The 288,358-nt window shown below is 46.5% G+C and overlaps 1 long non-coding RNA gene across 1 annotated transcript; it reads right to left on the reverse strand.

The window, feature by feature from the left end:
• Positions 1 to 5,496: 5,496 nt before the first annotated feature.
• LOC139266886 (uncharacterized) lies at positions 5,497 to 213,685 on the reverse strand. The gene is made up of 3 exons (XR_011593793.1): positions 213,649 to 213,685; positions 94,732 to 94,775; positions 5,497 to 5,539 (listed from the first exon to the last, which is right to left on the reverse strand). It is a non-coding gene; the product is annotated as an uncharacterized lncRNA (long non-coding RNA).
• Positions 213,686 to 288,358: the final 74,673 nt, after the last annotated feature.

Raw genomic sequence — 288,358 nt, forward strand, 5'->3', positions numbered from 1 at the left:
CTTGAGTCTCAACGCCGAGAGCATGCAGAAATCAAGTGCAGGCAACGGAAAGAGCGTGCGCCAAACCAGTCCCACCCACCCCTTCCCTCAACGACTATCTGTCCCATCTGTGACAAAGTCTGTGGCTCTCGCGTTGGGCTGTTCAGCCACCAAAGAACTCACTTCAGGAGTGGAAGCAAGTTTTCCTCGATTCCAAGGGACTGCCTATGATGATGATGACATAACAACTAGCGACGAGATACAGATAGAGAACCCAAAGATACAGAGAACAGTGGGCATCCTGGAGAAATTCTCGGAGGGAGATGATTGAGAAACCTTTGTGGAGCGACTCGACCAATATTTCATGGCCAAGGAGCTAGATGGGGAAGAAAACGATGCCAAACAAAGGGCAATCCTCCTCACCGTCTGTGGGGCACCAACGTATGGCCTCATGAAGAATCTGCTCACTCCAGCGAAACCCACGGAAAAATCGTACGACAATCTGTGCACACTGGTCCGAGAGCAGTTGAACCCAAAGGAAAGCATTCTGATGGCGAGGTACCAGTTCTATACCTACAAAAGATCTGAAGGCCAGGAAATAGCGAATTATGTCGTCGAGCTAAGACGCCTGGCAGGACAGGACATTGCAAATTTGAAGAACATTTGGAGCACATGCTCAGAGACTTTTTCGTACTTGGCATTGGCCATGAAACCATACTTCGCAAACTTTTGACTGTAGAGACTCCAACCTTGTGTCAGGCCATAGAGATAGCCCAGGCGGTCATTGCCACCAGTGACAATACGAAGCAAATCTCTCAGCACACAAGTGATGCTACAAGTACTGTGAACAAAGTGATGTTGTTTTCGAATCACAACGTACAGGGCAGGTCACACATACCTGCAGCTGCATGTCCGCAGATGTCTCAGAGTCCACCATCAAGGGTGATGAATGCAAGGCCATTAACACCTTGTTGGTGCTGCGGGGGTGATCATCATTTCAATTCATGCTGATTCAAAGGGTACATTTGCAAGGGCTGGGGAACAATGGGACACCTCCAACATATGTGCAGGCGAGCTGCAAATCCTGTTAAACCTGCAAACCACCATGTTGCAGAGGAGGACAGATTCACGGAGGATCACGACGAACCAGAGCCTCAGACCGAGGAGGCAGAGATACATGGGATGCACGCATTCACCACGAATTGTCCCCCGATAATGCTGAATGTTGAACTAAATGGACTCCCGGTGTCAATGGAGCTGGACACGGGTGTGAGCCAGTCCATCATGGGCAAAAAGACTTTCGAAAGATTGTGGTGCAACAAGGCTTCAAAGCCAGTCTTAACTCCAGTTCGCATGAAACTAAGAACTTACACAAAAAAACTGATTCCTGTAATCGGCAGTGCTACCGTAAAAGTCTCCTACGATGGAGCGGTGCACATGCTACCACTCTGGGTGGTACCAGGCGATGGTCCCACGCTGCTCAGCAGGAGCTGGCTGGGAAAGGTACGCTGGAACTGGGACGACGTCCGAGCGCTATCGCCCGCTGACGACACTTCGTGAGCCCAAGTCTTAAACACATTTCCTTCGGTGTTCGAACCAGGCATCGAAAAATTCCAAGGAGCAAAAGTGCAGATCCACCTAATTCCGGGGGTGCAACCCATCCATCACAAGGCGAGAGCAGTACCATACATGATGAGCGAAAGGGTAGAGATTGAGCTAGACTGGCTGCAAAGAGAGGGCATCATTTCACCGATCGAGTTCAACGAGTGGGCCAGTCCTATTGTCCCAGTCCTCAAGGAAGACGGTATCATCAGAATCTGTGGTGATTACAAAGTAACTATCAATTGTTTCTCCCTGCAGGACCAATACTCACTACCAAAAGCCGACGACCTGTTTGCAACGCTGGCAGGATGAAAAATGTTCATGAAACTGGATCTGACTTCAGCCTACATGACGCAGGAGCTGGAGGAATTATCGAAGGCCCTCATCTGCATCAACACGCACAAAGGTCTTTTTATTTATAACAGATGCCCATTTGGAATCCGATCAGCGGCGGCGATATAGCAGAGAAACATGGAAAGCTTACTGAAGTCGGTCGCACACCGTGGTCTTCCAGGACGACATCTTGGTCACAGGTCGGAACACAGTCGAGCATCTGCAGAACCTGGAGGAGGTTCTTAGTCGACTCAACTGCGTGGGGCTCAGGTTAAAATGCTCGAAGTGCGTTTTCCTGGCGCCTGAAGTGGCGTTCCTGGGAAGGAGGATTGCGGCAGACTGCATCAGGCCCACCAATGCGAAGACAGAGGCAATCGAGAACGTACCAAGGCCACAGAATGTGACGAAGCTGCGGTCGTTTCTGGGACTCCTGAACTACTTTGGTAACTTCTTACCAGGTCTCAGCACACTGTTAGAACCACTGCATTTCTTAATATGAAAAGGGGATGAATGGGTTTGGGGCAAAAGCCAAGAAAATGCCTTTGTAAAAGTGAGAAAATTGTTATGCTCAAACAAATTGCTTGTGTTGTATGATCCATGTAAGCGTTTGGTACTAGCATGTGATGCATCAGCATATGGCGTCGGGTGTGTATTGCAACAAGCTAATGATTTGGGGAAACTGCAACCAGTTGCTTATGCATTCAGGAGTCTGTCTAAGGCTGAGAGAGCCTACAGCATGATTGAGAAAGAAGCGTTAGCATGTGTCTATGGGGTAAAGAAAATGCATCAATATCTGTTTGGGCTAAAATTCGAATTGGAAATTGACCATAAGCCACTTATATCCCTGTTTTCCGAGAGTAAAGGGATAAATACCAACCCATCGGCCCGCATCCAGAGATGGGCGCTCACATTGTCCGCATACAACTACGCCATCCGCCACAGGCCAGGCACAGAAAACTGCGCCGATGCTCTCAGTAGGCTGTCATTGCCCACCACAGGGGTGGAAATGGCGCAGCCCGCAGATTTAGCCATGGTTATGGAAGCATTTGAGAGTGAGCAATCACCTGTCACTGCCCGGCAGATCAAAACCTGGACGAGCCAGGACCCCTTATTATCTCTAGTCAAAAGCTGTGTGCTTCACGGGAGCTTGTCCAGTGTCCCAGTGGAAATGCAGGAAGAGATAAAGCCGTTCCAGTGGCGCAAAGATGAAATGTCTATACAGGCAGACTGCCTTCTGTGGGGCAATCATGTAGTGGTTCCAAAGAAGGGCAGAGCCACCTTCATCAATGACCTCCACAGTACCCACCCAGGCATCGTAATGATGAAAGCAATAGCCAGATCCCATGTGTTGGCCACGTCCGCTGCCACTACTGAAAGCCTGCGGGCCATGTTTGCCACACACGGCCTGCCCGATGTCCTGGTGAGCAACAACGGGCCATGTTTTACCAGTGCTGAGTTCAAAGAATTCATGACCCGTAACGGGATCAAACATGTCACATCTGCCCTGTTTAAACCAGCGTCCAATGGTCAGACAGAGAGAGCACTGCAAACCATCAAGCAAGGCTTGAAGAGGGTAACGGAAGGCTCACTACAGACTCGCCTATCCCGAGTCCTGCTTAGCTGCTGCACGAGACCCCACTCGCTCACTGGGATCCCACCTGCTGAACTGCTCATGAAAAGAGCACTTAAGACAAGGCTCTCGTTAGTTCAGCCTGATCTCCATGAACAGGTAGAGAGCAGGCGGCTTCAACAAAGTACATACCATGATAGCGCAAATGTGTCACGCGAGATTGAAGTCAATGATCCTATATTTGTATTGAATTATGGACAAGGTCCCAAGTGGCTTCCCGGCACTATCTTGGTCAAAGTGGGGAGCAGGGTGTTTTGGGTCAAACTTTGAAATGGACTCATTCACTGGAAACACTTGGACCAAATCAAACTCAGATTCATGGACTATCCTGAGCATCCCACCTTGGACCTCACCTTTTTTGACCCCCCAACATACACACCAGTGGCAATTGGCACCACGGTTGACCACAAAGCAGAACCCATTATCTACAGCAGCCCAGCAGGACCCAACACACTAGGCAGCCCAGCAAGGCCAACTGCACAGTAGCTCAGCGAGGGCCCAACAAATGATCCAACAATACCAGCTTTCACACCGAGACGATCAACCAGGGCAAGAAGGGCCCCAGATCGACTCACATTGTAAATAGTTACACTATTGACTTTGCGGTGGGGGGGGGGGGGGGCGGGGAGTGTTGTTATATATGTAAACTTGTATTTACTCTGTACAGCCACTAGAGGGCTCATCCCCATGAGTCCAAAGGGATCCCATAATCCCTTGGGAGCACAGGTATTTAAGGATGCCTCACAGGTTGGAGAGGCACTCTGGAGACCTGCAATAAAAGACTAAGGTCACACTTTACTTTGAGCTCACAGTGTTCAGTCTGACTCTTTCTCCATACATAACAACTTGTATTTGTTATCTTTATAACCACATTGTCTTCCAGGTACTCCAATTCTATTCCATTCTCCCATCAAGTGATTTGTTGCAAAGTATTGGCTATATATTGTTCAACAACAGAATAGTTCTTCATTTTCAATAGAAGCAAACATTGACCCAATCACAAATATAAGTCAACAGGACTTAGCTTGCATCCAAAATTCTCCCTTTTAACATCACAGTAATGTTTTTGTTGTTTGTTGGTGGGTTTAAGAACTGAAAATATCCATACATGCCATTAACATTGCTTGTAAAGCATACCACTGCCTATTAAAAAATATTGAGGGTGCTATGCACAGTAAGGTTTACTGTACCTACAAAGTAGATATATTATTACAAACTTCATGCACAGTTGCCACAGTCAGATTTATAGGCACCTTCGTGCATAGCTGTCACCACATTATCACCATTGTCTGTGACAATCACATCAACAGAGCAATTGCTGGAACAGATCTGCTCATCCTGCAGTCACTCTAGAAATGGAAGATGTTGACAGATGCAGAATCTTCCTCCAAGGGAGCAGTATTCCAGAATGCCAACTTCTGATAATGGTGAACTTTAATAAGGTGGGCTGTGACATAGCAGCCATGGTCTAGATAGGAAGAACAACAAGATTGTAGCATGTTAGGACATATTAGCATTGCCGCTAACTGACAAAAACATCGAGCCAGTGACAGAATATACAAAGCTTTACTTTTTCAAAAAAACATACTCAAAATCTGCCCTTCTAACTGTAAGTTAAAACACAGAGCTGCCAGAAACAGTGTGGGCGGAAGAAAAACAAATGATTTGAAAACAAGTCTGAGCAGATGGTGGCACAGCAACACAATTATCCAATCTTCATCCACCCATATAAGAAAGATATAAAGATATCCAGGTGTCATGATGGTGCAGCAGTTTGGCCTATTAACACTATGCACCTCCAAGCTAAAAGCTGCTTCTTGATTCTTTGCACTGAAAATCCCTAATTTCAGTTCATCTGTCGAAAGGAGGTGATGAGTGTCGGGAGTAATGAAACGGTTCTCTTGTTCATCTCCCAGCAATTAGTAACAAAGTGGGAATGGCACGTTGAATGATCCCAGTTTGCCTCCGAAGGAAACGTTGCTTGATGCAGATCATCTAAACAGAGTGAGAAAATAACTGATGAATAACTGGGAAAGATACTTCATATCTTTTGCTGAAAATCTTTTGGAAAACAAGTCTTGATAATGCCAGTGACTCTCACCTACAAGTAATAATATTTTTTTCCTTTATGTTGAAGGTGTGATTTTATGAAATTGCACTCCTAGAGTGGGGCCTTGCCCAATGGGAGCACATGGGAGAAAATTGTGGGAAATTCATACCTGAGCATATGCATTTCAAATATGCATTCCTGTACAATTTGGCAAAATGACCCTATAGTTTATAATAAAATAGGATGGTAGAGGGAAAGGTGAATATTTTTACAAATATTGGTAATTTTTACCATCATGCAGTTAATGTTGCTTCTGGGTGGTATTAACAATGCTTGACAAAATTAGATTACAACTTCAATGTTCAACCTTGAATGTAAAAAAAAATGTCTCAAGGCGTTTCATCAGACGTGTAAGGAGAAACTGGATGCTGAGCTAAAGAAGGATATATTTGGCAGGGAGAGTGGTGTGCACAAGAGGCCAGAGTTGGGGAAATGCAGAATTGATAAAGGCGGTGCTGCAGCGCTAGACGAAATGACAGAGATAGAGTGATGTGAGGACATGGGGGAATTTCACGTGGGAGGAGTGAGCACAATTCTCAATTTGCTGCTCACAGCCTTAACTGGAATGAAATCTTGGTCTATAAAACAAGGTTCAAATTCTTGTTTTCCAATGAGCAATTAAAAAAAAAATAATGGAAATTATTTTTCTCCCAGTCATAGAAAGAAATATAAAGAAAAGTAATTCATTCCCAAATGGCAAAGAGAGATTTCAATAAAATTAAGCAAGTGCCTATTCACATTTAGAGGAATAAAAATGCAATGCCCTTCAGCCTTTCATGTACTTATATCTCCCCACTCCCCCACCCCCATATCAAATAGAAGTGAAGGTATATTGGGTGTATCGAGAACTTATTTATAATTATAAGCTCATGTAACTATTTTTTTTCACATGTCTTAGGTTCTCAAGGCTGTTCTTGACTTACAAATTTTTTGTGGGCTGTGTCAGCTTTTTTTTTATGAAGCTGCTGGTCAGCTTATGATGGTTCTTTTAGTTTGGCGAATTTTGAATATCTGATCGAGATACCCTTTCAGCTACAGTGGTGTCAGTCGCTCTTGTAAGTGGTCTGAGCATGTGAAGTGTGAGGTGTTTTTGCAATTACTCAGACAAGGTAATTAATTGCTTACTGGTTAGACTCTTAGGAATGTACCATTTAGGATATTAACCCCTTTTTTCCCCTGTCCATTCATGAGCACACTTTGCCTGCTGCTCCGACCTGAGCCATTCAATACTTTTCCACTTTTCTCCCTCTTTCCATTTCTCTTTATCCCTCCCTGACCATTCTCTCATCCTTTCATCTCTCCTCTCTCGGATACTCGGCCTTGCAAATCCCTACCCCAATCCTTCATTATTTTTCGACCTTCGAACGTTTCTGCCGCCGTCCAGGCTTGACTCCCTCTTAGATAAGCCTACAGCTTCCCTCTGTGCCTCTCTTAGAAACATAGAAACATAGAAAATAGGTGCAGGAGTAGGCCATTCGGCCCTTTGAGCCTGCACCACCATTCAATAAGATCATGGCTGATCATTCACCTCAGTACCCCTTTCCTGCTTTCTCTCCATACCCCTTGATCCCTTTAGCCATAAGGGCCATATCTAACTCCCTCTTGAATATATCCAATAAATTAGCATCAACAACTCTCTGCGGCAGGGAATTCCACAGGTTAACAACTCTCTGGGTGAAGAAGTTTCTCCTCATCTCAGTCCTAAATGGCTTACCCTTTATCCTTAGACTATGTCCCCTGGTTCTGAACTTCCCCAACATCGGGAACATTCTTGCTGCATCTAACCTGTCCAGTCCCGTCAGAATTTTATATGTTTCTATGAGATCCCCTCTCACCCTTCTAAACTCCAGTGAATACAGGCCCAGTCGATCAAGTCTCTCCTCATATGTCAGTTCTGCCATCCCGGGAATCAGACTGGTGAACCTTTGCTGCACTCCCTCAATAGCAAGAAAATCCTTCCTCAGATTAGGAATCCGAAACTGAACACAATATTCCAGGTGAGGCCTCACTAAGGCCCTGTATACCTGCAGTAAGACCTCCCTGCTCCTATACTCAAATCCACTAGCTATGAAGGCCAACATACCATTTGTCTTTTTCACATCTTGCTGTACCTACATGCCAACTTTCAATGACTCATGTACCATGACACCCAGGTCTCGCTGCACACCCACTTTTCCTAATCTGCCGCCATTCAAATAATATTCTGCCTTCGTGTTTTTGCCACCAAAGTGGATAATCTCACATTTATCCACATTATATTGCATCTGCCACGCATTTTTCCACTCACCTAACCCATCCAAGTCACCCTGCAGTCTTTTAGTGTCCTCCTCACAGCTCACACCGCCACCCAGCTTAGTGTCATCTGCAAACTTGGAGATATTACACTCAATTCTCTCATCCAAATCATTAATGTATATTGTAAATAGCTGGGGTCCCAGCACTGAGCCCTGCTGTACCCCACTAGTCATTGCCTGCCATTCTGAAAAGGACCCGTTTATCACGACTCTCTGCTTCCTGTCTGCCAACCAGTTCGCTATCCACATCAGTACATTACCCCCAATACCATGTGCTTTAATTTTACACACCAATCTCTTGTGTGGGACCTTGTCAAAAGCTTTTTGAAAGTCCAAATACACCACATCCACTGGTTCTCCCTTGTCCACTCTACCAGTTACATCCTCAAAAACTTCTAGAAGATTTGTCAAGCAGGATTTCCCTTTCATAAATCCATGCTGACTTGGACCGATCCCGTCACTGCTTTCCAAATGTGCTGCTATTTCATCTTTAATAATTGATTCCAATATTTTCCCCACTGTTGATGTCAGGCTAACTGGTCTATAATTACCCATTTTCTCATTCCCTACTTTCTTAAAAAGTGGTGTTACATTAGCTACCCTCCAGTCCATAGGAACCGATCCAGAGTCGATAGACTGTTGGAAAATTATCACCAATGCATCCACTATTTCTAAGGATAGCCCCTTAAGTACTCTGGGATGCAGACTATCAGGCCCCGGGGATTTATAGGCTTTCAATCCCATCAATTTCCCGAACATAATTTCCCGCCTAATAAGGATTTCCTTCAGTTCCTCCTTCTCACGAGACCCTCGGTTCCCTAGTATTTCCGGAAGATTATTTGTGTCTTCCTTTGTGAAGACAGAACCAAAGTATTTGTTTAACTGGTCCGCCATTTCTTTGTTCCCCATTATAAATTCACCTGAATCTGACTGCAATGGACCTACGTTTGTTTTCACTAATCTTTTTCCCTTCACATATCTATAGAAGCTTTTGCAGTCAGTTTTTATGTTCCCAGCAAGCTTCCTCTCATACTCTATTTCCCCCCTCCTAGTTAGACGTTTTGTCCTCCTCTGCTGCATTACAAAATTCTCCCAGTCCTCCGGTTTGCTGCTTTTTCTGGCCAATTTATATGCCGCTTCCTTGAATTTAACACTATCCTTAATTTCTCTTGTTAGCCACGGTAGAGCCACCTTCCCCGTTTTATTTTTACTCCAGATCGGGATGTACAATTGTTGAAGTTCATCCATGTGATCCTTAAATGTTTGTCATTGCCTATCCACCGTCAACCCTTTAAGTATCATTCTCCAGTCTATCCTAGCCAATTCACGTCTCATAACATCAAAGTTACCTTTCCTTAAGGTCAGTACTCTAGTCTCTGAATTAACTGTGTCACTCTCCATCTTATGGAATTCTACCATATTATGGTCACTCTTCCCCAAGGGGCCTCGCACAACAAGATTGCTAATTAGTCCTTTCTCATTACACATCACCCAGTCTAGGATGGCCAGCCCTCTAGTTGGTTCCTCGACATATTGGTCTAGAAAGCCATCCTTAATACACTCCAGGAAATCCTCCTCCACCGCATTGCTACCAGTTTGGTTAGCCCAATCAATATGTAGATTAAAGTCGCCCATGATAACTGCTGTACCTTTATTGCACGTATCCCTAATTTCTTGTTTGATGCTGTCCCCAACCTCACTACAACTGTTTGGTGGTCTGTACACAACTCCCACTAGCGTTTTCTGCCCTTTGGTATTCCGTAGCTCCACCCATGCCGATTCCACATCATCCAAGCTAATGTCCTTCATTACTATTGCATTAATTTCCTCTTTAACCAGCAACGCCACCCCATCTCCTTTTCCTTTCTGTCTATCCTTCCTAAATGTTGAATACCCCTGGATGTTGAGTTCCCAGCCTTGGTCACCCTGGAGCCATGTCTCCGTGATGCCAATTACATCATATCCGTTAACTGCTATCTGCGCAGTTAATTCATCCACCTTATTCCGAATACTCTTCGCATTGAGGCACAGAGCCTTCAGGCTTGTCTTTTTAACACACTTTGCCCATTTAGAATGTTGCTCTAATGTGGCCCTTTTTGCTTTTTGCCTTGGGTTTCTCTGCCCTCCACTTTTACTTTTCTTCTTTCTATCTTTTGCTTCTGCCCCCATTCTACTTCCCCCTGTCTCCCTGCATAGGTTCCCATCCCCCTGCCACATTAGTTTAACCCCTCCCCAACAGCTCTAGCAAACACTCCCCCTAGGACATTGGTTCCGATCCTGCCCAGGTGCAGACCTTCCGGCTTGTACTGGTCCCACCTCCCCCAGAACCAGTTCCAATGTCCCAGGAATTTGAAACCCTCCCTTCTGCACCACTCCTCAAGCCACGTAGTCATCTGAGTTATCCTGCGATTCCTACTCTGACTAGCACGTGGCACTGGTAGCAATCCTGAGATTACTACTTTTGAGATCCTACTTTTTAATTTAGCTCCTAGCTCCCTAAATTCATCTTCTAGGACCTCATCCCGTTTTTTACCTATATCTTTGGTACCTATATGCACCAGAACAACTGGCTGTTCACCCTCCCTCTTCAAAATGTCCTGCACCCGCTCCGAGACATCCTTGACCCTTGCACCAGGGAGGCAACATGCCATCCTGGAGTCTCGGTTGCGGCCGCAGAAACGCCTATCTGTTCCCTTTGCAATAGAATCCCCTATCACTATAACTCTCCCACTCTTTTTCCTGCCCTCCTGTGCAGCAGAGCCACCCATGGTGCCATGAACTTGGCTGCTGCTGCTCTCCCCTGATGAGTCATCCCCCTCAACAGTATCCAAAGTGGTGTATCTCTCGTGGCATCCTACGAAGGGCCCACCGAGGCATTCATCACTGCCTCCTTACAAGCAACAACCCTAACTGTCCCATCTTAATCTCTCGCCGACCTGCTCACCCAGCGCGCCCATTGGGGGCTAATCTTGACAAACTCCTCCCCGTCCAACTCACCCCCCGCCCCCCACAGCTTTGACCCTGTGGACGCAGGCAGTGGGGCAGCCCTCTCCGCATTTGAAAATAAAGATGAGAATTTTGAAATCGAGGCGTTGCGTAACCAGAAGCCAATGTCGGTCAGCGAGCACTGGGGTGATAGATGAGCGGGACTTGGTGCGAGTTAGGACACAGGCAGACGAGTTTTTGATCACCTATAGTTTATGTAGGGTAGAATGTGGGAGGCCAGCCAGGAGTGCATTGGAATAGTCAAGTCTAGAGGTAACCAAGGCATGGATGAGGGTTTCAGCAGCAGATGAGCTGAGGCAAGGGTGGAGACAGGCGATGTAACAGAGATGGAAATAGTCTTAGGTATGCTGCGGATATGTGGTCGTAAGCTCATTTCAGAGTCAAATATGACACCAAGGTTGCAATCAGTCTGGTTCAGCCTCAGACAGATGTTAAGGAGAGGGATGAAGTCAGTGGCTATGGAACGGAGTTTGTGGTAGGGACCGAAAACAATGGCTTCTGACTTCCTAATATTGAATTGGAGAAAATTTCTGCTCATCCAGAACTAGATGTCGGACAAAAGGTCTGACTATTTAGAGACCGTGAAGGGGTCGAGAGAAGTGGTCGTGAGGTAGAACTGGGTGTCATCAGCGTACATGTGGAAACTGACACTGTGTTTTCAGATGATGTCGCCAAGGGGCAACATGTAGATGAGAAATAAGAGGGGGCCAAGGATAGATCCTTGGGGGACACCAGAGATAATGATGTGGGTGCGGGAAGAGAAGCCGTTGCAGGTGACTCTCTGGCTATGATTAGATAGATAAGAATGGAACCAGGCAAGTGCAGTCCCACCCAGCTGGACGACAGTGCAGAAATGTTGGACAAGGGTAGAGCGGTCAACCATGTCAAAGGGTGCAGACAAGTCAAGAAAGATGAGGAGGGATAGCGTGCCTTTGTCACTGTCACAAAGGATGTCATTTATGAAATTGATGAGAGTTGTTTCGGTACTGTGGCAGGTGCGGAAACCGGATTGCAGGGATTCATTCATGGAATTGTGGGAAAGATGGGCACGGATTTGTGAGATGACAACATGTTCAAGGACTTTGGAGAGGAAAGGGAGGTTAGAGATGGGGCAGTAGCTTACAAGGACGGAGGCGTCGAGGGTTGTTGTTTTGGAGAGAGGGGTGATGATGGCAGATTTGAGGGAGAGGGGGACAATATTTGAAGAGAGAGAACCATTAACAATGTCAGCTACTACGGGAGCCAGAAAAGGAAATTGGGTGGTCAACAGTTTGGTGGGAATAGGGTCAAGAGAGCAGGAAGTGGTTTTCATGGACAGGATAAGCTCGGAAAGGTAAAGCGGAGAGATCGGCGAGAAACTGGAGAAAGATGTGAGGTCAGGGCTAGGGCAGGGGGCTTCCTTAGAGGAAGTTAGGCCTGGCGGGCTAGGGGAAGGAAGGGAAGAGGCAGAGGCGGCCGACCAGATGGACTCAATCTTAGAGACAAAGAAGTCCAGGAGCTCTTTACAAATATTGTTGGAGGCGAAGGTGGAAACGGGTGAGAGGGGTTTAAAAAGACGGTTAGCAATGGAGAATAGAAGCCGGGGTTTATCTTTACATTCCAGAATAATTCTGGAATAGTGAACGATTTTGGCAAATGAGATCAGGATTTGATAGTGCTTTATGTGGTGCTGCTAGATCTGGCGGTGAATGGCTAAACCAGTTGTCTGTGCTATCTGTTCAAGTCTGCATCCCTTGGATTTAAGGGAGCGAAGATCAGGGCTGTACCAGGGGGAATGGCCAGGGTGAGAGAGAGCAAGGGCTAGAAATTCAGTTATTATTTGCAATATCGCCGTTTTTTTGGCGATAGTTGCGGCGGTATTTTTTTTAACGCCGGGGTACCGCTATCGCTGGATATTGCAAAATTCATCAAACGGTGACCAGCGATAGCGAAAGTGGTAAATCTGGCATTGCATGACAGCATTTGTGTGCCGGAATCCAAAATTAGCGATGTTTGAAAAAAAATGGACCTTCTGCGCAATGCACAAATTTTACATTTATTTTCGATATGTTTTTCCCGATTTTTTTCTTCTTCCAGCGATTCTGGTCAGCTGTCAGGGTGTGCCATACATCTAGAGCTATTTTTCACACTGCAGCCTCAATGAAGGGAGAGTTCAGCAGGCAGAGACCCAAAAAGTTCAGTTATAAGGTGAATGGGTTTCTCCTCGGAGCTGTGCACAATAGATGTGGGGATTTTAATAGGAGGGGTGCAAGTAAACCCCTCCCAGATGTTCTAAGGCATCTATGGACCAGCGTGGGCCGAGGAAGTTTCCTCAGTGGACGACATCAGGAAGAACCATAAGCAGTGTCGGAAAAGTTTCAATGACCATTGCAGGGTTGTCAGAGTAAGTAATATTTTTAATCATGCACTCCTTCATTACTTAAATTGTAAATCTGACACATGTTGATATAGGTAGGCTTAGTGTTGCACATTATTTGCCATGAATGATCGTTACACATTATTAAGACAGCTTTTTGACATCTTAACAGATGTTTCTGCACTTCGATGTCTTGCTCTTGAACCATGTGCAACTTCCAGGGCCACTAAATTGAGCACTGTATTAAATGCAGACAATATGGTAGAAGTGCTTTGATGACTATCTGTGTGTGCCACACGAGCAGAAGGGCCCTCTGGTAACCATTCCCATTGTCATTTTTGCAGGGAAAGTTGTCGCATAACCGCTGGGAACAGCGGCGCACAGGCGGTCCATCCCAGACACTACCGTGAACGGACCTGGAGGAGAGAGTGGCAGCTATGATCGGTGTCTCAGGGAGGTCAACTACCTGTGGGGGTGCTGATCCCCTGTTCGAGACTGAGGGTAAGTCCTGCAAAATCCCTGGGCTGGGTTGGGGCAATGTGATGCAGTGTCTGTGGGCTAGGGTTGGGGCAATGTGCTGCAGTGTCTGTGGGCTAGGGTTGGGGCAATGTGATGCAGTGTCTGTGGGCTAGGGTTGGGGCAATGTGCTGCAGTGTCTGTGGGCTAGGATTGGGGCAATGTCAGGGATTCCGTGCGTTGCAAGGTTGCGAGGCTCTCCACAGTGGTGGAAGTTGTGCTCGAGTTTGAAATGGTGCATTCGATCCACTTTGAAAATGCATCTACAACTACGAGTAACATTTTGACCATGAATGGGCCCGCATAGTCTACGTGCACCCGCGACCACGGTTTGGTAGGCCAGGGTCAGGGGCTCAGTGGAGCCTCCCTGGGGGCATTGCTAATTTGGGCACAAATGGTGCACCTTCGGACGCAGAGCTCCAAGTCCGCGTCAATACCAGGCCACCAGATGTGGGATCTGGCTATGGCCTTCATGAGAACGATCCCCGGGTGCTCGCGGTGGAGCTCCCGGACAAATGCCTCTCTGCCTCGCAGAGGCATGACTACTCAGCTGCCCCACATCAGGCAGTCTGCTTGTAGTGACAGCTCATGCATGCGCCTGTGAAAGGGTTTTAATTCCTTGGGCCAGGCATTGCGAGCCTCTGCCCAGTCACCGGTTAGGACACATCTTTTTACTAAGGATAACGTGGGGTCGCTGGCCGTCCAGGCTCTGATTTGGCGAGCCGTCATGGGCGAACCTGTGGACTCAAAGGCATTGATTGCCATGACTATCTCACAGTCCTGTTCGTCAGACCCTTCCGTGGTCGCCAGGGGTAGCCTGCTGAGCGCGTCGGCACAGTTGTCTGTGCCTGGTCTGTGCCTTATGGTATAGTCGTAGGACGCCAGCATGAGTGCCCACCGTTGAATTCGCGCCGAGGAGTTGGCGTTTATTGCCTTGCTCTCGGATAGGAGGGAGGTGAGGGGCTTGTGGTCGGTTTCTAATGTGAACTTGGCCCTGAAAAGGTATTGGTGCATCTTTTTGACACCGTATACGCACGCGAGCGCCTCCTTCTCTACCATTCCGTACCCGTGCTCTGCCCGCGAAAGTGACCTGGAGGCATAAGCTATGGGTTGTAATTTGCCCGCGCTATTGACATGTTGCAAAACGCACCCGACCCCATACGCTGACGCATCGCATGTGAGAACTAGCTTTTTACCTGGGTCAAAGAAAGTCAAAACACTGTTGGAACACAGAAGGTTACGTGTCTTATTGAAGGCGCGTTCCTGGACGTCCCCCCAAAACCAATCACACCCCTTCCTGAGTAGCACGTGGAGAGGCTCCAGCAGCGTGCTTAAGTTCTGCATAAAGTTCCCAAAGTAATTGAGTAGTCCAAGAAAGTCGCGCAGTTCTGAGACATTCCAGGGCCTGGGTGCCAGGTGAATTGCTTCTGTTTTGGACTCTGTTGGGCGGGTTTTGGGGGACGTCCAGGAACGCGCCTTCAATAAGGCACGCAACCTTCTGTGTTCAATCTTTTCCCTCATCACATAGGGTACAGCTCTGGCCTTGTGATGGACCGGTCTAGCATCCTGTGTGATGCAGATTTTGACTTTGGCCCCTTTGAAAGTGCCCACACCTGGCTGAAAGAGATGTTCCAATTGCTTTATAACTGTTGAGCAGGAGGTCCGTTCCTCTAATGACATGGCATGGATATCATCCCATTTCCAGTTTAGTTTTGCCAGCCAGCTTCTCCCCAGCAATGCTGGGGGGTCTCCGGGGACAATCCACAGGGGAAGTCGGTTCACTGTCCCTTTGTGTGTGACAGAGAGCATGGCGCTGCCGAGGACTGGTACGATTTCTTTGGTATAAGTCCTTAGTTTGGTGTCGACCCTTGTGAGTTTTGGTCTGTCTCTTTTATGCGGCCACAGTTGTTCAAATTGTTGAGCGCCCATGAGAGATTGACTCGCTCCCGGGAGGCTTCTGCGGGAAGGCATTATATCACCTGTGGAATTTAGCGACTGGGCAAGTCCCATCGTCCAGTCATGAAGCCTGATAGATCCGTACGAATCTGTGGGGACTACAAATCTACAATAAACAGAGTCTCCCTACAGGACCAGTACCCGCTGCCCAGAGCGGAGGACTTATTTGCCATATTGGCTGGAGGTAAACTTTTCTCAAAATTAGACCTCACATCTGCATATATGACGCAAGAATTGACCGAGGAATCCAAGCTACTCACCACCATCAACACACATCGAGGCCTTTTCATGTACAATCGATGCCCATTCGGCATCAGGTCGGCAGCTGCCATATTCCAGCGCAACATGGAGAGTCTGCTCAAGTCCATCCCGGGGACGGTTTTATTTCAAGACGACATACTTATCACGGGCAGGGACACCGACTCCCATCTCCGTAATTTGGAGGAAGTACTAAAGCGGTTGGATCGGGTAGGCCTACAAGTCAAGAAATCCAACAGCCTGTTTCTCGCACCCGAGGTTGAATTTTTGGGCAGAAGGATTGCCGCTGATGGAATCCGCCCATCGCTCCCGTATCCAGCTCTATGTTGACAGATATCCCATTGAGTAGGACCCTCATCATTATAGAAGGCGTCCTGTTGTAGGAGCAGCGGCCATTGATCGTGTTGACCCGCTGTACATCGGTGTCCCGGGTGCTGTCCCCACCATCTTCTGGTCCGCTTTCCGACCCATCCGATTCGTATACCAGCCGAGCTGCCATTTTTTTGTACATGTGGGCCAAATGCCCTGTATATTCACAATTTCTGCAAACAGCGTGCTGAAATCGACATGCCCTTGAAAAGTGCCCACCCCCACACCTCCAGCACAGACCTGTTCCATTGTTCAAAGTGTTCCCAAAGAATGAGCTGCGTCTGGCTGATCTCTCTTGAGCTTCTCTCAGTTTGTAGTTGATTGCTCGCATTGTGGGTTGATGAGGTGTGAACGGCCGTTCCTGTGGCCCTTGATGGCTTCTGCCTGCTGTCGAAAGCCTGTTCTCCTGGTTTTGTCTGTGTCTGGGGGTAGCAGCTTGTTTAGTGCTGTGAAATTCTTGTTCCGATATTTCCTGCGTGGCCTATTCCTTCAATGAAAAAGTCTCTCAGCATTTCTCTCCTCAGTTCACCGGAGAACTCACATAAACTAGCCAACCTCCGAAGTACCGCCACGGTCGGGTATGCTCTGGCCCACACAGCGTCTGTAGTTGTAGAACCTGTGTCTGGCCATGTGTAGGCTGCTCGTTGGCTTCAGGTGGTCTCTTACCAGTGTGCTCAATTCTTCAAATGACTTGCTTGCTGGTTTCTCGGGTGCCAACAGATCCTTCATTAAAGCGTATGTTTTCGAGCCACAGCTGGTCAAGAGATGGGCTCTTCTCTTGTCAGCCTTATCGTCGCCTAACCAGTCTTTGGTTACAAAGCTTTGCTGGAGCCTTTCTATAAAGCCCTCCCAATTGTCTCCCGCATTGTACTTTTCATCTGATCCGTTGTTCGCCATTCTGTGGATTTTGTAATCCCATAACTCGTCGCCACTGTAAAGTCCTGTCCCCTCAGTACAGATTCACACGAGGCATGTAGTGAAGTCAAGGTCACTCTGGACCTGCACCTTTATTTCACAGCTCTGGAATGCTGCACTTGCCTGAGACCTGTCCTTATATACCTGTCTCTTGCAAGTGCACCCCTGGTGGTAAGGTATGCTGGTGGTTACAGGTTATATCTTATTACAGTCATGTATAGCATGTTAGGATACAGTTATATATAATAATGTAAGATACATGACACTGTGGGCTAGGGCTGGGGCAATGTCATGCAGTGTCTGTGGGCTAGGGCTGGGGCAATGTCCTGCAGTGTCTGTGGTCTAGGGTTGGGGCAATGTCCTGCAGTGTCTGTGGGCTACATCTAATGGTCTTTCAAATGAGCCTGTGTCACCCTGTCCTCTCCCCTGCTGCTAACCACTCGTCTGTTGTTTACCATTTCCAGATGAGGAAGCACCACATCCTCCAATGGAAGCCTCCACCTCAGCCCATCATGTGTGGGTGGAGGAGGGGGACGAGGAAGGCATCGAGGATGAGGAACCTCCACGGGAGGAGGAAACTGAAGCTATCCCGGGGGTGGGGGTGGGGAGCCGAGGCAATCGCCACCTCCTTTTGCTGCGGCCAGTAGCTCTGACGAGGAAGAAACATTCTCAGGCTTTGGCCAATCCAAGGCCCCGGGTCCAAGTGGTGTCCAACAACGCACTCCCAGGGTTGAATCCCGTATGCCGTCTCCGGAGGGTGAGTCGGCAAAGCCGGTCTGCTGACTGACAGGCAGACACACACCTGGACATGGTGGGACTCTCCAGGGAGAGCATCCAGTTCAGCCGACAGCTCCTGGAAGTCTTGGGTGGTTTTCCCAGAAGCATTGCGGCACTATCTGCGGACATGAGAGGGGGCATGTTGCAGATTGTCACTGCGACCCGCGAGAACACCGATGCTGTCACTGCCCACGCGCAATTGATGGTCTCAATCTTTGACACTACAGTCCCCAGTGTCACACCCAGACCCACATCATCTGTGAGTGGTGAGGCCGAGCAAGAGCCTTGCCGCTCAGAAGCCGGGCCTTCCATACCCAGAGCTTCTCCAGGGGATCCACACATGGTGTCTCCATTGTCTCTCCCCCCAATACAGCAGGACTCTGGCTGCATTGTTGCCACATTGTCTTGGTACCATCTCGGGTAGGGTCATGACACGAGGGAGGGGGGGTTAGGATAAGGGGGATGAGGGGGGTGAGGGGGGGGAGAGGGGGGTGGGAGAGGAGGGGCCACAGGTAAAGGACGTTCGGTGCAGGGGTTGTTGTTGTTTCATTGTTGTTTCATTGTTGTTTTGTTATTTTATAAACATTTTAAAAATTTCACAATTGGAAAATAATGTTCAATAAATTTTATTCCAGTTATCAAATGTTTAATAAATCTTATTCAAAATGTATGTTTAATAACTTATTTTGTTTACCTTAACCATTCCTGTGTAGTGTCTCATTTGCAGAATAAGAGGGGGAATAGTCAACATGGTGGGATAGAGTGGCCAGGCAACGGTCAAACGTGGCGTTCACTCTTCAAGCAAAGCATTGAATTATGAGTTACTGACGTAAGGCTTTTGCAGCGGCGAAAGCTGCACGAGGCCTCCCCTGTGGTGCTGGTGGCAGTGGTGGCATGGGTTCCTCTTCCTCCTCCCCTTCTTCCCCTCTCTGCTGAGCTGGTCCTGCAGTCCCCAGTGGCAAATCCTGTCCCATCATGCTGGCTAAATTGTGTAACATGCAGCACACCACAATGAACTCAGCGACCTACTCAGGGTGGTATTACAGGCTGCCTCCAGAGTGGTCCAGGCTTCGGAAGCGCTGCTTGATCACTCCAATTGTCTTTTCGACAAGGTTGTGTGTGGCTATATGGCTGTCATTATAGCGATGCTCGGTTTCTGTCTGAGGGTTCCGGAGGGGGATCATGTGCCAGGAGGCAAGGCCGTAATCTTTGTCCCCCAGCATCCAGCTCTGGCTTTGCGGTTGAAGCTGGAACATGCGTGATACTCTCATGCAAGCTGAAAGTATCGTGGATGCTCCCTGGAAACTGGGCATTGACTGCCATGATGCGCTGAGTATGGTCGCACACTATCTGTACATTCAGCAAGTGAAATCCCTTTCAGTTTCGGTAAACCTCTGGATCCTCTAAAGATGCTCGCATGGCGATGTGCATACAGTCAATGCCACCCTGAACCTTGGGGAACCCAGCAATTCGTGGAAAACCTACAGCCCTCTCATTCTATGCCTCCTTGGTCATTGAGAACTTTATGAAGTCCATCCTGCATGTGTACAGTGCAGTAGTCACCTGGCGAATGCAGCGATGTGTAGCATGCTGGGGGATGGGGCATATGTCCCCTGCTGATGCCTGAAAGGAGCTGAAGGCATAGAAGGCAAGTGCCGCAGTCACCTTCACCTCGATGGGCAGTGCAGTCCTGTTCCCGCTGGTAGGCCTTTATGAGCTGGCATATCTCTGTGACCACCTCTTTTTGGAAGCGCAGCCTTCAAACGCACTGTGCCTCAGACAGCTGCAGGTATGAGCGATGTTCCCTGTAAACTCATGGGGGGTAAGGCCTCCTCCCCATACGTCTTCGATTAAGCTCAAAATGCTCTTCAATAAGCCTTTTTCCAGCTCGACGCTGCATAGAAAAAGTAACCAGGAATAATGGCAGAGATATTATAGCCCCCATTCTTTTAAATGTCCTTAATTATCCTTAAAAACAAATTATGAACTCACGTAAAGCTCACTGTGTAAAATGCAGCCTTTCCTCCAAATCCTTTTATGCACTGAACTTCTGCTCCGTTTTTCAGGGTGGCGTCGCTAGTGCCGTGCGCCCTGGATCCGACCTGGTAAGACTTGATTTTTTTCAGGTGTGTTTTTGGGCGGGCAGTAAAAATGGCAATATCACCAAATTTTCTGCCCTCGGCGATACCGCAGCATTGCACGCTGATTGATGTAAAAAAAACACCCCAAAAAAATGGGCAGGCGATCATTTTTAGCGTCGTTGCAAAACTGCTGCTGAATTTTCCGCCCGGGCACTAAATTTTGTGCGACTCATTTAGCACCAAATAAATGTATTTTTCCGCTTCGCCATGGCGGAAAAACGGGCACAAACCTGACGAATTTCTAGCCTTAATTGTTTTAACAGGGACTAGGGCTTCAAAGGTGATGGAGAGGGTGTGACTGAGCAGATCGTTAGCTGCAGAAATATCATGGTGAATGGAGGGCCAAAGGCTGGACAGTTGGTGTTCATAAATACAGTTGTAAGAGAGTTGGGAGAGAGTTTTCTCCAGTGGCGGACACAGAAGGAGCTAGGGTTGGGGTGGGGGTTGGAAGCTTAATGCGCTTTAATACATTTCTGCTAACTGTTTTAACTTGTATTTCACAAGGTCAAGCAAACACACTGAGAGAATCTGAGGAGAGCAGCTGTGTTTCACAAAGTCTGGCCACCAGCATGGAGTCAATTTAACATACTTCGTAATTCGAGTGATTTTTACCCCCAAAAGAAAAGAAAACATCCTAATTAGATGGTGTTAAAATACCCCACCTTGACTGAAATACAACTCCTGTGATTTAATGGACTTTGCTGGGAACACCGAATATCTGGCTAGAAAAGAGCAAACTCCACTCTGTTTTACATGTTAGAGAAAAATATTGACCCCAGTTTTTGCCTGATCAAACCATCGAAATTTGGATTTGATCAGATTTCTGGCACTGGTTTGTACTCATCCCTCGTTGTTCATAAACAATGAATGATTAAGGAAATTTTACTTGGAAACTACAGACTCATATGTGTTCACTCTTTTATGTTTATATGTTTGATGCTATCTCATGGGGTCATTGTACTGTTGTAGTGTTTTGGTTATTACCATATTTTATTTTGCACACCAAGCAGTCCAAATGAATGTGAGTCCAATAAGAAGAATAACAAAAATGGCCACACTCCAAGGCAGCTGTTGTAAATCAATATGCAATCAGTGTGTGAAAAATAGGAAGTGCAAAAAGAATATGATGTAATTCAATATGGTTATTGTTATATATGTATACTTGTATTTACTCTGTACAACCACCAGAGGGTTCATACCCTGGAGTCCCAAAGGATCCCATAATCCCTTGGGTGCACAAATATTTAAAGAGGCTTCACAAGTTGGAGAGGCATTCTGGAGACCTACAATAAAAGACTAAGGTCACACTTTACTTTGAGCTCACAGTGTTCAGTCTGACTCTTTCTTCATATACAACAACTGGCGACGAAATACAGATAGCGAACCCAAAGATGCAGAGAACAGTGGGCATCCTGGAGAAATTCTCGGAGGGAGATGATTGGGAAACTTTTGTGGAGCGACTCGACCAATACTTCGTGGCCAATGAGCTAGATGGGGAAGAGAGCGTTGTCAAATGAAGAGTGATCCTCCTCACCGTCTGTGGGGCACCAACGTATGTCCTCATGAAGAATCTGCTCACTCCATCGAAACCCACGGAGAAATCGTACGACGATTTGTGCATACTGGTCCGAGAGCATTTGAACCCAAAGGAAAGCGTTCTGATGGCGAGGTACCGGTTCTACACCTACAAAAGGTCTGAAGGCCAGGAAGTGGTGAGTTATGTCGCCGAGCTAAAACGCCTTGCAGGCATTGCGAATTTGAAGGATTTTTTCGTACTTGGCATTGGCCACGAAACCATACTTCGCAAACTTTTGACTGCAGAGATCCCAACTTGAGTAAGGCCATAGCGATAGCCCAGGCGTTCATTGCCACCAGTGACAATACGAAGCAAATCTCTCAGCACATAAGTGCTGCTACAAGTACTGTGAACAAAGTGATGTTGTTTTCAAATCGTAACGTACAGGGCAGGTCACATATACCTGCAGCTACACGTACGCAGATGTCTCAGAGTCCACCATCAAGGGTGATGAATGCAAGGCCATTAACACCTTGTTGGCACTGCGGGGGTGATCTTCATTTCCATTCATGCCAATTCAAAGAGTACATGAAACAATGGGACACCTCCAACGAGTGTGCAGATGAGCTGCAAAGGCTGTTAAACCTGCAAAACACTATGTTGCAGAGGAGGACAGATCCACGGTGGATCACGATGAACCAGAGCCTCAGCTTGAGGAGTCAGAGGTACATGGGGTGCACACATTCACCACGAATTGTCCCCCGATAATGCTGAATGTTGAACTATATGGACTCCTGGTGTCAATGGAGCTGGACACGGGCATGAGCCAGTCCATCATGGGCAAAAAGACTTTCGAAAGGTTGTGGTGCAACAAGGCCTCAAAGCCAGTCATAACTCCAGTTCACACGAAACTAAGAACTTACACGAAAGAACCGATTCCTGTAATCGGCAGTGCTACCGTAAAGGTCTCCTATGATGGAGCGGTGCACAAGCTACCACTCTGGGTGGTACCGGGCGATGGTCCCACACTACTCGGCAGGAGCTGGCTGGCAAAGATACGCTAGAACTGGGACGACGTTCAAGCGCTATCGCCCGTTGACGACACTTCATGTGCCCAGGTCTTAAACAAATTTCCTTCGCTGTTCGAACCAGGTATCGGAAAATTCCAAGGAGCAAAAGTGCAGATCCACCTAATTCCGGGGGCGCGACCCATCCATCACAAGGCGAGAGCAATACCGTACATGATGAGAGAAAGGGTAGAGATCGAACTAGACTGGCTCCAAAGAGAGGGCATCATTTCCCCGATCGAGTTCCACAAGTGGGCCAGTACTATTGTCCCAGCCCTCAAGGGAGACGGCACCGTCAGAATCTGTGGCGATTACAAAGTAACTATCAATCGTTTATCCCTGCAGGACCAATACCCACTAACAAAGGCCGACGACCTCTTTACAACGCTGGCGGGAGAAAAGACGTTCACGAAACTGGATCTGACTTCAGCTTAAATGACGCAGGAACTGGAGGAATCATCAAAGGCCCTCACCTGCATCAACACGCACAAAGGACTTTTTGTTTATAACAGATGCCTGTTTGGATCAGCGGCGGCGATATTCCAGAGAAACATGGAAAGCTTACTGAAGTCGGTCCCGCACACCGTGGCCTTCCAGGATGACATCTTGGTCACAGGTCGGAACACAGTCGAATATTTGCAGAACCTGGAGGAGGTTCTTAGTCAACTCAACCACGTGGGATTCAGGTTAAAACGCTCGAAGTGCCTTTTCCTGGCTCCTGAAGTGGAGTTCCTAGGAAGGAAGATTGCGGCAGACAGCATCAAGCCCACCAATGCGAAGACGGAGGCAATCGAGAATGCACTGAGGCCACAGAATGTGATGGAGCTGCGGTAGTTCCTGGGACTCCTGAACTACTTTGGTAACTTCTTACCGGGTCTTGGCACACTGTTAGAACCACTGCATGTCTTACTATGAAAAGGGGACGAATGGGTTTGGGGCAAAAGCCAAGAAAATGCCTTTGTAAAAGCGAGAAAATTGCTATGCTCAAACAAATTGCTTGTGCTGTATGATCCATGTAAGCGTTTGGTACTAGCATGTGATACATCGTTATATGGCGTTGGGTGTGTATTGCAACAAGCTAATGATTTGGGGAAACTGCAACCAGTTGCTTATGCATCCAGGAGTCTGTCGAAGGCTGAGAGAGCCTACAGTATGATTGAGAAAGAAGCGTTAGCGTGTGTCTATAGGATAAAGAAAATGCATCAATATCTGTTTGGGCTAAAATTCGAATTGGAAACTGACCATAAGCCACTTATATCCCTGTTTTTCGAGAATAAAGGGATAAATACCAACGCATTGGCCCGCATCCTGAGATGGGTGCTCACGTTGTCCGCATACAACTACGCCATCCGCCACAGGCCAGGCAGAGAAAACTGCGCCGATGCTCTCAGTAGGCTGTTATTGCCCACCACGGGGGTGGAAATGGCGCAGCCCGCAGATCTAGCCATGATTATGGAAGCATTTGAGAGTGAGCAATCACCCATCACTGCCCGGCAGATCAAAACCTGGACAAGCCAGGACCCCTTATTATCTCTAGTCAAAAGTTTGGTACTTCACGGGAGCTGGTCCAGTGTCCCTGTGAAAATGCAGGAAGAGATAAAACCGTTCCAGCGGTGCAAAGATGAAATGACTCTACAGGCAGACTGCCCTCTGTGGGGCAATTGAGTAGTGGTCCCCAAGAAGGGCAGAGACATCTTCATCAATGACCTCCACAGTACCCACCCAGGCATCGTGATGATGAAAGCGATACCCAGATCCCACGTGTGGTGGCCCAGTCTCGATGCGGACTTAAAGTTCTGCATTCACAGATGTAATACATGCTCGCGGTTAAGCAATACACCTAGGAAGGCGCCACTAAGTTTATGGTCTTGGACCTCGAAACCATGGTCTAGGGTACACGTCGACTATGCAGGCCCGTTCTTGAGTAAAACGTTCCTTGTGGTTGTAGACGCGTACTCCAAGAGGATTGAATGTGAGATAATGTTGGCTAGCACGTCCGCTGCCACTACTGAAAGCCTGCAGGCCATGTTTGCCACATACGGCCTACCCGATGTCCTGGTGAGCGACAATGGGCCATGTTTTACCAGTGCTGAGTTCAAAGAATTCATGACCCGTAACGGGATCAAACATGTCACATCTGCCCCGTTTAAACCAGCGTCCAATGGTCAGACAGAGAGAGCAGTGCAAACCATCAAGCAAGTCTTGAATAGGATAACTGAAGGCTCACTGCAGACTCACCTATCCCGAGTCCTGCTTAGCTACCAGACGAGACCCCACTCACTCACTGAGATCCCACCTGCTGAACTGCTCATGAAAAAAGCACTTAAGACAAGGCTCTTGTTAGTTCAGCCTGATCGACATGAACAGGTAGAAAGCAGGTGACTTCAACAAAGTGCATAGCATGATAGCGCAAATGTGTCACACGAGATTGAAATCAATGATCCTGTATTTGTACTAAATTATGGACAAGGTCCCAAGTGGCTTCCCGGCACTGTCGTGGCCAAAGAGAGGACAGGGTGTTTCGGGTCAAACTTTCAAATGGACTCATTCACCGGAAACACTTGGACCAAATCAAACTCAGATTCACGGACTATCCTGAGCAACCCACCTTGGATGCTACCTTTTTTGATCCCCCAACGTACACACCAGTGGCAACCGGCACCACAGTTGACCACGAAGCAGAACCCATCATCCACAGCAGCCTAGCAGGGCCCAACCAGGCAGCCCAGCAAGGCCAGCTGCACAGCAGCCCAGCGAGGGCCCAACAAATGATTCAACAACACCAGCTTTCACACCGAGATGATCAACCAGGGCAATAGGGCCCCAGATTGATTCACATTGTAAATAGTTACACTATTGACTTTGGGCGGTGGGGGGGGGGGGGGCGGCGGAGAGTGTTGTTATATATGTGTACTTGTATTTACTCTGTACAACCACCAGAGGGTTCATCCCCTGGAGTCCCAAGGGATCCCATAATCCCTTGGGAGTACAGATATTTAAGGAGGCTTCACAGGTTGGAGAGGCACTCTGGAGGCCTGCCATAAAAGACTAAGGTCACACTTTACTTTGAGCTCACAGTGTTCAGTCTGACTCTTTCTCCATACACAACAGTTATGAACTTTAAAATGTAAATTTGCGGTGCTCAAATTGGTTGCTGCGTTTCACTACATTACAACAGTGACAATACTTCACTGGCTGTAAAGAGCTTTACGATGTCCTGAGGTCATGAAAGGCTCTGTAGAAATGCAAGTCCTTCCCTTTTCTTTAAAGTTATCAACAAATAATCAGCATTTGTTTATGCTGGCTGCAGATCAATAAATAAATGCTATGATTATCAACAATTTCATTTCGGATGCGACTGCTGCCAATGACATAAATTAGTTGTGCATGCGCAGTTCCAGTGGTTTTCTGTTGGTTCTCACCGGACTTCCCACAGATTAGTGAGAGAGAAAGGTGAAGGTGGAAATGTCAGGTATTGTGAGGTCTGTCATGTGATTGAAGGTGATATTAGGATGTTGTCAGCTTGTGAGAGTTTTATTGCACTCTCATTTGTGTGTTTATCGCTATCAGGTCCTCTTCTGTTGTGGTTTGAACACGCGGTTGGTGAACAAAATGCAGGTGCTGGATATGAGGATTTAATCGGTCGGGAAAAGGTTCAGTGAGAAAGAGATTAGAGACAGTGCGGAGGGATAGAGAGAGCAGCACTAGACAAAGAGACTGGGGCCAAAAACTGTTATGTATGTAAACTTGGACAGCCACCAGAGGGCTCATCCCCTGGAGTCCCAAAGGATCCCACAGTCCGTGGGAGCACAGGTACTTAAGGAGGCCTCACAGGCTGGAGAGGCACTCTGGAGACCTGCAATAAAAGACTAAGGTCACACTTTACTTTGAGCTCACAGTATCCAGTCAGACTCTTTATTCATACACAACAACTGGCGACGAAATACAGATGACGAACCCAACGATGCAGAGAACAGTGGACATCCTGGAAAAATTTTCGGAGGAAGATGATTGGGAAACCTTCGTGGAGTGACTCGACCAATACTTCATGGCAAATGAGCTGGAAGGAGAAGCGAACAATGCCAAATGAAGGGCGATTCTCCTCACCATCTGCGGGGCAGCAATGTATGGCCTCATGAAAAATTTGCTTGCTCCAGCGAAACCCACAGAGAAACCGTACAATGATTTGTACACACTGGGCCGGGAGCATCTGAACCCGAAGGAAAGCGTTCTGATGGCGAGGGACCGGTTCTACACCTACAAAAGGTCTGAAGGCCAGAAAGTGGCGAGTTATGTTGCCGAGCTAAGACGCCTTGCAGGTCATTGCGAATTTGAAGGATATTTGGAGCACATGCTCAGGGACTTCTTCATACTTGGCATTGGCCATGAAGTGATACTTCGCAAACTTTTGACTGTAGAGATCCCAACCTTGAGTAAGGCCATGGCGATAGCCACCAGTGACAATACTAAGCAAATCTCTCAGCACACGAGTGCTGCGACAAGGACTGTGAACAAAGTGATATTGTTTTCAAATCATAATGTACAGGGCAGGCCCCACTTGCCTGCAGCTGCACGTCCGCAGATATATCAGAGTCCACCATCAAGGGTGGTGAATATAAGGCCATTAACACCTTGTTGGCGCTCCGGGGGTGATCATCGTTTCCATTCATGCCGCTTCATAGGGTAAATTTGCAAGGGCTGTGGAACAATGCGACACCTCTAACGTATGTGCAGGCGAGTTGCAAACCCTGCTAATGCTGCAAACCACCATGTTGCAGAGGAGGACAGATCCACAACAGATCACGACGAACCGGAGCCTCAGACCGATAAAGTGTCCCCCGATAATGCTGAAGGTTGAATTAATTGGACTCCTGTTGTCAATGGAGCTGGACATGGGCACGAGCTCGTCCATTATGAGCAAAAAGACTTTCGAAAAATTGTGGTGCAGCAAGGCGTCAAGGCCAGTCTTGACTCCCATTCATAGAAACAAAGAAACATAGAAAATAGGTGCAGGGGTAGGCCATTCGGCCCTTCTAGCCTGCACCGCCATTCAATGAGTTCATGGCTGAACATGCAACTTCAGTACCCCATTCCTGCTTTCTCGATAGAAGCATAGAAAATAGGTGCAGGAGTAGGCCATTCGGCCCAAAACTGAGAACTTACACAAAGGAACTGATCCCTGTAATCGGCAGTGCTACTATAACGGTCTCCTACGATGGAGCTGGCTGGGAAAGATATGTTAGAACTGGGACGACGTCTGAGCGCTCTCGCCCATTGACCACACTTCGTGTGCCCAGGTCTTAAACAAGTTCCCTTCACTGTTCGAACCAGGCATCGTAAAGTTCCAAGGAGCAAAAGTGCAGATCCACCTGATTCTGGGGGCGTGACCTATCCATCACAAGGCGAGAGTAGTACCGTACATGATGAGAGAAAGGATGGAGATCGAGCTAGACAGGCTGCAATGAGAGAGCATCATTTCGCTGATCGAATTCAATGAGTGGGCCAGTCCAATTGTCCCAGTTCTCAAGGGAGACGGCACCATCAGAATCTGTGGTGATTACAAAGTAACTATCAATCGTTTCTCCCTGCAGGATCTATACCCACTACCAAAGACAGACGACCTTTTTGCTACGCTGGCGGGAGGAAAGACGTTCACGAAACTGGACTTGACCTCGGCCTACATGACGCAGGAGTTGGAGGAATCATCGAAGGGCCTCACCTACATCAACACGCACAAAGGCCTCTTCATTTATAACAGATGCCCATTTGGAATGCGATCAGCCGCAGCAATATTCCAGAGAAACATGGAAAGATTACTGAAGTCAGTCCCATGCACGGTGGTCTTCCAGGACAACATCTTGGGTACAGGTCGGGACACAGTCGAGCATCGGCAGAACCTGGAGGAGGTTCTTAGTCGACTCAACCACATGGGGCTCAGGTTGAAATGCTTGAAGTGCCTTTTCCTGGCTCCTGAAGTGGAGTTCCTGGGGAGAAGAATCGCGGTGGACGGCATCAGGCCCACCGATTCGAAGACGGAGGCAATCGAGAACGCACCGAGGCCACAGAACGTGACGGAGCTGCGGTTGTTTCTAGGACTCCTGAACTACTTTGGTAACTTCTTACCGGGTCTCAGCTCACTGTTAGAACCACTGCACGCCTTATTGCGTAAAGGAGACGAATGGGTTTGGGGTAAAAGCTAAGAAAATGCCTTTGTAAAAGCTAGAAAATTGTTATGCTCAAACAAATTGTGTTGTATGATCCATCTAAGCATTTGGTACTACCATGTGATGCGTCATCGTACGGCGTCGGGCGTGTATAACAAGCTAATGAATTTGTGAAATTGCAACCGGTTGCTTATGCGTCCAGAAGTCTGTCTAAGGCTGAGAGAGCCAACAGCATGATTGAAAAAAAAAGCGATTGAGGCGGAGAGGTTGTTTCCACTGGTCGGGAAGACTAGAACTAGGGGGCACAGCCTCAAAATACGGGGGAGCCAATTTAAAACCGAGTTGAGAAGGAATTTCTTCTCCCAGAGGGTTGTGAATCTGTGGAATTCTCTGTCCAAGGAAGCAGTTGAGGCTAGCTCATTGAATGTATTCAAGTCACAGATAGATAGATTTTTAACCAATAGGGAATTAAGGATCATGGGGAGCGGTCGGGTAAGTGGAGCTGAGTCCACGGCCAGATCAGCCATGATCTTATTGAATGGCGGAGCAGGCTCGAGGGGCTAGATGGCCTACTCCTGTTCCTAATTCTTATGTTCTTATGTTCTTATGTCTATGGAGTAAAGAAAATGCATCAAAGTTTGGGCTAAACTTTGAATTGCAAACGGACCATAAGCCACTAATATCCCTGTTTTCCAGGCGTAAGAGGAGAAATACTGTTGCGTATCTGCAAAGCATGCACTTCCATGTTCCGCCACCAGGGAGCTCATCCCTTGAAGTCCGAAGGGATCCTAGCATCCCTTGGGAGCACTGTATATAAGCCGGCCCCTAAGGCCTGTTCTTCACTCTGGAGTGTCTTAGTAAAGACTGAAGTCACTGTTACTTTAACCTCCCTGTGTGCAGCCTCATCTGTGTCAGGAACACAATAATTGGCGACGAGAATACGAATCCAACGCAAAGATGCAGCAAACTGTGGGCATCCTGGAGAAGTTCTCAGAGGGTGAGGACTGGGAAGACTATGTCGAACGGCTAGACCAGTGCTTTGTAGCCAACGAGCTGGAAGGAGAAGGAAGTGCTGCAAAAAGGAGAGCGGTCCTCCTCACAGTCTGTGAGGCACTGACATACAGCCTCATGAAGAATCTTCTGGCTCCGGTGAAACCCACAGATAAGTCGTATGAGGAGCTGTGTACACTGGTTCGGGAGCATCTTAACCCGAGGGAGAGCGCGCTGATGGTGAGGTATCGGTTCTACATGTGCCAGCGATCTGAAGGTCAGGAAGTGGTGAGCTACGTCGCCAAGCTAAGGCGACTTGCAGGACAATGTGAATTTGATGGCTACCTGGAGCAAATGCTCAGAGACTTTTTTGTACTAGGCATTGGCCACGAGACCATCCTACGAAATTTTTGACTGTAGAGACACCGACCCTCAGTAAGGCCTTTGCGATAGCACAGGCGTTTATGTCCACCAGTGATAACACCAAACAAATCTCTCAGTACACAAGTGCTAGCAATGTTCATAAATTAACTGGAACTGTGTTTGTGAGCAGAAATGTACAGGGCAGAACACACGAGTCTGCAACTGCCAACAGGCCTCAGGTGACCCAGATGACTCAGAGTCCCCAACAAAGGATGAATGCAAGACAATTCACACCTTGTTGGCGTTGTTGAGGCTTCCATTCAGCCTATTCATGCCGCTTCAAAGGGTATGTTGACAAGAGCTGTGGAACAATGGGGCACCTCCAACGAGCTTGCAAGCAAGCTGCAAGCTCTGCAAAACCTGCTAACCACCACGTGGCAGAGGAAGATCGGTCCATGGTGGATCAAAGCAATTTCGAGCCTCAGAGAGAGGAGGCAGATGCTGAAGTATACGGGATGCACACATTTTCTACAAAATGTCCACCTATAATGCTAAACGTAAAATTGAATGGCTTACCCGTAGCCATGGAATTAGACGCTGGTGCTAGCCAATCCATCATAAGTAAAAGGATGTTTGAGAGACTGTGGTGCAACAAGGCATTCAGACTAGCCCTGAGCCCCATCCACACGAAACTGAGAACGTACACCAAAGAGCTTTTCACTGTCCTGGGCAGCGCCATGGTCAAGGTCACCTATGAGGGCACGGTGCATGAACTGCCACTCTGGATTGTCCCGGGCGATGGCCCCACACTGCTTGGAAGGAGCTGGCTGGGCAAAATCCGTTGGAACTGGGATGACATCCGAGCGCTATCACATGTCGATGAGGCCTCATGTACCCAGGTTCTTAACAAATTTCCTTCCCTTTTTGAGCCAGGCATTGGAAACTTTTCCGGGGCGAAGGTGCGGATCCACTTGGTCCCAGAGGCACAACCCATTCACCACAAGGCGCGAGCGGTACCTCACATGATGAGGGAGAGAGTGGAAATCGAGCTGGACAGGCTGCAACGCGAGGGCATCATCTCCCCAGTGGAATTCAGCGAGTGGGCCAGCCCGATTGTTCCAATACTCAAAAGTGATGGCACGGTCAGGATTTGCGGCGATTATAAAATAACTGTTAATCGTTTCTCGCTACAGGACCAATACCTGCTACCTAAGGCAGATGACCTATTTGCGATGCTGGCAGGAGGCAAGATGTTCACCAAGCTCGATCTGACTTCTGCCTACATGACAAAGAAGCTGGAGGAGTCTTCGAAGGGCCTCACCTGCATCAACACGCACAAGGAACTATTCATCTACAACAGATGCCCGTTTGGAATTCGGTCGGCTGCAGCGATATTCCAGAGGAACATAGAGAGCCTACTCAAGTTGGTACCACTCACGGTGGTCTTTCAGGACGACATATTGGTCACGGGTCAGGACACCGCCGAGCACCTACAAAACCTGGAGGAGGTCCTCCAGCAACTGGATCGCGTAGGGCTGCAGCTGAAGAGGTCTTCATGGCAACAGAAGTGGAGTTTATGGGGAGAAAGATCACGGCGGACGGCATTCGGCCCACAGATGCCAAGACAGAGGCTATCAGGAACACGCCTAGGCCACAGAATGTCACGGAGCTGCGGTCATTCCTGGTACTCCTCAACTATTTTCGTAACTTCCAACGGGGTTAAGCACCCTCTTAGAGCCCCTACATGTGTTGTTGCGTAAAGAACTGGGTATGGGGAAAAAAACAAGTAATTGCTTTTGAGAAAGCCAGAAACATTTTATGCTCCAACAAGCTGCTTGTATTGTATAACCCGTGTAAAAGACTTGTGCTAGCATGTGCTGCGTCGTCGTATGGAGTCGGGTGTGTATTACAACAAGCTAACGTTGCGGGGAAGTTGCAACCTGTCGCCTATGCTTCCAGGAGCTTATCTAAGGCCGAGAGGGCCGACAGCATGATTGAGAAAGAGGCATTAGCGTGTGTGTTCGGGGTAAAGAAAATGCATCAGTACCTGTTTGGTCTCAAATTTGAGCTGGAAACCGATCACAAGCCCCTCACATCCCTGTTCACTGAAAACAAGGGGATAAATACTAATGCCTCAGCCCGCATACAAAGGTGGGCACTCGCGCTATCAGCGTATAACTATACCATCCGCCACAGGCCAAGCATCGAGAACTGTGCGGATGCTCTCAGTCGGCTACCATTGCCCACCACGGGGTTGGAAATGGCGCAACCTGCAAACTTGTTGATGGTGGCGCAGCCCGCAGACTTGTTGATGGTCATGGAAGTGTTTGAAAATGATAGATCACCTGTCACGGCCCGCCAGATTAGTACTTGGACCAGCCAAAATCCTCTGCTGTCCCTAGTAAAAAACTGTATACTGCATGGGAGCTGGGCCAGCATCCCCGTTGGAATGCAAGAGCAAATCAAGCCGTTCCAGCGGCAAAAGGACGAGCTGTCCATTCAGGCAGACTGCCTGTTGTGGGGTTACCGTGTAGTGCTACCAAAAAAGGGCAGGGCGACGTTCATCTCGGATCTCCACAGCACACACCCGGATATAGTAATGATGAAAGCGATAGCCAGATCCCATGTGTGGTGGCCCAGTATCGACTCTGACTTAGAGTCCTGTGTACGGCAATGCAGCGTGTGTGCTCAGTTGAGCAACGCGCCCAGAGAAGCACCACTAAGTTTGTGGTCCTGGCCCTCCAGACTATGGTCGAGGATCCATGTCGACTATGCGGGCCCGTTTCTCGGTAAAATGTTTATGGTGGTGGTGGATGCTTTTTCAAAATGGATTGAATGTGAAATAATGTCGGGAAGCACCGCCACCGCCACCATTGAAAGCCTGAGGGCCATGTTTGCCACCCACGGCCTGCCTGACATACTGTTCAGTGACAGCGGGCCATGTTTCACCAGTGCCGAATTTAAAGAATTCATGACCTGCAATGGGATCAAACATGTCACCTCGGCCCCGTTTAAACCAGCCTCCAGTGGGCAGGCAGAGCGGGCAGTACAAACCATCAAACAGAGCCTTAAACGAGTCACAGCAGGCTCACTCCAAACCCGCCTGTCCCGAGTACTGCTCAGCTACCGCACGAGACCCCACTCGCTCACTGGGGTGCCCCCGGCTGAGCTACTCATGAAATGGACACTTAAAACCAGACTCTCGCTGGTTCACCCCAACCTGCATGATCAGGTAGAGAGCAGGCAGCAGCAACAAAATGTAACCGATGGTCGCTCCACTGTGTCACAGGAAATTGATCTGAATGACCCTGTGTATGTGCTAAACTATGGACATGGTCCCAAGTGGATCGTGGGTATGGTGATAGCTAAAGAAGGGAATAGGGTGTTTGTAGTCAAACTAGACAATGGACAAATTTGCAGAAAGCACCTGGACCAAACGAGGCTGCAGTTCACAGACTGCCCTGAACAACCCGCCGCAGACACCACCTTTTTCGAGCCCACAACACACACCCAAAGGATCAACGACACCACGCCGGACCAGGAAATCAAACTCATCACGCCCAACAGCCCAGCAAGGCCAGGCTCACCCAGCAGCCCTGCAGGGCCAACAACACGCCAGTCCAGCGAGGGCACAGCCAACACACCAGAACAGACATTTGTACCGAGGCGGTCCACTAGGGAAAGAAAGGCTCTCGACCGCCTCACCTTGTAAATAGTTTTCACTTTGACTTTGGACGGGGGATGATGTTGTGTATCTGTAAAGCATGCACTCCCATGTTCCGCCACCAGGGAGCTCATCCCCTGAAGTCCCAAGGGATCCCAGCATCCCTTGGGAGCCCTGTATATAAGTCGGCCCCTAAGGCCTGTTCCTCACTCTGGAGTGTCTTATTAAAGACTGAGGTCACTGTTACTTTAACCTCCCTGTGTGCAGCCTCATCTGTGTTAGGAACACAATAAATACGAATGCATCTGCCCGCATCCAGAGATGGGTGCTCACATTGTCTGCATACACCTATGCTCTGCGCCACAGGCCTGGCACAGAAAACTGCACTGATGCTCTCAGTAGGCTGCCATTGCCCACTACGGTGGTGGAAATGGCGCAGCCCGCAGATTTAGTCATGGTTATGGAAGCATTTGAGAGTGAGCAATCACCTGTCACAGCCCGACAGGTTAGAACCTGGATGAGCCAGGACCCCTTACTGTCCCTAGTAAAAAATTGTGTGCTTCCGGTGCTGGTCCAGTATCCCAGGAAATGCAGGAAGAGATAAAGCCGTACCAGCGGTGCAAAGATGAAATGTCTATACAGGCAGACTGCCTTCTGTGTGGCAATCGGGTAGTGATCCCCAAGAAGGGTAGAGACACCTTCATCAGTGACCTCCACAGTACCCACCCAGGCATCGTAATGCTGAAAGCGATAGCCTGATCCAAAATGTGGTGGCCTGGTATCGATGTGGACTTATAGAGTCCTGCGTTCACAGATGTAACGCATGCTCGCAGTTAAGCAATGCACCCAGGAAGGCGCCACTAAGTTTATGGTCTTGGTCCTCCAAACCGTGGTCCAGTATCCATATCGACTATGCAGGCCCATTTTTGGGTAAAATGTTCCTTGTGGTTGTAGATGCGTACTCCAAATGAATTGAATGTGAGATAATGTCGGCAAGCACGTCCGCTGCCACTACTGAAAGCATGCAGGCCATGTTTACCACGCACGGACTACCTGATGTCCTTGTGAGTGACAATGGGATATGTTTTACCAGTGCCAAGTTCAAAGAAATCATGATCCATAATGGGATCAAACATGTTACATCTGCTCCGTTTAAACCAGCGTCCAATGGTCAGGCAGAGAGATCAGTGCAAACTATCAAGCAAGGCTTGAAGAGGGTAACTGAAGGCTCACTGCAGACTCACCTATCCCGAGTCCTGCTTAGCTACCGCACGAGACCCCACTCACTCACTGAGATTCCACCTGCTGAACTGTTCATGAAAAGAGCACTTAAGACAAGGCCCTCGTTAGTCCATCCTGATCTACATGAACAGGTAGAGAGCAGGCGGCTTCAACAAAATACATATCATGATAGCACAAATGTGTCACACGAAATTGAAATCAATGATCCTGTATTTGTATTGAATTATGGACAATGTCCCAAGTGGCTTCCCGGCAGTGTCGTGGCCAAAGAGGGGAGCAGGGTGTTTCGGGTCAAACTTTCAAATGGACTCATTCACCGGAAACACTTGGACCAAATCAAACGCAGATTTATGAACTATCCTAAGCAACCCATTTTGGATCCTACCTTTTTTGACCCCCAGTCACACCACATTTTTTGACCTCCAGTCACATACACACCACTGGCAACCGACACCGCGGTTGGCCACGAAGCAGAACCCATCACCTGCAGCAACCCAGCAGGACTCACCACCACCAGGCAGCCCAGCAAGGTCAGCTGCACAGCAGCCCAGCGAGGGCCCAACAAATGATTCACCAAAACCAGCATTTGCACCAAGACGATCAACCAGAGAAAGAAAGGCCCCAGTTCAACTCACCTTGTAAATAGTTATACTGTTGACTTTGGCGGGTGAGTGTTGTTATGTATGTAAATTTGTATATACCTTGTACAGCCACCAATGGGCTCATCCCCTGGAGTCCCAAGGGATCCCACAGTCCCTTGGGTGCACAGCTATTTAGTAGACCTCACAGGCTGGAGAGGCACTCTGGAGTCCTGCAATAAAAGACTAAGTTCACACTTTACTTTGAGCTCACAGCATCCAATCAGACTCTTTATTCATACACAAAAAAATGAGAGGGACGGCAAAGAAGGAACGTGAGAAGAGAGAGAGAGTGGCAGCGGTGTGATTAATTCATCAGAATTACCTGCTGAAACTTCCAGTACAATATAATGAGAAAATGTGACTTGATGGTTGTAGTATATGCAAGCACTCTAATAACGACTCCATGAGGTAAGGGTAACGTACTTGAACTGTAGTGACCTTAGTCCTTTATTGCAGCTCCTGGAGTGAGGACCCCACGAGGTGAGCTCCCTTTTATACTTGGTTACCTGCAGTGTACATGTGACCCTTTGGTCTCCAGCAGTAGCACCCTCTGATGGTACAGGTATAGTGTATACAGGGTGAAGGTACATTCAGTGGTCTAGTGTTACAGTAAATACATTAACATACATACATCACAACACTCCTCCCTAAGTCTTTCCCAAGTCCTTATTGCCATGACATGGGGAGGTGATCAGTAGTGGACGGTGGGAGGTTGTGGTGAGGGTTGTGTGGGTGCCGGGTGTGATCCATGTGTTCATGGCTGCAAACATCCATTTCCACCGCCCCCATACATAGACCATGTGGGTATGTCACTGTTGGAGGATTCCGCGGTGGTGGAGCAAGTACATGTTGTTATGGGTAAGATGCATACATTGTTGATTGGGTAGATGAGGGCATTTAGTGGTGGGCAGAGCCACAGGGTGGTGTGGCCTCCTTGTCCTCCATTGGAGGCTGTAGGGTCTGTACTATATGGAGAAAGAGTCAGACTGAACACTGTGAGCTCAAAGTAAAGTGTGACCGTAGTCTTTTATTGCAGGTCTCCAGAGTGCCTCTCCAACCTGTGAAGCCTCCTTAAATACCTGTGCTCCCAAGGGATTATGGGATCCCTTGGGACTCCAGGGGATGGGCTCTCTGGTGGCTGTACAGAGTAAATACAAGTTTACATATATAACAACACTCCCCTCCCCCCCCCGCCAAAGTCAATAGTGTAACTATTTACAATGTAAGTCGATCTGGGGCCCTTCTTGCCCTGGTTGATCGTCTCGGTGTGAAAGCTGGTGTTGTTGAATCATTTGTTGGGCCATCGCTGGGCTGCTGTGCAGCTGGCCTTGCTGGGCTGCCTGGTGTGTTGGGCCCTGCTGGGCTGCTGTGGATGATGCGTTCTGCTTCGTGGTGTTGGTTGCCACTGGTGTATATGTTGGGGGATCAAGAAAGGTATGGTCCAAGGTGGGTTGCTCAGGATAGTCCATGAATCCAAGTTTGATTTGGTCCAAGTGTTTCCAGTGAATTAGTTAATTTGAAAGTTTGACCCGAAACACCCTGCTCCCCTCTTTGGCCACGACAGTGCCGGGAAGCCACTTCGGACCTTGTCCATAATTCAATACAAATACAGGATCATTGATTTCAATCAAGCGTGTCACATTTGCGCTATCATGGTATGCACTTTGTTGAAGCCACCTGCTCTCTACCTCTTCATGTAGATCAGGGTGAACTAACGAGAGCCTTGTCTTAAATGCTCTTGTCATGAGCAGTTCAGCAGGTGGGATCCCGTTGAGCGAGTGGGGTCTCGTGCGGTAGCTAAGCAGGACTCGGGATAGGCGAGTCTGCAGTGAGCCTTCAGTTACCCTCTTCAAGCCTTGCTTGGCGGTTTGCACTGCTCTCTCTGCCTGACCATTGGACGCTGGTTTAAACGGGGCAGATGTGACATGTTTGATCCCGTTACGGGTCATGAATTCTTTGAACTCAGCACTGGTAAAACATGGCTCGTTGTCGCTCACCAGGACATCGGGTAAGCCGTGAGTGGCAAACATGGCCCGCAGACTTTCAGTAGTGGCAGCGGATGTGCTAGCCGATATTATCTCACATTCAATCCACTTGGAATACACGTCTACAACCACAAGGAACATTTTACCCAAGAACAGGCCTGCATAGACGACGTGTATCCTAGACCACGGTTTGGAGGGCCAAGACCATAAACTTAGCGGCGCCTCCCTGGGTGCATTGCTTAACTGTGAGCATGTATTACATCTCTGAACGCAGGACTCTAAGTCCGCATAGATACTGGGCCACCACACATGGAATCTGGTATCGCTTCCATCATAACAATGCTTGGGTGGGTACTGTGGAGGTAAGTTGTGCCCTTCTTGGGGACCACTACTCGATTGCCCCACAGAAGGCAGTCTGCCTGTATAGATATTTCATCTTTGTGCTGCTGGTACGGCTTTATCTCTTCCTGCATTTCCACTGGGACACAGGATCAGCTCCCGTGAAGTACACAGCTTTTGACTAGAGATAATAAGGAGTCCTGGCTTGTCCGGGTTTTAATCTGCCGGGCAGTGACGGATGATTGCTCACTCTCAAATGCTTGCATAACCATGGCTAGATCTGCGGGCTGCGCAGTTTCAACCCCTGTGGTGGGCAATGGCAGCCTACTGAGAGCATCGGCGCAGCTTTCTGTGGCTGGCCTGTGGCGGATGGCGTAGTTATATGCGGACAATGTGAGCGCCCATCTCTGGATGCGGGTCGATGCGTTGGTATTCATCCCTTTACTCTCGGAAAACAGGGACATGTGGCTTATGGTCAGTTTCCAATTCGAATTTTAGCTCAAACCTGTATTGATGCATTTTCTTTACCCCATAGACACATGCTAACGCTTCTTTCTCAATCATGCTGTAGGCACTCTCAGCCTTAGACAGACTCCTGAATGCATAATCAACCGGTTGCAGTTTCCCGAAATCAGTAGCTTGTTGCAATACACACCCAATGCCAAATGCTGACGCATCACATGCTAGTACCAAACGCTTACATGGATCATACAACACAAGCAATTTGTTTGAGCATAACAATTTTCCAGCTTTTACAAAGGCATTTTCTTGGCTTTTGCCCCAAACCCATTTTCCCCCTTTTCATAGTAAGACATGCAGTCATTCTAGCAGTGTGCTTAGACCCGGTAAGAAGTTACCAAAGTAGTTCAAGAGTCCCAGGAACGACCGCAGCTCCGTCACGTTCTGTGGCCTTGGTGCATTCTCGATTGCCTCTGCCTTCGCGTTGGTTGGTCTGTGCCGTCCGCCGCAATCCTCCTTCCCAAGAACTCTACTTCAGGCTTCAGGAAAATGTACCTCGAGCGTTTTAATCCGAGCTCCACGCGGCTGAGTCGACGAAGAACCTCCTCCAGGTTCTGCAGATGCTCGACTGTGTTCCGACCTGTGACCAAGATGTCATCCTGGAAGATCACGGTGTGCGACCGACTTCAGTAAGCTTTCCATGTTTCTCTGGAATATCACCGCCGCTGATCGGATTCCAAACGGGCATCTGTTATAAATAAAAAGACCTTTGTGCATGTTGATGCAGGTGAGGGCTATCGATGATTCCTCCAGTTCCTGCGTCATGTAGGCTGAAGTCAGATCCAGCTTTGTGAATGTCTTTCCTCCCGCCAGCGTTGCAAAGAGACCGTCGGCCTTTGGTAGTGGGTATTGGTCCTGCAGAGAGAAACGATTGATAGTTACTTTGTAATCGCCACAGATTCTGACAGTGCCTTCTCCCTTGAGGACTGGGACGATAGGACTGGTCCACTCGCTGAACTCGGTCTCGGTCGGTGAAATGATGCCCTCTCTTTGCAGCCATTCTAGCTTGATCTCTATCCTTTCTCTCATCATGTATGGTACTGCTCTCGCCTTGTGATGGATGAGTTGTGCCCCCGGAATTAGATGGATCTGCACTTTTGCTTCTTGGAATTTCCCGATGCCTGGTTCGCACAGCGAAGGAAATTTGTTTAAGACCTGGGCACATGAAGTGTCGTCAACGGCTGATAGTGCTCGGATGTCGTCCCAGTTCCAGTGTATCTTTCCCAGCAGCTCCTGCCGAGCAGCGTGGGACCGTCGCCTGGTACCACCCAGAGTGGTAGCTTGTGCACCGCTCCATCGTAGGAGACCTTTACAGTAGCACTGCCGATTACGGGAATCAGTTCTTTTGTGTAAGTTCTTAGTTTCGTGCTAACAGGAGTTAAGTCTGGCCTTGAGGCCTTGTTGCACCACAACCTTTCGAAAGTCTTTTTGCCCATGATGGATGGCTCGCGCCCGTGTCCAGCTCCATTGACACCGGGAGTCCATTTAGTTCAACATTCAGCATTATCGGGGGACAATTCGTGGGGCATCACATTGGTCCCGGAAGCGCAGGCTCCATGATCAGGTAGCCCGCTGGACCTGGGTGTTTCCCACGTTTGGGTTTCCTTTGGAATTGTCAGTATACCTGTAGAACCCGGTATGATTTCTCATCCTATCATTAGCATACATGATACATTGGCTCCGATCGCAACTAGCCGGCTCGACATTGTTATTTCTCTTTACACTTTCACATTTGTCAGTTACAACGCTTTCCTGTGTACTAACAGTCTCTCTGTGCATGGTTAGATTTGGATACTTGCCTTTGATAGTTACATTTGTCTCATTAGCATTACCAGCATCACTGTTCAACAGTACAATTTTGTCACTTACATCATTTTTTGGAGTATTAGTTACATTTTTCTCATTAGCTTTACTGGCATCACTGTTCAACAGTACATTTATATACCTGCATTCATTAATTACACTTTTATCATTTGTGTCACCGGCATTGCTGTGCCAAGAATGAAACTGTCCCTTTAATTGTTTTGGGTTGCTGGTCTCCTTTAAGAGGGCCTTGCAATCTTTACCCCAATCCGGTTCGCCACTCAGTAACATGTGTTGCTCCCTCAACGCTGCCCCTCGTGATCTGGTCGTGGCCATCTTGATTTCAGGTGCTTCGCCTCGTGGTGTGGGCGCCATCTTCTTTCTCTCCACGAGGTAGGCTGCGGTGATCCTTTTCTCCCCAGGTTCTGCCACTGAAGCCAGAAATCTACCTTATGCGCCGATCTTCTTCCCTCGGAGTCCTGCCACTGGAGCCCGGAAGGTGAGGTCTGGTCGTTCAGGTTGGATCATCTCGCCATTGAGTCGAGTCGGGGTAGGATTTTCAGGTGCTGCGATGGATCCAAGTTTGGAGCCGCGTTAGGACGTCAATCGCCGGGGCCTGGAGACCTTCGTCGCTCCAACAGATTTGGATTTGCTTCATCCACCTTTTTCCCAGCAGCGTTGGACCATCACCGGCAATGATCCACAAAGGAAGCTTGTGCATCGGGACGCCATGGGACACCTGGATCTCCACACTGCCAACGACTGGGATGGTACCTTTTGTGCAAGTGAGCAGCTTCGCCTGGATTGGGGACATTTTGGGTCATTTGGCGGAGTTGTCCCAGAGTTTATCAAAGGCCGTCTGATTCATCAACGACTGGCTCGCCCCTGTGTCGATCTCCATCGAGACTGGAACACCGTTGATTTCTACTTCCATTTTCCACAGGGAACTCTCCGTACACCTCTTCCAGGGGCTGAGCCACTTCGTCTTCATCAGCGCTGGAGCCTGGGTGATCGTCCAACTCTTCAGCGAGTTTGTGAGTAAAACTTCATTGAAGGTGACCTTTAGTGTTGCAGCCTTTGCAGGTATAGTCTTTGTATCGGCATTGGTGGGCCCTGTGGTTTCCTCCACAGCACCAGCATGGGGCTAGCCGGTTGGCCCCATGTGGCGGACTTAGGGTTCCAGGACCCGGGGCAGCAGCCTTGCCTCTGAAAGGCACCATTCGGTTCACTGTACTTGTTGGGTTAGAGTCCTCGGGGTGAGTCATCATCCTCTTGGAGTCACAGACCGAAATCATGAATGCCTGGCTCACTTTGATTGCCTTCTGCAGGGTGACCATAGTGTCCGCAGAAAGCAGCTTATGGAGGAGGCCCTCATGGCCGATTCCAATAATGAAGATGTCCCTCAGTGCTTCGGTGAGGTGGTCGGCAAAATCACACGGTGCAGCCAATCTTCCCAGGTCTGCAGCATATTTAGCAATTTCTTGGCCTTCGGGCCGCTGGTGGGTGTAGAACCGATGTCTGGCTGTGAGGATGCTCTATTTAGGTTTGAGTTGTTCTTGTATTATAGTTATGAGCTCCGCATAAGTCTTGGTTGTCATCTTCGCTGGGGCTAGCAGGTCCCTGACGAGGCCGTAGACATTGGACCCACAACTGCTGAGCAGGATGGCTCTGCGCTTGTCCTCCAGCGAGGTCGGTGAGTCCCCAGCCAGGTCATTCGCGATGAAAAAAATGTTCCAGCCTTTCCACAAAGGCATCCCAATCTTCCCCATCAGCGAATTGTTGGAAGTTGCTTAGGTTAGACATATTGTGCGTGGAAATTCGTAACCTCGTCACCAGCTGTTGCATATGCAAGCACTCTAATAATGACTCCACGAGGTAAGGGTATAGTACTTGAACTGTAGTGACCTTAGTCCTTTATTGCAGCTCCTAGAATGAGGACACCAAGAGGTGAGCTCCCTTTTATACTTGGTTACCTGCAGTGTACATGTGACCCTTTGGTCTCCAGCAGTAGCACCCTCTGATGGTACAGGTATAGTGTATACAGGGTGAAGGTACATTCAGTGGTCTAGTGCTACAGTACATACATTTACATACATACATAACAAAGGTGATATTAGGATGTTGTCAGCTTGTGAGAGTTTTATTGTACTCTCGTGGAGTGCGGTTATCGCTATCAGCTCCTCCGTCTGTTGTGGCAAACGTTACTTTTTCATATTTGGGACCTGACATTTAGGGCTAGATTTTACACTTTTGCGCAGATCGCCCAAAAATGGGCATTATTTCTCAGGTGGGCGGTAAAAATGGGCTTTCAGATCGCCCATTCTCAAAGCCCCTAGTCTCCATTTTTGAAATTGGGCATTGCCACGAGCGATATGAAATGAGCATTAGTGGTAAATCTCTCTGACCTTCTGCCGTAAAGTGTTGCCGTCCTTAGCAACGGCATGGCAACGCTCGATTCCCGCGATTCAGGAGGCCAAGGGTCATCATGACATGTGCAGAAGAGGAGACAGAGAGAGAGGGAGTTGAGAGGGACTGAAAGCATGTGTGACTGTGGTGTGTGCTTGTTTGGCTGTTGTGAGAGGCACAAGGGAGATTCACCAGCAGCAAAAAGCCTACTAAGCACCAAGAACATAGTTGGCACCAAGTTTTTGTCCAACAAATAAGATATAACATGGAAGGGACGGGGGAGGCCCTGGAGCTGGCAGTCAGGAACACTGATGGCAGAGGGCTCCCAGTGGTCCCGGAGCGTGGCACTGCACCCCAAAGTAACGTACCCCCATTGCCAATGGCACATGAGAGCCAGCAGCAACATCCCACCTCGGGACAGTCCTCTCCCGTATCCATCCAAGCAACGGTTCGGCTGTCATCCTCTCCCCCGTGCCCGAACCCCAATGAGGCATCGCCTGAGGACCTCCTCGGCCAGGCGGCTTGGAGTCAGGAGGGGAAGGGGTAGAGGTGGGGAGGAGAAGCGGGGGCGGGGGGGAAAGGTTGTTTTTTACAGAAATACTGATGATTTCAGACAAATGTTCGGTTTAAATGTTTTTTATTTAACAATACCTTGTTGCGCATTGGCTCAGATAGCTGCACGGTTACAAGCTGGTGATTCCTTAATATCAAAGGGTATAATTATACTTGACATCAATCAACTTAAACTTTAACTGTCACCAAGGTGATGCCCGTCATTGATGTATGACCTGCACACCCAGCAGTGTGTAGGCCTTGTAAATATCACCAACGTTCTTTCAGGCAAAACGCTCATTTGTGAGCTCCTGACGTAAGAGTCTTGCAGCTATCATGCCACACAGGCCATTTCATTTCTACAGGGGTGCGGGGGCATGGCTTCAGCATCAGCCTGATTGTCTGGGCCGATGTCAGCATCCGCATCCTCATCCTCCTCTTCCTCTCTCTGGTGAGGTGGATTGTCAGACTCATCAGGCAATTCTTGTCCCCTCCTGATAGCCAAGTTGTGCAGCATGGGGCACACCACCATGAATTGAGCTACCTGCTCAGGGTGGTATTGGAGCTCGCCTCCTGAGTGGTCCAGGCATCTAAAGCGCTGCTTAAGCACTCCAATGGTTTTCTCCACGGTATTGTGAGTTGCTCTGTGGCTCTCGTTGTATCGTTCTCGGTTTTGTGTGGGTGTCACGCAGGGGGGCCCATGAGCCAGGTGGCGACCATAGTCTTTGTCACCAAGCATCCAGCATTGACCTTGAGGCTGATTCCTAAACAAGTCAGATACAGGATGTGAGCATCATGGATGCTGCACGAAAATTTAGCATTCACCGCCATAATAATTTGCTGGTGGTCGACAACGAGTTGCACATTCAGGAAGTGGAATCCCTTGCGGTTCCTGAAAACCTCTGCATCCTGAAAAGGTGCCCGCATGGCGATGTGCGTACAGTCTATTGCTCCCTGCACCTTTGGGGAAGTTAAGCAATTCGGTGTAATCCTAAAGCACCTCTCAGCCTGAGCCTCCCTGGTCATAGGGAAGCTGATGAAGTCCATCCTGCATGTGTATAGGGCTTCAGTGACCTGTTTAATGCAGCAATGTGTGGCATGCTGAGATATACCGCAAATGTCGCCAGCTGAGGCCTGAAAAGAACCTGACGCGTAACATAGAAACATAGAAAATAGGTGCAGGAGTAGGCCATTCGGCTCTTCGAGCCTGCACCACCATTCAATAAGATCATGGCTGATCATTCACCACAGTACCCCTTTCCTGCTTTTTCTCCATACCCCTTGATCCCTTTAGCCATAAGGGCCATAGCTAACTCCCTATTGAATATATCCAACGAATTGGCATCAACAACTCTCTGCGGCAGGGAATTCCACAGGTTAACAACTCTCTGAGTGAAGAAGTTTCTCCTCATCTCAGTCCGAAATGGCTTACCCCTTATCCTTAGACTGTGTCCCCTGGTTTTGGACTTCCCCAACATTGGGAACATTCTTCCTGCATCTAATCTGTCCAGTCCCGTCAGAATTTTATATGTTTCTATGAGATCCCCTCTCATCCTTCTGAACTCCAGTGAATAAAGGCCCAGTTGATCCAGTCTCTCCTCATATGTCAGTCCAGCCATCCCGGGAATCAGTCTGGTGAACCTTCGCTGTACTCCCTCAATAGCAAGAACGTCCTTCCTCAGATTAGACCAAAACTGAACACAATATTCCAGGTGAGGCCTCACCAAGGCCCTGTACAACTGCAGTAAGACCTCCCTGCTCCTATACTCAAAACCCCTAGCTATAAAGGCCAACATACCATTTGCCTTCTTCACCGCCTGCTGTACCTGCATGCCAACTTTCAATGACTGATGTACCATGACATCCAGGTCTCGTTGCATCTCCCCTTTTCCTAATCTGCCGCCATTCAGATAATACTCTGCCTTCCTGCTTTTGCCCCCAAAGTGGATAACCTCACATTTATCCACATTATACTGCATCTGCCATGCATTTGCCCACTCAAGTCACCCTGCAGCCTCTTAGCATCCTCCTCACAGCTCACACTGCCATCCAGTTTAGTGTCATCTGCAAACTTAGAGATATTACACTCAATTCCTTCATCCAAATCATTAATGTATATTGTAAATAGCTGGGGTCCCAGCACTGAGCTCTGCGGCACCCCACTAGTCACTGCCTGCCATTCTGAAAAGGACCTGTTATCCCTACTCTCTGCTTCCTGTCTGCCAACCAGTTCTCTATCCACTTCAGTACATTACCCCTAATACCATGTACTTTAATTTTTCACACCAATCTCTTGTGTGGGACCTTGTCAAAAGCCTTTTGAAAGTCCAAATACACCACATCCACTGGCTCTCCCTTGTCTGCTCTACTAGTTACATCCTCAAAAAATTCCAGAAGATTTGTCAAGCATGATTTCCCTTTCATAAATCCACGTTGACTTGGACCGATCCTATCACTGCTTTCCAAATGCGCTGTTATTTCATCTTTAATAATTGATTCCAACATTTTCCCCACCACTGATGTCAGGCTAACTGGTCTATAATTACTCGTTTTCTCTCTCCCTCCTTTTTAAAAAAGTGGTGTTACATTAGCTACCCTCCAGTCCATAGAAACTGATCCAGAGTCGATAGACTGTTGGAAAATGATCACCAATGCATCCACTATTTCTAGGGCTACTTCCTTAAGTAGTCTGGGATGCAGACTATCAGGCCCTGGGGATTGGCCTTCAATCCCATCAATTTCGCTAACACAATTTCCCAACTACTAAGGATATCCTTCAGTTCCTCCTTCTCACTGGACCCTCGGTCCCCTAGTACTTCCGGAATGTTATGTGTGTCTTCCTTCGTGAAGACAGAACCAAAGAATTTGTTCAACTGGTCTGCCATTTCTTTGGTCTCCATTATAAATTCACCTGAAATCTGACTGCAAAGGACCTACATTTGTCTTCACTAATCTTTTTCTCTTCACATATCTATAGAAGCTTTTGCAGTCAGTTTTTATGTTCCCGGCAAGCTTCCTCTGATACTCTATTTTCCCCCTCCTAATTAAACCCTTTGTCCTCCTCTGCTGAATTCTAAATTTCTCCCAGTCCTTAGGTTTGCTGCTTTTTCTGGCCAATTTATATGTCTCTTCCTTGGATTTAACACTATCCTTAATTTCCCTTGTTAGCCACGGTTTAGCCACTTTCCCCGTGTTATTTTTACCCCAGACATGGATGTACAATTGTTGAAGTTCATCCATGTGATCTTTAAATGTTTGCCATTGCCTATCCACTGTCAACCATCTAACTATCATTTGCCAGTCTATTCTAGCCAATTCACGTCTCATACCATCGATGTTACCTTTCTTTAAGTTCAGTACCCTAGTCTCTGAATTAACTGTGTCACTCTCCATCTTAATAAAGAATTCTACCATATTATGGTCACTACCATAGGAGCAGGGAGTTCTTACTGCAGTTGTACTTGGTGAGGCCTCACCTGGAATATTGTGTTCAGTTTTGGTCTCCTAATCTGAGGAAGGACGTTCTTGCTATTGAGGGAGTGCAGCGAAGGTTCACCAGACTGATTCCGGGGATGGCAGAACTGACATATGAGGAGAGACTGGATCGACTGGGCCTGTATTCACTGGAGTTTATAAGGATGAGAGGGGATTTCATAGAAACATATAAGTTTCTGACGGGACTGGACAGGTTAGATGCAGGAAGAATGTTCCCGATGTTGGGGAAGTCCAGAGACAGGGGACATGGTCTAATGATAAAGGGTAAGCCATTTAGGACTGAGATGAGGAGAAACTTCTTCACTCAGAGAGTTGTTAACCTGTGGAATTCCCTACCGCAGAGAGCTGTTGGTGCCAGGTCATTGGATATATTCAAGAGGGAGTTAGATATGGCCCTTATGGCTAAAGGGATCAAGGGGTATGGAGAGAAAGCAGGAAAGGTGTACTGAGGTGAATGATCAGCCATGATCTTATTGAATGGCGGTGCAGGCTCGAAGGGCTGAATGGCCTACTCCTGCACCTATTTTCTATGTTTCTATGTTTCTTTCCCAAGGGACCTTGCACAACAAGATTGCTAATTACACATCACCCAGTCTAGGATAGAATGACAGTGCCGCGGTGACTTTGACCTCGACGGACAGTGCACTACTGATGGTGCTGGCAGGCTGCAGATTTCCCCTTATGAGCTGGCATACCTCAGTGATAACCTCCTTGTGGAAGCGCAGTCTCTGAAGGCAGGTGGTGTCAGGCAAGTTGCGGTTAGACTGCTTCTCCCTGTACTTGTGGGGGATGTAACGTCTGGTCCTCCTCAACAGTCTGGCACGTCTTACATTGGGCACATAATGCTGTGGAGCGTACCTTCTGCCATCTCGAGTCTGCAACATGTAATTGGTCATCAAGAGAGGGTGAGAAAGGATAGGCTCCATTCCAATAGCTCTCTGTTTTCCACCGATTCGTCACAAAGATTGAATGTCCCGACGAAGACACCTATTAAATTCCAATCGTTCACAGTATGATAAAGATGTTTGTACCGATGTTCACATCACCTCCAAAGACCTCCAAAGTATATCTGAACTTCCCCGAGGTTGAAGCAGAGCAGCCTTTTAAATGATGTGACATGTGATTTAGAACATGGCTCCCACACTTCTGTGATTCGTTCAGAACCGTTCCACTTTTTCTGAGCGGTGTTTTGGGTGAGCTACACTGTGGGCGATATGTGTGCGAGGTGATGAAAGTGAAGCTGGGCGATCACTTGGCCGTTAGTTTCGGCAAATGTGATCTTTACGACAAAAAAAAGTGGGCGGTCGGTATTATTGAATCTCGCCGTTAATTACATGCGGAAACTAATGCTGGTGATGGGTTTTGAGTTTGCCCATTCTGATGATTCTGCCCCCAAAAAGTGGGCGGGCAATATTATTTTTTCCCGGCGTTACCACATGGGGAAAGTAATGCTCGGCGATAAGTGTCCGAAAAATGGGTGTCAGTTTCCACTTTGTGGCTAAATGGGCGTTATCTGGGCGTTATACGTCATTTCAGCGTTAAAATGGATGTTAAGTGGGTGCTATGCATGCAAAATAAATGGAAAATCTAGCCTTTATTTACAGAATGCTTCTGCGCAGCTTCCGGTAGCTTCCAGTTCGTTGGCAGCAGTCATTTAATGTAGTATGAGAATTTTACAGCATTCTAATCCTAAATAAGATAATTTACAATGGTGTACCGATTAAAGGAATTTTGTTACCATTAAGAAGGATCCCTTTCTTTCTGCATTTGGCAATATGTATTGAACTCTGAACTTATGTTATAGGATACTAATGCACAAATGCTTAAAGCATCATCTGAGAAACCTTTCTCAACTATTGTAGCTATTTTATGACAAAGCTAGGAATCTTAGATGAATGCTTTAAGTATTCATACCTTGAGCTCCGTTTTTCGCCCCAGAGGAGCGGCAATAGTGGCCGTGAGGTCTTCTGGGCAGGCGGGCAGCCTCCGGGGCCCCGCAGGGATTTTCATAAGAACATAAGAAATAGGAGCAGGAAATAGGAGAGGCCATATGGCCTCTCGAGCCTGCTCCGTCATTCAATATGGCTGATCATCGACTTCAACTCCACTTTCCCGCCCAATCTCCATATCCCCTAGATCCCAAAAATCTATCTATCTCAGCCTTGAATATATTCAGAGACTCAGCATCCATAGCCCTCTGGGACAGAGAATTCCAAAGATTCACAATCCTCTGAGTGAAGAAAATCCTCCTCATCTCAGTCTTAAATGGTCTACCCCTTAACTTGAGACTGTGCCCCCTAGTTCTAGACACTCCACCCAGGGGAAACAACCCCTCAGCATCTATCCTGTCAATCCCCTTCAGAATCTTGTATGTTTCAATGAGATCACCTCTCATTCTTCTAAACTCCAGAGAGTATAGGCCCATTCTACACAATCTCTCATCATAAGACAGCCCTCTCATCCCAGGAATCAATCTAGTGATCCTCCGTTGCACCGTTTCCAAGTAGATCGTTCCTAAAATAAGGAGACCAAAATTGTGCACAGTACTCCAGGTGTGGTCTCACCTTATACAATTGTAGCAAGATTTCTTTACCCTTATAATCCAACCCCCTTGCAATAAAGGACAACGTACCATTTGCCTTCCTTATTGTTTGCTGTACCTGCATGCTAATGTTTCTTGCACAAGGACATGCAAATCTCTCTGAACACCAACATTTAAAAGTTTCTCACCATTTGAAAAATATTCTGTTTTTTTATTCTTCCTACCAAAATGAATAACCTCACATTTCCCTACATTATACGCCATCTGCCACCTTACTGCCCACTCACTTAGTCTACCTATATCCCTTTGCAGATGCTTTGTGTTCTCCTCACAGCTTACTGTCCCACCTAGCTTTGTATTGTCAGCAAACATCTAGGTCATTAATATGGATAGTAAATAGCTGATCCTTGCGGCACCCCACCAGTTACAGCCTGCCAACCTAAAAAAGACGCGTTTATTCCTACTCTGTTTTCTGTCCAGTAACCAATCCTCTATCCATGCTAATATATTATCTCCAATCCCATGAGCCCTTATCTTGTGAAATAATCTTTCATGTGGCACATTATCGAATGCCTTTTGGAAATCCAAATATACTACGTCCACTGGTTCCCCCTTATCTGGTCTGTTAGTTACATCCTCAAAAAACTCTAATAAATTTGTCAAACACAATTTCCCTTTCATAAAACCACGTTGACCCTGCCCAATCATGTAATGATTTTCTAAGTGCCCTGGAACCATTTCCTTAACAATGGATTCCCGATGACTGATGTCACACTAACTGGCCTGTAATTCCCTGTTTTCTCTCTCCCTCCTTTTGTATCACATTTGCTACCTTCCAATCTGCTGGGACCATTCTAGAATCTGGGGAATTTTGAAAGATCAAACCAATGCATCCACCTCTATGCACTATCTCTGCAGCCACCTCTTTTAGAACCCTAGGATGTCGGCCGTCACGTCCAGGGGATTTGTCGTCTTTTCGTCCCATTAGTTTCTCTAGTACTTTTTGTCTACTTATATGAATTACATTACGTTCCTCACCATTATTAGACCCTCGGTTCCCCACCATTTTAGGTATGATATTTGAATCTTCTACTGTGAAGACAGATACAAAATATTTGTTTAACATTTCTGCCATTTCCTTATTCCCCATAATAATTTCTCCTGCCTCAGCCTCTAAGGGACCAATGTTTACTTTTGCTACTCTCTTCCTTTTTACATACTTGTAGAAGCTCTTACAATCTGTTTTTATATTTCTTGCTGGGGTCGGTTTTGTGGCGGGCCAGGGCAGTACTGCCCAGAAAAGCTGCGTCGGTGTACAACACCTTTGGTTGTGACACTGGCATGCTTTTGGACGCCTGCCCAACCCGTATGCCCCGCAGTGTGCCCTGCTGTGACCGCCTGTAAATACTGCAGTGAGGTAAGTAGTGCTGTCCTAAGGTCAGTGTGATTGTTTGAATTATTTTAATTTTTTTGGTGGTTTGTGTTGTGATGGCGTGGGCTATGTGTTGGGAATGTTTTTGTGGAGTTTTTTTCTGTTTTTTTCTTTTCTGCCAGGCCTCTCTTGGATCACTCCCAGGCCGGCTCTTTAGCTCGGGATTTTCCCATGCTGACGCCCTAAGAGAGGTGCACAACACCTCCCTTAGCGCAGTGCCCCACACTCAGGACTCAGCTGCCCAATTTTGATGACTGAGGTGCAAACTGTTTCTGGGTGCAAACTTTACCGCCCTCGCCATTACCACCCCAAAATCATCAAAGTTGAAAATCCAGCCCATAAAGTAGTATTCTAAAGTGAAATTTAAAGGACAATGTGATTTGCGTCAGAGAGCATCATTTTGTTCAACAATCTTCGGGTTGCTCCGTTTCGACAAGAATCTGGTTTTAAGCACTAATGAATTTAGGCCCCATTGCTCTGAAGGAAAATAGCACTCATCTTAGTTAGTTCCCTCCCTGACATGACATCAATTTAAATGAGGAGTTGATTTCAAACTAATCCAAGAGAAAAAAGGATTGCCAAATCGTCAGTACTCATCAGTTAAGGCAGTAACTCAATTTATTTTTGAACTTTGTGGTTTTGAAGTCAGGTTAGCTGAATTTTGGAGTTGTCTTCTTGTGTGCCATGGAAAGAAAATTCAGAGTGACACAGGCATAGATTTTGAAAACTGCTGCTTATTGTGGCTTCACCTCAGGCCTGTTTGTTTCTGAACATTAATTGAATAATTCCCTCTAAAACCATTGCGTAATGATCAGTTTATCTCAAGAGAGTACCATGGTGTGGTAACATTCAGTTATAAGAACATAAGAACATAAGAAATAGAAGCAGGAGTAAACCATACGGCCCCTCAAGCCTGCACCACCATTTAATACGATCATGGCTGATCCGATCATGGACTCAGGTCCACATCCCTGCCCACTCCCCATAACCCCTTATCCCCTTATCATTTAAGAAACTGTCTATTTCTGTCTTAAATTTATTCAATGTACCAGCTTCCACAGCTCTCTGAGACAACAAATTCCACAGATTTGCAACCCTCTGAGAGAAGAAATTTCTCCTCATCTCAGTTTTAAATGGGCGACTGCTAATTCTAAGATTATGCCCTCGAGTTCTAGTCTCCCCCATCAGTGGAAATATCCTCTCTGCATCCACCTTATCAAGCCCCCTCATAATCTTATACGTTTCGATAAAATCACCTCTCATTCTTCTGAATTCCAATGAGTAAAGGCCCAACCTACCCAACCTTTCCTCATAAGCCAACCCCCTCATCTCTGGAATCAACCTAGTGAACCTTCTCTGAACTGCCTCCAAAGCAAGTATATCCTTTCATAAAAGTGGAAACCAAACCTGCACGCACTATCCCAGGTGTGGCCTCACCAATACCCTGTATATCTGTAGCAAGACTTCCCTGCTTTTATTCTCCATCCCCTTTGCAATAAAGGCCAAGATTCCATTGGCCTTCCTGATTACTTGCTGTACCTGCATACTATCTTTTTGTGTTTCATGCACAAGTACCCCCAGGACCCGCTGTACTGCAGCACTTTGCAATTTTTCTCTATTTAAATAATAATTTTCTCTTTGATTTTTTTCTGCCAAACTGCATAACCTCACACTTTCCAACATTATATTCCATCTGCCAAATTTTTGCCCACTCACTTAACCTGTCTTTGTCCTTTTGCAGATTTTTTGTGTCCTCACACATTGCTTTTCCTCCCATCTTTGTATCATCAGCAAACTTGGCTACATTACACTCAGTCCCTTCTTCCAAGTATTTAATATAGATTGTAAATAGTTGGGGTCCCAGCACTGATCCCTGCGGCACTCCACTAGTTACTGATTGCCAACCCGAGAATGAACCATTTATCCCGACTCTCTGTTTTCTGTTAGTTAGCCAATCCTCTATCCATGCTAATATATTACCTCCAACCCTCTGAACTTTTATCTTGTGCAAAGTGCACATGTGGATAGACAGGAGAAGCCGGGGTTGTTCTCCTTAGGGCAGAGAATGTTGAGAGGGAATTTGATGGAGGTGTTCAAAATCATGAGGGGCCTAGATAGAGTAGATAGAGAGAAATTATTCCCATTGGAAGAAGGGTCGAGAACCAGAGGACACAGATTCAAGGGGATTGGCAGAAGAACCAAAGGTGACATGAGGTAAAACATTTTTACACAGCGAGTGGTTAGGGTCTAGAACGCACTGCCTCAGAGCATGGTGGAGACTGACTCAATCGTGGCTTTCAAAAGGGAATTGGATAAGCACCTGAAGGAAAAATCTTGCAGGGCTACAGGGAAAGGACAAGGAGGGTAGGACTAACTGAAGTGCTGAAGTGCTCTTTCAGAGAGCTGGTTCGGGCTCAATGGGCTGAATGGCCTCTTTCTGTGCTGTAACCATTCTATGATTCTGTGTGAAAACTGTAGATCAGTACAGGAGTTTTTCTGCTACTAAAAAAAAAGCAGTTTTGCCATTGATGACATTTTTTTAAAAAGCCCTTTGCACAGCAAGTGTTATAGCAAACAGATTTTTTTTGATTCATATATTTGTTTGAAAATGTTCATCTATTATTTGACTTTGTCTGGTTGATTTCTGTCACCATTCTAACTTAGGGTTGCCAACCCTTCAGGATTGGCCTGCAGTCTCCAAGAATTGAAGATTAATCTCCAGGACACAGCTGCGAGCAAACGATAGGAGCATCAGAAATATTGGGCTAGAAATTCATCTCAGGTGAGTCAATGCAACTGATATCAGGCGCTGGGTATAATGGCGGCCGATCCAATACTGCCCGAGACAAATTTCTACCCCATTGTGGGTGTTTTCATTTTCTTTGAACGCATCTGTTAATTATACTGTGTTATGAAAATATTGAAGACGGGAAAAAAAGGTTGTTTGACTGACAGTCAAGCGTCATTCAAGTGGGTAATGAAGAGTCTTTTCACTTTCCAATTGGTGTGGGAAGGTGGCGCACCGTGAGGATGGACGTGTTGGGAGACGATTGGCGGGAACGTTGGGAGGATCATTTGCTGAAACCTCCAGCAATACATTCGACCAGAGTTGGCAACCGTATTCTAAGTCAGCAGAGGTAGAACCCGGGCTAGCACTCCAGTGAGCCGTCTCCTGGGCAACCCTTTCCACCAGCCCCTGCTCATGCATTCTCTGTGAATTACTTTGTGTATCCCTCTCAAGCTTACTATCCATCTCAACCATGGTGCTGAGGAGTTGAGAGGTGCTGACTTCAGAGGCACAACCTGCATAAAGGTTACTGCATGATAGGCACCAGCAATAATTGGAGGTATTGGACAGCCTGCCCAGGTGTTCCTGCAGCATGTCTGAGAGTATGGAGGAGTACAATTCCAGCCTTTGTGGCATTCCGGCCAGTGGTATTATATAGCATTTACAGCACAGAAACAGGCCATTCGGCCCAACTGGTCTGTGCCGGTGTTTATGTTCCACACGCGCTTTCTGCCACCCCTATTACATAGAAACATAGAAAATAGGTGCAGGAGTAGGTCATTCAGCCCTTTGAACCTGCACCACCATTCAATATGATCATGGCTGATCATGCAACTTCAGTACCCCATTCCTGCTTTCTCTCCATACCCCTTGATCCCTTTAGCCGTAAGGGCCATATCTAACTCCCTTTTGAATATATCTAACAAACTGGTCTCAACAACTTTCTGTGGTAGAGAATTCCACAGGTTCACAATTCTCTGAGTGAAGAAGTTTCTCCTCATCTCGGTCCTAAATGGCTTACCCCTTATCCTTAGATTGTGACCGCTGGTTCTCGATTTGTTCAATATCGGGAACATTCTTCCTGCATCTAATCTGTCCAGTCCCGTCAAAATTATATATGTTTCGATGAGATACCCTCTCATTCTTCTAAATTCCAGTGAATATAAGCCTAGTTGATCCAGTCTTTCTTCATATGTCAGTCCTGCCAACCCGGGAATCAGTTTGGTGAATCTTCGCTGCACTCCCTCAATAGCAAGAATGTCCTTCCTCAGATTAGGAGATCAAAACTGTACACAATATTCAAGGTGTCGCCTCACCAAGGCTCTGTACAACTGCAGTAATATCTCCCTGCTTCTATACTCAAATCCTCTAGCTATGAAGGCCAACATGCCATTTGCCTTCTTCACCGCCTGCTGTACCTGCATGCCAACTTTCAATGACTGATGCACCATGACACCCAGGTCTTGTTGCACCTCCCCTTTTCCTAATCTGTCACCATTCAGATAATATTCTGCCTTCCTGTTTTTGCCACCAAAGTGGATAACCTCACATTTATCCACATTATACTGCATCTGCAACGCGTTTGCCCACTCACCTAACCTGTCCAAGTCACCCTGCAGCCTCTTAGCATCCTCCTCACAGCTCACACTGCCATCCAGCTTAGTGTCATCTGCAAACTTGGAGATATTACATTCAATTCCTTTGTCTAAATCATTAATATATATTGTAAATAGCTGGGGTCCCAGCATTGAACCTTGAGGGTACCTCACTAGTCACTGCCTGCCATTCTGAAAAGGACCCGTTTAGAAACATAGAAACATAGAAAATAGGTGCAGGAGAGGGTCATTCAGCCCTTCTAGCCTGCACCGCCATTCAATGAGTTCATGGCTGAACATGAAACTTCAGTACCCCATTCCTGCTTTCTCGCCATACCCCTTGATCCCCCGAGTAGTAAGGACTTCATCCAACTCCCTTTTGAACATATTTAGTGAACCGGCCCCAACCACTTTCTGTGGCAGAGAGTTCCACAGGCTCACCACTCTCTGGGTGAAGAAGTCTCTCCTCATCTCGGTCCTAAATGGCTTACCCCTTATCCTTAGACTGTGACCCCTGGTTCTGGACTTCCCCAACATTGGGAACATTCTTCCTGCATCTAACCTGTCTAAACCCGTCAGAATTTTAAACGTTTCTATGAGGTCCCCTCTCATTCTTCTGAACTCCAGTGAATACAAGCCCAGTTGATCCAGTCTTTCTTGATAGGTCAGTCCCACCATCCCGGGAATCAGTCTGGTGAATCTTCGCTGCACTCCCTCAATAGCAAGAATGTCCTTCCTCAAGTTAGGAGACCAAAATTGTACACAATACTCCAGGTGTGGCCTCACCAAGGCCCTGTACAACTGTAGCAACACCTCCCTGTCCCTGTACTCAAATCCTCTCGCTATGAAGGCCAACATGCCGTTTGCTTTCTTAACCACCTGCTGTACCTGCATGCCAACCTTCAATGACTGATGTACCATGACACCCAGGTCTTGTTGCACCTTCCCTTTTCCTAATCTGTCACCATTCAGATAATAGTCTGTCTCTCTGTTTTTACCACCAAAGTGGATAACCTCACATTTATCCACATTATACTTCATCTGCCATGCATTTGTCCACTCACCTAACCTATCCAAGTCACTCTGCAGCCTCATAGCATCCTCCTCGCAGCTCACACTGCCACCCAACTTAGTGTCATCCGCAAATCTGGAGATACTACATTTAATCCCCTCGTCTAAATCATTAATGTACAATGTAAACAGCTGGGGCCCCAGCACAGAATCTTGCAGTACCCCACTAGTCACTGCCTGCCATTCTGAAAAGTACCCATTTACTCCTACTCTTTGCTTCCTGTCTGCCAACCAGTTCTCAATCCACGTCAGCACACTACCCCCAATCCCATGTGCTTTAACTTTGCACATTAATCTCTTGTGTGGGACCTTGTCGAAAGCCTTCTGAAAGTCCAAATATACCACATCAACTGGTTCTCCCTTGTCCACTCTTCTGGAAACATCCTCAAAAAAGTCCAGAAGATTTGTCAAGCATGATTTTCCCTTCACAAATCCATGCTGACTTGGACCTATCATGTCACCATTTTCCAAATGCGCTGCTATGACATCCTTAATAATTGAATCCATCATTTTACCCAGTACTGAGGTCAGGCTGACCGGTCTATAATTCCCTGTTTTCTTTCTCCCTCCTTTTTTAAAAAGTGGGGTTACATTGGCTACCCTCCACTCAATAGGAACTGATCCAGAGTCAATGGAATGTTGGAAAATGACTGTCAATGCATCCGCTATTTCCAAGGCCACCTCCTTAACTACTCTGGGATGCAGTCCATCAGGCCCTGGGGATTTATGGGCCTTCAATCCCATCAATTCCCCCAACACAATTTCCCGACCAACAAAGATTTCCCTCAGTTCCTCCTCCCTACTAGACCCTCTGACCCCTTTTATATCCGGAAGGTTGTTTGTGTCCTCCTTAGTGAATACTGAACCAAAGTACTTGTTCAATTGGTCTGCCATTTCTTTGTTCCCCGTTATGACTTCCCCTGATTCTGACTGCAGGGGACCTACGTTTGTCTTTACTAACATTTTTCTCTTTACATACCTATAGAAACTTTTGCAATCCGCCTTAATGTTCCCTGCAAGCTTCTTCTCGTACTCCATTTTCCCTGCCCTAATCAAACTCTTTGTCCTCCTCTGCTGAGTTCTAAATTTCTCCCAGTCCCCAGGTTCGCTGCTATTTCTGGCCAATTTGTATGCCACTTCCTTGGCTTTAATACTATCCCTGATTTCCCTTGATAGCCACGGTTGAGCCACCTTCCCTTTTTTATTTTTACGCCAGACAGGAATGTACAATTGTTGTAATTCATCCATGCGGTCTTTAAATGTCTGCCATTGCCCATCCACAGTCAACCCCTGAAGTATCATTCGCCATTCTATCCTAGCCAATTCACGCCTCATACCTTCAAAGTTACCATTCTTTAAGTTCTGGACCATGGTCTCTGAATTAACTGTATCATTCTCCATCCTAATGCAGAATTCCACCATATTATGGTCACTCTTCCCCAAGGGGCCTCGCACAATGAGATTGCTAATTAGTCCTCTCTCATTACACAACACCCAGTCTAAGATGGCCTCCCCCCTAGTTGGTTCCTCGATATATTGGTCTAGAAAACCATCCCTTATGCACTCCAGGAAATCCTCCTCCACCGTATTGCTTCCAGTTTGGTTAGCCCAATCTATATGCATATTAAAGTCACCCATGATAACTGCTGCACATTTATTGCATGCACCCCTAATTTCCTGTTTGATGCCCTCCCCAACATCACTACTACTGTTTGGAGGTCTGTACACAACTCCCACTAACGTTTTTTGCTCTTTGGTGTTCTGCAGCTCTACCCATATAGATTCCACATCATCCAAGCTAATGTCTTTCCTAACTATTGCATTAATCTCCTCTTTAACCAGCAATGCAACCCCACCTCCTTTTCCTTTTATTCTATCCTTCCTGAATGTTGAATACCCCTGGATGTTGAGTTCCCAGCCCTGATCATCCTGGAGCCACGTCTCCGTAACCCCAATCACATCGTATTTGTTAACATCTATTTGCACAGTTAATTCATCCACCTTATTGCGGATACTCCTTGCATTAAGACACAAAGCCTTCAGGCTTGTTTTTTTAACACCCTTTGTCCTTTTAAAATTCTGCTGCACAGTGGCCCTTCCTGTTCCCCGCCCTGGGCCTCTCTGCCCCCCACCCCACCCCCCATCTCCATTCCGTCTCCTGCCTCTGCCTCCCTTTTGTCTCCCTCTGTCTCCCTGCATTGGTTCCCATCCCCCTGCCATATTAGTTTAACTGCTCCCCAACAGCACTAGCAAACACTCCCCCTAGGACATTGGTTCCGGTCCTGCCCAGGTGCAGACCGTTCGGTTTGTACTGGTCCCACCTCCCCCAGAACCGGTTCCAATGCCCCAGGAATTTGAATCCCTCCCTGCTGTACCACTGCTCAAGCCATGTATTCATCTGCGCTATCCTGCGATTCCTACTCTGACTCGCACGTGGCACTGGTAGCAATCCCGAGATTACTACTTTTGAGGTCCTTCTTTTTAATTTAGCTCCTAGCTCCTTAAATTCGTTTCGTAGGACCTCATCCCATTTTTTACCTATGTCGTTGGTACCAATGTGCACCACGACAACTGGCTGTTCTCCCTCCCATTTCAGAATGTTCTGCACCCGCTCCGAGACATCCTTGACCCTTGCACCAGGGAGGCAACATACCATCCCGGAGTCTCGGTTGCGGCCGCAGAAACGCCTATCTATTCCCCTCACAATTGAATCCCCTATCATTATCGCGCTCCCACTCTTTTTCTTGCCCTCCTGTGCAACAGAGCCAGCCACGGTGCCATGAACTTGGCTGCTGCTGCCCTCCCCTGATGAGTCATCCCCCCCAACAGTACTCAAAACGGTGTATCTGTTTTGCAGGGGGATGACCACAGGGGACCCCTGCACTACCTTCCTTGCACTGCTCTTCCTGCTGGTCTTCCATTCCCTATCTGGCTGTGGACCCTTCTCCTGCGGTAAGACCAACTCACTACACGTGATACTCACGTCATTCTCAGCATCGTGGATGCTCCAGAGTGAATCCACCCTCAGCTCCAATTCCGCAACGCAGACCGTCAGGAGCTTGAGGCGGATACACTTCTCACACACGTAGTCGTCAGGGACACCGGAAGTGTCCCTGAGTTCCCACATGGTACAGGAGGAGCATATCACGTGACCGAGCTCTTCTGCCATGCCTTAACCCTTAGATACCCTTAAATTGGTAATAACAATGTTACAGTTCACTTACTGATATAAAAATAAAAAGAAAAGCTACTCACCCATCACCAGCCAATCACTTACTCCATTGGCTGTGACGTCACCTTTTGATTCCTTTCTACTTCTATTTTGCTTTCTCTCCCGCTGTAGCTGCACCGGTACGCCTTTTATAGGCCGCTCCGACGCTGCTCCCGCCTCTCCCCAACTGCCGCTGGTACTCGAGCTCCCGCTGGGCCTTTTATAGGCCGCTCCGACGCTGCTCCCGCCTCTCCCCAACTGCCGCTGGTACTCGAGCTCCCGCTGGGCCTTTTATAGGCCGCTCCGACGCTGCTCCCGCCTCTCCCCAACTGCCGCTGGTATTCGAGCTCCTGCTGGGCCTTTTATAGGCCGCTCCGACGCTGCTCCCGCCTCTCCCCAACTGCCGCTGGTACTCGAGCTCCCGCTGGGCCTTTTATAGGCCGCTCCGACGCTGCTCCCGCCTCTCCCCAACTGCCGCTGGTACTCGAGCTCCCGCTGGGCCTTTTATAGGCCGCTCCGACACTGCTCCCGCCTCTCCCCAACTGCCGCTGGTACTCGAGCTCCCGCTGGGCCTTTTATAGGCCGCTCCGACGCTGCTCCCGCCTCTCCCCAGCTGCCGCTGGTATTCGAGCTCCCGCTGGGCCTTTTATAGGCCGCTCCGACGCTGCTCCCGCCTCTCCCCAACTGCCGCTGGTACTCGAGCTCCCGCTGGGCCTTTTATAGGCCGCTCCGACACTGCTCCCGCCTCTCCCCAACTGCCGCTGGTACTCGAGCTCCCGCTGGGCCTTTTATAGGCCGCTCCGACACTGCTCCCGCCTCTCCCCAACTGCCGCTGGTACTCGAGCTCTCGCTGGGCCTTTTATAGGCCGCTCCGACACTGCCCCCGCCTCTCCCCAACTGCCGCTGGTACTCGAGCTCCCGCTGGGCCTTTTATAGGCCGCTCCGACACTGCTCCCGCCTCTCCCCAACTGCCGCTGGTACTCGAGCTCCCGCTGGGCCTTTTATAGGCCGCTCCGACACTGCTCCCGCCTCTCCCCAACTGCCGCTGGTACTCGAGCTCCCGCTGGGCCTTTTATAGGCCGCTCCGACGCTGCTCCCGCTTCTCCCCAACTGCCGCTGGTACTCGAGCTCCCGCTGGGCCTTTTATAGGCCGCTCCGACGCTGCTCCCGCCTCTCCCCAACTGCCGCTGGTACTCGAGCTCCCACTGGGCCTTTTATAGGCCGCTCCGACGCTGCTCCCGCCTCCCCCCAACTGCCGCTGGTACTCGAGCTCCCGCTGGGCCTTTTATAGGCCGCTCCGACGCTGCTCCCGCCTCTCCTCAACTGCCGCTGGTACTCGAGCTCCCGCTGGGCCTTTTATAGGCCGCTCCGACGCTGCTCCCGCCTCTCCCCAACTGCCGTTTATTCCTACTGTTTGCTTCCTGTCTGCCAACCAGTTCTCCATCCACGTCAATACATTACCCCCAATACCATGTGCTTTAATTTTACACAATAATCTCTTGTGTGGGACCTTGTCAAAAGCCTTTTGACAGTCCAAATACACCACATCCACTGGTTCTCCCTTGTCCACTCTACTAGTTACATCCTCAAAAAATTCTAGAAGATTTGTCAAACATGATTTCCGTTTCATAAGTCCATGCTGACTTAAACCGATCCGGTCACTGCTTTCCAAATGCGCTGCTATTACATCTTTAATAATGGATTGCAACATTTTCCCCACTACCGATGTCAGGCTAACCGGTCTATAATTACCCGTTTTCTCTCTCCCTCCTTTTTTAAAAAGTGGGGTTACATTAGCTACCCTCAAATCCATAGGAACTAATCCAGAGTCTATGGAATGTTGGAAAATGACCATCTACTATTTCTAGGGCCAATTCCTTAAGTACTCTGTGATGCAGACTATCAGGCCCTGCGGATTTATCGGCCTTCAATCCCATCAATTTCCCTAACAAAATTTCCTGACTAATAAGGATTTCCTTCAGTTCGTCCTTCTCACTTGACCCTCGGTCCCCTAGTATTTCTGGAAGGTTATTTGCGTCTTCGTTAGTGAAGGCAGAACCAAAGTATTTGTTCAACTGGTCTCCCATTTCTTTGTTCCCCATTATAATTCACCTGATTCTGACTGCAAGTGTCCTACATTTGTTTCCACTAATCATTTTCCCTTCACATATCTATAGAAGCTTTTGCAGTCAGTTGTTATGTTCCCTGCAAGCTTACTCTCATACTCTATTTTCCCCCTCCTAATTAAATGCTTAGTCCTCCTCTGCTGAATTCTAAATTCCTCCCAGTCCTCAGGTTTGCTGTTCTTTCTGGCCAATTTATATGCCTCTTCCTTGGATTTAACACTATCCCTAATTTCTCTTGTTAGCCACGGTTGAACCACCTTTCCCGTTTTATTTTTACGCCAGACAGGGATGTACAATTGTTGAAGTTCATCCATGTGATCTTTAAATGTCTGTCATTGCCTATCCACCGTCAACACTTTAAGTATCATTCGCCAGTCTATCCTAGCCAATTCACGTCTCATAACATCAAAGTTACCTTTCCTTAAGTTCAGTACTCTAGTCTCTGAATTAACTGTGTCACTCTCCATCTTAATGATGAATTCTACCATATTATGGTCCACTCTTCCCCAAAGGGCCTCGCACAACAAGATTGCAAATTAATCCTCTCTCATTACACAACACCCAGTCTAGGATGGCCAGCTCTCTAGTCAGTTCCTTGACATATTGGTCGAGAAAACCAACCCTTATACACCTCAGGAAATCCTCCTCCACAGTACTGCTACCAGTTTGGTTAGCCCAATCTATATGTAGATTAAAGTCGCCCATAATAACTGCTGTATCCTTATTGCATGCATCCCTAATTTCTTGTTTGATGCTGTCCCCAACCTCACTACTACTGTTTGGTGGTCTGTACACAACTCCCACTAGCATTTTCTGCCCTTTGGTGTTTCGCAGCTCTACCCATACAGATTCCACATCATCCAAGCTAATGTCCTTCCTTACTCTTGCGTTAATCTCTTCTTTAACCAGCAACGCTATCCCACCTCCTTTTTCTTTCTGTCTATCCTTCCTGAATATTAAATACCCCTGGATGTTGAGTTCCCAGCCTTGTTCACCCTGGAGCCATGTCTCCGTAATCCCAATTACATCATATCCACGCAGTTAATTGATCCACCTTATTACGAATGCTCCTTGCTTTGAGACACAGAGCCTTCAGGCTTGTTTTTTTTTTAACACTCTTTGTCCTTTTAGAATTATGTTGTAATGTGGCCCTTTTTGATTTTTGCCTTTCATTTCTCTGCCCTCCACTTTTCCTAATCTCCTTTCTACCTTTCGCTTCTGGCCCCATTTTACACCCCTCTGTCTCCCTGCATAGATTCCCATCCCCCTGTCATATTAGTTTAAACCCTCCCCAACAGCACTAGCAAACACTCCCCCCTAGGACATCAGTTCCGGTCCTGCCCAGGTGCAGACCATCCGGTTTGTATTGGTCCCACCTCCCCCAGAACCGCTTCTAATACCCCAGGAATTTGAAGCCCTCCGTCTTGCACCATTCCTCAAGCCATTTATTCATCTTAACTATCCTGCTATTTCTACTCTGACTAGCACGTGACTCTTGTAGCAATCCCGGGATTACTACCTTTGAGATCCTACTTTTTAATGTAACTCCTAGCTCCCTAAATTTAGCTTGTAGGACCTCATCCCATTTTTTACCTATATCGTTGGTACCTTAATGCACCACGACAACTGGCTATTCACCCTCCCCTTCCAGAATGCCCTGCAGCTGCTCCAAGTCATCCTTGACCCTTGCATCAGGGAGGCAACATACCATCCTGGAGTCTCGATTGCAGCCGCAGAAACACCTATCTATTCCCATTATAATAGAGTCCCCTACCACTATAGCTCTCCCACTCTTTTTCCTGCCCTCCTGTGGAGTAGAGCCATCCATGGTGTCATGAACTTGGCTGCTGCTGCCTTCCCCTGATGAGCCACCTCCCCATACAGTATCCAAAGTGATACATCTGTTTTGGAGGGAGATGACCACAGGGGACCCCTGCATTACCTTCCTACTGCTCTGTCTGATGATCACCCTTTCCCTATGTGCCTTTGTAACTTTTACCTGCGGTGTGACCAACTCACTAAACGTGCTATTCATGACATCCTCAGCATCAAGTGCCGCAATGCGGTCTGACAGGAGCTGTAGCTGGATACACTTCCCGCACACATAGTAGTCATCTATAAGTGTCAGCTGTGGCTCAGTGGGTAGCATACCCGCCTCTGAGTTAGGAGGTTGTGGATTCAAGTACCACTCCATGGACTTGAACACGTAAATCTAGGCCGACACTCCAGTGCAGTGCTGATGGAGTGCTGCACTGTCGGAGGTGCCGTCTTTCGGATGAGACGTTAAACCGAGGCCCCATCTGCTCTCTCAGGTTGACATAAAAGATCCCATGACACTATTTCGAAGAAGAGCAGGGGAATTATCCTTGGTGTCCTGGCCAATATTTATCCCTCAATCAACATAACAAAAACAGATTATCTGGTCATTATCACATTGCTGTTTGTGGGAGCTTGCTTGTGCGCAAGTTGGCTGCCACGTTTCCTGCATCACAACACTTCAAATGTACTTCTTTGGCTGTAAAGTGCTTTGAGACGTCTGGTGGTCATGAAAGGCACTATATAAATGCAAGTCTTTCTTTTTCTTTTTTCTTTAACCCCATCAGCATGTTCCTCTATTCCTTTCTCTTTCATGTACTAATCTAACTTCCCCTTAAATGCATCTATGCTATTCGCCTCATCTGCTGCATGTGGTAGCAAGCTCTACATTCTAACCAATCTCTGGTAAAGAATTAGCACTCTGCACTCTACCATGGAGCATGTGGTGAGTAACTGGGCCATTTGGATGAAGGCCCTGAAGAAAATGACAGTTTGATTGATTTAAAAATTGCTTGATTTAAAAGTCATGTGAGTAGTCTCTATAACCACATTTGCATCACTCTCGCAAATGACCCAGATACTGCAATGAAAAAGGCACTTACATGAAATAATGTTGGTTTAATAGCACTCAATTGAGGTCTAGACCACTCACAGCTGTTTTTTTTCTTATCCCTTTTGATATCGTTAGTGATCTTCTTGAGAGGTGATCTCATCAAAACATACAAAATTCTTACAGGGCTTGACAGGGTAGATTCAGAGAGGATGTTTCCTCTGGTTGGGGAGTCTAGAACCAGGGGTCACAGTTTCAAAATAAGGGATCTGTCCTTTAGGACTGAGATGAAGAGAAACTTCTTCACTTAAAGGGTGGTGAATCTTTGTAATTCTCTACCCCCAGAAGGCTGTGAAGGCTCAGTCGTTGGGTTTATTCAAGACAGAGATTGATAGACCTTTTAATATTAAGGGAATCAAGGAATATGGGGACAGTGCGGGAAAATAGAGTTGAGTTAAGATCAGCCATGATCTCATTGAATGGCAGGGCAGGCTCGAGGGGCCGAATAGCTTACACCTGCTCCTAATTCTTACGTTCTTCCCAATAAACAAACATTTTAGCAACACACTGAGGGCTGTAAATTCATCAGCCTTCCGCTGCGTTTTTCAGCGGTATTTCGTCGTTTTGGGCGGAAAATGGTGCGGCGGGAAATTCATTGAAGTCTTCTGCCGGCGGTTTTGAAATACCGCTGGGGAGCGAACTGCCGGCCTGCAAGACTGGAAAAAGCGCTTCCGACTGAGTTTGGTCACAGCGGTGCTCCGTAAATGGGAACAAAAAAACACAGAGGAAAAACCTGTCGGAGCAGCCCTTGGAACGGTGGTAGGTATGAAAACCTGTAAAAAGGTAAGTTAAAGTTTTTATTTTTAGATTCTTTTGCAGCGATTCACTAGAAAAGGGTCTTGTGAATGTTCTTCAATCTGTTATTTTTTGTTTTTTGGAAAAATATTTTTTGTGTTTTCCCCCTTCCCTAGGCCCAACTCGAGCGGTAATCGGCCTCGGACTAAAGTTGATGAGGATTGGGATTTCTGCCGTGAATCCTCGTGCAACGCTGATTTTTCCTGCCAGGTGGATTTTTCCCATTTTTTTCATGACTCTTCCGCCTCAAAATCATAGTGGAGTCATAGCGGTTTTTTTGGCGGCAAACTGGTGCTAGCGGTTTTTGATGAATTTCCAGCTCTTATGATGCAACCAAACCCGCTCTCCAGAGGTTTTGTGCGATAGACTGAAAAATATCTCACATAAGAGCCAACAGCAATACAATAAAACAGTGAAGAAAAAATGAGAAGGAATTCAAATAACATTGAATGGCGTGAGTGACCAGAAAATAATTTATTACAAACTTTGAAGACCTGAGCCTGTATTTTTCATTGGTTTTGGGTAGGCAAAGAGGCAAAGTTATAATTTTCCCCTGCATATCCATATTTTAATTTTTTTTTTGCATTTGGCTTGCAAATACAACACATTCTGCAATCTATTTGTGAGCTTGCACTAAACAGAGCAAATTTCCTCATTTGCCTGTTTTGTTTCCTTTCCAGCAACAATCAAAAGGCAATGATCATGATATCCATGAATACTACATACCCTCTCAAAATCTTTCACAATTTTGAAAACCTATGTTAGATCCCCAACCCCCCGCTTAAAGGTCTCCGTTGCAGTAAAAAAGACAATTTTCAAGCTTGTCATCACAACTATGAACTTTCATTCTTAATTTCGTTAAAATCATCACTGGACGCTCTCTATGGGTCTGATATAATGGGGTGCCAATATTCAATATTCCAACTGAGGTCCAACCAATGTCTTGTACAAAGTAAAAATTACTGTCTTGCTTTTATATTTAATGTTCCCATGTATAAAACCGAGAATTCTACTTGCCTTTTTTATGACCTTTCCTATTTCACACCTGTAGTTCTCTCTGTACCTCCACAGTGTTGAGAATCTTACCATTTAGGGCTTATCACCTTTAACTGTTTTTCGCAGCATTTCTACTTCACATTTGTCTGGATTAAACTGCAGATGCCACTGTCTACATGGAATTATTTAGAACCCACAGCACCAAAACTGGTAATTCAGCCAAACTGGTCTATGTCGGTGTTTATATGCCACACAAGCCTCTGCTCATTCTCACATTTCAGAAGTACTTTATTGGTTGCAAAATGCATTGGGATGTCCTGTGGTTGTGAAAGGTGGTACATAAATGCTAATCTTTTTTTCTTTCTAGTCCTGTCTCCTTTATGTATGCATCAAGCCGCTCTTTAAATCTGCTAGTGCTATCTGCTTCAACCACTTCATGTAGCAGCGAGTTCCATGTTCTTACGACAACTGTGTAAAAAAATCCTCCTAAATTCTTCACTTGATCTGTCATCTGAACCTATCTGATGGCAGAGTTAGCTAAAGTAGACTGGAAACACAGACTCAACGGTGGCACAATTGAGGAACAGTGGAGGACTTTTAAGGAGCTCTTTCATAGTGCTCAACAAAAATATATTCCAGTGAAAAAGAAGGGCGGTAAGAGAAGGGATAACCAACCGTGGATAACCAAGGAAATAAAGGAGAGTATCAAATTAAAACCAATGCGTATAAGGTGGCCAAGGTTAGTGAGAAACTAGAAGATTGGGAAAATTTTAAACGACAGCAAAGAATGACTAAGAAAGCAATAAAGAAAGGAAAGATAGATTACGAAAGTAAACTTGCGCAAAACATAAAAACAGATAGTAAAAGCTTTTACCAATATATAAAACGGAAAAGAGTGACTAAAGTAAATGTTGGTCCCTTAGAAGGTGAGAAGGGGGATTTAATAATGGGAAATGTGGAAATCGCTGAGACCTTAAACAATTATTTTGCTTCGGTCTTCACAGTGGAAGACACAAAAACCATGCCAAAGATTCCTGGTCATGGGAATGTGGGAAGGGAGGACTTTGAGATAATCACTATCACTAGGGGGGTAGTGCTGGATAGGCTAATGGGACTCAAGGTAGACAAGTCCCCTGGTCCTGATGAAATGCATCCCAGGGTATTAAAAGAGATGGCGGAAGTTATAGCAGATGCATTCGTTATAATCTACCAAAATTCTCTGGACTCTGGGGAGGTACCAGCGGATTGGAAAGCAGCTAATGTAACGCCTCTGTTTAAAAAAGGGGGCAGACAAAAGGCAGGTAACTATAGGCCGGTTAGTTTAACATCTGTAGTGGGGAAAATGCTTGAAGCTATCATTAAGGAAGAAATAGCAGGACATCTAGACAGGAATAGTGCAATCAAGCAGACACAACATGGATTCATGTTTACATTGTACATTAATGATTTAGACGAGGGGATTAAATGTAGTATCTCCAAATTTGCGGATGACACTAAGTTGGGTGGCAGTGTGAGCTGCGAGGAGGATGCTATGAGGCTGCAGAGTGACTTGGATAGGTTAGGTGAGTGGGCAAATGCATGGCAGATGAAGTATAATGTGGATAAATGTGAGGTTATCCACTTTGGTGGTAAAAACAGAGAGACAGACTATTATCTGAATGGTGACAGATTAGGAAAAGGGGAGGTGCAATGAGACCTGGGTGTCATGGTACATCAGTCATTGAAGGTTGGCATGCAGGTACAGCAGGCGGTTAAGAAAGCAAATGGCATGTTGGCCTTCATAGCGAGGGGATTTGAGTACAGGGGCAGGGAGGTGTTGCTATAGTTGTACAGGGCCTTGGTGAGGCCACACCTGGAGTATTGTGTACAGTTTTGGTCTCCTAACTTGAGGAAGGACATTCTTGCTATTGAGGGAGTGCAGCGAAGATTTACTAGACTGATTCCCGGGATAGTGGGACTGACCTATCAAGAAAGACTGGATCAACTGGGCTTGTATTCACTGGAGTTCAGAAGAATGAGAGGGGACCTCATAGAAACTTTTAAAATTCTGACGGGTTTAGACAGGTTAGATGCAGGAAGAATGTTCCCAATGTTGGGGAAGTCCAGAACCAGGGGTCACAGTCTAAGGATAAGGGATAAGCCATTTAGGACCGAGATGAGGAGAAACTTCTTCACCCAGAGAGTGGTGAACCTGTGGAATTCTCTACCACAGAAAGTAGTTGAGGCCAATTCACTAAATATATTCAAAAGGGAGTTAGATGAAGTCCTTACTACTAGGGGGATCAAGGGGTATGGCAAGAAAGCAGGAAGGGGGTACTGAAGTTGCATGTTCAGCCATGAACTCAGTGAATGGCGGTGCAGGCTAGAAGGGCTGAATGGCCTACTCCTGCACCTATTTTCTATGTTTCTATGTTTCTATGTTTCTATGAAGGGGAAATCATGTTTAACTAATTTACTGGAATTCTTTGAGAATATAACGAGCATGGTGGATAGAGGTGTACCGATGGATGTGGTGTATTTAGATTTCCAAAAGGCTTTCGATAATGTGCCACACAAAAGATAAAGGTACGCGGAGTCAGAGGAAATGTATTAGCATGGAACGAGAATTGGCTGGCTAACAGAAAGCAGAGAGTCGGGATAAATGGGTCCTTTTCGGGTTGGGAATCGGTGGTTAGTGGTGTGCCACAGGGATCGGTGCTGGGACCACAACTGTTTACAATGTACAGAGATGACCTGGAAGAGGGGACAGAGTGTAGTGTAACAAAATTTGCAGATGACACAAAGATTAATGAGAAAGCGGGTTGTGTAGAGGACACAGAGAGGATGCAAAGAGATTTAGATAGGTTAAGCGAATGGGCTGAGGTTTGGCAGATGGAATACAATTTCGGAAAATGTGAGTTCATCCACCTTGGAAAAAAAAGGGAATATTATTTGAATGGGGAGAAATTACAACATACTGCGGTGCAGAGGGACCTGGGGTCCGTGTGCATGAATCCCAAAAAGTTAGTTTGCAGGTGCAGCAGGTAATCAGGAAGGCGAATGGAATGTTGACCTTCATTGCGAGAGGGATGGAGTACAAAAGCAGGGAGATCCTGCTGCAACTGTATAGGGTAGTGGTGAGGCCGCACCTGGAGTACTGCGTGCAGTTTTGGTCACCTTACTTAAGGAAGGATATACTAGCTTTGGAGGGGGTACAGAGACGATTCACTAAGCTGATTCCGGAGATGAGGGGGTTACCTTATGATGATAGATTGAGTAGACTGGGTCTTTACTCGTTGGAGTTCAGAAGGATGAGGGGTGATCTTATAGAAACATTTAAAATAATGAAAGGGAAGGCAAGATAGAGGCAGAGAGGTTGTTTCCACTGGTCGGGGAGACTAGAACTAGGGGGCACAGCCTCAAAATACGGGGGAGCCAATTTAAAACCGAGTTGAGAAGGAATTTCTCCTCCCAGAAGGTTGTGAATCTGTGGAATTCTTTGCCCAAGGAAGCAGTTGAGGCTAGCTCATTGAATGTATTCAAATCACAGATAGATAGATTTTTAAGCAATCAGGGATTTAAGGGTTATGAGGAGCGGGCGGGTAAGTGGAGCTGAGTCCACGGCCAGATCAGCCATGATCTTGTTGAATGGCGGAGCAGGCACGAGGGGCTAGATGGCCTACTCCTGTTCCTAATTCTTATGTTCTTTTGTTATATAATCTACAAGCAGATCATTAGATATCATTCAGCAGTAACATTCATTCTTCACTGAATCAAACTAAGGCCACACATAAACTGATGTTTTGTAAAAATAATTAACAAGTGCTGAGTTGGGGGTTTGACAGCATTTCATTTTCCAAACACTGCCATTGCATACGAATTCTAAATGAGTGCTTCTTATGCCATTCCAACCAGTTATATATTGTATAGCTTAAGTAAACACAGCTGTGAAGTTACGTTACACCTCTGAAACAGTCAGTGGCTGATTTTTGCCCCCATTCTCAAGTGGGAATGGGGAGGAGCCAAACCAGTTCCCCTGCCTCAGGGCATCTCACGCGTTACGAATGAGGCTCAGGCCCCAAATAGCTTGGGCCTCATGGCAATAACAACAGGCGTGGGTGGCGGATAGGCTGTGCTTGCCGACCGCCCATTGTGCAGCTAAACTTAAAATGAGCCCATTTCATTTTGTGTCTTTGAATACCTTTATTAATGTTTTTAATCAGAGTCCTCAGACTAGGGTTTTAGTCGATATTCCACTCACAGCCTGAAGAGGCTTGACAACTGCAACTCCCAGCAAGCACTTGTGCATACAATTCTCAGTTATAATCGTGACCATCTTCAAGAAAGGTGACAAGTCCGACTGCGGTAACTACAGAGGAATCCCCCTGCTGCCGACCACCGGGAAAGTCAGCGCAATACTTCTCCTGAATCGCCTTCTTTCTGTGAATTGAAGAATTCATCCCAGAGTCGCAATGTGGATTCCGCCCATTACGGGGCACAATGGACATGATCTTCACCACGCGGCAGTTACAAGAGAAATGCAGGAAACAGCACCAACCCTTGTACATGGCCTTCTTTGACCTCACAAAAACCTTCGACACTGTCAACCGCGAGGGATTATGGAGCGTCCTCCTCAGATTCGGCTGCTCCCAAAAGTTTGGCAACATCCTCCGCCTGCTGCATGATGACATGCAAGCCATGATTCTGACCAATGGATCCACCACAGACCCAATCCATGTTCGGACTGGGGTCAAGCAAGGTTGTGTCATCGCACCAACGATCTTCTCGATCTTCTTTGCTGCAATGCTTCGCCTCGCCCTCAGCAAGCTCCCCGCTGGAGTGGAGCTAAATTACAGGACAAACGGGATTCTATCCAACCTCCGCCACCTCCAGGCCAGATCTAAGGTCGTCCCATCCTCTGTCATCAAACTACAGTACGCAGACGATGCCTGCGTCTGCGCACACTCAGAGGCCGAACTCCAAGCCATCGTTAACACCTTCACCGAGGCGTACAAGAGCATGGGCTTTACACTACATATCCATAAGACAAAGGTCCTCTACCCACCTTCCTCCCATCGCACAGCACTGCCCCCTGGTTATCAAAATCCACGATGAGGCCTTGGACAACGTGGACCATTTTCCATACCTTGGGAGCCTATTGTCAACAAGGGCAGACATCGAAGATGAGGATCAACACCACCTTCAGTGTGCCAGTGCAGCCTTTGGTCGCCTGAGGAAGAGAGTATTTGAAGACCAGGACCTCAAACCCGGCACTAAGCTCATGGTCTACAGAGCAATGATGATACCTGCCCTCCTATATGGCTCAGAGACATGGACTATGTAAACATAGAAACATAGAAATTAGGAACAGGAGCAGCCATTCGGCCCCTCGAGCCTGCACCGCCATTCAATAAGATCATGGCTGATCATTCAACCTCAGTACCTCTTTCCTGCATACTTTCTCTCCATACCCTTTGATCCCTTTGGCTGTAAGATCCATATCTAACTCCCTTTTGAATATATCTAACGAACTGGCCTCAACAACTTTCTGCAGTAGAGAATTCCACAGGTTAACCACTCTCTGAGTGAAGAAGCATCTCCTCATCTCGGTCCTAAATGGCTTACCCCTTATTCTTAGACTGTGACCCCTGGTTCTGGAACGCCCCAGCAATGAGAACATTCTTCCTGCCTCTAACCTGTCCAATCCCGTCAGAATTTTATATGTTTCTATGAGATCCCCTCTCATTTTTCTAAACTCCAGTGGATACAAGCCCAGTTGATCCAGTCTATCCTCATTTTTCAGTCCTGCCATCCCGGGAATCAATCTGGTGAACCTTCGATGTACTCCCTCAATAGCAAGAATGTCCTTCCTCGGATTAGGAGACCAAAACTGAACACAATATTCCAGGTGTGGCCTCACCAAGGCTCTGTACAACTGCAGTAAGACCTCCCTGCTCCTATACTCAAATCCTCTTGCTATGAAGGCCAACATGCCATTTGCCTTCTTTACCGCCTGCTGTACCTGCATGCCAAACTTCAATGACTGATGTACCATGACACCCAGGTCTCGTTACACCTCCCCTTTTCCGAATCTGTCACCTTTCAGATACTATTCTGTCTTCCTGTTTTTGCCACCAAAGTGGATAACCTCACATTTATCCACATTATACTGCATCTGCCATGCATTTGCCCACTCACCTAACCTGTCCAAGTCACCCTGCAGCCTCTTAGCGTCCTCCTCACAGCTCACACCGCCACCCAGCTTAGTGTCATCTGCTAACTTGGAGATATTACATTCAATCCCTTCATCTAAATCATTGATGAATATTGTAAATAGCTGGGGTCCCAGCACTGAACCCTGCGGCACCACCCTGGTCACTGCCTGCCATTCTGAAAAGGACCCGTTTAGTCCAACTCTCTGCTTCCTGTCTGTCAACCAGTTCTCTATACAGCAGGTACCTCAAAACACTGGAGAAGTACCACCAACGCTGCTTCCGCAAGATTCTGCAAATCCATTGGCAGGATAGGCGCACCAACAACAAGGTGTTCTTGCTCAGGCCAACATCCTTAGCATCGAAGCACTGACCACGCTTGACCATCTCTGCTGGATGGGCCACATCGTCCGCATGCCTGACACGAGACTCCCAAAACAAGCGCGCTACCCGGAGCTCCGACATGGCCAGCAAGCCCCAGGTGGGCAGAGGAAATGCTTCAAGGACAGCCTCAAAGCCTCCTTGAAAAAATGCAACATCCCCACCGACACCTGGGAATCCTTGGCTCAAGACTGCCCAACGTGGAGGAAAAGCATCCGGGAAGGCGCTGAACACCTCGAGTCTCTTTGCCAAGAGCAAGCTGAAGCCAAGCGTCGACAGCGGAAGGAGTGCGTGGCAACCCAAACTCCCTACCCACCTGTTCCTTCAACCACTGTTTGCCCCATCTGTGACAGAGACTGTAGGTCCCGCATCAGTCTCATCAGACACCTGAGAACTCATTTTTAGTGTGGAAGCAAGTCATCCTCAACTCTGAGGGACTGTCTATGATGATGATACAATTCTCAGAGTACTATGGTCTTAAGTTTGTATAATGTGCAATAAATCCCATTGGTACAATTTTCAACACCTAAACTTGCACTGTACAAACATAAAAACAAGCTAAAGCATGGGGACTTTGGAACCATTTTTGAGGTGGGATTTTGACAGAAAACAAATGTCAAAAGCTTATATTTACTTCAGACAGACAGTTAAGAAATCTAGCACCAACCTTTCTGGCAGTGGGGGAGGGTGAATTTGGGGCAGAAACCAGATCTGGCAGGGATCAGGCCCTTTTCAGCTGCATCAAGAATCCTGTCACTTCTACAGCTGGGCTTGCAAGCCAAAGTGTAGCCTTCATGCATCTTATGGTTTTATAGAGCTAACCAGGGTTCAAAAAGATATCCTGGTTATTGTAATTAGCTCACTGGAATTAACATGAGCCCCTCTGTGTTCTCCTAGCCTACAGATGGTGGAAGAATAATACTCTTATCAAACCGTGCGACTTAGGCTATAAAGTACCATTTAGATATATATATATATAAATAAAAATAAAACAATTGCAAAAAGTCAATACAGAACTTTTAGTTTACACCTCCTCAGATACATTAACAACAACTAAATATTTCATTACATCTCCTAATGATCATGGTAATTCTTACTCCTACATGAGCTTTAGTCTATCCTCACACAATCTATACCCATCTGCCTTCACATGAGCTGCAATAGACTGGAGCATGGAAAACTAGAAAGCAGGGAGACCCTTTGAGATTATAAGCTTGAACTATTCCTTTGATGTTATAGAACCAAAAGGTGATTGATTGATAACTCTCAGATACATTTGATTATAGCTATCCAAACTCAAAGGTTCCCAACAGCACTGATCTACAAACTTCTTAATTAAAGGTGCAAAATAAAGGAAGATATCACAGTGATGAATAATAGAGCTACAGATATTGGTAATTTTATATTTACATTTTATTGCTACTAGCTTTTAATTGATGTAGGTTTGATGTGTGTAGGTTGTACCCTCTAACCTAATGCAATTTGAAAGGAGATATAAGGAACAGAAATTATCTTGCACATTATCAAAAATGCAACTACCCAAGTCTCACGCTCTTTAAATCTAAATTGTAGCAAGAACACAGGAAAAGTCACATTCCATTTCTCTGTCAGTCACCACTTCAAGTTTATGAAAGATTCTGTATTGTGCACTGATTTGGCTCTGTGTTAAATCTTTTCAAATTCCTGGTTCATAAGCTTGTCATCACACATTCACAGCAAAGATCATTCTCCATTATTTAGTGCATGCTTTAGTCTTATCCTCATTCCAGCACATGTATTGAAACCGTCAGCAAAGTACAGATTTTCCTGGTGAGATCAGCGATATGCACCATAAATGTAATCATCTGGTGCGTTGATCTCACCGTCAATGACGTCCTCCATATTTCTCTGCTTTTCTAATTAGAATATTTATCAGGGAGACTAACATGGTGGACATTAGAAGAGATATAAAAAAGCTATAAAGACATTTAAGATAGAAAGGGAGGAGATAATTGATAAACTAATCAAACTTAGAGAGGATAAAACTCTTGGTCTGGATGGATTGCATCTGCGCATATTAAAAGAAGTTAAGGAACAGGTCACAGAAGCACTATTACATATATAAAAATTCATTAGGAAAGGGAATAGTGCCAAAGGACTGGTAGACAGCTAATGTGATTCCTATATATAAAAAGGAGATAAAAACAAGTCCAGGGAACTGTAGACCAATTAGCTTAATGTTGATGGTAGGAAAGATAATGGCATCTTTTACTCAAAGATGTATAGAAAAACATCTAGAAACCAAAAATAAAATTAAAAATATTCCAAAAGGGAAGGTCATGCTTCACCAATCTTATTAAATTCTTTGAAGAAATAATAGAAACGGGAAATAAGGGTAATGCAGTAGAAGATTTGGATTTCCAAAAAGCCTTTGATAAGGTACCACATAGAAGACTCATGACTTAGGTCAGAACATATGAAGTCAGAGGACAAGCAGCAAAATGGATAGCAAGCTGACTACAAAACCGATAACAGAGATAATGAGTTAATGGTCGTTATTCAGATTGGCAAATGGTGAGAAGTGGTGCTCCATAAGGATCGGTGCTGGGACCACTGCTGTTCACCATTTACATAAATGATTTGGACTCAGGAATCGGAAGTACAATGTCAAAATTTGCGGATGACACCGAATTGGGGGTGTAGTTAACACAGAGGAGGACTGCGACATTAATAAACTTGCAGAAAGGGCGGGTAATTGGCAAATGAATTTCACTATAGATAAGTGTAAGGTAGTATATTTTGGTAGGAATAAGAAAGAGGCCACATACCCATTGGAAAATAAGTGTCTAAATGGGTTGGAGGAATAGAGGGATCTGGGGGTACAGATACACCGATGACTAAAAGTAGCAACACTGTAAGATTCCAAAATTCGTGGAAACCTCACCACCCCCCCGCCCCACCCCTGGTGTTTGGACTCACTGAAAAGGAAATTTGATTTGGGACTATTAAACAGAAAGTTTGGGATCCTAAAATGCATACAGAAGAAATCTACAAGTTTTAACCAAGTTTGGGATTTTAAAAGGCATGTTTGGGCCTGTGGGGAAAGCTGCAGAGACAGAGGGGTGGGATCAACCTTTACCTTTAGAATTTGGATATTGTAGCTAATCAGTTTGTCTGGGGAGCTGTTTGACCACAGTCAGGCTCCCAGAAAACATTAGCATTTAAACAATCGACCACGGAAGAAACATTATCCACTCCACCCACAGGACCCAAATATCACATACATATTCCAACATCTTTTTCAATATGCATAGAAATATCTGGCTCAGCCCAGACTTCCCGAAGCCAAAGCAGTGCTATCACAATGGACAAGAGCTCATCAGCTCATAAATAAGGAATATCGCAATCCCAAAGTCTATCAACGCCAGATTAAAACATTTAATCAAGTTTCAGTTAGCTAGCCCGCCAAAACTTATACAAATAAGACCACTTAAAATCAATGGGCAGCAAAACTCAAACAAAAGAAACGTTAGATTTGCCGCGAAGATTAAGCAGCCTCTCAGAGTATAATTGAGGGCCTATCGTACCATGAGAACTACTTCAATTCTGACCATCACAGGAAGAACTGTTCTGACCATCACAGGAAAAACTTTTTCTGACCATCACTTCGGAACAACAAGATCAAGATCGAGAGCACACGGCGAGAAAACACAGGAAGAAACATCGCGACATCAGGGAAAAGAACTCGCTCCAACTGGCTTCAATACGCAGCAGAGGTCTTCTACCACATCCAGGGTATGGCAAGGCAAACCGGCTCTAACCAAAGAATCCCAAAACCGCGAAACAAGCTGTCAAAGGAAAGGATCTGGTGAACATGAATCCCTGGAGCCCCAGAGTTTGACCTAGTTAGCGAGTAAGTGGGAGGTGGGAGATATTTCTGTTGTGTTTATCACTTGTAATAAAGTATTCCCCATTGTTTAGAACCTTATTGTAAGATTTTACAGTTTTATTGGAGTGTATTTGTGTTATTTGCTTTCTTGAATAAAACTCATACCTTCTTTGTACAAAACAGTTGTCTGCTGCACTTTATCACACCCTGATTAATACATCCAAGCTCGAGAACCAGGGAGTGCGACTCGCAACCGTTCTGGTCAGGAAGGCAAGCTGACAGACACACCATCCGCTACAACATGGATTAAAAAAAATGCAAACAAAGCACTGTGGTTTACTTCTAGTGAGATAGAATTGAAAAGCAGAGAAGTTATGTTAAACTTGTAGAGAATCTTGGTTAGACCACACTTGGAGTACTGTGAACAGTTCTGGTCTCCATATTATAAAAAGGATATAGAGGCACTTGGGGAAGAGTGACCATAATATGGCAGAATTCTTTATTAAGATGGAGAGTGACACAGTTAATTCGGAAACTAGGATCCTGAACTTAATGAAAGGTAACTTCGACGGTATGAGGTATGAATTGGCTAGAATAGACTGGCAAAGGATACTTAAAGGGTTGACGGTGGATAAGCAATGGCAAACATTTAAAGATCACGTGGATGAACTTCAGCAATTGTACATCCCTGTCTGGAGTAAAAATAAAACGAGGAAGGTGGTTCAACCATGGCTAACAAGGGAAATAAGAACATAGAACATAAGAACATAAGAATTAGGAACAGGAGGAGGCCATCTAACCCCTCGAGCCTGCTCCGCCATTAAACAAGATCATGGCTGATCTGGCCGTGGACTCAGCTCCACTTACCCGCCCGCTCCCCATAACCCTTAATTCCCTTATTGATTAAAAATCTATCTATCTGTGATTTGAATGCATTCAATGAGCTAGCCTCAACTACTTCCTTGGGCAGAGAATTCCACAGATTCACAACCCTCTGGGAGAAGAAATTCCTTCTCAACTCGGTTTTAAATTGGCTCCCCCGTATTTTGAGGCTGTGCCCCCTAGTTCTAGTCTCCCCGAACAGTGAAAACAAACTTTCTGCCTCTAACTTGTCTATCTCTTTCATTATTTTAAATGTTTCTATAAGATCACCCCTCATTCTTCTGAACTCCAACGAGTAAAGACCCAGTCTACTCAATCTATCATCATAAGGTAAACCCCTCATCTCCGGAATCAGCCTAGTGAATCATCTATGTACCCCCTCCAAAGCTATTATATCCTTCCTTAAGAAAGGTGACCAAAACTGCACGCAGTACTCCAGGTGCGGCCTCACCAATACCCTATACAGTTGCAGCAGGACCTCCCTGCTTTTGTACTCCGTCCCTCTCGCAATGAAGGCCAACATTCCATTCGCCTTCCTGATTACCTGCTGCACCTGCAAACTTTTTGGGATTCATGCACAAGGAACCCCAGGTCCCTCTGCACCGCAGCATGTTGTAATTTCTCCCCATTCAAATAATATTCCCTTTTACTGTTTTTTTTTTCCAAGGTGGATGACCTCACATTTTCCAACATTGTATTCCATCTGCTAAACCTTAGCCCATTCGCTTAACCTATTTAAATCTCTTTGCAGCCTCTCTGTGTCCTCTACACAACCCGCTTTCCCATTAATCTTTGTGTCATCTGCAAATTTTGTTACACTACACTCTGTCCCCTCTTCCAGGTCATCTATGTATATTGTAAACAGTTGTGTTCCCAGCACCGATCCCTGTGGCACACTACTAACCACCGATTTCCAACCTGAAAAGGACCCATTTATCCCGACTCTCTGCTTTCTGTTAGCTAGCCAATTCTCTATCCATGCTAATACATTTCCTCTGACTCCGCGTCCCTTTATCTTCTGCAGTAACCTTTTGTGTGGCACCTTATCGAATGTCTTTTGGAAATCTAAATGCACCACATCCATCAGTACACCTCTATCCACCATGCTCGTTATGTCCTCAAAGAATTCCAGTAAATTAGTTAAACATGATTTCCCCTTCATGCTGCGTCTGCTTGATTGCACTATTCCTATCTAGATGTCCCGCTATTTCTTCCTTAATGATAGTTTCAAGCATTTTCCCCACTACAGATGTTAAACTAAACGGCTTATAGTTACCTGCCTTTTGTCTGCCCCCGTTTTTAAACAGAGGCGTTATATCAGCTGCTCTCCAATCCGCTGGTACCTCCCCAGAGTCCAGAGAATTTTGGTAGATTTTATCGAATGCATCTGCTATAACTTCCGCCATCTCTTTTAATACCCTGGGATGCATTTCATCAGGACCAGGGAACTTGTCTACCTTGAGTCCCATTAGCCTGTCCAGCACTACCCCCCTAGTGATAGTGATTGTCTCAAGGTCCTCCCTTCCCACATTCCTGTGACCAGCAATTTCTGGCATGGTTTTTGAGTCTTCCACTGTGAAGACCGAAGCAAAATAATTGTTTAAGGTCTCAGCCATTTCCACATTTCCCATTATTAAATCCCCCTTCTCATCTTCTAAGGGACCAACATTTACTTTAGTCACTCTTTTCCGTTTTATATATCTGTAAAAGCTTTTACTATCCGTTTTTATGTTTTGCGCAAGTTTACCTTCGTAATCCATCTTTCCTTTCTTTATTGCTTTCTTAGTCATGCTTTGCTGTCGTTTAAAATTTTCCCAATCTGTCTATTTTCCCACTAACCTTGGCCACCTTATACGCATTGGTTTTTAATTTGATACTCTCCTTTATTTCCTTGGTTATCCACGGCTGGTTATCCCTTCTCTTACCGCCCTTCTTTTTCACTGGAATATATTTTTGTTGAGCACTGTGAAAGAGCTCCTTAAAAGTCCTCCACTGTTCCTCAATTGTGCCACCGTTTAGTCTGTGTTTCCAGTCAACTCTGCCCTCATCCCACTGTAGTCCCCTTTGTTTAAGTGTAGTACGCTCGTTTGAGACACTACTTCCTCACCCTCAATCTGTATTACAAATTCAACCATACTGTGATCACTCATTCCGAGAGGATCTTTTATTAGGAGATTGTTTATTATTCCTGTCTCATTACACAGGATCAGATCTAAGATTGCTTGCTCCCTTGTAGGTTCTGTAACATACTGTTCTAAGAAACAACCCCGTATGCATTCTATGAATTCCTCCTCCAGGCTACCCCGTGCAATTTGATTTGACCAATCGATATGTAGGTAAAAATCTCCCATGATTATTGTTGTTCCTTTTTCACATGCCTCCATTATTCCCTTGACTATTGCCCGCCCCACTGTGAAGTTATTATTTGGGGGCCTATAAACTACGCCCACCAGTGACTTTTTCCCCTTACTATCTCTAATCTCCACCCACAATGATTCAACATTTTGTTCATTAGAGCCAATATCGTCTCTCACGACTGCCCTGATATCATCCTTTATTAACAGAGCTACCCCACCTCCTTTCCCTTCTTGTCTATCTTTCTGAATCATCAGATACCCCTGTATGTTTAATTCCCAGTCTTGGCCACCCTGCAACCATGTTTCTGTGCAACCAATGGCCAATAATTTGTTCTGAAGATACTGCCCAGTCATCTTAAATGGTAGAGTGGCAGTTTCTGTATGGCAGTAACATAACATCAGGAGACATATGGTGGGGCATTGTGGCCATAATAAATTGGCCACTCAATGTTACCAGCATGGTTTGTATGTGAGGGTCATGTCTGGGGTCTGGAGGGAGACTCGTAAACATTGTACAGTGATGGTTGTACAAAGTACCGAGTTAATCTGGAGAACAGTGTTCTGCTAAGAGGGTTGGGACTTTTTGAAAGGTCTGTTAACAGGGCTACAACAGGAAGCAATTCAGATCTAGGACTTAGCACATGCGTTCTTTTGCATGAGTGACAAAAGTTCCAGCTTATTACAGTAATTCTGATAAAGTATCAGCATGCCCAAGTACTTGTGTGTCCTTGTACATGAAACACAAGGCGTTAGTATACAGGCACAGCAAGTAATCAGGAAGGCAAATGGAATGTTGGTTTTTATTGTAAGGGGGATAGAGTATAAAAGCAGAGAAGTCCCGCTACAACTGTACAGGCTATTGGTGAGGCCACACTTAGAGTACTGCATTCAGTAGGTGTCTTCGTATTTAAGGAAGGATATACTTGCATTGGAGGCAGTTCAGAGAAGGTTCACTAGGTTGATTCCGGAGATGAGGGGATTGACTTATGAGAATAGATTGAGTAGGTTGAGCCTATACACATTGGAGTTCCAAAGAATGAGAGATGATATTATTGAAACTTATAAGATAATGAGGGGGCTCAACAAGGTGGATGCAGAGTGCATATTTCCACTCATAGGGGAAACTAAAACTAGGGGACATAGTCTCAGAATAAGGGGCCGCCCATTTAAAACTGAGATGAGGAGAAATTTCTTCTCTCAGAGGCTTGTAAATCTATGGAATTCTCTGCCTCAGAGAACTGTGGAGGCTGGGTCATTGAATATATTTAAGGTGGAGATACAGATTTTTGAGCAATAAGGGAGTAAAGAGATTATGAGGAGCGGGCAGGGAAGTGGAGCTGAGTCCATGATCAGATCAGCCATGATCTTATTGAATGGTGGAGCAGGCTCAAGGGGTCAAATGGCCTACTCCTGCTCCTATTTCTTATGTTCTTATGTTCTTATGTACCTGAAAACTAGCGCGAATCAAAGAAAATCGCCACCGCCACTGTTCTGAATGAGTGTTTGAGTTAATTATAATGAACTTTTACCTGTTTCAGTGAGGGTCTCAGCAAGTCGTAAGCCAATAATCAAATGAAGTTGCTTAAGTAATCATTCCTTCATCACACACACCATTATTTTATTTGCAAATTTTAGCATTGAAATTATAGTCTGCGAATGTAATTTAAGGGCCTTAAACAGAGTTTGCAAAGGCTACAAACGATAGCTGTTTCAAACTCTATGCCACATCATTCTTGGTTTGGCATGTTATGTTACATCTGCTTAAAAGTTAAGTTGAGTGGACGATATAAAATTCTTTGTAACTCATCATCCTAAATCACAGGCCGATTTTTTGTGAGCTACATCCAAGGCCATTATTCTGTGTTACTTAAAACTACTTTAAGGTGCGATCATAGTAGTTACCACTAACCCTGTAATAAGAGAATCAACCACCATTACCTACATATCAAATGTCAATAAAGAACATAGAATAGAATGTCGGATTTATGTTTGAAGCTTACAGCTAGCAGTTTAATCTCAGCCTTTAGAAGGCTAAACAAAAATAACTTGAGGTTCAGTCGCATAATTACGACATTTTGAGAATCACTTATTAGATTTTTGCCTTGCAATCCATAGACACTCATCCAGTATTCTCATTTATCACTGAAGTGCATTGGTGGAATTTAAGACTTAGAATAAATTCTAGCCATTCAATTAAACAAATAATTGTTTGTATCTAGAAACTAAATCATCCAACATCCAAGTTACAATTGCAAAAAAGAGGTTTAGATATAGATACTATATTGACCAGCGGCCATATCTGACTGAATAATGCTAAGTCATCAGTAAATATGAGCCATCTCTACTTGTTGAATAAATATTGTATCTTGTGAAACAAGTATCAATATTTTTAATGGTTAGAATAATTTCAAATCTGCAAGCGACATGAATGAATTTACTGTGGATTTAGTTAGTGTTGCACATGCTGAATTCAAGATGTCACAGAGGAGATAATGTCCACTTAAAACGACTAATAAAATTTTTGATTCTAACTTTGTTGTCATGGCTGTGACATTATAGAGGTTGTTCTAACTGGTTAGTTGATTGTGAGCAGCGAGGTTGCTTGGGAAACAGATTTCTCAAATTTAGTACAGTATTTTCATCAGTCTATGAATGAAAGGCAGATGTCTGTTTAGTGTTTAAACAGTGGCCACATTGTGTTTGTGCTGTGACAGAGACTGTGGTTCTCATATTGGACTGTACAGCCACCTAAGAACTCATGTTAAGAATGGAAGCAAGTCTTCCTCGATTCCGAGGGACTGCCTATGATAACTGTTATGTATGGAGAAAGAGTCAGACTGAACAGTGTGAGCTCAAAGTAAAGTGTGACCTTAGTCTTTTATTGCAGGTCTCCAGAGTGCCTCTCCAAGCTGTGAGGCCTCCTTAAATACCTGTGCTCCCAAGGGATTATGGGATCCCTTGGGACTCCAGGGGATGAGCCCTCTGGTGGCTATACAGAGTAAATACAAGTTTACATATATAACAACATTCCCCCGCAAAGTCAATAGTGTAACTATTTAAAATGTGAGTCGATCTGGGGCCCTTCTTGCCCTGGTTGATTGTCTTGGTGTGAAAGCTGGTATTGTTGGATCATTTGTTGGGCCCTCGCTGGGCTGCTGTGCAGCTGGCCTTGCTGGGCTGCCTGGTGTATTGGGTCCTGCTGGGCTGCTGCTGATGATGGGTCCTGCTTCGTGGTCAACCGTGGTTCCGGTTGTCACTGGTGTGTATATTGGGGGATCAAAAAAGATAGGGTCCAAGGTGGGTTGCTCAGGATAGTCCGTAAATCTGAGTTTGATTTGGTCCAAGTGTTTCCGGTGAACGAGTCCATTTGAAAGTTTTACCCGAAACACCCTGTTTCCCTCTTTGGCCATGACAGTGCCGGGAAGCCACTTGGGACCTTGTCCATAATTCAATACAAAAACAGGATCATTGATTTCAATCTCGCGTGACACATTTGCGCTATCATGGTATGCACTTTGTTGAAGCCGCCTGCTCTCTAACTGTTCATGTAGATCAGGGTGAACTAATGTCTTGAGTGCCCTTTTCATGAGCAGTTCAACAGGTGGGTTCCGAGTGAGCGAGTGGGGTCTCGTGCGGCAGCTAAGCAGGACTCAGGATAGGCGAGTCTGCAGTGAACCTTCAGTTACCATCTTCAAGCCTTGCTTGACGGTTGCACTGCTCTCTCTGCCTGACCATTGGATGCTGGTTTAAGTGGGGCAGATGTGACATGTTTGATCCCGTTGCGGGTCATGAATTCTTTGAACTCAGCACTGGTGAAACATGGCCCGTTGTCGCTCACCAGGACATCGGGTACGCTGTGAGTGGCAAACATGGCCCGCAGGCTTTCAGCAGCAGCAGCGGACGTGCTAGCCGACATTATCTCACATTCAATCCACTTGGAATACGTGTCTACAACCATAAGGAACATTTTACCCAAGAATGGGCCTGCATAGTCAACGTGTATCCTAGGTCACGGTTTGGAGAACAAGACCATAAGCTTAGCGGCGCATCCTTGGGAACATTGCTTAACTGTGAGCATTTATTACATCTGTGAACGCAGGACTCTAAGTCCGCATCGATACTGGGCCACCAAACGTGGAATCTGGCTATCGCTTTCATCATCACGATGCCTGGGTGGGTAATGTGGAGGTCACTGATGACGGGTGTCTCTGCCCTTCTTGGGGACCGCTACTCGATTGCCCCACAGAAGGCAGTCTGCCTGTATAGACATTTCATCTTTGCGCCGCTGGAACGGCTTTATCTTTTCCTGCATTTCCACTGGGACACTGGACCAGTTCCCGTGAAGCACACAGCTTTTGACTAGAGATAATAAGAGGTCCTGGCTTGTTCAGGTTTTGATCTGCCGGGCAGTGATGGGTGATTGCTCACTCTCAAATGCTTCCATAACCATGGCTAGATCTGCAGGCTGCGCCATTTCCACTACCGTGGTGGGCAATGGCAGCCTACTGAGAGCATCGGCGCAGTTTTCTGTGCCTGGCCTGTGGCGGATGGCATAGTTGTATGCGGACAACGTGAGCGCCCATCTCTGGATGCGGGCCGATGCGTTGGTATTTATCCCTTTACTCTCAGAAAACAGGGATATAAGTGGCTTATGGCCAGTTTCCCATTCGAATTTTAGCCCAAACAGGTATTGATGCATTTTCTTTACCCCATAGACACACGCTAACGCTTCTTTCTCAATCATGCTATAGGCGCTCGGACGTCGTCCCAGTTCCAGCGTATCTTTCGTAGCCAGCTCCTGCCGAGCAGCGTGGGACCATTGCCCGGTACCATCCAGAGTGGTAGCAAATGCACCAGTCCATTGTAGGGGACCTTTACGGTAGCATTGCCGATTACAGGAATCAGTTCTTTCGTGTAAGTTCTTAGTTTCGTGCGAACTGGAGTTAAGACTGACCTTGAGGCCTTGTTGCACCACAGTCTTTCGAAAGTCCTTTTGCCCATGATGGACCGGCTCGCCCCCATGTCCAGCTCCATTGACACTGGGAGTCCATTTAGTTCAACATTCAGCATTACCGGGGGACAATTCATGGTGAATGTGTGCACCCCATGTACCTCTGCCTCCTCGGTCTGAGGCTCTGGTTCATCGTGATCCTCTGTGGATCTGTCCTCCTCTGCAACATGGTGGTTTGCAGGTTTAACAGGCTTAGCAGCTCGCCTGCACACTCGTTGAAGGTGTCCCATTGTTCCACAGCCCTTGCAAACGTATCCTTTGAATCGGCATGAATGGAAATGATGATCACCCCCACAGCACGAACAAGGTGTTAATGGCCTTGCATTCATCACCCTTGATGGTGGACTCTGAGACATCTGCGGACGTGCAGCTGCAGGTATGTGTGACCTGCCCTGTACATTATGATTCAAAAACAACATCACTTTGTTCACAGTACTTGTAGCAGCACTCGTGTGCTGAGAGATTTGCTTTGTATTATCACTGATGGCAATGAATGCCTGATGCTATCGCTATGGCCTTACTCAAGGTTGGGGTCTCTACCGTCAAAAGTTTGCAAAGTATGGTTTTGTGGCCAATGCCAAGTATGAAAATGTCTCTGAACATGTGCTCCAAATATTCTTCAAATTCGCAATGTCCTGCAAGGCGTCTTAGCTTGGCGACATAACTCGTCATTTCCTGGCCTTCAGACCTTTTGTAGGTGTAGAACCGGTACCTCGCCATCAGAACGCTTTCCTTTGGGTTCAACTGCTCTCGGACCAGTGTGCACAGATCGTCATACGATTTCTCCGTGAGTTTCGCTGGAGTGAGCAGATTCTTCATGAGGCCATATGTTGGTGCCCCACAGACTGTGAGGAGGATCGCCCTTCATTTGACAGCATTCTCTTCCCCATCTAGCTTGTTGGCTACGAAGTATTGGTCGAGTCGCTCCACAAAAGTTTCCCAATCATCTCCATCTGAGAATTTCTCCAGGAGGCCACTGTTCTCTGCATCTTTGGGTTCGCTTTCTGTATCTCGTCGCCAGTTGTTATGTATGGAGAAAGAGTCAGACTGAACAGTGTGAGCTCAAAGTAAAGTGTGACCTTAGTCTTTTATTGCAGGTCTCCAGAGTGCCTCTTCAAGCTGTGAGGCCTCCTTAAATACCTATGTTCCCAAGGGATTATGGGATCCCTTGGGACTCCATCAGATGAGCCCTCTAGTGGCTGTACAGAGTAAATACAAGTTTACATATATAACAATAATGATGATGATGTGTGCATAGAGACAAGAAAAATGGAATCTGCAAAATTCATATCCAATGGATGTTATCTTATTGGCTGAACAATGTAGCTACTGCTATAAATTGCATTCTACCGTTCTAAGCTATTGTCACTCATCTTTCTATAAATATTTGTGCAAACTCAGCGGACATGGGTCACTGAACAAAATTACTCAGCTTGGCACAAAATGTAAATCTCAGAGCAGCCAAAAGGATGGCTGGTTGTGGGAAATGAAAAATATCATTTGGGCAGTAGGGTGGTGTTCTGAGCTTGGGGTTAAAGCACATTGTCAGAAGTCCTACAGCATCCAATTAAATAAGAAATCAAACATTTCAATAGTGTTTTATCTTCTTGCAACTGTGCTTATCCGCCTCCTTCAGCAGATGAAACAAATATGGGTTGAAGGTCTTGAGCCTGTAAATTGCATATGATTTTTCTTTTTAGAAAGAGCTGGATGAGCTGAATGGTCTTTCTTTATTTCATATTTTATTTTCTCGTAATCATCATCATCATCATCATCATCATAGGCAGTCCCTCGGAATTGAGGAAGACTTGCTTCCACTCTTAAAATGAGTCCTTAGGTGGCTGTACAGTCCAATACGAGAACCACAGTCTCTGTCACAGGTGGGACAAACAGTTGTCGAGGGAAGGAGTGGGTGGGACAGGTTTGCTGCACGCTCCTTCCGCTGCCTGCACTTGATTTCTGCATTCTCTCGACGATGAGACTCGAGGTGCTCAGCACCCTCCCGGATGCACTTCCTCCACTTAGGGTGGTTGTTGGCCAGGGACTCCCAGATGTCAGTGGGGATGTTGCACTTTATCAGGGAGGCTTTGAGGGTGTCCTTGTAACATTTCCTCTGCCCACATTTGGCTCATTTGCTGTGAAGGAGTTCCGAGTAGAGCGCTTGCTTTTGGAGTCTCATGTCTGGCACGCGAACAATGTAACCTGCCCAGCGAAACTGATCAAGTGTGATCAGTGCTTCAATGCTGGGGATGTTGGCCTGGTCGAGGACGCTAATGTTGGTGCATCTGTCCTCTCAGGGGATTTGTAGGATCTTATGGAGACATCGTTGGTGGTATTTCTCCAGCGACTTGAGTTGTCTACTGTACATGGTCCATGTCTCTGAGTCATACAGGAGGCCGAGTATTACTACAGCCCTGTAGACCATGAGCTTGTTGGCAGATTTGTGGGCCTGGTCTTCAAACACTTTTTTCCTCAGGCGGCCGAAGGCTGCACTGGCGCACTGGAGGCAGTGTTGAATCTCGTCATCAATGTCAGATGACGAGATTCAACACCGCCTCCAGTGTGCCAGTGGTATGGGAAATGGTCCACGTTGTCCAGTGCCGCGCCGTGATCATGATGACTGGGGGACAGTGCTGTGCGGCGAGGTCAGGCTGATTGAGGACCTTTGTCTTACAGATGTTTAGCGTAAGGCCCATGCTTTCGTATGCCTCAGTAAATACGTCGACTATGTCCTGGAGTTCAGCCTCTGCATGTGTGCAGACACATGCGTCGTCCGCGTACTGTTGCTCGACGACAGAGGTTGGGGTGGTCTCGTAATATTTTAATGGTGACTGCACAGTTGACATAAATGACTATCTAAAAATGTATTTTTGGCATTATTTCAGAAAATGGATGGAAATACAGGTACTAAGGAATTGCATTACAGGATTGCACTAAAGAGGGTACAGAGGAAATTTACGAGGATGTTGCCTGAACTAGATAATTTTAGCTATGTGGAAAGATTTGGAACAGAGGAGGCTGAGGGGAAACCTAATTGAGGTGTATAAAATTATGAGGAGCCAGGATAGAATGCATAGGAAGGACCTATTTCCCCTAGCTGAGGGGTCGATAATCAGGGGGCATAGATTTAAAGTAATTGGTCGAAGGATTAAAGGGGAGTTGAGAACTTTTTTCACCCAGGGGGTGGGTGGGGTCTGGAACTCACTGCCTGAAAAGGTGGTAGAGACAGAAACCCTCATTGCATTTAAAAAGTACTTGGATATGCTCTTGAAGTACCGTAACTTACAGGTCTATGGCTCAAGTGCTGGAAAGTGGGATTAGGCTGGAGAGCTCTTTGTCGGCCGACACGACATGATGGATCGAATGGCTTCCTTCTGTGCTGTAAATGTCTATGCTGTTATGATTCTAATTGAATGTCTCCACTTTTCTTCCATTAATGGTACTACTCTCCTAGACCGGGCTTGGCAAGCATCAGTGATATCATGGACATTCTTGGATTTTTCCCATGTTACCTAACAAAACTGTTTCAATTATAACTTTAAAGAAGCATAAACTGGTCCATTGTTCAGTCTGTGCTTTCTCAGACTGAATGCTGAGTTCAAAATAACTCAATTCAATCATAAAAGTAATAAAGTTGCAAGAACCTGGCTCTCTGTGCTATGTTTATTCTGAGAATTGTTCGCTGAGGCCTCTTTAAATTGACGGTGCAACACCAAAAAATTGGTCTAGAAATTTGGATGATTCCTGCACCAGAACAGGTAGGCCTGATGCCCAATCGATATTGCTCCTCGGGCTTTATTCCCATCAGCCCATCAGTGAAGAATGTTTGAATTTGTGGCCGCTCCATCACCAGTCAGTTAGGTAAGTCTGGGGGGGAAGGGGAGGGGGGATGCAATCGAGAGAAGGGCCGAAAGGGAACGGCGAGCAATCGAGGAGGGGGGGCTCCTACACTTCCTAGCTTCACATGCAAGTTAGTCTGCTTTGTAAATTTATCTTCTTGGTGGTGACCTGCAGCAATCTCTTGAAGGATCGCTGATTAGGCCACATGTAGATATGGCTTTCTGGATATAAAAGGGGTTAGAGGGTCTAGTAAGGAGGAGGAACTGAGGGAAGTCCTTATTAGTCGGGAAATTGTGTTGGGGAAATTGATGGGATTGAAGGCCGATAAATCCCCAGGGCCTGATGGTCTGCATCCCAGAGTACTTAAAAATAGCGGATGTATTGACAGTCATTTTCCAACATTCCATAGACTCTGGATCAGTTCCTATCGAGTGGAGGGTAACCAATGTAACCCTACTTTTTAAAAAGGGAGGGAGAGAGAAAACAGGGAATTATAGACCGGTCAGCCTGACATCAGTAATGGGTAAAATGATGGAATCAATTATTAAGGATGTCATAGCAGCGCATTTGGAAAGAGGTGACATGATAGGTTCAAGTCAGCATGGATTTATGAAAGGGAAATTATGCTTGACAAATCTTCTGGAATTTTTTGAGAATGTTTCCAGTAGAGTGGACAATGAAGAACCATTTGATGTGGTGTATTTGGACTTTCAGAAGGCTTTCGACAAGGTCCCATGCAAGAGATTAAGATGCAAAGTTAAAGCACATGGGATTGGGGGTAGTGTGCTGACATGAATTGAGAAATGGTTGGCAGACAGGAAGCAAAGAGTAGGAGTAAATGGGTACTTTTCAGAATGGCAGGCAGTGACTAGTGGGGTACTGCAAGGTTCTGTGCTGGGGCCCCAGCTGTTTACATTGTACATTAATGATTTAGACAAGGGGATTAAATGTAGTATCTCCAAATTTGCGGATGACACTAAGTTGGGTGGCAGTGTCAGCTGCGAGGAGGATGCTATGAGGCTGCAGAGTGACTTGGATAGGTTAGGTAAGTGGGCAAATGCATGGCAGATGAAGTATAGTGTGGATAAATGTGAGGTTATCCACTTTGGTTGTAAAAACAGAGAGACAGACTATTATCTGAATGGTGACAGATTAGGAAAAGGGGAGGTGCAACGAGACCTGGGTGTCATGGTACATCAGTCATTGAAGGTTGATATGCAGGTACAGCAAGCGGTTAAGAAGGCAAATGGCATGTTGGCCTTCATAGCGAGGGGATTTGAGTACAGGGGCAGGGATGTGTTACTACAGTTGTACAGGACCTTGGTGAGGCCACACCTGGAGTATTGTGTACAGTTTTGGTCTCCTAACTTGAGGAAGGACATTCTTGCTATTGAGGGAGTGCAGCGAAGGTTCACCAGACTGATTCCCGGGATGGCGTGATTGACATATCAAGAAAGACTGGATCAACTGGGCTTGTATTCACTGGAGTTCAGAAGAATGAGAGGGGATCTCATAGAAATGTTTAAAATTCTGACGGGTTTAGACAGGTTAGATGCAGGAAGAATGTTCCCAATGTTGGGGAAGTCCAGAACCAGAGGTCACAGTCTAAGGATAAGGGTAAGCCATTTAGGACCGAGATGAGGAGAAACTTCTTCACCCAGAGAGTGGTGAACCTGTGGAATTCTCTGCCACAGAAAGTTGTTGAGGCCAATTCACTAAATATATTCAAAAAGGAGTTAGATGTAGTCCTTACTACTAGGGGGATCAAGGGGTATGGCGAGAAAGCAGGAATGGGGTACTGAAGTTGCATGTTCAGCCATGAACTCATTGAATGGCAGTGCAGGCTCGAAGGGCTGAATGACCTACTCCTGCACCTATTTTTTACGTTTCCTATGTTTCTATGAACAAAGCTGGCCTGCACGTTGCCATATTGGAGGCTGTTAATATGTAGGCCTGTAAATCCAGTAGCATTCAAAAAGGAAGCAATCTACATAGGCAATCCAAACAGGTCCATCTGCAGATGTTTGAACAGGGGATACTTCATTGTAATTCGCAAAACCATTGCTCCTGTCAGAAATGTATACTCTGTACATACTATGCTGGTACCACTAGAGGGTGCAACTGTGGGAGGCCCAGGCAGCTGCTGTATAAAAGGCTGGTCACCACATTGCTGCCCCACTCTGCAGTTTGAATAAAAAGACTAAGGTCACAGCAGTTCAAGCACAGCACTCGGCCTCGTGGAGTTATTCTACAGATAAGTAGAGACACATTAACTCCCACCCCACACACAAATAAATTGGCTCCACATTCACAGTAACAACCCCAGAGTTTTAATTATTTTAAAGGAAGCTGAAGGAATATTTCTGGCCCAGATGTCCTCCTTGTTGAATTCTGTGGGCTCTGACCCACAGGAAGTTTTGGAGAGGCTATTTCACTGATTTCAATACTTGAAAGTTGATTTCTCTTGTGGGGATAGAAGTGGTCTCGGTGATGGAGATGTTGTAGGGTTTGAAGCTCAGCTCAGGATCAATATGACAGTAAGTTTTCAATGGAAGGTTAACTTGACTGAGGAGAGATTATGTGTTTCCTCATCGTGCAAAACCTTTTTAGAGCATAAATAAAACATGGCACTGCAAACAATAGACCAGTAAGAACATTCAACAAGGCATATTAATAACAATTATAAGTAAATTTATGACAAAATAATGCACGGGGCACTTGTCATATTGACAATGCACAATGAAGAACCAGTTGATATGTGGGTCGGAGCACAGAGAATTTCACAATCTCAGCAGAGTTTTTTCTTCCTACGTTTGTAACTTTCAAAGTACTGTACACTATAATTTGGATCAACAAAACGTTTTTCTTCCAAGTAAAGTGCCATTGTTTTATATTGTACATGTGGTCAGCTGTTGGGATAAAATAAAGAAAATCTCATTTTAATTAGGTGAGTCTGTTATATATTGGACACTTGAGCAGAAATCATGGCCCAGAATTTGCAGTCGGAGGCTTCCCAACCGCAAAGTTTTTATGAAAGTACCTGTTGTTCCCAGAGTTTCAGAGATTTCTGGCTCTGAGCCTCTATGCGTATACGCTTCATACGCTTCGTACGCATCACTGGGATCACATGGGCTGGCCCAACCTATCAAAGTAGGGGTATTCCCATTTATACTTGTGGTGATTGGAATCATCATAAATATGAATGGGAATACCCCCCCCCAAAGCACACAAGCACTTACGATACATTAAAAAAAATTACATATTTAAAATTAATCAAAATGGAATTTAAGTATTTAAAACAAAAATTTAATTTTTTGAAAAATAAATTTACATATTTTAAAGAGTCTAAAAATAAACTTACCTTATTTAATAGGATTTTGAATGTTGAAATTACTGAAAAACATTATTTTGTGTTTTAAAAGTCTTATGCTGATAAAAAGGCAGGCCTTATGCCTGCTTTTATCAGTCGTAAGCATTTCAAGGGTGTTTGCTGGGCAGGATTTGGGCAAATAGCCATCTCTCCTCCCACGGAGGCCCTTTACTTTCGAATGCGTGCAATCTGTCAAGATGATTCTTGAAAGATCACAAGTTCTGGGTTTAGGCGCATGCGCTTTGCATGCCTAAACCCGGAACTTGCGTGGTCCCTACAGATGGGTATGCACCTCGTACCCACCCGTAGGGGCCGTGAATTCAGGGCCCATATTGTAGATCTTGCAGCATGCATTGAATTCAGCCATTATAGTCTTCATCTGCACCTTACGCTAAATCAGTACACACAGTTTGCCTGTATCATGAAATAATCTTTCAAATTATCTTTTATATAGACGGGTTTCTAAAATTTGAACAGGATAACCAGCTAGAGTAATGCATTTCTGCACCAACATTCTGGAATAGTAGCACAGTGGTTGAAACCTATACATGCTGAATGCTTGATCATAGCGACATGAAGCTGAAATTAGGGTGATCTCGAAAACACCAGACAAAGAAAGCAAGGAGATGTGAGAGGAGAAAGAGAGAAAGAAATGGAGAAGAAGTCAACAGCTCTTAGAATTCAGCTCAAGAAAATTGTTATCCAAATTCTAGCAGCATGCTCAGTCAAGGAATTGTGTGCAATGGAGACACCTAACTGGAGAGAACAAGTAAATACAAAGGGATAAATTGAAAGATCTGAAAATTACCAGTAACCTTATAAAATTTGTGATAATTTTCTAACTACACATAATCGGAAAGCACATCTGGTGACATTATCACTGATCTGTATATTTTTATAACAGAAGGATTGCACAAAGTAAACGTTTCCTCTCTATGAAAGAACAGCAAACTATCATAGAATCATAGGGCTCAATTTTGGCCCACCCTGTTTTTCGGTGCACTTACTGGAGATGCGCCGCTTTTCTCTGTTCAGAAGTGCGGCGAAAAAAATCCTCCCCACTTTGGCTGCTGTCCGGCCTCTCCCCAGTTGTCGCGCAGCATGGCCAGTCGAGTTGGGGGTGGAGCCATCGTCCTGCGCTGAAAACAGTGCCGGGACATCTGCACATGCGCATTGGAGTCGGGTTGCGATGTCTGCGCATGCGCAGCAGCGACGAAAATGGCAGTCGGCCATTTTTAAAAGGAATCATAGCTGCTTGTGTTTTGCTGTCCAGTGTGTTTGCTTCCTGCAGCCTGTGTGTGCTCTGATGTCGGCAGTTCCCGCACCTATCCCTGGCTGAGTGGTCTCCCGGTTGTCCCGCCCCATCCCTGACTGAGTGGTCTCCCAGTCCTCCCGCCCCATCCCTGGCCGAGTGGTCTTCCGGTCGTCCCGTAACTATCCTAGGCCTAGCTGCTTGTGTTTTGCCGTTTGCTTGCTGGAGCCTGTTGCAGCCTGTCCGGTGAGCTTGCTTCCTGCAGCCGCTGTGTGCTCCAATGTCAGCAGTTCAATCGCTCCCACCCCTATCCCTGGCCGAGTGGTCTCCCGGTACATTGTCGCCCCGCACCTATCCGAGGCCGAGTGGTCTCCCGGTACATTGTCGTCCCGCACCTATCCCAGGCCGAGTGGTCTCCCGGTACATTATTGTCCCGCACCTATCCCAGGCCGAGTGGTCTCCCGGTACATTGTCGTCCCGCACCTATCCCAGGCTGAGTGGTCTCCCGGTACATTATCGTCCCGCACCTCTCCCAGGCCGAGTGGCCTCCCGCACCGGCCGGCCCGCTGCCTTCCCGGGCCAAGTTTTCAGATGAAGGTAGGGCTTACTTCTATTTTTTATTTGTTATTGAATGCTTATTACTTTTTGTGCTTTGTTTAGTGCTTTGTAAGTCTTGGTGCTTTAGGTGCAGGTCCTCTCACTTCCCTTCCTTCCCCTATCCCAGGCCGAATGGCCTCTGATGTACCTACCTGTGCTTTCTTAACTCTCCACTAGGGTTTTCTGAAGTGGCCACTTACACTGGCCTAAGTAGATTTGGAGTAACTATTAGTTGTCCAAAGTAGCCTAAATGGCCAAAACTGGCATAGTTGGCTGGTAATGCCCCCTTTTGAGAAAAACTAAACTAAATTTAAAAAATCATAACTAACTCACTTACACTGGTGCAAATTGAATATGTAAAATGGGGATTTTTAAGATACGCCAGAAAAATCAAATTGCTCCAAAAAAAACGGAGCATCTCCTGGTCAAAATTGAGCCCATAGAATGGTTACAGCACAGAAGAAGGCCATTCAGCCCATAGCCCCGTAAAAGATTTTCTTTCAGGTACTTACCAACACCCTTTTGAAAGCTGTGATTGATTCTGCCTCCACCACCCCTGTTGGTTAAACATGATTTGCTTTTAACAAATTGAAATATAAATATAGACTGTGGAAATGTTGTGATCTCGTGCAGTCAAGAGTAATCATTACAATCCGAGACCACAAATAATGACATGCCTCAATAGTTGATTAAATCCAAGTTAAATGCAATTCAATATTAATAGCCCCGATACTCTTTAGATTGAATTAAGTAATGATGTGCTTTCAATCTCTATTATGTGTTTATATAGGTTTCCATGATAATGTTACCTGAGATATCAATTTGAGAGCTGTTATTTTTCAGATGCTGCAATTTCTTTATGGAATAATGGAACCAGTGCAAATAATTCAGTGAGCTATCATATGATGGTTGCTTTTTTTATTATGCTAAGGCACGATATAATAAAGTTAAACATAAATATTTCTGTTGCAATTGAGTTTTTGATCATTTACTGACATTCAATAATACAAGAACATAAGAAATAGGAGCAGGAGTAGGCCACTTGACCCCTCGAGCCTGCTCCACCATTCAATAAGATCATGGCTGATCTGATCATGGACTCAGCTCCACTTCCCTGCCCGCTCCCCATAATCCTTCACTCCTTTATCGCTCAAAAATCTGTCTATCTCCGCCTTAAAGATATTCAATGACCCAGCCTCCACAGCTCACCGGGGCAGAGAATTCCACAGATTTACAACTCCCTGAGAGAAGAAACTCCTCCTCATCTCAGTTTTAAATGGGTGGCCCCTTATTCTATGCCCCCTAGTTTTAGTTTCCCCCATGAGTGGAAATATCCTCTCTGCATCCAACTTGTCGAGCCCTCTCATTATCGTATATGTTTTTATAAGATCACCTCTCATTCTTCGGAATTCCAATGTGTATAGGCCCAACCTACTCAACCTATCTTCATAAGTCAACTCCCTCACCTCCGGAATCAACCAAGTGAACCTTCTCTGAACAGCCTCCAATGCATCAGCCTCCAATGCAAGTAGATCCTTCCTTAAACACGGAGATCAAAACTACACGCAGTACTCTAGGTGTGGCCTCACTAAAACCCTGTACTGTTGTAACAGGACTTCTCTGCTTTTATACTCTATCCCCTTTGCAATAAAGGCCAACATTCCATTTGCCTTCCTGATTACTTGCTGTACCTGCATACTAACTTTTTGTGTTTCATGCACAAGGACCCCCAGGTCACTCTGCACTGAAGCACTTTGCAATTTTTCTCCATTTAAATTATAATTTGCTTTTCTATTTTTTCTGCCAAAGTGGATAACATCACATTCTCCTACATTATACTCCATCTGCCAAATTATTGCCCACTCACTTAGCCTGTCTATATCCCTTTGCAGATTTTTTGTGTCCTCCTCACAATTTGCTTTCCCACCCATCTTTGTATCATCAGCAAATTTGGCTACATTACACTTGGTCCCTTCATCCAAGTCATTAATATAGATTGTATAATAGTTAAGGCCCCAGCACTGATCCCTGCGGCACCCCAATAGTTACTGTTTGCCAACCGACTCTCTGTTTTCTGTTAGTTAGCCAATCCTCAATCCATGCTAATATATTACCCCCAAACCTGTGAACTTTTATCTTGTGCAGTAACCTTTTAGGTGGCACCTTATTGAATACCTTCTGGAAATCCAAATACACCACGTCCACTGGTTCCCCTTTATCCACCCTGCTCGTTACATCGTCTAAGAACTCTAGCAAGTTTGTCAAACATGATTTCCCTTTCATAAAACCATGCTGACTCTGCTTGATTAAATTATGCTTTTCCAAATGTCCTGCTACTGCTTCCTTAATAATGGAGTCCAGCATTTTCCCAACGACAAATCTTAGGCTAACCGGTCTATAATTTCCTGCTTTCTGTCTGCCTCCTTTTTTAAATAAGGGTGTTACTTTTGCGGTTTTCCAATCCGCTGGGACCTCCCCAGAATCCAGGGTATTTTGGTTGATTATAACCAACGCATCCACTATCTCTGCAGCCATTTCTTTTAGGACCCGAGGATGCAAGCCATCAGACCCAGGGGACTTGTCTGCCTTTAGTCCCATTATTTTAATGCGTACTACTTCTATAGTGATAGTGATTGTTCCTCCCTCCCTATAGCCCCTTGAGTATCCCCTATTGGGATGTTTTTAGTGTCTTCTACCGCGAAGACAGATACAAAATATTCGTTCAATGTCTCTGACATTTCCCTGTTCCCCATTATTAATTCCCCAATCGCATCCTCTTGGAAACCAACATTTACTTTAGCCACTCTTTTCCTTTTTATGTACCTGTAGAAACTCTTACTATCTGTTGTTATATTTCATGCTAGTTTACTTTCATAATCTATCTTCCCTCTCTTTATTATTTTTTTAGTCATTCTTGGCTGGCTTTTAAAAGTTTCCCAATCCTCTGGTCTCCCACTAGTCTTGGCCACATTGTATGTCCTTGTTTTCAATTTGATACCATCCCTTATTTCCTTAGTTAGCCACGGATGGCTATCCCTTCTCTTACAGTCTTTCCTTCTCATTGGGATATATTTTTGTTGCGAGTTATGAAATATCTCCTTAAATGTCTGCCACTGCTCATCAACCATCCCATACTTTGTAATCTATTTTCCCAGTCCACTTTAGCCAACTCTGCCTTCATACCTTTGTAGTCTCTGTTATTTAAGCTTAGGACACTGGTTAGAGTTCCAACTTTCTCACCCTCCAACTGAATTTGAAATTCAACCATGTTATGGTCATTCATTCCTAGATGATCCTTTGCTAGGAGATTGTTTATTAATCCGGTCTCATTACTCAATACCAGATCTAAGATTGCCTGCTCGCTGGTTGGTTCCGCAACGTACTGTTCAAGGAAACTATCCCGATACACTCTATGAACTGTTCCTCAAGGCTACCCTGGTCAATTTGCTTTGTCCTATCAATATGAAGGTTAAAATCACCCATGATTATTACTGTTCCTTTTTTACCACCCTCCATTATTTCTTGATTTATACTCCGTCCAACAATGTAACTACTGTTAGGGAGCCTATAGACTATGCCCACCAGCAACTTTTTCCCCTTATTATTCCTTATCTCCATCCCTAATCGCAGCAGAATGTAGCTGGTTTTGTTTCTTTATGCAGCTGACAACCAGGACAGGCACTATTCTGAATCTGGTACATACCAGAGGACCAGAAGTAGGTGGAGAAGTTTAGGAATCTTCATCATAATATTATTATCCTATGTAGCATAACTTTGTACAGGCGTGAAGAAGGAAGACTGTTTTTAGACAGAAGAGTGAGCTTTCCATCATTTATTTTCAGGTTAACAATGTTTGGAGGACAAAAAGTTGCCAGTTACAAAGTAGTTGCTGCCTATTTTTACAACATAAAAAAGTATATTTGCTTATGTTGCTTGAATGATTTTATGCCAGTTGTATCTGTATAGATGGATAGCAACCAGAGCAGCAATATAGGGGCATGATTGGATCCAAACAAATATGCTGGGAAACACATGAGGTGTTGGGGGGGCAGGGGACATTTTTTGTTTCCAGACTATATTGGGTGGGCAAAGGACAGGGCATCTGCAGTTGGTGGGAAACCCAATCAATTTGTGTGGGCAGGCCTCAGTTGAATGCAATCTGTGAGCTAAATGTGCTTCTTATAAACAGCTCGCCAACTGGGAGCATGGGAAAATTGGCAGGCTACATAAAGGCAGCCTCTCATTTACTGTACAGGGGCGAAGAGTGGACGATTAGAGGCTGATGCAAGATAAAAGCGTCATATCAGCTGCCAGAAATGGGGGTGCAGAGCTGCATGATGCACTGCTGATGATCACACACCAGTTGCACATCAGTGGAGTGGAACCCCTTGCGATTCTTAAAGGCAAGGGCATCATCTGAAAGCCTGCAGGGTGACATATGTGCAGTCAATGACACCCTGGACTTGGGAGAAGCCGGTAATCTGTGCAAACCCCAGCGCCTTATCCTGCTGCTTCCAGTTGTCTCGTTAATATCAGTCACTTGCTTAGTGAAAACACAAACTGCAGACGAACTGATATTACTTATTCCCTGTTATGTATGTAAACTTGTATATATCTTATACAACCACCAGAGGGCTCATCCCCTTGAGTCCCAAGGGATCCCATAATCCCTTGGGAGCACAGGTACTTAAGGAGGCCTCACAGGCTGGAGATGTACTCTGGAGATCTGCAATAAAAGACTAAAGTCACACTTTACTTTGAGTTCATAGTATCCAGTCAGACTCTTTATTCATATATAACAACTGGCGACGAAATACAGATGACGAACCCAACGATGCAGAGAACAATGGGAATCCTGGAGAAATACTCGGAGGGAGATGATTGGGAATCCTTCGCAGAGCGACTTGACCAATACTTCATGGCCAACGAGCTGGAAGGAGAAGGGCGATTCTCCTCAACGTCTGCGGGGCACCAACGTATGGCCTCATGAAAAATCTGCTTGCTCCAGCGAAACCCACAGAGAAATCGTACGATGATTTGTGCACATTAGTCTGGGAGCATCTGAACCCAAAGGAAAGCGTTCTGATGGTGAGGTACCGGTTCTACACCTACAAAAGGTCTGCAGGCCAGGAAGTGGCGAGTTATGTCGCCAAGCTAAGACGCCTTGCAGGACATTGTGAATTTGAAGGACATTTGGAGCACATGCTCAGAGACTTTTTCATACTTGGCATTGGCCATGAAGTGATACTTCGCAAACTTTTGACTGCAGAGACCCCAACCTTGAGTAAGGCCATAGCGATAGCCCAGGCGTTCATTGTCACCAGTGTCAATACTAAGCAAATCTCTCAGCACACGAGTGCTGCTACAAGTACTGTGAACAAAGTGATGTTGTTTTCAAATAGCAATGTACAAGGCAGGCCCCACTTGCCTGCAGCTGCATGTCCGCAGATATCTCAGAGTCCACCATCAAGGGTGATGAATGCAAGGCCATTAACACCTTGTTGGCGCTGTGGGAGTGATTATCGTTCCATTCATGCCGCTTCAAAGGGTACGTTTGCAAGGGCTGTGGAACAATGGGACACCTCTAACAATGAGCAGGGGAGCTGCAAATCCTGTTAAACCTGCAAACCACTATGTTCGAACCAGGAATCAGCAAGTTCCAAGGAGCAAAAGTGCAGATCCACCTAATTCCGGGGGCACGACCCATCCATCACAAGGCGAGAGCAGTACCATACATGGTGAGAGAGAGGGTAGAGATTGAGCTGGGCCGGCTGCAAAGAGAGTGCATCATTTCACCGATCGAATTCAATGAGTGGGCCAGTTCTATTGTCCCAGTCCTCAAGGAAGACGGCACCGTCAGAATTTATGGTGATTACAAAGTAACTATCAATCGTTTCTCCCTGTAGGATCAATATGTCAAAGGCTGATGACCTTTTTGCTACGTTGGTGGGAGGAAAGACGTTCACGAAGCTGTACTTGACCTCGGCCTACATGACACAGGAGCTGGAGGAATCATCGAAGGGCCTCACCTACATCAACACGCACAAAAGTCTTTTCATTTATAATAGATGCCCGTTTGGAATTCGATCAGCCGCGGCGATATTCTAGAGAAACATGGAAAGCTTACTGAAGTCGGTCCAGCGTACGGTGGTCTTCCAGGACGACATCTTGATTACAGGTTGGGACACAGTCGAGCATCTGCAGAACCTGGAGGAGGTTCTTAGTCGACTCAACCGCGTGGGGCCCTGGTTGAAACGCTCGCAGTACATTTTCCTGGCGCCTGAAGTGGAGTTCCTGGGGAGAAGAATCGCGGCGGACGGCATCAGGCCCATCGATTCGAAGATGGAGGCAATCGAGAACACACTGAGGCCACAAAATGTGACGGAGCTGAGGTCGTTTCTAGGACTCCTGAACTCCTTTGATATCTTCTTATTGGGTCTCAGCACACTGTTAGAACCACTGCATGTCTTACTACGTAAAGGAGACGAATAAGTTTGGGGCAAAAGCCAAGAAAATGCCTTTGTAAAAGCGAGAAAATTGTTATGCTCAAACTAATTGCTTGTGTTGTATGATCCATGTAAGCATTTGGTACCAGCATGTGATGCGTCGTTGTATGGAGTCGCGTGTGTATTGCAACAAGCTAATGAATCTGGGAAATTACAACTGGTTGCTTATGCATCCAGGAGTCTGTCTAAGGCTGAGAGAGCCTACAGAATGATTGAGAAAGAAGCGTTAGTGTGTGTCTATGGGGTAAAGAAAATGCATCAATATCTGTTTGGGCAAAAATTTTAATTGGAAACGAACCATAAGCCACTAATATCAATGTTTTCCGAGATTAAGGGGATAAATACCAACGCATCGGCTCGCATCCAGAGATGGGCGCTCACGTTGTCCGCATTCAACTATGCCATCTGCCACAAGCCAGGATTAGAAAACTGTGCCGATGCTCTCAGTAGGCTGCCATTGCCCACCACGGGGGTGGAAATGGCACAGCCCACAGATTTAGTCATGGTTATGGAAGCATTTGAGAGTGAACAATCACCCGTCACAGCCTGACAGATTAGAACCTGGACGAGCCAGGACCTCTTACTGTCCCTAGTAAAAAATTGTGTGCTTCACGAGAGTTGGTCCAGTGTCCCAGTGGAAATGCAGGAAGAGATAAAGCCGTACCAGAGGCGCAAAGATGAAATGTCCATACAGGCAGACTGCCTTCTGTAGGGCAATCGGGTAGTGGTCCCCAAGAAGGACAGAGACACTTTCATCAGTGACCTCCACAGTACCCACCCAGGCATCGTAATGATGAAAGCGATAGCCAGATCCCACGTGCGGTGGCCCGGTATCGATGCAGACTTAGAGTCCTGCGTGCACAGATGTAACACATGCTCGCAATTAAGCAATGCACCCAGGGAGGTGCCACTAAGTTTATGGTTGTGGCCCTCCAAACCGTGGTCCAGTGTCCTTGTCGACTATGCAGGCCCGTTTTTGGGTAAAATGTTCCTTGTGGTTGTAGATGCATACTCCAAATGGATTGAATGTGTGATAATGTCAGCAAGCACGTCCGCTGCCACCAATGGAAACCATGTTTGCCATGCACGGACTACCTGATGTCCTCATGAGCAACAACGGGCCATGTTTCACTAGTGCCGAGTTCAAAGAGTTCATGACCCATAATGGGATCAAACATGTTACACCTGCCCTGTTCAAACCAGCATCCAATGGTCAGGCAGAGCGAGCAGTACAAACTATCAAGCAGGGCTTGAAGAGGGTAACTGAAGGCTCACTGCAGACTCGCCTATCCCGAGTTCTGCTTAGCTACTGCATGAGACCCCACTCGCTCACTGGGATTCCACCTGCTGAACTGCTCATGAAAAGGGCATTCAAGACAAGGCTCTTGCTAGTTCACCCCGATGTACATGAACAGGTAGAGAGCAGGCAGCTTCAACAAAATACATACCATGATAGCGCAAATGTGTCACGCGAAATTGAAATCAATGATCCTGTATTTGTACTGAATTATGGACAAGGTTCCAAGTGGCTTCCCGGCACTATTGTGGCCAAAGAAGGGAGCAGGGTGTTTTGGGTAAAACTTTCAAATGGACTCATTCAGCGGAAACACTTGGACCAAATCAAACTCAGATTCACGGACTATCCTGAGCAACCAACTTTGGACCCAGCTTCTTTGACCCACCAACATACACACCAGTGGTAACCGACACGAAGCAGAACCCATCATCTGCAGCAGCCCAGCAGGACTCACCACACCAGGCAGCCCAGCAAGGCCAGCTGCACATCAGCCCAGCGAGGGCCCAACAAACGATTCACCAAAACCAGCATTTGCACCGAGACAATCAACCAGGGAAAGAAAGGCCCCAGATCGACTCACCTTGTAAATAGTTACATTGTTGACTTTGGCGGGGGAGTGTTGTTACGTATGTAAACTTGTACAACCACCTTGTGAGCACAGATACTTAAGGAGGCCTCACAGTCTGGAGAGGCACTTTGGAGACCTGCAATAAAAGATTAAGGTCACACTTTACTTTGAGCTCACAGTATCCAGTCAGACTCTTTATTCATATATAACATTCCCTTTTTGCAGCCAGGAAGGATCCAGTGGCAAAGAAACTGAGGGTTGCGGTGACCATGACTGCAACGTGCAATACAGTGCTAGCTGTGGTCGTTGGTTGTTGGTCTTGTTGCAGGAGGAGACACAACTTCAATTCAGTCTCCCTCCAGATGTGCAGCCCCCTTATGCTCTGCTCCTCAACGTACTGCTGCTATGTTCTCCTGGGAGAATATACTCTGTTGGAAGGATGAGGAAATCCTTTAAGCTCGCCTCCTTCTATTTGGTCGCCCTGCAGCTTGAGTCTCTGTTTACTCCTTCCTCTTGTTGCTGCTCCTTTTCCTCCTCTTCCTCTAGTCAGAGGGGAGTTATCAGAAGGACCCCCATAAAACAAGTGCATTGCTAGAAGCCCTTTAAGAGTTCAGAATATTGTTCAGCCTCTACAAGCACTTTAACCTAGCAAAAAAACAGAACACAATACGAGCATAATACGGATGGAGGATGGCGCAAGATAAAAGTGTCACAGCAGCTGCCAGGAATGCTGGCACAGAGCTGCATGATGTGCTGCTGGTGATCACAACCCCATCCATGTTTTCACTGGGAAAGTGGAATATCCCTTTAAAAACCGGTGGAGATGGCTGCTTCCCAACGTGTACGACCCATGACTTGTAGGGAAAGGAAAAGGAGGCGGGGTAGCGTTGCTGGTTAAAGAGGAAATTAACGCAATATCAAGGAAGGACATTAGCTTGGATGATGTGGAATCGGTATGGGTGGCGCTGCGGAATACCAAAGGGCAGAAAATGCCAGTGGGAGTTGTATACAGGCCACCAAATAGTAGTCGTGAGGTTGGGGACAGCATCAAACAAGAAATAAGGGATGCATGCAATAAAGGTACAGCAGTAATCATGGGCGACTTTAATCTACATATTGATTGGGCTAACTTAACTGGTAGCAATGCGGTGGAGGAGGATTTCCTGGAGTGTATTAGGGATGGTTTTCAAGACCAATATGTCGAGGAACCATCTAGAGAGCTGGCCATCCTAGACTGGGTGATGTGTAATGAGAAGGGACGAATTAACAATCTTGTTGTGCGAGGCCCCTTGGGGAAGAGTGACCATAATATGATAGAATTCTTTATTAAGATGGAGAGTGACAAAGTTAATTCAGAAACTAGGGTCCTGAACTTAAGGAAAGGTAACTTTGACGGTATGAGGCGCGAATTAGCTAGATTAGACTGGCAAATGATACTTAAAGGGTTGACGGTGGATAGGCAATGGCAAACCTTTAAAGATCATACAAACTTCAACAATTGTCATCCCTGTCTGGAGTAAAAATAAAACGGGGAAGGTGGCTCAACCATGGTGAACAAGGGAAATTAAGGATAGTGTTAAATCCAAGGAAGAGGCATACAAATTAGCCAGAAAAAGCAGCAAACCTGAGGACTGGGAGAAATTTAGAATTAAGCAGAGGAGAACAACGGGTTTAATTAAGAATGTGAAAATAGAGTACGAGAGGAAGCTTGCCGGAAACATAAAAACTGACTGTAAAAACTTCTATAGATATGTGAAGAGAGAAAGATTAGTGAAGACAAACATAGGTCCCTTGCAGTCGGATTCAGGTGAAATTATAATGGGGAACAAAGAAATGGCAGACCAATTGAACAAGTACTTTGGTTCTGTCTTCACAAAGGAAGACACAAATAATCTTCTGGATGTACTTGGGGACCGAGGGTCTATTGAGAAGGAGGAACTGAAGGATATCCTTATTAGTCAGGAAATTGTGTTCGGGAAATTGACAGGATTGAAGGCCGATAAATCCCCAGGACCTGATAGTCTACATCCCAGAGTACTTAAGGAAGTGGCCCTAGAAATAGTGGATGCATTGGTGATAATTTTCCAGCAGTCTATCGACTCTGGATCAGTTCCTATGGACTGGAGGGTTGCTAATGTAACACCACTGTTTAAAAAAGGAGGAAGAGAGAAAACGGGTAATTATAGACCAGTTAGCCTGACATCTGTAGTGAGGAAAATGTTGGAATCAATAATTAAGGATGAAATAGCAGCGCATTTGGAAAGTAGTGATAGGATTGGTCCAAGTCAGCATGGATTTATGAACGAAATCATGCTTGAAAAATCTTCTGGAATTTTTTGAGGATGTAACTAGTAGAGTGGACAAGGGAGAACCAGTGGATGTGGTGTATTTGGATTTTCAAAAGGCTTTTGACAAGGTCCCACACAAGAGATGGGTGTGCAAAATCAAAGCACATGGTATTGGGGGTAATGTACTGACGTGGATAGACAACTGGTTGGCAGACAGGAAGCAGAGAGTGAGGATAAATGGGTCCTTTTCAAGATGTCAGGTAGTTACTAGTGGAATGCCGCAGGACTCGGTGCTGGGACCCCAGCTCTTTAAAATATATATTAATGATTTAGATGATGGAATTGAGTGTAATATCTCCAAGTTTGCAGATGACACTAAACTGGGTGGCGGTGTGAGCTGTGAGGAGGATGCTAAGAGGCTGCAGGGTGACTTGGACAGGTTAGGCGAATGGGCAAATACATGGCAGATGCAGTATAATGTGGATAAATGTGAGGTTATACACTTTGGGGGCAAAAACACGAAGGCAGAATATTATCTGAATGGCGGCAGATTAGGAAAAGGGGAGGTGCAGCGAGATCTGGGTGTCATGGTTCATCAGTCATTGAAAGTTGGCATGCAGGTACAGCAGGCGGTGAAGAAGGCAAATGGTATGTTGGCCTTCATAGCAAGGGGATTTGAGTATAGGAGCAGGGAAGTCTTACTGCAGTTGTACAGGGCCTTGGTGAGACCCCACCTGGAATATTGTGTTCAGTTTTGGTCTCCTAATCTGAGGAAGGACATTCTTGCTATTGAGGGAGTGTAGCGAAGGTTCACCAGACTGATTCCCGGGATGGCAGGACTGACATATGAAGAGAGACTGGATCAACTGGACCTGTATTCACTGGAGTTTAGAAGAATGAGAGGGGATCTCATAGAAACATATAAAATTCTGACGGGACTGGACAGGTTAGATGCGGGAAGAATGTTCCCGATGTTGGGGAAGTCCAGAACCAGGGGACACAGTCTTAGGATAAGGGGTTGGCCATTTAGGATTGAGATGAGGAGAAACTTCTTCACTCAGAGAGTTGTTAACCTGTGGAATTCCCTGCTGCAGAGAGTTGTTGATGCCAGTTCATTGGATATATTCAAGAGGGAGTTAGATATGGCCCTTACGGCTAAAGGGATCAAGGGGTATGGAGAGAAAGCAGGAAAGGGGTACTGAAGGAATGATCAGCCGTGATCTTATTGAATGGTGGTGCAGGCTCGAAGGGCCGAATGGCCTACTCCTGCACCTATTTTCTATGTTTCTATGTTTCTATGTTTAGGGAAATTGAGGAAGTGGTGGTCGCAATGTGGGTAGAGATGAAAATGTATTGGGGTTTTAACTGCATCATTTGACTTTGATTAGTCTATATTAATGCCTGCTTCTTGTTGTTGAAGTCGTTGTTGCTTCTGGCAAGAGCTCTGTTAACCTGCATTGGAGTCCATCTGAAAACTGGACCGGGTGGACCTCCAGTCATAAGTTAGCGTGCCATGTTCGTATACTGTTTTGGTTCCACTACCACCTCCCATTTTCGGTGTAAATGGGTTCTGACAAGATTGAAATCACCCCCGCTATCTCAGTTTGGTCCAATTTGAATAAGCTGCCTTGAAGCAGTATGTATTGATCACAACTGTGCACAGTTCAGGTGTCGATATTGCAAAAGGGATATAGAGGGACTGGAGACGGTGCAGCAAAGATGTACAGAATGACAGCTACCAGAAAAGACTGAACAGGCTGTGGCTCTTTTCTCCAGAAAAGAGAAGGCTGAGGGGTGTCCTATGAGAGGTTTTTAAAATTCTGAACGGGTTTGGTAGGGTAGACATAGAGAAGATGTTTTCATTTGTGGAATAGTCCAAAACTAGGGCTCATAAATATAAGATCGTCACTAATAAATTCAATAAGGAATTCAGGAGGAACTCCTTTACTTAGAGAATGATTAGAATTTGGAACTTGTTACCACTTGTGGTGGTTGAGGCGAATAGTTTCAATGCATTCAAGAGGAAGCTAGATAAGTACATGAGGGAGAAAGACTCAGAAGGATATGCTGATAGCATTCAATGAAGTAGGGTGGGAGGAGGCTGGTGTGGAGCAAAAAGTCCCGTATAGACTCGTTGAGCTGAGTGGTCTGTTTCTGTGCTGTAACTTCTCCGTAAGCAAAAAATAGCAGATGTAAATGTCTTGATTTAAAAAGAGCAGATTGTTATGTTATGGATTGTGCTAAGTAGGATGGATTAGAAGCTTAACTTGTATGAAAAGATAGCAAATAAAAAAGGAGTTATAAAGAGCTGCTGGCAAATGTTTATCCCTTAAAGTGTTGCGAGGATAATTTTTGGACCGAGATTGAAGTTGTTTAATATGCAAGTTAAGAGTAGAATACCTTTAAAAAATGTTTTTTTAAATAACTTAAGTAATCAGGGACAAAGGAATATTAAGATGTACTGAGGTTGAAAACTGGAAAAAAACATGCCATAACTCACACAAAGTCACCATCACCCATCACCCCTGTGCTTTCTGACCTACATTGGCTCCCGGTTAAACAAGGCCGCGATTTCAAAATTCTCATCCTTGTTACAAATCACTCCATGGCCTTGCCCTTTCTTATCTCTGTAATATTTTTCAGCCTCATAACCCCACAAGATATCTGTGCTCCTCAAATTTTGCCCTTTTGAACATCCCTCATTATAACTGTGCGAGGCCCCTTGGGGAAGAGTGACCATAATATGGTGGATTTCTGCATTAGGATGGAGAATGAAACAGTAAATTCAGAGACCATGGTCCAGAACTTAAAGAAGGGTAACTTTGAAGGTATGAGGCGTGAATTGGCTAGGATAGATTGGCGAATGATACTTAGGGGGTTGACTGTGGATGGGCAATGGCAGACATTTAGAGACCGCATGGATGAATTACAACAATTGTACATTCCTGTCTGGCATAAAAATAAAAAAGGGAAGGTGGCTCAACCGTGGCTATCTAGGGAAATCAGGGATAGTATTAAAGCCAAGGAAGTGGCATACAAATTGGCCAGAAATAGCAGCGAACCTGGGGACTGGGAGAAATTTAGAACTCAGCAGAGGAGGACAAAGGGTTTGATTAGGGCAGGGAAAATGGAGTACGAGAAGAAGCTTGCAGGAAACATTAAGGTGGATTGCAAAAGTTTCTATAGGTATGTAAAGAGAAAAAGGTTAGTAAAGACAAACGTAGGTCCCCTGCAGTCAGAATCAGGGGAAGTCATAACGGGGAACAAAGAAATGGCAGACCAATTGAACAAGTACTTTGGTTCGGTATTCACTAAGGAGGATACAAACAACCTTCCGGATATAAAAGGGGTCAGAGGGTCTAGTAAGGAGGGGGAACTGAGGGAAATCTTTATTAGTCGGGAAATTGTGTTGGGGAAATTGATGGGATTGAAGGCCGATAAATCCCCAGGGCCTGATGGACTGCATCCCAGAGTACTTAAGGAGGTGGCCTTGGAAATAGCGAATGCATTGACAGTCATTTTCCAACATTCCATTGACTCTGGATCAGTTCCTATGGAGTGGAGGGTAGCCAATGTAACCCCACTTTTTAAAAAAGGAGGGAGAGAGAAAACAGGGAATTATAGACCGGTCAGTCTGACCTCAGTAGTGGGTAAAATGATGGAATCAATTATTAAGGATGTCATAGCAGTGCATCTGGAAAATGGTGACATGATAGGTCCAAGTCAGCATGGATTTGTGAAAGGGAAATCATGCTTGACAAATCTTCTGGAATTTTTTGAGGATGTTTCCAGTAAAGTGGACAAAGGAGAATCAGTTGATGTGGTGTATTTGGATTTTCAGAAGGCTTTCGACAAGGTCCCACACAAGAGATTAATGTGCAAAGTTAAAGCACATGGGATTGGGGGTAGTGTGCTGACGTGGATTGAGAACTGGTTGTCAGACAGGAAGCAAAGAGTAGGAGTAAACGGGTACTTTTCAGAATGGCAGGCAGTGACTAGTGGGGTGCCGCAAGGTTCTGTGCTGGGGCCCCAGCTGTTTACATTGTACATTAATGATTTAGACGAGGGGATTAAATGTAGTATCTCCAAATTTGCGGATGACACTAAGTTGCGTGGCAGTGTGAGCTGCGAGGAGGATGCTATTAGGCTGCAGAGTGACTTGGATAGGTTAGGTGAGTGGGCAAATGCATGGCAGATGAAGTATAATGTGGATAAATGTGAGGTTATCCACTTTGGTGGTAAAAACAGAGAGACAGACTATTATCTGAATGGTGACAGATTAGGAAAAGGGAAGGTGCAACGAGACCTGGGTGTCATGGTACATCAGTCATTGAAGGTTAGCATGCAGGTACAGCAGGCGGTTAAGAAAGCAAATGGCATGTTGGCCTTCATAGCGAGGGGATTTGAATACAGGGGCAGGGAGGTGTTGCTACAGTTGTACAAAAACTTGTAAATTAACAAAACACATTAAAAGGGACCTTAATAAATCAAATTAAAATGTTGTTTCTGGTTGTGATGACGCACTGCAGTCCCTCCGGTGCCCACCGGTCGCTGAAGGCCACAAGCATGCCGGTGGACACCGCGTGCTCCATCTCCAAATGTAATCTTTCTGAGGACTAAAGCTCATGGGACTAATGACAAATTAACTAACTAGATTGAGAACTGAATTGGCAATAGAAAGCAGAATTAATGACAAATTAAAAATGCTGTCATTGCAGGATTGTATCCAGGTCCCCTGCTATCTGCACTACTTAGAAATTGCAAGCAGGAGGACACCTCTTGTATTTATCTATTAGAATGGAATAAAACATCGGGCCTGGAATTCCATTGGTGTGCCAGGGTGTAATGAGGGCAGATTGGCTGAGGGGAATACAAATTGAGGTGAAACCTGAATTTGTCTAGTTTCTGCTCCATGTAATAACTGGCTCAAATTCTAGTTAGACGGGAGCAGGTGAGTCTCTTTCCTGGGGCCCTATTTCACAGCACAGTTTTGAGAGCATTGCTTCAGCCGTTCCTGGGCTACCCTTTAGGGGAAAACATTGAGGGGGTGAAATTCGGGAGCGCCCCGTTTGGGGCGTTAACGTTTAAAAGTTGAAAAAATATGTGCCAAGTGCTAATATTTTTTAACTTAAAAAAGATTCGGAGTTTGCACTCTAGGAAGGAAGTCAAGCGCTAAATCAAGCGGTTCCCTTCCTTCCTGGAGCGCAACAGGACGCAGGCGGGGCAGAAGGTGTGCAGCACTGCCACATTCGGAGGCTCCTTCCCTCCCTTAAAGGGAAGGGTCATTGCTGCAGGCTCTGCTGAGACACTTATCTGGCAACTGCGACCCGGCCCGATCAGCCCGATGCACTGCAGTAGAGTGCCAGGCTGATAGGCCGCAGCTGAAGAGGAAGCAAAAAAATGTGAAAGGCACCATTTTTTAAATATTTTACTTACCTCGGCCATCTCCCCTTTAAGTTTCACCCCCGAAGCATCTGGCCTCCCGGTCAACGTCTCATGTAGCTGCTGATATTTTCGCCGGTGATGCTGCATGGGACAGAACCAGGGTGATGTGCACGTCAATGACGTCACGATCTCCGAGCGAACCTCCAGCCAAACTTAGTGGGAGTCGTTCATCTCGCCGTGCCCGGTCTTTAAGTAGTTTGCTCCCCATTATTGGCCCAGCCCCTCTGGAGGCGATAACGGAGGCGCTGAGGAGTCCAAGTTCTTGGCCTGAGAGTTTTAGTCTCCCTCCTTGGCCCAAAAAGGTTTGCAGTGTCCACCATTGGAGAGGTAGGGCAACACTGCATTTTCTACAGCCAGCAGTCGGGGCGGGCACATCTGTTGCACCTGTACAGGTGTGGGCCACCCACCCCAATTCTTTAAACGACACCAACCAACGATTTGGAATGAAGCCCACGTCGATTGCTGTCGGGTGGCCGGGAGTGATGTCGAGGCGGGAGCAGGAAAATATCAGAGTTGATATCTGTAGCATGTGTTTCCTGTGTAGAATACTTGAAAAAGTCATTAATTCACACAGGAGCCAGAATGGCCACAACCCTTGGCTGACCTTACCAATCACGCTTAGAAAAGGGAAAGCAAGGGTTCTGACTTGCAGCCACTGGAGTAATTAATCACTGACCTCACCCAATATTTAGTTATAAGCAAGTAGACGTAGAAACATAGAAACATAGAAAATAGGTGCAGGAGTAGGCCATTCGGCCCTTCGAGCCTGCACCACCATTCAATAAGATCATGGCTGATCATTCATCTCATTACCACTTTCCTGCTTTCTCTCCATACCCCTTGATCCCTTTACCAGTCAGGGCCATATCTAACTCCCTCTTGAATATACCTAATGAACTGGCATCAATAACTCGCTGCGGTAGAGAATTCCACAGGTTAACAACTCTCTGAGTGAAGAAGTTTCTCCTCATTCGGACCTAAATGGCTTACCCCTTATCCTTAAACTGTGGCCCCTGGTTCTGGACTTCCCCAACATCGGGAACATTCTTCCTGCATCCAACCTGTCCTGTCCCGTCAGAATTTTATATGTTTCTATGAGATCCCGTCTCATTCTTCTAAACTCCAGTGTAAACAGGCCCAGTTGATCCAGTCTTTCCTCATATGTCAGTCCTACCATCCCGGGAATCAGTCTGGTGAACCTTCGCTGCACTCCCTTAATAGCAAGAATGTCCTTCCTCAGATTAGGAGACCAAAAACAAGGCCCTGTACAACTGCAGTAAGACCTCCCTGCTCCTGTACTCAATTCCTCTCGCTATGAAGGCCAACATGCCATTTGCCTTCTTCACCGCCTGCTGTACCTGCATGCCAACTTTCAATGACTGATGTACCATGACACCCAGGTCTTGTTGCACCTCCCCTATTCCGAATCTGTCGACATTGTGACCTTAAAATAATTAAACTTAACATTAGCAGCAGAATAATGCACTGTATAATTATTAAATGGTATAATAATCTTGTCCTTGTAAAACAGCTTATCATCCAACTCAGTGCGAGCAAGGTCACAGGAGAGCTGCTAATATATATAACCAATTCTACCACCTAGTATCATCACCTTTGCATATCCTGCGTTGTTACAAGTGCAACGCAAAAAAAAAAGCAACGATTGACCTGGAGCCGAAAAACAGTTTTGACTTCCCACTGATTGCCCAGAATTGCATACCATATCACAAGGGCTAGAATTGCTTGGATTTTCCTATTTAGATCAGTGGCCTTAAAGACAAAACCGAGATTAGCTAAATAAAAGAACTGTGCTCCAGACCTAAGACTCCCCATGAGAAACAGTGCGGGAGATCCGCTGTTATAAATTTTACTGATAGTAACTAGCTACGTGATTACATGATTAGTATAATAAAAAGGAATAGCATTCAAAGGTGTACAAATAAAATAGTGGATGCATTGGTAGTCATTTTCCAACATTCTATAGACTCTAGATCAGTCCCTACGGATTGGAGGATAGCTAATGTAACCTCATTTTTAAAAAAAGGAGGGAGAGAGAAAACAGGGATTTATAGACCTTCAACAATTGTACATCCCTGTCTGGAGTAAAAATAAAATGGGGAAGGTGGCTCAACCGTGGCTAACAAGGGAAATTAAGGATAGTGTTAAATCCAAGGAAGAGGCATATAAATTGGCCAGAAAAAGCAGCAAACCTGAGGACTGGGAGAAGTTTAGAATTCAGTAGAGGAGGACAAAGGGTTTAATTAGGAGGGGGAAAATAGAGTATGAGAGGAAGCTTGCTGGGAACTTAAAAACTGACTGCAAAAGCTTCTATAGCTATGTGAAGAGAAAAAGATTAGTGAAGACAAACATAGGTCCCTTGCAGTCAGATTCAGGTGAATTTATAATGGGGAACAAAGAAATGGCAGACCAGTTGAACAAACACTTTGGTTCTGTCTTCACTAAGGAAGACACAAATAACCTTTCGGAAGTACTAGGGGACCGAGGGTCTAGTGAGAAGGAGGAACTGAAGGAGATCCTTTTTAGGTGGGAAATTGTGTTCGGAAAATTGATGAGATTGAAGGCCGATAAATCCCTGGGGCCTGCATCCCAGAGTACTTAAGGAAGTGGCCCTAGAAATAGTGGGTGCATTGGTGATCATTTTCCAACATTCTATAGACTCTGAATCAGTTCCAATGGACTGGGGGTTGCTAATGTAACACCACTTTTTAAAAAAGGAGGAAGAGAGAAAACGGGTAATTATAGACCAGTTAGCCTGACATCAGTAGTGGGGAAAATGTTGGAATCAATTATTAAAGATGAAATAGCAGCGCATTTGGAAAGCGGTGACAGGATCGATCCAAGTCAGCATGGATTTATGAAAGGGAAATCATGCTTGACAAATCTTCTGGAATTTTTTGAGGATGTAACTAATAGAGTGGATAAGGGAGAACCAGTGGATGTGGTGTATTTGGACATTCAAAAGGCTTTTGACAAGGTCCCACACAAGAGATTGTTGTGCAAGATTAAAGCACATGGTATTGGGGGTAATGTATTGATGTGGATAGAGAACTGGTTGGCAGACAGGAAGCAGAGAGTCGGGATAAACGGGTCCTTTTCAGAATAGCAGGTAGTGACTAGTGCGGTGCCGCAGGGTTCAGTGCTGAGATACCAGCTATTCACAATACACATGAATGATTTAGATGAAGGAATTGAGTGTAATATCTCTAAGTTTGCAGATGATACTAAACTGAGTGGCGGTGTGAGCTGTGAGGAGGACGCTAAAAGGCTGCAGGGTGACTTGGACAGGTTAGGTGAGTGGGCAAACACATGTCAGATTTGGCAGATGCAGTATAATGTGGATAAATGTGAGGTTATCCAATTTGGGGGCAAAAACACCAAGGCAGAATATTATCTGAATGGCGGCAGATTAGGAAAAGGGGAGGTGCGACAAAACCTGAGTGTCATGGTTCATCAGTCATTGAAGGTTGGCATGCAGGTGCAGCAGGCGGTGAAGAAGGCAAATGGTATTTTGCCCTTCATAGCTAGGGGATTTGAATATAGGAGCAGGGAGGTCTTACTGCAGTTGTACAGGGCCTTGGTGAGGCCACATCTGGAATATTGTGTTCCGTTTTGGTCTCCTAATCTGAGGAAGGACATTCTTGCTATTGAGTGAGTACAGCGAAGGTTCACCAGACTGATTCCTGGGATGACAGGACTGACATATGAGGAGAGACTGGATGAACTGGGCTTGTATCCACTGGAGTTTAGAAGAATGAGAGGACATCTCATAGAAACATATAAAATTCTGACGGGACAGGACAGGTTGGATGCAGGAAGAATGTTCCCGATGTTGGGGAAGTCCAAAACCAGGGGACACAGTCTAAGGCTAAGGGGTAAGCCATTTACAACTGAGCTGAGAAAAAACTTATTCACTCAGTGAGTTGTTAACCTGTGGAATTCCCTTCCACACAGAGTTGTAGATGCCATTTCATTTGATATATTCAAGAGGGAGTTAGATATGGCCCTGACTGGTAAAGGGATCAAGGGGTATGGAGAGAAAGCAGGAAAGGGGTACTGAGGTGAATGATCAGCCATGATCTTATTGAATGGTGCTACAGGCTCGAAGGGCCGAAAGGCCTACTTCTGCAACTATTTTCTATGTTTCTATGTTTCTATTATCGAGGGAACTGCCATTAAATTATACCCAATATTTAGTTATAAACAATTAAACATTGTGGCTTTAAAGCACTAAAGCTGAACATTAGCAGGTGAACGATACAAATGGCACAATGCTCTTGTCCTTGTAATATCATCCAATTCACCAGGGAACTGCAGTATTTTAATATGGATAAGATTAAGGTAATACATATTAGATCTTGAAATGTGAAACAAAGAACATCAAGCCACTATCAAAAGTGAAAAGGAAAATGCTTTGGATGTAAAAGTATATGGTCAATGGGAAGCTGTTATTGAAAAGGCAAATCAAATTGTGGGGTGCATCTCAAGGAGACTTGATTACAAACTGAAATATGTTATTTTTACCCTTTAATTTAATAGTAAGACCCGTCAGCATATTGTGTGCAATTCTAGGCAGTGATGCATTGGAGACAGTTCATAAATAGTAACAGAGATAGTTGTGGAATTAATTGAATCTAAGTTATTCCAATAGAATCACACAACTGAATTTACCTGCACTGTAGAAAATAGATTCGAAGGAGAAATGGTCCAGATCTTTGTACTACTGAGAGGTAGAGATTGTTAAATGCAAGTAAGTTCTTCAATTTAGATTATAATTGTTAATCGGATATTACATGCCCCTATTTTCGGCATGATTGTATGCCGTTATTTGGCCTCTAAACGTTTTTTGAAATACTCACTTTCCAACTTTCGCCAATGTTTGGACACCGGCGGCGACTATGTGCGGCAGTTTAAAATTTTTTGCCACAGACACGAGTCAAAACAGGGTCCGGCGCCGTTTTTATGAACTTCATCGATTTTGGCCATCCACGATTTCTTTCAGCGCGGCGCACATTGTCCAAAAGCCCCACAAAAAAACATATGTTAACTTAAGGAATTAGTGCGGTGCACAAGAGGACAGGAGGGAGGTAATAAGAATTTGAGTGGGTGAGTTCAGGCAAGAGGGGGTGGCAGGTGCTGTTTTGTCTTGTTTTTCCTCCCAGTGCTGACACTAGAGCAGCTGATAAGGAGTGCGAGAGTAGGAGACGGAGGCCCAGAGACCAGGCCAACCAGCTGCAGACAAAGATAGAGGGGTGCGAAATCGAGAGGTGACATCACAGCCAAGCTGGTAAGTGGTTGGCTGTTCGACTGGTAAGTAAAACTCTCTTTTAGACTGACTTTTAGATTGGTTGGTGTTTGGTGTTTAAGTAAATTTTAGTAAGTAAATTAATTTAAGGGTTAAGTCATGGCAGGAGAGCTCGGACCCGTGTCATGCTCCTCCTGTGCTATGTGGGAAATCAGGGACTCTTCCAGTGTCCCTGACTACTACATGTGCGGGAAGTGTGTCCAGCTGCAGCTCCTGACAGACCGCATGATGGCACTGGAGCTGCGGATGGACTCACTCTGGAGCATGCACGGTGCTGAGAATGTTGTGGATAGCACATTTAGTGAGTTGGTCACACTGCAGGTAAGGGTTAGGACAGATAGTGAATGGGTGACCAAGAGACAAGGCAAGAGCAGGAAGGTAGTGCAGGAGTCCCCTGCGGTCATCTCCCTCCAAAACAGATATACCGTTTTGGATACTGTTGGGGGAGATGACTTACCAGGGAATGGCACCAGCAGCCAGGTTCATGGCACCATGGGTGGTCTGCTGCACAGAAGGGTGGGAAAAAGAGTGGGAGAGCTATAATGATAGGGGACTCTATTGTAAGAGGAATAGATAGGAATTTCTGCGGCTGCAACCGAGACTCCAGGATGGTATGTTGCCTCCCTGGTGCAAGGGTCAAGGATGTCTTGGAGCGGCTGCAGAACATTCTGGAGAGGGAGGGTGAACAGCCAGTTGTCGTGGTACATGTAGGTACCAACGATATAGGTAAGAAGCGGGAAGAAGTCCTACAAGCTGAATTTAGGGAGCTAGGAGTTAAATTAAAAAGTAGGACCTCAAATGTAGTAATCTCTGGATTGCTACCAGTGCCACATGCTAATCAGAGTAGAAGGAGCAGGATAGTTAGAATAAATACATGGCTTGAGCAGTGGTGCAAGAGGGAGGGATTCAAATTCCTGGGACATTGGAACCAGTTCTGGGGGAAGTGGGACCTGTACAAAAGGGACAGTCAGCACTTCAGCAGGACTGGAACTGTTGTCCTAGGGGTAACATTGGCTAATGCAGTTTGGGAGTGTTTAAACTAATATGGCAGGGGGATGGGAACCTATGCAGCGAGACAGGGCGAAGTAATATGGAGTCAGAAACAGATGGTAGAAAGGTAAAAAGCAATAGTGGAAGGCCGAGTAAACAAAGGCAAGAAACAAAAAAGGCCACACTACATCATAATTTTAAAAGGACAAAGGGTGTTAAAAAAAACAAGCCTGAAGGCTTTGTGTCTTAATGCAAGGAGTATCCGTAATAAGGTGGATGAATTAACTGTTCAAATAGATGTTAACAGATATGATGTGATTGGGATTACAGAGACGTGGCTCCAAGATGATCAGGGCTGGGAACTCAACATCCAAGGGTATTCAACATTCAGGAAGGATAGAATAAAAGGAAAAGGAGGTGGGGTAGCATTGCTGGTTAAAGAGGAGATTAATGCAATAGTTAGGAAGGACATTAGCTTGGATGATGTGGAATCTATATGGGTAGAGCTGCAGAACACCAAAGGGCATAAAACGTTAGTGGGAGTTGTGTATAGACCTCCAAACAGTAGTAGTGATGTTGGGGAGGGCATCAAACAGGAAATTAGGGGTGCATGCAATAAAGGTGCAGCAGTTATCATGGGTGACTTTAATATGCATATAGATTGGGCTAACCAAACTGGAAGCAATATGGTGGAGGAGGACTTCCTGGAGTGCATAAGGGATGGTTTTCTAGACCAATATGTCGAGGAACCAACTAGGGGGGAGGCCATCTTAGACTGGGTGTTGTGTAATGAGAGAGGATTAATTAGCAATCTCATTGTGCGAGGCCCCTTGGGGAAGAGTGACCATAATATGGTGGAATTCTACATTCGGATGGAGAATGAAACAGTTAATTCAAAGACCATGGTCCAGAACTTAAAGAAGGTTAACTTTGAAGGTATGAGGCATGAATTGGCTAGGATAGATTGGCGAATGATACTTAAAGGGATGACAGTGGATGGGCAATGGCAGACATTTAGAGACCGCATGGATTAACTACAACAATTGTACATCCCTGTCTGGCGTAAAAATAAAAAAGGGAAGGGGGCTCAACCGTAGCTGTCAAGGGAAATCAGGGATAGTATTAAAGCCAAGGAAGTGGCATACAAATTAGCCAGAAATAGCAGCGAACCCGGGGACTGGGAGAAATTTAGAACTCAGCAGGCGAGGACAAAGGGTTTGATTAGGGCAGGGAAAATAGAGTACGAGAGAAAGCTTGCAGGGAACATTAAGATGGACTGCAAAAGCTTCTATAGATATGTAAAGAGAAAAAGGTTAGTAAAGACAAACGTAGGTCCCCTGCAGTCAGAATCAGGGGAAGTCATAATGGGGAACAAAGAAATGGCAGACCAATTGAACAAGTACTTTGGTTCGGTATTCACGAAGGAGGACACAAACAACCTTCCGGATATAAAAGGGGTCGGAGGGTCTAGTAAGAAGGAGGAACTGAGGGAAATCCTTATTAGTCGGGAAATTGTGTTGGGGAAATTGATGGGATTGAAGGCCGATAAATCCCCAGGGCCTGATGGTCTGCATCCCAGAGTACTTAAGGAGGTGGCCTTGGAAATAGCGGATGCATTGACAGTCATTTTCCAACATTCCATAGACTCTGGATCAGTTCCTATGGAGTGGAGGGTAGCCAATGTAACCCCATTTTTAAAAAAAGGAGGGAGAGAGAAAGCAGGGAATTATAGACCGGTCAGCCTGACATTGGTATTGGGAAAAATGATGGAATCAATTATTAAGGATGTCGTAGCGGCACATTTGGAAAGAGGTGACATGATAGGTCCAAGTCAGCATGGATTTGTGAAAGGGAAATTATGCCTCACAAATCTTCTGGAATTTTTTGAGGATGTTTCCAGTAGAGTGGACAAGGGAGAACCAGTTGATGTGGTGTATTTCAGAAGGCTTTCGACAGGGTCACATACAAGTGATTAATGTGCAAAGTTAAAGCACATGGGATTGGGGGTAGTGTGCTGACGTGGATTGAGAACTGGTTGGCAGACAGGAAGCAAAGAGTAGGAGTAAATGGGTACTGTTCAGAATGGCAGGCAGTGACTAGTGGGGTACCACAAGGTTCTGTGCTGGGGTCCCAGCTGTTTACATTGTACGTTAATGATTTAGACGAGGAGATTAAATGTAGTATCTCCAAATTGGCGGATGACACTAAGTTGGGTGGCAGTGTGAGCTGCGAGGAGGATGCTATGAGGCTGCAGAGTGACTTGGATAGGTTAGGTGAGTGGGCAAATGCATGGCAGATAAAGTATAATGTGGATAAATGTGAGGTTATCCACTTTGGTGGTAAAAACAGAGAGACAGACTATTATCTGAATGGTGACAGATTAGGAAAAGGTGAGGTGCAACGAGACCTGGGTGTCATGGTACATCAATCATTGAAGGTTGGCATGCAGGTACAGCAGGCGGTTAAGAAAGCAAATGGCATGTTGGCCTTTATAGTGAGGGGATTTGAGTACAGGGGCAGGGAGGTGTTACTATAGTTGTACAGGGCCTTGGTGAGGCCACACCTGGTGTATTGTGTACAGTTACGGTCTCCTAACTTGAGGAAGGACATTCTTGCTATTGAGGGAGTGCAGCGAAGGTTCACCAGACTGATTCCTGGGATGGCGGGACTGACATATCAAGAAAGACTGGATCAACTGGGCTTGTATTCACTGGAGTTCAGAAGAATGAGAGGGGATCTCATAGAAACGTTTAATATTCTGACAAGTTTAGACAGATTAGATGCAGGAAGAATGTTCCCAATGTTGGGGAAATCCAGAATGGGGTACTGAAGTTGCGTGTTCAGCCATGAACTCATTGAATGGCGGTGCAGGCTTGAAGGGCCGAATAGCCTACTCCTGCACCTATTTTCTATGTTTCTATGTTTCTATGTTTCTATGTCTATGTTTCTAATACACATTAAAAAAACTTTTTTTAAAACTTGGAGCAAGAAAAGTTCCTTTCCGGGCCGAAAGGACTGCTCACCCCCGGCTGGACCCACTACAATCCCGGGCCAAAAGGACTGCTCACCCCCGGCTGGACCCACTACAATCCCGGGCCAAAAGGACTGCTCACCCCCGGCTGGACCCACTACAATCCCGGGCCAAATGGCATAGCAGTGATGTTACTGGACCAGTAATCCAGAGGCTTGAGCTAATAATCCAGAGAAAAGTTTGAAGAGTTGATTTCAGTTTAAATAATCTGGAACTAAAAAGTCCCAGCACTGATCCCTGCGGCACCCCACTAGTTACTGATTGCTCCTGTGAGGCGCCTTGGGACATTTTACTACCTTAAAGGCATTATATAAATACAAGTTGTTGTTGTTGATATCGTTGCATTTTTACAAAATCCAACAGTTTCGTGCTCACTTTTCAGCAGCTTTTTAGTTCCAGATTATTTAAACTGAAATCAAACTCTCAAATTTTCTCTGGATTATTAGCTCAAGCCTCTGGATTACTGGTCCAGTAACATCACTGCTGTGCAATCATACAAATGTCAACTCTATACAACTAAAATATGCTCTGAAAATATAATTTTACCTCAACATAAAATTGTAAGCATGCATTCAATATGAGGTATGGGTCTATGGCTTTAGCAGAGGTAAATGAAAATGGTCAGATCAGGTTCCAAAGAGCTTATAAAATAGAGAGCGCAAGATAGGGAGAGCGGAAGAGAGTGAGAGATTTGGTTTAGGGTGAAACGCTCCTGTGCAGCTTCCATTCTTCATTACCTATGTGAATAAAGGCGATGTTTAGTAGAATGTCTCAAGTTTGGAGCAATGATTCGAAAGTACTTGAATAGCGGTATGACCGAGGAACGGAAGCACAGTGGTAATGTTACTGCACGAGTAATCCAGAGGCCTGGACTAATGATTCAGAGACATAAGTTCAAATCCCACCACAGCAGCTGGCTTTAAATTCAGTTAATTAAATAAATTTGTAATAAAAAGCTGGTATCAGTAATGGTGATGTTGTGTATGCAATAACTGTTAGACTGAGTACTGTTTAGCTCCAAGAGGTATGACCTTGGCTCTGCTTTATTAAGGCCTAAAAAATAAAATGAGGAAGATAGCTCAACCGTGGCTAACAAGGGAAATTAGGGAGTGTTAAATCCAAGGAAGAGGCATATAAATTGGCCAGAAAAAGCAGCAAACCTGAGGACTCGGAGAAATTTAGAATTCAGCAGAGGAGGACAAAGGGTCTAATTAGGAGGGGAAAATAGAGTATGAGAGGAAACTTGCAAGGAACATAAAAAGTGACTGCAAAAGCTTCTATAGATATGTGAAGAGAAAAAGATTAGTGAAGACCAACGTAGGTCCTTTGCAGTCAGAATCAGGTGAATTTATAATAGGGAACAAAGAAATGGCAGACCAATTGAACAAATACTTTTGATCTGCCTTCACTAAGGAAGACACAAATAACCTTCCGGAAATAGTAGGGGTTCGAGGATCTAGCGAAAAGGAGGAACTGAAGGAAATCCTTATTAGTCAGGAAATTGTGTTAGGGAAATTGATGGGATTGAAGGCCGATAAATCCCAGGGCCTGATAGGCTGCATCCCAGAGTACTTAAGGAAGTGGCTCTAGAAATAGTGGATGCATTGGTGATCATTTTCCAACATTCGATTGACTCTGGATCAGTTCCTATGGACTGGAGGGTAGCTAATGTAACCCCACTTTTTAAAAAAGGAGGGAGAGAGAAAACAGGGAATTATAGACCGGTTAACCTAACATCGGTGGTGGGGAAAATGTTGGAATCAATTATTAAAAATGAAATAGCAGCACATTTGGAAAGCAGAGACAGGATCGGTCCAAGTCAGCATGGATTTAAGAAAGGGAAATCATGCTTGACAAATCTTCTAGAATTTTTTGAGGATGCAACTAGTAGAGCAGACAAGGGAGAGCCAGTGGATGTGGTGTATTTGGACTTTCAAAAAGCTTTTTAAAAGGTCCCATACAAGTGATTAGTGTGCAAAATTAAGGCACATGGTATTGAGGGTAATCTATTGATGTGGATAGAAAACTGGTTGGCAGACAGGAAGCAGAGAGTCGGAAAAAATGGGTCCTTTTCAGAATGGCAGGCAGTGATCAGTGGGGTGCCGCAGGGTTCAGTGCTGGGACCCCAGCTATTTACAATATGCATCAATGATTTAGATGAAGGAATTGAATGTAATATCTCCAAGTTTGCAGGTGACACTAAGCTGGGTGGCGGTGTGAGCTGTGAGGAGGACGCTAAGAGGCTGCAGGGTGAGTTGGACAGGTTAGGTGAGTGGGCAAATGCATGGCAGATGCAGTATAATGTGGATAAATGTGAGGTTATCCACTTTGGTGGCAAAAACGGGAATACAGAATATTATCTGAATTGTGACAAATTAGGAAAAGGGGAGGTGCAATGAGAGGGTGTCATGGTACATCAGTCATTGAAAGTTGGCATGCAGGTACAGCAGGTGGTGAAGAAGGCAAATGGCATGTTGGCCTTCATAGCGAGGGGATTTGAGTGTAGGAGCAGGGAGGTCTTACTGCAGTTGTACAGGGCCTTTGTGAGGCCACACCTGAACTGCTGTGTTACGTTTTGGTCTCCTAATCTGAGGAAGGACATTCTTGCTATTGAGGGAGTGCAGCGAAGATTCACCAGACTGATTCCCGGGATGGCGGGACTGACATATCAAGAAAGACTGGATTAACTGGGCTTGTATTCACTGGAGTTCAGAAGAATGAGAGGGGATCTCATAGAAACGTTTAAAATTCTGGCAGGTTTAAACAGATTAGATGCAGGAAGAATGTTCCTGTTGGTGGGGTGTTCCAGAACCAGGTGTCACAGCCTAAGAATAGTGGGTAAGCCATTTAGGACCAAGATGAGGAGAAACTTCTTCAATCAGAGAGTGGTTAACCTGTGGAATTCTCTACCTCAGAAAGTTGTTGAGGCCAGTTCGTTAGATATATTCAAAAGGGAGTTAGATATGGCCCTTACGGCCGAAGGGATCAAGGGTATGGAGAGAAAGCAGGAAAGGGGTACTGAGGTTGAATGATCAGCCATGATCTTATTAAATCGTGGTGCAGGCTCGAAGGGCCGAATGGCCTACTCCTGTACCTAATTTCTATGTTTCTATGTTTCTATGTGACTAATATACAAATTGGCTGGCCTTTTATACTTGGGCTGCACACGTGTGTGCAACCCAATGGCCTCCTACAATGACGCCATCTAGTGGTTAGTGATCCCAAAAGTATATACATTACAATACCCCCTTCTGAGATATTAACACAGTTTTTTACAAATTGAGACGGTCCGGTGTTTTACGCTCCCGGGTTGACCGTCTCAGTTCAACTCTAGCCTTGGGTGAATGTTCAGAGTCTGTTGTGACTGGTGGCTGGGTGGCTTACCTGGTGGGAGTGGCAATGGCCATGTCAGGGATTGAAAGTCCATTTTCATTGAACATGTCAGGGATTGAAAGCACCGATTCACTGATGACCACTGAGTCCTCTGATAACTGGGGGTAGGTTGGTTGGTCGTCGATTGTCTCTTCCTCGGACTGTTCCGGTTCGGCTGTGCCGCAGCTTTGTCTGATCCATATATTTCCTGCATGTTTGCCCATTTTTGAGCTTGACAATAAATACTCTGTTGCCCTCCTTGGCCATGACAGTACCAGCGATCCACTTGGGACCCTGACCATAATTCAGAACATATGCAGGAACATTTACAGAAATATCGCGTGACACAGCTGCGCAATCGTGATACCCTTGCTGACTTTGTCTTCTAATATACAACATGATTATTCAAGTCAGGGTGTACAGGAGATAGCTTGGTCTTAAGACCTCTCTTCATCATTAGTTCAGCAGGCGAGACCCCGGTAAACGTGTGTGGTCTTGCCCTGTAACTAAGCAGTATGCATGAGAGGCATGTCTGCAGTGACCCTTGGGTTACTCGCTTCATACACTGCTTTATGATTTGGACAGCACGTTCTGCTTGCCCATTGGATGAAGGTTTGAATGGTACTGACCTTACATGTTTGATACCATTGAGTTTCATGAACTCTTGAAACTCCTGACTGGTGAAGCATGATCCATTGTCTCTAACAACAATGTCAGGCAGACCATGTGTCGCGAACATGACACTGAGATTCTCAATGGTAGCTGTGGATGTGCTGGATGACATGATTATACACTCTATCCACTTCGAATAGGCACCCACCACACTAAAAACATCTTCTCCAGGAAGGGATCTGCAAAGTCAATGTGGATCCTGGACCATGGTTTGGATGGCCAAGACCACAGACTCAGCGGCGATTCTGCTGGTGCTTTGCTGAGTTGCATGCAAGTGTTGCACTGATGCACACATGATTCCAGCTCAGAGTCAATTCCCGGCCACCATACATGAGACCTGGCGATGGCTTTCATCATTACAATGCCGGGATGTGAGCTATGTAGCTCACGTACAAATTTCTCTCTCCCTTTCTTGGGCATAACAACATGATTGCCCCACAGTATACAATCCAACTGAATAGGCAGTTCATCTTTGCGACGAATGTAAGGTTTGGTCTCCTCGCACATTTGCTTGGATATGGCAGACCAATCACCTTTGAGGATGCAACTTTTCACCTCCGATAAAACTGGGTCCTGGCTGGTCCAGGTCTTAACTTGTTGAGCCGTGACAGAGGTTCCTTCACTCTCAAAAGCATCCATAACTAACAATAGGTCCACCGGTTGTGGCGTTTCCACCTCCGGTGTGGGCAACGGCAGACGGCTCAAGCATCGGCACAATTCTCGGTGCCAGGTCTATAGCGAATGACATAATCATAAGCGGATAATGTCAGCGCCCACCTCTGGAGGTGGGATGAAGCATTGGTATAGATACCTTTGTTTTCAGAGAACAGTGAAATGAACGGCTTGTGATCTGTCTCCAGTTGAAACCGAAGACCAAACAGGTACTGAAGCATCTTTGTAACCCCATACACACAGGCTAGTGCTTCTTTCTCTACCATGCTATAGGCTCTTTCTGCTTTAGACAAACTTTTTGAAGCATACGCGACTGGTTGAAGTTTACCCGACTCATTAGCTTGTTGGAGTATGCAACCAATTCCATATGACGAAGCATCACAGACCCACGTTTACATGGGTCATAAAGTACCAGCAGCTTATTAGAGCAAAGCAGATTAGAGGCTTTCTCAAAAGCTCTGTCTTGAGACGCACCCCACACCCAGTTGTCACCTTTTCTTAGTTGTTCTAATAAGGTGCTCAATTTGAGTAGGAAGTTACCAAAGTAGGTGAGTAGACCCAGGAACGAACGCAGCTCTGTCACATTCTGCGGCTTGGGTGCATTCTTGATGGTCTTGGTTTTTGCGTCCGTGGGCCTGATGTCGTCAGCAGCAATTTTCCTCCAGAGGAATTCGATCTCTGGTGCCATGAAGACGCACTTCGAGCATTTCAGTCTGAGTCCCACTTTGTCCAGACAATGTCGAACCTCTTCCAGGTTGTTCAGATGTTCCTCGGAGTCACAACCTGTGATCAGGATATCATCTTGGAACATGACGGTTCTGGGAATGGACTGCAGTAGACACTCCATGTTCCTTTGAAATATTGCTGCAGCCGAGCGAATTCCTAAAGAGCATCTGTGATAAATAAATGTACGTAAGTCTCTTCGACGTCTTGACCAGCTCCTGTGTCATGTAGGCTGACGTCAAGTCCAGTTTGGTGAACAACTTTCCCCTGGCTAGCGTTGCAAACAAGTCACCAGCCTTCAGTAACGAGTACTGATCCTGTTTCAAAAGCCTGGTGATCTTAGCCTTGTAGCCTCCACAGATTCTGACTGCGCCATCACTTTTCAGCACAGGAACAATGGGGCTGGCCCATTCAGTAAATTCAACCAGTGATATGATCCCTTCACACTGGCGTCTATCCAGTTTGATTTTGACCTTCTCCCTCATCATATACTGAATTGCCTGAACTTTATGATGGACGGGTCTTGCATCCCAGTCCACGTGGATCTGCACCTTGGCTCCCGTGACGTTGCCGATGCCTGGTTCAAACAGTGAGGGGAACTTGCTCAGTACTTGGGCACATGTACCTTTCTCTGACAACAACGCCTTGATGTCTTTCCAATCGCATCTGATTTTTTCAAGCCAGTACCTGCCGAACAGCATTGGGCCATTGCCTGGGACAATTCATAGCGGTAACTCGTGAACCGCACCTTCCACAAATCGCTCCAACAATCCAATTTTTGCATGCAAAGGTTCTTGTTGCCTCATCGCCAAATGTTGTGTATGCAATAACAGTTAGACTGAGTACTGTTTAGCTCCAAGAGGTATGACCTTGGCTCTGCTTTATTAAGGCCCAAAAAGTGACTAATATACAAAATGGCTGGCCTTTTTCACTTGGGCTGCACACACATGCGTGCAACCCAATGGCCTCCAACAGTGACGCCATCTAGTGGCTAGTGATCTCAAAAGTACATACATGACAGGTGACCATGAAACTATCAGATTGTCGGAAAAACCTATCTGGTTCACTAATGTCCTTCAGGGAAAGAAATCTGCCATCCTTACCTGGTCTGGCCTACATGTGACTCCAGACCCACAGCAATATCGTTGATTATTTCCCCTCTGAAATGGCTTAACAAGCCACTCAGTTGTAACAAACCACTTCGAAAAACAATAATAAGAATAAAACTGGATGGACCACCTGGCATCAACCTCAGCGCCGGCTTTGGACACGACAATGGCACACCCAGCCCGGTCGATCCTGCAAAGTCCTCCTCACTAACATCTGGGGACTTGTGCTAAAATTGGGAGCACTGTCACACAGACTAGTCAAGCAGCAGCCTGACATAGTCATACTCACACAATACCTTTCAGCCAATGTCTCAAACTCCTTCATCACCATCCCTGGGTATTTCCTATCCCACCGGCAGGACAGACCCACCAGGGGTAGCAGCACTGTGATATACAGTCAGTAGGGAGTGGCCCTGGGAGTCCTCACCATTGACTCCGGACCCCAAGAAGTCTCATGGCTTCATATCAAGCATGGGAAAGGAAACTTTGTGCTGATTACCACCTACCACCCTCCCTCAGTTGATGAATCAGTACTCCTCTGTGTTGAACACCATTTAGAAGAAGCACTGAGGATAGCAAGGGCACAGAATGTATTCTGGGTGGGGGACTTCAATGTTCATCACCAAGTGTGGCTCGGTAGTGTCATGTATGTACATGCTGTTTGTAGCCACCAGATGGTGTCATTGTTGGAGGCCACTGAGCAGCACGCACATGGTGCTGCTCTGGTATAAAAGGCCAGCCATTTTGTGAGTCAGGCACTTTGGGCCGTAATAAAGCAGAACAAGGTTGTATCTTGTTCAGTTAAACAGTACTCAGTTTGTACCTTCATTGCATAGATAACATTTGGTGATGAGAATGCAAGAACCTTGTTTTCAAAATGAGCACGATTGGATTTTTAGAGCGATTCGTGGAGGGAGAAGATTGGGCAGACTTTGTGATCCGTTTGAACCAGTACTTCGTGGCCAACAAAATGAAGGGGGTCGACAATGCAGATCGGTGCCGGGCTGTGTTCCTCACTGTGTGCGGTTCAAAGATCTACAGTCTGATAAAGAATCTACTTATGCCTTGTGATCCAACAGAGAAAACGTACGAGGAGTTGTGTACATTGGTACGGGAGCACCTCAAGCCAGATGACGGCATCATCATCTCGAGATACAGGTTTTATACACACGTTCGTTCAGAGGGCCAGATCGCGGCAGAATTCGTTGCCAACCTGAGACGTCTAGTGGGACCTTGCAAGTTTGGGACGGTGTTGGCAGACATGCTGCGGGACTTCTTTGTTATTGGTATCAACCACGAGGTGATCCTGCGCAAACTTCTGGCGGTGGAGGAGTTGGATTTAAAAAGGGCCATCCAGGTCGCTCAATCATGTATGATGATGGACAGGAGTTTAAAGCAAATATCGGTGAAGATCCGAACCTCGCTAAGTACTGTAAATGCAATTGATTTGGCGTTCGGCAGAGTGGCACACGGCAGGGCCTCTCCGGCGGCGTTCACAAAACCTGTGGCTGTCCAAAGTCCACCAGCGGGAATGTGTCCGACTTCTCCCTGTTGGCATTGTGGGGGAAATCATCGGCACCAGCAGTGCCAATTTAAGCAATATAGTTGCAAAGGCTGTCTGAGAGTGGGGCATCTCCAGCGCAAGTGTCTGCAGATGAGCAAGCGAGCTGCGACACACCATGTGGAGGATGAGAGTCAGACTAGCGCAGATCCGGATACGCAATTCGAGATGCCAGAGGAGGAAGTGTATGGATTGTACTCTTTCATAACCAAGAGTAAACCAATTTTGATTAATGTGAAGTTTAACGGGATACCGGTATCGATGTAACTGGACACAGGGGCGAGCCAATCGATCATGAACAAGAGGGCATTTAATAAGTTGTGCGATACTAAGATTGTGAGGCCTAGGCTGAGCCCTGTTAATGCCAAGCTGCGCACGTACATCAAAAAACTGATAAAGGTGATTGGCAATGCACAAATTAATGTGTCGTATAACGGTGCGGTTCATGAGTTACCGCTGTGGATTGTTCCAGGCAATGGCCCAACGCTGTTCGGCAGGAGCTGGTTGGAGAAAATCAGATGCGACTGGAACGACATAAAGGCGGTGTTGTTGGAGGAAGAAACATGTGCCCAAGTATTGAGCAAGTTCCCCTCGTTGTTCGAACCAGATATCGGCAACTTCACGGGAGCCAAGGTGCAGATCCACATGGACTCAGATGCAAGATCCGTCCATCATAAAGCTCGGACAGTGCCGTATATGATGAGGGAGAAGGTCGAAATTGAACTGGACAGACTCGAGCGTGAAGGGATCATATCACCGGTCGAATTTAATGAATGGGCCAGCCCCATTGTTCCTGTGCTGAAAAGTGATGGCACTGTCAGAATCTGTGGAGATTACAAGGCTACGATCAACAGAGTTTCGAAACAAGATCATTACCGAAGCCTGATGACTTGTTTGCGACGCTAGCCGGAGGGAAATCGTTCACAAAACTGAACGTGACGTCGGCTTATGTGACACAGGAGTTGGTCAAGACGTCGAAGAGACTTACGTGCATTAACACGCACAAAGGACTGTTTATTTACCACAGGTGCCCATTTGGAATTCGCTCGGCTACAGCAATATTCAAGAGGAATATGGAAAGTCTACTGAAGTCCGTTCCCAGAACCGCCATGTTCCAAGATGGCATCCTGATCACCGGTCGTGACTCCAAGGAACATCTATACAACCTTGAAGAGGTTCTACTGTGTTTGGACAAAGTGGGACTCAGACTTAAACGCTCGAAGTGCGTCTTCATGGCACCGGAGGTCGAATTCCCCGGGAGGAAAATCGCCGCTGATGGCATCAGACCTACTGACGTGAAAACCAAAGCCATCAAGAATGCACCCAAGCCGCAGAACGTGAGGAGCTGCGTTCCTGGGTCTACTCAACTACTTTGGTAACTTCCTACCTAAATTGAGCACCTTACTTGAACCACTGCGCATGCTATTGAGAAAAGGCAACAACTGAGTGTGGGATGCATTGCAAGACAGAGTTTTCGCAAAAGCCACCAATCTGCTTTGATTATGTCATTCGCCATAGACCTGGCACAGAGAATTGTACCGATTCTTTGAGCCGGTTGCCGTTGCCCAAACCGGAGGTGGAAACGCCACAACAGGCAGATTTAATGTAAATCATGATGCTTTTAAGAGTGAAGGTACCCCTGTCACGGCTCAACAAGTTAAGTCTTGGACCAGCCAGGACCCGATATTATCGGTGGTAAAGGGTTGCATCCTCAAAGGGGATTGGTCTGCCATACCTAAGCAAATGTGCGAGGAGGCCAAACCGTACATTCGTCGCAAGGATGAACTGTATATTCAAGCAGATCGCATAAAGTGAGGCAATCGAGTTGTAATGCCTAAGAAAGGGAGAGAGAAGTTTATGTGTGAGTTACACAGCACACATCCTGGTATAGTGATGATGAAGGCCATCGCCAGGTCCCACGTATGGTGGCCAGGAATTGATTCTGAGCTGGAAGCATGCGTGCATCAGTGCAACACCTGTATGCAGTTCAGCAAAGCACCAGCGGAATCGCCGCTGAGTCTGTGGTCATGGCCATCCAAACCTTGGTCCAGGATCCATGTAGATTTTGCAGGTCCCTTCCTGGGCAAGATGTTTGTAGTGGTGGTGGATGCTTATTCGAAATGGATAGAATGCAAAATCATGTCATCCAGTACGTCCACTGCAACCATAGAGAATCTCAATGTCATGTTCGTGAAACATGGTCTGCCTGACATAGTGGTGAGGAACAATGGGTCGTGCTTCACCAGTCAGGAGTTTGTAAAACTTAAAGGCATAAAACATGTAAGGTCAGCACCATTCAAGCCTGCATCTAATGGGCAAGCAGAATGTGCAGTACAAATTATCAAGCAAAGCATGATGAGAGTAACCCAAGGGTCACTGCAGACCCGTTTATCTTGCATACTGCTGAGTTACAGGACAAGACCCCACACACTCACAGGGGTCTCGCCTGCTGAACTCAAGATGAAAAAAGGTCTTAAGACCAAGTTATCTCTTGTACACCTGGATTTAAGTAATCATGTTGAATACAGAAGACAGAGTCAACAAGGGTAGTCCGATCGCGCAACTGTGTCACACGAGATTTCTGTTAATGATCCTGTATATATGTTGAATTATGGTCAGGGTCTCAAATGGATCGCTGGTACAGTCATGGTCCAGAAGGGCAACAGAGTATTTGTTATTAAGCTCAAGAATGGACAAACTTGCAGGAAACACATGGATCAAACAAAACTGAGGCACACAGATGAGCCAGAGCAGTCAGACGAAGAAACCATCGACGACCAACCAACCTACAAGCAGCCTTCTGTGGACTCAAGGGTCATCATTGAACCCGGAATTTCCATCATGGACTTGTTCAATAAAAATGGACTTACAATTCCTGCCATGGCCACTGCCACCCCCAACAAGTCAGCCATCCAGCCACCAGCCACAACAGACTCTGCACATTCACCCAAGGCCGGAATCGAACTGAGACAGTCAACCCGGTAGCATAAAGCACCGGACTGTCTCAACCTGTGAAAGACTGTGATAAGATCTCAGAGGAGGGTATTTTCATGTATGTACATTCTGTTTGTAGTCACCAGATGGTGTCATTGTTGGAGATCACTGAGCAGCACGCATATGATGCTGCTCTTGTATAAAAGGCCAGCCATTTTGTGAGTCAGGCACTTTGGGCTGTAATAAAGCAGAACAAGGTTGTACATTGTTCAGTTAAACTGTACTCAGTTTGTACCTTCATTGCATACATAACAGGTAGCAACACTACTGACCGAGCTGGCCGAGTCCTGAAGGACATAACTGCCAGACTGGGCCTGTGGCATGTGTTTAGAGAACCAAAATGAGGGTAAAACATACTTGACCTCATTCTCACCAAGCTACCTGCCACAGATGCATCTGTCCATAACAGCATTGTCAACAGTGACCACCGCACAGTCCTTGTGAAGACGAAATCCCGTCTTTACATTGAGGAATCCCTTCATCGTGTTGTGTGGCACTACCAACGTGCTACATGGGATAGATTCAGAACAGATCTAGCAGCTCAAAACTGGGCATCCATGAGGTGCTGTGGGCCATCAGCAGCAGCAGAATTGTACATCACCACAATCTGCAACCTTATGGTCCGGCATATCCCTCACTCTACCATTACCATCAAACCAGGGGACCAGTCTTGGTTCAGTGAAGAGTGCATAAGAGCATGCCAGGAGCAGCACCAGGTGTACCTAAAAATGAGGTGCCAACCTGGGGAAGCTACAACACATGACTACAAGCATGCTGAACAGCGAAAGCAGCATGCGATAGACTGATCAAAGATCTGTAGTCCTGCCATATCCAGTCATGAATGATGGTGGATCATTAAACAATTAACAGGAGGAGGAGGCTCCATGAGTATCCCCATCCTCAATGATGGCGGAGCACAGCACGTGAGTGCAAAAGACAAGGCTGAATCATTTGCAACCATCTTCAGACAGAAGTGCCGAGTGGATGATCCATATTGGCCTCCTCCTGAGGTCCCCACCATTACAGAAGCCAGTCTTCAACCAATTTGATTCACTCCACGTAGTATCAAGAAAGGGCTGAGCGCACTGGATACAGCAAAGGCTATGGGCCCCGACAACATCCCGGCTATCGTGCTGAAGACTTATGATCTAGAACAAACTGTGCCTCTAGTCAAGCTGCTCCAGTACAGCTACAACACTGGCATCTACCTGACAATGTGGAAAACTGCCCAGGTATACCTGTCCACAAAAAACAGGACAAATCCAATCCATCCAATTACTGTTCCATCTGTCTACTCTTAATTATGAGCACAGTGATGGAAGGTGTGATTGACAGTTCTATCAAGCGGCATTTACTCACCAATAACTTGCATACCGATGCCCAGTTTGGGTTCCACCGGGACCACATGGTTCCAGATCTCATTATCGCATTGGTCGAAACATGGACAATAGAGCTGAATTCCAGAGGTGAGGTGAGAGTTGACATTTGATTGAGTGTGGCATCATGGAGCCCAAGTAAATATTTAAGTCAATGGGAATTGGGGAAAACTCTCCACTGGCTGGACTCATACCTAGCACAAAGGAAGATGGTTGTGGTTGCTGGAGGTCATCATCTCAGCCCCAGGACTTCGCTGCAGGCATTCATCAGGGCAGTGTCCTAGGCCCAACCATCTTCAGCTGTTTCATCAATGAACTTCCCTCCATCATAAGGTCAGCAGTGGGGATGTTCGCTGATGATTGCATAGTATTCAGTTCCATTTGAAACTTCTCAGATAATGGAGCTGTCCATGCCTGCATGCAGCAAGACCTGGACAACATTCTGGCTTGGGCTGGTAAGTGGCAAGTAACATTCGCTCCATACAAGGCAATGACTATCTCCAACAAGAGAGAGTCCAACCACTGCCCCTTGAAATTCACAGCATTACCATCGCTGAATCCTCTACCACCACCATTGACCAGAAACTTAACTGGACCAGCCACATAAATACTGTGACAACAAGAGTGGGTTAGAGGCTGGGTATTCTGTGGCATGTCACACCTCCTGACTTCCCAAAGCCTTTCCACCATCTACAAGGCACAAGTCAGGAGTGTGATGGAATATTCTCCACTTGCCTGGATGAGTGCAGCTGCAACAACACCCAAGAAGCTCGACACCATCCAGGACAAAGCAGCTGCTTGATTGGCACCCAATTCACCACCTTAAACATTCACTCCCTCCACCACCGGCACACCATTGTTGCAATGTGTACCATCTACAAGAAGCACTGCAGCAACCCGCCAAGGCTTCTTTGACAGTATCTCTGAAACCTCTGCCACCAAGAAAGAAAAAGGGCAGCAGGCGCATGGGAACACCACCACCTCCAAGTTCCCCTCCAAGTCACGCACCATCCTGACTTGGAAATATATCACCGTTCCTTCATCGTCGCTGGGTCAAAATCCTGGCACTTCCTCCCTGACAACACTGTGGGAGTATCTTCATCACATGGACTGCAGCGGTTCAAGAAGGCAGCTCACATCACCTTTTCAAGGGTAAATAGGGATGGGCAATAAATGCTAACATTTACAGCGATGCCCACATCCCAGTCATTGAAGGTTGGCATGCAGGTGCAGCAGGCGGTTAAGAAAGCAAATGGCATGTTGGCCTTCATAGCGAGGGGATTTGAGTACACGGGCAGGGAGGTGTTACTACAGTTGTACAGGGCCTTGCTGAGGCCACACCTGGTGTATTGTGTACAGTTTTGGTGTCCTAACTTGAGGAAGGACATTCTTGCTATTGAGGGAGTGCAGCGAAGATTCACCAGACTGATTCCCAGGATGGCGGGACTGACATATCAAGAAAGAGTGGATCAAATGGGCTTGTATTCACTGGAGTTCAGAAGAATGAGGGGGATCTCATAGAAACGCTTAAAATTCTGACGGGTTTAGGCAGGTTAGATGCAGGAAGAATATTCCCAATGTTGGGGAAGTCCAGAACCAGGGGTCACAGTCTAAGGATAAGGGGTAAGCCATTTAGGACCGAGATGAGGAGAAACTTCTTCACCCAGAGAGTGGTGAACCTGTGGAATTCTCTACCACAGAAAGTTGTTGAGGCCAATTCACTAAATATATTCAAAAAGGAGTTAGATGTAGTCCTTACTACTAGGGGGATCAAGGGTTATGGTGAGAAAGCAGGAATGGGGTACTGAAGTTGCATGTTCAACCATGAACTCATTGAATGGCGGTGCAGGCTCGAATTGAATGGCCTACTCCTGCACCTATTTTCTATGTTTCTATGAATAAAAAAAATGACAAATGGGCAACAAAAATCCATGGGATCACTTATTTAATGAACAATGGGAGGACTGCAAAGAGGAGATAGTTGGAGTATAGACTAGACATATTCCCACAAAGGGGAAAGTAAAGGCAATCAGAGCTCAAGCTCCCTGGATGACTAAAGTTATAGAGATTAAAATGAAACAGAAAAAGGAGGCTTATTATAAATATCAGGTTCATAATACCGTAAAGAACCAAGCTGAACACAGAAAGCACAGATGAGATTTGGAAAAGGAAATAAGAAGGACAACAAGAGTGTATGAGAATAGATTAGTGGGTAACATAGAAGAGAACCCAAAATACTTTTATAAACATATAAATATTAAAAGGGTAGTCAAAGGAAGGGTGGGGCCGATTGGGGACCAAAACAGAGATCTTCTTGTGGAAGCAGAGGTACTAAAGAAGAGGATGCTGACAATGTCACAGTAAAGGAAGAGGTAGTAGAAAAAAGTGGCAGTAGAATAAAAATAGATAAAAATTAGAAAAGTAACCCAGTTCACATGGGATGCATCCTATGTTGCTGATGGAAGTAAGGGATAAATGTCTACATTTTACCAAGCTATTTTGTCAGATCATTTTATCTATTATAGAGGGTAACATTTTTAATGCCTGCATTGTCTGGCAAAATAAGTATCTGATTTTCACAGATACTATCATAGCAACTTTAATCATAGAGAAATTGAAAAGAATCTCTGTGTTTACTGCACATTGAATTTTTGAATTCAGATTTTCAATCTAATTTAAGATTTTAGAGAATTAGTTTGCTGATCCAACTCGTTCTACCCCCTCCGGCAGTTGGAGTGACATTCATTGTAATGAGCCGATTAAATGGAAGATATAAAAGTAAAGGGTTTAAAGATATTGGCAAATTAAATTCTCTCAGAGAGCAGTATTTGGAATACATTGCCACAGAATGTACCTAATGCAGTATCAATAATCATTTAATTTTAGTTCTATATGTTTATTGAATTTAGGAATAGAGGGGGAGATATTGGCCAGCCATGTGCAAATTCTTTTGGTGATATTTTGCCTTTTTTGCCGTTAAAAGGTACTTACCTAAATTGGCCAAAGTTAACGAATGGCGGTTTCGAAATATCATCGATAAGCGGATCGACCATGTGCAACATCAAAAAAAACGCACCGCTTAAAATTGGCCATTCAGGGAACCCGTACTAGGGGTGAAAAAAAGTCGATTTTTACCATCGGCCGCATTTTTTTGCCAATTTTACCCACTTAAAAAATGGCGACGTTTTTAGTGGTATTTTTGCCATAAAATAACGGAAAAAACCCGATATCGCCAAAAACTGAATTTCTAGCCTACAGGATATAAGAACATAGAACCATAAAAAGTAGGTGCAGGAGTAGGCCATTCAGCCCTTCGAGCCTGCACCACCATTCAATATGATCATGGCAGTTCATGCAACTTCAGTACCCCATTCCTGCTTTCTCTCCATACTCTTTGATCCCTTTAGCCGTAAGGGCCACATCTAATTTCCTTTTGAATATATCTAACGAACTGGCCTCAACAACTTTCTGTAGTAGAGAATTCCACAGGTTCACAATTCTCTGAGTGAAGAAGTTTCTCCTCATCTCGGTCCTAAATGGCTTACCCCTTATCCTTAGACTGTGACCCCTGGTTCTGGACTTCCCCAACATCGGGAACATTCTTCCTGCATCTAATCTGTCCAACCCCGTCAGAATTTGATATGTCTCATTCTTCTAAATTCCAGTGAATATAAGCCTAGTCGATCCAGTCTTTCTTCATATGTCAGTCTTGCCATCCCGGGAATCAGTTTGGTGAACCTTCGCTGTACTCCCTCAATAGCAAGAATGTCCTTCCTCAGATTGGGAGACCAAAACTGCATATAATACTGAAGGTGTGGTCTCACCAAGGTCCTGTACAACTGCAGTAAGACCTCACTGCTCCTATACTCAATTCCCCTCGCTATGAAGGCCAGCATGCCATTTGCCTTCTTTACTGCCTGCTGTACCTGCATGCCTACCTTCAATGACTGCTGTACCATGACACCCAGGTCTCGGTGAACCTCCTCTTTTACTAATCTGCCACCATTCAGATAATAATCTGCCTTCCTGTTTTTGCAACCAAAGTGGATAATCTTACACTTATCCACATTATACTGCATCTGCCATGCATTTGCCCATTCACCTAACCTGTCCAAGTACCTCTGCAGCCTCCTAGCATCCTCCTTGCAGCTCGCACTGCCACCCAGCTTAGTGTCATCTGCAAACTTGGAGATATTACATTCAATTCCTTCGTCTAAATCATTAATATATATTGTAAATAGCTGGGGTCCCAGCACTGAACCCTGCGACACCCCACTAGTCACTGCCTGCTATTCTGAAAAGGACCCATTTATTCCCACTCTTTGCTTCCTGTCTGCCAACCAATTCTCTATCCACGTCAATACCTTACCCCCAATACCATGTGCCTTAATTTTGTAAACCAATCTCTTGTGTGGGATCTTGTCAAAAGCCTTTTGAGAGTCCAAATACACCACATCCACTGGTTCTCCCTTATCCACTCTACTAGTTACATCCTCAAAAAATTCTAGAAGATTTGTCAAACATGATTTCCCTTTCATAAATCCATGTTGACTTGGACCAATCCTGTCACTGCTTTCCAAATGCGCTGCTATTACATCTTTAATAATTGATTGCAACATTTTCCCCACTACCGATGTCAGGCTAACCGGTCTATAATTCCCTGTTTTCTCTCTCCCTCCTTTTTTTAAAAGTGGGGTTACATTAGCTACCCTCCAATCCATAGGAACTGAACCAGAGTCTATAGAATGTTGGAAAATGACTACCAATGCATCCACTATTTCTAGGGCCACTTCCTTAGTACTCTGGGATGCAGACTATCAGGCCCTGGGATTTATCGGCCTTCAGTCCCTCCAATTTCCATAACAACATTTCCTGACTAGTAAGGATTTCCCTCAATTCCTTCTTCTCGCTAGACCCTCGGTTCTCTAGTATTTTCGGGAGGTTATTCGTGTCTTCCTTAGTGAAGACAGAACCAAAGTATTTGTTCAATTGGTCTGCCATTTCCTTGTTCCCCATTATAAATTCCCCTGATTCTGACTGCAAGGGACCTACATTAGTCTTCACTAATCATTTTCTCTTCACATATCTATAGAAGCTTTTGCAGTCAGTTTTTATGTTCCCTGCAAGCTTACTGTCATACTCTATTTTCCCTCTCCTAATTAAACCCTTAGTCCTCCTCTGCTGAATTCTAAATTTCTCCCAGTCCTCAGATTTGCTGCTTTTTCTGGCCAATTTATATGCCTCTTCCTTGGATTTAACATTATCCTTCATTTCCCTTGTTAGCCACGGTTGAGCCACTTTCCCCGTTTTATTTTTACTCCAGACAGGGATGTACAATTGTTGTAGTTCATCCATGTGATATTTAAATGTCTGCCATTGCCTATCCACCATCAATCCGTTAAGTATCATTCTCCAGTCTATCCTAGCCAATTCACATCTCAAACCGTCGGAGTTTCATTTCTTAAAGTTCAGGAGCCTCGTCTCTGAATTAATTGTGTCACTCTCCATCTTAATGAAGAATTCTACCATATTATGGTCACTCTTCCCCAAGGGGCCCCGCATGAACATGGCAATAGATTTCCTTTGTTTCTGAGAAAGACAAAGCAAAATATTTTCTTCATATGAAAGACTTTAGGGGGGAGTGGGGCGTGGGTGGGTGGTGATTTTCCCCGGATACTTTAGGTGCTAAAGAGCCTCCGAGGTGGCCAAGATGGGGTTTGAGCTGCAATGCTGGTTTAGCCTACGTTTAGCACAAGATGCCATCTTGATAAATGAGTTGAATCGCTGCTAGGAACAGCCGCTCATAGAATTGTTACTGTAAAGTCCTGTCCCTGTAGTACAGACTCACACGAGGCACATGCTGAAGTCAAGGTCACTCAGGACCTGCACCTTTATTTCACAGCTCTCAAATGCCACACTTGCCTGAGACCTGCCTTTATATACCTGTGTGGAACAGGTATGCAGTGTCTCCTGCAAGTGCACCCCTGGTGGTAAGGTATGCTTGTGGTTACAGCTCATATCTAGTTACAGTCATGTATAGCATGGTAAGATACAGTTATGTACAGTAGTGTGAGATACATGACATCACCCTCCCCCAAGGTCTTATTGTCTTTTTAGATTCAGTCTCTCAGGTGGTCTATACTCTCGCGTGGAGCGTCTTAGTTGTGGTTCAGTTGTTTGCCTTGGTGCCTGCTTTTCTTTCGGTGTGATTGCTGGTATCTCGTCTGGGCTGTCTGTTGAGATTGCCCTTTCCTCAGGTTGTTCCCTCTGTCTGTCCACTAGGTGTGGTGTGAGTTCCACATTGTAGTCTGCCTCTGGTTCTGCAGTGTTGTTGGTGAATCTACTTTTTACTTGGTCTACATGCCTCCGGCAGGTTTTGCCATTGTCCATTTGTACCACCAGTAGCCTGTTTCCTTCCTTGCCTGTTACTGTCCCTGCAAGCCATTTGGGACCTCTGCCATAGTTTAGCACAAACACTTTGTCCCCTATCTCATTCCACCTCCCCCTCGAATTTCGGTCATGGTACTCAGTTTGCTTCCTGCGCTTTGCCTCAACGATTTCATGCATGTCTGGGAGGATTAACGAGAGCCTTGTCTTCAAGGTCCGTTTCATCAATAGTTGCGCGGAGGGAACCCCAGTCAGCGAATGCGGACGAGATCTGTATGCCAGCAGCAGTCGCGAAAGGCGGCGCTACAACGTGGGACCTTGGATTTTAAGCATGCCTTGTTTAATGATTTGCACTGCTCGCTCCACCTGGCCATTGGAGGCCAGCTTGAACGGTGCCGTCTTAACATGATTTATGCCGTGATCATTTATAAAATCTTGGAATTCTGCGCTGGTGAAGCGCGGACCATTATCACTGACCAATATATCAGGAATGCCGTGCATTGCAAACATGGTTCCAAGGCTCTCCACAGTGGTGGAGGTGGTGCTCGAGTTTAAAATGGTGCATTCGATCCACTTTAAAAATGCATCGACGACTAGGAGGAAGATTTTGCCCATGAATGGGCCCACATAGTCTACGTGCACCTCCGACCACGGTTTGGTGGGCCAGGGCCAGGGGCTCAGGGGGGCCTCCCTGGGGGCATTACTGAGTTGGGCACAAATGGTGCACCGTCGGACGCAGAGTTCCAAGTCCGCGTCAATGCCAGGCCACCAGACGTGGGATCTGGCTATGGCCTTCATGAGAACGATCCCCGGGTGTTCACGGTGGAGCTCCTGGACAAACGCCTCTCTGCCTCGCAGAGGCATAACTACTCGGCTGCCCCACATCAGGCAGTCTGCCTGTCGTGATAGTTCATGCATGCGCCTATGGAAAGGTTTGATCTCCTCGGGACAGGCATCGCAAGCCTCTGCCCAGTCACCAGTTAAGACACATCTTTTGACGAAGGATAACGTGGGGTCGCCGGTCGTCCAGGCTCTGATTTGGCGAGCCGTCATGGGCAAACCTGTGGACTCAAAGGCATTGATTGCCATGGCTATCTGTTCATCAGACCCTTCCGTGGTCGCCAGGGGTAGCCTGCTAAGCACATCGGCACAGTTGTCTGTGCCTGTTCTGTGCCTTATCGTGTAGTCTTAAGACCACCAGCATGAGTGCCCATCGTTGAATGCGCGCCGAGGCATTGGCATTTATTGCCTTGCTCTCGGATAGCAGGGCCGTGAGGGGCTTGTGGTCGGTTTCTAACGTGAACTTGGCCCCGCAAAGGTATTGGTGCATCTTTTTGACACCGTACACGCACGCGAGCGCCTCCTTCTCCACCATACCGTACCCGCGCTCCGCCCGCGAACGTGACCTGGAGGCATAAGCAATGGGTTGTAATTTACCCTCACCATTGACATGCTGTAAAATGCACCCGACCCCATACGCTGACGCATCACATGTAAGAACTAGCTTTTTACCTGGATCAAAAAAAGCCAAAACACTGTTGGAACATAGAAGGTTGCGTCCCTTATTGAAGGCGCGTTCCTAGGCGCTCCCCAAAACTAATCGCACCCCTTTCTGAGTAGCACATGGAGAGGCTCCAGCAGCGTGCTCAAGTTCCCAAAATAATTGAGTAGCCCGAGAAAGGCGCGCAGTTCCGAGAATTCCGGGGCCTGGGTGCCAGACGAATTGCTTCGGTTTTGGACTCTGTTGGGCGGATTCCATCAGCGGCAATCCTTCTGCCCAAAAGTTCAACCTCAGGTGCGAGCAACAGACACTTGGATTTCTTGACTCGTAGGCCTACCCACTTCAACCGCTTTAGTACTTCCTCCAAATTGCGGAAATGGGAGTCGGTGTCCCTGCCCGTGATGAATATGTCGTCTTGAAACACAACCGTCCCCGGGATGGACTTGAACAGACTCTCCATGCTGCGCTGGAATATAGCAGCTGGTGACCTGATGCTGAATGGACATCGATTGTACATGAAAAGGCCTCGATGTGTGTTGATGGTGGTGAGTAGCTTAGACTCTTCGGTCTGTTCTTGTGTCATATACGCAGATTTGAGGTCTAATTTTGAGAAAAGTTTTCCTCCAGCCAATGTTGCAAATAAGTCCTCCGCTCTGGGCAGCGGGTATTGGTTTTGTAGGGAGACTCTGTTTATGGTAGATTTGTAATCCCCACAGATTCGTACAGATCCATCAGGCTTTATGACGGGGATGATGGGACTTGCCCAGTGGCTAAATTCCACGGGTGAGATAATGCCTTCCGCAGAAGCCTGTCCCGTTCATGTTCAATCTTTTCCCTCATCACATGGGGCACAGCTCTGGCCTTGTGATGGACCCGTCTAGCATCCTGTGTGATGTAGATTTTAACTTTAGCCCCTTTGAAGGTGCCCACACCTAGCTGAAAGAGATGTTCAAATCGACTTAGAACTGTTGAGCAGGAGGTCCGTTCCTCTGACGACATGGCGTGAACATCATCCCATTTCCAATTTAGTTTTGCCAGCCAGCTTCTCCCCAACAGGGCTGGGAGATCCCCGGGGATAATCCACAGGGGAAGCCGGTTCACCGTCCCTTTGTGTGTGACTGAGAGCATGGCGCTGCCGAGGACTGGGACGGTTTCTTTGGTACAGGTCTTTAGTTTGGTGTCGACCCTTGTGAGTTTTGATCTGTTGCTTTTGTGCGGCCACAGCTGTTCAAATTGTTGAACGCTCATGAGAGATTGACTCGCGCCCGTATCCAGTTCCATGTTGACGGGTATCCCGTTGAGTAGGGCCCTCATCATTATTGGAGGCGTCTTGTTGTAAGAACAGTGGCCATTGATCGTGTTGACCCGCTGTACCTCGGTGTCCCGGGCACTGTCCCCACCGTCTTCTGGTGCGCTTTACGACCCTTCCGATTCTATGTCTATGATTCGTATACCAGCTGAGCTACTGTTTTTCTGCACATGCGGGCCAGATGCCCCGTATAGTTGTAGTTTCTGCAAATGGTATGCTGAAATCGACATCCCCTTGATGAGTGCCTTCCCCCACATCTCCACCACAGACCGCTTCCATTGTTTCCGAAGGATGAGCTGCGTCTGGCTGATCTCTCTTGAGCTTCTCTCAGTTTGCAGTTGATTGCTCGCATTGTGGGTTGATGAGGAGTGAACGGCCGTTCATGTGGCCCTTGATGGCTTCTGGCGCCACTGCCTGCTGTTGAGGGCCTGCTCTCCTGCCTTTGTCTGTGTGTGGGGGTAGCGGTTTGTTTCACGCTGTGAACCCCTTGTTCCGATTTTTCGTTAGTTGTCGTACCCGCAGTATAGATCAACCTCGTTTCTTCTTCTCCTGCCAAGAATGTCTGTGCGGCCAGTGCTGCTGCCTCTAGGGTCAAGTTCTTGGTCTCTATGAGCTTTCGAAATATGCCTGCATGGCCTATTCCTTCAATTAAAAAGTCTCTCAGTACTTCTCTCCTTAGTTCATCGGAGAACTCACATAAACTAGCTAGCCTCCGAAGTTCCGCCACAAAGTCGGGTATGCTCTGGCCCACACAGTGTCTGTAGTTGTAGAACCTGTGTCTGGCTATGTGTAGGCTGCTTGCTGGCTTCAGGAGGTCTCTTACCAGTGTGCTCAACTCTTCAAATGACTTGCTTGCTGGTTCCTCGGGTGCCAGCAGGTCCTTCATTAAGGCGTATGTTTTCGAGCCACAGCTGGTCAAGAGATGGGCTCTTCTCTTGTCTGCCTTATCGTCGCCCAACCAGTCTTTGGCTACAAAGCTTTGCTGGAGCCTTTCTATAAAGTCCTCCCAATTATCTCCAGCATTGTATTTTTCATCTGAGCCGTTGGTTGCCATTCTGTGGATTCTGTGATCCCGTAATTCGTCGCCACTGTAAAGTCCTGTCCCTGCAGTACAGACTCACACGAGGCACAAGCTGAAGTCAAGGTCCTCAGGACCTGCACCTTTATTTCACAGCTCTCGAATGCCACACTTGCCTGAGACCTGCCTTTATATACCTGTGTGGAACAGGTATGCAGTGTCTCCTGCAGGTGCACCCCTGATGGTTGCAGATCATATCTAGTTACAGTCATGTGTAGCATGGTAAGATACAGTTATGTACAGTAGTGTGAGATACATGACAGTTCCAGATCTGATTGACAATTAAATTGCCTGTTAGCACTCATGAAAGGGGCTGCATGCCATTTTGGTGGCTAGCACTTCAACCAACGCCCTCTCCTAACAGCTACCAGCTGAATAGGAGTAAACAAGTTGTTGCTGAGGATCCCGAGTGCTACTTAAGGGAAGCTCATCTTTCACTGTTCACTTGCTGCTGGAGGCTTGAAGAGGACTTTTGAGACACATCAGGCGTCTTTCTGGGGCAGCTTGTCAAGACTTCACTAACGCTCTGTCAACATTTATTCCGGATATTCTCTGAGGACGTCACCTAAAGAGAGTGAGTGCTGTGCTGCACTACCATACTGCACACCTTAGAGGCGTCACCAGGAGAAAGGCAGGGAAACATGAAGTTCCAGGCTTCCTGCCGCGTCACTGGCCCCCCCCACCCCACCCCCGGCCTCCCCCCCCACTGCCGCACCGGGACAACCCAGCCATTTTAGTACTCCACAGTGTGCGTGAGACGTGAGGGCGGCAAAGCACATAACAGCGGTGGGGTCAGGGCCCAGGGGAGGTGCAACAGAGCAGGTCTCCAGTTGTCTTGGTCTTTCTTGCCACTGGACCAAGACCTTGCTCTGTCAAGCCCGTGTGGTGCCTGATATACAACTGTCATCACACGTTAAAAAAAATCCACGCACAGGCATCTTCCACCCTTTAAGATGTAACTCATTGTAACACCTGTGAGTCCATCTTTTTTTGGTGTGAAGAGAGCGTCATCCTCATTACGAGGGACTGCCTAGGAGTAGTAGCTCCCCCCCCATGAAGTCAGCCTGAATGACACGGAGAAGGAGGCCATAGGACCAAGTAAGTGTGTGGCCCAGGATGGTGAGAGCTTGGGGGCGGGGGGTGGGGGTGGTGGGAGGCGGGTCCAAGTCCAAGGGAGATCCATTCCCCCAGGGGTGGTGGGATACGATCCCCAACCCTGGGGCCGAGTCGCTATCCTGGGTTGTGGGGTGGCGATAACTCAGGCCCGGGGGGGGATGTCCGATCTCGAGGAGAGTCCGAACCCCAACCCCGGGGGCGGGCCTGCTGGTGGGGGAGCTTGGGGAGGCCAGGGAGAGGCACTCCTGCTCCTCCTGGCCCACAAGGATTGCTCCCTGAAGCTGAGGCTGCCACGTAGCCACCAGGAATCTCGAGCCCCGGGATCCCCGGCCACCTGCAGTAAAACCTGCACAGCAGGTTAAAATAGAGGTTTCAGGCCTCATTATATTTAAATTGTCAAACTGCCTCCTGGTAGTGGGTTGGCAGCCCGCCCCCCCCGTCCCTCCTGAGTTAAAGGTAAAAGTGGGTGGGTTGGAGGCGGTTTGGGGTCAGGGTTCACATTTTTTCAACTTTCACTTCCCCTCATGTCTCCAACCCACCTCTGAAAATTCTGGCCCAGGTGTCTGTTTTAGCTTCTCCAGGAAAGTTCAAATCGTGGTAATCGGCAATTAGCCCCAAAATTGCGTACTAAAACCAGACTTTCAAACAGGTGCGCCCACTTGGTTACTCAACCAGAAAACACCAGGACTAGTTTGATGAAAACGATCAGGAGATCCAAGAACTAATAGATCGTAAGCGCAGAGCATTTTTTGAGCCTCAAGCAACAACCCAACTCGGGAGCTACAAAGCAAAGTTACAGACTGCTCAAGGCTGAAGTCCAACAAAAAACCCGGGACCTAAAGAACAGGTGGTGGATGGAGAAAGTGCAGGTGATACAACAACTGGCCGACAGCCATGACATACGAGAATTCTTCACTGCAGTCAGGGCCACCTACGGTCCAAACTCCCAAGGCCTCACCCCACTCCTGGCCAAGAACGGGGAAACACTCATCAAGGATACCGAGGCTGTCAGGGCCCGCTGGTAGGAGCACTTTGAAGATCTCCTCAATCGAGACTCTGCCTTTGAATCGAGTGTTCTCAACTCCATCCCACAGCATGCGACCCGCCACCACCTCAGTGACTCTAACGTTGCACGAGGTAGGCAAAGCAATAAAACAGCTCAAGAATAACAAGGCTACGGGTACGGATGGAATTCCTGCTGACGCGCTATGATATGGCAGAGAGGCACTGTTGGCACGGATACATGACCTCATCTCTCTCAATTGGAGGGAAGAGAGCATTCTGGGAGATCTCAGAGATGCAGTGATCGTGTCCATTTTTAAAAAGGGGAACAAATCCGACTGCGGCAACTACAGGGGAATCTCCCTGCTATCAACCATTGGGAAGGATGTTGGAAGAGTCCTCCTCAACCGTCTTCTCCCTGTGACCAAGGAGCTCCTCCCGGAGTCACAGTGCAGATTTCATCCCCTACGGAGAAAAACGGAAATGATCTTTGCAGCACAACAACGGCAGGAAAAATGCAGGGAGCAGCGCCATCCCTTATACATGGCCTTTTTCGATCTCACAAAGGCCTTTGACACTGTCGACCGTGGGGGCTTATGGAGCGTACTCCTCCATTTTGGGTGGCCCCCAAAAGTTTGTCAATATCCTTCGCCTGCTCCACGACAACATGCAGGCCGTGATCCTTACCAACGGATCCGTTACAGACCCATTCCACGTCCGAACCAGGGTGAAACAGGGCTGCATTATCGCTCCAACCCTCTTCTCAATCTTCCTCGCTGCCATGCTCCATCTCACTGTCAACAAGCTCCTCGCTGGAGTGGAACTAAATTACAGAACTAGTGGGAAGCTGTTTAACCTACTCCGCCTCCAGACCAGGTCCAAGACCACCCAAACCTCTGTCATTGAGGTGCAGTACACGGACGATGCCTGCGTCTGTGCACATTCTGAGGCTGAACTCCAGGATATAGTTGATGTACTCACCGAGGCATATGAAAGCATGGGCCTTACGCTTAACATCCATAAGACAAAGGTCGTCCACCAGCCTGTCCTCGCTGCACAGCACTGCCTCCAGTCATCAAGATTCACGGCGCGGTAACAATGTGGACCACTTCCCACACCTCGGGAGCCTCTTGTCAACAAAGGCAGACATTGATGAGGAGATTCGACATCACCTCCAGTGCGTCAGTGCAGCCTTTGGCCGCCTGAGGAAAAGAGTGTTCGAAGACCAGGCCCTCAAATCTACCACCAAGCTCGTGGTCTACAGGGCCGTAGTAATACCCGCCCTCCTGTATGGATCAGAGGCATGGACGACTTACAGAAGACACATCAAGTCGCTGGAGATATATCACCAACGATGTCTCTGCAAGATCCTGCAAATCCCCTGGGAGGACAGACGCACCAACATCAGTGTCCTCACCCAGGCTAACATGCCCAACATTGAAGCACTGACCACACTCGATCAGCTTCGCTGGGCAGGCCACATAGTTCGCATGCCAGACACGATACTCCCTAAGCAGCTGCTCTATGTGGAGCTCCTTCATGGCAAATGAGCCAAAAGTGGGCAGCGGAAATGTTACAAGGGCACCCTCAAAGCCTCCCGGTGAAGTGCGACATCACCACTGACACCTAGGAGTCCCTGGCTGAAGACCGCTCTTAGTGGAGAAAGTGCATCCGGGAGGGCGTGAGCTCTTCGAATCTCAATGCCGCAAGCGTGAAGAGGTCAGGCGCAGGCAGCGGAAGGAGTGTGCGGCAAACCAGTACTCCCCCCCACCCTTCCTCCGACGAATATCTGTCCCACATGTGACAGGGTCTGTGGCTCTCGTGTTGGACTGTTCAGCCACCAAAGAACTCACTTTAGGAGTGGAAGCAAGTCTTCCTCGATTTCGAGGAACTGCCTATGATGATGATGATGCGCCCACTTAGCAGGCTGTTTTCACCCTTTCACCAAAATAACCCACTTGGAGCTATGGAAGAGAAAAGGATTTGGGGTGTTCATGTACACAAATTATAACAATCTGATGGACTGGTACAAAAATAATCAAAACGGCTAATGGAATGTTGGCATTTTTCTCAAGGGGTTTGGAATATAAAAGTACAGAGGAAGTAGAGAGTTCAGACTTCATCTGGAGTACTGCGTTCAGTTTTGAGTACCGAACCTTCGGAAGAATATATTAGCCTTGGAGGCGGTACAGAACAGATTCACCAGAATGATATCAGGGAATAAAGGGTTAAATTTTGAGGACAGGTTGCATAAAAATGGCTTGTATTCACTTGAGTTTAGAAGGTTGAGGGGTGATCTAATTGAGGTGTTTAAATTGATAAAAATGATTTAATAGAGTCGATACAGAGAAGCTGCTTCCTTTGGTGGGAGAATCCAGAACAAGAGGACACTTAAAATGAGATCTAGGCCATTCAGGGCTTAATTTCAGGAATAACTTTTTCATACAAAAGGTGGTGGCAATGTAGCATTTTCTCCCCCAAAAGGCTGTGGATGCTGGGCAATTGAAAGTTTCGTATCTGAGATCGACAGACTTTTGTTTTGGTAAGGGTATCAAGGGATATGGAGCAAAGATGAGTAAATAGAGTTGAGCCATGATCTAACTGAATGGTGGAAGAGGCTAAAATGCCTACTCCTGTTACAATATTCGAGGGTTGGAGGTAGAGCAGGTAAGGGGAGCAGAGGAAGTCCGTGAGGGCACATAGCCTGGTATCGTTGATGTTTAATGCTATGTGAGATGCTACAGCAGAGTTATCTGCAGTCTGGATTGATGTACTTACTCCGAATGCAGTGTACAACCACGGGTTTGTTATCTAGTAATGCTACAACATGTTTACTTGGCCAGCCTTCTTTTAGCATTTTTCCTTGGAGCTGTACAGACATGTTTCAAGAGATTTTAAAGTTTTGCAAGGTCAAGTATCATATATTGATATGGGTCGTAATGTTTATACTATACCTTGGGAAATAATGACACTTAGTTTAGTCATATCTGGGTTAACATTTAATTGCATTTGGAGTCACCTCAAGTGTAAAATTCTATGTTTAACTTTAGGGTTCATAGGGTTCATTATCATCCAAGATTGAAAGAAAAATGAACAACTTTCTTACAAGTTTGAAATAGCTTTGTCTACAACAGCTGAGCCAAAGCTTAAAACTCAATTTTGCATCTTCCTGGCTGCTGCAGTCTAGATGCCCGATTGAGACACTGGCCTGAAATCTTCTCCTTATTCTTTGCTGAAAACATGCCTTACAAGCAGTGTAGTGCCAATATTTAGGGAGGAAACTCACGTGTAAGGGATTTCTGCCATTTTAGTACTGAAAAATTATCAAACTCTGGTTTCTTTGTTCTTGTTCCCCCACTTTCACCACCTGTCCATCGAAACCCGGTTTCCATCGCCCTTCCCCATACAATGGTGCAGGTGACATGAGTTTCCTGCATTATCACCACCAGTGTTTCAATTTGACGTAGCTGAAGAGTTTGATCACTGGCGAGCTCCCAAAATTTTGCTTGCGATTTTCTTTGGCAAATTCATGGCCGTCTTCTACTGTGGACAAATAGCCACATCTTGTCACTCTTCTGCCTCTCCCCTGGCTTGAGTCTTGCCTGGTGAGCTTCCCTGACTCCGGCTAACTAGCGCCAATCTCATAGAAACGTTTAAAATTCTGATGGGTTTGGACAGGTTAGATGCAGGAAGAATGTTGGGGAAGTCCAGAACCAGGGGTCACAGTCTAAGGATAAGGGGTAAGCCATTTAGGACCGAGATGAGGAGAAACTTCTTCACCCAGAGAGTGGTGAACCTGTGGAATTCTCTACCACAGAAAGTTGTTGAGGCCAATTCACTAAATATATTCAAAAAGGAGTTAGATGTAGTCCTTACTACTAGGGGGATCAAGGGTTATGGCGAGAAAGCAGGAATGGGGTACTGAAGATGCATGTTCGGCCATGAATTCATTGAATGGTGGTGCAGGCTCGAAGGGCCGAATGGCCTACTCCTGCACCTATTTTCTATGTTTCTACATTTCTAACCCACCCCCCTCCCCTCCCCCGGTGCTAGCCTCCAACAAGTGATGCGGGTGCTGAGACAAAGGGGTTTGGGCTTTGTGAGAATGGGAGAATTGAAGTCTACAGAAAAGACAATCAGGCGGGGTGTAAAGCGAGCTGTCAATTGTCTCATGCTCGTTTGTGCTACTGCCCAAGATCAATTTCACCACCCAATGTCTGGAAAGGATAGCAAAGAAAAACTAGGAGAGAAGTAGAGTGGAGGAAGTCTCCTGATGAGTTTTATGGTGTAGGTGAACAGTTAGATATATAAAGGTATTGGGCTCTAAAGAGGATTCAGAAGATGCAGAGCAAATACCCAGTGCCACATCAGGGGAAGCACCAAACAACCTCTTTGGTAAAAGCACTAGATAAGCTGATTAGAGCACAGCAATGTAAAAATGAGACAAACAAAAAACAAGTTGCTGGTATGCCCACAGAACTCAAAAACAGTGAATCATAGTTCTCTATGGAAGGATAAGCTAGATGAGTGAATTATCTCCCTCATCTGCACTTATCTTGGGATCTTTGTGAGCAACGTACGAGAGGCACGAGATAAGGTCTCAGAAATACAGAGTCCCGATTGAGAAAAACACAAAAATAGGCAAGCTGCGGTCGAGCGTGCTGTGCAGAACTAACAGCAAGGCAGCAGCAGATGTGACCAGCTAGGCCCAAGACATGAAATGCAAGTTTCCACAGAAGTCAGGGGCAATGAAGACATAGCCCAGGTAATTCCATATCCCAACAGTATTCTCATTACCATCACCAAAACTGTATGCTGCCATGTCATCCAGCTACTCAACTCAATCAAACTGAACTACAAAAGAAGCAGGAAAGAAGTTTTGCTTATTTTGGAAGATTTTTTGAGTTATTGTAATTGGTCACCATTTTTGACGTTATAGGTATTAGTACTGAAGTACTTGTGTCACACTTTCAAGTAACTTGTCATGTATTTTACATTATTACATATAACTGTATCCTAACATGCTATACATGACTGTAATAAGTTATGACCTGTAACCACCAGCATACCTTACCACCGGGGGTGCACTTGCAAGAGACAGGTAGATAAGGACAGGTCTCAGGCAAGTGCAGCATTCCAGAGCTGTGAAATAAAGGTGCAGGTCCAGAGTGACCTTGACTTCACTACATGCCTCGTGTGAATCTGTACTGAGGGGACAGGACTTTACAGTGGCGACGAATTACGGGATTACAGAATCCACAGAATGGCGAACAATGGATCAGATGAAAAGTACAATGCGGGAGACAATTGGGAGGACTTTATAGAAAGGCTCCAGCAAAGCTTTGTAACCAAAGACTGGTTAGGCGATAATAAGCCAGACAAGAGAAGAGCCCATCTCTTGACCAGCTGTGGCTCGAAAACATGCGCTTTAATGAAGGATCTGTTGGCACCCGAGAAACCAGCAAGCAAGTCGTTTGAAGAATTGAGCACACTAGTAAGAGACCACCTGAAGCCAGCAAGCAGCCTACACATGGCCAGACACAGGTTCTACAACGACAGACGGTGTGTGGGCCAGAGCATACCCGACTTCGTGGCGAAACTTCGGAGGTTGGCTAGTTTATGTGAGTTCTCCGGTGAACTGAGGAGAGAAATTCTGAGAGACTTTTTCATTGAAGGAATAGGCCACGCAGGCATATTCCGAAAGCTCATCGAGACCAAGAACCTGACCTTAGAGGCAGCAGTACTGGTTGCACAGACATTCTTGGTAGGGGAAGAAGAAACAAGGTTGATTTACAATGCAGGTACGACAACTAATGAAATATCGGAACAAGAAGTTCACAGCACTAAACAAGCTGCTACCCCCACACACAGACAAAACCGGGAGAACAGGCTCTCGACAGCAGGCAGAAGCCATCAAGGGCCACAGGAACGGCCGGTCACACCTCATCAACCCACAATGCGAGCAATCAACTACAAACTGAGAGAAGCTCAAGAGAGATCAGCCAGACGCAGCTCATTCTTTGGGAACTCTTTGAACAATGGAACAGTTCTGTGCTGGAGGTGTGGGGGTGGGCACTCGTCAAGGGGATATCGATTTCAGCAGGCTGTTTGCAGAAATTGTGAATATAGGGCATTTGGCCCGCATGTGCAAAAAAATGGCAGCTTGGCTGGTATACGAATCGGATGGGTCGGAAAGCGGACCAGAAGATGGTGGGGACAATACCCGGGACACCGATGTACAGCCGGTCAACACAATCAATGGCCGCTGCTCCTACAACAGGATGCCTCCTATAATGATGAGGGTCCTACTCAACGGATATCTGTCAACATGGAGCTGGATACGGGAGTGAGTAAATCTCTCATGGGCGCTCAACAATTTGAACAACTGTGGCCGCATAAAAGAGACAGACCAAAACTCACAAGGGTCGACACAAAACTAAGGACCTATACCAAAGAAATCGTACCAGTCCTCGGCAGCGCCATGCTCTCTGTCACACACAAAGGGACAGTGATCCGACTTCCCCTGTGGATTGTCCCCGGAGACCCCCCAGCACTGCTGGGGAGAAGCTGACTGGCAAAACTAAACTGGAAATGGGATGATGTCCATGCCATGTCATTAGTGGAACGGACCTCCTGCTCAACAGTTATAAAGCGATTTGAACATCTCTTTCAGCCAGGTGTGGGCACTTTCAAAGGGGCCAAAGTCAAAATCTACATCACACAGGATGCTAGACCGGTCCATCACAAGGCCAGAGCTGTACCCTATGTGATGAGGGAAAAGATTGAACACGAACTAGACAGGCTTCTGCGGGAAGGCATTATATCGCCTGTGGAATTTAGCGACTGGGCAAGTCCCATCGTCCCAGTCATGAAGCCTGATGGATCCGTACAAATCTGTGGGGACTACAAATCTACCATAAACAGAGTCTCCCTACAGGACCAGTACCCGCTGCCCAGAGCGGAGGACTTATTTGCCACATTGGCTGGAGGTAAATTTTTCTCAAAATTAGATCTCACATCTGCGTATATGACGCAAGAATTGACCGAGGAATCCAAGCTACTCACCATCATCAACACACATCGAGGCCTTTTCATATTCCAGCGCAACATGGAGAGTCTGCTCAAGTCCATCCCGGGGACGGTTGTATTTCAAGACGACATACTTATCACGGGCAGGGACACCGACTCCCATCTCCGTAATTTGGAGGAAGTACTAAAGCGGTTGGATCGGGTAGGCCTACAAGTCAAGAAATCCAAGTGCCTGTTTCTCGCACCCAAGGTTGAATTTTTGGGCAGAAGGATTGCCGCTGATGGAATCCGCCCAACAGAGTCCAAAACAGAAGCAATTCGCCTGGCACCCAGTCCCTGGAATGTCTCAGAACTGCGCGCCTTTCTCGGGCTACTCAATTACTTTGGGAACTTTATGCAGAACTTAAGTACGCTGCTGGAGCCTCTCCACGTGCTACTCAGGAAGGGGTGCGATTGGTTTTGGGGGGACGCTCAGGAACGCGTCTTCAATAAGGCACGCAACCTTCTGTGTTCCAACAGTGTTTTGACTTTCTTTGATCCAGGTAAAAAGCTAGTTCTCACATGCGATGCGTCAGCGTATGGGGTCGGGTGCGTTTTGCAACATGTCAATAGTGCGGGCAAATTACAACCCATAGCTTATGCCTCCAGGTCACTTTCACGGGTGGAGCGCAGGTATGGAATGGTAGAGAAGGAGGCACTCGCGTGCGTGTATGGTGTCAAAAAGATGCACCAATACCTTTTTGGGGCCAAGTTCGCGTTAGAAACCCCTCACGTCCCTCCTATCCAAGAGCAAGGCAATAAACGCCAACGCCTCGGCGCAAATTCAACGGTGGGCACTCATGCTGGTGTCCTACGACTATACCATAAGGCACAGACCAGGCACAGACAACTGTGCTGACGCGCTCAGCAAGCTACCCTTGGCGACCACAGAAGGGTCTGACGAACAGGACTGTGAGATAGTTATGGCAATCAATGGCTTTGAGCCCACAGGTTCGCCCATGACGGCTCGCCAAATCAGAGCCTGGATGGCCAGCGACCCCAAGTTATCCTTAGTAAAAAGATGTGTCCTAACCGATGACTGGGCAGAGGCTCACGATGCCTGCCCTGAGGAATTAAAACCCTTTCACAGGCGCATGCATGAGCTATCACTACAAGCAGACTGCCTGATGTGGGGCAGCCGAGTAGTCATGCCTCTGTGAGGCAGAGAGGCATTTGTCCGGGAGCTCCACTGCGAGCACCCGGGGATCGTTCTCATGAAGGCCATAGCCAGATCCCATGTCTGGTGACCTGGTATTGACGCGGACTTGGAGCTCTGCGTCCGAAGATGCACCATTTGTGCCCAACTCAGCAATGCCCCCAGGGAGGCTCCACTGAGCCCCTGGCCCTGGCCTACCAAACCGTGGTCGCGGGTGCACGTAGACTATGCGGGCCCATTCATGGGCAAAATGTTCCTCGTAGTTGTAGATGCATTTTCAAAGTGAATCGAATGCACCATTTTAAACTCGAGCACAACCTCCACCACTGTGGAGAGCTTCGCAACCATGTTTGCAATGCACGGAATCCCTGACATATTGGTCAGTGACAATGGTCCGTGCTTCACCAGCGCAGAATTCCAAGATTTTATAATTGACCATGGCATAAATCACGTCAAGACGGCACCGTTCAAGCCATCCTCCAACGGCCAGGCAGAGAGAGCAGTGCAAATCATTAAACAAGGCATGCTTAAAATCCGAGGTCCTACGCTACAGGGTCGCCTGTCACGACTGCTGCTGGCATACAGATCTCATCCGCACTCACTGACTGGGAACCCCCCCGCACAACTGTTGATGAAAAGGACTTTAAAAACAAGGCTCTCATTAATCCTCCCAGGCATGCACGAAATCGTTGAGGCAAAGCGCCGTAAGCTGACTGAGTACCATGACAGAAATTCGAGGGGGAGATGGAATGAGATAGGGGACAAAGTGTTTGTACTAAACTATGGCAGGGGTCCCAAATGGCTTGCAGGGACAGTAACGGGCAAGGAAGGAAACAGGCTACTGGTAGTACAAATGAACAATGGCAAATCCTGCCGGAGGCATGTAGACCAAGTCAAAAGCAGATTTACCAACAACACTGCGGAACCAGAGGCAGACTACAATGTGGAACTCGCACCACACCTGGTGGACAGACAGAGTGAACAACCTGAGGAAAGGGCAATCCCAACAGACAGCGCAGGCGAGTCAACAACAATCACACCAATTGAAACAGACAGCCCAGGCGAGATAGCAGCAACCACACCCAAAGAAAAACAGACACCAAGGCAAACAACTGAACCACAACTCAGATGCTCCACGCAAGAGCGTAGACCATCTGAAAGACTGAACCTATAAAGACAATAAGACCTTGGGGGAGGGTGATGTCATGTATCTTACATTATTATATATAACTGTATGCTAACATGCTATACATGGCTGTAATAAGATATGACTTGTAACCACCAGCATACTTTACCACCAGGGGTGCACTTGCAAGAAACAGTTATATAAGGACAGGTCTCAGGCAAGTGCAGCATTCCAGAACTGTGAAATAAAGGTGCAGGTCCAGAGTGACCTTGACTTCACTACATGCCTCGTGTGAATCTGTACAGAGGGGACAGGACTTTACATAACTATTTATATGTCTCAGTCAAAGGGAAAAGTAAAATTGAGGAGTTGAGTATTCTCAAATATGCATTGCACACCAGATTGTAGCGTAAATCCATTTCTATTGAATATACTGTGTTCTTTATTATTTATGCAAACACTGAAGTTGAACAGCAGTTTAATTCACAGCGTACTGTCAACACTCTCATTAAATATATGCCTTAAACATCCTAGCCAAATGAGTAGGGAAAATAGTCATTCTAAAGTGTCATTCTAAAGTTAGGAATATTTAAAGTGGGGGGGTGGAGGGAGCTTTTGGAATTTTGAGGGAGAGTGAACCGATCAGTTGCATGCCTTGTGTGTCAACATGCTTTTATGCACAAGCAACGTGCTAACATTTTTGTGATGCAAATTATGTCATCATGTCACATGTTTACAAAACATTCTTCTGACTGCTTTACACGGGTGATGATGCCCTTTTAATATGTAGGAGCTCACCAGTGAAGATATTGCCTGTTCCAGTATCGACTTAGCGATTGTATATGACAATCTCTCCCACAAATCACCTCTGCTTGTTCTGACTCCTGGTGTTGCACGCAAGCTTCCATACTGCATTTCTCTGCTAATGTATCTGGGGCAGCACAGTCCTGCAAATTTGGGATCAGGGCTGGCACAGGTGATCTATGATCCTTCTTGCAAGTTTTATAAAAGTTGTGGTGCATATAACATATATGCCAGGAAGATGTGGTTACCAGAACCAAAACAGGAACAGACCGTTAACGGTATAAGAAAGGCTTACATTTCCCCCTTCAGAAATATCCCAAAATCATTGCTTTGGATATTGTTATGTAAAGATCTCTTGGCAGCCATTTTGCACACAGCAAGTGCGCACAAACAGCGATGAGATGAATGACCAATAAATCTGCTTTTGATGATGGTGGTTGAAGGGGGAATGTTGGTCGTGATGCTTGAGCCTACAATCTTCTGACTCAAAAATTTTACCAACTGAGCTGAGCTAACATGCATATGTCGGACTCTGCGTCGATCAGTGCACACTTTACCCATCCATGCAGACTTCTTTATTGGAAAAAAATATTTATTTACAAGCGTGGCAAATTGTAGGACTATAAGTAAAGTTTTTCAAACTTCACATTTTACAGAAATAGCCCCTCAGTATTTGAGGTATTAGTTTAGTTTAAATCTGACATTTTCATTTAAGAGACTAAACATGTGTTTCCGAAAACAAATGTTATTTTTTTAAGTCCAGATTCATTAATAAGCCCATATGATTAACAGTTCCACAGGCATAAACTAAAGTGACGTCCAGATGGTTTTAATCCAAAGTCCTATTTGCCCAATTTATTTTGTGTTTAAATAATTCATTATTTACAGCTGTGGAGCATTTTGTGAAATGAAATGAAAGTAATTAAATAAAAATTGAAACAAAATGAAAAAGTCATTCTCAGCCATTATCAGGTAAAAGCAACAATGCCAAAAGTTGTAATATTTTGACAGAATCTGCATGGGTAGAGTTGGTTGGTGAAGGGAGTAGACGATTAAAAGGGTAGATGATCCTATTTCTAAATAGTCAAGTTCTTGGCGATGAGGGGACGAGAGAAGTCATGCACACTGGCAATATTTGACAGCCATGCAGGCCTGGAACAAAGGCAGACGTTCCGTGCAAACGAATGAATGTGCATATTATCCCTCAATTTTTTTTCTGTAGCTCTGAATACTGTCCACTTACAATCAGTCATTAAAATAATAATATTGACATTCTTTGCTCTGTTATGTTGGAAGCTTAAGGCAATCATAGGTACATTTACATTATCAAGACATGTTTCAGAAATTCAAATGCTGGTAAAACTGTTTGAATGTTGAGTCATAAAGCCACAGCTGCAATATCCTGATCATTCCTGTGCCAACCAGCATTTCTCAACTGGGAACCTGCTTTCTGTTATTGCCACTAATCAGCAGTCTACTTGGAATCTTACAGTAGGGGGTATTAAAAAAAATCCACATGCAAAAAACATCATAACAAGCGTAAGAGTGGCCAAATTGTACACCTGTAAAAAGTTTCTAGTGTAAAATGTACACATATATATTAACCCTGCTCTGTGTTTCACTTCTAGATTTAAATGATAGCTATTGCTTTAAGATACAAACTCCAGGCAGCTATTCACAATATTTATTTTAGAAGTGAAGCTAACCACATCGGGGGTTGGCTATGTCAGATGGATTCACAAATGGGGGAAGATTTATTCTGTTAGATATTTATAGTAAAATCGTAAATGTGTGATAAATAAAATATGTTTGCAATTTCACTACATATTGTAAAGCAACCACTGCAAGATTTGCAAGCAATTTAAACCTTGTGCAAATTTACTAAACTCATTTTGATGCTGATTTTGGGTCATTTTCAAAATAAATTGGGAATGGAGAGGGTTGATGAAGGTAGTGTGGTTGATGTTGTGTATATGAACTTTCAAAAGGCATTTGACAAAGTACCACATTATAGACTTGTTAGTAAAATTAAAGCCCTTGGGATGCATGGCTGCAAAATTGATGAAGGGACAGAAAGCAGAGTAGTGGTGAATGTTTTTTTTCAGACTGGAGAGAAGTGTGGAGAAGTATTAGGACCACTGCTCTTTTTGATATATTCTAATGATCTGGACTTGGGTATAAGAGGCACAATTTCAAAGTTTGCAGATGGTATGAAACTCAGAAATGTATTGCACAATGAGGAGGATAGTAACATACTTCAGGGGGACATAGACAGACTGGTGAAATGGGCAGGCACATGGCAGATTATATTTCACGCAGAGAAGTGTGAAGTGATACATTTTGGTAGGAAGATGAGGAGAAGCAATATGAACTAAATGGTACAATTTTTGCAGGAAGAAAGAAACCTAGGAGTGTATGTACAAAAATCTTTCAAGGTGGTAGGATCAGTTGAGAAAATTGTTAAAAAACCATATGGGATCCTTGGTATGGGATTGATGGGCCGAATGGCCTCCTTCTGTGTTGTAACCATTCTATGATTCTATGATTAACAGAGGAATAGAGTACAAAAGCAAAGCTGCTATGCAAAAATTTTATAAAACACTGGCTAGGCCTCAGCTGGATTATTGTGTACAATTCTGGGCACCATATTTTAGAAAAGAAGTCCAGGCCTTGGAGAGGGTGAAAAAGAGACTTAGTAGAATGTTTCCAGGGATGAGGGACTTCAGTTATGGGGATAGACTGGAGATCATAGAATCATAGAATCATAGAATCATAGAAAAATTACGACACAGAAGGAGGCCATTCGGCCCATCATGTCCGTGCTGGTTGAAAAGGAGCTACCCAACCTAATCCCACGTTCCAGCACTTGGTCCATAGCCCTGTTGGTTACAGCTCTTTAAGTGCACATCCAAGTACTTTTTAAATGTGATGAGGGTTTCTGCCTCTACCACCCTTTCAGTAAGTGAGTTCCAGACTCCCACCACCCTCTGGGTGAATTTTTTTTCCCTCATCTCCCCTCTAATCCTTCTACCAACTACTTTAAATTGATGCCCTCTGGTTATTGATCCCTCTGCTAAGGGAAATAGGTCCTTCCTATCCACTCTATTATAATTTTATACATCTCAATTAAATCTCCTTTCAGCCTCCTCCGTTCCAAAGAAAACAATTCCAGCCATTTACAACAACAACAATACCAACTTGTATTTACAAGGCTGACACACTGCTGGGTGTGCAGGTCATACATCAATGGCGGGCATCACCTTGGTGACAGTTAAAGTTTAAGTTGATTGATATCAAGTATAATTATACCCTTTGATGTTAAGGAATCACCAGCGTGTAATGTGGCAGCTATCTGAGCCAATGCGCAACAAGGTTTTGTTAAATCAAAAACATTTAAACCGAACATTTGTCTGAAATCATCAGTATTTCTGTAAAAAACAACCCTCCCTCCCCTCCCCCCCGCTTCTCCTCCCCACCTCTACCCCTTCCCCTTCTCCTCCTGACTCCAGGCCGCCTGGACGAGGAGGTCCTCAGGCGATGCTTCATTGAGCGGGGGGGGTGGGGGGGTGGGGGATGACGGCCGAACCGCTGCTTGGACGGATACGGGAGAGGACAGTCCCGAGGTGGGAACGTGCTGAGAGCCAGAAGCAAGATGTTGCTCATGGCTCTCATGTGTTGTTGGCAATGGGAGTGCGTCACCTTGGGGTGCAGTGCCGCGCTCCGGGACTACTGGGAGCCCTCTGCCACCAGTGTTCCTGGCTACCAGCTCCAGGGCCTCCACCATCCCTTCCATGTTATATCTTATTTGTTGGACAAAAACTCGGTGCCAACTATGTTCTTGGTGCTTAGTAGGCTTTTTACTACTGGTGAATTTCCCGCGTGCCTCCCACAACAGCCAAACAAGCACACACCACAGTCACACACACTTTCAGTCCCTCTCAGCTTCCTCTCTCTCTGTCTCCTCTTCTGCGCATGTCATGATGACCCTTGACCTCCTGAATTGCGGAATCAAGCGTTGCCATGCCGTTGCTAAGGACGGCGACACTTTAGGGCAGAAGGTCAGAGAGATTTAACGCTACTGCCCATTTCATATCGCTGACGGTAATGCCCAATTTCAAAAATGGAGCCTAGGTGCTTTGAGAATGGACGAGAAGCCGGCGATCTGAAAACCCATTTTTACTGCCCACACCGGAAATGAAGCCCATTTTTGGGCAATCTACACAAAAGTATAAAATCTAGCCCCATATCCTTTATCCCCCAGCATCCAACCGTGACCTTGTGGCTGACTCTTAAACAGGTCGGAGACAGTGCTCTCACGCAAGATGTGCGCATCATGGATGTTGCCTGGAAAATTTGCATTTACTACCATGATTATTTGCTTGTGGTTGACAATGAGCTGCACATTCAGGGAGTGGAACACTTTCGGTTCTGCAACACCTCTGCATCCTGTAAAGGTGCTCGCAGAGCAATGTGCGTACAGTCTATTGCTCCCTGCACCTTGTTGACTGTGAGATGGAGCATGGCAGCGAGGAAGATTGAGAAGAGGGTTAAAACGATGACGCAGCCCTGTTTGACACCGGTCCGGATGTGGATTGGGTCTGTAATGGATCACGGCCTGTATGCCGTCGTGGAGCAGGCAAAGGATGTTGACAAATTTTTGGGGGAATCCGAAAAGGAGGAGGACGCTCCATAGATTCTCGCAGTTGACAGTGTCAAAGGCCTTTGTAAGATCAAAAAAGGCCATGTATAAGGGCTGGTGCTGCTCCCTGCACTTTTCCTGCAGCTGTTGCACTGCAAAGATCATGTCCGTTGTGCCCCGTAGGGGATGAAATCCGCACTGTGATTCCGGGAGGAGCTCCTCGGCCACAGGGAGAAGACGGTTGAGGAGGACTCCAGCGACAACTTTCCCAGTGGCTGATAGCAGGGAGATTCCCCTGTAATTGTCGCAGTCGGACTTGTCTCCTTTTTTAAAGATGGTCACAATCACTGCATCTCTGAGATCTCCCGGCATGCTCTCCTCCCTCCAGTTGAGAAAGGTGAGGTCATGTATCCGCGCCAACAGTGCCTCTCTGCCATACTTTAGCGTCTCAGCAGAGATTCCATCCGCTCCCGTAGCCTTGTTGTTCTTGAGCTGTCTTATGGCTTTTCCTACCTCGTGCAACGTTGGGGTTTCAGTGAGGTGGTGGCGGGTCGCATACTGCGGGATGTAGTCAAGAACACTTGAGTCAAAGGCAGAGTCTCGGTTGAGGAGATCTTTGAAGTGCTCCTTCCATTGGGCCCTGACTGCCTCGGTGTCCTTGATGAGTATTTCCCCGTTCTTGGCCAGTAGTGGGGTGGGGCCTTGGGAGTTTGAACCGTGGGTGGCCTTGACTGCGATGAAGAATCCTTGCATATCGTGGCTGTCGGCCAGTTGTTGTATCTCCTGTACTTTCTCCATCCACCACCTGTTCTTTAGGTCCCGGGTTTTTTGTTGGACCTGAGCCTTGAGCCGTCTATAACGTTGCTTTGCTGCTCCCGAATTGGGATGTTGCTTGAGGCTCAGAAATGCTCTGCGCTTGTGATCTATTAGTTCTTAGATCTCCTGATCATTTTCATCAAACCAGTCCTGGTGTTTTCTGGTTGAGTGACCAAGTGTCTCTTCGCAGGCACTGGTTATGGAGGCCTGGAGGGCAGACCAAGCGCTGTGGGCATTCAGCATCTCGGGGTTATCAAGGCACGCCAGGTTAGCTGTGAGGCGCTGGCTGTATAGGGCTCTCTTAGCTGGGTCTTTAAGTGCCCTGGCATTGACATTTTTGCGGTACTGCTTCTGCTGTCCCCTCCGCTTTGGGGCTATGTTAATGTCGATGACGGATCGGATTAGGTGGTGGTCCGTCCAGCAGTCATCAGCTCCTGTCATGGCGTGGTTGATGCGCACATCCTTGCGATCCCTGGCTCAGACGATGACATAGTCGAGCAGGTGCCAGTGTTTGGAGCGAGGGTGTTGCCACGATGCCTTGTATTTGTCCCTCTGGCGGAACAATCATTGCTCCAACCCTCTTCTCAATCTTTCTCACAGTCAACAAGCTCCCCGCTGGAGTGGAACTAAACTACAGAACCAGTGGAAAGCTGTTTAAGCTTTGCCGCCTCCAGGCCAGGTCCAAGATCACCCTAACCTCTGTCGTTGAGCTACAGTACACGGACGACGCCTGCGTTTGCGCACATTCTGAGGCTGAAATCCAGGATATAGTCGATGTATTTACTAAGGCATGCGAAAGCATGGGCCTTACGCTAAACATCCGTAAGACAAAGGTCCTCCACCAGCCTGTCCTCGCTGCACAGCACTGTCCCCCCAGTCATCAAGATCCACGGCGCAGCCCTCGACAACGTAGACCATTTCCCATACCTCAGGAGGCTCTTATCAACAAAAACAGACATTGATGACGAGATTTAACACCGCCTCCAGTGTGCCAGTGCAGCCTTCGGCCGCCTGAGGAAAAGAGTGTTCGAAGACCAGGCCCTCAAATCTACCACCAAGCTCATGGTCTACAGGGCTGTAGTAATACCCGCCCTCCTGTATGGTTCAGAGGCGTGGACCATGTACAGTAGACACCTCAAGTCGCTGGAGATATATCACCAACGATGTCTCCGCAAGATCCTACAAATCCCCTGGGAGAACAGGCGCACCAAGATCAGCGTCCTCGTCCAGGCTAACACCGCTAACATTGAACACTGACCACACTCGATCAGCTCCGCTGGGCAGACCACATAGTTCGCATGCCAGACATGAGACTCTCAAAGCAAGTACTTTATGTGGAGCTCCTTCACAGCAAACGAGCCAAAGGTGGGCAGCGGAAATGTTACAAGGACACCCTCAAAGCCTCTCTGATAAAGTGCGACATCCCCACTGACACCTAGGAATCCTTGGCCAAAGACCGCCCTAAGTGGAGAAAGTGCATCCGGGAGGGCGCTGAGCACTTTGAGTCTCAACAGTGAGAGCGTGTAGAAATCAAGTGCAGGCAGAGGAAAGAGAGTCCCACCCATCCCTTCCCTCAATGACTATCTGTCCCACCTGTGGCTCATCGATTCTGAGGGGCTGCCTATGATGATGATGATGATGATGATGCACCTTGGGGAAATTTGCTATTCACGAGAAACCCAAAGCCCTTTCAGTCTGTGCCTCCCTGGTCATAGGGAAGCTTATAAAGTCCATCCTGCATGCGTAAAAGGCTTCAGTCGCTTGTCGAATACAGCAATGTGTGGCGTGCTGAGACATACCGCAAATGTCGCCAGCTGAGGCCTGAAAGAAGCCCGATGTGTAGAAGGAAAGTGCCGCAGTAACCTTAACCTCAACAGGCAGTGTGGTCCTGATGGTGCTGGTAGGCCGCAGATCTCCCTTAATTAGCTGGCATATTTCACTGATGACCTCTTTTCGGAAGCGCAGCCTCCTAACGCACGTGTTATTGGACAAGTTCAGGTATGATTGCTTATGCGTTGGGTGTAACGTCTCCTCCTCCTCAGTAGTCTGCCATCTCTTTGGGCAAATATACCTTCTCCCATCTCTATTCTGCGGCATGTGATTAGTGATCAATACTGGTTGAGAAATTACAGGCCCCATCACTATAAATTACAGGCCCTTAATTTGTCCTCAACAGAAAAAATACAAGAGTGAAAAAGGCCCTTAAAATCACAAATCGATTCTCCTCATAAGCACTTGAAGCAACCTTTTAGTACAGATCCTCCAAGTTAGAAAATGGCGTCCGTAGTGTCGCATACTGCCGAGTAGTGCCGAGTTAAGGTCAGGTGAGTGCAGCTTTCCTTCAGCGACTTTTTCAACCAGCGACCATTTCGGCGAATTGTGGGCAAAAATCTGGGTGATAATCGGGCGCAAGTTTCCATTTTCAGCACTATTCTCGGACTTGCACGTGGATGATGCCATTTAAAAAAAAATTAGGACGGGCGATGCAGCACATTCATGTGTGCCGAAGTTGGGCCATTGATAAATGGGCGATAATCGGGCACTACTTTCCTCTTTTTAGCAAATATGAGCAATAGCCTGCATCTCAGCTGTTATATGGGTGCTAAATGGGCCTCAAATGGGCAATGATATGCTGAAAGTCTAGCCCATAGTGCCTTCAATGTAGTGAAATGTCCCAAGGTGCTTCACAGGAGTATTATGAGATAAAAAATTTGACACTGAGCTGCATTAGTAGGAATTAGTGTAGGTGACTAAAAGCTTGGTCAAAGAGGTATGTTTTAAGGAGCATCTTGAAGGAGGAGAGGTAGAGAGGTGGAGAAGTATAGGCAGGGAGTTTCAGAGCTTGGGGCCGAGGCAATAGAAGGCACGGCAACCAATGATTGAGCAATTATATTCAGGGATGCTCAAGAGGGCAAAATTAGAGGAGCGCAGACATCTCGGGGTTTTTTTAAATTCGTTCCGAGGATGTGGGCATCACTGGAAAGGCCAACATTTATTGCCCATCCCTAATTTCCCTTGAGAAGGTGATGGTGAGCCGCCTTCTTGAACTGCTGCAGACCTTGTGGTGAAGGTATTCCCACAGTGCTGTTAGGGAGGGAGTTCCAGGATTTTGACCCAGCGACAATGAAGGAACGGCGATATACTTCTAAGTCAGGATGGTGTGTGGCTTAGAGGGGAACTTGGAGGTGGTGGTGTTCCCATGCGCCTGCTGCCCTTGTCCTTCTAGGTGATATCAACAAGAGCAGGCATTGACGACGAGATCCAACACTGCCTCCAGTGTGCCAGTGCAGCCTTCGGCCACCTGAGGAAAAGAGTGTTTGAAGACCAGGCACTCAAAACTGCCACCAAGCTCATGGTCTACAAGGCTGTAGTAATACCCGCCCAACTGTATGGCTCAGAAGCATGGACCATGTACAGTAGGCACCTCAAGTCGCTGGAGAAATGCCACCGGCGATGTCTCCGCAAGATCCTACAGGTCCCCTGGGAGGACAAACGCACCAACGTTAGCGTCCTCGTCCAGGCCAGTATCCCCATCATTGAAGCACTGACCACACTTGACCAGCTCCGCAGGCTACATAGTTCACATGCCAGCCATGAGTCTCCCAAAGCAAGCGCTCTACTCGGAACTCCTTCATTGCAAACGAGCCAAAGGAGAGCAGCGAAAACGTTACTGGGACTCCCTCAAGGCCTCCCTGATAAAGTGCGGCACCCCCACTGACACCTGGTAGTCCCTGGCCAAAGACTGCCCTAAGTGGAGGAAATGCATTTGGGAGGGCGCTGAGCACCTCAAGTCTCATCATCGAGAGCATGCAGAAATCAAGTGCAGGCAGCGGAAAGAGCATGAGGCAAACCAGTCCCACCCACCCTTTTCCTCGACGACTGTTTGTCCCACCTGTGATAGCGACTGTGGTTCTCGTATTGGACTGTACAACCACCTAAGAAATGCTAAGAGTGGAATCAAGTCTTCCTCGATCCCGAGGGACTGCCTATGATGATGATGATGAGGTGGCAGGGGTCGCGGGTTTGGGAGGTGCTGCTGAAGAAGTCTTCGTGAGTTGCTGCAGTGCATTTTATAGATGGTAAACGTTGCAGCCACGGTATTTCAGTGATAGAGGGAGTGAATATTTAAGGTGGTGGATGGGCTGCGAATCAAGCGGTTGGGGAGCTGGAGGAAATTACAGAGATAGAGAGGGCGAGGCCATAGAGGGATTTGAAAATAAGGATGAGAATTTTGAAATCGAGGCGTTGTTTAGCCAGAAGACAATGTAAGTAAGCGAGTACAGGGATGATAGCTGAGCGGGACTTGATGCGAGTTAGGGCACCCGAGTTTTGGATCACCTCTAGTTTGCCGAGGATTGAATGTGGGAGGCCAACCAGGAATGCATTGGAATAGTCAAGGCTAGAGGTAATAAAGGCATGGATGAGGGCTTCATGCCTCCTGTCATCTCTCCTCTCTCGGATACTCTGCCCTCCCAAATCCCTACCCCAATCCTTCATTACTCTTTGACCTTCCTACTCTCCTACCACCGTCCAGAACATCTCTTCGCTTGCGAACAATGCCCTTCCCATCCATAATCATATCGACATTGTGGCCCTGACAGAAAGCTGGTTGAGGGGCGATGACACCTTACCGTTAAATGAAGCCTCTCCGTCTGGCTATACATTCCACCACTTGCCCTGCTCAGATCGCCATGATGTGGGTGTGGCTCTCATCATCAAATCACACCTTGTTCTGTCCCCCTACTCCTCCATCACTTTCTCCTCCTTTGAGCATCTCATCTTATTCCACCACTCTCACCTCTCATTTAAAATTCTCATTCTCTACTGCCTTGGTGAGACCACACCTGGAGTTTTGTGTGCAGTTTTGGTCTCCATACCGAAGAAAGGATATACTTGCCATTGAGAGAGTGCAGCGAAGGTTCACCAGACTGATTCCTGGGATGGTCGGACTGTCGTATGAGGAGAGATTGGGTCGACTAGAAACATAGAAACATAGAAAGTAGGTGCAGGAGTAGGCCATTCGGCCCCTCGAGCGTGCACCACCACTTAATATGATCATGCAACTTTAGTACCCCATTCCAGCTTTCTCTCCATACCCCTTGGTCTCTTTAGCCGTAAGGGCCACATCTAACTCCCTTTTTAATATATCTAACGAACTGGCCTCAACAACTTTCTGTGGTAGAGAATTCCATAGGTTCACAATTCTCTGAGTGAAGAAGTTTTCCTCATCTCGGTCCTAAATGGCTTACCCATTACCCTTAGACTGTGACCCCTGGTTCTGGACTTCCCCAACATCGGGAACATTCTTCCTGCATCTAACCTGTCCAATCCCGTCAGAATTTTATATGTTTCTATGAGATCCCCTCTCATTCTTCTAAATTCCAGTGAATATAAGCCTAGTCGATCCAGTCTTTCTTCATATGTCAGTCCTGCCATCCCGGGAATCAGTCTGGTGAACCTTCGTTGCACTCCCTCAATAGCAAGAATGTCCTTCCTCAGATTAGGAGATTAAAACTGTACACAATATTCAAGGTGTGGCTTCACCAAGGCCCTGTGCAACTGCAGTAAGACCTCCCTGCTCCTATACTCAAATCCTCTCGCTATGAAGGCCAACATGCCATTTGCCTTCTTCACCGCCTGCTGTACCGACATGTCAACTTTCAATGACTGATGTACCATGACACCCAGGTCTCGTCGCACCTCCCCTTTTCCTAACCTGCCACCATTCAGATAATATTCTGCTTCGTGCTTTTGCCACCAAAGTAGATAACCTCACATTTATCTACATTATACTGCATCTGCCATGCGTTTGCCCAGGCACCTAACCTGTCCAATTCACCCTGCAACCTCTTAGCATCCTCCTCACAGCTCACGCTGCCACCCAGCTTAGTGTCATCTGCAAACTTGGAGATATTACATAGAAACATAGAAACATAGAAAATAGGTGCAGGAGCAGGCCATTCAGCCCTTCTAGCCTGCACCGCCATTCAATGAGATCATGGCTGAACATGAAACTTCAGTACCCCATTCCTGCTTTCTCGCCATACCCCTTGATCCCCCGAGTAGTAAGGACTTCATCTAACTCCCTTTTGAATATATTTAGTGAATTGGCCTCAACTACTTTCTGTGATAGAGAATTCCACAGGTTCACCACTCTCTGGATGAAGAAGTTTCTCCTCATCTCGGTCCTAAATGGCTTACCCCTTATCCTTAGACTGTGACCCCTGGTTCTGGACTTCCCCAACATTGGGAACAATCTTCCTGCATCTAACCTGTCTAAACCCGTCAGAATTTTAAACGTTTCTATGAGGTCCCCTCTCATTCTTCTGAACTCCAGTGAATACAAGCCCAGTTGATCCAGTCTTTCTTGATAGATCAGTCCCACCATCCCGGGAATCATTCTGGTGAATCTTCGCTGCACTCCCTCAATAGCAAGAATGTCCTTCCTCAAGTTAGGAGACCAAAACTGTACACAATACTCCAGGTGTGGCCTCACCAAGGCCGTGTACAACTGTAGCAACACCTCTCTGTCCCCGTACTCAAATCCCCTCGCTATGAAGGCCAACATGCCATTTGCTTTCTTAACCGCCTGCTGTACCTGCATGCCAACCTTCAATGACTGATGGACCATGACACCCAGGTCTTGTTGCACCTTCCCTTTTCCTAATCTGTCACCATTCAGATAATAGTCTGTCTCTCTGTTTTTACCACCAAAGTGGATAACTTCACATTTATCCACATTATACTTCATCTGCCATTCATTTGCCCACTCACCTAACCTATCCAAGTCACTCTGCAGCCTCATAGCATCCTCCTCGCAGCTCACACTGCCACCCAACTTAGTGTCATCTGCAAATTTGGAGATACGACATTTAATCCCCTCGTCTAAATCATTAATGTACAATGTAAACAGCTGGGGCCCCAGCACAGAACCTTGCGGTACCCCACTAGTCATTGCCTGCCATTCTGAAAAGTACCCATTTACTCCTACTCTTTGCTTCCTGTCTGACAACCAGTTCTCAATCCACGTCAACACACTACCCCCAATCCCATGTGCTTTAACTTTGCACATTAATCTCTTGTGTGGGACCTTGTCGAAAGCCTTCTGAAAGTCCAAATATACCACATCAACTGGTTCTCCTTTGTCCACTTTACTGGAAACATCCTCAAAAAATTCCAGAAGATTTGTCAAGCATGATTTCCCTTTCACAAATCCATGCTGACTTGGACCTATCATGTCACCATTTTCCAAATGCGCTGCTATGACATCCTTAATAATTGATTCCATCATTTTACCCACTACCGAGGTCAGGCTGACCGGTCTATAATTCCCTGTTTTCTCTCTCCCTCCTTTTTTAAAAAGTGGGGTTACATTGGCTACCCTCCACTCAATAGGAACTGATCCAGAGTCAATGGAATGTTGGAAAATGACTGTCAATGCATCCGCTATTTCCAAGGCCACCTCCTTAACTACTCTGGGATGCAGTCCATCAGGCCCTGGGGATTTATCGGCCTTCAATCCCATCAATTTCGCCAACACAATTTCCCGACTAATAAAGATTTCCCTCAGTTCCTCCTCCTTACTAGACCCTCTGACCCCTTTTATATCCGGAAGGTTGTTTGTGTCCTCCTTAGTGAATACCGAACCAAAGCACTTGTTCAATTGGTCTGCCATTTCTTTGTTCCCCGTTATGACTTCCCCTGATTCTGACTGCAGGGGACCTACGTTTGTCTTTACTAACCTTTTTCTCTTTACATACCTATAGAAACTTTTGCAATCCACCTTAATGTTCCCTGCAAGCTTCTTCTCGTACTCCATTTTCCCTGCCCTAATCAAACCCTTTGTCCTCCTCTGCTGAGTTCTAAATTTCTCCCAGTCCCCGGGTTCGCTGCTATTTCTGGCCAATTTGTATGCCACTTCCTTGGCTTTAATACTATTCCTTCATCTAAATCATTAATGTATATTGTAAACAGCTGGGGTCCCAGCACTGAACCTTGCGGTACCCCACTAGTCACTGCCTGCCATTCTGAAAAGGACCATTTATTCCTACTGTTTGCTTCCTGTCTGCCAACCAGTTCTCTATCCACGTCAATACATTACCCCCAATACCATGTGTTTTAGTTTTGGACACTAATCTCTTGTGTGGGACCTTGTCAAAAGCCTTTTGAAAGTCCAAATATACCACATCCACTGGTTCTCCCTTGTCCACTCTACCAGTTATATCCTCAAAAAATTCTAGAAGATTTGTCAAACATGATTTCCCTTTCATAAATCCATGCTGACTTGGACCAATCCTGTCACTGCTTTCCAAATGTGCTGCTATTACGTCTTTAATAATTGATTGCAATATTTTCCCCACTACCGATGTCAGGCTAGCCTGTCTATAATTCCCTGTTTTCTCTCTCCCTCCTTTTTGAAAAAGTGGGGTTACATTAGCTACCCTCTAATCCATATGGGCTGATCCAGAGTCTATAGAATGTTGGAAGATGACCACCAATGCATTCACTATTTCTAGGGCCACTTCCTTAAGTACTCTGGGATATACCCTATCAGGCCCTGGAGATTTATCGGCCTTCAGTCCCATCAATTTCCCGAACACAATTTCCTGACTAATAAGGATATCCTTCAGTTCCTCCTTCTCGCTAGACCCTCGGTCCCTTAGTATTTCCAGAAGATTATTCGTGTCTTCCTTCGTGAAGACAGAACCAAAGTATTTGTTCAATTGGTCTGCCATTTCTTTGTTCCCCATTATAAATTGCCCTGATTCTGACTGCAAGGGACCTACATTTGTCTTCACTAATCTTTTTCTCTTCACATGTCTATAGAAGCTTTTACAGTCAGTTTTTATGGTTCCGTGCAAGCTTACTCTCATACTCTATCCACCCCTCCCCCCCGCCCCTAATTAAACCCTTTGTCCTCCTCTGCTGAATTCTAAATTTCTCCCAGTCCTCAGATTTGCTGCTTTTTCTGGCCGATTTATATGCCTCTTCTTTGGATTTGACACTATCCCTAATTTCCCTTGTTAGCCACGGTTGAGCCACCTTTCCCATTTTATTTTTACGCCAGATAGGGATGTACAATTGTTGAAGTTCATCCATGTGATCTTTAAATGTCTGCCATTGCCTATCCACCGTCAACCCTTTAAGTATCCTTTGCCAGTCTATCCTAGCCAATTCACGTCTCATACCATAGGTATGGATAGGTTAAGCGAATGGGCGAAGGTTTGGCAGATGGAATACAATGTCAGAAAGTGTGAGGTCATCCACCTTGGGAAGAAAAACAGTAAAAGGGAATATTATTTGAATGGGGAGAAATTACAACATGCTGAGATGCAGAGGGACCTGGGGGTCCTTGTGCATGAATCCCAAAAAGTTAGTTTGCAGATGCAGCAGGTAATCAGGAAGGCGAATGGAATGTTGGCCTTCATTGCGAGAGGGATGGAGTACAAAAACAGGGAGGTCCTGCTGCAACTGTATAGGGTATTGGTAAGGCCGCACCTGGAGTACTATGTGCAATTTTGGTCACCTTACTTAAGGAAGGATATACTGGCTTTGGAGGGGGTACAGAGATGATTCACTAGGCTGATTCCGGAGATGAGGGGGTTACCTAATGATGATAGATTGAGTAGACTGGGTCTTTACTCGTGGAGTTGAGAAGGATGAGGGGTGATCTTATAGAAACATTTAAAATTATGAAAGGGATAGACAAGATAGAGGCAGAGAGGTTGTTTCCACTGGTAGGGGAGGCTAGAACTAGGGCGCACAGCCTCAAAATACGCGGGAGCCAATTTAAAACCGAGTTGAGAAGGAATTTCTTCTCCCAGAGGGTTGTGAATCTGTGGAATTCTCTGCCCAAGGAAGCAGTTGAGGCTAGCTCATTGAATGTATTCAAGTCACAGATAGATAGATTTTTAACCAATAAGGAAATTAAGGATTACGGGGAGAGGGCGGGTAAGTGGAGCTAAGTCCACGGCCAGATCAGCCATGATCTTATTGAATGGCGGAGCAGGCTCGACGGGCTAGATGGCCTACTCATGTTCCTAATTCTTATGTTCTTATGTTCTTATGTACCATCAAAGTTACCTTTCCTTAAGTCCAGGACCCTAGTATCTGAATTAACTGTGTCACTCTCCATCTTAGTGAAGAATTGTACCATATTATGGTCACTCTTCCCCAAGGGGCCTCGCACCACAAGATTGCTAATTAATCCTTTCTTGTTACACAACACCCAGTCTCGGATGGCCAGCCCTTTAGTTGGTTCCTCAACGTATTGGTCTGGAAAACCATCCCTTATCCACTCCAGGAAATCCTCCTCCACTGTATTGCTACCAGTTTGGTTAGCCCAATCTATATGTAGATTAAAGTCACCCATGATAACTGCTGTACCTTTATTGCACGCATCCCTAATTTCCTGTTTGATGCCATCTCCAACCTCACTACTACTGTTTGGTGGTCTGTACACAACTCCCACTAGCGTTTTCTGTCCTTTGGTGTTCCGCTGCTCTACCCATACAGATTCCACATCATCCAAGCTAATGTCCTTCCTTACTATTGCGTTAATCTCCTCGTTAACCAGCAACGCTACCCCACCTCCTTTTCCTTTCTGTCTATCCTTCCAGAATATTGAATACCCCTGAATGTTGAGTTCCCAGCCTTGGTCACCCTGGAGCCATGTCTCCATAATCCCAATTACATCATATCCATTAACAGCTATCTGCACAGTTAATTCATCCACCTTATTACGAATGCTCCTCGCATTGAGACACAGAGCCTTCAGGCTTGTTTTTTTTAACACTCTTTGTCCTTTTAGAATTATGTTGTAATGTGGCCCTCTTTGATTTTTGTCTTTGATTTCTCTGCCCTCCACTTTTCCTTATCTCCTTTCTACCTTTTGCTTCTGCCCCCTTTTTATTTCTCTCTGTCTCCCTGCATAGATTCCCATCCACCTGCCATATTAGTTTAAGCCCTCCCCAACAGCACGAGCAGACCGTCTGGTTTGTACTGGTCCCACCTCCCCCAGAAGCGGTTCCAATGTCCCAGGAATTTGAATCCCACCTTCTAGCACCATTCCTCAAGCCACGTATTCATCTTAACTATCCTGCTATTTCTACTGTGACTAGCACGTGGCACTGGTAGCAATCCTGAGATTACCTCCTTTGAGGTCCTACTTTTTAAGTTAACTCCTAGCTCCCTAAATTCAGCTTGTAGGACCTCATCCTGTTTTTTTACCTATATCGTTGGTACCTATATGCACCATAACAACTGGCTGTTCACCCTCCTCCTCCAGAATGCCCTGCAGCTGCTCCATATTCACTAGTGTTTAGAAGAATGAGAGGGGATCTCATTGAAACATATAAAATTCTGACAGAGTTGGACAGACTGGATGTAGGGAGGATGTTTCCCCTGGCTGGGAAGTCTAGAACAAAGGGTCACATTCTTAGGATACGGGATAGGAATTTTAGGACCGAGATGAAGAGAAATGTTTTAACTCAGAGGGTGGTGAACCTGTGGAGTTCTCTACCACAGAAGGCTGTGGAGGCCAAATCACTGAATGTATTTACGAAGGAGATAGATAGATTTCTAGACACAAAAGGCATCAAGGAGTATGGGGAAAGAGCGGGAATATGATGTTGAGATAGAGGATCAGCCATGATCATATTGAATGGCGGTGCAGACTCGAAGGGCCGAATGGTCTAATACTGCTCCTATTTTCTATGTTTCTATGTTTCTATTTACCATAAAAATTTTATTACCATATTTTTTCATTACTTTCCTCCTTCTGCTCTGCACCAAACAACTTCTGATCCTCAGTGATTTCAACTCCATCTCAATTCATCATGCTTTCTCTCCTCTGAGTTCACTAGCCACCTGTCCTCCCTTTATCTCTCCCTCCATGTAAACTCCCCAACTGATATCCACGGCCACCCCCTTGACCTTGCCATCTCTCATGGCCTCGCTACTCCCATTGTGTCAATCGCAGATAAGGCCATCTCTGACCACTTCCTCGTATCTCTCGCCACCCACATTCCCCTTCCACTTCCCCCAACCCTACCTCCTTCTGTGTCCGCCCCTGGAAAAAGCTCTCTCTCGACTCTCTTATAACTGCACTTATGAACTCCCAACTGTCCAGCCTTTAGCCCTACATTGACCATGACATTTCTGCTTAATCACACCCTCACCCTAGTTCCTGTTTAAACGATTACTCTCTCTCACCCTGGCCGTTCCCCCGGTACAGCCCTGATCTTCACTCCCTTAAGTCCAAGGGACGCAGACTTGAATGGAAATGGCGGACAATTGGCTTGCCATTCACCGCCAAATCTGGCTGGACTTCATAAAGCACTATCCGGTCCTGCTCTTGTCTGCCAAAATCGTTCACTATTCCAGAATCATTCTGGAATGTAAAGATAAATCTCGGCTTCTATTCTCCACTACAAACCGTCATTTTAAACCCCTCTCCTCAGTCTCCACCCTCACCTCCGACAATAAATGTGAGAAGCTCCTGGACTTTTTTGTCTCTAAGATTGAGACCATCCTCTGCCTCTTCCCTTCCTTCCCCTAGCTCACCGGGCCAAACTTCCTCTGAGGATTTTCCCCTGCCTTAGCCCTGATTTCACATCTTTCTCCAGCTTCTCTCCGATTTTCCCTCATGACCTTTCCGAGTTCATGAGATCCACTTTCTGCTCCCTTGACCTTATTCCCACCAAACTGCTGACCACCCAACTTTCTTTTCTGGCTCCCATGTTAGCTGACATTGTTAACGGTTCTCTCTCCTCAGGTACTGTCCCCCTCTCCCTCAAATCTGCCGTCATCAGCCCTCTCCTCAAAAATACAACCCTTGACCCCTCCGTCCTTGCAGACTATCGCCCTATCTCCAACCTCCCTTCCCTCTCCAAAGTCCTTGAACGTGTTGTCACCATACAAATCCTTGCCCATCCTTTCCGCAATTCCATATTTGAATCCCTCCAATCCGGTTCCCCTGCCTGCCACAGTACCAAAACGGCTCTCATCAAAATCACAAATCCTTTGTGACTGTGACAAAGGCAAACTATCTCTTCTTGTCCTTCTTGACTTGTCTTCAGCCTTTGACACGTTTGACCACTCTATCCTTCTCCAAAGCCTCTCCAGCTGGGTGGGACTGCACTTGCCTGGTTTTATTCTTACCTATCTAACCGTAGCTAGAGAATTACCTGTCATAGCTTTTCTTCCTGTCCCCGCATCGTTACCTCTGGTGTCCCCCAAGGATTGATCCTTGGCCCCCTCCTATTTCTCATCTACATGTTGCCCCTTGGCGACATCATCCGAAAACATAGCCTCAGTTTCCACATGTACGCCGATGACACCCAGCTGTACCTCAATACCACTTCTCTCGACCCCTCCATGGTCTCTAAATTGTCAGACTGTTTGTCCGACATCCAGTTCTGGATGAACAGAAATTTTCACCAATTGAATATTTAGAAGACCGATGCCATTGTTTTCGGTCTCCGCCACAAACTCCATTCCCCAACTAAGACTGCCTATTTCCACCTCCGTAACTGTCCCGTCTTCGCCCTTGCCTCAGCTCATCCACAGCTGAGACTCTTATCCATGTCTTTGTTACCTCTAGACTTGACTATTCCAACACACTCCTGGCTGGCCTCCCACATTCCACAGCTCTGAGTTGCCCTGCCATGTTAACCAGCAACCCGACTAGATTAACTCACTTAACAGAAAATAAAAAAAACACTCACCAGTTTCTTGCCAACCAACTCTTTCCCTTGTATTGACGTCAACCTGGTTTTATTTAATTAGTTTATAAAACTCTTTATTCAATCGGTTATTTATAGTTTTATTAATCAAGTTTATAAACTAGTATAAGTTATTAAATTTAATGGACCATCAGTAATTTTATGCTTTGATACCCACTTGGCCTCTCGATTTCCCGCTCTTTGTGCTCACGCTCTTATAGTTATAGCTGATTTTTTTGTGCCCGATTGCGCCGAAAAAAAAATATAACTTTCGTCAAAGTAAAATGTAATTTTGGCGCTGCGGTACCTGAAGTTAAATCTGGGGGTGGAGCTTCAAGTGTGCGTCAAAAGTCTGTGAGCATGCGCCGGAAAAAAAAAACTTTTTCCACATGATGCATCTGCGCATCCACGGTGAACTTCCTGGTCTGGATCCAGCAGCTTGTGAGAACACATTGGGATTGGAGCTGGATCTGGACATTTAAATTTTAGCTGCAAAAGATGGATCCAAGGAAAGGAGATGGGAACGGTGGAAGGGCCAAGAGATTTCTAGCAGAAGAAATTGAACCCCTGGTAGACATCATTGAGAGGAGATGGGGTGTGCTTGAGAACAAAGGGAGAATGGGAAAAAAGAAACTGAAATCCTCTCCTCTGGCAACATTTTGGGAACAAGTTGCAGAAGAGTTTAATGCAGTGGCCATGACCCCGAGAAGCAGCCGCAGGTCAAAAAGAAATGGCAGGACCTTGGCCAAGCAGTTACTGTAAGTAATATTTTTATTTATGCACTGCAATTACATTTGTAAATGTGACTAATATGTGTGTGTGTGTGTGTGTGTGTGGCCACCACAGCAGAAGGATCCTCTCTTAAAAACTTCTATTTTCATCTTTGCAGAGGAAGGCGTCACAGATCAACCGAGAAAGGTCAAAAACTGGAGGAGGTGCGCCAAGTAGGCTGCAACTAACAGCCGTGGAACAGAGGATCGCTGATATGATTAAATCTCGCAAGAGAAGATCAACCACCAATGTGGACGCTGGGCGCAGGTTACTGACAGAGGGTAAACCCTGCAAATTGCACAGTCTGGGTTGGCATCGTGGTCTTTGAAAAGACCCTGCACTGTGTGACCCGCGTACTCACATCACCCAGCCCCCTCTGCCCACTCTCCTGCTGCTAACCAAACATCTGCTCTGTTATGTTTTGCAGATGTTGCACATCAGGAAGAGACAGAAGCTGAAGCAGAAGATCAGGAAGCTGTAGGTCCAGATATTCTTCATCAACTTCAGGACGAGGATGAGCTGGACAATGAAGGGCAGCAGGAAGACCCCAATAATGAGATGGTTACATTGGAATTGTAGCCGGTGAACCCCCTGAGGACGCCAAGCCCTTTGCTGAGCGATACAACCGACACGACATTTCATGGGGTAGAATCTGAGGCTTGCTGTGGGTTGCAAGCAAGCCACACCTGGGAGATAGCCGAGGAGGGTGGGAAGGAGAGCTGAACCTGAAATTCAGGATGCAGAGGACATAGGACAGATCATGGGAATGAGTAGGGAAAGCATTGAGCTAACTAGATTGCTCCTGGTCACCATGGGTGGGGTGAAGGTAGAATTAGTTGGACTGTCAGTAGAAGTAGCAACACTGTCTGTAGGAATGGGAGCAGTGTCGGGACAGATGAGGGAGGGGATGTCAGAGATTAGGGAGCGAATGTGGGAGATCAGGGAGGGAATGTCGGAGATAGCTGCTGCAATATGTGGACACAGCCAGGCTGTCATTGCCCAACAGCAATTGGCAGCATCAACTGCTGACACTCACTTTCCAATCCCCAAACCAACCTCAGGTAGTGTGCCAGGGTTTCATCTAGAGGCTGAAGAAGAGTCCGAAGAGGAACCCGGGCCTTCCACAATGCTGTCTGCTCGGTCTGTCCCTGTCCAACCCCAACAACAACAAATGCACCTTCGCGCAGAAAGCAGAAAAAACCTTGGGGTCGGGGTGAGGAAGCAGAAGTCTGAGACAACGGGCACGGGTAGGGGTAGAGGCAACAACAGGGGCAAGAGTGGAGCACAGCGCTCAGATCTTTGAATAAAGGGGAGGAGAGATGGCTGCAGCTAGAGTTTGTTTGTCGTTGCTACTTGTTGTTTTCTTCATTGAAAAAGTTTAGTTTGATACAAATGTTTTTATTAAAGCTAAGTAAAACTGTACAAATATTTAATAAATCTAATTATTTTTAAATTTAAGCAGAATCCTGCATGTTATTTTTTGAATCAAAGCAACATAAACCAACACGACATTACGTACATTATCATGTACATTATTTTTTGAATTTAAGCAATATAGACCAACACACATTACGTACATTTGATGTACATTATTTTTTCACACTAACAGGTGCAAAGAGTCAACACTGTCGGGCCGTTTAGCCTTCAGGCAGCAAAGCGATCACGGATTAGCTGCTGACGCAAGTCTCTAGCTGTGGCTATAGGTGCTTGAGGCCGCCTCCTCCGCTGTCGTCCTGCAGGTTGAGGTGGTGGCATGGGTTTCTCGTCGTCCTCTTCCTGCTGCTGGTCTCCTCATCCTCCTGCTGCTCCTCCTCCTCCTCGACCTCATTGTCAGCCTTCTCGTCCTCCGCTTCCTCCCACACCCCCCCCCCCCAGCCACCCCACCCTCCACCCCCTTCAGGAGGATCTTCAATGTCCAGGGCCTGGCCCCTCATGATGGCCAAGTTGTGCAGCATGCAGCACATGACAGTGAACTGACCGACGTGGTGAGGAGCGTATTGCAGGTAGCCTCCAGAGTAGTCCAGGCATCGGAAATGCTGCTTCAGTATGCCAATTGTCCACTCTATGATGCTCCGTGTCGTTATGTGTGACATGTTGTACCGGCGCTCTAGCTCAGTGCGGGGATTGTGTAGGGGGGTCATAAGCCAGGTGGTGAGCCCGTACCCTTTGTCCCCGAGAAACCAGCTGTGCCCTTCTAGCAGCTCTTGAAACATCGTAGATATAATGCTCTCGCGTAGGATGAAAGCATCATGGATGTTACCTGAGTATTTGGCATCCACTGCCATGATCCGATGCAGATCATCGCAGATGACCTGCACATTTAGGGAATGGAACCCTTTCCTGTTGCGATAAACCTCGGAGTCATCCAAAGGTGCTCTCAGGGCGATGTGGGTACAGTTGATCGCACCCTGTACCTTTGGCAAGCCAGCAATTCTGGAGAACCCCACAGCCCTGTCTCACATTGCCTGCATGGTCGTAGGGAAATTGATGAACTGGTCTTTCAGCATACAGTGCAGCAGTCACCTGTCAAATGCAGCAATGTGCGGTGTGCTGCGAGATGCAGCAAATGTCCCCAGTTGCTGCTTGAAATGAGCCAGAAGCATCGAAGGCAAGTGCTGCAGTGACCTTCACTTCCACAGGTAGGGCAGTTCTCCTGCCCCTTCTTGGCTGTATGTCTGCCCTGACTAGTTGGCAGATCTCAGTGATGATCTCCTTTCTAAATCTCAGCCTGCGAATGCTGTCTGCCTTACTCGGGTGTAGGTATAAGCGCCTGTCCCTGTAGATCAGGGTATGGCCTCCTTCCCATTAATGCCTGAGCGATCTGGTTTCTGCGATGGTGGCGTCATACTATCAATCGCCTCTGCATGGCATGCATGTAAACCAACCTTACTACAAGAGGCATAGTAATATTTGCACTCGTAATTATTATTCTTAATTTTGTTATTCTTGTTATTGTGAGACAGTACTTACTAGGGCAACCACACCTTTGCTGGGTGATGCCCTAGTAAAACGGACCACACGTGCGCAACACTAAGCTCTGTCTCTATGGAGATGCGATGCTCAGTGATTTATGGCACTAAGAACTTTTGCCAAAATGCATATGTTTGCTGCTGTGTTGTGCCATCTTGGATGCACAGTTTGGAGTGCATGCCGGCAGGATCGCTCCCTCGGCTGGACAGAAACACATGAGCTTGGCGCTTGGATTCCACCCGCCCCGCCTCCCCCCCCCACCACTCCCGCTTCTTTACAAGTGAGGCCGGGGTGGGGGGCGGGGGTGTGGGGGGAATCCAAGCGCCGAGCTCCTGTGCTTCTGTCCAGCCGAGGGAGCGATCCTGCCACCAGCGGGCCGGCACTCCTCCGACCTGTGCTTGGAGCCCCGTGAGCAGAGATTCTGTGGTGGGGTGAAGTCGCAATTTGCCTTCTCACATAACATGGAAAAAATTAAATTTCTAACATTCTGTGGGAAAAATTGACTTTCCGAGTTATTTTCCGAGTTGCTTCTGCAAAAATCATCATGAATTTGTGTTTTCCCTCGCTCCAAGTGTAATCCAACAAAAATGGTCTTAAAGAAGGAGAGGGAGGTGGAGAGGCGGAAGAGTTTATGGAGGGAATTCCAGAGTGTAGGTAGATGTCTAAAAGGCAAAGGTGGTGTGAAGAGAGTGGGAAGTACACAAGGTCAGAATCAGATGAATGTAGTGTTCTTGAGAGGGGTGAGGCCATGAACAGGTTAAACACAAAGATGAGAATTTTAAATTTGATGCGTTGTGGGACCAGGAGCCAATGTAGATTAGCGAACACAGGCATGAAGCAATTGCAGGAAAGTTGAGCATGGATTTGGGAGTTGACATAGAAACATAGAAACATAGAAAATAGGTGCAGGAGTAGGCCATTCGGCCCTTCGAGCCTGCACCACCATTCAATAAGATCATGGCTGATCATTCACCTCAATACTCATTTCCTGCTTTCTCTCCATACCCCTTGATCCCTTTAGCTGTAAGGGCCACATCTAACTCCCTCTTGAATATATCGAATGAACTGGCATCAATGACTCTCTGCGGCAGGGAATTCCACAGGTTAACAACTTTCTGAGTGAAGCAGTTTCTCCTCATCTCAGTCCTAAATGGCCTACTCCTTATCCTAAGACTATGTCCCCTGGTTCTGGACTTCCCCAACATCGGGAACATTCTTCCCGTATCTAACCTGTCCCGTCCCGTCAGGATCTTATACGTTTCTATGAGATCCCCTCTCATCCTTCTAAACTCCAGTGTATAAAGGCCCAGTTGATCCAGTCTCTCCTCATATGTCTGTCCAGCCATCCCTGGAATCAGTCTGGTGAACCTTCGCTGCACTCCCTCAATAGCAAGAACATCCTTCCTCAGATTAGGAGAACAAAACTGAACACAATATTCCAGGTGAGGCCTCACCAAGACCCTGTACAATTGCAGTAAGACCTCCCTACTCCTATACTCAAATCCCCTAGCTATGAAGGCCAACATGCCATTTGCCTTTTTCACCGCCTGCTGTAGCTGCATGCCAACTTTCAATGACTGATGAACTATGACACTCAGGTCTCGTTGCACCTTCCCTTTTCCTAATCTGCCACCATTCAGATAATATTCTGCCTTCGTGTTTCTGTCCCCAAAATGGATAACCTCACATTATACTGCATCTGCCATGCATTTGCTCACTCATCTAACCTGTCCAAATCACCCTGCAGCCTCTTAGCATCCTCCTCATAGCTCACACCGCCACCCAGTTTTGTGTCATCTGCAAACTTGGAGATATTACTCTCAATTCCTTCATCCAAATCGTTAATGTATATTGTGAAGAGCTGGAGTCCCAGCACTGAGCCCTGTGGTACTCCACTAGTCACTGCCTCCCATTCCGAAAAGGACCAGTTTATCCCGACTCTCTGCTTCCTGCCTGCCAACCAATTCTCTATCCACGCTAGTACATTACCCCCAGTACCATGTGCCTTGATCTTGTACACCAATCTCTTATGTGGGACCTTGTCAAAGGCCTTTTGAAAGTCCAAATACACCACATCCACTGGTTCTCCCTTGTCCACTCTACTAGTTACATCCTCAAAAAATTCTAGAAGATTTGTCAAGCATGATTTCCCTTTCATAAAACCATGCTGACTTGGACCGATCCTGTCACTGCTTTCCAAATGCACTGTTATTTCATCCTTAATAATAGATTCCAACATTTTCCCTGCTACTGATGTCAGGCTAACCAGTCTATAGTTACCTGTTTTCTCTCTCCCTCCTTTTTTAAAAAGTGGGGTGACATTAGCTTCTCTCCAGTCCATAGGAACTGATCCAGAGTCGATAGACTGTTGAAAAATGATCACCAATGCATCCACTATTTCTAGGGCCACCTCCTTAAGTACTCTGGGATGCAGACAATCATGCCCCGGGGATTTATCGGTAATCAATCCCATCAATCCCATCAATGACAACACATTCAAGGATATGGGAGAGGAAAGGGAGATTGGAGATTGGGTTGTAGTTTGCAAGGATAGAGGGGTGGAGTGTGGTTGTTTGAAGAGAGAGGTAATGACAGTGGTTTTGAAAGGGAAAAGGATATACCCGAGGACTGGGAATCATTTACAATGTTAGCTAGCATGGGGGCCAAGAAGGGAAGTTGGGCAGTCAGTAGTTTAGTGGTAGCAGGATCAATGGAACAAAAGTTATTTATAATAGACAAAATAAGCTCTGAGAGAGCATGAGGAGAACTAAGAGGGAAACTAGAGAGAGATGAGAGTTCAGGGCTAGAGCAGGGAGTAGCCTTAAGGGAGTATTGAATTCATGCAGTGGGGGCCTCAAACAGGTGGTTGGCCCTTTCATATGCATAAGGCATGGGCTCTGCATGCTGATTTTTTTTGTCTTTTATCGGTATGGTGGATGGACTTCATTGGAACACCTGTGAACTTATCCCTTTTTGGCATGGAAGCAAGTCATCCTCATTTCGAGGGACTGCCTATGATGATGATGATGATGATGATGGATAGATACTTCCAGTTCATAATGAGCGTGCATTTCCTGCCCACAAAATTGAAGGCTTAGGAGGCCATTTAGTGCCCAAAAAACAGGTGCTGAATGATCTAATTTCCAAGCCCATACACCTTATGAATGTTACATTTTGGGGTGGTAGTTTTATTTTTAATTAATTGTATTAAAATGAATTGAAGTAAATGAAAGCACTGCTCTGGAACAATGCTCTATACTCCTATCAGAGTTCCAGCGATTGTTGCAGAATCTGGCCAGAGCCCATAGTAAAAAATAGGTCAGTACTTTCAGAAATCGCTCACATTTGGGATGGTGATATTGGAATATAATATTTGTTCCTTCTCACTCATCTGGATTCACTGTAAGTACATGGAGTAAACTGCCTTATTGTGAACCTGCATATCCTGATAAGATCGTGCATTAATTTACATTCAAGCAGTCCAGTCACACGAGAAGACCTTCTTGGCAAAACTGTCTCCTTTATTACATGACAGAAGCTGCACAATAAAATGAACTATCCATAATGAAGCTGTAGCACAAAAAGGCCAGGTAGTCGCATGAGACATGATGTCAAACAGAAAGCCCTTGAAGAAGAGAAACATAGAAAATTAAATATATTGCTAAAAGAATGGTTGTGTGGTTTTCATTGGAGGTTCTGTGAATTTGGTCCTGTGGTTCGGGATGTCATTTGATTTCCTCAATTGCGTGACAGCTTTGTTACATCTTGCCATACTTCTCTTTGTGATAGAAGCATCAATTGACAATTGCTTTAATTATTATATAGCTGCAATTTAAGCAGAAAATTTGAACTTACTTAATTAGCTTTTGCTGACGTACTACTGAGCGCTCTGAGGCTCATCATCAGCAAGCACATTTGCCCTTATCATTTTGTTTTAATTAGAGAATTTCCTGTACTACTGTAAACAGTCAGTTTCCAGCTAAAATGTTTCATCCGGTTCGGTACAAGATATGAAAGCCATACTTGTTTGGCACAGAATTAACAGTAAAGAGCAAATAAGTAAAACCTGACATGTGAATATGATGTTTGGTGCAGATTTTTTCTTTAATACTTTTAATGTGTGTGGTTTACAATTCAGCATAGTGAAAGTGATTCAATTTCATGTATATAATTTCTTCAATTTGCTGTGTAATTTTACTGATAATGGATTTTGTGATGGGCTGGAATATTGTTATGCCTCTTACTTCTAACTATCTGTTAAAAGAAATCTTTGACCACACAATTTCAACTTCTACTTTTCTTTGGACAGCTAAAAAGGACAGGACTTACATTTATATAATGCCTTTAGTAAAATGGCGGGAGACAAATGTTCCAAAATACATTCCCCATTGCACGACAGAATTTGATCCTGAGCTGAAAGATCAAATTTGATGAATCCACAATAGTTTTTGTTAGGTATGGAAGAACTCCATAAGACTGAGTACTGTGAGCTAAAACTGATGTGGCCTTAGTCTCTTTAATACAACTCCACAGTACCTGAGCAGCATGGCAGACAACCTTTTATACTCCCTTGCACGAGGTGTGCAGGTGACCCTTGGGCCTCCAACAGTTGCGTCCTCTGGTGGCAAGTCTTACACAGCTACAATGTTTACATACATAACATCACTCCCCCCAAAGTCTATGATACAAATTATTTACAAGTTGAGACGATCTGGGGCCCTACGCTCCCTGGTTGATCGTCTGAGTTCAAACTCTGGCATGGGTGAGTTGGTCGGACCATTGCTGCACTGCGGCGCGGCTGGTCTGACAGGACTGTTGGGAATGGTGGGTTCATCCTCTTCATTGTCAGCAAGGTCGATTACTGGTTGTGTGTGTTGGTGGATCGATGATGGTGATGCCCTCTTCAGGTTTTTCCTGGTTGTCGGTGAACCGCAGTTTGGTCTGATCCAAATGCTTTAAGCACGTTTGTCCATTCAATAGTTTGACGATAAACACTCTATTCCCCTCCTTGGCCAAGACAGTGCCAGTGACCCATTTAGGACCATGACCGTAATTAAGGACAAACACAGGGTCGTTAACATCAATGTCATGCGATACAGCTACGTGATCGTGGTACATGTTTTGCCGATGACGCGGGTTTGCACATGATCATTTAGATCCGGGTGGACTAGAGAGAGCCTGGTTTTGAGTGCTCTCTTCATTAACAATTCTGCAGGGGGAGCCCCAGTGAGCGAGTGGGGTCGCGTCCGGTAGCTGAGCAGATCCCGAGATAACGGGTCAGCAAGTAGCCTTCCATCACGCGTTTCAAGCTCTGCTTGATAGTTTGGACTGCCCGCTCCACTTGACCATTGGATGTGGTCTTAAACGGGGCAGACCTGACATGTTTGATGCCATTGCGGGTCATAAACTCGTTGAATTCCGAGCTAGTGAAACATGGTCCATTGTCACTGACAAGGACGTCGGGCAAGCCATGGGTGGCGAACATAGCCCGGAGGCTTTCAATGGTGGCAGTGGATGTGCTGGATGACATGATAATGCATTCAATCCATTTAGAGTAAGCATCCACTACAACTAAAAACATCTTTCTGAGAAAGGGGCCAGCAAAATTTACGTGGATCCTGGACCACGATTTCGAGGGCCATGACCACAGACTCAATGGAGCCTCCCTTGGTGCATTGCTCAATTGTGAGCATGTGTTGCACTGGTATACGCATGAGTCTAAGTTAGAGTTAATGCAGGGTCACCAAACATGCGATCTGGCTATAGCCTTCATTATGACTATGCCTGGCTGGGTATTGTGTAGGTCGCATATAAACGTTTCCTTGCCTTTTTTTGGCAAAACCACACGATTATCCCATAAGAGACAATCCGACTGGATGGACATTTCATCTTTGCGTCGGTGAAACGGCTTAATTTCATCTTGCATTTTCCCGGGGACGGCCGATCAGCTCTCACCAGAGGGCGCAACTGTTGGAAGCCCAAGGGTCACCTGCACAACTCGTGCAAGGGAATATAAAACGTTGTCTGCCATGCTGCTTAGGCACTCTGGAGTTGTATTAAAGAGACTAAGGTCACATCAGTTTTAGCTCACAGTACTCAGTCTTGTGGAGTTCTTCTATACCTAACAATTGGCGACGAGTAACAGATTACAAACTTTCATGTGGTCATGGCTGCCGTTGTTATTTTAGAGAAATTTGCAGAGGGTGATGATTGGGAAGCCTTCTTTGAGCATCTCGACCAATACTTTATGGTCAATGAGATGGATGGGAACAATAAAGCGATCAAGCGCAGGGCGATTCTCCTCACCGTGTGTGGGTCCACAATATACGGCTTCATCAAGAATCTGCTAGCCCCAGAAAAACCAGTGGAGAAGACATATACAGAGTTGTGTACGCTGGTTCGGAACCACCTCAAGCCGAAGGAGAACGTCTTAGTGGCCACCGCTCCGAGGGCCAGGACGTGGCGAGTTATGTCGCTGACCTGCGATGCCTTGTGGGAACTTGCAAATTTGCTGGAATTTTGGGAGAAATGCTGCAGGACTTTTTTGTGCTTGGCATCAGCCATGAGGTCATTGTCCGCCAAATCCCTCGACCTGAGCAAGGCCATCACGATAGCCCAGGCATTCATATCCACGAGCGCTAATACCAGACAGCTATCTTCCCAGCATCGAAGCTCACTGGCAAGTACTGTGCATAAAATAACGTCGCTGGCAGGCAGAACTGCATATGGCAGGGGCTACACATCTGCAGCTGCAAGACATAGGATGACTCAGAGTCCGCCATCGGGCATGAATGCAAATCCATTAGCACCATGTTGGTGCTGCGGGGGTAATCATCGAGCCCATCAATGTCGATTCATTGCTCACGTGTGCAAAGGCTGTGAAACAATGGGGCACCTCCAGCGATTGTGCAAGAGTGCTGCGACTCACCACGTGGCAGAGTCAGCAGAGGATGATCGATCCGGCGCGGATCAAGCAGAACAAACAAGAGAGGCAACTCAACCCGAGGAAGAAGTGTATGGGGTACACACCTTCACCAGCAAGAGCCCTCCTATCATACTGAAAGTCAAATTGAACGGTATTCCGGTATCAATGGAGTTGGACACGGGGGCGAGTCAGTCAATTATGAGCCAGAAGGCTTTTGAAAAACTGTGGGGCAACAAGACACAAAGGCCCAAACTGAGCCCGACTCAGACAAACCTGTGCACCTACACCAAAGAGCTCATACCAATCATTGGCAGTGTGGCAGTGTGGTATGGTACGATGGAGCTGTGCATGATTTATCACTGTGGATTGTACCAGTCGATGGCCCAGTTGGCAGAAGCTGGCTGGGAAAGATTCGATGGAACTGGGACAACATCAAAGCACTATCTTCAGTGGATGATGCCTCGTGCACCCAAGTGCTGAGCAAGTTTCCGTTACTATTTGAACCAGGCATCGACAACTTCATAGGCGCCAAGGTGCAGATCCATCTAGTCCCTGATGCAAGGCCCATTCATCACAAGGCTCGAGCGGTTCCATATATGATGAGGGAGAAAGTCGAGATCAAACTGGACAGACTTCAACTAGAGGGAATCATATCGCCAGTTGAGTTCAACGAGTGGGCCAGTCCGATTGTTCCAGTGTTGAAAAGTGATAACATAGTCAGAATCTAAGGAGACTACAAGGTAACGATCAACCGAGTCTCATTACAAGACCAGTACCCGTTACCCAATGTGGATGACCTATTCGCAACGTTAGCGGGGACAAAGTCGTTCACCAAGTTGGACCTAACCTCTGCCTACATGACACAGGAGCTGGCTGAATCTTCGAAAAGATTGATGTGCATCAACATACACAAAGGACTGTTTATATACCACAGTTTTCAAATTCAAATTGGGTGGTGGTAGGGTGGGAGGGGGCGGTGGGAGCGGCAGTGAGGAAGGGGGATGTGCAAATTTTCAACTTCCACCCAAAACAGATGTGAAATCATTGGAGCAGTCTCACTGGCTGACTGAAGCTGACATCAGGAGGTCTGGATATTTTCAGGTTTGGGCTTCATCAGTATAATTTGGCGAGCAGTTTAACATACCAATGAGCACCAGCAGGCATCTCTCCACACCAAGGGTGTGGTAAATCCGGCGGCTCCATGCATCAGCCAAAACGAAAGTGATTAATAAGTTGGGGAAAAGGTGGGGGGAGGGTGGCGGGGAGTGGGGGGGCGGTGGTGGGGGCATAGTATTTTGTGGGGCCAGAAGGTGTATTCCTGCTCCTCCTGGCCTCACAGAAATTCACCCCCAAAATACCCCCTGGGTATTTTCTGGATTGACCTCCAGCAATCCCAAGAATGACCGTTGGTTAGGTCAGTCAATGCCTGGTACAAATGGCTCGAACATGTGACTCGGTATAAATGGATGAGGCACCCCCTGATTTTTAACTGCCAGCCGCCCGTTTTACAGGCGAGAAATGGGTGGGCAGCAGTTGAAAATCACCCCACTATTGCAATATTGGTTTGAGACCAGTGCATCTAAAAATATTTGTTCTAGGGATGTGGTGACACTGGTATTCTAGTATTTATTGCGCTGAGTGCATTAAGAGTCATCCACATCGTGTGGGACTGGAGCTACATGTAAGCCAGACCTGGTAAGGGTGGCAGATTCCTGGCCCGAAAGAACAATTGGTTTTCATAACAATTTGACAGATTTTCTTGGTCATTTTTTTCTGATGCCAGTCTAAAATTACCAGATTTATTGAATTCAATATCAGGACATGTCATGGTTGCTGGTCCAGTACCATAACCACTTGCCATCAGACCCAAGACCGATTGCAGAAGCTACATTACCGTCTGGCCAAAGAAATGGAGCTGCACCTGTGTGCAAGCTTGTGTCTACATGTTGGTTAAATTTTAATATTAACAAAGATGCGATTGAACAGTTAACTCTTTACTAGCATTATAAAGAGGGAATCATCAGGGAACTTTTAAAATTTCACTTTGCATTGATTGCTGTTACACTTCAGCTGATGGGAAGCAAAACAAGAAATAATGGCAGGGGTGGAGGGGGGGCGGGGGGGTGGCGGGGAGGAGGGAATTTCCGCAGAGCTTCTCCCACCACCGTAACCTAGGTGAAAGTTTGTTGGAAACCCGGTTTACACGCTTAAACGAGGTTTCCACCAAACTTATGGTGGCGGAGTGGGAGAAGCTCTGTGGAAATTCATGTCCACTGTGTGATTACCAATCTGACAGTGCTAGCCTAACATTGACTTGGATGGTTTTGATCTGTCAGGTACACCACACGGTTTACCTTGATAGAATGCTGAAATGCAAAATGCATTGATGCAATCTAACTGGCCTGTAAATCACTTAAGATGACTGAAGAAGATATTAATCATTTGAAAGGTGCAATAATGAAGCATAAACAATAATCTGATCATATGCGGTGCAATTGTTTTTAATCTATTGTATTCACTTATGAAAACCAATTCATTTAGAATTTATAGAATCATAGAATCTTACAGTGCAGAAGAAGGCCATTCAGCCCATTTGCCTGCACTAGATCTTTGAAAGAGCTATCCAATTAGTCTCACTCCCCAGCTTTTTCCCCATAGCCCTGTAAATTTTTCCTGTTCAAGCATTTAACCAATTCTTTTTGAAAATTACGATTAAATCTGCTTCCAACACCCTCTCAAATAGTGCATTCCAGATCACAACAACTCGCTGCGTAAACAAATATTTTCTCATCTCCCCTCTGGCCCTTTTGCCAATAACCAAACCACCCACCAATGGAAATGTTTTTTCTTATGTACTCCAATGAAACCCCTCATAATTTTGAACACCTCTATTAAAGCTCCTCTTAACCTTCTCTGCTCTAAGGAGAACAATTCCTCCTTCTCTAGTCTCTCCACATAACTAAAGTCTGTCATCACTGGTATCATTTTGGTAAATCTCCTCTGCACATTCTCCAAGGCCTTGACATCCTTCTGAATAAAATTTAGAATATTTCGATTAAATAGGAATGAGAACGTTTAAATGTTATTTATTTACATGTTAAATAGTGGAATTTCTCCTATAAAACATTTTATCAATCGAATCATAGAAATATAGAAACATAGAAAATAGGTGCAGGAGTAGGCCATTCAGCCCTTCGAGCCTGCACCACCATTCAATATGATCATGGCTGATCATGCAACTTCAGTACTCCATTCCTGCTTTCTCTTCATACCCCTTGATCCCTTTAGCCGTAAGGGCGACATTTAACTCCTTTTTGAATATATCTAACGAACAGGCCGCAACAGCTTTCTGTGGTAGAGAATTCCACAGGTTCACAATTCTCTGAGTGAAGAAGTTTCTCCTCATCTCGGTCCTAAATGGCTTACCCCTTATCCTTAGACTGTGACCCCTGATTCTGGACTTCCCCAAAATCGGGAACATTTTTCCTGCATCTAACCTGTCCAATGGCCTATTCCTGCACCTATTCTCTATGTTTTTATGTTTCTATGATTCGAATGATAAAATGTTTTATAGGAGAAATTCCACTATTTAACATGTAAATAAATAACATTTAAACTTTATAAACTATATAATCGAAATACTCTAAATTTTATTCAGAAAGGTGTCAAGGACTTGGAGAAGGTGCAGAGGAGATCCACGGATATTCAACAGTTAGGAAGGATAGGCAGAGAGGAAAAGGAGGCGGGGTGGCGTTGCTGGTTAAAGAGGAAATTAATACAATAGTAAGGAGGGACATTAGCCTGGATGTTGTGGAATTGGTATGGGTGGAGCTGCGGAATACCAAAGGGCAGAAAACGCTAGTGGGAGTTGTGTACAGACGACCAAACAGTAGTAGTGAGGTTGGGGACAGCATCAAACAAGAAATGTGCAATAAAGGTACAGCAGTTATCATGGGCGACTTTAATCTACATATTGATTGGGCTAACCAAACTGGTAGCAATGCGGTGGAGGAGGATTTCCTGGAGTGTATTAGAGATGGTTTTCTCGAGCAATATGTCGAGGAACCAACTAGAGAGCTGGCCATCCTAGACTGGGTGACGTGTAATGAGAAGGGACTAATTAGCAATCTTGTTGTGCGAGGCCCCTTGGGGAAGAATGACCAGAATATTGTAGAATTCTTTATTAAGATGGAGAGTGACACAGTTAATTCAGAAAATAGGGTCCTGAACTTAAGGAAAGATAACTTCGACGGTATGAGGCGTGAATTGGCCAGAATAGACTGGCAAAGGATACTTAAAGGGTTGACGGTGGATAAGCAATGGCAAATATTTAAAGATCACATGGATGAACTTCAGCAATTGTACATCCCTGTCTGGAGTAAAAATAAAACAGGGAAGGTGGTTCAACCGTGGCTAACAAGGGAAATTAAGGATAGTGTTAAAACCAAGGAAGAGGCATATAAATTGCCTAGAAAAAGTAACAAACCTGAGGACTGGGAGAAATTTAGAATTCAACAGAGGAGGACTAAGGGTTTAATTAAGAGGGGGAAAATAGAGTACGAGAGGAAGCTTGCAGGGAACATAAAAACTGACTGCAAAAGCTTCAATAAATATATGAAGAGAAAAAGATTAGTAGAGACAAATGTAGGTCCCTTGCAGTCGGATTCAGGTGAATTTATATTGGGGAACAAAGAAATGGCAGACCAATTGAACAAATACTTTGGTTCTATCTTCACGAAGGAAGACAAAAATAACCTTCCAAATGTACTAGGGGACCGAGGGTCTAGTGAGAAGGAGGAACTGAAGGATATCCTTATTAGGTGGGAAATTGTGTTAGGGAAATTGATGGGATTAAAGGCTGATAAATTCCCGGGGCCTGATAGTCTGCATCCCAAAATACTTAAGGAAGTGGCCCTATAAATAGTGGATGCATTGGTAATCATTTTCCAACAGTCTATTGACTCTGGATCAGTTCCTATGGACTGGAGGGTAGCTAATGTAACACCACTTTTTAAAAAAGGAGGGAGAGAGAAAACGGGTAATTATAGACCGGTTAGCCTGACATCAGTACTGGGGAAAATGTTGGAATCAATCATTAAGGATGAAATAGCATTGCATTTGGAAAGTAGTGACAGGATCGGTCCAAGTCAGCATGGATGTATGAAAGGGAAATCATGCTTGACGAATTTTCTGGAATTTTTTGAGGATGTAACTAGCAGAGTGGACAAGGGAGAACCAGTGGATGTGGTGTATTTGAACTTTCAAAAGGCTTTTGACAAGGTCCCGCACAAGAGATTGGTGTGCAAAGTCAAAGCGCATGGTATTGGGGGTAATGTACTGACGTGGATAGAGTACTTTGGCAGATAGGAAACAGAGAGTGGGGATAAACGGGTCGTTTTCAGAAAGGCAGACGGTGACTAATGGAGTGCCGCAGGGCTCAGTGCTGGGACCCCAGATCTTTACAATATACATTAATGATTTGGATGAAGGAATTGAGTGTAATATCTCCAGGTTTGTGGATGACACAAAACTGGGAGGCGGTGTGAGCTGTGAGGGGGACGCTAAGAGGCTGCAGGGTGACTTGGACAGGTTAGGTGAGTCGGAAAATGCATGGCAGATGCAGTATAATGTGGATACATGTGAGGTTATCCATTTTGGGGGCAAAAACACAAAGGCAGAATATTATCTGAATGGCGGCAGATTAGGAAAGGGGGAGGTGCAACTAGACCTGGGTGTCATGGTTCATCAGTCACTGAAAGTGGGCATGCAGGTACAACAGGCGGTGAAGAATGTAAATGGTATATTGGCCTTCATAGCTAGGGGATTTGAGTATAGGAGTAGGGAGGTCTTACTGCAGTTGTACAGGGCCTTGGTGAGACCTCACTTGGAATATTGTGTTCAGTTTTGGTCTCCTAACCTGAGGAAGGATATTCTTGTTATTGAGGGAGTGCAGCGAAGGATCACCAGACTAATTCCAGGGATGGCTGGACTGTCATATGAGGAGAGACTGGATCAACTGGGCCTTTATTCACTGTAGATATGAAGGATGAGAGGGGATCTCATAGAAACATATAAGATTCTGACGGGACTGGACAGGTTAGATGTGGGAAGAATGTTCCCGATGTTGGGGAAGTCCAGAACCAGGGGACATAGTCTTAGGATAAGGGGTGGGCCATTTAGGACTGAGATGAGGAGAAACTTCTTCACTCAGAGAGTTGTTAACCTGTGGAATTCCCTGCCGCAGAGAGTTGTTGATGCCAGTTCATTGGATATATTCAAGAGGGAGTTAGATATGGCCCTTATGGCTATGGGGATCAAGGGGTATGGAGAGAAAGCAGGAAAGGGGTACTGAGGGAATGTTCAGCCATGATCTTATTGAATGGCGGTGCAGGCTCGAAGGGCCGAATGGCCTACTCCTGCACCTATTTTCTATGTTTCTGTGTTTCTATGTTTCTAATCCCGTCAGAATTTTATATGTTTCTATGAGATCCCCTCTCATTCTTCTAAATTCCAATGAATATAAGCCTAGTCAATCCAGTCTTTCTTCATATGTCAGTCTTGCCATCCCGGAAATCAGTCTGGTGAACCTTCGCTGCACTCCCTCAATAGCAAGAATGTCCTTCCTCAGGTTAGGAGACCAAAACTGTACACAATATTCAAGGTATTCAATAGACACTCAATTAATTCAAATAAAATGTATTACATAATTCTCAGTACTTGTAGCAGCCCTCGTATGCTGAGAGATTTGTTTCGTATTGTCACTCGTGGCAATGAACGCCTGGGCTATCGCTATGGCTTTACTCAAGATTGGGGTCTCTAAAGTCAAAAATTTGCACAGTATCACTTCATGGCCAATGCCAAGTATGAAGAAGTCCCTGAGCATGTGCTCCAAATGTCCTTCAAATTTGCAATGTCCTGCAAGGCGGCCCAGCTCGGCGACATAGCTTGCCACTTCCTAGCCTTCAGACCTTTTGTCGGTGTGGAACCAGTACCTCACCATCAGAACGCTTTCCTTCAGGTTCAGATGCTCCCGGACCAGTGTGCACAAATCATCATACGATTTCTCTGTGGGTTTTGCTGGAGCAAGCAGATTTTTCATGAGGCCATACGTTGGTGCCCCACAGACGGTGAGGAGAATCACCCTTCGTTTGGCAGCATTCGCTTCTCCTTCCAGCTCGTTGGCCACAAAGTATTGGTCGAGTCACTCCACGAAGGCTTTCCAATCATCTCCCTCCTAAAATTTCTCCAGGATGCCCACTGTTCTCTGCATCGTTGGGTTTGTCATCTGTATCTTGTCGCCAGTTGTTATGTATGAATAAGGAGTCTGACTGGATACTGTGAACTCAAAGTAAAGTGTGACCTTAGGCTTTTATTGCAGGTCTCCAGAGTGCCTTTCCAGCCTGTGAGTCCTCCTTAAGTACAGGTGCTCCCAAGGGATTGTGTGATCACGTGGGACTCCAGGGAATGAGCCCTCTGGTGGCTACACAAGGTAGTTACAGGTTTACACATATATAACAAAAACAATATAAAACTTTTCTTGGGGGGTGGGGGGGAAATTCGCAAATTCAGTTTTTATCAATTCACCACCCCTTCAAAGAAAAATCAGTGAATTTGTTAGTGGAAATCAGTAACATAAGAACATAAGAAATAGGAGCAGGAGTAGACCATATGGCCCCTCGAGCCTGCTCCACCATTTAATACGATCATGGCTGATCTTATCATGGACTCAGCTCGACTTCCCTACCCACTCCCCATAACCCTTTATTCCCTTATATTCCAGTAAAAAAATTAATTATCCTTAACTGCTCTTTACAAGGCTAATAGTGCCTGCTTTTTCACTGCTAACTCTCAAAATGCTACTGTAAGTCTTTGTGAAGTTATCTTTACTCACTATTACCCTTTAATTGGCCATAGTTATCTGCTGCTATTCTTTACACGGCCATCTTTACTCACTGCTAACATGACAAGGCTGTCACTACCTGCTGCAATGCTTTACAAGTTAATCATCACCCACTTCACATGGCTAAATTTTCTTAAGAAAGCCATCACTACACAATACTTGGAACTACTTTTCTCAGGGCAATCATAGGTGTAGCTGCCCCTTCAAAAGATGATTGTTGTCATTCACAAAGTGGACGCTATCTACTGCAAAGCTATCATTGTTCCCTGCTGCCAATCAAATGTAATTCCAGATATCATTACTCTCGCCTGTTCCCCATGCACAAACCCATTCCTACTTTCCATAAGCTGATCATTATGCATCCATCATTACTCACTCTTTAAAACTTATTGGGCCCGAAATTGATGCAGGCCAAGTCCAGCCCAAGTGCCGCCCAAAGGACCACTGATGGCCGCCGAGAGACCGGGCAGTCCTTTGCCAGGAAGATTCCTCTAAAAGAGGTGGCAGTACCACCTGTCAGCAAAATAATGGCTTACGCCATCAATCTGGGCGGCAGCGGGCGGGAGCTCTCAATCTCGGCAGCAAATGTGCTTGGTGCCCAAGTGCCACCGAGGGTGGAGTCGGGCCCAGGGAAGGTGGAAGAGCTGAAAATAAAAACTATTACAAAAAAACCCACTGCAACATCTTCAGGGGACCCCATCCAGGTAAGTCACTGCAAAAAAATCAAAAAAATACGTTCACTAACCTTTTTTGCCGTTCTTCGGTCTCACGGTCGGGGTTAGAGCTGCCTCCATGCATCCTGCTGGCACCGTCTCCCACCCACACCAATCTGGCAGCTCGGCGGGCAGGAGGCCACTTACATTACTTGGCCGCCAGCAGCCGTCAGCGAGTGGTTCCCGCCAGTACTCCCCTCTCGCCCACTCCAGCTCAAGTGGAAACTGGCAAAGAGGGGAGACAGGCAGCAGTCGGCAGTAGCAGGCGGTAAGGCCACCAATATTGGGGCCATTAAACCTTCTGATAATAGTCAGAAACAACTGTCAGCCAGTGCTATCATTCCCAAGGCCATTGCTGTCTTTTGGTGCCCTTCACATGCTACCCTTTGTTAAAGCCATTGCTACTTATTGATTCATAGGGTGGTCTCTACTTGCTCATTTCCTTCACAAGGCTATTACACTCCACATCTACCCTTCATGAATTCACTGGCATTTTCTACTACTCTTCATTAACTGTTACCTTTCTCAAGCCTATTATTGCCCGCGAGTGAAATCTGAACAGTTTGCTTGAGTTTACCTTATTAATAAAGACAATTTGAGAAGGCAATTCCTAATCACGCTCCTCAAAGGGCTATCATTACCTGCTTCTACCCGTAGCAAGGCCACAAACACTGCTGTGCCTTGACAGCCCATCACTGCTCAAAACTATTCTCCAGAAAGCCATCACTACTCATTGCAGCCTTTCACAAACCCATCACAACTAGCAGGCCCTTGGTACTGAGCATGAATGACCTTATGAAGAACCATACAAAGCAATGATGACAATGCGAAGGGTACCGGGGTGAATGAGTACATTGTGAAAGATAGCAGTTGTCATCAATATCTAATAGCAACATGTCATACAAGACAATCATCAGCAAGGTATTGGTGGAAAGTAGTCATGTGGTGAATTGTACAGAATGGTTGTGGTTAGTTTTGCTTCATTTTGTTGCACCTTACTTTGCAGTTTTTAGTAGAATTATTGACCTCGATATTAGCCACTCCCCAACAATCCACGAAGGGTGGGATTAAAGATTTAAATAATGGGAAGGTATCCCCAACATGCTGTGCACTCACGCACAGCTATTTTTACGGCAGCGGATACATAATGCAATTGGGAGCCCGATTTAAAATTAACTGCTGCTGCTGATCTCTCCACCCAGCCACAATCCCCCCCCTGCTGCGAAGACCTCTCTCTCCCCCAGTCCTGATTGATGACCTCCCTGCCACCCCCCCACCCCCCCCCTCCAGCTGCGATGTCAGACTTTCCCCCTCACAGTTGCCGAGGACTTTCCCCAAGGGTCCCCAGCTGTGGCCTCCGGCCACTGGCTTTTCCCCTCAGCCACTGGCTAGACTGTCACTCTTGCCAGCTGCCGGTTGGGAAACAGATCCAAAAAATGATAATCAAGTCCGGCTGTTAAATTCAACAGGACTTCTGCGTCCTCGGCCTCCTTGGGTTCTTTGGCCATTTTCAGCCTCCCCCACACCCTCCCCTTCGCCTCCCTGCCCCCTCCCCGCCTCCCCGTATTGACTCTGTCCAGGGTAATATGGTTTAGAAAATCAACAACAATTTGCATTCATTTGGCCGCTTTAATGCAGTAAACTGTTCCAAGGCACATTTCAGGAGCGCTATCAAACAAAATGTGAGACTGAGACACACCAGGAGATACTAGGACAGATGACCAAAAACTTGGACAAAGAGGTAGGTTTTAAGGAGTGTCTTAAAGGATGAAAGAGAGGCAGAGAGGTTTAGAGAGAAAATTCCAGAGCTTAGAGCCTTAATAGCTGAAGGCACTGCTGACAATGGTGAGTGATTAAAATAGGGGATGCACAAGAGGCCAGAATTGGAGGAGTGCAGAGATCGCGGAGGGTTGTAGGGCTAGATGAGATTACAGAGATAGGAAGGGGAGAGGCCTTGGAAGGATTTGAAAACAAGGATGAGAATTTTAAAATTGTGGGATTCCCAGACCGGGAGCCAGTGTAGCTCAACGAGCACTGGAGTGATGGGTGAACGGGACTTGGTGCGAGTTAGGACACGGGCAGTAGAGTTTTGGATGAGCTCAAGTTTAGTAGAATATCACAAACCCCTACCTTAATTAGCTACTTATATTCATGGCAAAATCACACAAATTCCTAAAACATAAAGATAACAAATATACCACCTTTGCTGGAGATCCTACAGCATTTCAGAGAGGCGATTCAAGGCAATCTGGCACACAGTGCCATGCTTAAAACTGGTTGCTATTGTAACAGCATTGGAGCAAATGAACATGTAGCTTAACAAGGACTTTCAGAGGTCTTGTGAAGTGCAGAAGCTCCAGAACAAGTCCGACAAGTGTTTGGACAAATGCCTGCAGCATATCTGACAGCTGGAAGACAAGGTGGAGTCCCAGCAGAAACAAAACAATTACTTTGAGAGTTGTTTTTGCAGCAAAACTTTACACGTGAAAGGCTTACCAGACAGCATTGAAAGTGACAAGTTTCTTAAATTTATGGCATAATGGTTCTCTCATACACTTTGATTCGATTTTTATTTGGGGCAGGTATCGTGCGGGCAGTGGGTGAGGCAGCAAGCCCCCATGATGTTGTCGGCGTGAGACCCAGGTCATTTTAATGTCCTTGCCTTATTAACATGTGAAGAATGGACTGTTCTCTCGATCGCCTGCAGAATTGGACAGCCTACCCATAGGACCCGTGTAATTTCCGCCACCTTCCCTGAATCTACTTAAAGCGAGGTTGTATCCCCTACTTGCATTTTTCATTAAACAGCCCTGTGGAGATAAGCCAAAGGGCTGACCCCCTCCCCCCACCCCATCCCGTGCACTTTCCTAATGCTTCCATGCAAGGTCCTCGTGGAGGAAGTGGGAGCCATAAGGGAAATACTGTTCCCCAGCTTCCACAGTAGCATTCGCAAGGCCACTGCTAAGCAGGCCTGGACAGAGGAGACTGGGCGGGTCAGTGCAAACAGCAGCACCCCAGGACTTAGGGTTAATGTAGAAAGAAGTTCAATGACATCACATGAGCAGTAATGGTAAGAACATCTTTTCACCTTCTTCAACACCTCCTTCAATTAAGAATGTGGTAACAGGGCACTTAGAAAATAATAATACAATTGGGCAGAGTCAGCACGGATTTATGAAAGGGATATCATGTTTGACAAATCTGTTAGAGTTTTTTGAGATTGTAACTAGTAGAATAAATAAGGGGGAACCAGTGGATGTGTTGTATTTGGATTTTCAGAAGGCATTCAATTAGGTGCCACACAAGAGGTAATTAAACAAAATTAGGGCTCATGGGATTGGGGTAATATACTAGCATGGATTGAGGATTGGTTAATGGACAGAAAGCAGAATAGGAATAAACGGGATATTTTCAGGTTGGCAGGCTGTAATTAGTTGGGTACCGCAAGGATCGTTGCTTGGGCCTCAGCTATTCACAATCTATATCAATGATTTGGATGAGGGAACCAAATGTAATATATCCAAATTTGCTGATGATACAAAGCTAGGTGGGAATGTAAGTTGTGAGGAGGATGCAAAGAGGCTTCAAGCAGATATAGACAGGCTAAGTGAGTGGGCAAGAACATGGCAAATGGAATATAATGTGAAGAAATGTGAAGTTATCCACTTTGATAGGAAAATTAGAAAAGCAGAGTATTTTTTAAATGGTGAGAGATTTGGAAATGTTGGTGTTCAGAGGGACTCGGATGTCCTCGTACATGAATCACTGAAAGTTAATATGCAGGTACAGCAAGCAATTAAGAAAGCAAATAATATGTTGACCTTTATGACAAAAGGATTTGAGTAGAAGAGTAAAGAGAACTTATTGCAATTATATAGGGTTCTGTTGAGACTGTACCTGGAGTATTGTGTACAGTTTTGGTCTCCTTACCAAATGAAGGATATATTTGCCATAGAGGGAGTGCAATGAAGGTTCACCAGACTGATTACTGGGATGGGGGGATTGTCCGATGAGGAGAGATTAGAAAACATAGAAAATAGGTGCAGGAGTAGGCCATTCGGCCCTTCAAGCCTGCACCACCATTCAATATGATCATGGCTGATCATGCACTTCAGTACCCCATTCCTGCTTTCTCTCCATACCCCTTGATCCTTTTAGTCGTAAGGGCCACATCTAACTCCCTTCTTGAATATATTTAGTGAATTGGCCTCAACAATTTTCTGTGGTAGAGAATTCCACATGCTCACAACTCTCTGAGTGAAGAAGTTTCTCCTCATCTCGGTCCTAAATGGCTTACCCCTTATCCTTAGATTGTGACCCCTGGTTCTGGACTTCCCCAACATCGGGAACATTCTTCCTACATCTAAACTGTCCAATCCCGTCAGAATTTTATGTTTCTATGAGATCCCCTCTCATTCTTCTAAATTCCATTGACTGTAAGCCTAGTCAATTCAGTCTTTCTTCATACATCAGTCCTGTCATTCCGGGAATCAATCTGGTGAACCTTCGCTGCACCCCCTCAATAGCAAGAACGTCCTTCCTCAGATTACGAGACCAAAACTGAACATAATATTCAAGGTGTGGCCTCACCAAGGCCCTGTACAATTGTAGTAAGACCTCCCTGCTCCTATACTCAAATCCCCTCGCTATGAAGGCCAGCATGCCATTTGCCTTCTTCACCGTTTGCTGTACCTGCATGTCAACTTTCAATGACAGATGTACCATGACATCCATGTCTCACTTGCACCTCCTCTTTTACTAATGTGTCACCATTCAGATAATAATCTGCCTTCATGTTTTTACCACCAAAGTGGATAACCTTACATTTATCTATATTATGCCGCATCTGCCATGCATTTTCCCATGCACCTAACCTTTCATAGAAACATAGAAACGTAGAAAATAGGTGCAGGAGTAGGCCATTCGGCCTTTCGAGCCTGCACTGCCATTCAATAAGATCATGGCTGATCATTCCCTCAGTACCCCTTTCCTGCTTTCTCTCCATACCCCTTGATCCCCTTAGCCGTAAGGCCCATATCTAACTCCCTCTTGAATATATCCAATGAATTGGCATCAACAATTCTCTGCGGCAGGGAATTCCACAGGCTAACAACTCTCTGAGTGAAAAAGTTTCTCCTCATCTCAGTCCTAAATGGCCTACCCTTTATCCAAAGACTGTGTCCCCTGGTTCTAGACTTCCCCAACATCAGGAACAATTTACCCGCATCTAACCTGTCCCGTCCCATCAGAATCTTGTATGCTTCTATGAGATCCCCTCTCATCCTTCTAAACGCCAATTTATAAAAGCCCAGTTGATCCAGCCTCTCCTTATATGTCAGTCCGGCCATCACGGGAATCAGTCTGGTGAACCTTCGCTGCACTCCCTCAATCACAAGAATGTCCTTCCTCAGATTAGGAGACCAAAATTGAACACAATATTCCAGGTGAGACCTCACCAAGACCCTGTACAACTGCAGTAAGACCTCCCTGCTCCTATACTCAAATCCCCTAGCTATGAAGGCCAACATACCATTTGCCTTCTTTACCGCCTGCTGCACCTGTATGCCAACTTTCAATGACTGATGAACCATAACACCCAGGTCTCGTTGCACCTCCCCTTTTCCTAATCTGCCACCATTCAGATAATATTCTGTCTTCGCGTTTTTGCCCCCAAAGTGGATAACCTCACATTTATCCACATTATATTGCATCTGCCATGCATTTGCCCACTCACCTAACCTGTCCAAGTCACCCTGCAGCCTCTTAGTGTCCCCCTCACAGCTCACACCACCACCCAGTTTAGTATTATCTGCAAACTTGGAGATATTACACTCAATTCCTTCATCCAAATCGTTGATGTATATTGTAAATAGCTGGGGTCCCAGCACCGAGCCCAGCGGCAGTCCACTAGTCACTTCCTGCCAATCTGAAAAGGACCAGTTTATCCCGACTCTCTGCTTCCTGTCTGCCAACCAGTTCTCTATCCACGTCAGTATATTACCGCCATACCATGTGCTTTGATGTTGCACACTAATCTCTTGTATGGGACCTTGTCAAAAGCCTTTTAAAAGTCCAAATACACCACATCCACTGGTTCTCCCTTGTCCACTCTACTAGTTACATCCTCAAAAAATTCCAGAAGATTTGTCAAGCATGATTTCCCCTTTATAAATCCATGCTGACTTGGACTGATCCTGTCACTGCTTTCCAAATGCGTGCTATTTCATCCTTAATAATTGATTCCAACATTTTCCCCACCACTGATGTCAGGCTAACCGGTCTATAATTATCCGCTTTCTCTCTCCCTCCCTTTTTAAAAAGTGGTGTTACATTAGCTATCCTCCAGTCCATAGGAACTGATCCAGAGTCGATAGACTGTTGAAAAATGATCACCAATGCATCCACTATTTCTAGCGCCACTTCCTTAAGTACTCTGGGATGCAGACTATCAGGCCCTGGGGATTTATCGGCCTTCAATCCCATCAATTTCCCTAACACAATTTCCCGCCTAATAAGGATATCCTTCAGTTCCTCCTTTTCACTAGACCTTCATCCCCTAGTACTTTCGGAAAGTTATTTGTGTCTTCCTTCGTGAAGACAGAACCAAAGTATTTGTTCAATTGGTCTGCCATTTCTTTGTTCCCCATTATAAATTCACCTGAATCCGACTGCAAGGGACCTACGTTTGTCTTCTTTAATCTTTTTCTCTTCACAAATCTATAGAAGCTTTTGCAGTCAATTTTTATGTTCCGGGCAAGCTTCTTCTCGTACTCTTTTTTCCCCCTCTTAATTAAACCCTTTGTCCTCCTCTGCTGAATTCTAAATTTTTCCCAGTCCTCAGGTTTGCTGCTTTTTCTGGCCAATTTATATGCCTCTTCCTTGGATTTAACACCATCTTTAATTTCCCTTGTTAGCCACGGTTGAGCCACCTTCCCCGTTTTATTTTTACTCCAGACAGGGATGTACAATTGTTGAAGTTCATCCATGTGATCTTTAAATGTTTGCCATTGCCTATCCACCGTCAACCCTTTAAGTATCATTTGCCAGTCTACTCTAGCCAATTCATGCCTCAAACCATCAAAGTTACCTTTCCTTAGGTTCAGGATCCTAGTTTCTGAATTAACTGTGTCACTCTCCATCTTAATAAAGAATTCTGCCATATTATGGTCACTCTTCCCCAAGGGGCCTTGCACAACAAGATTGCTAATTAATCCTCTCTCATTACACAACACCCAGTCTAGGATGGCCAGCTCTCTAGTTGGTTCCTCGACATATTAAACCATCCCTTATACTCTCCAGGAAATCCTCCTCCACCGTATTGCTACCAGTTAGGCCTATATTCTCTGGAATTTAGAAGAATGAGAGGTGATCTCATTGAAACATACAACATTTTTACAGGGCTTGACAGGGTAGGTGCAGGGAAGATGGTTCCCCTGGTTGGGGAGTCTAGAACCAGGGTCACTGTCTCAGAGTAAGTGGTCGTCGATTTAAGATTGAGATGAGGAGAAACTTCTTCACTCAGAGAGTTGTGAATCTTTGGAATTCTCTACCCCAGAGGGCTGTGGGGGCTCAGTCTTTGAGTTTATTCAAGACAGAGATTGATAGACTTTTGAATATTAAGCGAATCAAGGGATATGGGGACAGTGCAGGAAAGTGGAGTTGAGGTAGATGATCAGCCATAATCTTACTGAATGACAGGGCAGGCTCGAGGGGCCAAATGGCCTACTCCTGCTACTAACTCTAATTCTTATGTTCTTATGTACTTATGTAACACATCTCCCCACTCTCAACTATTACCTCCCATCTATCTCATCTCATCCTTCAACATACAATTGCAAGACAGCTAAGACAGCTGTCTTACTCATTCTAAACACACGCACCTCTTCCTTTGCTCCTTTCACACCACCCACTGGCACCATTCTCTTCTCACATTCTAGCACTTGCACAGCCATCAACTACTCTGACTACTCCTTACTCACTTCACATCACACACACATCCCTCCCTTTCTGCAGGGCAGGACAGCACATAATCTCACTGATACTAAAGCCCCAATTTTAACCAGCCCGCATGGCAGGAATGAAGCGAGTGGGGGGGTGCGGGGTGGCAGTGGAGGGGATAAAATCCTGTCTGGGGAACTCCCCATCCCAGACAAGCAGGGGCCTATTTGTAGAGGCAAAGGACCAGGACAAAGAAATACAAAAGTTCATTTTCTGCAGTTGGAAATCAATGGCTTGAGTTTATCTCAGTGCACAACAGTGCTAAATGTTTTTCAGCTGTCCTTGTACACAGAATCAAGAGTAAAAACAACATTTGAACAACAGCTTGTCTTTAAGTAAAAATGTAACATTTTCAAAAAAATGGACTGGAGTTTCAGTACAAACTAAATGGATGTTAGGTATGTTGTTTAACACGAGTGCACTACCGAAGAACACCTAGCCTTGAGTTAACCTAATGCCCAGACAAAACATGAAGATACGGTACTCTCAACAGAATTTCAGCTTTAAACTGGAACATGTAGAGAGACTGCACATGCAGCCTTGCTCTTCTATTGTAGGCGGTGATCATCTGGCCTCATTAATTTTGGCAGCAAATGTAAAAAAAAGGTCTTTATACTTCAAGGCAGAGAAGCTGCTTGCACAGCTGAGATGCATGCTCATGCAAAGACATGTAAGGCAGTGTAAATTGCCAACACCACAATAGAGTTCCGCTCTTGGCTACTTTCCCAAACGATTTACGTCACTCCACATTAGACAGCATATTTTGCTCTCTCTCTCTGATGCCTGCTTCAACAGCAATCCAAAAACAAGGGTTGGAGACAGCTCACGGAAGTACACAACGTAATATATTTGATCTAATGTTTGTTTCTGCTGCAGCAGAAATGAATGCAAGAAGATGTTGGGGGTGGGGGGTAGGTGGGGAGGTATCTCATATTGCATTCTAAAAGTCATGAAGCCTATCTAATACAAAACAAACAACTGAGAGAATGAGAGAGAAAGAAAGGAACTGTGTTTATGTGGGTATATGCGCTCGTTAGCATCAAGCATGTAGGAAAAACAGGAAAAAGTCATAAAAAGGAATTGTGATCAGTACTCTAGGGATGTCGGGAACGTTTTGTTGAGAACTGTTGAAGGAAAATGAGTCAATCTGTTCTTTAAAGTAAAGAAAAATGCCCAGATTAATCTTTCCTATGTGTTGCACATTAGGGTGATATGTGTTTGCAGAATGAAACAATACCAGTGATCTTGTGACTAATTATATTCCTGTTCCAGAAAGGCTTCTGTGGCCTACAGAGGATCACAACTAACAATGGAGAGCAGTCAATGCTGGTGCTTACTCACAAGTGCCAATACATAGTTGAAAATAGCTCTTTGTCACTGACATTGAACACCGAACAAATATCTCATCACTGGAATAGGCGTAGCAATTATAAATATCAAACAAAGAAGAAAAATATTAGACTGAACTCTTCTCTGTAATGAACATGTCTGCACACACCAAGCAAATTACCTCAATCTCCCCTGCTGCCGCAGAATTTAAAATTGATGATAATGATGACAAATGCTTTGTTCTAGGTGCATCCAATTAAAGTAATGTTTTGTTTCCTTCCCAAATATGCACACATATTCCAATAAGTTGGAAAAAAATACCCCCTACCTGCATTCTCTATAAAGAATGCCTTGCATTTGTTTTTATTTAATACCTTGCTGCACCAGCTGGACTGCTTTAAAGAAATATTTGAATCAAATGGAAACAAATTGTGGAAAAATTTTCAGACTGGTGGTCTAGTTAATGCTGACTGGAAAATGGCAGTTTGAGTGATATTATGACCAGTTTGTATATTCTGACAATATTTAAGACCGTGAGCTACAAACACCAATTAAGTGGGAAAGAAGTTCACTCAGTGAAACTGCTGTTTTCTTGTTTTTGCAACCTTAATTCCGCACTATATCCAGCTTCCACTCGGTTTTAACACTTAAGGCCCCAATATTTACAGAAAGGTGGGGGGTGTTGGGGAGGCTGAAAATGGCCGAAGAACATGACAAGGCAGGACACTTGGACGCCGTGATATCCGTCGTTGTAAAAAAGGCAACGGGCATGTGCGTGGTGTGTTGGGGAATCATTCCCCATATTTAATTCTATAGACCTCCTGACCCTCTCCTTCCTATTGTGGCAGTGTTAATATTGAGGCCTTTGACTGGCAGCACATCCAGGGAAATTCTAATCTTCTTAGACGTGCAATTGTGTCACACTGTGATACTGAGACAGACCCGAATATCACAACAATAAAGCTGTTCAGGTTTGAGAAGCAGCATTCTGCTGTCCTATTAACTTTTACTCAACACGAACATTATTTTACTAAAGATGAAAAATGTTATGCACTACTTTTTCTCCCATTTTCATTACTTCAATTTTTCTCCTTTCCATTTTCCTCTATCCTCCATTTTTGTTATTTGAATACCTCTCCGTTTTCTAATGAATTTAACTTGTTTCAGCCAGTCTAGATTTTTTTCTGAGCTTCCTGGGTCCCACTCTCTGTTTTGGAAGTGAGGCCCACATAAAAAAATAGCCAATCAAGGGCCACATGTTTGAAGCCAGAGGTACGAGCAGGCCTATCTCTGGTACATTTTCGCATATCGTATCAGGGACTATTGTTTCAGGATGAGTTATCTAGTCCATTTTGCTGAATGCCCAATTGCACCTAGATGAGATAACTTGTCCGTGGCTTCAGAATATTTATCATAGAATCATAGAAATTTATGGCACAGAAGGAGGCTATTCGGCCCATCGTGTTTGTGCCGGCTGAAAAAAGCTATCCGTCATTTAATAAGATCATGGCTGATCTGATCATGGATTCAGCTCGACTTCCCTGCCCGTTCCCCATAACCCTTTATTCCCTTATCACTCAAAAACCTGTCTACCTCTGCCTTAAATATATTCAATGACCCAGCCACCACAACTCTCTGGTGCAGAGAATTCCATAGATTTACAACCCATTGAGAGAAGAAATTCCTCCTCATCTCAGTTTTACATGGGCGGCCCCTGATTCTGAGACTATGGGCTAGATTTTCCATTATTTTTGCATACATACCGCCCACTTAACATCCATTTTAACACTGAAATGAGATGTAACGCCCATATATCGCCCATTTAGCCACAAAATGGAAACTGACACCCATTTCTTGGTCACTTATTGCCGAGTGTTAATTTCGGCATGTGTGTAACGCGGAGAAAAATTAATACCACCCGCCCACTTGTTTTATGCAGAATCATCAGAATGGGCAATCCCAACGTTATTTTTGGCACGTAATTAACGCCGAGATTTAATAATACCCACCGCCCACTGTTTTTTGTCATAAAGATCACATTTACCAAAACTAACGGCCAGTATATCGCCCGTCCTTACTTTCGGCATCACGTATCCATCTCGCCGACAATATCGCTCGCCGAAAAAACCGCTGTGAAAAAGGTGAATTAACCGGAACTACTCGCAGTAGTATGGACACCATGTTCTAAATCGCAGGTCGAATCATTTAAAAGGCTACTTTGCTTCAACCTCAGGGGAGTTCGGATGTACTCTGTGTTATGCTCATAATAAAGTAATGCAACTGAGTACTGTAGACAGTGAGTGAGTGTGACCTTAGCTCCTTTATTTAAACTCCAGAGTGATGGTACAGCATGGGAGGCCTGCTTATATACAGTGTTCTCAAGGGATGCTGGGATCCCTTGGTACTCCAACAGGTAGGCCCTCTGGTGGCGGTATAATACAGGTTGTCTAGGGTTACATACATAATATCACTCCCTCCCAAAGTCAATAGTACAATTATTTACAGGGTGAGACGATCTGGGGGTTTTTGCTCCCTTGTCGATCGTCTTCGTACAAATGCAGGTGTGGGTGAGTTGGTTGGTTCTTCGCTGGGCTGCTGGGCAGCTGACCTTGCTGGGCTGCTGGGGATGGTGAGTTCAGCTTCGTGGTCAACCGTGATGTCGGTTGCCACTTGTGTGTGTGTTGGAGGGTTGAGGTTGGTGGTGTCCTCTTCGGGTTGCTCGTGGCTGTTTGTGAATCGCAGATTGGTTTGGTCCAAATGCTTTCTGCAAGTTAGTCCATTGGCAAGTTTGACCTGAAACACCCTACTCCCTTCTTTGGCTATGACAGTGCCAGCAAGCCATTTGGGATCATATCCATAGTTGAGTACAAATACAGGGTCATTGACATCAATATCGTGTGACAAGTTTACGTGATGCCGCCTGTCCTCAATGTGATCATGGAGATCAGGGTGGACAAGAGAGAGCCTTGTTTTGAGCACCCTTTTCATGAGCAGCTCGGCTGGGGGAACCCCGGTGAACGAGTGGGGTCTGGTGCAGTAGCTGAGCAGGAAGGTAACCTTCCAACACACGCTTCAAGCTTTGCTTAATGGTTTGGACTGCCCGTTCTGCCTGGCAGTTGGATGCGGGCTTGAACAGGACAGATGTGAAGTGCTTGATCCCATTGCGGGTCATGAATTCCTTGAATTCAGCATTGGTGAAGCACGGCCCATTATACCAAGGACATTAGGCAGGCCGTGCGTGGCAAACATGGCTCGTAGGCTTTTGATGATGGCAGTGGCCGTGCTTACAGACATTATTACACATTCAATCCATTTTGAATAAGCATCCCAACAACCAAAAACATTGTGCGTAGAAATGGGCCTGTAAAATCAATGTGGATCCTAGACCACGGTTTGGAGGGCCTTGACCACAAACTTAGCGGTGCCTCTCTGGGTGCATTGCTCAGTTGAGAGCAAGTGTTGCATTGGCGCACACATGACTCTAAGTCTGAGTCAATGCCGGGCCACCACACATGGGATCTGGCTATAGCTTTCATCATTACTATGCCTGGGTGGGTACTGTGTAGGTTGCCTTTCTTAGACAAAATCACGCGATTACCCCACAAAAGACAGTCCACCTGTATGGACATTTCATCTTTGCGCCGCTGGAACAGCTTGATCTCTTCATGCATCTCCGCTGGGACGCTGGACCAGCTCCCATGGAGGACCCAGTTTTTTTACCAGGGACAGTAAAGGATCCTGGCTGGTCCTGGTCCTGATCTGGCGGGCCATAACGGGTGACTTTTCATTTTCAAATGCATCCATCAGCAAGAGCAAGTCTGCAGGCTGTGCCATTCCATCCCGGTGGTGGGCAATGGTAGCCGACTGAGAGCATCAGCGCAGTTCTCTATGCCTGGTCTGTGGCGGATTACATAGTTGTATGCAGACAGCATGAGCGCCCATCTTTGGGCAGAAGCATTGGTGTTAATCCCTTTGCTCTCTGGAAATAGTGATATAAACGGCTTATGGTCAGTTTCTAGCTCAAACTTGAAGCCAAATAAGTACTAGTGCATTTTCTTTACCCCGTAAACGCATGCCAGAGCCTCTTTTTCAATCAAGCTGTAGGCCCTTTCGGCCTTGGACAAACTCCTGGATGCATAGGCGACCGGTTGCAATGTTCCCGATTTGTTTGCTTGTTGTAACACACACCCAACCCCGTATGAAGATGTGTCGCAAGCTAGCACTAATCGTTTACATGGGTTATACAGAACAAGCAGCTTGCTGGAACATAACAGATTTCTGGCTTTCTCAAAAGCAGCCTCTTGTGATTTCCCCCATACCCAGTCATCTCCCTTGCGTAGCAGCACATGTAGGGGTTCGAGCAAGGTGCTTAACCCGGGTAGGAAATTACCGAAATGGTTGAGAAGTCTCAGGAATGACCGCAGCTCCGTCACATTCTGTGGTCTTGGCGCGTTCTTGATGGCTTCCGTCTTGGCATCGGTGGGTCTGATGCTGTCTGCCGCGATTCTTCTCCCTAAGAACTCGACCTCTGGTGCCAGGAAAACACACTTCAAGGGTTTCAACCTGAGTCCCACGCGATCTAGCCATCTTAGAACCTTTTCCAGGTTCTGCAAGTGTTCGATGGTGTCCCGACCTGTGACCAGTATGTTGTCCTGGAAAACCACGGTGCGCAGAACTGACTTTAGCAGGCTCTCCATGTTCCTTTGGAAAATTGCCACAGCCGATTGAATCCCAAATGGGCATCTATTGTAGATGAACAGACCTTTGTGTGTGTTGATGCAGGTGAGACCTTTCGACGATTCCTCCAGCTCCTGCGTCATGTAGGCCGAGGTCAGGTCCAACTTGTTGAAAGTCTTTCCTCCAGCCAGGGTCACAAATAGGTCGTCTGCCTTGGGTGGCGGGTACTGGTCCTGTAGCGAAAAACGATTATTCGTTACTTTATAGTCCCCACAAATTCTGACCGTGCCGTCGCCTTTGAGAACCGGAACAATCGGACTGGCCCACTCGTTGAACTCCACTGGCGCGATGATGCCTTCTCGCTGCAGCCTGTCCAGCTCAATTTTCATTTTCTCTCGCATCATATATGGCACCGTCCATACCTTGTGGTGGATGTGTCATGTACTGGGAACCAAGTGGATCTGCAATTTACCCCCGAGAAACTTCTGATGCCTGGCTCAAACAACGACGGGAACTTGCTCAGAACCTGGGCACATGAGGCTTCGTCGACGGACAAGAGCGCTCGGATGTCATCGCAGTTCCAGCGGACTTTTCTCAGCCAGCTTTTGCCGAACAGTGTGGGGCTATCTCCTGGTACAATCCATAGTGGGAGTTCGTGCACTGTTCCATCATAGTCGACTTTTATTTCTGTGCTGCCAATAACAGGAATCAGCTCTTTGGTGTAAGTTCTTAGCTTGGTATGAATGGGGCTAAGCTTGGGCCTGTGTGCCTTATTGCACCACAGCCTGTCGAAGGCCTGTTTGCTCATAATAGACTGACTCGCACCCGTGTCCAATTCCATGAATACTGGGATTCCGTTCAGTTCAACTTTTAACATGACCGGTGGACGTTTCGTGGTGAAGATGTGTATCCTGTACACTTCTGCCTCCTTGGTTCGAGTCTCTAGTTCAGCCTGATCCGCCATGGATCGGTCTTCCTCTGCAACGTGGTGGTTTGCAGGGTTTGCAGCTCATCTGCATATTCGCTGGAGGTGTCCCATTGTTCCACAGCCTTTGCATGCATAGTGTTTGAAGTAGCATTGATGAGCTCGATGATCACCTCCGCAGTGCCAACAAGATGTTAACTGCCTCGCATTAAAGATTGATGTCGGACTCTGGGTTATCTGAGGTCATGCAGCAGCTGGCGTGTATGTTCTGCCATATGCATTCCTGCCTGAAAACGATGTTACTTTGTGTACAGTACTAGCCGAAACCTCTTTATGCTGCGAAATTTATTTGTGTTATCGCTGGTGGATATAAATGCCTGGGCTATCGTTATGGCTTTGCTCAGATCCGATGTTTCAACAGTCAATTGTTTGCGAAGGTAACCTCATGGCCAATGCCAAGCACAAAAAAGTATCTTAGCATTTTATCCAGGAATCCATCGAATTCGCATTGTCCTGCAAGGCGCCTTAGTTCGGCGACGTAGCTCGCCAATTCCTGGCCTTTAGACCGTTGCCACGTGTAGAATCGATACCTTGCCATCAAAACACTTTTAGGTGCTCCCGGACCAGTGTACACAGTTCTTCATAGGATTTGGTTGTTGGTTTCACCCGAGCTAGAAGATTCTTCATGAGGCCATACGTTGTTGCCTCACAGATGGTAAGGAGGACCGCCTTTCGTTTGGCAGTGTTCTCGTCCCCTTCCAGCTCACTGGCCACGAAGTATTGGTCGAGTCGCTCCACGAAGGCCTCCCAATCGTCCCCTTCTGAGAATTTCTCCAGGATACCAACAGTTCTTTGCATTTTCGCGTGGTTGTTCAGTATCTCGTCACCAATTGTTATGCTCATAATAGAATAATGCAACTGAGTACCGTAGACAGTGAGTAAGTGTGACCTTAGCTCCTTTATTTAAACTCCAGAGTGCTGGTACAGCATGGGAGGCCTGCTTATATACAGTGCTCTCAATGGATGCTGGGATCCCTTGGGACTTCAACAGGTAGGCCCTTTGGTGGCGGTATGATACATTGCCTAGGGTTACATACGTAACACTCTGGAGGTGTTTGGAGGTGATGTGAACAACTGAACAAACATTTTATCTTACTGTGGACGATTGGAATTTACTAGGTGTCTTAGTGGGGACATTCATTCTTTGTGAAAACAGATAACTATTGGAATGGGGCCTGTCATTTTTCACCCTCTCTTGATGACCACACACATGCTGCGGACTTGAGATGGCAGAAGCTACATTCGACAGCATCATGTGCCCAATGTAAGACATGCCAGACTGATGAGAAGGACCAGACGTTACACCCCCCGCAAGTACAGGGAGAAGCAGTCTTACCTCGACTTGTGTGACATCACCTGCCTTCTAAAACTGAGCTTCCACAAAGAGGTTATCAGTGAGATATGCCAGCTCATCAGGGGAGATCTGCAGCCTGCCAGCACCATCAGGACGGCACTGTCCGTTGAGGTCAAGGTCACCGCGGCACATATCTCAGCATGCCGAGGAGGTGGACCCTGACATCGGGCCAGACAATCAGGCTGATGCTGAAGCCACAGGCCCGCCCCCCCTCTGTAGACCGCAGGAAAGGGCCCATGGTGGCTACATAGCTGCAAGACTCTTACGTCAGCAGTTCATAAATGAGCACTTTGCTTGAAAAAACTTTGTTGTTATTTACAAATCTGACACACTGCTGGGTGTGCAGTTCATACATCAATGGTGTGCATCACCTTAGTGACAGTTAAAGTTTAAGTTGTTTCAAGTTAACTTTAATTATACTCTTTCATGTTAAGGAATCACCAGTGTGTAACGGTACAGCCATCTGAGCCAATCCGTAACAAGGTTACGTGAAATAAAAAACATTTAATCTGACCAATTGTCTGAAATCATAAGTATATCTGTAAAAAAACACCCCACCCAACTCCCGCCCCAGCCCACAACAAATTTATCACATTTACCTCATTACAATGGTTCCCATTTCCCGCAATACAGAACACAAATGCAAACCAACAAGGTAGCCCCCTCGCCACTTGCCCCGACCCTCCCACCAAAATAGCAGCAGCAACCTAAAAATATGCCCCAGACAACACCTGCGGCCATACACCTCACTTTCCATCTGCCCCCCTCCTCCACCCCACTTCTCCTCCCCACCTCTACCCCTTCCCTTTCCCATCCTGACTCCAAGCCGTCTGGCCAAGGAGCTCCTCAGGCGATGCTTCATTGGGGGGGATGATGGCAGAACCGCTGCTTGGACGGATACGGGAGAGGACGGTCCTGAGGTGGGAACGTGCTCCGAGCCAGAAGCAAGATGTTGCTCCTGGCTCTCGTGTCGTTGGCAATGGAGGTGCGGCAGCTTGGGGTGCAGTGCCACGTTCCTGGACCATTGGGAGCCCTCTGCCACCAATGCTCCTGGCTAACAGCTCCAGGGCCTCCTCCATCCCTTCCATGTTATGTATTATTTGTTGGACAAAAACTCGGTGCCAGCTACATTCTTGGTGCTTAGTAGGCTTTTTGCTGCTCGTGAATCTCCCTCGTCCCTCCCACAACAGCCAAACAAGCACACACCACACCCACAAAAAAAAAACATTTTTGAGGATGTTTCCAGTAGAGTGGACAAGGGAGAACCAGTTGATGTGGTATATTTGGACTTTCAGAAGGCTTTCGACAAGGTCCCACACAAGAGATTAATGTGCAAAATTAAAGCACGTGGGATTGGGAGTAGCGTGCTGACGTGGATTGAGAACTGGTTGTCAGACAGGAAGCAAAGAGTAGGAGTAAATGGGTACTTTTCAGAATGGCAGGCAGTGACTAGTGGGATACCGCAAGGTTCTGTGCTGGGGCCCCAACTGTTTACATTGTACATTAAAGATTTAGACGAGGGGATTAAATGTAGTATCTCCAAATTTGCGGATGACACTAAGTTGGGTGGCAGTGTGAGCTGCGAGGAGGATGCTATGAGGCTGCAGAGTGACTTGGATAGGTTAGGTGAGTGGGCAAATGCATGGCAGATGAAGTATAATGTGGATAAATTGAGGTTATCCACTTTGGTGGTAAAAACAGAGAGACAGACTATTATCTGAATGGTGACAGATTAGGAAAAGGGGAGGTGCAACGAGACCTGGGTGTCATGGTACATCAGTCATTGAAGGTTGGCATGCAGGTACAGCAGACGGTTAAGAAAGCAAATGGCATGTTGGCCTTCATAGCGAGGGGATTTGAGTACAAGGGCAGGGAGGTGTTGCTACAGTTGTACAGGGCCTTGGTGAGGCCACACCTGGAGTATTGTGTACAGTTATGGTCTCCTAACTTGAGGAAGGACATTCTTGCTATTGAGGGAGTGCAGCAAAGGTTCACCAGACTGATTCCCGGGATGGTGGGACTGACCTATCAAGAAAGACTGGATCAACTGGGCTTGTATTCACTGGAGTTCAGAAGAATGAGAGGGGACCTCATAGAAACGTTTAAAATTCTGACGGGTTTAGACAGGTTAGATGCAGGAAGAATGCTCCCAATGTTGGGGAAGTCCAGAACCAGGGGTCACAGTCTAAGGATAAGGGGTAAACCATTTAGGACCGAGATGAGGAGAAACTTCTTCACCCAGAGAGTGATGAACCTGTGGAATTCTCTACCACAGAAAGTTGTTGAGGCCAATTCACTAAATATATTCAAAAGGGAGTTAGATGAAGTCCTTACTACTAGGGGGATCAAGGGGTATGGCGAGAAAGCAGGAATGGGGTACTGAAGTTGCATGTTCAGCCATGAACTCATTGAATGGCGGTGCAGGCTAGAAGGGCCGAATGGCCTACTCCTGCACCTATTTTCTATGTTTCTATGTTTCACACACGCTTTCAGTCCCTCTCTGCTCCCTCTCTCTCTGTCTCCTCTTCTGCGCATATAATGAAGACCCCTGATCTGAATCGCGGGAAACGAGCATTGCCATGCCGTTGCTAAGGACGGCACACTTCACGTGAGAAGATCAGAGCGATTTAATGCGAATTCCCATTTCAGATCGCTCGCGGTAACGGCCAATTTTTAAAATGGAGACTAGGAGTTTTGAAAATGGGCGACAAACCGGCGATCTGAAAACACATTTTTAGCGCCCACGCCGGAAAGAACGCCCATTTTTGGGCGATTTGCACAAAAGTGTAAAATCTAGCCCTATGTCCCCTAGTTTTAGTTTCCCCTATGAGTGGAAATATCCTCTCTGCATCCACCTTGTCGAGCCCCCTCATTATTTTATGTTTCGATAAGATCACCTCTCATTCTTCTGAACTCCAATGTGTCTCGGCCCAACCTACACAGCCTATCAACCCTTCATCTCCTGAATCAACCTTGTGAACCTTCTCTGAACAGTCTCCAATGCAAGTATATCCTTCCTTAAATACAGAGACCAAAACTGGACGCAGTGCTCCAGGTGTGGCCTCACCAATACCCTGTACAGTTGTAGCAGGACTTCTCTGCTTTTATATTCTATCCCACTTGCAATAAAGGCCAACATTCCATTTGCCTTCCTGATTACTTGCTGTACCTGCATACTAACGTTTTATGTTTCATGCACAAGGACCTCCAGGTCCCGCTGTACTCCAGCAGTTTGCAATTTTTCTCCATTTAAATTATAATTTGCTTTTCTAATTTTTCTGCCAAAGTGGATAACCTCACATTTTCCCACGTTATACTCCATCTGCCAAATTTTTGCCCACTCACTTAGCCTGTCTATATTCCTTTGCAGATTTTTTATGTCCTCCTCACAACCTGATGTGGTTTTCTGGCACGCCCACTTGTGTCGGTCGGAGGCTATTTACATATGCAAATCTGGGTCCTAGGCTGCTTGTCGAGCCCACATTTGCAATTTTCAGGAGCCAATAGGTGATCCATGCACTTCGCATGCTAAGCCCATTGATAACAAACTTTGGCAATGGCAACTTAAAGAAAATTATATGGAACCATTTTTCTGTCAGAAAACCGCATCAGGTGGCCCTTGGCTTACCATGGGATTGCTGTGGTACCTTTCTCTTTAACTTTCAACTGGCAAGAAACAGGCAGTTGAAAATTACTCCCCATAATTATAATCTTAGCACGCTAATATTTTGACGATATATTATTTTTTGTTGCTAGATTTTGTCACTTTTATTTATTCGGTGGCACAGACAGCATCTGTAAAAGAAGGATGATGTCCTTCGTTCATGTCATTTTCCACCCCATCACTGCCAGATTGCTATGAAACTCGCATGCTTGCAAAGATAAATTGTCTTATTTTGGTTGCTACTCAACAACAACAACTTTCATTTATATAGCAACTTTAATGTAGTGTAGGAGCGCAATCAGACAAAAAAGAAGACATTGGTACAAAAGCAAAATATTGCTGATGCTGGAAATCTAAAATAAAAATAGAAAATGCTGGAAATACTCAAAAAAAATACTCAGAAAAACAGAGGTAACGCTTCAGGTTGGTGACCATTTGTCAGAATTGACAAAAGGTTATCGACCTAAAACTTTGGCTAGAGTTTTCTTACCTTGTCAGGTCTGGTGTGGGTAGTGGCCATATCAGGTCCTGACCCTGTTGCTGGCTCCATTCCGCTGTTGAAAATGAACCTATTAAGCCAACCTGCGCATTACCCGGTGCAATGAAATACAGCCGGTATCTTTAAGGGGACCATGGCCACATTACATTTGAAGTTTCATCTAACACATAACTGTCAGTGCACTACAGCATTGGAGTGCTGCAAACACTGAAAATGACTGCACAGAGGCAGAAGGCTGCACCAAGATTCTCCGATTACTCCCTCCATGTGCTTATGGGGGGAGTCATAGCACGCAGGGAAGTCATCCTCCCTTCTAATGGGTGGAAGAGACCTCCCCAGGAGACCAAAGAAGCCTAGCTGCAGATTGCAGAGGAGATCACAAACAGGGATGTGGTCAGGAGGACCTGGGTGCAGTGTCGCAAATGTTTCAATGATCTCATTAGATCAGGAAATGTTAGTACAAAACCACATTCAACCTCATCCTGTTGTGCCTCTCATTCACATAGAAACATAGAAACATAGAAAATAGGTGCAGGAGTAGGCCATTTGGCCCTTCGAGCCTGCACCACCATTCAATAAGATCATGGCTGATCATCATCTCAGTACCCCTTTCCTGCTTTCTCTCCATACCTCTTGATCACTTTAGCCGTAAGGGCCATATCTAACTCCCTCTTGAATATATCCAATGAACTGGCATCAACAACTCTCTGCGGTAGAGAATTCCACAGGTTAACAACTCTCTGAGTGAAGAAGTTTCTCCTCATCTTGGTCCTAAATGGCTTAACCCTTATCCTTAGACTGTGTCCCCTGGTTCTGGACTTCCCCAACATCGGGAACATTCTTCCTGCATCTAACCTGTCCAGTCCCGTCAGCATTTTATGTTTCTATGAGATCCCCTCTCATTCTCTCTCAGGAAAGGGGTACTGAGGTGAATGATCAGCCATGATCTTATTGAATGGTGGTGCAGGCTCGAAGGGCTGAATGGCCTACTCCTGCACCTATTTTCTATGTTTCTATGTTCCTTCTAAACTCCAGTGAATACAGGCCCAGTCGATCCAATCGCTCCTCATATGTCAGTCCTGCCATCTCGGGAATCAGTCTGGTGAACCTTCGCTGCACTCCCTCAATAGCAAGAACATCCTTCCTCAGCTTAGGAGACCAAAACTGAACACAATGCTCCAGGTGACGCCTCACCAAGGCCCTGTACAACTGCAGTAAGACCTCACTGCTACTATACTCAAATCCCCTAGCTATGAAGGCCAACATACCATTTGCCTTCTTCACCGCCTGCTGTACCTGCCCATCGCTCTGCCTTCCGTACCCTACTCCTGCACATCCTTACTCACACCAACTTACCTTGCAGCTCCACCCATCCCTCTCTCTCGATCTACATTATCACATCCCCAGCTCACTAGCCACCCCTCACACTTACCCTCATCCTAGTGCCATCATACCAACTAACAACACACAAGGGTAGCCACTTGGGTGTTTTATCCAATGTTTATGTTTTTTTTTAATTCGTTCTGGGATATGGGCGTCACTGACAAGGCCAGCATTTATTGCCCATCCCTAATTGTCCTTGAGAAGGTGGTGCTAAACCATCTTTTTGAACCACTGCAGTCCGTGTGGTGAAGGTACTCCTACAGTGCTGTTAGGGAGTGAATTTTAGGATTTTGACCAAGCGACGATGAAGGAATGATGATATATTTCCAAATCAGGATGGTGTGTAACTTGGAGGGGAACTTGCAGGTGATGGTGTTCCCATGTGCCTGCTGCCCATGTCCTTCTAGGTGGTAGGGGTCGCGGGTTTGGGAGGTGCTGCCGAAGAAGCTGTGGGGAGTTACTGCAGTGCATCTTGTAGATGGTACACACTGCAGCCACGGTGCACCTGTGGTGGATGGGGTACCAATCAAGCGGGCTGCTTTGTCCTGGATGGTGTCGAGCTTCTTGAGTGTTGTTGGAGCTGCACTCATCCAGGCAAGTGGAGAGTATTCCATCACACTCCTGACTTGTGCCTTATAGATGGTGGAAAGGCTGTGGGGAGTCAGGAGGTGAGTCACTCGCCGCAGCATACCCAGTCTCTGACTCTCTCTTGTTGCCATAGTATTTATGTGGCTGGTCCAGTTAAGTTTCTGGTCAATGGTGACTCTCAGAATGTTGATGGTGGGGGATTTGGTGATCGTAATGCCGTTGAATATCAAGGGGAGGTGGTTCGACTCTCGCTTGTTGGAGATGGTCATTGCCTGGCACTTGTGTGGTGCGAATGTTACTTGCCACTTATCAGCCAAAGCGTGAATGTCGTCCAGATCTTGCTGCATGAGAGCATGGACTGCTTCATTGTCTGAAGACTTGCGAATGGGACTGAACATTGTACAATCATCAGTGAACATATCCACTTCTGACCTTATGATGGAGGGAAGATCATTGATGAAGCAACTGAAGATGGTTGGGCCTAGGACACTGCCCTGAGGAACTCCTGCAGCGATGTCCTGGGCCTGCGATGATTGACCTTCAACAACCACAACCATCTTCTTTTGAGCTAGGTATGACTAGCTAATGGAGAGTTTCCCCCCAATTCTCATTGACTTTAATTTTACTAGGGCTCCGTGATACCACACTCAGTCAAATGCTGCCTTGATGGCAAGGACAGTCACTCTCACCTCACCTCTGCGTCCAGCCCTTTTGTCCATGTTTGGACAAAGGTTGTAATGAGGTCTGGAGCCTGCATGGTTCTGGCGGAACCCAAACTGAGCATCGGTGAGCAGGTTATTGGTGAGTAAGTGCCGCTTCGACAACACTGTCGATGACATCTTCCATCACTTTGCTGATGATTGAGAATAGACTGATGGGGTGGTAATTGGCCGATTGGATTTGTCTTGCTTTTTGTGGACAGGACATACCTGGGCAGTTTTCCAGTTTGTTGGATAGATGCCAGTGTTGTAGATGAACTGGAGCAACTTGGCTAGAGGCGCGACTAGTTCTGGAGCACACATTTTTGCTGTATCCAATGCACTCAGCCACTTCTTGATATCATGTGGAGTCAATTGAATTGGCTGAAGACTGGCTTCTGTGATGGTATGGACCTCAGGAGGAGGCTGAGATGGATCATCCACTCGGCACTTCTGGCTGAAGATGGCTGCTAACGCTTCAAACTTGTCTTTTGCACTTGCACTGGACTCTGCCAGCATTGAGGATAGGGATATACATAGAGCCTCCTCCTCCCATTAGTTGTTTAATTGTCCACCACCATTCACAACATGTAAAGTTTCTGCTAATGTGGTGTCAGACATAAAAATCTGGTCTTGGACAGGTGCGTGTACACCTTTGGAAGTGTGGCAGCCATATGGGTGTACAGTGGAAAGTTAACTAAATCTGGCCATAATAAGGCCTCCCGGGCAGCAATGTGATGAGGTGCTGATACCTTGTGTCCTGTGCAGTATCAGCTGATTGCAGAGAAGGTTGGTGTTGTTGGTGCTGCTGGTGTTAGGGCTCATTGTGGTCGGAATCTGAGGACCAAGGTGAGACAGTATAAACAGCAGACATGTTGATGGAATAGATGGCAGGTGATGTTGAGATGGCAGAAGCATTCTGTCAATGGTGAGAGAGTTCTTCCAGTGAGGTGGATTGAGACTTTGCTGGAAACACGTGCAACCTGCAGAATCTGTGCTGGAAATGGACTGAGCAACAGCTTCTACCTGAGGAAAGTGATCATCTGTCAGGTGGGAGCTTTTACTGTACATTTGATGCTGTCATGTAATCAGCTGGAGCAATGGCCACGGAACTCCCGCCTCAGGTTGAGAGACGTGGTTCCCGAGTTGCGTAAATCCCGTGGCCATGCAGGGAAATGTAAAAAGTAAGTGAAAAAGACTGTTAGGTGCCTGTAAGCTACCTGATAATGATTTCAATTGGATTGCCTGCCGCTGCCGGTCGGGTAGGCTCCACGATGACTGACACTTTCATCTGTCAATAACCTGCTGTCAAAAATAACAACTTTCCCACCTGGCCCACCACCAATCATACCCACCACCACCCCAGAAAATTCTGTCCATTAACTCTGTTCCTCTCTCCATAGATGCTCCCTGACCTGCAGAGTATTTCCAGCATTTTCTATTTTTATTATTATTGAAGGAGATATTAGAACAGGTGACCTAAAGCTTGATCAATTAAGTAGATTTAAGGTGTCTTAAAGGAGGAGAGTGATGGAGAGATGTAGAGAGGGAATTCCAGAGATTGGGGCTTCGATGACTCAAGGCACAGCCGCCAATGGTGGGGTGAAGGAAGTGGAGGATGCACAAGAGGCAAGAATAGGAGGAATGCAAAGTTGTCAGAGGATGGAGGAGGTTACAGAAATTAGGAAGGGCGAGGCCATGGAGGGAGTTGAATGCAACAATGAGAATTTTACTATCGAGGCATTGGTAGACTGGGAGCCAATGTCGATCAGCAAGCACAGGGGTGATGGGTGAACGGGACTTGGTGCGAGTTAGGACACAGGCAGCAGAGTCTCGGATGAGCTCCAATTTATATACGATGGAAGATGGGAGGCCGGCCAGGAGAGCATTAGAATAGTTGCGTCTGGAAGTTAAAAAAAAGCATGGATGAGGGTTTCTACAGCAGTGGAGATGGGTGATGTTACGGAGGTAGAAGGAGGTGGCATTTGTGATGGCGAGGATATGGGGTTGGAAGCTAAGCTGAGGGTCAAATAGGCTGCCAATGTTGTAAACAGTCTCGTTCAACCTGAGACAGTGGCTAGGGAAGGGGATGGAATTGGTGTCCAGGGAACAGCGTTCATGGTGGGATGTTCCCAATGTTTAATTGGAGGAAATTTCAGCTAAACTAGGACTGGATGTCAGACAAGCAGTCTGACAACACAGAGGCAGTGGAGAGATGGAAAGGAATGGTTTACTCACAAGTTAATGGACCAGAAATTGCTGCAATGGCAGGTTTGGCAGCAAACAACATTAATTGGATTTCTGTGCTCACCATTGACATCACATTATACTTGTGCCACAAATTGCTGCACGCCAATCCGTGAACAGAGCAGCGATGTCAATGTCACATCTGGGACCTTATGAGCATGGTGCCCAATGGTTTATCTACTTGACTAATGAAATGAAAGGCTAGAGAAAGAAACAGTGAATGGCCGAGAAAGAAACAGGGTGAATTATATAGCGACAGAAAGAGGAATAAAGGGAGGAAATGAAAGAGAGTGGATTAAGACTGAAAGAAAAAAAGAGAAAGAAAGGCAAGTAAAATTTAAAAAAAAACAAGCAGAGGAAGAGAAAATTGGCCGCAGTTTCCCCTAAAAGAACGGGTGGGTTTGGAGCCTGGGGGCAGTTAAATGGCTAAAAATGGGATTCCCAACCTGATCCCGCCTCCACCCGCCCACTTCCAGTTTTAATGGAGGCGGGATGGGGGGCGGGTAACCAACCCGCTCCCAGGGGGTGGTAAGTCAAGTTAAATATTGTAATGAGGCTGGAAGCCTTTTATTTCAACTCCATTTTGAATGTAACTGCTTGTGGACGGATTTCACATCATTCTTGAAACCCGGCAGTTAAACCGGGGTGAGCCTGCTACATCCGGGATACAGGGTCCCTACCTAACCCATCCCCCATGATTGGAGACCACACCATGAGACCTCCGATCGCCATCCCAGGCCTCCGATCCCCACCACGAGGCCTCCGCACCCCCCCACCAATGATGCTGAGGCCAGCCACAATGCTACAGTGGGCAGTCCCAATCCTCTCTCTCCTCCCCAGTGATGATCCGGCCGAACCCTCCCCTCACACCCCATCAACCTCCCGATCCTCCGGCTGACAATCCCACTGCTGTCCCCTCGATCCCCAATCTCCCCCGCCCCCCCCCCCCCCACCCCCACACCAGCTCGATCCCTGGCCATCTCCCATCTGCCATGAAAACCCTCTCCCCCAATCCGCCTACCTACAGAAACTTCTGGCCATTGTAACCCTGTGGGAATTGCTATATTGGACCTTAAGAGTTAATCAGCAGATAAAAGGATAAGTGTGCGGTATGTACTAACATTCTTGACCCATGCAGTATGATTAGGAACAGTGGAATATTCAGTGGGTTCGTCGTTGCACTGCTTTCAGCCTATTCTGAGTGTCAAAACAGCTTTGCGTCCTGAAAATGATTGCCTTCCAACACTAACAGGAGAGTAGATGGCAAGACTGGTACACAAATACTGCCAAGACAGATAAAAAGTATAAAAAGCCTCTAGGAACAATTCACCTGCTGGATTGAGACGCCAGAGCTTCATTGGTCCCTTTAAGGAGCTCCAAGTTTGTGTCATGTGACGTCCATAAATCACATCATTACCGTGGTCCTCTATGTTAGCCTAAATGACTGCTTTGGGAATAATTCACAATAATATCGTAAATCCAGCAATTTCACAGTCGTCAATGTTCAATGGGGAGTCTCATGGTGAGAACGAAATTTTATCAGCTTTGGTGAGGGTAACGGTGGAGTGACAAAAATCGTCCAGCAATTTGCGGTGGATAGTAACTCATGGCATATCTCTTTTACTCTGCAAATTGCTGGCTGTTTCCTGAATTAATAGTGGCGTGCAACGTTAATGTGTCACTCTCATGGCACGATTTCCCAGCAATTTCTGGATCAATAATTTATCAATGTAGATTAATAGAGGTGTGACGGGAGAGTTAATGTACTCATGGGATGAGCAGCAAAGGGAAGAGTGACCTTTTCTTGTCCCTGACATTTCTTATCTTACTCTGAATCACTGCATCCGGCTCCAGAGTTTCAGCAGGAGAGATCGGAGAGATTAGCTTTTGTTGAAAGATTAATAGCTGGAACTTGGAGGGGAAAAAAAGTGATCGATTCAGTTGATAAATTTACTGCCGTATGCAGAACTAAATTGTCGAGAAGGCCCCCGCTTTGATCTTGGGTCAGAGCTGTAAGCTGATCTTAGCTGGGATAATTATAGGGTTGCTACAATTGGGCCCCAGGTCTCTTGGGGCTAAGGAAATTAAAATCAGTCATGGTCCTCATTCTTAATTGCTATCTAGCAACTGCTGTGTGTGTGGATATTCGGCAAGGAACGGTTGGGGTTGCCTGTTATTTTCGTACTCAACCTCCTCATCCCATCTAGCCAAAAAACTTGCCAAACTCACTGGGCTCACACAAGCAAAGGGCACATTAACAAGGTAGCCCTTGTTGAAGGGCTGCTCACATAACAGTAGCCTGGAGTGACTCAGCGCCTGCAGGAGCACTGCAGGGAGAGGGGGAGGGGAATTTGGAAGATGTTTAAAAAGGTGAACCAAAACTCATTGATTTCTGATTCATTGATGTGCTACATTTCTAGGGGTCAAGTTTCGGGCCGCGCCTAGAACGGCGCAGCCCCGACCTGGGCGCCCGTTTTTCGCGCCTAAAAGTGCGACAGAAAAATACCTCTAAATTCTCCGGCTCCTTGCAGGTCCCTGTGAGCTCGGCGCGGCGCACACACAGCAGCGGGGGGCGGAGCCACGGAGCCGCGCCGATTCTACAAGTGGTGGGGGGGGGGGGCTAATTTAAATGAGGCAACGTCGTGCCGGCAGCCTTGCGCGTGCGCGTTGGAGCGCGCGCACGCGCAGTAGCCCAGAAACATTGGCACTTGGCCATTTTTAAAGGGACTTAAAGAAAAGTGTTCATTTGTCTATTGAACCCATGGAAAGGCTTGGGATTGAATTTTGGTGATTTTTTGGTGCCTGAAGGAGTGCTTTTAGCAGCACTGTTGAAGAAATCACCTGCTGAAATCAGTGAGTGCTGCTTTTTGCTACTAAACTTCCAGAACATGTGCTGCATAGCTGCATGCAAAATAAGGACTGTGTTTTGAAAAATACAGCAATGGAACAACGTCCACCAAGAACAAAGAATTTCTTGCATGAGGAAGTGGAGATATTAGTCAATGTCATGGAGCAGAGATGGCAGGAGCTAGATACCAGCAACAGAGGTCGCATAAAAGTTCCACCTAAAGAAATGAAGAAATGTTGGAACCAAGTTGCAGAAGATTACTGCGCAGTGGTGCATACCAGGAGATCTGGAAGCCAGTGTAAAAAGAAATGGCACGACCTTGGTCAAGTAGTTAGTGTAAGTAATATTTTCCATTTTTAATGTAACCGTAATTGTAACTTGGCTATCTGTATGTCCCACCTTGCAGACTGACACACTCTGTAAAAAGTTATATTTTACTCTTTGCAGAAGAAATTGGCCCACAACAAAAGGGAGGCAACTCGGACAGGAGGAGGCACGCCCAATCTGCATCCACTGACACCCTTGGAACAGAGGGTAGCTGCTATGATGAGTCATACATGGAGAAAAGCAATCGGTACAGCACAAGCTGGGCCCACACGCGAGGCAGAGGGTAAGTCCTGAAAATGCATCGTGGTCCTTCAAATCAACCTGCTGCCTGGCCTGCTATGTGTGAGAGTACTCATGCCACCCATCCGGCCCCCTCCCTTGCTGTTAAACATTTGACTGTTCTGATGTATTTTGCAGAACATGATGATGATGATGATGATGATGCTACAAAAAAACCCTGAGGATCCTGAAGATACAGAACAAGAACCAGTACAACCAGATGCAGACGATCCAGACTGGATGATGGCAGTGATGACTGAAATGGCTACAGGGGAGAGCTTCCAAATTAATGTTTATGAGCCCCCATTAAGGGGTATCAGAGTTTCAACCCTTGCATAGGTTCTGGTTCCACCTTCCATGGCTTTGATTCTGATGTTGCGGGTCCCAGTGGTGCTGCTGGTGTAATGCAGCAGTTTACAGTCAGTGCACCACCGTTCGAGCTGCGCCTCCCACTCGCATAGGTTCTGGTTCCACCTTCCATGGTTTTGATTCCGACGTTGCGGGTCCCAGTGATGCTGGTGATATTATGGAGCAGTTTACACCCATTCACCCACCATCCCAGCCCACGGCTTGCACTCGAGTGCTGTCGTCTGGAACACCGAGCGCCCCACCATTCCAGCCCGCGCCGCTCTCTCTAGTACTGCCGTCTAGAACACAGAGCGTCCCACCATCCCAGCCCGCGCCTCCCTGTGTAGCGGTGCTGTTTGGAACACCGAGTGTCCCACCGTCCGTGCCCGCGCCTCCCAGTGTAGTGGTGCCATGAGGCAGACCCAGGCAGAGGAGAAGGAGATTGGAGACACGCTCTCCTGAGATGCAGCGTGCAACAGATGCGGCTCAGGTTGTGGCATTGGGTATGGAGACCAATGAGCTTACCCGATCACTCATCGGTAGCGTCAGTGCAGTAGGTGAAGAGTTGACGGGCCTGACGGGAGAAATAGCAGTAATGACACGGGAACTTAGGGAGGGAATGTCCGAGGGAGTGAACAGGTCGTCAGGGAGGGCCTGGTTGAGGTAGCTGCTGCAATAAGGGCACACAGCCCGGCCAATCAAATGACACCCCCATGAAGAAGTGAACATTCACTGAGATGTGGAAGAGAGATGGTTGCAGCCTTTCTTTGCTGCTTTTGTTCTTGTACTTGATGTAGCTGTAGTAACGTTTTTCAAATTGAAATTGTTTTGTAAGTTTTATAACTTTACAACTTATAAGTGATCTTAGGATTTTTAAGTGATCTTATAGAGTAAATGCTCTCACATTTTGTATCTTATTTAATTTTGCACCTAAAAAGTGATCCTGAAGTTTAAGTGATCTTGAGAGTGTAAGATTTTTCAAATTGAAATTGTTTTGTAAGTTTTGTAACTTTACAACTTATAAGTGATCTTAAGGTTTTTAAGTGATCGTATAGTGTAAATGCTCTCACATTTTGCATCTAAAAAGTGATCTTGATGTTTAAGTGACCTTAAGAGTGTAAGATTTTTTACATTTAGATTGTTTTGTAACTTTTGTAACTTTACAAGTTTATAAGTGTTTTTAAAGTCTTTAAGTGATCTTCACGAGTCATATTAAAAAGTAAAGTTTGATACAACAAATATTTTATTACAGTGACGTTAACTTTTTAATAAAATATTTTTTCATTAAAACTGATTCATCTTCCATTAACACAACACAAAGTAGGAACAACTGCAAAGAATAAACATGTCCATGTGCAACAGTTGTCGCAGAGCCCTCAGTAATTGAAGCGTTTACGGATGAGCTGCTGGCGCAAGGCTCGAGCAATCGTTAAAGGGGCACGATGGACAGCCCTCCTCCGACCTCGTGCTCCAGCATCAGTCACTTGCATGCTTTCCTGATCATCGTCATCATCCACATCCTGCTCTTCCGTAATACTATCATCATGCACTGGACCCTCACGTGGGTCTTCTGATTCCACTACCAGCTCCTGCTGCCTCATGATGGCTAAGTTATGGAGCATGCAGCACACAACAGTGAAGTGACCGACACTCTGAGGAGAGTATTGCAAGTGGCCTCCGGAATGGTCCAGGCATCGGAAACGCTGTTTCAATATGCCAATGGTCCTCTCAATGATGCTGCGTGTTGCAATGTGCGCCATGTTGTATTGATGGTCAGCTTCTGTCTGTGTCACGTGTAGGGGCGTCATGAGCCAGGTGGCCAGGCCTTACCCTTTGTCTCCTAGTAGCCAGCTCTGCCCTTCTGGCTGCTGCTCAAACATGTCAGATACAATGTTGTTGCGTAGGATGAACACATCATGGGTGCTGCCAGGGTATCTTGCATCGACTGACATGATGCGCTGCTTGTCGTCACACACGAGCTACACATTGATGGAGTGGAAACCTTTTCTATTCCTGTACTGCTCGGAATCCTCCACAGGTGCTCGCAAGGCTTTGTGGGTACAATCAATGCAGCCCTGTACCTTTGGGAAGCCGGCAATCCTGAAGAAGCCCACAGCCCTCTCATGGATCGCTTGTGCGGTCATTGGGAACTTGATGAAGTCATTCCTCCGCGCATACAGTGCAGCTGTGACCTGGTAAACGCAGGCATGTATTGCACGTTGAGAGATGGCATACACATCTCCAGTTGTAGCCTGAAATGATCCCGAGGCATAGAAAGCAAGTGCAGCTGTTACCTTCACTTCAACAGACAAGGCAGTTGGCGTTCTGCTTCTGGGCTGCAAATCTGCTCTCAGCATATCACAGATCTCAGTGACAACTTCTCTATGGAAAAGCAGCCTTTTGACACAATCAGCCTCACTCATGTCCAGGTACAAGTACCTGGCTCGATATTTTCGACGTGGGTAAGGTTTCCTGCCCATCAACCTACGGGCTATGACGTTCCTGGTGCAGTGAGCTCTAATCAATTCTCTCCTCTGCAGTGAATTGCTGGCGACCATTGCGTAATCCGTGGTGTTGACAATGCAGCACCCATTCTGCAAATTTAAGTTTCAAACTGGCTATCTGGCTGCCTCTCCTTGTCCCTGGCCTAATGGCCTCAGTCTCCCTCGCGGCTCAAAGGCTGCTTGCTGTGTCTTCGGCCGCTGTCAGCCACTGCCGCCGTCTCTGTCTCCTACATGGAAGGCCTGCCTGAAGCATCGCAGCTCGAAGGCTGCTGCTGCTTCACACAGGTAGGAATATTCAATATTTTGTCTTTGCTTTGTTTATAATTTTTTATTCAGGATGGTTCTTTATTTGTATAAGTAAGACTGTTGAATGCTTGTAGAATTTAATTACTTCCCTTCCCCTCCCCCCACCTCGTTCCCTACGCCTGATTTGTAACCTACACCTGATTTGTAAAGTGTGGGCAAGGTTTTTCCAGAGCGTACAAAAATCTGCACTTACTCCATTCTAAGTTAGTTTGGAGTAAGTTTTCACTGCCTAAACTTTCAAAACAGGCGTAAGTGGCCGGGCACGCCCCCTTTTGAAAAAAGAAATCTGTTCCAAAATGAAACTGTTCTAACTGATTAGAACTGGAGCAAACTAAATGCCGAGAATTGCAATTTCTAAGATACTCCATTCTAAACCAGTTGCTCCAAAAAAATAGGAGCAACTCAGACCGAAACTTGGCCCCACAGTTTCTGCTTTTTCAAAGCTTGACTCAGGCCAGACACTGGAGGTGTTGATGCATTGGAGACTTCTCTACGTTGTGAACTCCAAAGACTTGCGAAGGTGGCTGAATACTGGCATAGTGATAGGTTGGTCCAGATAATCAAGCAGTGCACTAAATGTGTGTGTGTGTTGGTTTGTAGATGAGCAGTCTGAGTCACACGTTGGCTGTTTATATCAGTATTGAATCTTTCTTTTGCAAGGGCAGGGGTGGGGGGTTTTCACTGCTGGGAAAGTGTGCTCACACAAATATCTGGACATTTGTCATCTTTTTAGACATTGGCTATCCTACACAGAATGATACTAATACTAACACTTTCTGTGAGGAACCAGTGATTGTTCATTCTGAGAAACCAAACAGAATGATGCTTTGGTTCACAAAATCTGTTGGCTGAATTTGTTCTAAACGTATATAAATATAAAGTGTGCCTACCACTTAAGTTAAATGTTCTTTCTCAGAATTGTTATGGGTTCAGCTAAATACGTTCAAGTAATAATATATCGGATTCCAATCTGGGACTCCTTTTATCAAATGTGAATTTAGATTCCTGTACATTGCAATCATTTTTCAAATGCAGCTTCAGTTTGCATGAACCCTCATGTAAATCCTAAAAATACATTTGTCAGAAAAGCCCAAAGTTGCCCAATTCAGATCGAGTCAGCATTTGAAACCACTTTAAAACTCATCCCTGGCTTCCTTCACAGTGGTCACCTACTTGTTTGAAAATTAAATTGATCTTAATGACTGAATTCTGTTTAAAAGTTTGATGTTGTGCTGTGTGGGGGGAACTGAAACCTCCTCCCATAATTTCCCACATGTCAAATTACCCATCTTGGCGACAGTGTCAAGGGAAGTGCTGAGCACAGAGTAAACATGTATCAACAGAAAAGTAGGGAAATGGCCAGGAGAATCACCCCTGACCTCTCATAAACTTCCAGGCTGAACATCTCGCCTGCGTTTAGCGTGAGTCTCACTTGGGAGATTGTAATTCACTGCTCTCCTGCCCCAGCATCACCAGCTCGCGTTTTTGTGTGTATATATTATGCCAGTAAATGTAGGCATTTCTCTTGTTTTACCTTACTGGAGAGAGAGAGGGAAAGAAAGAGAGCAATAACTCTCTGTTAAAATCATAGCCTTCTATTTTAATAGAGGGAGATCTAACTTTTTCTACAAATGCTGAAATAGCCAGTGATTTTTTGCTTTGTCTCACTCTCCACTGACAGAGTAAAAGAAAACACTTTTGAATCCCACATCCAGGTGGACTGTGAAAATAAAGACAGAAAAAAATGAGCAAAGACTATATTAATGCCTATTGGCCATCCACTGCAGCCCATATGATGGGCACAGCCAATATGACAAGATGAAATGAAGTTTGCCAGATGGAGAGACGTGTTCCACTGGAGTGTGTTTCCGGCTGCCTTAATGACAATAATCATATCAATGACTGGGAAGAATTGATGGAATAATATTGGGCCAGAATTTGCTACAGAAATAACAGCGAGGCCATCAGCATTCACTATTATTTATGTGCAATCGGACAGCAATTTCAGGTGAACACAGATGCACAGTTAAACGTGAAAATCTGGAAGTTGCTGTCTGAGAAGCACGAAAACAGCATTTAGCTGTCTGGCTCCCCATTCAAATATATTGATCAGTATTGTAGATACGGACTAAACTCGCCACAGAAAGTTAGGGCTTGTCCATTTCTGTCTAACCACTCTTTTAACGGCATGGTAAGTCTTAATTACAGCCTAACAACCTCTCTGGCACTGAAAATGAACTTTTCAAAGTGTGGAGTCTCATTCCTTCAGCTTTCAGTGCTGAGAGATACAAAAAATTAATTTTATTTTTTACTTTTTCTTCCTGCCTCTTTTTTTCTCTCTCTCTTAATCCAATCTTTCTGTTTCTATCTATCTTTCTGTAATTGATTTGACATTGAATTCACTATTCCAACTTGCACTTCTTGGTTCAGACTCAACACAGCTCAGTAACAATTTTTCATTCTGATTGGTTAAGAAGATACACAGTTGCTTGCCAGGTTCACACAGGTCCAAGATGCCCTCTAGAAGGGTTCAGATGCAGTAAATTGTGATATATTAGGGTAGATTTTCAAATCAATGGAAATTTGGAATAGGGCAGTTTCTATAGTGTGCAGACAATCTACAAAACCAGTTTTACACCCGGGCGAAAAATTGAAAATCTATCCCATTATTTCCACTGGTCAGAGAGATTGTATCAGAGGGCACAAATTTAAGATAATACAGATAACTGTCGTTTATCCGGATATGGATCTAACGGAAAACCCGCTGTAACGGAATTTAAAATATTGCGTCGCCACTTCTCACCGGCTGTTTTGATTAGTATGGAGTTCATTTTAACCAATGAATAGGTTTAATTTTCTACTTTGCCACCTGAACGGTAACCTGGAAGAGCAAATCACCCACCTGTTGCAGATCCTTCTGTTGCAAAATCGCTCCTCTGCCCTTGCTTTGCTGGTGTGTGTGTGTGTGCGCACTGCTGCAGGCCGCTGTTTCTCGCCACCGCCGCTGATGTTGAGAATGGGGGCAGTGCCGGCACCGGGTTCCAGGCACAGAAACATAGAAACATAGAAAATAGGTGCAGGAGTAGGCCATTCGGCCCTTCGAGCCTGCACCGCCATTCAATATGATCATGGTTGATCATTCACCCCTTTCCTGCTTTCTCTCCATACCCCTTGATCCCTTTAGCCGTAAGGGCTATATCTAACTCCCTCCTGAACATATCCAATGAACTGGCATCAATGACTCTCTGCGGTAGGGAATTCCACAGGTTAACAACTCTCTGAGTGAAGAAGTTCCTCCTCATCTCAGTCCTAAATGGCCGACACCTTATTCTAAGATGGTATCCCCTGGTTCTGGACTTCCCCAACATCGGGAACATTCTTCCCGCATCTAACCTGTCCCGTCCCGTCAGAATCTTATACGTTTCTATGAGATCCCCTCTCATCCTTCTAAACTCCAGTGTATAAAGGCCCAGTTGATCCAGTCTCTCCTCATATGTCAGTCCAGCCATCCCTGGAATCAGTCTGGTGAACCTTTGCTGCACACCCTCAATAGCAAGAACATCCTTCCTCAGATTAGGAGACCAAAACTGAATATTCCAGGTGAGGCCTCACCAAGGTCCTGTACAATTGCAGTAAGACCTCCCTGCCCTTGTACTCAAATCCCCTAGCTATGAAGGCCAACATGCCATTTGCCTTCTTCACCGCCTGCTGTACCTGCATGCCCGGAGAGCATGCTGCGGAACCCCGAAGCTCGACAATCTCCTCTTCGAGGCCACCTGCAGCACTCCCAGAGCAGCATTCGTACCTCCATGATTACAGTCCGGCGGAAGTACATGCATGCTGGTAATGTCCATCTTTTGTATACTTAACTGCCTTGTTACTGTTTGTAGTTGATTGTATATATTCATTAAAGTTTTAACTTTAAAATGTAACTCGCCGTAACAAAAAATTTGTTTAGCTGGAATTGTCGAATCCCTGAGCGATCCGGATAGAAAACATAGAAAATAGGTGCAGGAGTAGGCCATTTGGCCCTTCGAGCCTGCACCACCATTCAATAAGATCATGGCTGATCATTCATTTTAGTACCCCTTTCCTCTTTTCTCTACATACCCCTTGATCCCTGTAGCCATAAGGACCTTATCTAACTCCCCCTTGAATATATCCAATGAACTGGCCTCAACAACTCTCTGCGGTAGGAAATTCCATAGGTTAACAACTCTCTGAGTGAAGAAGTTCTCCTCATCTCAGTCCTAAATGGCTTAGCCCTTATCCTTAGACTATGTCCCCTGGTTCTGGACTTCCCCAACATCGGGAACCTTCTTCCTGCATCTAACCTGTCCAGTCCCGTCAGAATCTTATACATTTCTATGAGATCCCCTCTCATCCTTCTAAACTCCAGTGTATAAAGGTCCAGTTGATCCAGTCTCTCCTCATATGTCAGTCCAGCCATCCCTGGAATCAGTCTGGTGAACCTTCGCTGCACACCCTCAATAGCAAGAACATCCTTCCTCAGATTAGGAGACCAAAACTGAACACAATATTCCAGGTGAGGCCTCACCAAGGCCCTGTACAATTGCAGTAAGACCTCCCTGATCCTATACTCAAATCCCCTAGCTATGAAGGCCAACATACCATTTGCCTTCTTCACCACATGCTGAACCTGCATGCCAACTTTCAATGACTGATGTAGCATGACACCCAGGTCTCGCTGCACCTCCCCTTTTCCTAATCTGCCGCCATTCAGATAATATAAACGAGAGTTTCCTGTAATCACAAAATATTTAAATGGAAGGGTAGAAAATATTTCTTTAGAGAGGGTGATTAGAGTGTGCAATTCTCTGCCACAGGCTATTGTCGAAGCAGAGACCATAAATGCTTTTAAAAGAACGTTAGTTGATTGAAGAAGAGGATTATAAAATTGCATGAGGAATGTGAGGAAAAACACTGGCAGCAAACTTGATAGCTCAAATGGCCTGCTTCTGTGCTGTAACATTCTTCGATCTAAGATGCACTTTTTCACTTCTCAACCATGTTCCTGCTTTTGGTACAAGTCAATGGCTCAAGGGCAAGGCTTGCCAGTGAAAATCTCACTGCGAGAGTTTGTCCACAGTTGATGGCTCAAGAGCAGCATTGATATAGGCCTAGCACTAAAGTGCCAGCCACCTTCGAACCAGGACATTGTGGAGGCAGAGAGAGAGAAAGATACACACAAATACAAAAATACTGGGTTGGAATTTTTTTTAAAAGACCTATTTTATTGCATTTTTTATTTGTTGAATTAGTTTTCAGTTAAGGCCATGGCATTCTGTGGCTCTTAGGGCTAGATTTTCCACTTCACATCACCCATCTATGGCCCATATATTGCCCAAAATGGACCTCTAGCGCCCATTTTGAGGAAAAAGTGGAAACTGGGCCAGAAATATCGCCGGAAAAATAAGCCCCCAAGTTTCGGCTCACTTTGCCGAACTGATCACCGAGCTGATCGCCCACACAAGGCCCATCCCAACTTTCGGCACATTGCCATCACAAGGCCAGGCTAATTTAAGGCCGAAAACATCACTGTGAAATAGTTGCTTTTCCCAGGCTTTACAGAAGGAAATGGGCACTACGGGCACCATTTGCAAGATTGGAGGAAGCAGGGAGACAGCCAAAAAATCGTGCTTAGATGGTTGTGAGTGATTTATGTGTCCTGTATAGATAGATCAACTCAGATTTTTAATTATATTTAATTTTACTAATAGTAGCCTAGTGGATTAGGCATTTTTTAGTGAAAAGTTAATTTATACCTAGTGAAAATAATTATTTATATTGAAGGGGGCCTAGTGTTAGACTGGGGCTTGTATAGAGAGAGTGGTTTAATAGATTCACATTCTTTAGTGAAAAGTTCATTTATAGCAATTGAAAATAATTGTTGATAGTGATGAGGCCTATGCTTTCTGCCCCATTACTCGTAACTGCTCACAACCTGGTTTCTGAAAGGATCAATCGAAGAAGTGGCAGAGAAATGCATAGACAGAGACAGTGGAGATAGAGGAGGCGAGCGTACAGCCAACGAAGGTACAAAGAAATGCAATCTTACCTCAACTTGTCTGAAAACGCGTGTCTAAGGAGGCTGCACTTCCGGAAGGAGATCATCGATGAGATTTGCCAGCTCATCAAGGGGGATCTGCAGCCTTTCAGCACCTTCAGAACTGCACTGTCCATTGAGGTGAAGGTTACTGCAGCCCTAGCCTTCTACGCATCGGGATCTTTTCAGGCTTTAGCTGGCGACATCTGTCGTATCTCTTAGCACGCTACACACTGCTGTGTTCGGCAGGTGACTGAAGCCCTTTATGCTCGCAGGATGGACTTTATAAGCTTCCCAATGACCAGGGAGGTACAGACCGCGAGGGCTTTGGGTTTCTCCAGAATAGCAGACTTCCCCAAGGTGCAGGGAGCAACAGACTGCATGCACATTGCCCTGAAAGCCCTCTTAAAGAATGCGGAGGTGTTTCGTAACAGAAAGGGATTCCACTCCCTAATTGTGCAGCTTGTTGTCGACCACAAACAAATAATCATGACAGTAAATGCTACATTTCCTGGCAGCATCCATGATGCGCACATCCTATGTGAGAGTGCTATCCCTGTCCTGTTTGTCAATCAGCCAGAAGGTCACGGTTAGATGCTGGGGGATAAGGGATATGGCCTTGCCAGTTGGCTGATGACCCCACTGTGTAATCCCATCACTGAAGCAGAGAAATGTTACAATGAAAGCCATATAGCGACACGCAACATCGTCAAAAAGAAAATTGGAGTCCTAAAGCAGCGCTTCAGATGCCTGGACCACTCTGGTGGCAGCCTACAGTACCACCCTGACCAGGTCGCTGAGTTTATTGTGGTGTGTTGCATGCTGCATAACCTAGCTATAAGGAGAGGACAAGTAATGCCTGATGGGGCTGCAGGTCCACCTCCAGAAGGAGGGGAGACGGAAGAGCCAGCCGGCGAGGAGAAAGAGGAGGAGGAGGAGGAGGAGCAGGAGGAAGAGAAGGCTGGTGAGGACCTCAGGGAGGACCAGCCTGGCGATGTAGCCATGGTCTTACCACCGTCCCCCGCCCCCCCCAGAAGAACAGTACCCTGTGGGAGTTACGCAGCAGCTGATAAAGGAACGCTTTGCATGAACTTACATTGGGGATCGTCACATTTACATTTAGATTAATAATTACAAAAGTTGCATTTGTGTTGAGTTACATCGAGTTACGTTTTAGCCTTGCCTGCACTGGTCTGTCCTTTGTAGTGCAGAATTTGCATTAATGCTTAACTTAAGTAATGTTATTAGAAGAGAATAAAGATGTTAAATTATTCAAAATACCTAAGTTAACTAACTTTATCAGAGAATGCACAAAATTTATTGCAAACAGAATTCTTTTCAAACACCCTCCGCACCCCACCCCCCCACCCCCACCCCAACTATGAACGAACATTTTAAACAATCTAACATACAATGAAAAATGATCTCTCCTCTTTCCTCTCCATCTCTGCCTTCCTACACTCTCTCGCTCTCTCTCTCTGCCCCTCCCTGTGCCTTCTGCGCATGTGTGGATGAGCCCTGACCTCCCTCTGACCTCCCACACATGCCCAGAAGCCCGTTGCTAGGGAAGCTTTTTGACTTCCTCCTTCGGTGGGCGAACGTGACTTCACCGAAAATCACATCGCCTGTTATGTATGTAAACCTGTAACTACCATGTCTAACCACCAGAGGACTTATCCCCTGGAGTCCCAAGGGATCCCACAATCCCTTGGCAGGAGCTGTATATAAGAAGCCTCATAGGCTGGAGAGGCACTCTGAGATCTGTAATAAAGGACTATGGTCACACCTTACTTTGAGCTTGCAGTCTGGTCTGACTCTTTATTCAAGACATAACAACTGGCGACGAGATACAAATGACGAACCCCACTGCAACAATGCAGAGAACAGTGGGCATCCTGGAGAAATTTTCGGAGGGTGATGATTGGGAAACCTTCGTGGAGCGACTCGACCAATACTTCGTGGCCAACGAGCTGGAAGGAGAAGCGAATGCTGCCAAACGAAGGGTGATCCTCCTCGCCGTTTGTGGGGCACCAATATATGACCTCATGAAAAAATCTGCTCGCTCCAGCAAAACCCACAGACAAGTCATACGATGAGATGTGCACACTGGTCCGGGAGCATCTAAACCTAAAGGAAAGCATTCTGATGGCGAGGTATCGGTTCTACACGTACAAGAGGTCTGAAGGCCAGGAAGTGGCGAGCTACGTCGCCGAGCTAAGGTGCCTTGCAGGACATTGCGAATTTGAAGGACACTTGGAGCATATGCACAGGAACTTCTTTGTACTTTGCATTGGCCATGAAGTAATACTTCGCAAACTTTTGACTGTAGAGACCCCAACCTTGAGTAAAGCCACAGCGATAGCCGAGGCGTTTATCGCCACCAGTGACAATACCAAACAAATTTCTCAGCTCACGAGTGCTGCTGCAAGTACTGTGAACAAAGTTGTTTTCGGATCGAAAGGTACAGGGCAGGACTTACACGCCTGCAGCTGCACGTCCGCAGATGACTCAGAGTCCATCAAGGGTGGTGAATACAAGGCCATTAACACCTTGTTGGCACTGCGGGGGTGATCGTCGTTTCCATTCATGCTGCTTCAAAGGATATGTTTGCAAGGGCTGTGTAACAATGGGACACCTCCAACGTATGTGCAGGCGAGCTGCAAACCCTGCTAATCCTGCAAACCACTATGTCGCAGAGGAGGACAGATCCACGATGGATCACGATGAACCAGAGCCTCAGACTGAGGAGGCAGAGGTATATGGGGTGCACACATTTACCACAAAGTTTCCCCCGATAATGCTGAAGGTTGGATTAAATGGACACCCGGTGTCCATGGAGCTGGACACGGGCGCAAGCCAGTCCATAATGAGTAAAAGGACTTTCGATAAATTGTGGTACAGCAAGGCCTCAAGGCCAGTCCTCACTCCCATTCGTACTAAACTGAGAATGTACACAAAGGAACTGATTCCCGTAAATCGGCAGTGCTACCGTAAAGGTTTTCTACGATGGAACAGTGCAGGAATTACCACTCTGGATGGTATCGGGCGATGGCCCCACGCTGTTCGGCAGGAGCAGGCTGGGAAAGATACGCTGGAGCTGGGACGACGCCTGAGCACTTTCGTCCGTCGATGACACCTCATGTGCCCAGGTCCTAAACAAGTTCTCCTCACTGTTCGAGCCAGGCATTGGAAAGTTCCAAAGAGCAAAAGTGCAGATCCATTTGATTCTGGGGGCGCGACCCTCCATCACAAGGCAAGAGCGGTATCTTACATAATGAGAGAGAGGGTGGAGGTCGAACTGGATAGGCTGCAACGAGAAGGCATCATTTTGCCAATCGAATTCAATGAGTGGGCCAGTCCAATTGTTCCAGTCCTCAAGGGAGACGGCACCGTCAAAATCCGTGGTGATTACAAAGTAACTATCAATCGTTTCTCACTGCAGGATCAATACCCACTACCGAAGGCCGATGACCTATTTGCGACGCTGGCGGGAGGGAAAACGTTCACGAAGTTGGACTTGACCTCAGCCTACATGATGCAGGAGCTGGAGGAATCATCGAAAGGCCTCACCTGCATCAACACGCACAAAGGTCTCTTCATTTACAACAGATGCCGGTTTGGGATTCAATCAGCCGTGGCGATATTCCAGAGGAACATGGAAAGCTTGCTGAAGTCGGTCCCGCGCACCATGGTCTTCCAGGGCGACATCTTGGTTACAGGTTGGGACACCGTCGAGCACCTGCAGAATCTGGAGGATGTTCTTAGTTGGCTTCATCATGTGGGGCTCAGGCTAAAACACTCGAAGTGCGTTTTTCTGGCTCCTGAAGTGGAGTTCCTGGGGAGAAGAATCGTGGCGGACGGCATCAGGCCCACCGATTCGAAGATGGAGGCAATCAAGAACGCACCGAGACCACAGAACGTGACGGAGCTGCAGTCGTTTCTAGGACTCCTGAACTATTTTGGTAACTTTTTACCGGGTCTTAGCACATTGTTAGAACCCCTGCACTCTTTACTGCATAAAGGAGATGAATGGGATTGGGGTAAAAGCCAAGAAAATGCCTTTGAGAAAGCTAGGAATCTGTTATGTTCAAAAAAATTTCTTCTGTTGTACGATCCATGTAAATGTTTGGTACTAGCATGTGATGCGTCGTCGTACGGGGTCGGGTGTGTATTTGCAACAAGCTAACGAATTTGGGAAATTGCAACCAGTTGCTTATGCATCCAGAAGTCTATCTAAGGCTGAGAGGGCCTACAGTATGATCGAAAAAGAAGCGTTAGCGTGTGTTTACGGGGTAAAGAAAATGCATCAATATCGATTCAGGCTCAAATTTGAATATCCCTCTTTTCTGATAGCAAGAGGATAAATACGAATGCATCGGCATGCATCCAGAGATGGGTGCTCACGTTCACATACAGCTACGTCATCTGCCACAGGTCAGGTACAGAAAACTGTGCCGATGCTCTCAGTAGGCTACCATTGCCCACCACATTGGTGGAGATGGCACAGCCCGCAGATTTAGTCATGGTAGTGGAAGCATTCGAGAGTGAGCAATCACCTATTACCGCCCGACAGATTAGAACCTGGACGAGGCAGGACCCCTTACTGTCCTTAATAAAAAACTGTGTTCTCCACGTGAGTTGGTCTAGTGTCCCATTAGAGATGCAGGAGGAAATAAAACCGTACCAGCGGCGCAAAGATGAAATGTCGATATAGGCAGACTGCCTCCTATAGGGTAATTGGGTAGTGGTGCCAAAAAAGTGCAGGGATACTATCATCAGTGATCTCTACAGCACCCACCCAGGCATCGTAATGATGAAAGCGATAGCCAGATCCCACGTGTGGTGGCCCGGTATCGATGCAGACTTAGAGGCCTGCGTGCACAAATGTAATACATGTTCACAGTTAAGCAATGCACCCAGGGAGGCGCCACTAAGATTATGGTCCTGGCCCTCCAAGCCGTGGTCCAGGGTCTATGTCGACTATGCAGGCCCATTCTTGGGAAAAATATTCTTAATGGATTGAATGTGTGATAATGTCGGCAAGCACATCCGCTGCCACCATTGAAAGCCTACGGGCCATGTTTGCCATGCATGGCCTTGCTTTATCAGTGCATAGTTCAAGGAGTTCATGACCCGCAATGGGATCAAAAATGTCACATCTGCCCCGTTTAAACCAGCGTCCAATGGTCAGGCAGAACGAGCAGTTCAAACAATCAAACAGAGCTTGAAAAGGGTAACCGAAGGCTCACTGCAGATTCACTTATCCCGAGTCCTGCTTAGTTACCGCACAAGACCCCACTCGCTCACTGGGGTCCTTCCCGCTAAACTGCTCATGAAAAGGGCACTTAAGACAAGGCTCTCGTTAGTACACCCTGATCTACACAAACAGGTAGAGAGCAGGCGGCTTCAACAGAATACATATAATGATCGCATAAATGTGTCACGCGAAATTGAGATAAATGATCCTGTATTTGTATTGAACTATGGACAAGATCCCAAGTGGCTTCCTGGCACTGTTTTGGTCAAAGAGGAATGTAGGGTGTTTGTGTTCAAACTCTCAAATGGACTCACCTGCAGGAAACACTTGGACCAAACCAAACTCAGATTCACGGACTATCCAGAACAACCCACAATAGACTACAACTTTTTCGACCCTCCAACACACACACAAGTGGCAACCGATCCAGCGGTTGACTACGAAGCAGAACCCATCACCCGCAGCAACCCAGCAGGACTCATCACCCCCAGCAGTCCTGCAAGGCCAGCTGCGCAGCAACCCAGCGAGGGCCCAACAAACGATTCACCAAAACAAGCATTTGCACCAAGACGATCAACCAGGGAAAGGAAGGCCCAGATCAACTCACATTGTAAATAGTTACACTATTGACTTTGGTGGGGGGGGGGGAGTGTTGTTATGTATGTAAACCTGTAAATACCATGTCTAAACACCAGAGGGCTTATCCCCTGGAGTCCCAAGGGATCCCACAATCCCTTGGGAGCACCTGTATATAAGGAGGCCTCACAGGCTGGAGAGGCACTCTGAGATCTATAATAAAGGACTACGGTCACACCTTACTTTGAGCTTGCAGTATCTGGTCTGACTCTTTAATCAAGACATAACATCACCCATTCCACATCGCCGGCCTAAAAAAAAATGGGCCTTGTACCAGCGATCAGTAAGCTGAGACGTCCTTAATCGCTGGAACAAGGCCCATTTTTGGGGGCGATGGCCCCCTTGTGGAAAGTCTAGCCCTAGTCTTCAGAAACCAAATTTGAAATATTGGACGAAAAATGAAAGGGTTGTGCCAGGTGGAAATCATCTGAAAGAATCTTGCCTTTGCAGCATTCTGTAAAAGCTGTGAGTTGAAAGAACTCGACTCAAACCATTCTCCTAGCAACTGTATTCTATCAAGATTGCTTCACATTCGAGTGCTGAAGGACTGTTTAAGCTGGACTTTTGAAAATAAATCTTTGTTCTGGTCAAGGTCCGATTGATTGAAGATAGTGAAAATGTTTTTTCTGATTGCAGAGCGCAGTGTAGTATAAGTGTGATTGAGTAAGTATATGAATATTAGAAAACCTTAAAATCTTTTGTACCGTGACTTCACAAAATTTATGTATGAATGCATTTTCAATGATTAATTAAAAAGAAAGGCCACTTACCATTGAAGCCGGATGCCCACTGCATTGGTTGCTTGGCAGGAGCCACAAGGAAGTGCCAATCAATAGCAATGTCTCACCGGGCCGAAGAGCTGAATGATACCAAATTTACACATTTTAATCAGACTGAGTCAAATCTGAACATAGATTGTTGCAAAGGCAGGGAGTTAGAAACTGAAACTGTCTCTTTGGGAAATTACTTAAACATACTATTCTTGGGGCTGTACCAGAACATGGTTCAAAATTTAATCTCCCCTAACGGGTTTTTCAGAATAGCAGACAAAATCTTCTGGAGACGTAAGAGGTAATAACACTTTGAGTGCTATTGATGAGTTTTTTCTTCTGGGTGCTATGCTTAGAGCTGAACTTTAGTGATTTTGCATTTCCTTATCATTTTGAAACGCTTTCATACTTTTCAGACAAAGGCTGAGATGCAAACAGGTCATTTTATGGTACATAACAACACAAGAACACAAGAACTACGAGCAGGAGTAGGCCATTTGGCACCTTGAGCCTGCTCCGCCATTTAATAAGATCATGGCTGATCTGATCATGGACTCAGCTCCAATTCCCTGCCCATTTCCCATAACCCTTTATTCCCTTATCGCTCAAAAATCTGTCTATCTCTGCCTTAAATATATTCAATGACCCAGCCTCCACAGCTCTCTGGAGCAGAGAATTCCACAGATTTACAACCCTCTGAGAGCAGAAATTCCTCATCTCAGTTTTAAATGGGCAGTCCCTTATTCTGAGACTACGTCCCCTAGTTTTAGTTTCTCCTATGAGTGGAAATATCCTCTCTGCATCCACCTTATCGAGTCCCCTCATTATCTTATATGTTTCGATAAGATCATCTCTCATTCTTCTGAACTCCAATGTGTATCGGCCCAACCTACTCAACCTATCCTCATAAGTCAACTCCCTCATCTCCAGAATCAACAAAGTGGGCCTTCTCTGAACAGCCTCCAAAATAAGTATATCCTTCCTTAAATACAGAGACCAAAACATATATACAGTACTCTAGGTGTGGCCTCACCAATACCCTGTACAGTTGTAGCAGGACTTCTCTGCTTTTATACTCTATCCCCCTAGCAATAAAGACCAACATTCCATTTGCCTTCCTGATTACTTGCTGTGTCCGCATACTAATGTTTTGTGTTTCATGCACAAGGACCCCCAGATCCCTTTGCACTGTAGCACTTTGCAATTTTTCTCCATTTAAATTACAATTTGCTTTTCTATTTTTTCTGCCAAAGTGGTTAACCTCAAATTTTCCCACATTATACTCCATCTGCCAAATTTTTGCCTATTCACTTAGCCTATATTTATCCCTTTGCAGATTTCTTGTGTCCTCCTCACAATTTGCTTTCCCACCCATCTTTGTATCATCAGCAAACTTGGCTACAATACACTTGGTCCCTTCATCCAAGTCATTAATATAGATTGCAAATAGTTGAGGCCTCAACATCAATCCCTGTGGCACCCCACTAGTTACTGTTTGCCAACCGGAAAATTACCCATTTATCCCGACTCTCTGGTACAGTTAGCAGCTTTAACTGGATTACAACTTGATAGGGAAGAAATATAATTTTACAGATGACGTTAGTCGGGGCTCAGTGGTAGTACTTTTGCCTCTTAGTCAAAAGGTTATGGGTTCAAGTCACATTTCAGAGACTTGAGTACAAAATCAAGGCTGACTCTCCAGTGTAGTACTGAAGGAGTGCTGCACTGTCGGAGGTGCCGTCTTTTGAGATGTTAAACCAAGGCCCTTCCTGTTCTCTCTTGTGGATGTAAAGGATCCCATGGCACTATTGCGAAGAAAAGCAGGGGAGTTCTCCCTGGTGTCCTGGCCAGTATTTATCCCTCAACCAACATCACTAAAACAAATTATCAGGTCACTGTCGCATTGCTGTTTGTGGATCCTTGCTGAGCACAAATTGACCACTGTGTTTCCTACATTACAACAGTATCTACACTTCAACAGTACTTTTTTGGCTGTAAAACACTGCGACATCCTGCTATTTAAATGCAAGTCTTTTTTTTATTTTATATAGAAATACTCTGACAAACGCAGCTTAAAAATAGGAGTTTCAGTTTAAACAATCCCAAGAAATGGATGACAATGTCTAGACATTTCCTATCTCTAAATTTGGTTTGCAGGTTAACACCTGAGAACTCCAACTCATTGTGCCTGTGCACGACTGGATAGTGTTGAGCTTTATTTTACACACCATGGAGAGGACTTTCAACAGGTGGTTTCCCATTTATCGCCTAGAAAATGGCCCACCACTCATTGAACGTTTGGTCGGTGTAACGAGATAATGTATAGCGCCCTCTAGCTAGGAGGTATCGATATAATGTATAGCGCCCTCTAGCTAGGAGGTATCGGGAGCTGTATTGAGAGAGAGGGTCTGTGAAGGAATGCCATTTTAAAGCCCTGAATGGCTGTCCCAAATAAATAGAGTTAAGTTGAACTAAGAGTGTTCAAGAGTGTTCAAGAGACTATAAAATACATGGTGTCAGAAGCGGAGACTTCCGATCTTTCGTCGAGCGCATTTACGACCGAAATATTGGAACTGTAAGACTTTTTTGAGCTGATCGAAATCGACGTTGTGCAGTGCAGAGTGTGCTTCCTCCACATTACGCATGGATCCGTGAAGGGTGATAAATAGTCATAAGCTTGTAAAATAAGCTAGAGGCATTAGTAAAATAAACTTAAAGTGGCATAAGTCATCGTAAAGCCTCGAAAAAGTATTTCTACAATTACATGGCCATGATATTTTACTATTAGACTTGTTCTAGTCCTCTGGGTATTTGAACTGTATACATGTATGTGACAAACTCAAAGTCCTAAATTGTAGCGAGCTATCATGACCACCACGGTGCCAACTCCCACACACATTCCTCTCCCACCTCCATTGCATGTGACTGGCGATTTGAAAGCCAACTGGAAAAAATTCAAACAGCTGTGGGACAGCTATGAAATTACCACAAATGTTGTGAAAAAAACAGACAGAGTTAGGGTTGCATTGTTTATCACTGCCATTGACAGCGATGTCCTAGATATCCACAATAATCTTCCCTACAAATCAGAGGAAGACAAGCAGGAAATTGAGATTTTTTTGAAGCTCTGGGAAAAGCACTGTAAAAGTAAAACCAACATCATCAATGAACGGTACCAGTTTAACAACTGTGTACAAGGGGACGAGCGGTTTGACAGATATCTCATGAAAGTGACAGAGCTAGCATCATCATGTGATTACAAAAATTTGAGGGATGATTTCATCAGAGACCGCATAGTCTGTGGAATATTGGATAACACTTTGTGTAAGAGGCTGTTGCAAGAATCAAGCCTAACACTCGATAAATATGTGATGCTCTGTAAAGCTACAGGGGCCACAGTTGTGCAAATGAAATCCATGACACTCACTAAAACAGACTCTGAAGATGTCAAAGCTGTCAGACAGAAACCCCAGCCGACAAAGAAAGAATTCACAGACAAAGAGATCATGAACAATTGCAGTTGTGGCAAAAGACATGAGCTGTCAAAAACTAAACGGCCAGTCTATGGGAAGACCTGCACAAGTTGCGGCAAACTAAATCACTTTTCTCAAAAGTGCAGACAAAATGGATCGAGGCAGAAGTCTACACATAACCCTAAATATAAGGGCAAGCCAAAAGTTCATACACTGTATGAAGAGAGTTATGATTCTGATTTTGAAGTCATGACTGTAAAGATGCTTGGTAAAGTTGATCGCACAATCAAGGACAAAGCTGACAGAAAGTATCCTAACAAGATCATGGCTACCTTCTCCATTAAAGGTCAAATGGTAAAAATGCAAATAGATTGTGGAGCCATATGCAATGTGCTACCTCTTTGATACTTACCTAAAGGCTTAAAGATAAAAGAATCTAAGACAATACTGTCACTATATGACAACCATGCAACCATTCCAGTGGTAGGGACTTGTAATGTGTCACTGGAAAATACAAAGAACAAGCAAAAGTACATTGTGTCCTTTGTGATCATTGAGGGCCAAAGTGCACCACTGATTGGCTCATGCACTGCTCAACAGCTACAACTGGTAAAAGTGCAGCATCAGAATATTGCGGTGGTAAATGAACCACGCGAATTGCAAACTACGAACAAGGCAAACATCTTGCTAGCGTCAAAAACTGATATCAACAATGCGTATCCGGATGTGTTTAAGAGACTTGGACACATACCAGGGACAATTCACCTTGAACTCAACGAATCAGCGACACCAGCTGTAATGCCACCCAGACGGGTGCCAATAAAGATCAAACAAACGCTAAAAGAGGAACTCGATCGTTTGGAAAATCAACAAATCATCACGAAAGTTGTTTAACCGACGGACTGGGTCACCAGTCTAGTGACTGTACAAAAGCCAAATGGAAAGATACGAGTATGTATCAACCCTCAACATCTGAACAATGCCCTGAAATGTGGACACTATCCACTTCCAGTGATTGATGACATCTTGCCACAGATGTCAAATGTAACGGTTTTCACTAAAGCAGACTGCAAGAAGGGTTTCTTGCAATGTGAACTAGACACAGAGTCCTCCTACTTCACGACCTTCAAGACTCCATGGGGACGATATCATTTGGCATCAGTCCTGCCCCGGAAATCTTCCAACAGAAGCTAGACCAGAACCTCGAGAGTCTAGATGGAGTCTACAAGATTGTCGATGATATCTTGATCACTGCATGTGGTGAGACACTTAAAGAGGCCAATCATGATCATGACGCAAACTTACGCAAATTCATGCAGAGATGCTGAGAGCGAAACATCAAACTTAACTTCGATAAGTTCGAATAGAAGAGCTCCCAAGTGAAATACATGGGACACATACTGTCTAGTGATGGACTCAAAGCCGACCCAAGCAAAGTGGTTGCAATCAACGAAATGTAGAAACCACAGGATGTCGTAGATGTACAACGATTTGTCGGCATGACAAAGTACCTCGCAGAATTCTTGCCAGATCTTTCAGACCTCAGTGAGCCTCTGCGATGCCTTACTCATAAAGACACAGTCTGGAAATAGAACAAGACAAAGCGTTTGAAGCTATCAAACAACGCATGACAGATTCTCTGGTGCTCAGGTACTTTGACCACAAACTTGCAACCGAAGGTCAAGGAGATGCTTCGAGAAAGGGTCCTTCTGCAACAGGGACAAGCAATTGCATCTGCGAGCCAAAGCTCACTCCAGCAGAAATGCGATACTCTCAAGTTGAAAAGGAGCTGCTTTCTCAAGTCTTCGGAATGGAACGAAACCATCAATATATATATGGTCGCAAGATCATGCTATGGACAGACCATAAACCTTTGGTTGTAATATGACGCAAGCCGTTATCTGCAACACCCAAGCAACTACAATGTCTGCTCATTCGGCTCAACCAATATGATGTTGAAATAAAGTATCAACCAGGAAAAGAAATGTACCTAGCAGACACCCTCTCACGTGCATACCTTGAAAACGTGGAGAGATCACCGACAGAAATTGCAGTGGAATGCATCCATATGGTGGACTTTCTCCCACTCGCCAAACAAGGACTGACTACAATACAATGCGCAACTGCAAGCGACTCCACACAACCACTGGTCATGCAACAAATTACAATATGATGGCCAGAAACGACACATGAATGCCAGCCTGAAACACATGCATATTTCAAAGTTCATGACAAAATCACAACACAGGGTAGCATAGTTTTCAAAGTCTAACGCTGTGTCATGCCAAAATCCCTGAGATCTGACATTCATCAGCGACTTCATGCTGCTCACACTGGTGTCGAGAGCTCTCTTCGATGTGCCAGAGAATCTGATTACTGGCCAGGATTGAACATAAAAGACTATGTTTCAAAGTGTGAAACATGCAACAATTGGAGAAAGAATCAATAAGACAAAGTTTTGTTGTTGTTTGTTAAACTTATAGTTGTTTACTACATGTATTAATAAGAATTACCCATTTATATTGAAACTAACTTTAATTCATTTTTGTTTCTTTTGAAAGGAAAGGTGTCACGAGATAATGTATGATGCCCTCTAGCTAGGAGGTACTGATATAATGTATAGCGCCCTCTAGCTAGGAGGTATTGAGAGAGAGGGTCTGTGAAGGAACACCATTTTAAAGCTCCACATGGCTGAGATTTCCCAAATAAATAGTTAAGTTGAAATAAGAGGGTTCAAGAGTGTTCAAGAGACGATAAAATACAGTGGGGACCTTGTGCACCCATTTTCAGGCAGGCTTTTAAATGGGCACCCAGCAGTTCCATCCAAACCAGCTGGAAGCTGTTTAAAAATATGCAAATCAAGCTCCAACATTTGCTGTAGGACCCTGTGTAATGTCTGTAAACTTGTAATGTTTGTAGCGCCACACTGTGGATGTGGACGTATTGTGTACTGCAAGTGCATAGTTAATCATTAAACAGAACTAGGCAGTTTCCGGAGAGCTGCTTCCATGTTAGGAGCTGTGTGTGCTGTGCTCTGTGAATATATCACAGTTGGCGACTGAGATGGGATTTTTCGGATGATTTAAAGCTAAAATTTTGTTGGTGAAGGATTCAGCCAGCTGACAGAAAGACTTTGGAAGTTTCTGTCTTTGGAAAAAAGCTACAACAATCCGAGGTAAAAAACAGCACACAGTGTGAACAGCTAGAGATTAAAATGGCAGGTTTATTGGGACATTTGGGTGAATATAGACATGACCGGGAACGTTTTAAAGCGTATGTGGATCGGCTAGAAATGTATTTCACTGCAAATAACATAATCGAAGTTCCAGACAATGCAGTCCAGAACTGGGCTGTGTTGGAGCATAAGAGAGCGATCTACTTATCGGAGGCAAGTCCGACATTATACAAAACCCTTGTAAATCTGCTTGTGCCTGACGAGCCAAAGGACACAACGCTTAAAGAGATTTTAACGAAGCTGGAGCAGCACTATAACCCCAAACCGTTAGAAATTGCTGAAAGCTATCGTTTCGGGATTCAGAATCAAAAGGCTGATGAAAGTATCGGTGATTACATCATAGCATTAAAAAACCTATCGATGCACTGTAATTTTGGAAACTTTCAAAACCGAGCATTACGAGATTGTTTTGTTTGTGGGGTGAAAAATGATGTGATCAGAAGGAAGTTATTGACGACAGATGACTTAACTTTTGAGATTGCTTGTATCAGACAGCGAGGTCGATGAGCATGGCCGAACAATATTCCCGAGAATTAAATAATGATTACGGTTGTCAGTCAACCGAGGTAAATCACCTGCAGGTTCAAAGTAAAAGACGGGCATGGCCGAAAGTCTCAGAAACTGGAAATTTTACCAGAGCGTCAAAGTCATGCTATAGGTGCCTGGGACAACACATTGCTCAAAGTTGTCCATATGTGAAGGTAGAATGTTTCTTCTGCAGAAAGACTGGGCATCTGGCGAAGAGTAAACCAGCTTTTAAAGCTATGAGTCCAGCGTTTGAAGCTATGAGTAGAAATCCAAAGAGACTACATAGCATGGAAGAATAACAACAGGACGAGGAGATGTTAGAGTTACACGTCATCAGGAGCACGAGGTTAACGGACAGCGATTCGGAAAGCATCAAAATCCACATAGATTTTGCGGGATTCAAGATACCAATGGAAATTGATTACACAGGTGCATCCATGAGTGTAGTACCGGAGTCATTGTACCGCGATAAATTGCGTGATTTCCAACTGGAGAAATCCAAGATAGAGCTGCGAGGCTACTCGGGAGAGAAAATTCCTGTGGTAGGTCGTATCACCGTACCGGTGAAATATAAAGTTCAAGTTCAGAACTTGCCTCTAATAGTAGTGAAAGGAGACAAGTCTGCCTTACTAGGAAGAAATTGGTTGAGCTCACTGAAGCTGGATTGGAGTAAGATTTTTTGTGTGGAAGCGAGATTTTCATCAATGGATGAGGTTATCAAGAAGTATCCGAAGATGTTCTGCAAAACGGGCAGTCCGATCCAAGGCTTCAAGGTGAGTGTCAGGGTACAGAAGGACGCTAGATCGGTTTACTACAAGCCACGTTCCGTACCATATGCACTCAAGGAGAAAGTTGAGCAAGAGCTCAAAAGACGAGAGACTGAGAACATTATTTATAAGATAGATTGATGTAATTGGGCTACACCCATTGTTGTTGTACCTAAGTCCGATGGTAAGGTAAGATTGTGTGGTGATTGTAAGGTAACCGTAAACCAGGTTCTAGAGGGTAATGTCCCCAATACATTGCCGAATATAGAAGATTTGTTCACAACACTGACAGGTGGTCATATCTTCTCAAAACTGGATCTTACGAATGCCTACTTACAGCTTGAACAAGATGAGGAGTCCAAGTCATGTTTGACTATAAATACTCATCTAGGCCTATATCAATTTAATAGGCTATCGTTTGGAATGTCTTCCGCCCCTGCCATATTCCAAGGGGTGATGAACCAGATTTTGCAAGGTATTGAAGGGGTAGTATGTTATTTGGATGACATACTAATTTCAGCACCGAATAGGCAAATTCATAATAACATTTTGAATGAAGTTCTCAAATGGCTAGAGAAGCACAGAGTACGAATGTCTGCTCGTAAGTGTGAGTTATTTAAAAACTCAGTGGAGTACTTAGGGTACAGAGTAGACAAAGATGGTTTACATCCAACCATGGAAAAATGGGATGCAATTAGAAATGCACCCATTCCCAGGAATGTCACTGAACTTCGTTCATTCCTGGGTCTTTTGAACTATTATGGGAAGTTCCTACCAAATTTGGCTACAGTAATACATCCACTGAATGAACTTTTGAAAAAACAGGCCCATTGGAAGTGGTCAAAAGAATGCGATACAGCACACCTAAGGAGATTAAGTTAGCATGTGATGCCTCTGCATATGGAGTTGGGGCAGTAATCTCTCATGTATTAAGTAGTGGGGAGGAGAGACTAATTGCTTTTGCTTCACGCATTCTCAGTGCCAGTGAGAGTAATTTTGCGCAAATTGAAAGGGAAGCTTTGGCATTCATTTTTGGGGTCAAGAAGTTTCACAAATACTTGTATGGTCGTAAGTTTACCATTGTTGCTGACCATAAGCCCATAACAGCAATCCTCCATCCAAAGTCCCCTGTTCCAACCTTAGCTGCAGCCTGAATGCAGAGATGGGCTTTGATTTTGTCAGCATATACATATGATAGTGAATACAGATGATCAGCTGATCACAGTAATGCTGATGCAATGTCTAGATTGCCTTCCCCATCACAAGTTACACCTGATAGGGAAGAAGTGTTTTCTTTTTCATACATTGATGAACTGCCAGTAACAGCTGAAGAGATTGGTAGAGCAACCAAACGTGACCCAGTGATGTCAAAGGTGTATGAGTATATTGCAAATGGATGGCCAAACCAGGTAACAGACAAAGATACACATCCATTCTTCATTCTTAGGAATGAATTATCAGTCGATAAAGATTGTATCATGTTGGGTGCAAGAGTGGTTATACCAAATAAATTCAGGTCCAAATTATTAGGAGACCTCCATGACCAGCACCTGGGAATGTGCTTGACCAAGAGTTTTGCACGCAGTTATTTATGGTGGCCAGGTCTTGATAAAGATATAGAGTACACCGTGAGGCAGTGTACAACATGTCAATCGGTAAGCAAGCAACCACCACCAGTACCATTACAGCCATGGAAATGGCCTCCCAGGGTGTGGCAAAGGCTACATATTGATTTTGCTGAGTTAAATGGACAACAATTGTTCATTGTGATTGATAGCCATTCGAAGTGGGTTGAGGTGTTTCCAATGTGGAAAATAACAACAAGTAAAACATTGGACATTTTACAAAAATTATTTTCTTCATTTGGACCACAATTTCGTTCAGAAGAATTTGCACAATTCACGAGCAATAATGGTGTGAACATACCAAGGTTCCACCATACCATTCTGCTTCGAATGGTGCAGCAGAGCGTGCTATATAAATTGTAAAACATGCCCTCACAAAACAAATGTTAGATCCAAATCCAAGGAAATGACAGTTGTCATTGGATCAGAAATTGGCTAATTTTTTGATTACATAGTTGTTTCTCAAACGACAGCCGCAAACCAGATTCTCGTTGTTAAAGCCAAATTTGGCACAGTCCGTAGAAGAGACACAATTAAGACAGAAAGAGAATCATGATAGAGGTAGAGTAAAAGAGAGGTGTGAAATTAAGCCAGAAGGTGAGAGTGAAGAACCATCACCACAAATGCTTAAATTGGTTACCAGGAAGAGTGGTGAAGATATGTGGACCTCGCACATATTTGGTAAAGATGTTTGATAATGGACAGGTTAGGTTTGTTCATATTGATCATATTTTACCTACAGACATGGAAGGAGTTGAAGGTGGGAATGATTCAATTATTTCTGACTCATCGGATAGTTTTGATACACCAGTAGCAAATCCTAAATCCAATGTACTGGAAACAAATCCAGGAGAGAATCAGAATGAAAGTCTGAGTCCGAGTCAGGAAAACAAAGAGCCTGAAGTTAGAGTGAGTTCAAATGAAAATCAAGGAAATTCCGTGGAGGAAAACGTTCCTCAGGATGAGCCTCGAATGAGTTTAGATTCAACATCATGTTTGGAAGGTTCTGTTCGAGAGCGAAGGTATCCTCTTCGAAACAGAAAACAAGTGGTGAAGTTAAATTTGTAAATATGGAAAAAAAATAAGTTTATATCCTATGTTGTGTAGAAACATGAAAGTTATGTATGATGTTTGTTATGATGGCTTCTTCATTAAGGAGAGAGAAGTGTAATGTCTGTAAGCTTGTAATGTTTGTAGCTCCACACTGTTGATGTGGACGTATTGTGTACTGCAAGTGCATAGTTAATCATTAAACAGAATTAGGCAGTTTCCGGAGTCTTCCGAGAGAGCTGCCTCCATGTTAGGAGCTGTGTGTGCTTGTGCTCTGTGAATATATCACACCCTGACTGCAACCTTCAAAGAGAAACGTGTGGAACAAGCACGGGGCCTGCCAGTCTGTCTTTCTCCAGGCTTTGAGAGGTCTAACTGGCGGTCCTTAAAGGGGCCACTGGAAGCCTCTCCAAAAATGTTTTTGGTTTTATTTAGATTTTTCTGAGGGCAGAAGGAACAGGAGTGATCCACCAGGCCCCAAAAAATCATTTGGCCTGTTGCCAGCCCATTCTCACACCACCTTCCCCCACTCCCCAGCACCCACGCCCCACACCCCCACCACTGCAACTAACGCTTCCTTCGTCTCAAGGTCCCGTGCAGCCAGTGAGCCGGCCTCGCAATGCAACAAAATGTGCACGAGCCGAAGTATGAATGGGTCGTGCAGCCTGTTAAATGTGCTGAGCTGCCAAAAAAAACGTGAGGGGGAATTTTTCCTGCAACTAGTTGATTTTCCACTACAGAAAACTGATGATTTGTAGCAGGGTGCCCGTTTCGTGCCTGTTTGGGCTCGTTGGCAAAATGTTAATGGAGCCCGCACCTGAAAGTGGTTCGGGCGTCCCGACTGTCACATTGGGCAGCATTCACAGCCACATTGCTGATATCGTGCGCATTTGGCACCCACAGCAAAATTGACTCCTTCCAGTAGTACAACGCACTCCCCTATCATCTATTGCAAGGAAATATATTTATCTGATTCGTTCAATTGATTTGAAATATTTACTTCCTTTTATATTACAAAATGCTTTCTTATCTATAGCAAATGATTCCCAAAGATGATCTAAAGTGTGAGACAACTGGTGCCATGATTGTGGAGACAAATTGCGGAACGTTGAACTTTGGCTGGTGAGGGGGAGATGGGCATATAACAGGCAGTAACGGGTTGGCTACCTGTTATATATGTCCACTACCGCCCTTATTATCTCTTTGCCAAAGTTTAAAGTTCCGCTCAAGTGTGTGCTGAGAATGTTGACCTCTCAATATTGCTTTCTGGAGAGCTGAAAATAAAAGATCCAGGTCCCCTACCCTTGTCGAGTGATTGGCATGTTTCAGAATGTCATTGTTGAAAATGAATACATTGAAATTTATATGATTTATTTTTGAAAACATATATCCTAAACTTTCTGTGTCATACAGATGTTGAAATGCAAGTTCAAAATTTCTCATAAGTTGAATTTCTTTAGCAATAAAATCAGTCACTGTGCTTGCATTCAAATCACTGAGTGGCTATTCAAACTGTAATAGTAAATTGGTTTGCACAACAGCAGAGCACCAATAAGGGAATTAAGGGTTATGGGGAGCGGACGGGTAAGTGGAGCTGAGTCCACGGCAAGATCAGCCATGATCTTGTTGAATGGCGGAGCAAGCTCGAGGGGCTAGATGGCCTACTCCTGTTCCTAATTCTTATGTTTTTATGTTCTTATGCGGCAGGTTATACTTCTGAAGTTTATCTGGAGCAACAATGTTATATTTGCTGAGCTTTGAATTTCACTTATTTCCCGTTGGCAGCAAAGTTTTGTAAGTGGCTGTAGCTCTTTCTAGCAAATTTTACTTTCTGCTAGCATAAACACAAGACCAATAAACAGTGACCACATTAAAATAGAATGCTGGTTCTTCAGATTGAGAACCTCGCTAACAAAACAGTGTAACAGTTCAAATACTGATTGTGAGCCAGAAATATTCAGCAAGGTTTTGTTTATTCCTGAGCATTTTACTTAGCACCAGATAGTATTAATGCTGCACTTTGATAATAATTAATGGTCCTTCTGGGGACTGACAGTTAGGAAAACAAGCAGAATTTGGAAATGTACAGCCAGAAGTGAAACCTATAATTCAATAGGTAATTCTAAAGTAATAGCTGTTTCTGGTGAGACCACATGGACCATTGCTTACAATTTTGTTCTCCCTCTTTCAGAAAGGATGTTAAATTATTGAAAAGCAGGCTACTAGATTATTTCTCGAAGTAAAGGGACAGAGTTGTGAGGAGAGATTAGCTACATGGAGACATTTCTTTCATGAAAAGAGAAGTGATGAGTGATTTGAAGGAAATATTTAAGATTCAGTGGGATTTGGAAATAGAAACATAGAAACATAGAAACATAGAAAATAGGTGCAGGAGTAGGCCATTCGGCCCTTCAAGCCTGCACCGCCATTCAATGAGTTCATGGCTGAACATGCAACTTCAGTATCCCATTCCTGCTTTCTCGCCATACCCCTTGATCCCCCTAGTAGTAAGGACTACATCTAACTCCTTTTTGAATATATTTAGTGAATTGGCCTCAACAACTTTCTGTGGTAGAGAATTCCACAGGTTCACCACTCTCTGGGTGAAGAAGTTTCTCCTCATCTCGGTCCTAAATGGCTTACCCCCTTATCCTTAGACTGTGACCCCTGGTTCTGGACTTCCCCAACATTGGAAACATTCTTCCTGCATCTAACCTGTCTAAACCCGTCAGAATTTTAAACGTTTCTATGAGATCCCCTCTCATTCTTCTGAACTCCAGTGAATACAAGCCCAGTTGATCCAATCTTTCTTGATATGTCAGTCCCACCATCCCGGGAATCAGTCTAGTGAACCTTCGCTGCACTCCCTCAATAGTAAGAATGTCCTTCCTCAAGTTAGGAGACCAAAACTGTACACAATACTCCAGGTGTGGCCTCACCAAGGCCCTGTACAACTTTAGTAACACGTCCCTGTCCCTGTACTCAAATCCCCTCACTATGACGGCCAACATGCCATTTGCTTTCTTAACTGCCTGCTGTACCTGCAGGCCAACCTTCAATGACTGATGTACCATGACACCCAGGTCTCGTTGCACCTCCCCTTTTCCTAATCTGTCACCATTCAGATAATAGTCTGTCTCTCTGTTTTTACCACCAAAGTGGATAACCTCACATTTATCCACATTATACTTCATCTGCCATGCATTTGCCCACTCACCTAACCTATCCAAGTCACTCTGCAGCCTCATAGCATCCTCCTCGCAGCTCACACTGCCACCCAACTTAGTGTCATCCGCAAATTTGGAGATACTACATTTAATCCCCTCGTCTAAATCATTAATGTACAGTGTAAACAACTGGGGCCCCAGCACAGAACCTTGCGGTACCCCACTAGTCACTGCCTGCCATTCTGAAAAGTACCCATTTACTCCTACTCTTTGTGGATTCCATTAAGTTTATCTGCCATGTACAAAATTAAAGAGCACGGAGAAATTTGTTTAGGCCCATTTGTGAATGTAAAATGGTCAATACCATACTGAGTAAAAAGGGGGATGGGCGAGGTGAGGGATTCAAGGAAGTGATCAGAGATGGCCTTGTCTGTGATTGAGACAAAGGGAATAGAGAGGCCACACAACGTGACAAGGTTGAAGGAGTGGCTGTGATTGTGGGTCAGAGAGTTTATATGAATGGAGAGTTTAAGGTAGGACAGGTGGGCAGTGTATGCAGAGAAAAGCCAGGTGAGTTGAGATAGACAGCTTAAGTGAAAAGTGTAATAGTGCTGCTCCCTGTAATGTGAGCTACTCAGGAAATGGGGCTTGATTTTTTAAATTTACTCTATGTGGAATAAAGGACTAACTTCAAGCAGTTATCTCAGAGAGTGCTGCAGATGAGATAATGATCCATAAGAACAATTTATAACTGACATCAAAACATCAAGGCGTGACTACAGCTTTGGCATCACTCCAAGAATCCAGAATATTCATGAGGCTGGTTTTATTCTGTTGTGGTTCAATTTGTTGTGGGTCAATTTGTTGCCAAGAATGGTTGCTATGGTGGATGCTGATAAACAGTGCACTCTGAATCATTGAAGGCTTCACAATTGTGATTAAATCATTGTATGTTTATCCAATGATAATCACAGCTGATACCAAAAAATACTATGATCTATCTCTAGTATATATACAGCAGACACCTCAAAACGCTGGAGAAGTACCACCAGCACTGCCTCCGCAAGATCCTGCAAATCCATTGGCAGGATAGACACACCAACATCAGTGTTCTCGCTCAGGCCAATATTCCCAGCATTGAAGCATTGACCATGCTCGATTAGTTCCGTTCGGCGGGCCACATCATCCGCATGCCCGACACGAGACTCCCAAAGCAAGCGCTCTATGTGGAGCTTCGACACGACAAGCGAGCCCCAGGTGGGCAGAGGAAACACTTCAAGGACACCCTCAAAGCCACCTTGATAAAGTGTAACATCCCCACCGACACCTGAGAATCCCTGGCCCACGACCGCCCAAAATGGAGATAAGAGCATCCAGGACGGCGCTGAGCACCTTGAGTCCCATCGGCGCGAACAAGCAGAAACCAAGCGTAGACAGCAGAAGGAGCGTGCGGCAACCCAGGCTCCCCATCCACCCTTTCCTTCAACCACTGTCTGCCCCACCTGTGGCAGAGACTGTAAGTCCTGCATTGGACTCCTCAGTCACCTAAGAACTCACTTTTAGAGTGGAAACAAGTCATCCTCGACTCCTAGAGACTGCGTATGATGATAATATTTTTTAATTGACAGTTTATTGTTGACTTAATGGCGAGGTTTCCAGCAGATTCAATTCTTGAAATGATCTGCACTATGGTTTTCAGTGACTGTAACTGCTGGGAATTGCTAAAACTTGCAAAAGCTATATCTACTTCTCTCTGAATTGCTGCAAAACAACATTTAAATATATATACGTATATATTTTCTCTCTTTCCACATCCTCTGCAAAACCTAAATTGATCTTTGCCAAGATATTGTTCTGCTTTTGCACTTAACTTTCTTGTATGCATTCTGAGCATAATCTCTGAGGCATGTGGAATGAAATTGATGGAATGAAACTCATCACGTTGCTTGCATTTAGCTATTTTACCAGAGGTATCATGATTATTTTTATGAAATCATTCCCCTTTCAAGTTAAGGATCCTCGAAATTGGTCCGCACAGAGCCCGTTTTTTGGGAACTACTCAGACTAGTGATCTGACCAATCCCACACAGGAAACGTGTGCACATTTGTGACCAAAAGCACACCATCTGCAATATTGGGTGCGAACGAACAAAAGACATCCTTTACTCATGCCTGAAGCAGGTGTTGGACCCTTTGCATATGCAAATATGGGGCTTAATGCCTGCTTAAGGTTCCCTCTCCCAGATTGGTTTGCCCTGAGGCAGCCAGTGCCACAGCACTCAGGGAAACCAATCTTGGGGATAGCCTGCAACAAAGCAAGTAAGTAGTTTATCTGAATGTGGAACCGGGAGGAGCAGGAGTGTGTCTGCTGCCTGCACATTAAAGGACCCGATCGCTACTACCAACACCCAGGCCCCCATTGTCACCGCTCCCAAACCCCTCCCATCACTATAAATGGTGGAGCTACTAAAGAATATTGATGTAGATTGGTGAGATAGATGCCTGATAAATGTTTTGTATGTGGGACAAACTGCAAGTGCTAGGCTAGCAGATGCAATGTCAGAATCAGGAATGAGTGGAGAGGAACGTGACAAAAATGCTGCATGCCACCTGTGTTGTTCAACACGCATGCAGAAAGAGAGTGTGTGCTCCATATTGGGTAAACAGCTGCTGTCTCTGTGTGCGTTTAGGTACGTGGGGTGTGAAAATGCTTAATCAGGCAGAGGAAGGAGTGAAAGGTGGAAGTAAGCTAGTGAAAGCAGTCAGATTTTCTCATAACATTGACCAGAAACTTAACTGGACCAATCACATTAATACTATCGCAACAAGAGAAGATCAGGGGCTGGGTATTCTGCGGCGAGTGTCTCACCTCCTGAATCCCCAAAGCTTTCCATCATCTACAAGGCACAATTCAGGAGTGTGATGGCATACTTTGCACTTGCCTGGATGAGTGCAGCTCCGACAACTCTCAAGAAGCTCAACACCATGCAGGACAAAGCAATCGCCTTGATAGGCACCCCATCCACCACCTTAAACATTCACTCCCTCCACCACCGGCGCACTGTGGTTGCAGTGTATATCATCTACAAGATGCACTGTAGCAACTCGCAAAGGCTTCTTTGGCAGCACCTCCCAAACCCGCAACCTCTACCACCTGGAAGGACAAGGGCAGGAAATGCGTGGGAACGACATCACCTGCAAGTTCCTCTCCAAGTCACGCACCATCCTGACTTGGAAATATACCGCCGTTCATTCATCGTCGCTGGGCCAATATCCTGGAACTCCCTCCCTAAAAGCACTGTGGGAGTACCTTCACCACAAGGACTGCAGCGGTTCAAGAAGTTGGCTCACTACCATCTTCTCAAGGGCAATTAGGGATGGGCAATAAATGCTGGCCTTGCCAACAACGCCCACATCCCAGAACAAATTTTTTTAAAAACAGTCTTGGTAGCGAGTACCATGAATGGACTACAGTTGTTGATAGATAGCCTGATTACTGCAGTAATGGAATACGAAATGAAGATTAATATGGGTAAGACCAAAGTTATGAAGGTTTCTAGGAAAGTAGGTGAAAGTGAACATTTAAAAAATGTGGAACAGTTGGATCAGATGAGACTATATAGTTTTTGGGAGGTATGACTGAAGATGGCAGATATGCCAAGGAGGTGAGGATTACAATCGAGAAAGTTACATTTAATAGAAGGAAGAGGATATTGACTGGACAACTGAATAGAGAACTGAAGAAAAGATTAGCAAAGAGTTTGATATAGAATATGATGCTGCATGGAGCTGCCACACGGACAATAAGGAAAAAGCTAAGGTTTCTCAGAGAGCCTTGCGATGTGTGTTTGGAGATGCATGGAGAAAGCAATACAGGTAGATAAGAAACGTAATGAGGAAGTGTTGGCAATGATACAAGAAGAATGTAATTTGATTAATGTTATCAGAAAAAGAGAAATTAATTGGATTGGGCATGTACTGAGAGAGGATTTTAGAAAGAAGGGCAGATGGAAAGAAACAGACTAAGATACTGCTGTGCCGCTGAAAGAATGGGAGATCGTATAAAGAATTAAAAAGAGAAACACGAGACAGAATGTTTTGCAGAAGGGAGAATTGAGCCTAAGGCAGACCACTGATTATATATTATATTATATATATATAGAAATTGAGAGGGTCATGCGATGTGATTCACATACAGGTTCTCTCATTATTTGCAATAGAATGAGCTAACTTGAAACAACTTTAGAAATGATCATTTATCAAGAAAATGACCTTTGCTAATTGCTTCATTATTTTTATTTCCCTTAAAGTAACATTGCTATCTGGAAGTTTTGTTTTACAAACTAGAATGTCAACAGCAAAATTTGTGGTATTTCAGAACATTTTCAGAGTTACAGTCAAACAGAAAAGTATATATTTGAAGAATGCTCCAATCATGCTATGAAAAAGAATTTATATGGTATCAATGTGGATTTGTATATTCAGCACTAATTTTGCTAACATCTTGCTGCTGTTCACAAATGTATGACATTTCTGACAACATTGCCCCTTTAAGAGTGATCGCAATCCAATTTTATAATATGGAAAAACACATGTAAAAGAGGCAATGTCCTTTTTGCTACGATTCAGAAGTCAAATGGTGACCATGTAGCTGCTATTTGTCAACTATTGTGAAGAAAAAAGTTTTATTTATACAGACATGTTTTAATTGAAATAAAATGTGAGTTAAAGCCTGCCTCAGATGAAATATAGGACATTTTAGTTTAGTTAGACTTTGAGATCTGTCCGCTGCTTCCACTTTGGAGTTGATGGGTGGTCTCAAGTTAAACAAAATTTCTAAACCCACAATGCTAGTGATATGCATTTCATAATTTCACACAATATTTTTTATTGAGTAACAAAGATGGGCAGAGGCTTATAGTGCAGAATATCACCAATCATGAACAGAGCAAAAATAAAAGAGAAGACAAGATATATCCGGAAGAAATGATTAGAACACTCCAAGATTAAGTTTAAAAAATGTAAAAATATAAAGAGGAAGAAAAGACTGAGGGAAGTAAGGAGCTCCATAGTAAGAGACTGTGTAAGGAGTTTCAAACACAGTGAAAATGTAGAAAAGAGGAATGATGTCACATTTTAAATGTAGAAGGAACAAGAAGAGCACTGACCATGATACAATCGATGAAAACAAGGAATATGAGAAAAGTTGTGGTAGAAAGAGAGGCTGGAGAATAAAGAAAAGAAAGACTTTCATTTATATAGCGCCTTTCATGACCACCGGACGTCTAAAATCACTTTACACTTTACAGCCAATGAAGTACTTTTGGAGTGTAGTCACTGTTGTAATGTGTTAAACGTAGCTGCCAATTTGCGTACATCAAGTTCCCACAAACAACAATGTGATAATGACCAGCTAATCTGTTTTTGTTATGTTGGTTGAGGGATATATATTGGCCAGGACACCAGGGATAGCTCCTCTGCTTTTCTTCGAAATAGTGCCATGGGATCTTTTACATCCACTTGAGAGAGCAGACAGGGCCTCAGTTTAATGTCTCATCTGCAAGACGCCACCTCTGACAGTGCAGCACTCCGTCAGCACTGCACTCAAGTGTCAGCCTAGATTTATGTGCTCAAGTCCCTGGAGTGGGATTTGAATCCACAACCTTTTGACTCAGAGACGAGTGTGCTATCCACTGATCCACAGCTGACAGGGTCGAGGAGGAGGCGGCACGGTGAGTCGGGAGGCCTATAAAGGCCCAACAGTCGGGCAGCGGTGAGTCGTCGAGGAGGAGGTGGCGCGGTGAGTCGCGAGGCCTATAAAAGCTCAACAGTTGGGGAACGGTGAGTCATCGAGGAGGAGGCCAGCTGGTGCAGAGAGAGAAGGCAAAAAAGTAGAAAGAAATCGAAGGGTGACGTCACAGCCAAGGGGGTAAGTGATTGGCTGGTGATTGGTGAGTAGTTTTTCTTCTTTTTCTTGTCCTTTATCAGTAGGTAACCTTTACCATTGTTGCCAAATTAAGTTAATTTAAGGGTTAAGTCATGGCAGGAGAGCTCGGACACGTGTCATGCTCCTCCTGTACTATGTGGGAACTCAGGGACGCTTCCAGTGTCCCTGACGACTATATGTGCAGGAAGTGTATCCTGCTGCAGCACCTGACAGACCGCATTGCGGCACTGGAGCTGCGCATGGATTCACTCTGGAGCATCCGCAATGTTGAGGATGTCGTGAATAGCATGTTTAGTGAGTTGGACACACCGCAGGTAAAGGTTACACAGGCAGATAGGGAACAGGTGACCAGTAGGAAGAGCAGTGGAAGGAAGGTAGTGCAGGGGTCCCCTGCGATCATCCCCCTCCAAAACAGATACACCGTTATGGGTACTGTTGGGGGGGTTGACTCATCAGGGGAGGGCAGCAGCAGCCAAGTTCCTGGCACCATGGGTGGCTCTGTTGCACAGGAGGGCAGGAAAAAGAGTGGGAGAGCTATAGTGATAGGGGATTCTATTGTAAGGGGAATAGATAGACATTTCTGCAGCCACAATCGAGACTCCAGGATGGTATGTTGCCTCCATGATGCAAGGGTCAAGGAAGTCTCGGAGCGGTTGCAGGACATTTTGGAGGGGGAGGGTGAACAGCCAGTTGTTGTGGTGCATATAGATACCAATGATATAAGTAAAAAAAACAGGATGAGGTGCTACAAGCTGAATTTAGGGAGCTAGGAGTTAAATTAAAAAGTAGGACCTCAAAGCTAGTAATCTCAGGATTGCTACCAGTGCCACGTGCTAGTCAGAGTAGGAATTGCAGGATAGCTAAGATGAATACATGGCTTGAGGAGCGGTGCAGAAGGGAGGAATTCAAATTCCTGGGACATTGGAACCGGTTCTGGGGGAGGTGGGACCAGTACAAACTCGACGGTCTGTACCTGGGCAGGACCGGAACCAATGTCCGAGGGGGAGTGTTCACTAGTGCTGTTGGGGAGGGGTTAAACTAGTATGGCAGGGGATGGGAACCTATTCAAGGAGACAGAGGGAAGTAGAATGGGGGCAGAAGCAAAAGATAGAAGGAAGAAAAGTAAAAGTGGAGGGCAGAGAAACCCAAGGCAAAAATGAAAAGGGCCACATTGCAGCAAAATTCTAAAGGAGCAAAGTCTGTTAAAAAGACAAGCCTGAAGGCTCTGTGCCTCAATGCGAGGAGTATTCCTAATAAGGTGGATGAATTAACTGCGCAGGCAGCAATTAACAAATATGATATAATTGGCATCACGGAGACATGGCTTCAGAGTGACCAAGGCTGGGAACTCAACATCCAGGGGTATTCAACATTCAGCAAGGATAGACAGAGAGGAATAGGAGGTGGGGTAGCGTTGCTGGTTAAAGAGGAAATTAACACACTAGTAAGGAAGGACATTAGCTTGGATGATGTGGAGTCGGTATAGGTGGAGCTACGGAATACCAAAGGGCAGAAAACGCTAGTAGGAGTTGTGTATAGACCACCAAACAGTAGTAGTGAGGTTGGGGACAGCATCAAACAAGAAATTAGGGATGCTTGCAATAAAGGTACAGCAGTTATCATGGATGACTTTAATCTACATATAGATTGGGCAAACCAAACTGGTAGCAATACGGTGGAGGAGGATTTCCTGGAATGTATTAGGGATGGTTTTCTAGACCAATATGTCAAGGAACAAACTAGAAGGCTGACCATCCTAGACTGGGTGATATGTAATGAGAAAGGAATAATTAGCAATCTTGTTGTGCAAGGCCCCTTGAGGAAGAGTGACCATAATATGATAGAATTGTTTATTACGATGGAGAGTGACACAGTTAATTCAGAGACTAGGGTCCTGAACTTAAGGAAAGGTATGAGACGTGAAGTGGCTAGAATAGACTGGAGAATGATACTTAAAGGGTTGACGGTGGATAGGCAATGGCAAACTTTTAAAGATCACATGGATGAACTTCAACAATTGTACATCCCTGTCTGGAGTAAAAATAAAATGGGGAAGGTGGCTCAACGTGGCTAACAAGGGAAATTAAGGATAGTATTAAATCCAAGGAAGAGGCATATAAATTGGCCAGAAAAAGCAGCAAACCTGAGGACTGGGAGAAATTTACAATTCAGCAGAGGAGGACAAAGTGTTTAATTAGGAGGGGAAAATAGAGTATGAGAGGAAGCTTGCTGGACGCATAATAACTGACTGCAAAAGCTTCTATAGATATGTGAAGAGTAAAAGGTTAGTGAAGACAAACGTAGATCCCTTGCAGTCAGAATCAGGCGAATTTATAATGGGGAACAAAGAAATGGCAGACCAGTTGAACAAATACTTTGGTTCTGTCTTCACGAAGGAAGACACAAATAACCTTATGGAAATACTAGGGGATCGAGGGTCTGGCGAGAAGGAGGAACTGAAGGAAATCCTTATTAGTTGGGAAATTATGTTCGGGAAATTGATGGGATTGATGGTCAATAAATCCCCAGTGCCTGACAGTCTGCATCCCAGAGTACTTAAGGAAGTAGCATTGGAAATAGTGGATGAATTGATGAGCATTTTCCAACAGTCTATCAACTCTGATTCAGTTCCTATGGACTGGAGGGTAGCTAATGTAACACCACTTTTTAAAAAAGGAGGGAGAGAGAAAACAGGTAATTATAGACCGGTCAGCCTGACATCAGTAGTGGGGAAAATGTTGGAATCAATTATTAAGGATGAAATAGCATTGCATTTGGAATGCAGTGACAGGATTGGTCCAAGTCAGCATGGATTTATGAAAGTAAAATCATGCTTGACAAATCTTCCAGAATTTTTTGAGGATGTAACTAGTAGAGTGGACAAGGGAGAACCAGTGGATGTGGTATATTTGGACTTTGAAAAGTCTTTTGACAAGGTCCCACAGAAGAGATTAGTGTGCAAAATTAAAGCACATGGTATTGGGGGTAATGTACTGACGTGGATAGAGAACTGGTTGGCAGACAGGAAGCAGAGAGTTGGGATAAACGGGTCCTTTTCAGAATGGCAGGCAGTGACTAGTTGGGTGCCGCAGGGCTCAGTGCTGGCACCCCAGCTATTTGCAATATATATTAATGATTTAGATGAATGAATTGAGTGTAATATCTCCAAGTTTGCAGATGACACTAAGCTGGGTGGCGGTGTGAGCTGTGAGGAGGATACTAAGAGGCTGCAGGTTGACTTGGAAAGGTTAGGAGAGTGGGCAAATGCATAGCAGATGCAATATCATGTGGATAAACGTGCGGTTATCCACTTGGTGGCAAAAACACGAAGGCAGAATATTATCTGAATGGCGGCAGATTTGGAAAAGGGGAGGTGCAACGAGACCTGGGTGTCATAATACATTAGTTATTGAAAGTTGGCATGCAGGTACAGCAGGCGTGAAGAAGGCAAATGGTATGTTGGCCTTCATAGCTAGGGGATTTGAGTATAGGAGCAGGGAGGTCGTACTGCAGTTGTACAGGGCCTTGGTGAGGCCTCACCTGGAATATTGTGTTCAGTTTTGGTCACCAAATCTGAGGAAGGACGTTCTTGCTATTGAGGGAGTGCAGCGAAGGTTCACCAGACTAATTCCCGGGATGGTAGGACTGATATATGAGGAGAGACTGGATCGACTGGGCCTGTATTCACTGGAGTTTAGAAGGATGAGAGGGGATATCATAGCAACATATATAATTCTGACGTGTCTGGACAGGTTAGATGTAAGAATAATGTTCCCGATGTTGGGGAAGTCCAGACCAAGGGACACAGTCTAAGGATAAGGGGTAGGCCATTTAGGACTGAGATGAGGAGAAACTTCTTTACTCGGAGAGTTGCTAACCTGTGGAATTCTCTACCACAGAGAGTTGTTGATGCCAGTTCGTTGGATATATTCAAGAGGGAGTTAGATAGGGCCCTTGTGACTAAAGGGATCAAGGGGTATGGAGAGAAAGCAGGAAAGAAGTACTGAGATGAATGATTAGCCATGATCTTATTGAATGGTGGTGCAAGCTCAAAGGGCTGAATGTCCTACTCCTGAACCTATTTTCTATGTTTCTGTTTATATGTTTATCAGTTGGCAAGCTATAATTTTAATATTCTAAATAGGAGTGTGTGAAAGATGCTAGAAAAGCTTCCCTAATGCAAGAGCCGTATTTAAGTGTCAGAGGAACCTGTGCTTGTTGAAGCAGAAACAGGTAATAATACTATTACGACTTGCATTTATACAGAATCATCCAATCGAAAGAAAATTAACAGCAACTTGGATAAGCATGAACTTATAAAGGAGATCCAGCACGGATTTGTTAAGGACAAATCATGTTTGATTAACTTGATTGAGTTTTTTGATGAGGTAACTATGGAAGCGGCGGCGTTGATGGCTCAGAATTTTATGGCGGGGGAGGAGGAAATCAACATAATATACGCGCAATTCTGCCTCCAACGTGACGATGGATCAGGGAGTCAATATCATAAATGCGACACAGAGCCCCGCAGGCAGGCAAGGGTAGTTCGAGTCACCCCAGGCAGCAATAGACCCAAGAGTAAGTCTTCAACAGAGACAATGGCAGGCTGAATGGACATTTACACCCCCCCAGTGGACAATGCGGCCCAGGATGAGGCCATTGACACCCACTAACAGGGTGCTCAAGAGCAGTCAAAGGGACAATCAGTGAGGAATGCCTTGCAACAGTTCTTTTGTTCACAACAATGGGAATCTCAGTTCATGCTGGAGGTGTGGGGGCAGACATGCTGCCAGGACTTGCAGGTTTCAACAGTTCGTCGACAGAAATTGTAATCTCAGTGGCCATTTAGCCAGAATGTGCAGAAAGCCTGTAACCAGGCTAATATATGAGGCGGATGAACCAGATGAGGGGTCTGCGAGGCAGGATGATGCTTGGGGCAAATCAATGGACGCTGAAGTTCAGCGGGTTCATGTGGCAAACATTCACAGCTCATATACCAAAACGCCACCTACGATGATGAAAGTCCTATTAAATGATACCCCTGTACGCATGGAGCTGGACATGGGGGTCAGCCAGTCACTCATGAGCGTTCAACAATTCGAAAAGCTGTGGCCACTCAAAGCCAGCAGACCCAAACTAGAACGCATTGAGACGCAATTATGGATGTACACCAAAGAAATCATTCCAGTGCTAGGCAGTGCAATGTTGGCGGTCACACACAATGGATCGGTAAACCGGCTGCCACTCTGGATTGTCCCGGGCAATGGTTCCACACTGTTGGGGAGTAGCTGGTTAGCTGAGATGAACTGGAAATGGGGGGATGTACATGCCATGTCATCTGTGGAGCGAAGTTCATGCTCACAGGTCCTACAGCAATTTGAGTCACTATTTCAACTTGGCGTCGGGACGTTCAAAGGTACCAAAGTGGTGATACGCATCATCCCGGACGCCAGACAAGTGCATCACAAAGCCAGAGCTGTGCCGTATGTGATGTGGGAGAAAATTGAGAGCGAGTTAGACCGGTTGCTGAGAGAGGGCATCATCTCGCCCGTTGAATTCAGCGACAGGGTAAGCCCCATCGTTCCCGTCCTAAAAGCAGATGGCTCGGTCAGGATCTGTGGCCACTGCAAGGCCACTATCAACCGGGTGTCCCGACAAGACCAATACCCGCTCCCGAGAGTGGAGGACCTTTTTGCCACGCTGGCAGGCAGCAAGCTGTTCACCAAGTTGGACCTCACTTCAGCCTATATGACCCAGGAACTGGCCGACGAATCTAAACTACTGACCACCATCACCACACACAAGGGACTGTTAGTTTACAACAGGTGTCCGTTTGGCATTCGATCAGTGGCCGCGATTTTTCAAAGAAACATGGAAAGCCTGCTCAAATCCATTCCCGGAACAATCGTATTTCAGGATGACATCCTCATCACCAGTCGTGACACCGAGGAACACCTCCACAACCTGGAGGAGGTGCTACGCCGACTGGACCGGGTAGGCCTGCGACTCAAGAAGTCTAAGTGTGTGTTTTTGGCTCCCGAGGTCGAGTTTTTGGGCAGGAGGGTTGCTGTAGACGGGATTCAGCCTACCGAATCCAAAACGGAGGCGATTCGACGAGCGCCCAGGCCCTGCAACACATCGGAGTTGCATCCATATCTGGGACTCTTGAACTATTTCGGGAACTTGCTGCCGAACTTAAGCACATTGTTGGAGCCGCTACATGTGCTCCAGGTCCCGACCGCACTCGCTCACGGGGGTCCCGCCCGCGGAGCTACTCATGAAATGAACACTCAAAACTCGGCTGTCCCTCATTCATCCAGTCCTGTCCGACATTGTTGAGGGCAAGCGCCGGTCCCAAAACGAGTACCATGACCAAAATTAAAGGGGGAGATGTATAGAAATTGATGACCCCGTATTTGTTCTCAATCACGCTTTGGGGCCCAAATGGCTTGAGGGTACTGTAATAGACAAAGAGGGGAATAGGGTCATAGTGGTTAAACTTAACAATGGGCAGATATGCCGCAAGCATCTGGACCAAGTAAAAAAAAGGTTCAGCATGGACACTGAGGAACCTGAGGAAGATCATGAGATGGTATTCACACCACCGCCAGTGAATGAGCAACAAGAACATTCAGCAGCATGCACAGTCCCTGCGGTCAGCCCGGACAGGCAGGAATCACCACAGGTGACAGACATGCATACCAAGGCTCAACAACCAGAGCCTCAACTGCGGCGCTCTACGAGAGAGCGCAGACCACCCGAGAGACTTAACCTATGATCCCAATAAGATGTTGAGGGGGAGGTGATGTCATGTATGTAACATTTATGTAACAACACTGCAATACTGTATATATGTAAGAAATGCACACCTTGACCACAGGGGGTGAACTTGTGGGAGACACTCCTCACCTAGTCATCCAGGTATATAAAGGGAGGTCCTACCGCAGGGTCATCATTTCATGGTCCTGTGAATAAAGGTTCAGGTCATGGAGTGACCTTGTCCATAGAATGTGTCTTGTGTGGATTTGTGGTATTGTGTAAGGACTTTACACTGACAATGCCACCTTCCATACGACTGCTTCCAATATGTCTTCCTTTTTCCTCAACCGAGGATTCCCCTCTACTGTGGCTAACATGGCCCTCAATCGTGTCCGTTCTATTTCCTGCACTTTTGCTCTCACCCCTTCCCCTCCCTTCCAAAACCATGATAGGGTTCCACTTGTCCTAACCTTTCACCCCACCAGCCTCCACATTCAATGGATCATCCTCCACCACCAGCGTGATCCCACCACCAAACACATCTTCCCCTCTCCTCCCTTTTCAGCTCCCTCCGCAACACCCTGGTCCATTCCACAGTCCCCCCCCAGCACTCCCTCCTCACAGCACCATTCCGTGCAAGTGCAGGAGATGCAACACCTGTCCTTTTACCTCCTCCTTTTCCACTGTCCAGGGCCCCAAACACTCCTTCCAGGTGAAACAGCGATTTACTTGTACTTCTTTCAATTTAGTACACTGTATTCGCTGCTCACGATGTGGTCTCCTCTAATTTGGGGAGACCAAGCATAGATTGGGTGACAGCTTTGCGGAACACCTCCGTTCAGTCCATAAGCGTGACCGTGAGCTTCCGGTCGCCTGTCACTTTAATTCTCTGCTCCACTCCCACTCGGACCTCTCCATACTCAGACTCCTTACACTGTTCCAATGAAACTCACTGTAAGCTCGAGGAACAGCACCTCATCTTTCGATTAGGCACTTTACGGCCTTCTGGACTCAACATCGAGTTCAACAATTTTAGACCATAACCTCTGCCCATATTTTTACACATGGCAGCTGTTGATGATTCTGCCATTCCCATTTACACCTCATCTTGCTTCTTAACTTGTCCCAAAACCATCTCCTTTTTCCTTGCACCATCGTCCCTTTGGTCTTTTAATCACTCTTGCCTTCCATCCTATCACAGACCTTCCCTTTTGTTCTTTCCTTCCCTCCCCCTTTCCCTGCCCTTCACTTGCTTAAAATCTGTTATATCTCTAACTTTTTCCAGTTCTGACAAAAGGTCATCGACCTGAAACGGTAACTCTGTTTCTCTCTCCATAGATGCTGCCTGACCTGCTGAGTATTTCCAGCATTTTCTGTTTTTATTTCAGATTTCCAGCATCAGCAGTACTTTGCTTTTGTTTGTCTATGTTCGATCTCTTAACCAATTTTGTATCCATGCTGCCATTGTCCCCTTTATCCCATGGGCTTCAATTTTGCTAACAAGCCTATTACGTGGTACTTTATCAAACGCCTTTTGAAAGTGAATACACAACATCAAAAAACATTGCCCTTATCCACCCTCTGTTACGGTTATGTTTAGAATAACTCTACAAGACTGAGTACTGTGAGCTTAAACTGATGTGACCTTAGTCTCTTTAATAAAACTCCAGAGTGCCAAAGCAGCATGGCAGAGAACCTTTTATACTCGCTTGCATGATATGTGCAGGTGTGCACCAACAGGTGTGCCCTCTGGTGGCAAGTCTTACACAGTTATAATGTTTACATACATAACATCATTCCCTCCAAAGTATTTGATTCAAGTTATTTACAAGTTGAGGCGGTCTAGGGCCCTTCGCTCCCTGGTTGAATGCCTGAGTTCGAACCCTGGCATGGGTGAGTTGGTCGGGCCATTGCTGCACTGCAACGCGGCTGGTCTGACCGGACTGTTGGGCATGGTGGGTTCATCCTCTTGATTGATGGCGAGATCGATTGCTGGTTGGGTGTATGTTGGTGGATCGATGATGGTGATGTCCTCTTCAAGTTGTTCCTGGTTGTCAGTGAATCGCAGTTTGGTCTGATTGAAATGCTTTCTGCACGTTTGTCCATTACATAGTTTGATAATAAACAGTCTATTCCCCTCCTTGGCCAAGACAGTGCCAGCAACCCATTTGGGACCATGACCGTAATTAAGGACAAACACAGAGTCGTTTACATCAATGTCACGTGATACAGCCGCGCGATCGTGGTACATGTTTTGCCGGTGACGCCGGGTTTCCACATGATCATTAAGATCCGGGTGGACTAAGGAGAACCTGGTTTTGAGTGCTCTCTTCATTAACAATTCCGCCGGGGGAACCCCGGTAAGCGAGTAGGGTCGCATCCGGTAGATGAGCAGAACCTGAGATAAATGGGTCTGTGGGGAGCCGTCCATCACGCGTTTCAAGCTCTGCTTGATAGTTTGGACTGCCCGTTGGCTGCGAGCTTAAATGGGCAGACCTGACATGCTTAGTGCCATTGCAGGTCATAAACTCATTGAATTACGAGCTGGTGAAATACGGTCCATTGTCACTGACAAGGACGTCGGACAAGCCATGGGTGGCGAGCATGGCCCGGAGGCTTTCAATGGTGGCAGTGGATGTGCTGGATGACATGATTACACATTCAATCCATTTAGAGTAAGCGTCCACTACTAATAAGAACATCTTTCCTAGAAGGGGGCCAGAGAAATCTACATGGATCCTGGACCACGGTTTGGAGGGCCATGACCATAGACTCAGTGGAGCCTCCCTTGGTGCATTGCTCAATTGTGAGCAAGTGTTACATTAGTGTATGGATGACTCCATTTAATTTGACTTTCAGCATTATAGGAGGGCTCTTGGTGGTGAAGGTGTGTACCCCATACACTTCTTCCTCGGCCTCGGGTTGAGTTGCCTCTCTTACCTCATTCTGCGTGATCCGCTTCGGAACGACCATCTTCTGCCGACTCTGCCACATGGTGTGTCGCAGCATGTTTGCACATTCGCTGGAGGTGCCCCATTGTTTCACAGCCTTTGCACACATAGTGCTTGAATCGACATTGATGGGCTCTATGATTATCCCCGCAGCATGGTGTTAATGGATTCGCATTCACGCTCCATGGCGGACTCTGAGTCATCCTAGGTCTTGCAGCTGCAGACATGTAGGCCCTGCCATGTACAGTTCTGCCTGCGAACGGCATTATTTTATGCACAGTACTTGACGGTGAGCTTCGATGCTGAGAAGATATCAGTTTAGCATTTTCGTTGTGGACATGAAAGCCTGGGCTATCGTGATGGCCTTGTTCAGGTCTGGGGATTCGGCAGACAGCAGCTTGCGAAGAATGACCTCGTGGCCGATTCCAGCACGAAAAAGTCCCGCAGCATTTCCCCCAAATATCCAACAAAATCGCAAGGTCCCACAAGGTATCTTAGGTCGGCGACATAACTCGCCACGTCCTGGCCCTTGGAGCGCTGGTGCGTATAGAAGCGATACCTGTCCATTAAGATGCTCTCCTTCGGCTTGAGGTGTTCCAGAACCAGCGTATACAACTCTGCATATGTCTTTTCCGTTGGTTTCGTCGGTGCCAGCAGATGCTTGATGAGGCCGTATGTTGTAGTCCCACAAACGATGAGGAGAATCGCCCTGTGCTTGATCGCTTTATCGTCTGCATCCAGCTCATTGGCCATGAAGTACTGGTCAAGACGTTCAACGAAGGCTTCCCAATCATCGCCCTCTACAAATCACTCAAGCCATAACCGCGTGAAAGTTTGTGATCTGTTACTCATCACAAATTGCTATGTTTAGAATAACTCCACAAGACTAAGTGCTGTAAGCTTAGACTGATGTGACCTTAGTCTCTTTCTGAAAATCCCAGCATGACCAATGCCCTCAATAAAGAAATCCCTTAGCATCTCCCCCCTGCAGGCGTCTGTGAACTTACAGAGGCTGGCCAAATGCCAGAGGTCTGCAACGAAATCCGGTATACTCTGTCCTTCCCGACGTCGGTGGGTATAGAATCTGTGCCGGGCCATGTGTACGCTGCTCGCCGGTTTGAGGTGCTCACCGATTAGTTTGCTGAGCTCTTCAAAGGTTTTGTCCGCCGGCTTCTCGGGTGCTAGCAGGTCTTTCATGAGCGCGTAAGTCTTAGGTCCACAGCTGGTCAGCAGATGAGCCCTTCGCTTGTCGGCCGCTGCGTCTCCCAGCCAGTCCTTCGTGACAAAACTCTGCTGGAGCCTCTCAATGAAATCGTCCCAGTCCTCACCAACACACTACCGTTCATCTGTGCTGCTGGTGGTCATTCTCATGGGTCGTTGATTCCCGTTTCTCGTCGCCAATGTAAAGTCCTTACACAATACCACAAATCCACACAAGGCACATTCTATGGACAAGGTCACTCCATGACCTGAACCTTTATTCACAGGACCACGAAGTGATGACCCTGTGAGGGACCTCCCTTTATATACCTGGGTGACCAGGTGAGGAGTGTCTCCCACAAGTTCACCCCCTGTGGTCAAGGTGTGCATTTCTTACGTATATACAGTATTGCAGTGTTGTTACATAAAGGTTACATACATGACAGTCAGAGCAGTTGCGACAGAGACAGAGAAACTGGGAGAATGGAATTGAAACGTTACAGGAAGCGGGGTGGGAGGAAGTGTATTCCAGGTAGCTGTGGGAGCCAGTCGGTTTATAGTGGATGTTTGTCCATATTCTATCCCCAGAAATGGAGACAAAGAGGTCGAGGAAGGGAAGGGAAGGGAAGAGTCAGCGATGGACCATGTGAAGGTGAGGGAAGGGTGGAAATTGGAAGGAAAGTGAATGAAATTTTCTCGTTCAGGACGAGAGCTGGGATTGTTCTCCTAAGAACAGAAAAAGCTCAGAGGAGATTTGCTAGAGGTGTTGAAGCTCACGATGGATTTATATAGAGTGAATAGGGAAACTGTTTCCAGAGGCTGAAGGGTCGATAACCAAAGGGCGCAGATTTAAGGTGATTGGCAAAAGAACAAGAGCCGACATGAGGAAAAACTTTTTATGCAATGAGTGGTGAGGATTTGAAATGCACTGCCTGATATGGTGGTGGATACAAATTCAATAGTAGCCTTGAAAAGGGAATTAGATAAATATTTGAAGGAGGTAAAACTGCTGGGTTGGGGAAAGAGCGGGAGAGTGGGATGAACTAGATTGCTCTTCGAGAGAGCTGGCACAGACTCTCTGGGCCTATGGCCTCCTTTTGTGCCGTATTATTCTATGATTCTATACTACTTCAAAGTGCTTACTGAACCAGAATTATTTTTTTCTTTGGAGTGCAATGACTATTATGTAGGCAAACAAGCATTGGGCACAAAAAAGAAAACACACTTTATTGTTGCAGCTTTAGGACTGAACAAGATGTAGAAATGTTGTTCCAGCCTATAAGAGATAGTGAGGTGAAGATTATGAATAGATAAAGAAGGACGAAGGGTGGAGCCTGTAAGGTCCTCACTCTACAGTATGAAACCACACGAGGCACATTCTGGGGACAAGGTCACTCAGTGACCTTAACTCTTTTTTCACAGGACTCCAAAGATGATGACCCTGCATGGGACCTTAACTTTTTATACCTATGTGATCAGGTAAGGAGTGTCTCCCACATGTTCACCCCTTGTGGTCAAGGTGTGCATCTAGGTTGAGTGTATACAGTAATACAGTGGTGTTACATTGTGGTTACATACATGACATCACCTCCACCCACCCAAAGTCTTATTCGGATCATAGGTTTAGTCTTTCAGGTGGTCTACACTCCCTCGTGGAGCGCCGCAGTTGGGGCTCTGGTTGTTGGACACTGACGTGAGTGTCTGTCACCTGTGATGTTTCCGACCTGTCCGGGCTGACCGCAGGGACTGTGCATTCTTCTGATTGCTCTTGTTGCTCGTTCACTGGTGGTGTTGTGAGCTCCATCTCATGGTCTTCTTCAGGTTCCTACGTGTCGATGCTGAACCTTTTTTTTTACTTGGTCCAGATGCTTACGGCATATCTGACCATTGTTCAGTTTTACCACAATGACCCTATTCCCCTCTTTGTTAATTACAGTACCCTCAAGCCATTTGGGCCCCATGGCGTGATTGAGGACGAATACAGGATCATTTATTTCTATACATTTCCCCCTCGAATTGTGGTCATGGTACTCATTTTGTGACTTGCGCTTGCCCTCAACTATGTTGGTCAGGACTGGGTGAATGAGGGACAACCGAGTTTTGAGTGTCTGTTTCATTAGTAGCTCTGCGGGCGGGACCCCCGTGAGCGAGTGCGGTCGGGATCTATAGGCCAGCAGGAGACGCGATAGGCGGCATTGTAGGGAGGGTCCCTGAATCCTGAACATACCTTGCTTAATGATTTGGACCACATGTTCCGCCTGGCCATTGGAGGCCGGCTTGAACGGTGCAGTCCTGACGTGGTTGATGCCATTGCCCGACACAAACTCTTGGAATTCGTAGCTTATGAAACATGGGCCATTATCACTAACCAGGATGTCCGTCAAGCCATTGGTTGCAAACAGCACACGTAGGCTTTCCACGGTGGTGGATGAAGTGCATGAATTCAGAATGATGCATTCGATTCATTTCGAGTACGCATCTCTCACAATACGGAACATCTTACCCATGAATGGGCCCGCGTAGTCAACATGAATGCGTGACCATGGCCTGGTGGGCCAGGGCCACGGGCTGAGCGGGGCCTCCCTGGGAACATTGCCCAGCTGGGCACACGTCCTGCACCTGTGAACACAGTGTTTCAGGTCTGAATCAATTCCAGGCCACCAAACATGTGACCTGGCAATGGCTTTCATCAGCACAATGCCTGGGTGCTCGCTGTGGAGTTCCCTGATGAATGCCTCCCTGCCCTTCTGGGGCATAACTATCCGGCTGCCCCATAGTAGGCAGTCGGCTTAGATGGAGAGCTCATCCATCCGTCTATGGAACAGTCTGACCTTCTCAGGGCATGCTCCGTGTGCAGGCGCCCAATTCCCAGTCAGGACACATTTCTTAATCAGGCATAGGAGGGGATCTCTGTTTGTCCAGATTTTGATCTGAAGGGCTATGATGGGGGAACCTGCGCTGTCAAAGGCATTGACAGCCATGACCATCTCAGCGCTTTGCTCCGCTGCCCCCTCAGTGGTGGCCAGTGGAAGCCTGCTGAGCACGTCAGCGCAATTTTCAGTGCCGGGCCGGTGCCGGATGGAGTAGTCATAAGCAGCCAGCGTGAGAGCCCATCGCTGTATGCGAGCTGATGCGTTGGCATTAGAAACATAGAAACATAGAAAATAGGTGCAGGAGTAGGCCATTCGGCCCTTCGAGCCTGCACCGCCATTCAATAAGATCATGGCTGATCATTCCTTCAGTACCCCTTTCCTGCTTTCTCTCCATACCACTTGATCCCCTTAACCGTAAGAGCCATATCTAACTCCCTCTTGAATATATCCAGTGAACTGGCATCAACAACTCTCTGTGGCAGGGAATTCCACAGGTTAACAACTCTCTGAGTGAAGAAGTTTCTCCTCATCTCAGTCCTAAATGGCCTACCCCTTATCCTAAGACTATGTCCCCTGGTTCTGGACTTCCCCAACATCGGGAACATTCTTCCCGCATCTAACCTGTCCCATCCCATCAGAATCTTATATGTTTCTATGAGACCCCCTCTCATCCTTCTAAACTCCAGTGATAAAGGCCCAGTCGGTCCAGTCTCTCCTCAGATGACAGCCCAGCCATCCCTGGAATCAGTCTGGTGAACCTTCGCTGCACTCCCTCAATAGCAAGAACGTCCTTCCTCAGACTAGGAGACCAAAACTGAACACAATATTCCAGGTGAGGCCTCACTAAGGCCCTGTACAACGGCAGTAAGACCTCCCTGCTTCTGCATTCAAATCCCCAGCTATGAAGGCCAAGATACCATTTGCCTTCTTTACCGCCTGCTGTACCTGCGTGCCCACTTTCAGTGACTGATGAACCATGACACCCAGGTCTCGTTGCACCTCCCCATTTCCTAGTCTGCCACCATTCAGATAATATTCTGCCTTCGTGTTTTTGCCCCCAAAATGGATAATCTCACATTTATCCACATGATACTGCATCTGCCATGCATTTGCCCACTCACCTAACCTGTCCAAGTCACCCTGCAGCCTCTTAGCGTCCTCCTCACAGCTCACACCGCTATCCAGTTTAGTGTCATCTGCAAACTTGAAGATATTACACTCTATTCCTTCATCCAAATCGTTAATGTATATTGTAAAGAGCTGGGGTCCCAGCACTGAACCCTGTGGCACTCCACTAGTCACTGCTTGCCATTCTGAAAAGGACCCGTTTATCCTGACTCTCTGCTTCCTGTCTGCCAACCAGTTCTCTATCCACGTCAGTATATTACCCCCAATACCATGTGCTTTGATTTTGCACAACAATCTCTTGTGCGGGACCTTATCAAAAGCCTTTTGAAAGTCCAAATGCACCACATGCACTGGTTCTCCCTTGTCCACTCTGCTAGTTACATCCTCAAAAAATTCCAGAAGATTTGTCAAGCATGATTTCCCATTTCATAAATCCATGCTGACTTGGTCCATTAGTCACCGCTTTCCAAATGCTCTGTTATTTCATCCTTCATGATCGATTCCAACATTTTCCCCACTACTGATGCCAAGCTAACAGGTCTATAATTGCCCGTTTTGTCTCTCCCTCCTTTTTAAAAAAATGGTGTTACATTAGCTACCCTCCAGTCCATGGGAACTGACCCAGAGTCTATAGACTGTTGGAAAATGATCACCAATGCATCCACTATTTCTAGGGCCACTTCCTTAAGTACTCTGGAATGCAGACTATCAGGCCCCGGGGATTTATCGGCCTTCAATCCCATCAATTTCCCTAACACAATTTCCTACCTAATAAGGATATCCTTCAGTTCCTCCTTCTCACTAGACCCACTGTCCCCTACTACCTTCGGAAGGTTATTTGCATCTTCCTTCGTGAAGACAGAACCAAAGTATTGGTTCAATTGGTCTGCCATTTCTTTGTTCCCCATTATAATTTCACCTGAATTTGACTGCAAGGGACCTACGTTTGTCTTTACTAATCTTTTTCTCTTCACATATTTATAGAAGCTTTTGCAGTCAGTTTTTATATTCCCTGCAAGCTTCCTCTCGTACTCTATTTTCCCCACTCTTAATTAAACCCTTAGTCCTCCTCTGTTGAATTATAAATTTCTCCCAGTTCTCAGGTTTGTTGCTTTTTCTAGCCAATTTATATGCCTCTTCCTTGGCTTTAACACTATCCTTAATTTCCTTTGTTAGCCATGGTTGAGCCACCTTCCCAGTTTTATTTTTACTCCAGACAGGGATGTACATTTGCTGAAGTTCATCCATGTGATCTTTAAATGTTAGCCACTGCTTATCCACCGCCAATCCTTTGAGTATCCTTTGCCAGTCTATTCTAGCCAATTCACGCCTCATACCGTCGAAGTTACCTTTCCTTAAGTTCAGGACCCTATTTTCCGAATTAACTTTGTCACTCTCCATCTTAATAAAGAATTCTACCATATTATGGTCACTCTTCCCCAAGGGGCCTCGCACAACAAGATTGCTAATTAGTCCCTTCTCATTACACATCACCCAGTCTAGGATGGCGAGCTCTCTGGTTGGTTCCTCGACATATTGGTCTCGAAAACCATCCCTAAAACACTCCAGGAAATCCTCCTCCACCGCAATACTACCAGTTAGGTTAGTTCAATCAATGTGTGGATTTAAGTCGCCCATGATAACTGCTGTACCTTTATTGCACACATCCCTTATTTCTTGTTTGATGCTGTCCCCAACCTCACTACTACTATTTGGTGGTCTGTACACAACTCCCACTAGCGTTTTCTGTCCTTTGGTATTCCGCAGCTCCACCCATACCGACTCCACATCATCCAGGCTAATGTCCTTCCTTACAATTGCATTGATTTCATCTTTAACCAGCAACGCCAGCCCACCTCCTTTTCCTTGCTGTTTATCCTTCTTAAATGCTGAATACCCTTGGATGTTGAATTCCCAGCCTTGGTGCCCCTGGAGCCATGTCTCCATGATGCCAGTCATATCGTATCCGTTAACTGCTATCTGCGCAGTTAATTCATCCACCTTATTCCAAATACTCTTTGCATTGAGGCACAGAGCCTTCAGGCTTGTTTTTTTTAACACACTTTGCTCCTTTAGAATTTTGCTGTAGTGTGGCCCTTTTTGTTTTTTGCCTTGGGTTTCTCTGCCCTCCACTTTTACTATTCTCCTTTCTATATTTTGCTTCTGACTCCATTTTATTTCCCTCTGTCTCCGTGCATAGGTTACAATCCCCCTGCCATATTGTTTAACTCCTCCCCAACAGCACTAGAAAACACTTCCCCTAGGACATTGGTTCCGGTCCTGCCCAGGTGCAGACCGTCCAGTTTGTACTGGTCCAACCTCCCCCAGAACCGGTTCCAATGCCCCAGGAATTTGAATCCCTCCCTTCTGCACCACTCCTCAAGCCACATATTAATCTGAGCTATCCTGCGATTCCTACTCTGACTAGCACGTGGCACTGGTAGCAATCCTGAGATTACTACTTTTGAGGTCCTACTTTTTAATTTAGCTCCCAGCTCCCTAAATTCACCTCGTAGGACCTCATCCCATTTTTTAACTATGTCATTGGTACCTATATGCACCACGACAACTGGCTGTTCACCCTCCCTTTTTTGAATGTCCTGCACCCGCTCCGAGACATCCTTGACCCTTCCACCAGGGAGGCAATATACCATCCTGGAGTCTTGGTTGCGGCCGCAGAAATGCCTATCTATTCCCCTTACAATCGAATCCCCTGTCACTTTTGCTCTCCCACTCTTTTTCCTGCCCTCTTGTGCAGCAGAGCCACCCACGGTGCCATGAACTTGGCTGCTGCTGCTCCCCCCTGATGAGTCATCCCCCTCAACAGTACTCAAAGCAGGGGGATGACTGCAGGTGATCCCTGCACTACCTTCCTTGCACTGCTCTTCCTGTTGGTCTTCCATTCCCTATCTGGCCGTGTACCCTTTACCTGCAGTCAGACCAACTCACTAAATGTGCTATTCTCATCGTTCTCAGCATCGTGCATGCTCCAGAGTGAATCCACCCGCAGCTCCAGTTTTGCAACGCGGTTCGTCAGGAGCTGGAGGCGGATACACTTTACGCACACGTAGTTGTCAGGGACACCGGAGGCGTCCCTGACTTCCCACATAGTACAGGAGGAGCATAACACGTGTCCGAGCTCTCCTGCCATGAATTAACCCTTAGATACACTTAAATTGGCACCAACAATGCTCAAGGTTACTTACTGATAGAGAAAAAAAAAAGAAAAACTACTTATCAATCACCAGCCAATCACTTACCCCCTTGGCTGTGACGTCACCTTTCGATTTCTTTCTACTTCTTTTTTGCCTTCACCCTGTAGGCCTCTCGCCGACCCCGGACTCCCGACTCAGCGACGCACCTCCCGACCTCGCGGCCTCTATAGGCCTCTCGCCGACTCACGGACTCCCGACTCAGCGACGCACCTCCCGACCTCGCGGCCTCTATAGGCCTCTCGCCGACTCACGGACTCCTGACTCAGCGACGCACCTCCCGACCTCGCGGCCTCTATAGGCCTCTCGCCGACTCACGGACTCCCGACTCAGCGACGCACCTCCCGACCTCGCGGCCTCTATAGGCCTCTCGCCGACTCACGGACTCCGGACTCAGCGACGCACCTCCCGACCTCGCGGCCTCTATAGGCCTCTCGCCGACCCCGGACTCCCGACTCAGTGACGCACCTCCCGACCTCTCGGCCTCTATAGGCCTCTCGCCGACTCACGGACTCCCGACTCAGCGACGCACCTCCCGACCTCGCGGCCTCTATAGGCCTCTCGCCGACTCACAGACTCCCGACTCAGCGACGCACCTCCCGACCTCGCGGCCTCTATAGGCCTCTCGCCGACTCACAGACTCCCGACTCAGCGACACACCTCCCGACCTCACGGCCTCTATAGGCCTCTCGCCGACTCACGGACTCCCGACTCAGCGACGCACCTCCCGACCTCGCGGCCTCTATAGGCCTCTCGCCGACTCACGGACTCCTGACTCAGCAACGCACCTCCCGACCTCTATAGGCCTCTCGCCGACTCACGGACTCCTGACTCAGCGACGCACCTCCCGACCTCGCGGCCTCTATAGGCCTCTCGCTGACTCACGGACTCCTGACTCAGCGACGCACCTCCCGACCTCGCGACCTCTATAGGCCTCTCGCCGACTCACGGACTCCTGACTCAGCGACGCACCTCGCGGCCTCTATAGGCCTCTCGCCGACTCACGGACTCCTGACTCAGCGACGCACCTCGCGGCCTCTATAGGCCTCTCGCCGACTCACGGACTCCTGACTCAGCGACGCACCTCCCGACCTCGCGGCCTCTATAGGCCTCTCGCCGACTCACGGACTCCCGACTCAGCGACGCACCTCGCGACCTCGCGGCCTCTATAGGCCTCTCGCCGACTCACGGACTCCCGACTCAGCGACGCACCTCGCCGACCTCGCGGCCTCTATAGGCCTCTCGCCGACCCCGGACTCCCGACTCAGCGACGTACCTCCCGACCTCGCGGCCTCTATAGGCCTCTCGCCGACTCACGGACTCCCGACTCAGCGACGCACCTCCCGACCTCGCGGCCTCTATAGGCCTCTCGCCGACTCACGGACTCCTGACTCAGCGACGCACCTCCCGACCTCGCGGCCTCTATAGGCCTCTCACCGACTCACAGACTCCCGACTCAGCGACGCACCTCCCGACCTCACGGCCTCTATAGGCCTCTCGCCGACTCACAGACTCCCGACTCAGCGACGCACCTCCCGACCACGCGGCCTCTATAGGCCTCTCGCCGACTCACGGACTCCTGACTCAGCGACGCACCTCCCGACCTCGCGGCCTCTATAGGCCTCTCGCCGACTCACGGACTCCTGACTCAGCAACGCACCTCGCGGCCTCGATAGGCCTCTCGCCGACTCACAGACTCCTGACTCGGCGACGCACCTCCCGACCTCGCGGCCTCTATAGGCCTCTCGCCGACTCACAGACTCCCGACTCAGTGACGCACCTCCCGACCTCGCGGCCTCTATAGGCCTCTCGCCGACTCACAGACTCCCGACTCAGTGACGCACCTCCCGACCTCGCGGCCTCTATAGGCCTCTCGCCGACTCACAGACTCCCGACTCAGTGACGCACCTCCCGACCTCGCGGCCTCTATAGGCCTCTCGCCGACTCACAGACTCCCGACTCAGTGACGCACCTCCCGACCTCGCGGCCTCTATAGGCCTCTCGCCGACTCACGGACTCCTGACTCAGCGACACACCTCCCGACCTCGCGGCCTCTATAGGCCTCTCGCCGACTCACGGACTCCTGACTCAGCGACGCACCTCCCGACCTCGCGGCCTCTATAGGCCTCTCGCCGACTCACGGACTCCTGACTCAGCGACGCACCTCCCGACCTCGCGGCCTCTATAGGCCTCTCGCCGACTCACAGACTCCTGACTCAGCGACGCACCTCCCGACCTCTCGGCCTCTATAGGCCTCTCGCCGACTCACGGACTCCCGACTCAGCGACGCACCTCCCGACCTCGCGGCCTCTATAGGCCTCTCGCCGACTCACGGACTCCCGACTCAGCGACGCACCTCCCGACCTCGCGACCTCTATAGGCCTCTCGCCGACTCACGGACTCCCGACTCAGCGACGCACCTCCCGACCTCGCGACCTCTATAGGCCTCTCGCCGACTCACGGACTCCCGACTCAGCGACGCACCTCCCGACCTCGCGGCCTCTATAGGCCTCTCGCCGACACAGACTCCTGACTCAGCGACGCACCTCCCGACCTCGCGGCCTCTATAGGCATCTCGCCGACTCACGGACTCCGGACTCAGCGACGCACCTCCTGACCTCGCGGCCTCTATAGGCATCTCGCCGACTCACAGACTCCTGACTCAGCGACGCACCTCCCGACCTCGCGGCCGCTATAGGCCTCTCGCCGACTCACAGACTCCCGACTCAGCGACGCACCTCCCGACCTCGCGGCCTCTATAGGCCTCTCGCCGACTCACGGACTCCGGACTCAGCGACGCACCTCCCGACCTCGCGGCCTCTATAGGCCTCTCGCCGACTCACAGACTCCTGACTCAGCGACGCACCTCCCGACCTCGCGGCCGCTATAGGCCTCTCGCCGACTCACAGACTCCCGACTCAGCGACGCACCTCCCGACCTCGCGGCCTCTATAGGCCTCTCGCCGACTCACAGACCCCCGACTCAGCGATGCACCTCCCGACCTCGCGGCCTCTATAGGCCTCTCGCCGACTCATGGACTCCTGACTCAGCGACGCACCTCCCGACCTCGCGGCCTCTATAGGCCTCTCGCCGACTCACAGACCCCCGACTCAGCGATGCACCTCCCGACCTCGCGGCCTCTATAGGCCTCTCGCCGACTCACGGACTCCTGACTCAGCGACGCACCTCACGACCTCGCGGCCTCTATAGGCCTCTCGCCGACTCACGGACTCCGGACTCAGCGACGCACCTCCCGACCTCGCGGCCTCTAAAGGCCTCTCGCCGACTCACGGACTCCCGACTCAGCGATGCACCTCCCGACCTCACGGCCTCTATAGGCCTCTCGCCGACTCACGGACTCCGGACTCAGCGACGCACCTCACGACCTCGCGGCCTCTATAGGCCTCTCGTCGACTCACGGACTCCCGACTCAGCGACGCACCTCCCGACCTCGCGGCCTCTATAGGCCTCTCGCCGAGCCCGGACTCCCGACTCAGCGACGCACCTCCCGACCTCGCGGCCTCTATAGGCCTCTCGCCGACTCACAGACTCCCGACTCAGCGACGCACCTCCCGACCTCGCGGCCTCTATAGGCCTCTCGCCGACTCACAGACTCCCGACTCAGCGACGCACCTCGCGGCCTCTATAGGCCTCTCGCCGACCCCGGACTCCCGACTCAGCGACACACCTCCCGACCTCACGGCCTCTCGCCGACTCACGGACTCCTGACTCAGCGACGCACCTCCCGACCTCGCGGTCTCTATAGGCCTCTCGCCGACTCACGGACTCCCGACTCAGCGACGCACCTCCCGACCTCGCGGCCTCTATAGGCCTCTCGCCGACTCACGGACTCCTGACTCAGCGACGCACCTCCCGACCTCGCGGCCTCTATAGGCCTCTCGCCGACTCACGGACTCCTGACTCAGCGACGCACCTCCCGACCTCTCGGCCTCTATAGGCCTCTCGCCGACCCCGGACTTCCGACTCAGCGACGCACCTCCCGACCTCGCGGCCTCTATAGGCCTCTCGCCGACTCACGGACTCCCGACTCAGCGACGCACCTCCCGACCTCGCGGCCTCTATAGGCCTCTCGCCGACTCACAGACTCCCGACTCAGCGACGCACCTCGCGGCCTCTATAGGCCTCTCGCCGACCCCGGATTCCTGACTCAGCGACACACCTCCCGACCTCGCGGCCTCTATAGGCCTCTCGCCGACCCCGGACTCCCGACTCAGCGACGCACCTCCCGACCTCGCGGCCTCTATAGGCCTCTCGCCGACTCACAGACTCCTGACTCAGCGACGCACCTCGCGGCCTCTATAGGCCTCTCGCCGACACCGGACTCCCGACTCAGCGACGCACCTCCCAACCTCGCGGCCACTATAGGCCTCTCGGCGACTCACGGACTCCCGACTCAGCGACGCACCTCCCGACCTCGCGGCCTTTATAGGCCTCTTGCCGACTCACGGACTCCCGACTCAGCGACGCACCTCCCGACCTCGCGGCCTCTATAGGCCTCTCGCCGACTCACAGACTCCTGACTCAGCGACGCACCTCCCGACCTCGCGGCCTCTATAGGCCTCTCGCCGAGTCACGGACTCCTGACTCAGCGACACACCTCCCGACCTCGCGGCCGCTATAGGCCTCTCGCCGACTCACGGACTCCCGACTCAGCGACGCACCTCCCGACCTCGCGGCCTCTATAGGCCTCTCGCCGACTCACGGACTCCCGACTCAGCGACGCACCTCCCGACCTCGCGGCCTCTATAGGCCTCTCGCCGACTCACGGACTCCTGACTCAGCGACGCACCTCCCGACCTCTCGGCCTCTATAGGCCTCTCGCCGACTCACGGACTCCTGACTCAGCAACGCACCTCGCGGCCTCTATAGGCCTCTCGCCGACTCACGGACTCCTGACTCAGCGACGCACCTCCCGACCTCGCGGCCTCTATAGGCCTCTCGCCGATTCAAGGACTCCTGACTCAGCAACGCACCTCGCGGCCTTTATAGGCCTCTCGCCGACTCACGGACTCCCGACTCAGCGATGCACCTCCCGACCTTGCGGCCTCTATAGGCCACTCGCCGACCCCGGACTCCCGACTCAGCGACACACCTCCCGACCTCACGGCCTCTATAGGCCTCTCGCCGACTCACGGACTCCTGACTCAGTGACGCACCTCCCTACCTCGCGGCCTCTATAGGCCGCTCGCCGACTCACGGACTCCCGACTCAGTGACGCACCTCCCGACCTCGCGGCCTCTATAGGCCTCTCGCCGACTCACGGACTCCGGACTCAGCGACGCACCTCCCGACCTCGCGGCCTCTATAGGCCTCTCGCCGACTCACAGACTCCCAACTCAGCGACGCACCTCGCGGCCTCTATAGGCCTCTCGCCGACCCCGGACTCCCGACTCAGCGACACACCTCCCGACCTCGCGGCCTCTATAGGCCTCTCGCCGACTCACGGACTCCCGACTCAGCGACGCACCTCCCGACCTCGCGGCCTTTATAGGCCTCTCGCCGACTCACGGACTCCCGACTCAGCGACACACCTCCCGACCTCGCGGCCTCTATAGGCCTCTCGCCGACTCACAGACTCCCGACTCAGCGACGCACCTCCCGACCTCGGGGCCTCTATAGGCCTCTCGCCAACTCACGGACTCCCGACTCAGCGACGCACCTCCCGACCTCGCGGCCTCTATAGGCCGCTAGCCGACTCACGGACTCCCGACTCAGCGACGCACCTCCCGACCACGCGGCCTCTATCGGCCTCTCGCCGACTCACGGACTCCCGACTTAGCGACGCACCTCCCGACCTCGCGGCCTCTATAGGCCTCTCGCCGACTCACGGACTCCTGACTCAACGACGCACCTCCCGACCTCGCGGCCTCTATAGGCCTCTCGCCGACTCATGGACTCCTGACTCAGCTACGCACCTCCCGACCTCGCGGCCTCTATAGGCCTCTCGCCGACTCACGGACTCCTGACTCAGCGACGCACCTCTCGACCTCGCGGCCTCTATAGGCCTCTCGCCGACTCATGGACTCCCGACTCAGCGACGCACCTCGCCGACCCCGGACTCCCGACTCAGCGACGCACCTCCCGACCTCGCGGCCTCTATAGGCCACTCGCCGACTCACGGACTCCCGACTCAGCGACGCACCTCCCGACCTCGCGGCCTCTATAGGCCACTCGCTGACTCACGGACTCCTGACTCAGCGACGCACCTCCCGACCTCGTGGCCTCTATAGGCCTCTCGCCGACTCACGGACTCCTGACTCAGCAACGCACCTCGCGGCCTCTATAGGCCTCTCGCCGACTCACGGACTCCTGACTCGGCGACGCACCTCCCGACCTCGCGGCCTCTATAGGCCTCTCGCCGACTCACAGACTCCCGACTCAGCGACGCACCTCCCGACCTCGCGACCTCTATAGGCCTCTCGCCGACTCACGGACTCCCGACTCAGCGACGCACCTCCCGACCTCGCAGCCTCTATAGGCCTCTCGCCGACTCACGGACTCCTGACTCAGCGACGCACCTCCCGACCTCGCGGCCTCTATAGGCCTCTCGCCGACTCACCGACTCCTGACTCAGCGACGCACCTCCCGACCTCGCGGCCTCTATAGGCCTCTCGCCGACTCACAGACTCCTGACTCAGCGACGCACCTCCCGACCTCGCGGCCTCTATAGCCCTCTCGCCGACTCACAGACTCCTGACTCAGCGACGCACCTCCCGACCTCGCGGCCTCTATAGGCCTCTCGCCGACTCACGGACTCCTGACTCAGCGACGCACCTCCCGACCTCGCGGCCTCAATAGGCCTCTCGCCGACTCACGGACTCCGGACTCAGCGACGCACCTCCCGACCTCGCGGCCTCTATAGGCCTCTCGCCGACTCACGGACTCCCGACTCAGCGACGCACCTCCCGACCTCGCGGCCTCTATAGGCCTCTCGCCGACTCACGGACTCCCGACTCAACGATGCACCTCCCGACCTCGCGGCCTCTATAGGCCTCTCGCCGACTCACGGACTCCCGACTCAGCGATGCACCTCCCGACCTCGCGGCCTCTATAGGCCTCTCGCCGACTCACGGACTCCTGACTCAGCAACGCACCTCACGACCTCGCGGCCTCTATAGGCCTCTCGTCGACTCACGGACTCCCGACTCAGCGACGCACCTCCCGACCTCGCGGCCTCTATAGGCCTCTCGCCGACTCACAGACTCCCGACTCAGCGACGCACCTCCCGACCTCGCGGCCTCTATAGGCCTCTCGCCGACTCACAGACTCCCGACTCAGCGACGCACCTCGCGGCCTCTATAGGCCTCTCGCCGACCCCGGACTCCCGACTCAGCGACACACCTCCCGACCTCGCGGCCTCTATAGGCCTCTCGCCGACCCCGGACTCCCGACTCAGCGACGCACCTCCCGACCTCGCGGCCTCTATAGGCCTCTCGCCGACTCACAGACTCCTGGCTCAGCGACGCACCTCACGGCCTCTATAGGCCTCTCGCCGACCCCGAACTCCCGACTCAGCGACGCACCTCCCAACCTCGCGGCCTCTATAGGCCTCTCGCCGACTCACGGACTCCTGACTCAGCATTGATAGCCTTGCTGTCTGACAACAGGGATGTTAATGGCTTGTGGTCCGTCTCTAATTCAAACTTCCTACCAAAGAGGTACTGATGCATTTTATTTACACCATAGACACATGCAAGCGCTTCCTTCCCGACCATCTCATATCCCCATTCTGCTTGAGAGAGCGACTTGGAGGCATAAGCCACAGGCTGTAGTTGACCCTCAGCATTGCCCTGCTGCAACACGCACCCAACCCCATAGGACGATGCATCACATGTCAGAACCAATTTTTTACAGGGGTCGTAGAGGGTCAACAACTTGTTTGAACAAAGTAGGCTTCGCACCCGATCGAAAGCCCTTTCCTGACAGTCCCCCCAAACCAATTGCAACCCTTACGCATGCGCATGTGTAGCGGCTCCAACAATGTGCTCAAGTTCGGCAGAAAGTTCCCAAAATAGTTCAACAGCCCCAGGAATGAACACAACTCCGATGTGTTGCAGGGCCTGGGTGCTAGTCGAATCGCCTCTGTTTTGGATTCGGTGGGCCGAATCCCATCTGCAGCAACCCTCCTACCCAGAAACTCAACCTCAGGAGCTAAGAACACACATTTAGACTATTTGAGTCGCAGGCCTACCCGGTCCAGTCGGCGTAGCACCTCCTCCAGGTTGTGGAGGTGTTCCTCGGTGTCTCGACCCGTGATGAGGCTGTCGTCCTGGAATATGATCGTTCCAGGAATGGATTTAAGCAGGCTTTCCATGTTTCATTGATAAATCGCAGCCGTTGATCAAATGCCAAACGGGCACCTGTTATAAACGAACAGTCCCTTGTATGTGGTGATGGTGGTCAGTAGTTTAGATTTGTCGGCCAGTTCCTGGGTCATATAGGCTGAAGTGAGGTCCAACTTGGTGAACAGCTTGCCGCCTGTCAGCGTGGCAAAGACGTCCTCCGCTCTCGGGAGCGGGTATTGATCTTGAAGAGACATCCGATGGTGGCCTTGTAGTCGCCACAGTTCCTGACAGAGCCATCCGCTTTTACGCTTTTAGGACGGGAACGATGAGGCTTGCCCATCGCTGAATTCAACAGGCGAGATGATGCCCTCTCTCAACAGCCGGTCCAATTCGCTCTCGATTTTTTCCCGCATCACATACGGCACCGCTCTGGCTTTGTGGTGCACTGGCCTGGCGTCCGGGGTGATGTGCATCGCTACTTTAGTGCCTTTGAAAGTCCCGACGCCAGGTTGGAATAGTGAATTGAATTGTTGTAGGACTTGTGAGCACGAACTTCGCTCCACAGATGACATTGTGTGAACATTCCCTCATTTCCATTTCATCTCGGCTAACCAGCTCCTCCCCAACAGTGCGGGTCCATTGCCCGGGACAATCCAGAGCGGCAGCCGATTCACTAACCCATTGTGTGTGACAGCCAACATTGCACTGCCTAGCACCGGAATGATTTCTTAAGTGTAAGTCCGTAATTGTGTCTCAATACATGCTAATTTAGGTCTACTGGCTTTAAGTGGCCATAGATTCTCAAATTGCGGAAAACCCATGAGTGACTGACTGGCCCCAGTGTCCAGCTCCATGCGTACTGGAATACCGTTTAATAAAACCCTCATCATCATTGGTGGCGTTTTGGTGTATGAACTGTGAATATTCACCACATGGACCCGCTGAACCTCGGCGTCCATCGATTTGCCCCAAAAGTCATTCTGCCTCAAAGAACCCTCTTCTGGTCCATCCGCCTCATATATTAGTCTGGTTGAAGACTTTCTGCACATTCGAGCTAAGTGGCCATTGAGATTGCAGTTCCTGCAGACAAACTGTTGAAATCTGCAAGATCTAGCTGAGTGTTTTCCCCCACACCTCCAGCATGAGTTAAAGTTTCCATTGTTGGGAACAAAGGGACTATGGCCAGGCATTCCGCGCTGACTGTCCCTTTGACTGCTCTTAAGTACCCTATTAGTGGGTGTCAATGGCCCCATCCTGGGCCGCATTGCCCATTGTGATGGCGTGAATGTCTGTTCAGCCTGCCATTGTCTCTGTTGAAGTCCTACTCTGGGGTCTATTGCTGCATGGGGAATGTCGGACTGCCCCTACCTGCCTGCGGGGCTCTGAGTCACATTGATGATGTTGACTCCCTGATTTATTCGCCGCGTTAGAGGCAGAATTGCGCGCGTATATTATTTTCGTCTCTTCCTCCCCCGCCATGAAAGTTTGAGCTATCAACGCCGCCGCTTCCAAGGTCAAATCCTTGGTCTCAATTAATTTGCGGAAAATTCCCGCATGGCTGATGCCCTCGATAAAGAAGTCCCTTAGCATCTCTCCACTGCAGGCGTCTGTGAACTTACAGAGGCTGGCCAAACGCCGGCGGTCCGCTACGAAGTCCTGTATGCTCTGTCCTTCACGACGTCGGTGGGTGTAAAATCTGTCGGGCCACATGTATGATACTCGCCGGTTTGAGGTGCTCCCCGATCAATTTGCTTAGTTCTTCAAAGGTTTTGTCCGCTGGCTTTTCGGGTGCTAGTAAGTCCTTCATGAGCGTGTAAGTCTTTGGTCTGCAGCTGGTCAAAAGATGAGCCCGACGCTTATCGGCCGCTGCATCCCCCAGCCATTCTTTTGTAACGAAGCTTTGCTGAAGCCTCTCGACAAAATCGTCCCAGTCTTCCCCAACACAGTACCGTTCCTCTGTGTTACCGGTGGCCATTCTCGTGGGTATTGAATTCCCATTTCTCGTCGCCAATGTAAAGTCCTTACTCTACAGTATGAAACCACACGAGGCACCATCTGGGGACAAGGTCACTCTGTGACCTGCTCTCTTTATTCACAGGACTCCAAAGATGATGACCCTGCGTGGGACCTCCCTTTTTATACCTGTGTGATCAGGTAAGGAGTGTCTCCCACAAGTTCACCCCTTGTGGTCAAGGAGTGCATCTAGGTTGAGTGTATACAGTAATACAGTGGTGTATACAGTGTGGTTACATACATGACAGAGCCCATGGCTATATTGAAAGTTATCCACAGCATCTCATCAATATAGCATTTCCACAGCATCTCATCAATATAGCATTTCCACAGCATCTCATCAAAACAGCATTCTCTCAGCATCTCATCAATACAGCATTCTCTTGGCATCTCAGCAATGCAGCATTCCCACAGCATCTCATCAATAAGCATTTCTACAACATCTCATCAATGTAGCATTCCCACAGCATCTCATCAATAGAGCATTCACTCAGCATCTCATCAATAGAGCATTCTCTTAGCATCTCATCAATACAGCATTCTCTCGGCATCTCATCAATACAGCATTCTCTCAGCATCTCAGCAATACAGCATTCTCTCAGCATCTCAGCAATACAGCATTCCCACAGCATCTCAGCAATACAGCATTCCCTCAGCATCTCAGCAATATAACTGTAAAGTCCTGTCCCCTCAGTACAGATTCACACGAGGCATGTAGTGAAGTCAAGGTCACTCTGGACCTGCACCTTTATTTCAAACCTCTGGAATGCTGCACTTGCCTGAGACCTGTCCTTATATACCTGTCTCTTGAAAGTGCACCCCTGGTGGTAAGGTATGCTGGTGGTTACAGGTCATATCTTATTACAGTCATGTATAGCATGTTAGGATACAGTTATATATAATAATGTAAGATACATGACATCACCTTCCCCCAAAGTCTTATTGTCTTTATAGGTTCAGTCTCTCAGGTGGTCTACGCTCTCGCATGGAGCGTCTGAGTTGTGGTTCAGTTGTTTGCCTTGGTGTCTGTTTTTCTTTGGGTGTGGTTGCTGGTATCTCGCCTGGGCTTTCTGTTTCAATTGGTGTGATTGTTGTTGACTCACCTGGGCTGTCTGTTGGGATTGCCCTTTCCTCAGGTTGTTCCCTCAGTCTGGCCACCAGGTGTGGTGCGAGTTCCACATTGTGATCTGCCTCTGGTTCCGCAGTGTTGTTGGTAAATCTGCTTTTGACTTGGTCTACATGCTTCCGGCAGGTTTTGCCCTTATCCATTTGTACTACCAGTAGCCTGTTTCCTTCCTTGCCCGTTACTGTCCCTGCAAGCCATTTGGGACCCCTGCCATAGTTTAATATAAACACTTTGTCCCCTATCTCATTCCATCTCCCCCTCGAATTTCTGTCATGGTACTCAGTCAGCTTACGGCGCTTTGCCTCAACGATTTCGTGCTTGTCTGGGAGGATTAATGAGAGCCTTGTTTTTAAAGTCCTTTTCATCAACAGTTGCGCGGGGGGGATCCCAGTCAGTGAGTGTGGACGAGATCTGTATGCCAGCAGCAGTCGCGACAGGCGACCCTGCGGCGAGGGACCTTGGATTTTAAGCATGCCTTGTTTAATGATTTGCACTGCTCTCTCTGCCTGGCCGTTGGAGGCCAGCTTGAACGGTGCCGTCTTGATGTGATTTATGCCGTGGTCAATGATAAAGTCTTGGAATTCTGCGCTGGTGAAGCACGGACCATTATCACTGACCAATATGTCAAGGATTCTGTGCATTGCAAACATGGTTGCGAGGCTCTCCACAGTGGTGGAGATGGTGCTCGAGTTTAAAATGGTGCATTCGATCCACTTTGAAAATGCATCTACAACTACGAGGAACATTTTGCCCATGAATGGGCCCGCATAGTCTACTTGCACCCGCGACCACGGTTTGGTAGACCAGGGCCAGGGGCTCAGTGGAGCCTCTCTGGGGGCATTGCTGAGTTGGGCACAAATGGTGCACCTTCGGACGCAGAGCTCCAAGTCTGCATCAATACCAGGCCACCAGACATGGGATCAGGCTATGGCCTTCATGAGAACGATCCCCAAGTGCTCGCGGTGGAGCTCCCGGACAAATGCCTCTCTGCGTCGCAGAGGCATGACTACTCGGCTGACCCACATCAGGCAGTCTGCTTGTAGTGATAGCTCATGTATGCGCCTGTGAAAGGGTTTTAATTCC

Source organism: Pristiophorus japonicus, chromosome 7 (genome assembly GCF_044704955.1).
Source record: "Pristiophorus japonicus isolate sPriJap1 chromosome 7, sPriJap1.hap1, whole genome shotgun sequence".
NCBI lineage: Eukaryota > Metazoa > Chordata > Chondrichthyes > Pristiophoridae > Pristiophorus > Pristiophorus japonicus.